The sequence below is a fragment of the Triticum aestivum genome, chromosome 6B (genome assembly GCF_018294505.1).
Source record: "Triticum aestivum cultivar Chinese Spring chromosome 6B, IWGSC CS RefSeq v2.1, whole genome shotgun sequence".
In the NCBI taxonomy this organism is placed as follows: Eukaryota; Viridiplantae; Streptophyta; class Magnoliopsida; order Poales; family Poaceae; genus Triticum; species Triticum aestivum.
Window position 1 is genome coordinate 493,293,281 of NC_057810.1, and position 288,358 is coordinate 493,581,638.

The window sequence follows — 288,358 nt, forward strand, 5'->3', positions numbered from 1 at the left end:
ATGGAGGTAAAACCCTACGTCCTGCTTGATTAATATTGATGATGTGTGTTACAAGAGTGGATCTACCACGAGATCAAGGAGGCTAAACCCTAGAAGCTAGCCTATGGTATGATTGTTGTCCGTCCTAAGGACTAAAGCCATCCGGTTTATATAGACACCGGAGAGGGCTAGGGTTACACAGAGTCGGTTACAATGGTAGGAAATCTACATATCCGTATCGCCAAGCTTGCCTTCCACGCCAAGGAAAGTCCCATCCGGACACGGGACGAAGTCTTCAATCTTGTATCTTCATAGTCTTGGAGTCCGGCCGATGATGATAGTTCGGCTATCCGAACACCCCCTAGTCCGGAACTCCCTCAGTAGCCCCTGAACCAGGCTTCAATGACGACGAGTCCGGCACGCATGTTGTCTTCGGCATTGCAAGGCGGGTTCTTCCTCCGAATAATTTATAGAAGATTGTGAACACCAGGATAGTGTCCGGCTCTGCAAAAATAAATTCCACGTACCACCGTAGAGAGAATAACATTACACAAGTTCAATCTGCTGACGTATTTTGTGGCGTGACGTCACACCACTACCAAGCCTTTACTCAAATTGTTTTTATTGTTCCACCTCCGCGCGTTTAGCGAAGCGGTTTCCTTGGCACGTCTTGTCGAAGCAGAGATCGTGTTCCCCTTATTCCGGGATTCCCATCAATACGGACGTGGGTAACCCAACCGCGCCATTGATTGTGACGCTTGGGAGATAAGCGAGTTTTACCAGGCCGGTGGGGACACATGTTTTTGTCCGCCCATATAAGGGGATAAAGATCCAACCCTTTTACCTGCGCCTTCTTCCTCCTTGGCTTATCCATCTCCGCGAACTCGAGCTCCAGCGCCCAAGTCCGCACTTCTCACCTCAACCTTCTCCAACTATGTCCGGAGCGGGAGGCAAGTGGATGGCCTCCTCCGTCACGGAGGGGCAGATCCAGAAGCTGCGCGACGCCGGATATTTGTCCAGCGACATCGCGCATCGGCTCCCCGACGAGGGAGAGCTCATCCCCACCCCCAGGCCCCATGAGAGGGTAGTATTTCTTCCCCATTTCCTCCGCGGACTGGGCTTCCCACTTCATCCCTTTGTCCGGGGGCTCATGTTCTACTACGGCCTAGATTTCCATGATCTGGCCCCGAATTTCATCCTCAACATCTCGGCGTTTATCGTCGTGTGCGAGGCCTTCCTCTGCATCCAGCCCCACTTCGGCTTGTGGCTCAAGACCTTCAGTGTCAAGCCGAAGGTTGTGAAGGGCAGCCAAGCGGAGTGCGGAGGCGCCATGGTGGGCAGGATGTCCCACGTTACGTGGCTGGAGGGCACTTTCGTGGAAACCATTAAGGGGTGGCAATCGGGGTGGTTCTACATCACCGAGCCGCGTGACCCTGATTGGGCAGCGGCCCCCGAATTCAGATCCGGCATCCCTACACGGCTCACCTCCTGGAAAGAGAGTGGCCGGATCTGGGGGGATTCGGAGGAGCTGACCGGACTCCAAGCCTGTATCCAGAAGCTGGTGGACAAGAAGCTCAAGCTTGTCAACGTAGTCCAGGTCATGCTCATCCGCCGGATTCTCCCGTGCCAACGACGGGGCTTCAACATGTGGGAGTTTGATCCGGCGCAGCACCAGACTCTGAGCGGGCTCTTCGACACTACGTACGAAGATGTCTGGAAGGTGCTGTTCAAGGGCGCCGAGGCTCCCGCATCCGCTACCGAAGATCGCGGATTCCGCTCGCAGCGTCCAGCTGACGAGGTAAGTGATTTTGCCACTTGTTTTCCATAGTTTGACTCTATGCGGGATCTAAACTCCCTTTACCTTTGACAGGACTGGCTGGCGAAGGCCGAACGGACTATCTGTCCGGCCCCATTGCCAGAGGACCCAGCGGACGCCCGCCTAACGGGGCTGCTGGCTCCGGCACCCCACGTGGTGCCGGAGAAGGCCAAGAAGGCCACGGGGACTCGGAAGAGTTCCCGTTTTCAGGTGCTATCGGATGATGAATCCGAGGCCGACTCCTCCCACCAAGGCGAGAAGGAGAAGAAGAAAGCCTCTCCCCTAGCGGGGGGAGGGAAGAAAAGGAAGGCCTCCCCAACAAGGAAGGCCGAGGGGTCCAAGAAGGGAAAAACTCTTCCCCCGGACTGCTCCGCCAACGCCAGTGACGACGACGAGGACTGGCCTCCAAGGGCCAAGCCCCTGGCGAGATCGTAAGTATCCGGACTCCCGAATAACTTCAAGGTTTTTCCTTTTCGCCACATAATGTCTTTTTAATGCCGCATACAACCCTGCAGTCCGCCCAAGGATGATCTTCCCGCTTCGTCGAGCGGGTCCTTAGGTGCGTCGGATATGGATTCCCTTCCGACTGCCTCCACCCCCCGCGCCACGGACGATGCCGAGGTGGGATCCCAGGAAGGGACCCACCAGGAGGCGGAGGCCCCGGAGGTGTCACAGGACAACCTCCCGGACTTTGCACCGGACTCGGCCCCGGAACCCACAGTGGCTCCGGAGTCCGGCGGGCGACCCCTTCGCAAGAAGGGCAAGACCGTGACGCCGGCTGCCTCCGTCCAACCGGAGGTGCCGGATAATTTGCTGGAGGCGCTCAACGGCGCCTCCATCGAAGAGGAACACCGCACTGTTATGAGTGCGGTGATTCAGAAGGTGCAGCTCGCCAAGAGCGGGCTGACCGAAGCCTGCAGGAGCCTTCTAACAGGCTTTGAGGTAAGAATTTCAATATGTATAAAATGGTACCGCATAGACAGTAGCCCCTGATGCTCGGTTCGGTGTTCGGGAAGAAAAGCCGGACTGAGCATCTAAAAAGATATATGCAAGAGTCATAAAAAATGTGTCAATATGGGATTGCAGGCTGCACTGCTGACCTCTGCCGCACTTATCGTGGAGGTCAATACTTTGAAGGAAAACCTCAAGTGGTCCGAGAACGAGCTCGGCCGTGCCAAGAAGCAGCTCGAGGACAAGGAAGGTGAGTAACACCTTATTAAAATTGTACCTTATAGAAAAGGATTTTGGTTGCAAAAAGAATGACAAGGATAACGTGGGTATTGCAGGAGCCACTAACGAGGTGGCGACCCTGAAAGAGGCGGTGGTCGCGGCCGAACGCGATGCGGCCGCGGAGTGCACCGAGCGAGAGAAGCAGGAGGCGCGGGTGGCGGAGGTACAGCAAGAGCTCCAGGATCTCGTGAAAAAACATGAGAGCCTGGAGCATGACTCGAAGACTCGAGAGTTTGAGCTTGCAACGGCTCTTGAGAGTGCCAAAGCCGCTAAGGCCGAAGCCTACAAGGCCCTCCGGGAGATTGAGGCGGTGAAGAAAATAGCAGCGGGTAAGGCATTTTTCATGCAAAGTAAGCATGTGAGTGTTAATTACCTGTTGCTTACCCGAATTCGGAGTTCTCCAGGAGCGTTTGCAAATCTTCCTCGCAGCGTGTCCGATGCTGCCGCATTCTACCGGGCCGAGGAGGGGAGCTCAACGGAGAAGGTCTTCTGGTCTCAGTATGCTAAGGCCGGACATCCGGTGCCCCTTAGAGACCAGTTGAAGCAGCTGGTCGAGCTCCACAAGGCGGCCGAACAGGCCATGAAGGGCCTCATAGTTCGGCTGTGGCCTAAGGAGGCCATGCCTGGAAGCTATTTCTGCCTGGTGCGGCGGCTGGTGGATGCGTGCCTGTGGGTTGAAGTCATCAAGCACTCCGCCTGTATTGAGGGTGCCCGTCGGGCCCTTGCCCGCGCAAAGGTGCACTGGGGCAAGATGGATGCCCAGAAGCTTGTGATGGACACGCCACCAGAGGGCAAGGAGCATCGCACGCCCGAGAAGTATTACAAGAGTGTGCTGAAGGGCGCCCGCACTATTGCGGGGGAGTGCTCCAAAGATGTAACTTTTGAGTAGACTCGCATTTTGTTATCCTGTGCGCTAAAAACTTAGTTCATATGCGCTAAGCAACACTTGTTAATTTAAAATATTACCTTCTGTGCGGCTGTTTATCAAATCTGAGAGATGGCAAGTCGTCGGCTTCAGCCCCATGCCACGAGTGCTGGGGTGTTCGGGATAAACTTGAGCACTCTTGTTCCCATTTTTGGGTCCATCTAGGGAGGCGCTCAACACAGCGAACAAGGCAACCGGACTTATAATGCTTGAACACTCTCACTTAGCCATAGAATTCTATAATTTTAAATTTCGGCGAAGCCCCTAGTCTTCGGAAGGCCGAATTTGGGGCGCTATCCACGCCTAGGCCGGACAATATCTGGCTCCTCGCTCTAAGCGGCATAAGTCTTTAAGGACTCGCAAAAACCTCTCGAACAGCGACCGGCTCTCGCCTCATCATGACGGTCAGTTTTAGCTTTCTCCACTGAGGCGTTAACCCAGCTCAACTGGGGCGCAATCGCAGTGGTTCTCCCAGTGCTACCTTAGCCGATACAACGGAACGTAAGGTACCAAAACATGGGAGCCGGGCAAACACAACTATTGACCCAAGACATGATTCAGAGCCGATGCATATAATGCTATAAGTTCGGGGTGCCGCACTTGTGAAAGTGTTCGGACTTGTCACACCATGATGCGGGAACCATAAGCCCCTGGTGTGTTTTAACCGTACCAAAGTGTACGGATGCGACATGTCAGAAATGAACATATGTATGAAAAAGAAATGCAATTATAAGCAAAAAGGTGCTGCATTATTTTATTCAATAAGTGCTGCTATGAATGCAGAACGATACAAATAGTGCGATAAGCAAGGGATGGGACTGTTAAACATGTCCCCCTCCAGGGGTAGGCTGCGTACTGGTGTATAAAAATGCTCGTAATGGAGACCACATGTATATTCGTTGTAGCCTTTATCCTTCCTTGGCTGTTGCATCGTGAGTTCGGCAGGTCTGCTGCCGGACAGGGCCTCTGACGAACGGAGTCCTGTGGGTAAAAAATAAAAGGTGAAAAAAAGGAATGACACACTTGAGAGCCCCTGGTGTGGTTGAGCCGCAGTCTGGGCTTATCGTGGTCATGCCCCTCTCCCCATGCCCATGGTATCTTCAGAGCGTAATGGTGTACGCGAAGGCCCTGTTTTGACGTTTTGCAGGGGCTGGGGTTGGGGCCGCACTGCTACGCATGCTCGGAACGTGCCAGGTGGTCTTGTTGTAGGTTACTCCGGGCGCGCTTAGCTATGTCCGGCCGCTTAACGGCCGAACTCGAGAATTGCCTTAAGAGGCTGCATTGTACTTCTGCCGCGAGAGCCGCTGTATGTTCCTCCGTTCGGAGAGAACGTTCAGTGTTTCCGTTGACCGTGATGATTCTTCGAGGGCCTGGCATCTTGACCTTGAGGTATGCATAGTGCGGCACCGCGTTGAACTTTGCAAACACGGTACGTCCGAGCAAGGCATGATAGCCGCTGCGGAACGGGACTATGTCGAAGATTAACTCCTCGCTTCGGAAGTTATCCGGGGATCCGAAGACCACTTCCAGTGTAACTGAGCCTGTACAACTGGCTTCTACATCTGGTATGACGCCTTTAAAGTTCGTCTTGGTAGGTTTAATCCTTGAGGGGTCTATGCCCATTTTGCGCATTGTATCCTGATAAAGCAGGTTCAGGCTGCTGCCGCCGTCCATCAGGACTCTGGTGAGGTGAAATCCATCGACGATTGGGTTTAAGACCAATGCGGCGAATCCGCCGTGGCGGATGCTGGTGGGGTGGTCCCTTCGGTCCAAAGTGATCGGGCAGGAGGACCATGGATTGAACTTCGGGGCGACTGGCTCCATCACGTATACATCCCTGAGTGCACGCTTCCGCTCCCTTTCGGGTATGTGCGTTGCGTATATCATGTTTACCGTCTGCACCTGTGGGGGGGAAACCCTTCTGTCCTCTATTGTTCGGCGATCAGGTCTCTTCCTCGTCATCGCTATGCAGCCCCTTGTCATTGTTTTCGGCAATTAACTTGCTTGCCTGCTTGAATACCCAACAGTCCCTATTGGTGTGGTTAGCTGGCTTTTCGGGGGTGCCGTGTATCTGGCACAAGCGGTCGAGTATTCGGTCCAAATTGGACGGACCCAGAGCAGTTCTTTTGAATGGCTTTTTCCGCTGACCGGGTTTGGAGCCTCTGAATCCGGCATTGACTGCCGTATCCTCACTATTGTCGCCATTGATGCGGCGTTTGCTTTTGTTACGACGCGACCTGCCATTCCGGTCCTTGAAATACAGACTGGCAGATTTTTTGCTGAGGTTGTTGCTGCGTGCTAGCTAGCTGTCCTCACCCGCGCAAAAGCGGGTCATGAGTGATGTAAGGGCTGCCATGGATTTCGGCTTTTCCTGTCCCAGGTGCCGGGCAAGCCACTCGTCGCGGATGTTATGCTTGAAGGCTGCGAGGGCCTCCGCATCCGGACAGTCGACGATTTGGTTTTTCTTGGTTAAGAACCGTGTCCAGAATTGTCTGGCCGATTCGTCTGGCTGCTGAATTATGTGGCTTAGGTCATCAGCGTCTGGTGGTCGCACATATGTGCCTTGGAAGTTATCGAGGAATGCGGCTTCTAGGTCTTCCCAACTCCCAATTGACTCTGCTGGCAAGCTGTTAAGCCAATGCCGGGCTGGTCCTTTAAGCTTGAGGGGGAGATATTTGATGGCGTGAAGATCGTCACCGCGGGCCATGTGGATGTGAAGAAGATAGTCTTCGATCCAAACCGCGGGGTCTGTTGTGCCATTGTAAGATTTGATATTCACGGGTTTAAACCCTTCGGGGATTTGATGATCCATTACTTCATCTGTGAAGCATAGTAGGTGTGCGGCGCCTCTGTACTGGGTGATATCACGACGGAGCTCAAAAGAGCTTTGTCTATCTTGTTCGGCCCGGCCGGACTTACTGTGTCCGGTGCGATGGTTGTCGTCACGTATCGTGGGGCGCCCACGCGATCCATAGATCGATCTTGATTGTCTTGCCTTATCCTCCAATATATCTCGCAAGTCCGGAGCGCTCCCCTGTGGTCTTGTGCTTTTCGAGCGGTGCCAGGGTACGGGTCTAGTGAAGGGCCTAGAGGCCTCTCTGTCGCGACCACGGGGTGGTCGGTCAGCCGTATTGTCTCCTGGTGATGCGGGTTCATACACTTCCTCCTCTAATTGGGGGAGCAGCTTGCGTTTAGGGTAGCTTTTGGAGGGGCATTCGAGCTCATGCTCTTCGGCCGTGAGGACTTCAGTCCATCTGTCGGCTAGCAGATCTTGATCAGCTCTAAGTTGTTGCTGCTTTTTCTTGAGGCTGTTCGCCGTGGCCATAAGCCTGCGTTTAAAACGCTCTTGTTCGACGGGGTCCTCAGGCACGACGAATTCATCATCATCGAGGCTTGCTTCGTCTCCGGAGGGAGGCATATAATCCTCTACCTCTTCTTCTGCCGCTCTCTCATGAGGGCTGGCGTCTCCATCCTCCTGCGCTGGATCTTGCTGGAGTGGATTGTCTTCAGCACTGTCCGGTGTATTATTATCTCCGGTGCCGGAATCTTCATTCTTGCTGTGGCGGGATTTAGAGCGGCGCCGCTGACGCCGGCGCTTGGGCTGTTTCTTGGAGGGGTCATCCTCCTCTGTTCCTTCGCCATTCCCATCCTTTGGGATATCCACCATGTATATGTCATATGATGAGGTGGCTTTCCATTGCCCGGTCGGCGCTGGTTTTTGTTCGTCTCCGGCATCGTCGTCCATACCGTCGATGTCTTCGGAGTCGTAGTCTAGCATGTCGGTTAGATCGTCGACAGCGGCTACCAAGTGAGTGGTGGGTGGGCTTTGAATTTCTTCGTCGTCCACATCCCAACCGTCCTGGCCGCAGTCCGGCCAGGACTCTCCTGATAACGAGAGATACTTTAGCAAACTCAAGATGTCGCCGAAAGGTGAGTGTTGAAAGATGTCCGTTGCGGTGAACTCCATGATCGGCGCCCAATCGGATTCGATCGGAGGGGGCGCGGGAGGTTCGGAGTCCGGCAAGGAGTCTGGCACCTCGGAGTCACGAGCTTTATGAGGGACAAGGTCAGTGTTCAGCTCTATCGCCGTAGAGGTTGCAGCCCCCGAGGCGGTGTCTAGCCATCCCTCCTCGATCTGCGCAGCCGGCTCCGAATTGAAGATTGGAGCGAGTTCGAGTGCGGCTTCCAGGGTACTGTCCGGCTGCAGAGCTAAATCATGCTCGCCGTGACAGTGCGGCACGCTCGGCTGTGGCTCGAATCCATCGAGGATCAAGTCCCCGCGGATGTCAGCCGTGAAGTTCAAACTTCCAAACCCGACCTGACGGCCAGGGGCGTAGCTTTCGATCTGCTCCAGATGGCCAAGCGAATTGGCCCGCAGTGCGAAGCCGCCGAATACGAAGATCTGTCCGGGGAGAAAGATCTCACCCTGGACTGCGTCGTTGATGATGGTCGAAGAAGCCATCGAGCCTATCAGTGACGACACAGAGGAACTCTCAATGAAAGCACCAATGTCGGTGTCAAAACCGGCGAATCTCGGGTAGGGGGTCCCGAACTGTGCGTCTAGGCGGATGGTAACAGGAGACAAGGGACACGATGTTTTACCCAGGTTCGGGCCCTCTTGATGGAGGTAAAACCCTACGTCCTGCTTGATTAATATTGATGATGTGTGTTACAAGAGTGGATCTACCACGAGATCAAGGAGGCTAAACCCTAGAAGCTAGCCTATGGTATGATTGTTGTCCGTCCTAAGGACTAAAGCCATCCGGTTTATATAGACACCAGAGAGGGCTAGGGTTACACAGAGTCGGTTACAATGGTAGGAAATCTACATATCCGTATCGCCAAGCTTGCCTTCCACGCCAAGGAAAGTCCCATCCGGACACGGGACGAAGTCTTCAATCTTGTATCTTCATAGTCTTGGAGTCCGGCCGATGATGATAGTTCGGCTATCCGGACACCCCCTAGTCCGGAACTCCCTCACACGCGACGGATGCGAGGGATGAAGCCATCGCGGCGGCGCCCTCGCCGCCGTCGCGCAATAAGAGGTCACCAACGCCCACGTTGCGGAGGCAATGAGGGAGGCGCTCTATACGTTAGGGTTAAACCCTAACCAGCACGGCCTCGTCAACGCCGCCGTGGCCGCGGCCAGCACCGGCTCATCCGCGTTCCCTCGGATGGTGCTGCCCGGCTCGCCCCACGCGTTGGCTTGCACCCCGATGCCAGGCTTCTATGTCTACCCGCAGGCCTCCCGCCTCTCCTAGGAGTGCTCGCCCGAGGTGAGTGTGGTGGCACCTTCAACGCCCGCGCCCGCGCCCATCAACCTCAACGCCACACCGGTGGCCGGTGGCTCGTCATCCGAAGGCGCGAGGAAACGCGCGCAGCACATGCCAGCCGACGTGCTGCTGGGCGCACGCAACCTGTTCGACGGAATGCCGGCCTCCGGCGACGACGACTACATGCAGAACATCATCTTTGAGGGTGGTATGCCGGCCGCTGGCGGTGCCGCCAGGGCTGGCTACGACCCCGACGAGACACAAAGCTAGGACGACCGAGGGGCGTTCACGCCATCCACCTTTGATCAAGATCAAGTGGCCTTCATGCATGATCAGGTCGGCCTGGACCTGGGCAGCTTCCCACTCGACCACGAGTTTTCGGAGGACTACGGGCAAGAGGAAGAGGACGAGTGCGACATCGAAGGGGAGCCTTTGTTCGAGGACGAGCTCGCCAACCAAGCCGCCGGGGCGAAGCCGAAGCGCAAGAGCAAGCGGACCAAGGCCTACACGGTGGCCGAGGACAAGCTCATTTGTGAGTGTTGGAGAGACATTGGGCAAGACCCCAAGACGGCCGCCGAACAAAAGGCATCAACCTTTTGGATTCGTGTCCACCGTGAGTTCCATGAACGCAAGAAGTTTTCGCTGTACCAAATAGTAAGCACGCGCGGGTGGATGTCCATTTCAAGGCGATGGAGGGTGATCCAACAAGAGTGCAACAAGTTTTTGTGCCACTCTTGAGAGCGTCAAGGCCCGCCCCGTGAGCGGCATCGGCATGCAAGACATGGTATGCTAGCAAGCCACCCTCTTTTGTGTCATTCCATTTATGCTTGTGTGTTCATTTGCATACCATTTTACCAATATGCTTGCATGAAATACATTTGTAGGCATTTCAAGCTTTGGAGGCATTCAAGGTCCAACACAATGGCAAGTGCTTCAACCTCTCCCATTGCTTTAGGCTCATCAAAGACAAGGAGAAGTTCAAGGCCCAATATGCCGCCCTCAAGTCGCGTGGGGGGAAGCAAGCCCTGGAGGAGGTTGGGGATGGAGAGAAGGCACAGACGCGGGGGAAGACCAACTCCAAGAAGGAGGACAAGCGGGATGCGGCGTCCAACGCCTTGATCGCTAGCGTGGAGGGCATGATGAGCAAGAAGGACTCAAAGGAGGAGGAGCGCCGGTGATACAAATAAGAACAAATGAACGCCTTCATGAAGATCCAAAGTAGGAGGCTTGAGATGGAGGCGAAGAAGCAAGCCAATATGCTTGAGATGGGAGGCGGAGAAGCAAGCCAAGATGCTAGAGATCGAGGCTGCCAATGCCAAGACCAAGGCGAAAGAAGTGGCTCTCACGAGCATGATGACCGGGGTGGAGATCATGAAGGTGGATCTCAACACCGTGTCGCCAAGGAAGAGGTCGTGATCCGAGAAGATGCAGGCCGACATGCTCAAGTTCGACGACGAGTGACCTATGGCGGCGAGCGCCATCCCTTTTTTGTATGCCGGCAGGTGTGCTGGCATGACCACGGGGCCGCGATGGCGTGCTCAAACTCAAGTCTCACCCTTTTTTGTGTGCTGGCATGTGTGCCGGCCGCTGGCGAGTGTGCTAGTATGAACTGTGTGGTGTTATTTTGAAGCTGGCATTTGTATGCTGGCGTTGGCATGGTGCCGGCATGAGCTTCGGGCGACGACATGGCCGCTTGCACGATCTATGGCCGCGGGCCATTTTTAAAGTTGCGTGCGGACATGAAATGGTCGGCGCGTTGGGCGCACTGCCGACCCAAATCTAAAACAGGGCGGACGTCTGGCAGCGACCGACCCAAACGGACAAAAGCGCCGTCCGTTTGGGTCGTCCTATTGGAGTTGCATCCAACGTGGCTCGGTTTTAATTAGTACTTTTATTATACTTTTCCACTCACGCATCATGCATGGGAATATGTTTAATCTTAGGGGCCACGTTGGGCGTGTTGACTCAAGTTGTTAATTAACACAGTAGTGTGCGCCATGACTTGACACGCCAACTATGGAAACGGTTCCGGCCGGATGCGCCATATTCATGCGGTGTTTGTAATTTTGTACTATATACCAATCCGCTGATATAGGACCAGACAGTGGATAAATCTCATATGTAATGGAAATTTAGCCAACTGAGGGTGTAACATTTTCGAAACGCAGGGAAAGTACTACTTGTGCATCTTGGGCTGTACGTCTGTTTTTTTTACTGTAAACGATATAAATTCAATCGATACGTGGACTCTGTTCATAGCTTTGGTCAACACAATTCCGTTGGCAAACACTTGTGGCGGGTTGTCGTTCTTGGACGCATGGATCAGTTGATAGTGTGTGCCTGATGAAGTTGTTGTGTACAGGCAAACTGATAGAGAGAGGACAGGAGCAAGCTTTATGGACAGGCATACTAAATATAACAAAATGTCGTTAGATGACTACATGTTAGGTAATGACCTCACTAGTGATGATTTGGACCCCAGGAATCAAGATCGAGATGGGTGAGAATGAGATCTGCCGATCAAACAACATATACAACTAAACACGTTCGCCATGCAGAATTTTGTAATTCATGTGATGGAAGTGTGATCATTTTTCTTTTGTCAAACGCTGTGACCATACCTACCACGCTGCATGCAAGTCCAAAACTGAGAACACACATTTTCCGTTCACGATATCTACAAGACAAAGGGAAGTGCTTGTATATCTTTGCCTTTCGATGTCGACCGAAAGTGCCCTTCTCAGCTCGAGCTCATATGAGCTCGGTATGAACAGTAAGAAACTTTTTTTTGGTAAATATTTTGAATGCTTGCAAAGTTTCATCGTAGAATGACATTTGTGGAAGTTGTGGCAAAAGAAATAAAACTAGAACTCCAAACTCCTTTTGAAAATAACATTTTTAGAGCATCAAATTTTTTATTTTGCCACGTCTTCCATGATGAACGGAATTGTGTTGTCCTTTGCGGACGGCTTGATCAGTTGATAGTGTACAGTACCTGTTGCAGGGGTAGTGTAGAGGCAAACGCATCGAGAGAGAACAGGAACAAGCTTTATGGGCAGGCATCCAAATTATAATAAAATGTCATTGTACTAAAGTTGCGTCACTTGGATCAGAGAGAGTAGTACATGTTAAGGCAATGACCTCATTGATGATGATCTGGACCATATGAATCAAGATTGAGATGGGTTGTAAGACAAAGATGTATCGATCAAACAATGTATATATAACGAAACACGTTCGCCATACAGCAATATTTTATTCATGGGATGAAACTGGGACCATACATCGACGCGTTGCATGCAAGTCCAAGAATGAGAACGATCATCTTTGGCTGCTGGCTGCGGCATGACATTTATGACTATAATCATGTGCATGGAATTTGTTAATTTAACACATTAGCTATGAGATTAATTGATTCCAGTTTGCATATGATCGCTTCATCAAAAAGTGTTTGCATAGATTGTGTTTTTTATTAACTAGCAATGTGTCTGTGCTATGCAACGGATTCAAAATAGAATAGTACTTGTTCAAAAACTTGAAAGAAAACACTCTTGTTTTGATATACATAGACCACTAAAAATATATTACGTTCCATTCAAAATATATTTCTCAGGCTGTTTTGATGAGGTGAGGGAGGGATGTGGTTGCTTTCAAGAGATAAGGGGTTTTCTGCAAATTGAAGCAGAGAAGTGGACTATTATTGCAAAAATGCCAGAACTTACCTCGCAGCCGTTAGATGCAGATTTAATGGTCAGAAATGACAGATGGCAGACACACCATCATCACCAACTGAATCTTTTATGAAAGTAGAGAAACCACAACTTTTGGGGATGATGCAACACAAAACCACAATTCCTGGGGATTTTGCTAAAATTACAACTCTAGGACAAATCGGTAACAAAAACCTCAAATCTAGATTGAACACAAATCTAACGACTGGGTCCCATAAGTCGTAGACACAAAGTGGTGGAGAGCTAATTTTTAGCCCAAGCTCACGCCGGAGCTCCGCTTGAGCTGAGCCGGACCAAGCTCAAAATAAACTTGTATACATGTTTTAGCTTATAAAAACTATCAAAATTTTAAAATGGCTGGGCTGAATAGGATGAACATTTCCAGATTGACCACTAAAAGATGTTTTAAATTATTGTAGATTATTGTTTGAAATTTTGAATATTTGAAGAAACTTTGGCTAAATCTTACAATTGCCAAATTTTAAAATGTTTTCAGTAAATTGGCTGAAATTTTCGCAAAGTGATCATTTGATGTTTTGCCTTACTGGTATTTTTCAGTTTTTTTAACTTAAAATTTTGGTCACATCTATATAAAAATTGCCCAAAGTTTAAATATTTCATCTTATTTGAAGATTTTTTTTAATTTTAATTTAATAAGTTATATAAGGTAAACTTGGCTTAATGCGACCTCTCAAGGCATGCTATTGCAATAGCCGGTTAACATGGGACCCACATCCAACTAAAAAACATTGGGCCCACATGACATAATTCTTATTAACTGACCAATAGGAGGATTTTTTAGATTTTCTTTGTTTAATGTTAGTAGTGCAGTTGTAACTTTTTGGTCAAAATCTTCTTTTTTTTGGTTTTCTGCTACCTTACTGTCAAATATTGCGTATTTGTGCAAATTCAAATTTTTTATTTCCTCTTTTAGGCAATTTTTTTATTTGCTAACCGAGTGTGTGTTCGTTGAGCCACACTTGTTCACACAGCCCAATTTGAAGTGGTTGGGCTCCTAACTATAAAGATGTTCGTGTGGCTGGTGACATGAAGAATGCGATGTTAAGTGGCCCATCACGTAGCTAAGCGTGACCTTCCCCATAATGGAAACTTAACGGACGCTCGTCGCGTCAAGTTGTCGCTAATACGTCCCTCAAAAAAAAAAGTTGTCGCTAATTCGCACAGAGCGAGCGACCTAGTGACCAAGATGGCCCGGCCCAGTTATGAGATAATGAACGATCTATAGTGTTGGTTTCGGGAACATTCTAGAATGTCCCTGACCGGTTTCAGGAACCTTCTAGAAGGTTCCTCAACCGGTTTTTTATTTTTTTTCTGTTTCATGTTTCGTTTTAGTTTTTGCTGTTCAATTTTCTCTGTTTCTTTATTACATTTTTTATATTTCCTTTTAAATTCCTTTTCCCTCTCCTTTTGATTTCTTTTTTGTATTTCAGAATTTCAATCCAAAATTTGGAGAATATTAAGAAGTTCAAAAAATGTTATTGTTAATAATTTTTGTTCACAAATAAAAAAATGTTCTACATTTTATATAAACATGTTCGTATATTTCAAAAAATGTTCATAAATTCAAGAAATGTTCCTGTTTTAAAATTTAGTTCATAGATTAAAAAAGGTTTACAAATTTATAATAATGTTCGCTTATTAGTAATTGTTTTCAGAGTTTCAAAATTTGTTCACAGATAAAAAATGTCCATTTTGGGAAAATGTTCATATTTTAAAAAAATGTACATTTTGGGAAAATGTTCATGTTTTAAAAAACATTTTCGTTTTTTTTACAAAATTTGTTCACACTTTTTGAGATTTTGCGCATCGTGATTTTGAATCCGTACTAACTCGCCACTTTTTTGTCGCTTTTTACACCGCTAGCTTCTCCTATGTGGGCCGGCCTAGGCGGAGAATGCCCTGTGCGAAGCCCGGGCCAGTCTGCCCGCAGAATGCGTAATATTCCATGCATTTCCTGTCAGGCTTCCATGCTTCTTGTTTCCTATTTTTGGTATATTTTTTCCTTTAGTTACAGGAAATATAATTTTTTCTAATGAATATTTTTTAGAACTAAGTAAACATTTTATAAAATAAATAAAACATTTTTAAATTACATGAACCTTATTTTTGAGTATTTGCACACATCCTTTCATACGTGCACAGTTCTCCAAAAAGTGTGGACGCTTTTTAAATAACATGAACATTTTTATAAACACTTTTTTCCAAAATGTGTGGACATTTCTAAATGCTTGATATTTGTTTTAATTAATTTTTTTTGACTATGTAACCTTTTTTTATTTATATGAAAATGATTCAAATGCACGAAAAAGGTGTGAACACTCTTTTATATTCAATGCACTTTTTCAAGATGCATTAGGTGTTTTTAAATATTTCATGAACACTTAAAAATCATGCTATTCGGCCTAAAAGTGTCTTATAGTAGCAGGACCCCATATTTGTCACTTTGTACGACAAATAGTCCCTAAAACGCATGTGTTGCTCACTCCTGTCATGCAGGAAAATCGGCAAGTTCACTCCTGACAAATAGAACGGCAGCTCTAACTCCAGAAAAAAAACATGCACCTCTTTTTGGCCGAATAAAAATGGCCGTCAAAAATCAAGAATTTCCCAAAAGTTAATGATTTAAAAAATATTTATAATTTGTTTTAAATGTACATGGAATTTCTTACTTAATCATGAAATAAATTTAGAAATTGTTCATGAATTCCAAAAGGGGTATTTGTAAATTTTGAAATCAATATTCACAAAATTTAGAAAATGATCATAATTTCGAAACTAGAATAGAACCACTGAAAATATGGAGGAAATAAAAGAGAGAAGCCATAAAACCTGGGAAAGAAAAAAGGCAAGAAAAACTACAAAGAAAATCGTAGAACCAGAGCAACTACTTGCGCTACAGGACAACCTTATATGGGGCCCAATTACCTCTGGTTTTGGTAATCTTCTTTTCCCGTTTCTCCACCGACTTTCTGTGTTTTTTCTGGTTAATAATTTAATTTCTTTTTCTTTCTTTTTTCCTTCTTATTTCTACTTTTTTTATTTTTATTTTCAAATTCATGAAGGTTTTCAATGTGCATGGTTTTATTATACGAAGATTGTTTCATGTCAATATTTAAAAAAGAGAACAAATCTTTACATTTTCAAGAAAATCTGTTAAATGTGCGTATATTTTTGCAGCTATGCATTTTTTGAGTGATACAAACATTTTTATGTGTTACGAACTTATTTTGAAAATTGGGCGAACAGATTTTTAGGTTTCATTAATATTTCTTTAAAAATGTTATGAGGAATATTATAAATGTGTGAATAGTTTTTTTGAGTTGTGCGTATTTTTTAAAATGCCCTGAAAGTTTCCTTAGAAATGCAGAAACAATTTAGAAAAAAACTGTGAGCAGTTTTAAAAGGTTCGGGAGAAATTTTTTGAATTGTATGAATATTATATATATATTTCCAAAACTACACTTATACTAATAAATTGAGAAAAAATAACAACGGAAACTAAAGGCGGGAACAGGAGAAAAGGGTGGGTTGTCAACACGCGAGCAGCTATGAACTTGGGCCCGAGCCATTTACCGTTTTCTTTCAGCGAGCACCTCCCAGAAAGTGAGACATAGACGCGCTCACAGATCTAAAAAAAAAGCGCTTACTATTCGTTGTAACAAGCGAAGAATAGCATTCCCCTAAAAAAAATAAGCCGAGAATAGCATTTTCTTATAGCAGCCCCTCAGGCCCCATTTGTTTGGGGTTCTGCTACGACCATGGAGTTACTTTTGTAGGCAAACTATGTGTTTGGACCGAGATTTGCTTGTGGCCTATGGAAGGACGCAATCTTTTCCTCTCGCGCACTTTCTGGTGCACGATTTTTTCAAACATTTATTGTAATACAAAAGAAATCATCCACAAAATCATGCATGCAGATTTGAATGTTCATTAAAATTATAAATTGTCAAAACCTTATACTGAGCTTTGCATTATGTACAAAAATACTAACAATCAACAGTGGTCAAAATGCAAATTCAAATTTGTAGAAACACAACCAAATTTCTTGATTTTGCACAGATCACATTCTTTCGAGTTATTTGATGAAATTTTGCATGTTCAACGAAGTTGTAAATTGCTACATGTGTGTTTTTTCTGGTGATTTTTTAATAAACGAAAATTTCAAAAAATATCAAAAATAAATATATGTGTGCGTGCGTGCGTGCGTGCGTGCGTGCGTGCGTGTGACTAATAAAACAAGTTGGAGCAATCTGGTGTATATTCTGTGTTTATAGAGCGGTGATGGACCGAAAACTGGCAAATCAACCGGGACCAGACAGTTCTGACCATGGCGAGTCTACCTGGAAGGTGTTATGGAAATTAAGGGCATCTCCAATGCACAGCCGCTTAACCAGGCGCTTAGAGGTGGAAAACGATGGGATTTCATTAAGCACCGATTGCAAAAATCTAGGTTCCCAACGCACAACCGTTGAAACAGGCGCTTGGATTACATTATAAAAAAGGCAACAATCCACAGCAATTAGGCTAAGCGCCCGGCTCCTTCTCTTAGGCCTACGCGTGACCAGGCGTCAAGATTCGATGGCCCAACCGCCTATCGAGCAGGGAATTATTCCTGGGGCCTCGCTCTTAGGGTCCGCGTTGGGCCAACCAAAAATTCGCATGTTCTTGGTGGCGAGTACTGTAGAACTTCTTACAGACTCATGGGGAGATGTTGCATCACCATTTTCACGAAGATGCATTATGTCCGATGTGGATGCCATGATGAGACGTTATTTCATGCACTTGACAAGTGCGGTCATGCTTACCGGTTCTAGAATGCATCGGAGAAATTTTTTGCTGTCAAACTACCAAGGCTGGATCCTGGGACATTGCCCAGAGATATTGTTGATCCGAGTGTCATGAGAAAGGATCAAGCTGCCATTGTTGTGTTAGTGATGTGGGCAATTTGGACGAGCCGAAACAAGTACACGCATGAGGAAGTCAAGTTCCAGCCGATGCGGTCTATGGAGCTGATCAAGGAGTATATTATGGCCATCGACTTACGTGAGTAGAAGAGGTCCCAACCAGTGGTGAAACACTTGTGGAAACCACCGGATGAGGGATGGGTTAAGAGATGGAGATACTGATGTTGTGTGTGGATGCACAGGCACTTATATAGTGGTTAGAAACCACGAAGGTCAGTTCCAGCTTGGAATGTGTCGCATATACCCGATGTTGTATGAGGCATTTGTCGTGCAGCTTGCGGCGCGCCGAGATGCTATCTTATGTGTGATGCGGCAGGGTTACTCTAGCATCATCAATGAGATAGATTGCCAGGCAGTGGTGTCAGCATGGAAACATGAAACGATTGTTCTGTACACACTTGTGTAAGGAGAGGCTAAAATTCATGTTTTGACCCTTTCCTTATAGTTTGTCCAGATCTGACCCCCGTTTGAACAAATTTTAAAATCTGACCCTTTTTCCTACCGCCATGAGGCCCGGCGGTAGGATTACCTAGCCTACCGTCAGAACCTTCGGCGGTAGGAAACTTATCCATGTCAGCAGGCGTTAACGGCCTCCGTCACACCCTACCGCTGCTGATCCTGGCGGTAGGCTGTCTGAACCTACCCCCGAGGTCCCTGGCGCTAGGATATGGACACTTATAAGCATGCAGGCCAGTTGCCCGACCCCCTTCCCCCCACCCAGCCCCCCTCCCCAAGAACAAAGGAGTTCCTCTCGCCCCTCTCTCATCTCCTCCACTCCAGTCCTTTGATCTTCGTTGTTTCTTCATCGTTTTTGCGGATCGAGATGGCCTCGAAGAAAGAAAAGTAAGATCCTTCGATCCCTCCAATTAGTTTTTGTGAAATAGCTTCCGATTCATCGCATTATTTGATTCAAACCACTCCTATTTTTGAAGTAGATTTAAATTTTTGAACCCTAGGATTGATTTAGGTCGATTCTAGATGTTATCATGTGTTAGATATGAACTCTAGTCACTAGTTGGTATGCTTATGTGAAGATGAACCCTAGTTCATATTATTTTTGGAGGTTTTTTTATATGATGCATGTTGGAGGAATTTGTTGTGATATGATGATGCATGTTGATATGCTATGATGCAAGTAGTTGATGTAGGTGGAGAACAAATGTTGTACCCTCAAGATGAACCTAGTTCATAATTTTTTGTGTTTAAAAAATTTATGATATGATGAATATTGGAGATATTTGTTTTGATATAGGATGCATGTGGATGTTATATGATGCAAGTAGTGGATTTTGTTGGAGTAAAAATGGTGAACCCCTCAAGATGAACCCTAGTTCATGTTTTTTGTTTTGTTTTTTGAAAAAATATGATATGATGCATGTTGGATGTTGTTGGAAAAATATGATATGATATGATGCATTTGAACCTTGGTATGATATGATATGATGCATGATCTATATGTTTCCTAGTTCATGATGAACCCTAGTTCATGTTACAAATTCTTTTGATATGCTTATGCTTATGTTTATGCACTTTTTTAGGAGGCCACTGATACGTCTCCAACGTATCTATAATATTTGATTGTTCCATGCTATTATATTATCTGTTTTGGATGTTTAATGGGCTTTACTATGCACTTTTATACTATTTTTGGGACTAACCTATTAATTGGAGGCCCGGTCCAAATTGCTGTTTTTTTGCCTATTTCAGTGTTCTGCAGAAAAGGAATATCAAACGGAGTCCAAACGGAATGAAACCTTCGGGAGAATCGTTTTTGGAACAAACGCAATCCAGGAGACTTGGAGTGGACGTCAAGGAAGCAACGAGGAGGCCACGAGGCAGGAAGGCGTGCCCAGGGGGGTAGGTGCCCCCACCCTCGTGGGCCCCTCGTGGCTCCCCTGACCGACTTCTTTTGCCTATATATATATATACTCATATACCCTAAAAACATCCAAGAGCGCCGTGAAACCCTATTTCCACCGCCGCAACCTTCTGTACCCGTGAGATCCCATCTTGGCGCCTTTACTGGTGCTCCACTGGAGGGGGAATCGATCACGGAGGGCTTCTACATCAACACCATAGCCTCTCCGATGAAGTGTGAGTAGTTTACCACAGACCTTCGGGTCCATAGTTATTAGCTAGATGGCTTCTTCTCTCTCTTTGATTCTCAATACAAAGTTTTCCTCGATCTTCTTGGAGATCTATTCGATGTAATACTTTTTGCGGTGTGTTTGTCGAAATCCGATGAATTGTGGGTTTATGATAAAGATTATCTATGAACAATATTTGAATCTCCTTTGAATTCTTTTACGTATGATTTGTTATCTTTGCAAGCCTCTTCGAATTATCAGTTTGGTTTGGCCTACTAGATTGATCTTTATTGCAATGGGAGAAGTGCTTAGCTTTGGGTTCAATCTTGCGGTGTCCTCTCCCAGTGACAGCAGGGGCAGCAAGGCATGTATTGTATTGTTGCCATCGAGGATAAAAAGATGGGGTTTATATCATATTGCTTGAGTTTATCCCTCTACATCATGTCATCTTGCCTGATGCGTTACTCTGTTCTTATGAACTTAATACTGTAGATGCATGCTGGATAGCGGTCGATGTGTGGAGTAATAGTAGTAGATGCAGAATCGTTTCGATATACTTGTCGCGGACGTGATGCCTATATACATGATCATGCCTAGATATTCTCATAACTGTGCACTTTTCTATCAATTGCTCGACAGTAATTTGTTCACCCACCGTAATACTTATGCTATCTTGAGAGAAGCCACTAGTGAAACCTATGGCCCCGGGTCTATTTTCCATCATATAAGTTTCTGATCTATTTTATTTGCAATCTTTACTTTCCAATCTATATCATAAAAATACCAAAAATACTTATCTTATTATCTCTATCAGATCTCACTTTTGCAATTCGCCATGAAGGGATTGACAACCCCTTTATCGCGTTGGTTGCAAGGTTCTTATTTGTTTGTGCAGGTACGAGGGATTTCAGTGTCGCCTCTTACTGGATTGATACCTTGGTTCTCAAAAACGAGGGAAATACTTACGCTACTTTGTTGCATCATCCTTTCCTATTCAAGGGAAAACCATAGCATGCTCAAGAGGTAGCAAGAAGGATTTCTGGCACCGTTGCCGGGGAGTCTACGCACAAGTCAAGACATACCAAGTACCCATCACAAACTCTTATCCCTCGCATTACATTACTTGCCATTTGCCTCTCGTTTTCCTCTCCCCCACTTCACCTTTGCCTTTGCCTTTGCCTTTTCTTCGCCTTCTTCCCGTATGTCTTTTGTTTGTGTTTCCACGTGCCTTCTATTTGCTTGCATCTTTGCTTGCTAAAAATCTATTGATATGGATCCACTTAAAGTGTTCTACTTGGATCATCTTCGATCCTTATGCGCTCGTGCTAAAACCCCAACTAGCCTAGTTGATGGGAAATCTTTAGATGAGCATGCTCATTTTGTGCGTCACTTTATGTCTGAAAAAGGGAGACTCTTATGGGATCAAATAAATAGATTGCTGTGTTATGCTTGGAATCTTTGTGAAATTTATGATTTTACTTGTTGCTCTAAGAACCTTAAAAAACACCTTCCCTACCTATGTGAGTTTAATGATAATGAAATCTTATCTTCTTATGGAAAGGGTGTTTATAGTTACTATGATATCGAACAAATTGAAGAATTTGTCGTTTTAAGGGTGCTCATGAAGTTGCTTCTTTGATTGAAAAGTATGATATTACTCTCTACAAATCTGAAAATTCCGACATACTTAAATATTGCTATGAAAACTATGCTCATAATGCCTATGTCAAAGAATTCATTGAGAGAATGACCGTTGCTTTGGAAGAAAATAATGATATGCATGAATCTATAGATAATGATGATTCTGATGATTTGATTGAAATATCCCTTGATGAACACGATGCTTGCTATTCTTGTGGCCATGATGCCAATATTTTTGAAGACGAATTTGCTATAGTTCCTTGTGTTAAACATGAGATCGTTGCTATTGCGCCCATACTTGTTAGTTCCTTTGATGAAAAAAGCATGATTGCAATGATGTTATTATAAATTTTATTGATGGCAATTGTGTTAACGATAGGCAAAACCTCAAGCCTGGGGATGCTAGTTTTGCTATGACTACTATTTGTTGCAATGATCATGATTGTGGTGATTCTTCTTATGATCTTGAAAATTTATTTAAGCTCCATGATGAATATGAGATTGATAATAATGTTTGCAATAATATTGAAAGTGGGTTTGGAAGAGTGTCAACTTTAGACCCCACATATTTGGAAAATGTTCAATCTTATTTTTTTTTTGATAAAAGTGGGTTTGGAGAGGTCATGACTTTAGTTAATGATAATCCCACTATTTTGGAAGAGTGTCAACTTCACATACATGTGGATCGTGTTGAGAATATGTTATGTGATAGCTATTTTGTTGAATTTGCCTATGATCCTACATGTAATTATTATGAGAGAGGAAAATATGGTCGTAGAAGTTCTTATCTTACTAAATTACCTCTCGTCATGTTGAGATTGCTATCGTCTCTTTCTTCTTCCTTGCATATGCTAGTTTTTGCTTGCCTTGCAAATTTGTTTGCTTATAATATGCATATGCATAGGAAGTATGTTAGACTTAGATGTGTTTGTCACGTGTTTCATGATTCTCTCTTTGCGCTTCAATTCTTGTCTTTCATGTGAGCATCATTAAAATTATCAATGCCTAGCTAGGGGCGTTAAACGATAGCGCTTGTTGGGAGGCAACCCAATTTTATTTTTGTTCTTTGCTTTTTGTTTCTGTTTAGTAATAAATAATTCATATAGCCTCTGGATAGATGTGGTTTTATGTTTTAATTAGTGTTTGTGCCAAGTAAAACCTATAGGATCATCTTGGGTGATAGTTAATTTGATCTTGCTGAAAAATAGAAACTTTTGCACACACGAGAATAATTTTCATAAATCACAGAAACGTGATTTTCAGTTGATTCTTTTTGAATAATATTAGTAGACAAATTATCTAGGACTTAATATTTTGGTAGAATTTTTAGGGTTCCAAAAGTATTCGAGAGTTACAGATTTCTACAGACTGTTCTGTTTTTCATGTGTTGTTTGCTTATTTTGATGAATCTACGGCTAGTATCGGGGAGTATGCACCATAGAGAAGTTGGAATACAGTACATTTAACACCAATATAAATAAATAATGAGTTCATTACAGTACCTTAAAGTGGTCGTTTGTTTTATTTCGCTAATGGAGCTCATGAGATTTTCTGTTAAGTTTTGTGTTGTGAAGTTTTCAAGTTTTTGGGTAAAGATTTGATGGATTATGGAATAAGGAGTGGCAAGAGCCTAAGCTTGGGGTTGACCAAGGCACCCCAAGGTAAAATTCAAGGACAATCAAAAGCCTAAGCTTGGGATGTCCCGGAGGCATCCCCTCTTTCATCTTCGTCCATCGGTAACTTTACTTGATGCTATATTTTTATTCACCACATGATATGTGTTTTGCTTGGAGCGTCTTGTATGATTTGAGTCTTTGCTTTTTAGTTTACCACAATCATCCTTGCTGTACATACCTTTTGGGAGAGACACACATGAATCAGAATTTATTAGAATATGCTATGTGCTTCACTTATATCTTTTGAGCTAGATAATTTTGCTCTAGTGCTTCACTTATACCTTTTTAGAGCACGGTGATGGCTTTATTTTGTAGAAATTATTGATCTCTCATGCTTCACTTATATTATTTTGAGAGTCTTTTAGAACAGCATGGTGATTGCTTGGGTTACAAAATTAGTCCTAATATGATGAGCATCCAAGATAGGTATAATAAAAACTTCCATATAGAGTGCATTAAATACTATGATAAATTTGATAATTGATAATTGTTTTGAGATATAAAGGTGGTAATGTTAGAGTCATGCTAGTTGGGTAATTATGAAATTGAGAAATACTTGTGTTAAAGTTGGCAAGTCCCGAAGCATGCACGTATGGTAAATGTTGTGTGACAAATTTGAAGCATAGGGTGTTCTTTGATTGCCTTCCTTATGAGTGGAGGTCGGGATCGCGCGATGGTTAACTCCTACCAACCCTTCCCCTAGGAGCACGCATAGTAGTACTTTGCTTCGAGGGCTAATAAATTTTTGCAATAAGTATATGAGTTCTTTATGACTAATGTGAGTCCATGGATTATACACACTCTTACCCTTCCGCAATTTGCTAGCCTCTACGGTACCGTGCATTGCCCTTTCTCACCTTGAGAGTTGGTGCAAACTTCGCCGGTGGATCCAAACCCCGTGATACGATACGCTCTATCACACATAAACCTCCTTATATCTTCCTCAAAACAACTACCATACCTACCTATTATGGCATTTCCATAGCCATTCCGAGATATATTGCCATGCAACTTTCCACCGTTCCGTTTATTTATGACACGCTCCATCATTGTCATATTGCTTTGCATGATCATGTAGTTGACATCGTATTTGTGGCAAAGCCACCTTTACAATTCTTTCATGCATGTCACTATTGATTCATTGCATATCCCGGTACACCGCCGGAGGCATTCACATAGAATCATATTTTGTCCTAAGTATTGAGTTGTAAATAAATAAAAGTGTGATGATCTTCATTATTAGAGCATTGTCCCATGTGAACAAAGGATGATGGAGACTATAATTCCCCTACAAGTCGGGATGAGTCTCCGGACTTTATGAAAAATAAAAGAGGCCAAAGAAGCCCAAATAAGAAAAGAGGCCAAAGAAGACCACCAATAAGAAAATGAGAGAAAAAGAGAGAAGGGACAATGTTACTATCCTTTTTCCACACTTGTGCTTCAAAGTAGCACCATGATCTTCATGATAGAGAGTCTCATATGTTGTCACTTTCATATACTAGTGGGAATTTTTCATTATAGAACTTGGCTTGTATATTCCAATGATGGGCTTCCTCAAAATGCCCTAGGTCTCCGTGAGCAAGCAAGTTGGATGCACACCCACTTAGTTTCTTTTTGATGAGCTTTCATACATTTATAGCTCTAGTGCATCCGTTGCATGGCAATCCCTACTCCTCGTATTGACAACAATTGATGGGCATCTCCATAGCCCGTTGATTAGCCGCGTCAATGTGAGACTTTCTCCTTTTTTTGTTTTCTCACATAATCCCTATCATCATACTCTACTCCACCCATAGTGCTATGTCCATGGCTTACGCTCATGTATTGGGTGAGGGTTGAAAAGGTTGAAGCGCGTTAAAAAGTATGAACCAATTGCTTGGCTGAAACCGGGGTTGTGCATGATGGGACCATTTTGTGTGACGAAAATGAAGCATGGCCAAACTATATGATTTTGTAGGGATAAGCTTTCTTTGGCTATGTTATTTTGATAAGACATAAACTGCTTGGTTAGCATGCTTGAAGTATTACTATTTTTATGTCAATATTCAACTTTTATCTTGAATCTTTTGGATCTGAACATTCATGCCACAATAAAGAGAATTACATTGATAATTATGTTAGGTAGCATTCCACATTGAAAATTCTGTTTTTATCATTTACCTACTCGAGGACGAGCAGGAATTAAGCTTGGGGGTGCTTGATACGTCTCCAACGTATCTATAATTTTTTATTGTTCCGTGCTATTATATTATCTATTTTGGATGTTTAATGGGCTTTACTATGCACTTTTATATTATTATTGGGACTAACCTATTAACCGGAGGCCCAGTCCAAATTGCTGTTTTTTTGCCTATTTCAGTGTTTCACAGAAAAGGAATATCAAACGGAGTCCAAACGGAATGAAACCTTCTGGAGAATCGGTTTTTGGAACAAAAGCAATCCAGGAGACTTGGAGTGGACGTCAAGGAAGCAACGAGGAGGCCACAAGGCAGGGAGGCATGCCCAGGGGGGTAGGCGCGCCCCCACCCTCGTGGGCCCCTCGTGGCTCCCCTGACCGACTTCTTTTGCCTATATATACTCATATACCCTTAAAACATCCAAGAGCACCACAAAACTCTATTTCCACCACCGCAACCTTCTCTACCCGTGAGATCCCATCTTGGGGCCTTTTTCGGCGCTCCACCGGAGGGGGAATCGATCACGGAGGGCTTCTACATCAACACCATAGCCTCTCCGATGAAGTGTGAGTAGTTTACCATAGACCTTCGGGTCCATAGTTATTAGCTAGATGGCTTCCTCTCTCTCTTTGATTCTCAATACAAAGTTCTCCTCGATCTTCTTGGAGATCTATTCGATGTAATACTTTTTGTAGTGTGTTTGTCGAGATCCGATGAATTGTGGGTTTATGATAAAGATTATCTATGAACAATATTTGAATCTCCTTTGAATTCTTTTATGTATGATTTGTTATCTTTGCAAGTCTCTTCGAATTATCAGTTTGGTTTAGATTACTAGATTGATCTTTCTTGCAATGGGAGAAGTGCTTAGCTTTGGGTTCAATCTTGCGGTGTCCTTTCCCAGTGACAGCAGGGGCAACACGACATATATTGTATCATTGCCATCAAGGATAAAAAGATGAGGTTTATATCATATTGCTTGAGTTTCTCCCTCTACATCATGTCATCTTGCCTAATGCGTTACTCTGTTCTTATGAACTTAATACTCTAGATGCATGCTTGATAGCGGTCGATGTGTGGAGTAATAGTAGTAGATGCAGAATCATTTCGATCTACTTATCGCAGACGTGATGCCTATATACATGATCATGCCTAGATATTCTCATAACTATGCACTTTTCTATCAATTGCTCGACAGTAATTTGTTCACCCACCATAATACTTATGCTATCTTGAGAGAAGCCACTAGTGAAACCTATGGCCCCCGGGTCTATTTTCCATCATATAAGTTTCCGATCTATTTTATTTTGCCATCTTTACTTTCCAATCTATATCATAAAAATACCAAAAATATTTATCTTATTATCTCTATCAGATCTCACTTTTGCAAGTGGCCGTGAAGGGATTGACAACCCCTTTATCGCGTTGGTTGCAAGGTTCTTATTTGTTTGTGAAGGAACGAGGGGTTTGAGTGTAGCCTCCTACTAGATTGATACCTCGGTTCTCAAAAACCGAGGGAAATACTTACACTACTTTGCTGCATCACCCTTTCCTCTTCAAGGGAAAACCAACGCATGCTCAAGAGGTAGCAGCCACCTCTTGTGGACGACATCAGCATTAAGTACACCGTGCTTGACCCTAAGTTCTACAAGGGTCATTGTGCCCGTTTCATTGAGAATGGAGTGGTAACTACCATTCTTAAACCAAATCTTTCGAATTGATGAAAACAAGTTGCTACTATTATGTCTATGCTAATTATGGTTTGGTTCTTGATTTTCACAGATGCTTCCGCCACTGCGGATGAGGGCTTACAAGATGACCGTAGAGATAGAGTGCGACGAGCGGTACGCACCATTCTATAGGAGTTACCAACTATTGTGTTTCATCCTGCAGTTCAAGCATAAGCCTCCTACGCTCGTCCACTCAGCTCTCATGGCTTTGATCGACCAGTGGAGGCCAGAGACGCACAACTTCCATCTTCCATTTGGGGAGATGACCGTGACCCTCCAGGATTGGGGGATGATTACAGCCCTATCGCTCGAGGGTCGTGCTCTCACAGGACGAGTGGAGAGGACAAACTGGCACGATAGGGTTGTCACCCACATCGGCGACTGCCCCCTGCTAAGAACAACTGGAATTCCGGTGTACCGCTGTCATGGCTGCTAGAGTACCAGAGCAAGTGCCCGGAAGATGCCAAACCCCAGGTGGTGGAGCAGTACGCCAGGGCCTACCTTTAGTATCTTCTCACGGAAGTAGTGTTTCCAGACTATTACGGGAACTCTGCCCTATGGATATATCTCGACTTCCTAAAGGACTGGGATGCGGGGTACAGCTGCGGGGCCACCGGCCTCGCCTACCTATATCGTTTGATAAGTGAATATAAATCTGTTTCAATAATCATGGACGTGTGCTGCTTTAGATTATGACATCTTATGTTCTATACTTGTTTTATAGCTTGACGATGCGACCCAGAGGGCAGAAGACACGTCCGGTATGTGTGGATGTGTATGGGGCCTCTCCATTTGGATGTGGGAGTGAATCTCGGTGGGTCATATGGAGAAACTTCCCTCACGTGCATGGACGGACTATGGCGAAGATGACGAAGATGATCGGTACCCGACCGTCGCATACGCTTGGGACGTGGTGCATGTCTACACGGGCGAATCCAAGGCCTTGTACAAGGTCTTCAGCAACGAGCTTGATGCTCTGACGCCTTTCCAGGTATAAGAACTAAATTTCGAATAGTTTCAATGACACTTTCACTTGTGCTTACCATTGTTTGGTACTAGGTTACTTGGCGGCCATATGATGAAGAATGAGAGTGGGGGTTCGAGTGAACAACATGTGCAAGCAGGACCGGCTTCTCTGGTGTTGCATCATGCCCATGATCTATGTCTATGTCGTCGAGTACCACTTGCCACAGTGCGTTGCCGCACAATTTGGTGGTGTGTGATACCGGTGGCTGTTGGGGAACGTAGTAATTTCAAAAAAAAAATCCTACGCACACGCAAGATCATGGTGATGCATAGCAACGAGAGGGGAGAGTGTTGTCCACGTACCCTCGTAGACCAAAAGCGGAAGCGTTAGAACAACGTGGTTGATGTAGTCGTACATCTTCATGGCCCGACCGATCAAGCACCGAAACTACGGCACCTCCGAGTTCTAGCACACTTTCAGCTCGATGACGTCCCTCGAACTCCGATCTAGCCAAGTGTCGAAGGAGAGTTCCGTCAGCATGATGGCGTGGTGACGATCTTGATGTTCTACTGTCGCAAGGCTTTGCCTAAGCACCGCTACAATATTATCGAGGAGGACTATGGTGGAGGGGGGCACCGCACACGGCTAAGAGATCAAGAGATCAATTGTTGTGTCTAGAGGTGCCCCCTGCCCCCGTATATAAAGGAGCAAGGGGGGAGGGGGCGGCCGGCCAGGGAGGAGGCGCGCCATGGGGAGTCCTACTCCCACCGGGAGTAGGACTCCCTCATTTCCTTGTTGGACTTGGAGAAGGGGGGAAAGAGGAGGGAGAGAGAGGAAGGAAAAGGGGGGACGCCGCCCCTCTCTCCTTGTCCTATTCGGACTACGAGGGGGGGAGGGGCGCGCGGCCCTGCCATGGCCTCCTCTCCTCTTCTCCACTAAGGCCCACCATGGCCCATTAAGCCCCCGGGGGGTTCCGGTAACCTCCCGGTACTCCGGTAAAATCCCGATTTCACCCGGAACACTTCCGATATCCAAATATAGGCTTCCAATATATCAATCTTCATGTCTCAACCATTTCGAGACTCCTCGTCATGTCCGTAATCATATCCGGGACTCCGAACAACCTTAGGTACATCAAAACTCATAAACTCTTAATATAACTATCATCAAAACCTTAAGCGTGCGGACCCTATGGGTTCGAGAACTATGTAGACATGACCGAGACATGTTTCCGGTCAATAACCAATAGCAGAACCTGGATGCTCATATTCGCTCCTACATATTATATGAAGATCTTTATCGGTCAAACCGCATAACAACATACGTTGTTCCCTTTGTCATCGGTATGTTGCTTGCCCGATATTCGATCGTCGGTATCTCAATACCTAGTTCAATCTCATTACCGGCAAGTCTCTTTACTCATTATGTAATGCATCATTCCATAACTAACTCATTACTTACAATGCTTGCAAGGCTTATAATGATGTGCATCAGCGAGAGGGCCTAGAGATACCTGTCCGACAATCGGAGTGACAAAACCTAATCTCGAAATACGCCAACTCAACATGTACCTTTGGAGACACCTGTAGAGCTCCTTTATAATCACCCAGTTACGTTGTGACGTTTGGTAGCACACAAAGTGTTCCTCCAGTAAACGGGAGATGCATAATCTCATAGTTGTTGAAAGGACCACGATGTCTCCTAGAGGGGGGGGGGTGAATAGGCGTTTTAAAATCTTCTATGGATTTGGCTATATCCTAATGCAGAAATAAACTAAGCGGATACTTTTCAAGCACAAATACTAAATATACTAGGCTCATTAAGTGCACCAACAACCCAGGATAAAGAAGACGAGAACAACGAGGATATGAGTAAGCACAAGTAAGTTACACAAACTTACTCAATGTATATCACGAGATATGGAAATGAATAATACACACAACCACAAGTAAGCAATACAAGCTTACACAAATTGTATCACAATATATGGAATTGAATGATACAACCAAATTCAAGTAATCACTACAAGCTTACACAAGTTATGTCACAAGATATGGAAATGAATGTTACAAAGCTAGCAATTCACATTGAGCACAAGATAGAACAATAGTAGGAAGTATGAATTGCGGACTATAAAGTGTTGACCTAAATAATCTCTTAAAGGGAATAGACAACACACTACAATGAGAACAACAAGATATAGTGAATGCAAGGTCAAGAGACTAAAGTAAACCACAAGTAAGGAGTTAGGGTTAGGGATAACCGAAGTCATGGAGACGAGGATGTATCTCGATGTTCACTTCCTTGGAGGGAAGCTAGTCACTGTTGGAGGGATGGGTGTTACCACGAAGGCACACCAACACAACGAAGGCTCACCCTATTCTCCTTGAGATATCACCATGAAGGCGATTCCCAACCACTAGTGGTAGACCTTGAGGCGGCCTCCAAACCTTCACAAACTTTCCGGGGGACAAATCACAAGTTGATTCCTCACCGGAGCACTCCTACCGCCTAGGAGTCTCCAACCTCCAAGAGTAACAAGATAAAGGGGGAAATGCTCAAGACTTGCTCAAATCACGAATTGCTTTTGTCACAAGAAGGAGAGGGAGAGAATCTATCTTTTGATTGGAACAACTCTCAAGAACACTTACCAATCTCTCCGGGATCTAAGATTTTGTGTAGGAGAAGTGAGAGGGAGCCACTTGTGTTCTTGGGGCGATTTTGGATGGAGTGGTCAACCCTCTCCCGGAGTGGGAGGGATACTTATACCCCCCAAGAAAATAGAGCCATTTCCCACAGTTGTTGACCTTCTCGGATGATCTGGATGCACACCTGGATGATCCGGGCAATGTCCGGATGTCTGGGAAGGTCAATATACAATGTGGTGAAGTGGAAACCCGGATGTCCGGGGACGTAGCCGGATGATCCGGGCAATTCCCGGATGATCCGGCTAGCAGAATAAGTTTCTGTGATGATTTTGTCGAGAAACCCGGATGATCCGGGCTGGAACCCGGATGATCCGACCAACAAAAAAACAGCAGGAGACCCGAAACTAAAACATGCAGAACTTTTACATCCGGACTCCGACTTTGATGATCTTGGGCTCGTTTTGAAGCTATGGAAAAATCCCAGTTCCTCGCATAGAGAACCACTCAAGATCAACAAAAATGGAGGATGCAAATTATGCAAAGGTTTTATCATGTATTTGGGTGACCTATTTGGCTTTGGATTTTCTTTGGTAGATGTATAGGCATTTTGTATTTGTATTGGATAGGAACGAAATATGCCTATGTTGGAATATGATGTGAGGAAGTAGAAATAGAAGATGTTGACTTGAGAAAATCTATCGCTAACCCCTCTGATCCCCTCTTAATAGTGCGGGATCCCTATAACTCAAAAATCATAAAATAACTATACTAGATAGCTTCCGAAAACTCATTCTTGAGCATATGTCCTTTTCGATGGTCATCTATCCTCACAACTAAAGCCAAAGGAACTAATACCTTAGACTAAAGCATTCCAATTGAGCTTGATGTTGACGCTTATGCTTGGCTCAAGTCAGAACGATGATCTTGATCATGACACTTGGTGAAGGCTTCAAATAGATCCCCCATACACAATGTGGGAAGGTTTGCTTTGTATTCATCTTCACGTGTCCATCATGTGATCATCCACAAGCTTCAAGCATGTAATCCTTCGGGATGGTTATCTTGAACTTGCCCTTGTCAACCATGATCATCAACACTTGATGTCATCCTCTTATGGACACTTGAAATCTCTCTCTCAATGCGAGCCCATGAGGATCACCTAACCCTCAAAAACATAGACAACACATAGTATGGGTTAGTACACAAAGTGCAATTGACAATTGCTTATCATACCACACGATCCTATGTGGTGCATCGTTTGCACTCGTGTGTTGACCATTTAGTGTTTCATCTTTGAGCTTCCCCTTGGTCAACCGATATCTCTACTCCATGTTTAATCTTGACGTCTTGAAGGGTATATTGAATTCTTCACTTGAATAGCTTGCTTGAATACTTGATCAATCATGACTCAACACATGAGTCCATTATGATCATATCTTTTAGCCACTCCTAGAATTCATCATTCAAATCATCCTTTTAGGATCTTGATCCATTGTGGATCAAACCATAGCTCTAAGTAGGTAATCCTTCAGATACTCCGATGAACTCCATTTTGATCATCTCTATGTAATTGTTGCTTCAAAGGAGTTGTCTTCCAATATTCTCCAATCATTTTCCAATGGGGATAACCTTCAAATGTATATCTCAATGTAAACATTAGTCCATAAGGATTGCCATTTAATTACCAAAACCACACATGGGGACTTACTTGTACTTTCAATCTCCCCCATTTTGGTAATTGATGACAATCTCAACAAGAGGGTTTCTATAATGAATTTTAAACAAGCATGTAATTTATCATAGGATAAATTGTATACTTGGGATGGTTGTACTATCATCAAGACACTACACAAGCATTTGATGATAGTACACCCATAGTATATAGAGCAAACTCCCCCACAATATATGCATGTGTGAATGAACTTTGAATGTCATTGCATATATTGGTTGACATAAACTAGGAGAAGATTTCTCTATATATAATACTCATCAATGCAACAAGAATATATAACAAGGGTAGATATGCATGAGTGACAACAAGCACTACAAAAATACTTATCTTAAACCCTCTAAACTTCTCCCCCATTGGCAACAAATGCCAAAATGGACCAATATACTATGAGATCCTCCTTAATGTGTGCATATCGCAAAAAAATGTGAGTGAAATCAAATGCACATATTCAATGATGAAAAAATTGAGGAGCTCAACCCATATATAGGATCTATAGAATGTAACAAGATAGTATTATATGAAAATAAGATTAGACACGGGAGGAAAACATTCAAAAGATCCAAAGAACATATTGTTGACAAGATAAAATAGGAATATCCAATGTGATCATCATGTCAAGTATGGGTTCAAAATACATTCAAAACACATGAGAGCACAAGATCATGAGTGCACAAGATTATATGCAAAACATACAAGCACTCATGACACAACCTCTTATCGGAGCCACCTTAAGAATAAAAGGAAACAAACAAAGTGGCCGACAAGGAATGATATCAAGGAAAGATATGAGCTTTCTCATGTATAAAATTTCTAAGTGGCCAATAATAATCATGATATGTATCCACAAAGAAATTTGTATACACAAAATAGACGCAATTGATAAGAACATGATATCTACAAGTGAATCCATTATTATACAACTGTAATCCTAGCATGAGAGCAAGGCACATGGCACAAAGCACATGGCACAAATTGATCTCATTTGCATAACACAAAGTGAAGCAAGCAATCAAAAGACCCGCGAGCCAAAAGGATAAAAGAATATTATGATTTGGGCAAAGGAGTGTTCTAAGGAAAATAGAGAAGCTCCCCATGATTTGTGCACTATTTAGTATTTTTGTATTTGGATACAAGTGCACAAAATAGGATCATCACTCCCCAAAATCAATAGGAACGCAAAACAATTGCAAGCAAGCATAGATAAGAAAAGAAGCCTAGCATTTTCAACAAATGTATGGTTGAGCAACATGTAAATGAGGCAACCTAAGAATAGGCACAACCAAAATGATGTGTGTGAGTCACATCAAAGCACTTGAGGAGACTAGTATAAGGATGATAATTAAGCATCAACATAGTCTTGAGTAAATGAGATACAAGGTGCAAGACATGTCCTTCCCACACGCATGAAGTTAAGAAGGTCACACACACATCAAGCAAATGGGTTCACAAGCTCACTAATAGCAAATTAAAAATCAAAGCTCGTGACAACCCATGATGAAGATAGGAAATAATAGGCTTTTCAAGACAAGCACGAGGACAACAATCTTCACCAAACATGAGTGCACTAAGATGCAAAGGTAAGACACGCACTCATACAACAAATGCTTCCATGAAGCCACCAAAGATATAAGAAGAGAATGAAACGGTGGACATGAAAGAATAGGGATATCAACTAGGGATGTAACTTGTCTCACGTGTATAAGATTCTAGGTAGATGACAATCATGATGATATATATCCACAAAGAAGGATGTACACATGAAATAGTTACAAAAGGAAAGAATAAGATATCCAAACGGGAGACATAAAATATACCAATGAGATCTTTGCTTGAAAGTATAGCACATGGCTTAATGTAATCTTATCGTATATTAATGAACTCCAAACACACAACCATCAAAGACATCACAACTAGCAACAAGAGATCATTGTTGTGATTCTTTGAGAAAGGAAACAAGTATGACAAGAACGAGTCAAGAAATTCATGCCATGATGCAACCTACACAAGGTTGAATGCAAGAAGTGTATGCACGAAGTAGATACTTGTTCTCGAGATAGCATTGGAATGATGTAGTAGGTAATGGTTCGAGCTTGGCTCTAATTTCCTCATAGTGCCACCACTTTCATGAATAAGCCAAGCACCCAATGCTTCTCAAATGTACCTAAAACAATTTAAGTACAATATGGTCCCCAAACTTATTGGGTCCAAAGTAGTTAGCATAACTACAAAATATAGGGTAAAATCACTTAAATATGTGCATATCGATATGAATTTGAATATCATGCACATCTTAGCTATTAAGAATTTGATGGATTTACCATATATATATTGGATCAAATATAGCAAACAAGGCATGCGAATTTACACATAGTAAATACACACGCACAAGCCTCGCAAAATCCAGGGAGATACAAATTGGACAAATGAACACATAACCGTTAATACTTCCAATAACATCACTAGTCATTCATGTTGTCCAAAATGACTCAAAGTGACAAATCAACATATGATAGCACACAAAGTTCAACATATGAACCAAGGAAAAACAATGAGCATATAAGATATGCATTGCACACATACTCATGGGAATATCTCACTCAAGTAGATATAGGACACTATAAACAGTGAGATAACAAACTACCATAACTCCATACAAACTAATAAGATGAACTCAAACAAAATGGTGTTTCAATTTGACATTCGGTGTAGAAAACAAATAAGTACATGATCATCTATACTAACACAAGCATAACATGAGAGTTTAGAAATAAACACAATGCTTGGATAGCATATTATTAACATACCAATTAGATAGATCATCATGCAAAGCAACAATTGGAATGGATCTATTCAAATTATTTTTAAGATAACCATGGGCAAAACCGCAAACCTCTAAGATATAAGATAATCTCAAATATAAATTCTAAGTGGCAAACTGGCAAACCTCTATTGTTAATGTTCACACGAGAAGTGATATGCACAAAGTATATCACTCCCCCATAATGTGATAATCCATGTATTATCCATAAGAGGCAAATGAAACCCAACTAAGGATAATTAATAGATGAGGATTTGAGTTTCAAATGAACTTTACATACCACATAGTAACTAGATAATATTGCACTAACAATACTAAGTGGTATCCTACATATATACATATTTAAGGTTTGTGATATGCATAAAACATAGCACTCCCCCATAATGTGGTGATCCATTAATATCTCAAAAACACCAATGAAGATTCAACTAATGAAGCAATAAAGGCTCAAAACCACACACACAACTATATGATGTGCATAGCAACTTACGCATGCTAGATAACACGAATCAAGTATATTAGGAGACACAACATAAACAAACACATGCTAGGCACAAAACCTAAACATGCATGGGGCTAGTAACTTTCAATGTAGACAATATAAATACAAGTTACCGCCATGACGAGCATTGGAATGACAAATATGATGATAATTCACATGACTTGGTTTGAACCATAATGAATGTTGAGAATCATTTTTCTTCATGAACTAGCCAAGTCTCCAATGCCCTCCACACACCTATTGATCAAGTTTGAGCTCGATGGTCCCCAACCACGTTGGGTCCTAAGAAGTTAGTAACAATAGGCTTGGCAACCCAAATGGTCTTATCCACTTTCAAACCACTTTGGGCACCAACACACTTGGCAAACATATTACCATAAATATCCTTCCTAAGTGAATAATGATCATAGATAATTGGAGGCTTAGAGATGTTACCATTGGAACATGATGAAGCTATGTGTCCCTTCTTACGGCAAACATAGCAACATGTACTCCCCCTTCTCTTCTTCTTTACTTTCTCAACTTGGTAAGTAATAACATGGTTCATCATGGATAGTGGCCGTTCTTCAACTTGAGGTTGAACTTGAGATTGAGCTTGAGGCCGCTTCCCATGTAGCTTCCCTTTATAATCCCTTTTCTTCAATGGACAAGATCTCACGTGATGTCCAACCTTTTTGCACTTAAAGCAAGAAATTTTGGAGTCGTTCTTGGCTTGGTCTTGCCCCCTTTTCTTGTTAATGGATTTCTTCTTGTTGGAGTGAAAACTATGTCCATCATCACGCTTTTCCAAGTCTTTCTTCAAATTAGTGACTTGGGCCTTGAGCTCATTAATTTCCTCTACATGGTTAGTTTCAAGACTAGAAACAAGAGGACTAGTGGAAGTAGAAACTTCATGGTTAGAGCAACAAGACAAGGTGAGCAATTCATCATGAGGTGTATCAATATCATGTAGAGAGGAATTGCAAGGACTAGCACATGGCAATATGACATTTCGAGTAGAAGATGTGCTTATATCCACATGAGACTCACACGATTTTACCTTGGTGACCATAGCCTCATGAGCTAACTTTAGCCCATCATGGGAGATTAGAAGATCCTCATAAGTGCCCGAGAGCTTTTCATGACTTTCTTCCAATTTCCCATAATTCCTAGTTAGCAAATCAAGTTGAGTCCTTAGCTCAACATTCTCCTTCAAAATTGATGCTTCACATGAAATCGAGTTAGTAACACAAGCATCATTATCAATATCATAGGAGCAAGTAGCAATTAGAGACTTCTCATGAGTTGATTGAAGCTCCTCATGAGACTTAGAGAGTTTGATGAGCTCTCCCTTGATATTATTGCATTCAAGGAGAAGGAGCTCAAAATCCTCTTTAAGTTTACCATGAGTACTTTCAATCTCTTCTTTTAAAGACCTCAAGTCACTAATACATTGATGAGCCTTAGCAAGTTCATGTTCAAGTTGTTCACTTTTCGCTTGCTCGTTAAGAAATAAGTCATTACGTTTTTCAAAGCAAGCAAGAACATCTTGGAACCTTTTATAAGTGTTATTTTTAGCTCCATGAAGAGTTTTCCCTCATAGAGATTTTGAGTCAAGTCATCATCATCATCCTCATTACAACTATCATCATTATCACTAAGAGAAGATGATACCTCATCATTACCTCTTGCCATGAGGCACATGTGAACAAAGGGGGTTGATGATGATTCTTTTAGAGAAGAGGGTTCTTCATCAATCAAGCATGCCTCATCTTTCTTGATTTCCTCTGCATGCTTAGTCATGGAACAACTAGAGGAAACCAAGGCATTTCTATCATGGCAACATGGGAGATCAAGCATATCATCACAAATGAGCTTAACACCATCATCACAAGATATTTCTTCACTCACCATGTCATTACCTTGTGGCACGCCACATGGTGAAGTGGAAGATATTGAAGTGTGCAAGTATCGGAGGTGGAAGTAATAGTGAGCTTTGCATGATTTAAAAATGTGGAGAACTCCTCCATCAACTCCCCAAATAGAATACTATCTTCATCAAGACTGGACCCACCATATATATCTTCAAGTTTGGTCCAAGTCTCATGAGCCGACTTGCAAGTCGTGACTGCCTTAAACACTTCAAAGGTTAAAGTTTGATGAATGATAAGAGAAGTATCACAATCAAGATACATATCCTCAATTGATGGAGAAAGTCCATCCTTTGCAATAGAAATTCCTACAAGGACAATTCACAAAGCATTTGGACCCATGGCCCGAAAGTGACAAAGCATGCGAATTCTCCATAGGTGATAATTTGTGCCATCCAAATAAAAAGTGTTGTTGTGCACTAAATCATTAGTCGACATCGATACTCTCCAGGCGGTGAAGCCTAATAAGGAGAGACCTTGCTCTGATACCAATTGAAAGGACCATGATGTCGCCTAGAGGGGGGGGGGGTGAATAGGCGTTTTAAAATCTTCTACGGATTTGGCTATATCCTAATGCAAAAATAAACTAAGCGGATGCTTTTCAAGCACAAAACCTAAATATACTAGGCTCACTAAGTGCACCAACAACACAGGATAAAGAAGACGAGAACAACGAGGATATGAGTAAGCACAAGTAAGTTACACAAACTTACTCAATGTATATCACGAGATATGGAAATGAGTAATACACACAACCACAAGTAAGCAATACAAGCTTACACAAATTGTATCACAATATATGGAATTGAATGATACAACCAAACTCAAGTAAGCACTACAAGCTTACACAAGTTATGTCACAATATATGGAAATGAATGTTACAAAGCTAGCAATTCACACTGAGCACAAGATAGAACAATAGTAGGAAGTATGAATTACGGACTATAAAGTGTTGGCCTAAAGAATCTCTTCAAGGGAATAGCCAACACACTACAATGAGAACAACAAGATATAGTGAATGCAAGGTCAAGAGACTAAAGTAAACCACAAGTAAGGAGTTAGGGTTAGGGATAACCAAAGTCACGGAGACGAGGATGTATCCCGATGTTCACTTCCTTGGAGGGAAGCTAGTCACCGTTGGAGGGATGGGTGTTACCATGAAGGCCCACCAACACAATGAAGGCTCACCCTATTCTCCTTGAGATATCACCACGAAGGCGATTCCCAACCACTAGTGGTAGACCTTGAGGTGGCCTCCAAACCTTCACAAACTTCCCGGGGGACAAATCACAAGTTGATTCCTCACCAGAGCACTCCTACCGCCTAGGAGTCTCCAACCTCCAAGAGCAACAAGATCAAGGGGGAAATGCTCAAGACTTGCTCAAATCACGAATTGCTTTGGTCACAAGAGGGAGAGGGAGAGAATCTATCTTTTGATTGGAACAACTCTCAAGAACACTCACTAATCTCTCTGGGATCTAAGATTTTGTGTAGGAGAAGTGAGAGGGAGCCAGTTGTGTTCTTGGGGTGATCTTGGATGGAGTGGTCAACCCTCTCCTGGAGTGGGAGAGGGATATTTATACCCCCCCCCCAAGAAAATAGAGCCGTTTCCCACAGTTGTTGACCTGCCCGGATGATATGGATGCACACCTGGATGATCCGGGCAATGTCCGGATGTCTGGGAAGGTCAATATACAATGTGGTGAAGCGAAAACCCGGATGTCCGGGGACGTAGTGTGGGGACCCCGACTCATAAGTCGTGATCACCGAATGCACGTGTACAGTGATCCCAGAGATCAATGCTCACTGAACACACAGAAGTTGAATAACAAGAGTCGTACATCCATACATACCGTATTACACAAGTAGGACCATTATGGTCGAGTCTTGAGTATAACATCGCAGCGGAAATTTTCGTCGATAACTTGGACCCATGCCATCTGCCTTAACCCTACAGGCATTCTGACTGGGAAACGTCCTTGCTCGCATGTTTGTCGCCGAAGTATTCTTCATCATATCCTGTTCTTTCATGCCTGGCCAATAAAATAACCAGTGGCAAGCCAATGAGTACTTGAATGTACTCGGAAGCAACCCATGTTTTGGTTCAAGATACAACAATGCATGATATAGGTAAATTTTTGCAGAAAGCTAGTTTTGAGTGCAATGACATGTTCAACAACTTGTAAGACATGCATCAGGAGAATTCAAGTAACCATGAGGACAGGTTACAAATATCAACATAAATAGAGTGGGCACCAACCCAACTCAATCATGTCAAGTCCTTTGACTTGACCCAAGTAGTTTTATCAACTCACACACACGGTTGTAAAACTCTAGACATAGTCTAAGCACCGCCCAACTGTCCTTGACCATGGACACGGCTATTCGAATAGTTTTACACTCTGCAGAGGTTGCACACTTTACCCACAAGATCCAAGGAACCTCCGTGTCATCCACGACCCGCGATACCTCAAGTACCCGGGGTAAGCACCCGATCACTACCTTTCCCTAGATGACACTAACATGGAGTCCACTCGATTGGTAGTAACCCCCGTGCCCAACATTTCACATCTTAAAATTGTGGAGCATCGCTCCCATATTCATCACATACTGGCACGGGGTACCAACGGTGTGTCCGGTGCCCCATAAAAATATTCTTGGCCGCCCTACCTGGCACGACCCCGTCCCGAGAGAGCGCACCAACAACTCTCCCGTCACTAGTAATGCGGGCTCCAAGCTAGTATCAGTCTAGGTAATCAATAATGCCCTTTCCCATATAAGGGTAGAGTGGTTGCGCATGTAAGGTTGGGACAGTCGACAAATCTTAAATCTAATCCGTTTTCGAAAATAGCACACACACTTGCCTCGATACACCACTTCGTCATCAAGTGGATACCCATCTCATCATCTCCCTCGGGCATAAGTGGCACCAGACGGGGTTTTCAAAAAGTCTTTTGAAAATACTTTGTCTCCATCACCATTCATATTCCCGTCCCTTTTTGCGTAGCACTACTTTAGCATCCTATCTACTCCCACCGTCATAACCCTCATAAGAAGGTAGGGTCATGCACAATGCAAGTATCAATGAGGAAGTACGGTGGCAAACCATCAAAGTGGATACCACCTCATCATGATTCCGTTGCAACAACAATATGGTGCTATATGACATGCATAAAAAAAGGGTTTCATAGACATGGTCAAAGGGCTGCTTGCCTGTTTTAACAAAGTCTTTGAGGTCTTCAAATATCTCTGGTCCAACTCCGAGCATTTCGTCTACTTCGTCAACTATCATCGAAAGCAACCATAATAAGCAACACAACAAGGCAGGAAATAAAAGTGCTCTAAAAATATGGATTTGACTTTTCTAGGACTTCCCTGGTCATATGAAAAATAACCAGGGTGGTTTCATTGGAATTGGATTAGTGAATATTTCTGAACATTTCAATATGATGCAATCAAGGGGTTTATGGATTTGCAAGAAGTGTACAGAAATATATTTTTGAAAAATGAGCAAAGGCACCCATTTAGCGAATCATGATTTTAGAAGCATCTGGGAGTTGGTTTCACTAGATTTGGAGTTCAAATGAATTTCCTATGGATTTGCAAAGTTGACAAATATGAAGAAATGTCTCATTATTTTATGTGGTACAGAAAGTATTAAGAAAAATGTTCATAAACTAAGTTATGAACTTATAAACATCTAGGAATTTGAATCATGGCATTTGGAGCAATTTTGAGCTCTCTGTGATTTTCTAAAGATCATTACAGAAATAGGAAAAATAGGATTTGATAAATATTTGTGAAGAAAAGGTCTCTGGAAAAATGTGCATGCTGCACCAACAGATAGATCATGATTTACAGAGTCACTAGAAATTTGAATCATCAAATTTGGGGTTAATTTGAATTATTTATGGATTTGACAAATTGTGCAGAAAAGAAAAGGGAGAAGCTTTTTACCCAAACGGGCTGGATCTGGGCGGCGGCGGCGCACACTTGGCGAGGTTTAGCAGCAGGGCGCCACTGGGCCGGCCCAGTGGCTCGGCCGCACACGCGCAAGGGCCACGTCGGAGGCGGTTTTCTCCCGGCCTGTCTCCACTTGCCAGCGTGGCCTGGAGGCTGAGCCACTGACGAGTAGGGCCCGCCTGTCGGGTTCATCCCCAACCTCCTGCTCGAACAGAACAGAGGCAGGGGGCGGTGCCGACGGTGGCTTGCCGGTGCTACAGGCCACCGTTTTCGGTGAGCTGGCCACCGGCATGCTCAGGGGACCCGACCGAGTCCAACCGTGGGTGGCACGGTCGCCCAGGGGCACCGGGTCGAGCAGGGCACTGGCCGCGATGGACGAGGCTGATGGTGTGGTTGGGGCACGGTGCTGCGGCCGCGGAGAAGAAGAAATGGAGTCCGGGAGAGGGCGCTGGGGAAGTGGGTGATGCTCTGGTGCAGGTAGGAAGGGGAGAGGAGCACCGAAGAGCTCAAATTTGAGCGGTGGCCGGTGGCAAGATTTCCGGCCATGGAGGTGGATGGGGGCACTAGGGGAGGAATGGGTTGGCCTGGGGAGCGTACGAGAGAGAGAGAGAGAGCCAAAGGAGTCGAGAGGGGGGCTCGGGGTGGCCTTTTATGGCGGGGCGATGGTGCACCATGGACGCGGCGCGCGGGTGGCCGTGGAAACGGATCGGAAGGCAAGGGGAGCGAGCGAGGGGTTGTCTACGATGCTCGTGGGGGTGGTGTAGGGCGCCGGGAAGGGAGAGAGGGAGTAGGGCAAGCTCCGGGTGGAGACACGAGCTCGCACACGCATTGGCGGGCTCGAGCGGCTCTGGGCACGCGCGGCATGGGCAGGACAGAGAGGGGAAGGAGGGGGCCAGCCTGGTGGCGTGTTGCGGACGTCGAGGCACCTCTACTGGCGCAAGGGGGGGGGCTCGAGGTGGTCGGGGGACGCGGCGTCAACGGTCGGGAGCACGCTGACGTGCTCCAGAGCGTGCAAATGGCCGGCATCCGCGGCTTTTCCGCGCGCACTCGCGTGTCCACTTGTGTCTGGGGTCTGAAGGGGGAATAAACAAGAGGGTTGGAGGCTTTGGATGCTCTGGAACTTGCCAGGAGTGAGAGAGAGATGAGAAAGGGAGGAAAAAGTGGTTGTACAGAGAAGAAAAATGGATCCCTGCCCCTCTTCATCATTGCCTCTCGGGCAGGGAAGCACACCAGAGGTAGAGGGGGACTAGGAGGGGCTGTGGTAAAAAGGAGAACTCATGGAGATTAGTGGAAGTGGACAAAACATACATTTTTAATTTCTGCCAGAAGATGTTTGATGGTGGTTTGGGCAAGAAGATGAATTCCTCTTGTCATGAGGCTTGACAGGGTCATATGGTATGATAAAATAATAGGGTCCACCAATATTGAGTCCATTTGGGCAAAGTTTCCAATGCAACTTTTGTAAACCCTAGAAATCAACAGAAATGGACTTCCCAAGATTTAGTCATGCAAACCTATTCTCCTTGATGCACCACTTGGTGTAGTGTCATCATTTGCGGTTCTGAACATGTCCTCAAAAGTTGAGATCAAAAGGAGAAAGTTTCCAATGTAGAGTTGTTCAAATTTGGTTCTGGACAGGAAGGGTTCTGGGGCACTTTGATCAAGTTAACTTGTTCTCCAACTTGTGCCATTTGGTCTAGATAAGTCATTAGACCATTTGAGCATGTTCACAAGGTTTGAGAGCATTTGGACATGTTTGGCAATGTAAAGTTGCTCAAGCTTCAAAATGGACAGAAATGGTTTTGAGGGGATTTCATGGGGTTATGCTATTCTCCATGACATGGTACTTGTCAAGATCATCCCGCATGTCATATGTGACATGCTAGAATTTTCTTGGAATTTTTGGAGAATATTTCCTTTGTAAATATTTCAAAAGCTTCAAATATCCAGAAAGGGTTTTTGAGGGATTTGACCAATATTTTGAACATGACCATGTGTTGAAACTCTTATATATGGACAATATATGTCCACTGAGTTTCCCTGATTTTTGTCAAATATTTTTAAAACAATAAAATAATTTTTCCCTATTAAAGACCATTTTTGGCCTTAAGAAAAAGCTTTTAAATAAAATAGGAAAGTAACTTTTAAAATTATATTTTTGTGGTTTATGGGAGTCCTACATCTAATAGGATTCAAATATACCTTTTAAATGATTTTTCACACCCCAAGTCAAGTACTTGTAGTGCAAACCTCAACTCAGGGGTTTTTGAAAAACTAATTTTTGAAAATACTGTTTGGCCAAATTATTTTTTGTAAGAAAATACTATGTTTCTCTATACACATGGCATGATCATTGGGCAGAAGCGTGGGGCAAGGAGATGAAGTATAGAAGGCGGAGGATTTATTTGATTTTTAGAGCACTAGCAAACAGTAGACAAAAACCAATCAAGGCAAGGTCCAAAACACTCAAAAGTTTTTGTCAAACCACATTTTATCATGATTTATCATCTTAAGTGTTGTGCCATGAAAATCAGGGTGTGACACGTAGCCGGATGATCCGGGCAATTCCCGGATGATCCGGATGGGTAGCCGGATGATCCGGCTAGCAGAATAAGTTGTTGTGATGATTTTGTCGAGAAACCCGGATGATCCGGCCAACAAAAAAACAGCAGGAGACCCGAAACTAAAACATGCATAACTTTTACATTCGGACTCCGATTTTGATGATCTTGGGCTCGTTTTGAAGCTATGGAAAAATCCCATGTCCTAACATAGAGAACCACCCAAGATCAACAAAAATGGAGGATGCAAATTATGCAAAGGTTTTATCATGTATTTGGGTGACCTATTTGGCTTTGGATTTTCTTTGGTAGATGTATAGGCATTTTGTATTTGTATTGGATAGGAACGAAATATGCCTATGTTGGAATATGATGTGAGGAAGTAGAAATAGAAGATGTTGACTTGAGCAAATCTATCACTAACCCCTTTGATCCCCTCTTAATAGTGCGGGATCCCTATAACTCAAGAATCATAAAATAACTATACTAGATAGCTTCCGAAAACTCATTCTTGAGCATATGTCCTTTTCGATGGTCATCGATCCTCACAACTAAAGCCAAAGGAACTAATACCTTTGACTAAAGCATTTCAATTGAGCTTGATGTTGACGCTTATGCTTGGCTCAAGTCAGAACGATGATCTTGATCATGACACTTGGTGAAGGCTTCAAATAGATCCCCCATACACAATGTGGGAAGGTTTGCTTTGTATTCATCTTCACTTGTCCATGATGTGATCATCCACAAGCTTCAAGCATGTAATCCTCCGGGATGGTTATCTTGAACTTGCCCTTATCAACCATGATCATCAACACTTGATGTCATCCTCTTATGGACACTTGAAATCTCTCTCTCAATGCGAGCCCATGAGAATCACCTAACCCTCAAAAACATAGACCACACATAGTATGGGTTAGTACACAAAGTGCAATTGACAATTGCTTATCATACCACACGATCCTATGTGGTGCGTTGTTTGCACTCGTGTGTTGACCATTTAGTGTTTGATCTTTGAGCTTCCTCTTGGTCAACCGATATCTCTACTCCATGTTTAATCTTGACGTCTTGAAGGGTATATTGAATTCTTCACTTGAATAGCTTGCTTGAATACTTGATCAATCATGACTCAACACATGAGTCCGTTATGATCATATCTTTTAGCCACTCCTAGATTCAAATCATCCTTTTAGGATCTTGATCCATTGTGGCTCAAACCATAGCTCTAAGTAGGTAATCCTTCAGATACTCCGATGAACTCCATTTTGATCATCTCTATGTAATTGTTGCTTCAAAGGAGTTGTCTTCCAATATTCTTCAATCATTTTCCAGTGGGGCTAACCTTCAAATGTATATCTCAATGTAAACATTAGTCCATAAGGATTGTCATTTAATTACCAAAACCACACATGGGGACTTACATGTACTTTCAGTTGTAGGAACATGTATAAGTCATGAAGAAAGCAATAGCAACATACTAAACGATCAAGTGCTAAGCTAACGGAATGGGTCATGTCAATCACACCATTCTACTAATGATGTGATCCCATTAATCAAATGACAATTTATGTCTATGGTTAGGAAACATAACCATCTTTGATTAATGAGCTAGTCAAGTAGAGGCATACTAGTGACATTAAGTTTGTCTATGTATTCACACATGTATCATGTTTCCGGTTAATACAATTCTAGCATGAATAATAAATATTTATCATGATATAAGGAAATAAATAATAAATTTATTATTGACTCTAGGGCATATTTCCTTCATTCTCCCACTTGCACTAGAGTCAATAATCTAGATTACACAGTAATGATTCTAACACCCATGGAGCCTTGGTGCTGATCATGTTTTGCTCGTGGAAGAGGCTTAGTCAATGGCTCTGCAACATTCAGATCCATATGTATCTTGCAAATCTCTATGTCTCCCACCTGGGCTTGGTCCCAGATGGAATTGAAGCGTCTCTTGATGTGCTTGGTCCTCTTGTGAAATCTGGATTCTTTTGCCAAGGCAATTGCACCAGTATTATCACAGAAGATCTTCATTGGTCCCGATGCACTAGGTATGACACCTAGATCGGAAATGAACACCTTCATCCAAACTCCTTCATTTGCTGCTTCCGAAGCAGCTATGTACTCCACTTCGCATGTAGATCCCGCCACGACACTTTGTTTAGAACTGCACCAACTGACAGCTCCACCATTCAATATAAACACGTATCCGGTTTGCGATTTAGAATCGTCCGGATTAGTGTCAAAGCTTGCATCGACGTAATCATTTACGACTAGCTCTTTGTCACCTCCATAAACGAGAAACATATCCTTAGTAATTTTCAGGTATTTCAGGATATTCTTGACCGCTGTGTAGTGATCCACTCCCGGATTACTTTGGTACCTCCCTGCTAAACTTATTGCTAAGCATACATCAGGTCTGGTACACAGCATTGCATACATGATAGAGCATATGGCTGAAGCATAGGGAACATCTTTCATTTTCTCTCTATCTTCTGTTGTGGTCGGGCATTGAGTCTGACTCAACTTCACACCTTGTAATACAGGCAATAAACCTTTCTTTGCCTGATCCATTTTGAACTTTTTCAAAACTTTATCAAGGTATGTGCTTTGTGAAAGTCCAATTAAGCGTCTTGATCTATCTCTATAGATCTTGATGCCCAATATGTAAGCAGCTTCACCGAGGTCTTTCATCGATTTTTTTATTCAAGTATCCCTTTATGCTATCCAGAAATTCTATATCATTTCCAATTAACAATATGTCGTCTACATATAATATCAGAAATGCTACAGAGCTCCCACTCACTTTCTTGTAAATACAGGCTTCTCCAAAAGTCTGTATAAAACCATATGCTTTGATCACACAATCAAAGCATTTATTCCAACTCCGAGAGGCTTGCACTAGTCCATAAATGGATCGCTGTAGCTTGCACACTTTGTTAGCACCTTTTGTATCGACAAAACCTTTTGGTTGCATCATATACAACTCTTCTTCCAGAAATCCATTCAGGAATGCAGTTTTGACATCCATTTGCCATATTTCATAATCATAAAATGCAGCAATTGCTAACATGATTCAGACAGACTTAAGCATCGCTACGGGTGAGAAAGTCTCATCGTAGTAAACCCCTTGAACTTGTCAAAAACCTTTTGCAACAAGTCGAGCTTTGTAGACAGTTACATTACCATCAGCGTCAGTCTTCTTCTTGAAGATCCATTTATTCTCGATGGCTTGCCGATCATCGGGCAAGTCAACCAAAGTCCATACTTTGTTCTCATACATGGATCCCATCTTAGATTTCATGGCCTCAAGCCATTTTGCGGAATCTGGGCTCATCATCGCTTCCTCATAGTTCGTAGGTTCGCCATGTTCAAGTAACATGACTTCCAGAATAGGATTACCATACCACTTTGGAGCGGATCTTACTCTGGATGACCTATGAGGTTCTGTAGTAACTTGATCTGAAGTTTCATGATCAATATCATTAGCTTCCTCACTGATTGGTGTAGTTGTCACAGGAACCGTTTTCTGTGGTGAACTACTTTCCAATAAGGGAGCAGGTACAGTTACCTCATCAAGTTCTACTTTCCTCCCACTCACTTCTTTCGAGAGAAACTCCTTTTCTAGAAAGGATCCGAATTTAGCAACAAAAGTCTTGCCTTCAGATCTGTGATAGAAGGTGTACCCAATAGTCTCTTTTGGGTATCCTATGAAGACACATTTCTCCGATTTGGGTTCGAGCTTATCTGGTTGAAGTTTCTTCACATAAGCATCGCAGCCCCAAACTTTAAGAAACAACAACTTTGGTTTCTTGCCAAACAACAGTTCATAAGGCGTTGTCTCAACGGATTTTGATGGTGCCCTATTTAACGTGAATGCGGCCGTCTCTAAAGCATAACCCCAAAACGATAGCGGTAAATCAGTAAGAGACATCATAGATCGCACCATATCTAGTAAAGTACGATTACGACGTTCGGACACACCATTTCGCTGTGGTGTTCCGGGTGGCATGAGTTGCGAAACTATTCCGCATTGTTTCAAATGTAAACCAAACTCGTAACTCAAATATTCTCCTCCATGATCAGATCGTAGAAATTTTATTTTCTTGTTACGATGATTTCCCACTTCACTCTGAAATTCTTTGAACTTTTCAAATGTTTCAGACTTGTGTTTCATTAAGTAGATATACCCATATCTGCTCAAATCATCTATGAAGGTGAGAAAATAACGATATCCACCGCGAGCCTCAGCATTCATTGGACCACATACATCAGTATGTATGATTTCCAACAAGTCTGTTGCTCGCTCCATAGTTCCGGAGAACGGCGTTTTAGTCATCTTGCCCATGAGGCACGGTTCACAAGTACCAAGTGATTCATAATCAAGTGATTCTAGAAGTCCATTAGTATGGAGTTTCTTCATGCGCTTTACACCAATATGACCCAAACGGCAGTGCCACAAATAAGTTGCACTATCATTATCAACTCTGCATCTTTTGGCTTCAACATTATGAATATGTGTATCACTACTATCGAGATTTAATAAAAATAGACCACTCTTCAAGGGTGCATGACCATAAAAGATATTACTCATATAAATAGAACAACCATTATTCTCTTATTTAAATGAATAACCGTCTCGCATCAAACAAGATCCAGATATAATGTTCATGCTCAATGCTGGCACCAAATAACAATTATTCAGGTCTAAAACTAATCCCGAAGGTAGATGTAGAGGTAGCGTGCCGACCGCGATCACATCGACTTTGGAACCATTTCCCACGCGCATCATCACCTCGTCCTTAGCCAATCTTCGCTTAATCCGTAGTCCCTATTTTGAGTTGCAAATATTAGCAACAGAACCAGTATCAAATACCCAGGTGCTACTATGAGCATTAGTAAGGTACACATCAATAACATGTATAACACATATACCTTTGTTCACCTTACCATCCTTCTTATCCGCCAAATACTTGGGGCAGTTCCGCTTCCAGTGACCAGTCTGCTTGCAGTAGAAGCACTCAGTCTTAGGCTTAGGTCCAGAGATGGGTTTCTTCTCCTGAGCAGCAACTTGTTTGTTGTTCTTCTTGAAGTTCCCCTTCTTCTTCCCTTTACCATTTTTCTTGAAACTGGTGGTCTTATTGACCATCAGCACTTGATGCTCCTTCTTGATTTCTACCTCCCTAGCCTTTAGCATTGCGAAGAGCTCGGGAATAGTCTTGTCCATCCCTTGCATATTATAGTTCATCATGAAGCTCTTGTAGCTTGGTGGCAGTGATTGAAGAATTCTGTCAATGACACTATCATCAGGAAGATTAACTCCCAGTTGAATCAAGTGATTGTTATACCCAGACATTTTGAGTATATGTTCACTGACAGAACTATCTCTTCCATCTTGCAGCTATAGAACTTATTGGAGACTTCATATCTCTCAATCCGGGCATTTGCTTGAAATATCAACTTCAACTCCTAGAACATCTCATATGCTCCATGACGTTCAAAACATTGTTGAAGTCCCGGTTCTAAGCCATAAAGCATGGCACACTGAACTATCGAGTAGTCATCAGCTTTGCTCTGCCAGACGTTCTTAACGTCGTCAGTTGCATCTGCAGCAGGCCTGGCACCCAGCGGTGCTTCCGGGACGTAATTCTTCTGTGCAACGATGAAGATAATCCTCAAGTTACGGACCCAGTCCGTGTAAGTGCTACCATCATCTTTCAACTTAGCTTTCTCAAGGAACGCATTAAAATTCAACGGAACAACAGCACGAGCCATCTACCTACAACAAACATAGACAAGAAAAATACTATCAGGTACTAAGTTCATGATAAATTTAAGTTCAATTAATCATATTACTAAAGAACTCCCACTTAGATAGACATCCCTCTAGTCATCTAAGTGATCACGTGATCCAAATCAACTAAACCATGTCCGATCATCACGTGAGATGGAGTAGTTTTCAATGGTGAACATCAATATGTTGATCATATCTACTATATGATTCATGTTCGACCTTTCGGTCTTCGTGTTTCGAGGCCATATCTGTATATGCTAGGCTCGTCAAGTTTAACCTGAGTATTCCGCGTGTGCAACTATTTTACACCCGTTGTATTTGAACGTAGAGCCTATCACACCCGATCATCACGTGGTGTCTCAGCACGAAGAACTTTCGCAACGGTGCATACTCAGGGAGAACACTTTCTTGATAATTAGTGAGAGATCATCTTATAATGCTACCGTCAATCAAAGCAAATAAGATGCATAAAGGATAAACATCACATGCAATCAATATAAGTGATATGATATGGCCATCATCATCTTGTGCTTGTGATCTTCATCTCTGAAGCACCGTCGTGATCACCATCATCACCGGCGCGACACCTTGATCTCCATCGTAGCATCGTTGTCGTTTCGCCATCTATTGCTTCTACGACTATCGCTACCGCTTAGTGATAAAGTAAAGCAATTACAGGGCGATTGCATTGCATACAATAAAGCGACAACCATATGGCTCCTGCCAGTTGCCGATAACTCGGTTACAAAACATGATCATCTCATACAATAAAATATAGCATCACGTCTTGACCATATCACATCACAACATGCCCTGCAAAAACAAGTTAGACGTCCTCTATTTTGTTGTTGCAAATTTTACGTGGCTGCTACGGGCTGAGCAAGAACCGTTCTTACCTACGCATCAAAACCACAACGGTAGTTTGTCAAGTTAGTGCTGTTTTAACCTTCACAAGGACCGGGCATAGCCACACTCGGTTCAACTAAAGTTGGAGAAACTGATACCCGCCAGCCACCTGTGTGCAAAGCACGTCGGTAGAACCAGTCTCGCGTAAGCGTACGCGTAATGTCGGTCCGGGCCGCTTCATCCAACAATATCGCCGAACCAAAGTATGACATGCTAGTAAGCAGTATGACTTGTATCGCCCACAACTCACTTGTGTTCTACTCGTGCATATAACATCTACGCATAAAACTAGGCTCGGATGCCACTATTGGGGAACGTAGTAATTTCAAAAAAAATCCTACACACACGCAAGATCATGGTGATGCATAGCAACGAGAGGGGAGAGTGTTGTCCATGTACCCTCGTAGACAAAAAGCGGAAGCATTAGAACAACGCGGTTGATGTAGTCGTACGTCTTCACGGCCCGACCGAAACTACGGCACCTCCGAGTTCTAGCACACGTTCAGCTCGATAACGTCCCTCGAACTCCGATCCAACCGAGTGTCAAGGGAGAGTTTCGTCAGCATGACGGCGTGGTGACGATCTTGATGTTCTACTGTCGCAGGGCATCGCCTAAGCACCGCTACAATATTATCCAGGAGGACTATGGTGGAGGGGGGCACCGCACACGGCTAAGAGATCAAGAGATCAATTGTTGTGTCTAGAGGTGCCCCCTGCCCTTGTATATAAAGGAGCAAGGGGGAAGGGGGCAGCCGGCCAGGGAGGAGGCGCGGCATTCCTTGTTGGACTTGGAGAAGGGGGGAAAGAGGAGGGAGAGAGAGGAAGGAAAAGGGGGGGGGCGCCGCCCCCCTCTCCTTGTCCTATTCGGACTAGGGGGGGCGGCCCTGCCCTGGCCTCCTCTCCTCTTCTCCACTAAGGCCCACTATGGCCCATTAAGCCCCCGGGGGGTTCCGGTAACCTCCCGGTACTCCGATAAAATCCCGATTTCACCCGGAACACTTCCGATATCCAAATATAGGCTTCCAATATATCAATCTTCATGTCTCAACCATTTTGAGACTCCTCGTCATGTCCGTAATCATATCCGGGACTCCGAACAACCTTAGGTACATCAAAACTCATAAACTCTTAATATTACTATCATCGAAACCTTAAGCGTGCCGACCCTACGGGTCCGAGAACTATGTAGACATGACCGAGACACGTTTCCGGTCAATAACCAATAGCGGAACCTGGATGCTTATATTGGCTCCTACATATTCTACGAAGATCTTTATCGGTCAAACCGCATAACAACATACGTTGTTCCCTTTGTCATCGGTATGTTACTTGCCCGAGATTCGATCGTCGGTATCCAATACCTAGTTCAATCTCGTTACCGGCAAGTCTCTTTACTCGTTATGTAATGCATCATTCCGTAACTAACTCATTAGCTACATTGCTTGCAAGGCTTATAGTGATGTGCCCAGAGATACCTCTCCGACAATCGGAGTGACAAAACCTAATCTCGAAATACGCCAACCCAACATGTACCTTTGGAGACACCTGTAGTACTCCTTTATAATCACCCAGTTACGTTGTGACGTTTGGTAGCACCCAAAGTGTTCCTCCGGTAAACAGGAGTTGCATAATCTCATAGTTACAGGAACATGTATAAGTCATGAAGAAAGCAATAGCAACATACTAAACGATCAAGTGCTAAGCTAACGGAATGGGTCAAGTCAATCACATCATTCTCCTAATGATGTGATCCCGTTAATCAAATGACAACTCTTTTGTCCATGGTTAGGAAACATAACCATCTTTGATAAATGAGCTAGTCAAGTAGAGGCATACTAGTGACACTATGTTTGTCTATGTATTCACACATGTATTATGTTTCTGGTTAATACAATTCTAGCATGAATAATAAACATTTATCATGAAATAAGGAAATAAATAATAACTTTATTATTGCCTCTTGGGCATATTTCGTTCAGTCTCCCACTTGCACTAGAGTCAATAATCTAGTTCACATCGCTATGTGATTAACACCCAAAGAGTGCTAAGGTGTGATCATGTTTTGCTCGTGAGAGAATCTTAGTCAACGGTTCTGTCACATTTAGAGCCGCATGTATTTTGCAAATATTCTATGTCTACAATGCTCTGCACTGAGCTACTCTAGCTAATTGCTCCCACTTTCAGTATGTATCCAGATTGAGACTTAGAGTCATCTGGATTGGTGTGAAAGCTTGCACTAATGTAACTCTTTACGACGGGCTCTTTTATCACCTCCATAATCGAGAAATATTTCCTTAGTCCTCACTAAGGATATTCTTGACCAATGTCCAGTGATCTACTCCTAGATCACTATTGTACTCCCTTGCCAAATAAAGAGCAGGGTATACAATAGGTCTGGTACATAGCATAGCATACTTTATAGAACCTATGACTGAGGCATAGGGAATGGCTTTTCATTCTCTTTCTATTTTCTACCATGGTCGGGTCTTGAGTCTTACTCAACTTCACATCTTTGCATCACAGGCAAGAACTCCTTCTTTGACTATTCTATTTTGAACTATTTCAACAATTTATCAAGGTATGTACTCATTGAAAAATCTTATCAAGCGTCTTGATCTATCTATATAGATCTTGACGCTCAATGTGTAAGCAGCTTCACCGAGGTCTTTCATTGAAAAACTTTTATTCAAGTATCCCTTTATGCTATCCAGAAATTCTATATCATTTCCGATCAACAATATGTCATCTACATATAGTATCAGAAATGCTACAGAGCTCCCACTCACTTTCTTGTAAATACAGGCTTCACCGCAAGTTTGTATAATACTATATGCTTTGATCAACTTATCAAAGCGTATATTCCAACTCTGAGATGCTTGCACCAGTCCATAGATGGACCGCTGGAGCTTGCACATTTTGTTAGCACCTTTAGGATTGACATAACCTTCTGGTTGTATCATATACAACTCTTCTTTAATAAATCCATTAAGGAATGTAGTTTTGACATCCATTTGCCAAATTTCATAAAATGTGGCAATTGCTAACATGATTCGGACATACTTTTAAGCATCGATACGAGTGAGAAAATCTCATTGTATTCAACACCTTGAACTTTGTCAAAAACCTTTTTTCGACAAGTCTAGCTTTGTAGATAGTAACACTACTATCAACATTTGTCTTCCTCTTGAAGATCCATTTATACAATATGGCTTGCCGATCATCGGGCAACTTCACCAAAGTCCACACTTTGTTCTCATACATGGATCCCATCTCAGATTTCATGGCCTCAAGCCATTTTGCGGAATCTGGGCTCATCATCGCTTCCTCATAGTTCGTAGGTTCGCCATGGTCAAGTAACATGACTTCCAGAATAGGAATACCATATCACTCTGGTGCGGACCTTACTCTGGTAGACCTACGAAGTTCGGTAGTAACTTGATCTGAAGTTTCATGATCATTATCATTAGCTTCCTCGCTGATTGGTGTAGTTGTCACAGGAACCGGTTCTTGTGATGAACTACTTTCCAATAAGGGAGCAGGTACAATTACCTCATCAAGTTCTACTTTCCTCCCACTCACTTCTTTCGAGAGAAACTCCTTCTCTAGAAAGGATCCATTTTTAGCAACGAATATCTTGCCTTCGGGTCTGTGATAGAAGGTGCACCCAACAGTTTCCTTTGGGTACTCTATGAAGACGCACTTCTCCAATTTGGTTTGAGATTATCAGGATGAAACTTTTTCACATAAGCATCGCAGCCCCAAACTTTAAGAAACGACAACTTGGGTTTCTTGCTAAACCACAGTTCATATGGTGTCGTCTCAACGGATTTAGATGGTGCCCTTTTAACGTGAATGCAGCTGTCTCTAATGCATAACCCCAAAACAATAGTGGTAAATCAGTAAGAGACATCATAGATCGCACCATATCCAATAAAGTGCGGTTACGACGTCCGGACACACCATAACGTTGTGGTGTTCCAGGTGGCGTGAGCTGTGAAACTATTCCACATTGTTTTAATTGAAGACCAAACTCGTAACTCAAATATTCGTCTCCGCGATCAGATCATAGAAACTTTATTTTCTTGTTACGATGATTTTTCCACTTCACTCTGAAATTCTTTGAACCTTTCAACTATTTCAGACTTATGTTTCATCAAGTAGATATACCCATATCTGCTCAAATCATCTTGTGAAGGTCAGAAAATAACGATACTTGCCACGAGCATCAACACTAATTGGATCGCATACATTGGTATGTATTATTTCCAATAAGTCAGTAGCTTGTTCCATTGTTCTGGAGAACAGAGTTTTAGTCATCTTGCCCAAAAGGCACGGTTCGCAAGCATCAAATGATTCATAACCAAGTGATTCCGAAAAATCCATCTTTATGGAGTTTCTTCATGCGCTTTACACCGATATGACCCAAACGGCAGTGCCACAAATAAGTTGCACTATCATTATTAACTTTGCATCTTTTGGCATCAATATTATGAATATGTGTATCACTACGATCGAGATCCAACAAACTATTTTCATTGGGTGTATAACCATCGAAGGTCTTATTCATGTAAACAGAATAACAATTATTCTTTAACTTCAAATGAATAACCGTATCGCAATAAACATGATCAAATCATATTCATGCTCAACGCATACGCTAAATAACATTTATTTAGGTTTAACACTAATTTCGAAAATATAGGGAGTGTGTGATGATGATCATATCAATCTTTGGAACTATTTCCAACACTCATCGTCACTTCCCCTCAACTAGTCTCTGTTTATTATGGAACTCCTATTTCAAGTTACTAATCTTAGCAACCGAACAGGTATTAAATACTCAGGGGCTACTATAAACACTAGTAGGGCACACATCAAACACCTGTATATCAAATATACCCTTGTTCACTTTGCCACCCTTCTTATCCACCAAATATTTAGGGCATTTCTGCTTCCAGTGACCATTTCATTTGTAGTGTAAGCACTCAGTTTCAGGCTTTGGTCCAGCTTTGGTCTTCTTCACGGGAGTGACAACTTGTTTTCCATTCTACTGGAAGTTTCCCTTTCTTTCCCTTTGCCCTTTTCTTGAAACTAGTGGTCTTGTCAATCATCAACACTTGATGCTCTTTCTTGATTTCTACCTTCGTCGATTTCAACATCACGATGAGCCTGGGAATCGTTTTCGTCATCCCATGCATTATAGGTCATCACGAAGTTCCACTAACTTGGTGATGGTGACTAGAGAACTCTGCCAATCACTATCTTATCTGGAAGATTAACTCCCACTTGATTCAAGCGATTGTAGTACTCAGACAATCTAAGCACTTGCTCACTAGTTGAGCGATTCTCCTCCATCTTTTAGCTTTAGAACTTGTTGAAGACTTCATATCTCTCAACTCGGGTATTTGCTTGAAATATTAACTTCAACTCCTGGAACATCTCATATGGTCCATGACGTTCAAAATGTCTTTGAAGTCCCGATTCTAAGCCGTTTAAGCATGGTGCACTAAACTATCAAGTAGTCATCATATTGAGCTAGCCAAACGTTCACAACGTCTGCATATGCTCCTGCAATAGGTCCGTCACCTAGCGGTGCATCAAGGACATAATTTTTTTGTGCAGCAATGAGGATAAACCTCAGATCACGGATCCAATCCGCATCATTGCTACTAACATCTTTCAACACAATTTTCTCTAGGAACATATCAAAATAAACATATGAAAGCAACAACTCAAGCTATTGATCTACAACATAATTTGCAAAAAACTACCAGGACTAAGTTCATGATAAATTTAAGTTCAATTAATCATATTACTTAAGAACTCCCACTTAGACAGACAACTCTCTAGTCATCTAAGTGATCACGTGATCCAAATCAACTAAACCATGTCCGATCATCACGTGAGATGGAGTAGTTTTCAATGGTGAACATCACTATGTTGATCATATCTACTATATGATTCACGCTCGACCTTTCAGTCTCCGTGTTCCGAGGCCATATCTGTTATATGCTAGGCTCGTCAAGTTTAACCTGAGTATTCCGCGTGTGCAACTGTTTTGCACCCGTTGTATTTGAACGTAGAGCCTATCACACCCGATCATCATGTGGTGTCTCAGCACGAAGAACTTTCGCAATGGTGCATACTCAGGGAGAACACTTCTTGATAATTAGTGAGAGATCATCTTAAAATGCTACCGTCAATCAAAATAGAATAAGATGTATAACAGATAAACATCACATGCAATCAAAATATGTGACATGATATGGCCACGATCATCTTGCGCCTTTGATCTCCATCTCCGAAGCACTGTCATGATCTTTATCGTCACCGGCACGACACCATGATCTTCATCATCTTGATCTATATCAATGTGTCGTCACATGGTCGTCTCGCCAACTATTGCTCTTGCAACTATTGCTATCGCATAGCGATAAAGTAAAGCAATTATTTGGTACTTGCATCTTATGCAACAAAGAGACAACCATAGGGCTTCTGCCGGTTGCCGATAACTTCAACAAAACATGATCATCTCATACAACAACTTATATCTCATCACGTCTTGACCATATCACATCACAACATGCCCTGCAAAAACAAGTTAGACGTCCTCTACTTAGTTGTTGCAAATTTTACGTGGCTGCTACGGGTTGAGCAAGATCCGTTCTTACCTACGCATCAAAACCACAATGATAGTTCATCAAGTTAGTGATGTTTTAACCTTCACAAGGACCGGGCGTAGCCACACTCGGTTCAACTAAAGTTGGAGAAACAGACACCCGCTAGTCACCTGTGTGCAAAGCATGGCGGTAAAACCAGTCTCGCGTAAGCGTACGCGTAATGTCGGTTTGGGCCGCTTCATCCAACAATACTGCTGAACCAAAGTATGACATGCTGGTAAGCAGTATGACTTTTATCTCCCACAACTCACTTGTGTTCTACTCGTGCATATAACATCAACGCATAAAACCTAGGCTCGGATGCCACTGTTGGGGAATGTAGTAATTTCAAAAATTTCCTACGCACACGCAAGATCATGGTGATGCATAGCAACGAGAGGGGAGAGTGTTGTCCACATACCCTCGTAGACCGTAAGCGGAAGCGTTATGACAACGCGGTTGATGTAGTCGTACGTCTTCACGATCCAACCGATCCAACTACCGAACGTACGGCACCTCCGAGTTCAGCACACGTTCAGCTCGATGACGATCCCCGGACTCCGATCCAGCAAAGTGTCGGGGATGAGTTCCATCAGAACGACGGCGTGGTGACGATGATGATGTTCTACCGATGTAGGGCTTCGCCTAAGCACCGCAACGATATGACCGAGGTGGAATGTGATGCTCGGATAGTTACGCTACAGTAATCCCCACTAATGATGCCACGTCACCTCGGTTACTGTGGATAAACTCGCGTTAGATCGGAACCTAGTTCGAATTTCAAATTCAAAATCGAGCAAACAATAAAAGTTTTCAAATATTAAAACTAAAATGTTCGGAGTGAACCAAATAATGCATAGGTAATTATGGTGGAGGAACCACACTTTTATAAAATGTTTAATTAATCTAAAATGAATAAAACAGTAGCAAAACCGATATTTAAATGCTTTTATAAATAAATAAAATACTAAACTAAATTGTTTTGGGATAAAACCTTTTGTGGCAGTGGTTTCATGGTATTACTAATTTAGGGATCATTTTAATATTAAGTAAAAAGTAAACTTAAAAGAAAGTAAAATAAAAACAAAAAGAAAATAAATAAAAAGAAAAGAAAACACAAAACCAGAAAAGAAAACTAACAAAAAAAAGGGAAAAGAAAACCCCCCCAGGCCAACTGGGCCTGGTCCCAACCAGTGGCCTGCCAGGCCGGCCCACTCCCTCCCCTGGCCTATAAGCCCCTAGGGGCACCAAACCCTAACCTACCCACTCCCCGATCCCCACTCCCCCCACTCTCCCCTCACTCCCCCGATCTGGATCGAGATCGGGGCGACCACGCCACCGCCCCGGATCGCCCTTGCCGTTGCCTTCTCGCACCCCCTCTCCTCGCGCGACCCCCTCCCCCTCGACGCTCCCCCCGGATCCCGACCACCGCCCCCCCCCCCGCCGCTCGTCCTCACCCCCTCCTCGCCGGACGCCGTGGACGCGCGCCGTCCCGCCGCTGCCCATCGCCAGACCTCGCCGTCCTTCTCCTCTACATCGCCGGACCTCATCGCCCCGCCGCACGTCGTCCCCGTCCTCCACCTCGCCGGACTGCGCCCGCCTCCCCGATGCCGCGGCGACGCCTCGTCCCCATCCTCCTCCACAATGGTCGCCCCCGAGCCTCGCCGCCCCGCTTCTCTGCAACGCCGGTGAGGCCACGGCCTCCTCTTCCTCTTTGTGCCCGCTCTGCACGACTCCCCGTCGCCACCCGCACCGGCCTCCCCTACTCGACGCGCCACCGCGTGCGCCCGGCGCTCGTCGCCGCGGCCACCGCACGCGTGCGTCCCGTGCACGCCACGCCTCCTCGCACCACCACCGCGCCCGGCTCCCCTGCCGCCCGCGGGCCCGCTCGTCGCCGGCCCCGCACTCCGTTTCCCCCACGCCGGCCGGCCACCGCGGCCGCCCTGGCCGCTGGCCTCGCCCTATCGCACTCCCTGCGGGCGAGCGCCTGCCCAAGCGCCCGTTGCCCCCTTCCCGAGTGGACTCGGGCGCACGCCCTCATGCCCATGCCCGCTAAGGCCATTGGCCCTATGACAAGCAAACCCCACCCCCAGAACGTTTTAATAAAAAAAAGAAAAGGAATTAAAAAATATATATATTAAATAAATAAATAATAATTAAAATAATTAAAATAGTAATTAATTAATTAAATAATTAATTAAGTTAATTAATCCTGATTAGATTAACCTAATCACTAATTAAACTAATTAATCTGTTTTAGTTAATCTTAGTCAATGACAGTGGGACCCACATGTCAGGTTGACCAAGTCAACTCTGTTGACTGCTGACGTCAGCATGACATCATGCTGATGTCATAAATCCATTTTTCGAATTAATTAAATAATTAATTAAATTCCAGAAATTAATATAATCTTTAGAAAATCATATCTTTTAATCCGTAACTCGGATTAAAATATTTTCAACATGAAAGTTGCTCAGAACGACGAGACGATTCCGGATACGCAGTCCGTTCGTCCGCCACACCCCTCTAACCTATCGAACCCGCAACTTTCCCCCCTCCGGCTCCTCTGCCCGAAAACACGAAACACCGGGAATACTTTCCCGGATGTTTTCCCCCCTTCACCGGTATCACCTACTACCGCGTTAGGGCACACCGAACACCGCGTATTGCCTTGTTATATTTTGTGATGCTTTGTTTGCTCTGTATTCATTATTTCTTCCCCCTCTTCTCTCCGGTAGACTACGAGACCGACGCTGATGCCACCGAGTACGACTACGTCACCGACGACCCCTCCTTGTCTGAGCAACCAGGCAAGCCCCCCCTTTGATCACCAGATATCGCCTATTCTCCTCTATACTGCTTGCATTAGAGTAGTGTAGCATGTTACTGCTTTCGTTAATCCTATCCTGATGCATAGCCTGACATTGTCGCTACATCTGCTGATACCTTACCTGCAATCCGAAATGCTTAGTATAGGATGCTAGTTTATCATCATTGGCCCTACATTCTTGTCAGTCTGCCTTGCTATACTATCGGGCCGTGATCACTTGGGAGGTGATCACGGGTATATACTAAACATACATACATACTATACCGATGGTGACTAAAGTCGGGTCAGCTCATTGAGTACCCGCAAGTGATTCTGACGAGGGGGCTGAAAGGACAGGTGGCTCCATCCCGGTAGAGGTGGGCCTGGGTTCCCGACGGCCCTCGACTGTTACTTGTGGCGGAGCGACAGGGCAGGTTGAGACCACCTAGGAGACGGGTGGGCCTGGCCCTGTTCGACGTTCGCGGATACTTAACACGCTTAACGAGATCTTGGTATTTGATCTGAGTCTGGCTACGAGCCTATACGCACTAACCATCTACGTGGGAGTAGTTATGGGTATCCCGACGTCGTGGTATCAGCCGAAGCACTTCAGACGTCAGCGACGGAGCGGCGCGCGCCGAATTGGACTGGAACGCCACTAGGCTAGGTCTGCTTTCGGCCGCCCACGCAACGTGCAGGTGTGCTCAGGGCGATGGGCCCAGACCCCTGCGCGCTTAGGTTTAGACCGGCGTGCTGGCCTCTCTGTTTTGCCTAGGTGGGGCTGCGACGTGTTGATCTTCCGAGGCCGGGCATGACCCAGGAAAGTGTGTCCGGCCAAATGGGATCGAGCGTGTTGGGCTATGTGGTGCACCCCTGCAGGGAAGTTAATCTATTCGAATAGCCGTGATCTTCGGTAACAGGACGACTTGGAGTTGTACCTTGACCTTATGACAACTAGAACCGGATACTTAATAAAACACACCCTTCCAAGTTCCACAGACAACCCGGTGATCGCTTTTCCGCAGGGCGACGAGGAGAGGATCGCCGGGTAGGATTATGCTATGCGATGCTACTGGAGATGCTGCTTGGAGATGCTACTTGGAGATGCTACTTGGAGGACTACAATCTACTCTCTTCTATATGCTGCAAGACGGAGGCTGCCAGAAGCGTAGTCTTCGACAGGATTAGCTATCCCCCTCTTATTCTGGCATTCTGCAGTTCAGTCCACTGATATGGCCTCCTTACACATATACCCATGCATATGTAGTGTAGTTCCTTGCTTGCGAGTACTTTGGATGAGTACTCACGGTTGCTTTCTCCCCCCTTTTTCCCCCTTTCCTTTCTTCTGGTTGTCGCAACCAGATGCTGGAGTCCAGGAGCCAGACGCCACCGTCGACGACGACCCCTACTACACCGGAGGTGCCTACTACTACGTGCTGCCCGCTGACGACGACCAGGAGTAGTTAGGAGGATCCCAGGCAGGAGGCCTGCGCCTCTTTCGATCTGTATCCCAGTTTGTGCTAGCCTTCTTAAGGCAAACTTGTTTAACTTATGTCTGTACTCAGATATTGTTGCTTCCGCTGACTCGTCTATGATCGAGCACTTGTATTCGAGCCCTCGAGGCCCCTGGCTTGTATTATGATGCTTGTATGACTTATTTTATTTGTAGAGTTGTGTTGTGATATCTTCCCGTGAGTCCCTGATCTTGATCGTACACATTTGCGTGCATGATTAGTGTACGATTGAATCGGGGGCGTCACAAGTTGGTATCAGAGCCGACTGCCTGTAGGAATCCCCCTTCCAACTCCTTGGCCGAAGTCGAGTCTAGTCGTTGAAAAACTTTTACTAACATGGCTGTGCGGCCCATGGGCCCACGTCGCCATTGGGTGGTATTAGGATCTTTTACTCCTCGATCTTTACTCTGGGATTCTGAACTCTCTTCTATTCGGGTTAAACGATTTTGCTAATAACAAAACTAACTTTAGGTTCTCGCGAGTACTTTCTCCCGGAGAGCCCCTCACTTCAGATGATCGTCTGCTAATCAGAAGAATTCGGAGATACTCTTTGATATTCTCTCGAGACTTTGTGACCATCACTTTTGCTATTCCTGGCCACCGATAAATCCGTATGGATAACTACTTACACTTGCCATTCATACGATCATCCCCCAGTGATCTTGTTATTACAAGATACCCCGAAGTTTTCTCTATTGATCCGAGAATACTTTGTGCCTACTGCCTAGCAGTTCCTTACTACATGAATACCCCCTCAAATAAATACTCGCACTTGTCGAGTATCCGCTCATCCCCTGTTGTTCATGTGTTACACAAAAGTCTTCAAAATACTATTCGTTCTTCCGAAAATCCTTTGGAGCCTTTGGCTCTTGAAATTCTTGCTTGCTCGCATTATGGTTAATCCCATAAGTCTCGTAGTCATATTGACATTCCTTGTCTTTATCATTTTGGGTCTATTGACTCAATATGTTTGCGAATGCACGCAATCATCATTGAACCTTATAAATTACTTCTCCGGCTAAGCTGCCATTCTTTTAACTGGAATTGGTTCTCGACCAATCCAATTGTCGTTGTTTGTACCCTAAGGCTATTCAACTTATCCATCCCTAATCAGAGCATTGCTTCTGATCCCTTGATTTGGAAATCATATTTCCTTTGCATTTGACAAATGAGTTAGTCAGTTGTTTCTATAATCTGATCTCCTTGCATTCTTTTCCTCTAGTTGAGTACCGATACTCGTATCAGATCCCTTGTGGACCATCAAGTCCTTTGTTGGATTTATCTGACAACGCCCTTCATATTCAATAACCTTGTGAGCCTTTCCTCGGATACATAATGCCTTTGGTAAATTGTATCCTCTGCTTTTCTCAACCATGCTCTGCCATCGAGTTTGTGTTATTTACTCTTGAAACTTGTGGTATATGTTTCTAAAGAAGCCCCTATGGGTTGAACATATGCCTTCTCTAAACCGTGTGAACCCGAAAGTTTTCACGAGTCATACTCTTCTGGTGCGTCACCAGATAAAATTTCAACACTGCAACTTCATCGAACGTGAGAAGTGAATGAAAGGTTATGCATTGGAGAAGTGGGAGTCGACCTTGAACTTGTGTTCATGCCCATGGACACGATGTAGATCTTATCATTAAAGCTTCTCTTAAATAAATTATTCCTTTGGTATAAGTTCATCTTATATCTAGGATCTGGCCTTTTGCAACCGTGGTTCCGACCATGATTGTTCTTCTTTGATCTCATTTCTCGGACAAGTTAAAACAGTTGTCTTCTATGGATCAATACACTAGTCCAACTTTTACTTTGATCTTGTGTTGAGTATTACCCCCCTGGTATCTCGAGATTATCATGGTATTGCATAACTTCCTATGAGTTCTTCATCAAGTACTACATACTCACTGATTACAATTTTTCATGGGCTCTGAGTTATTAAACACTCAAAGACACCGATAACTGAACCGAGACCGCTCTACGGTTCAACAACTCTTCAGTAAGCTTCTATAAGTACGAGTTTGTACCCGATCACGCCATTCCTAGCCTGTTTGGCTATATCATTGTCGTGACGATTCTAACGGTGCTACCTGGTCCTTATTCTCGGAGCACCAATTTTCGACGATGAACTAACCTTACGTCGATTTTCCTCGTCATATCCTTTCACCTTAACCAACAAGCTTGAGTTCGAGTTTGTGTCGTACCCTTGGTTCCTATAACCTTTCACTTCATCATTACTTTGACTTGATGTCGTCGCCGATCGATTACATCTTCATGAACTCTCGCGACAAAGGTTTCGAGATCGTCAACATTCTGAGCTCATCCAGGATATCAATTGGATTCATGATGAGAAATACCATCCTTGCCTCGATGAATTGTATTATCATCGACCACTTTATTGCCTTCCCACCAACACAAGCTTGTTCATGTTTGGTGTTATACCTTGAGTTCCTTGCTGTCCAGCAATTGATCTTCCTTACCTCGGAAGTATTACCATCTCTTTTTGTCAAGAATGTGGTGAGAATTTCACCACCTCTTAATAATTCTTGATATCATAATACTTCTTGCCATCTTCGTTCATTCCTTGGTCCTCGTATTGTTTTCAACCGGAATACCGACATTGGAGCTATGACGTGTGAATTCTAAACTCCTAGCAACCTTATTGCTTTGAAGTGAATGGGCGATAGTTCATTCTAAGTCCTTCGTTAATTGAATCACCATTCTGACATTGGTCGTGCAACCCAACCCATATTTCGGGCGCACATTTCAACCAATGTTTATTTGTGTATGTTTTCCTCGAGCATACTTCCTTATATCATTTGATTTGGCAAATGTTATCTCCTTGTTCACTTAATGGTGGAAATCCATCTTTTGGGGAATCTCGGCGAATTGCCGTTGGGTTCACCAGACACCTCCTTGTCCTCTCCTTGGGTTAATGATGGACTCTTGTTAACGAAAGTCACTTCATAGTTCATTCCCGAGAATCTTACAGTGTCATTCCGTCAATTTGTGTTGCACCTTTCTTCTCAGGCATCCTGAGCCTGAGGTATCCTAACACCAATCATACCTGAATCTCCGTCAGATATGATGATTGGGACAACTTTCCAAGAGTTATGATGTTGATCCTTTGATGACCCGGTAACCTGATGTCATGCCTAGCACCCCCCCCCCCGGCTGGAGGACCTATCATCATAGATTCCTTTTCAGCAAGGTTATCCATTCATCCATGAGGAAATTGTAAGACTTATTCTACAAGTTATTCCTGATGGATCCTTCGTGTTTCCAAAGTCTGATCTTCACATGAAGACCATGTCAATGCTATCTCGAAGCATGTCTGCGATACTCTGATTTTCAACAAGAACATCCGAAGCCCAATGCTAAATGTTTCTTGCTCAATTATCCGAACACCGTTGTATGGGTAATGTCATGAAATTTCTCTCCCCTTACCTAAAGGGTTTTCTACATTATATCCTGTCATGGATATCATGCTCTGCTTATCCTTGGGAAGGATATACCCCCGAAATATGTGTTTAAACACATTTTCCTTTCCATTGTTCTGTTTAAACATAATAATCACTTTTCCTTTCCATTGGTTTGTTTAAACCTTCTTGTGATCTATATAATATAAGCAGTAATATCCCTGCTTATGTAAACACCTCGGTGTACCATCTTGCCTGGTGTAATCCTGTTACTATTGTTGATGACATTCCGGTAGCCATCGATGGACGAGAACTTTGCCTATTGGTCCGCCTCGTTCAACGAGCAGGAAAATAGTTCTCTTCGTCCCTCGCCCTTGGTATCGACGTTGTCGCCGACATAATCGACAGGCTACCCCCCCTGACATGCCTTGCTTGCATGATCACGCAAGACGTCTCCGCCCTTCCTACTTCTAACCCACATGGTGGGCCCATAACCCACAGGTCCACTGGATCGAAACCTGACTCTCCTGCACCCCTATTACTAAAGTTAATCCTCACGCTTGGCTTCGTATGAAAGATCACGAGCCACCTTCCTAGTGATCTATTCTGGTATCGGACACAATACTTATTCCCGTTGCTCTGAACCCCTTTCGCACTCTGCTTCAGGTAATGAACGATTGCCTATCCGCTTGAAACTTCTTATCGCACTGTCTTACTTTGCTCTCGATGTGTGTCATTTGTTCAACTCGAGAGATACTCATAAGTTCATTCTTGGGATACCCCCAGATGAATTTCCCTTATAACATCCTATCATTGTAGAGCTGCCACTTACCTATTAGTAAGTATGATGGAGTTCCCTGAAGAAAGGACGACAACTTCATCATGATGCTTTGGAATAAAGAAATGAAGACATCAACGAAAGGGATCAACCTCTTCGAAAGGGCAGCCAAGACCGAGAAGACTCGTTAGGTTTTTCGCTACCAACACCTTCCCCCCCCCCTTACTCCACCGCTTAAATCTCGGGACGAGATTTCTTGTAGTGGAGGAGAATTGTGACGCCCGGATAGTTACGCTACAGTAATCCCCACTAATGATGCCACGTCACCTCGGTTACTGTGGATAAACTCGCGTTAGTTCGGAACCTAGTTCGAATTTCAAATTCAAAATCGAGCAAACAATAAAAGTTTTCAAATATTAAAACTAAAATGTTCGGAGTGAACCAAATAATGCATAGGTAATTATGGTGGAGGAACCACACTTTTATAAAATGTTTAATTAATCTAAAATGAATAAAACAGTAGCAAAACCGATATTTAAATGCTTTTATAAATAAATAAAATACTAAACTAAATTGTTTTGGGATAAAACCTTTTGTGGCAGTGGTTTCATGGTATTACTAATTTAGGGATCATTTTAATATTAAGTAAAAAGTAAACTTAAAAGAAAGTAAAATAAAAACAAAAAGAAAATAAATAAAAAGAAAAGAAAACACAAAACCAGAAAAGAAAACTAACAAAAAAAAAGGGAAAAGAAAACCCCCCAGGCCAAATGGGCCTGGTCCCAACCAGTGGCCTGCCAGGCCGGCCCACTCCCTCCCCTGGCCTATAAGCCCCTAGGGGCACCAAACCCTAACCTACCCACTCCCCGATCCCCACTCCCCCCACTCTCCCCTCACTCCCCCGATCTGGATCGAGATCGGGGCGACCACGCCACCGCCCCGGATCGCCCTCGCCGTTGCCTTCTCGCACCCCCTCTCCTCGCGCGACCCCCTCCCCCCGACGCTCCCCCCGGATCCCGACCACCGCCCCCCCCCCCGCCGCTCGTCCTCACCCCCTCCTTGCCGGACGCCGTGGACGCGCGCCGTCCCGCCGCTGCCCATCGCCAGACCTCGCCGTCCTTCTCCTCTACATCGCCGGACCTCATCGCCCCGCCGCACGTCGTCCCCGTCCTCCACCTCGCCGGACTGCGCCCGCCTCCCCGATGCCGCGGCGACGCCTCGTCCCCATCCTCCTCCACAATGGTCGCCCCCGAGCCTCGCCGCCCCGCTTCTCTGCAACGCCGGTGAGGCCACGGCCTCCTCTTCCTCTTTGTGCCCGCTCTGCACGACTCCCCGTCGCCACCCGCACCGGCCTCCCCTACTCGACGCGCCACCGCGTGCGCCCGGCGCTCGTCGCCGCGGCCACCGCACGCGTGCGTCCCGTGCACGCCACGCCTCCTCGCACCACCACCACGCCCGGCTCCCCTGCCGCCCGCGGGCCCGCTCGTCGCCGGCCCCGCACTCCGTTTCCCCCACGCCGGCCGGCCACCGCGGCCGCCCTGGCCGCTGGCCTCGCCCTATCGCACTCCCTGCGGGCGAGCGCCTGCCCAAGCGCCCGTTGCCCCCTTCCCGAGTGGACTCGGGTGCACGCCCTCATGCCCATGCCCGCTAAGGCCATTGGCCCTATGACAAGCAAACCCCACCCCAGAACGTTTTAATAAAAAAAGAAAAGGAATTAAAAATATATATATTAAATAAATAAATAATAATTAAAATAATTAAAATAGTAATTAATTAATTAAATAATTAATTAAGTTAATTAATCCTGATTAGATTAACCTAATCACTAATTAAACTAATTAATCTGTTTTAGTTAATCTTAGTCAATGACAGTGGGACCCACATGTCAGGTTGACCAAGTCAACTCTGTTGACTGCTGACGTCAGCATGACATCATGCTGATGTCATAAATCCATTTTTCGAATTAATTAAATAATTAATTAAATTCCAGAAATTAATATAATCTTTAGAAAATCATATCTTTTAATCCGTAACTCGAATTAAAATATTTTCAACATGAAAGTTGCTCAGAACGACGAGACGATTCCGGATACGCAGTCCGTTCGTCCGCCACACCCCTCTAACCTATCGAACCCGCAACTTTCCCCCTCCGGCTCCTCTGCCCGAAAACACGAAACACCGAGAATACTTTCCCGGATGTTTTCCCCCCTTCACCGGTATCACCTACTACCGCGTTAGGGCACACCGAACACCGCGTATTGCCTTGTTATATTTTGTGATGCTTTGTTTGCTCTGTATTCATTATTTCTTCCCCCTCTTCTCTCCGGTAGACTACGAGACCGACGCTGATGCCACCGAGTACGACTACGTCACCGACGACCCCTCCTTGTCTGAGCAACCAGGCAAGCCCCCCCTTTGATCACCAGATATCGCCTATTCTCCTCTATACTGCTTGCATTAGAGTAGTGTAGCATGTTACTGCTTTCGTTAATCCTATCCTGATGCATAGCCTGACATTGTCGCTACATCTGCTGATACCTTACCTGCAATCCGAAATGCTTAGTATAGGATGCTAGTTTATCATCATTGGCCCTACATTCTTGTCAGTCTGCCTTGCTATACTATCGGGCCGTGATCACTTGGGAGGTGATCACGGGTATATACTAAACATACATACATACTATACAGATGGTGACTAAAGTCGGGTCAGCTCATTGAGTACCCGCAAGTGATTCTGACGAGGGGGCTGAAAGGACAGGTGGCTCCATCCCGGTAGAGGTGGGCCTGGGTTCCCGACGGCCCTCGACTGTTACTTGTGGCGGAGCGACAGGGCAGGTTGAGACCACCTAGGAGACGGGTGGGCCTGGCCCTGTTCGACGTTCGCGGATACTTAACACGCTTAACGAGATCTTGGTATTTGATCTGAGTCTGGCTACGAGCCTATACGCACTAACCATCTACGTGGGAGTAGTTATGGGTATCCCGACGTCGTGGTATCAGCCGAAGCACTTCAGACGTCAGCGACGGAGCGGCGCGCGCCGAATTGGACTGGAACGCCACTAGGCTAGGTCTGCTTTCGGCCGCCCACGCAACGTGCAGGTGTGCTCAGGGCGATGGGCCCAGACCCCTGCGCGCTTAGGTTTAGACCGGCGTGCTGGCCTCTCTGTTTTGCCTAGGTGGGGCTGCGACGTGTTGATCTTCCGAGGCCGGGCATGACCCAGGAAAGTGTGTCCGGCCAAATGGGATCGAGCGTGTTGGGCTATGTGGTGCACCCCTGCAGGGAAGTTAATCTATTCGAATAGCCGTGATCTTCGGTAACAGGACGACTTGGAGTTGTACCTTGACCTTATGACAACTAGAACCGGATACTTAATAAAACACACCCTTCCAAGTTCCACAGACAACCCGGTGATCGCTTTTCCGCAGGGCGACGAGGAGAGGATCGCCGGGTAGGATTATGCTATGCGATGCTACTGGAGATGCTGCTTGGAGATGCTACTTGGGAGATGCTACTTGGAGGACTACAATCTACTCTCTTCTATATGCTGCAAGACGGAGGCTGCCAGAAGCGTAGTCTTCGATAGGACTAGCTATCCCCCTCTTATTCTGGCATTCTGCAGTTCAGTCCACTGATATGGCCTCCTTACACATATACCCATGCATATGTAGTTTAGTTCCTTGCTTGCGAGTACTTTGGATGAGTACTCACGGTTGCTTTCTCCCTCCTTTTTCCCCCTTTCCTTTCTTCCTGGTTGTCGCAACCAGATGCTGGAGTCCAGGAGCCAGACGCCACCGTCGACGACGACCCCTACTACACCGGAGGTGCCTACTACTACGTGCTGCCCGCTGATGACGACCAGGAGTGACCTAGGAGGATTCCAGGCAGGAGGCCTGCGCCTCTTTCGATCTGTATCCTAGTTTGTGCTAGCCATCTTATGGCAACTTGTTTAACTTATGTCTGTACTCAGATATTGTTGCTTCCGCTGACTCGTCTATGATTGAGCACTTGTATTCGAGCCCTCGAGGCCCCTGGCTTGTATTATGATGCTTGTATGACTTATTTTATTTGTAGAGTTGTGTTGTGATATCTTCCCGTGAGTCCCTGATCTTGATCGTACACATTTGCGTGCATGATTAGTGTACGATTAAATCGGGGGCGTCACATGGAATATGGTGGAGGGGGGCACCGCACATGGCTAAGGAACGATCACGAAGATCAACTTGTGTGTCCTAGGGTGCCCCCTGCCCCCGTATATAAAGGAGCAAGGGGGGAGGCCGGCTGGCCCTTGTGGGCGCGCCAAGGAGGAGTCCTCCTCCTAGTAGGAGTAGGACTCCCTCTTTCCTACTCCTACTAGGAGGGGGAAAGGAAGGGGAGAGGGAGAGGGAAAGAGGGGGGCGCCGCCCCCCCTCTCCTAGTCCAATTTGGACCAGAGGGGAAGGGGCCGCGCGGCCCATCCTGGCTGCCCCTCTCTCTCTCCACTAAGGCCCACAAGGCCCATTACTTCTCCTGGGGGGTTCCGGTAACCCTCCGACACTCCGGTTTTCTCCGAAAACATCCGGAACACTTCCGGTGTCCGAATATAGTCGTCCAATATATCAATTTTTATGTCTCGACCATTTCGAGACTCCTCGTCATGTCCGTGATCACATCTGGGACTTCGAAAAAACTTCGGTACATCAAAACTTATAAACTCATAATAAAACTGGCATCATAGCGTTAAGCATGCGGACCCTATGGGTTCGAGAACTATGTAGACATGACCTAGAACTATTCTCGGTCAATAACCAATAGCAGAACCTGGATGCCCATATTGGCTCCTACATATTCTACGAAGATCTTTATCGGTCAAACCGCATAACAACATACGTTGTTCCCTTTGTCATCGGTATGTTACTTGCCCGAGATTCGATCGTCGGTATCCAATACCTAGTTCAATATCATTACCGGCAAGTCTCTTTACTAGTTATGTAATGCATCATTCCGTAACTAACTCATTAGCTACATTGCTTGCAAGGCTTATAGTGATGTGCATTACCGAGAGGGCCCAGAGATACCTCTCCGACAATCGGAGTGACAAAACCTAATCTCAAAATACGCCAACCCAATATGTACCTTTGGAGACACCTGTAGTACTCCTTTATAATCACCCAGTTACGATGTGACGTTTGGTAGCACCCAAAGTGTTCCTCCGGTAAACGGGAGTTGCATAATCTCATAGTTACAGGAACATGTATAAGTCATGAAGAAAATAGTAGCAACATACTAAACGATCAAGTGCTAAGCTAACGGAATGAGTCAAGTCAATCACATCATTCTCCTAATGATGTGATCCCGTTGATCAAATGACAACTCTTTTGCCCATGGTTAGGAAACATAACCATCTTTGATAAACGAGCTAGTCAAGTAGAGGCATACTAGTGACACTATGTTTGTCTATGTATTCACACATGTATTATGTTTCCGGTTAATACAATTCTAGCATGAATAATAAACATTTATCATGAAATAAGGAAATAAATAATAACTATTATTGCCTCTAGGGCATATTTCCTTCAGCGCCCACCCCACCTGGGCGCGCCCCCTGTCTCGTGGGACCCTGGTGGCCCCCCTCCACTTATGCCAGCACCCACACACTTCATCTTCTACCCAAAAAAATCCCCATCCAGCTCAAGCATGAGTTCTAGCTCATTTTACTGTGATTTTCAATCTCCTTGCTCAAAGCTCCATTCACAAAACTGCTTTGGGAGATTGTTGCTTGGTATGTGACTCCCCCATTGGTCCAATTAGTTTTTGTTCTAGTGCTTTATTCATTGCAAATTTTTGCTACATAGGTGACCATGTTCTTGAGCTTGCATGTTGAATTTATGAGGTCCCAAGCAATTCCAATGCATGATATAGGCTCTAGGCACTTGTAGGAGTAGTTGCTACCAATCTTGTTTAGTTTTATTCACTTTTATTTTGAAGTTACTAAAAATTTCAGAAATATTTCAGAAAAAGGATTATGTTTAGAAGAATGTACCAAGGTGGTTCCTCGGTGAAGAAAGGGCCCAGGATTGCTATACGTGAGCAAGATGTTGAATTACCGTGGGACGCGGATGTACGAGCTTGTGAGTGGCCATCCGATAATTTTATGGTCGAAGCAGGCTTTAAGGAGGAATTTGACGCGTTTGTGCGTAATGCCGAGCTGGAGGACTTCTTACAAGATAAGTGTCCTTGGTACTATCAATTGACTGATTCCTTTGTGCGGAGGTTTAAATATAATTGTACGCGTAATTCTCCTAGTGTCATATTTGATATTTATGATACATCTTATACCATGGACCTAGAGGATTTTACAACTGCTTGCAAACTTCCGCAATGGGGTAATATTAATGATCCTCACAAATATGAGTTTAGAGAACTCCTTGCTAGTATTACTGTGGGAGAATCTAGAGACATAGCACAAGCTACCATAGGGAGCATTCATTTTCCTGCTACACATTATTTTGCTCTCTTTATTGGTAGATGCATTAATGGTAAATACGAAGCATGTCACATGTGTGTCCCTGATCTTTGTGTCCTCAAGAGTGCTGTGTCAGGTTATAAAGGTTATAACTTGGGGCAATAGTTGCACGTAGGTTGCTGAATAATAGTAGAAAGGGAGATTTATTTGGAGGAATTTATGCAACCCGTGTGGCTAATTATCTTGGTATAGCCCCACGAGAGGGAGATATGTTGATACCTCCTGTTTATTTGGATTATGAAGCTATGGTCAATCATCAATTTCTAAGGAGGAATGAACAATTACTCCAATACCGACTAATCTATGACAGACGCAACGTCGTCCATGTTACTCTTTCTGCTCCCCACCTTTTTGATTATCAGGCAAAAGGAAGATATGTTGTCACCAGGGAGGAAGCAGCTGAACATGAGGGGAGAGCGGAGGCAGCTCGCCAACACGCCGCAGCTCAGGAGGCGGTTGCCGCTGCATCTCAGTACGACCCTGATACGTCCATTTTGCATCATGCTTTTATATCAATATTTATTGCATTATGGGCTGTTATTACACATTATATCTCAATACTTATGGCTTTTCTCTCTTATTTTACAAGGTTTACCATGAAGAGGGGGAATGCCGGCAGCTGGATTTCTGGCTGGAAAAGGAGCAAACATTGGAAACCTATTCTGCACAGCTCCAAAAGTCCTGAAACTCCACGAAACAACTTTTTGGAATTAATAAGAATTTTTGAGCGAAAGAAATACACCAGGGGGCCCACACCCTGTCCAGGAGACAGGGGGCGCCCCCCCCTATAGGGCGTGCCCCCTATCTCCTAGGCCCCCTAGTGGGCCTCCGGTGTCCATCTTCTGCTATATCATCGCTTTTACCCTGGAAAAAATCGTGGGTCAGCTTACTGGATGAAACTCCGCCACCACGAGGCGGAACCTTGGCGGAATCAATCTAGGGCTCCGACGGAGCTGTTCTGCTGGGGACACTTCCCTCCGGGAGGGGGAAATCATCACCAACGATCCTCTCATCGGGAGGGGGTCAATCTCCATCAACATCTTCACCAGCACCATCTTCTCTCAAAACCCTAGTTCATCTCTTGTATCCAATCTTGTATCAAAACCACAAATTGGTACCTATGGGTTGCTAGTAGTGTTGATTACTCCTTGTAGTTGATGCTAATTGGTTTACTTGGTGGAAGATCATATGTTCAGATCGTTTATGCATATTATTACTCCTCTGATTATGAACATGAATATGCTTTGTGAGTAGTTACGTTTGTTCCTGAGGACATGGGTGAAGTCTTGCTATTAGTAGTTGACAGTGTCCTGGACTAGGGGGTACTCAACGCCTCATCTTCCGATCAGTTGGATTGGGTCGAGGACCCCATGGCCGTATACTCATGGGCCAGTCTGGACAGCTGCCGCATACAAGGAAGAATCAACAAGACTTGGCGATCAAGACAAGGACTCCTCCCCCACCGGCGTATTCGGCTAGGACTCTTGTTATCCTAGGCCTCTGGTGCATTATATAAACCGGGACCAGGCTAGTCGATAGACATATATGACAACAATCATACCATAGGCTAGCTTCTAGGGTTTAGCCTCCTTGATCTCGTGGTAGATCTACTCTTGTACTACCCATATCATCAATATTAATCAAGCAGGACGTAGGGTTTTACCTCCATCGAGAGGGCCCGAACCTGGGTAAAACATCGTGTCCCTTGCCTCCTGTTACCATTGATCCTAAGACGCACTGCTTGGGACCCCCTACCCGAGATCCGCCGGTTTTGACACCGACATTGGTGCTTTCATTGAGAGTTCCGCTATGTGATCGGCGAAAGGATCAATGGCTCGACTGCAGGTCAACTGCGGCGTCGGCTTCTTCGTCACCAGCTCGACTGGTCACCTTGGCTTGACCGAGGACTGTGCCCTACCTCCGATCATCATGTTCGGATGAACGCCTTCATCAACACCAACTCCGATCTCTATCAAGATCATGGAGGAGTCATCCATGGAGGTCGGGGGCTCAACGTCACCATTGCCCTGAGGCGATCGTGCTGTTTTTCTGGACAACAAACTTGTATCCACCGCCACCGCCTCCTCAAGTGTCGCCTAAACGATTACTTCAGTGGAATTATGTGGAATTAAGTCTACAACAACCCTGCAAAAATTTCGTCGAGTTCCGATGAAGGAATCTCCGGCAATCTCCGATATACCGGAGCCCTATTGAATCTGGACGAGAATCCGGACGAGTTTAGGGCGTGGTATCCAGCGTCTAGCTCGGATGTCCTTTGAAGGATCCAACCGTTGATTTGCTGCAGAATTTCCCTATCTACCATCTGCCAAAAATTCAGCTCGATCCGACCGTCCAAACTCCGGGAAACTTCCGATTAGTGCATCACTTTTTGGATCTGTTTTCTGCACAAAAACGAATCCGACCCGAGTTCGTCTTTTTTATGAACGGGATTTCGGACATTCTTTTTGAAGGAAGTTTTGTATGGGGTATTGTGTTTTGTTCCCGAACACATCCCACTAACTTTAAGATCTTTTGAACATGATCTTCAACATCATGCTGGTGTCAAACCAGTCCGGCAATATTGCTCCACGGCTGCCGACCTGCGCTAGACACGTCGTCACTTTGTTGAGCCAAGCTCAACTTCTTCGGATCATCATCTTGGCAAGCCGATCAAGAGTCCGGCATCGCAAAGGATAAATCATCACCAACATCGCCGCCCCACGGATTACACGGAGCGGGCATACCGGCATCGCCGCACGGTCGCTTCATCAAGCCGGCATCGACCACGTCACGACCTGCATCGGCAGGGCCGCACTATTGCTTCTTCAAGCTGGTGTCCATCACGCCGACCTACTCCGACATCTCGGCTGGACCGGGGGCTTCGCCATCTCTTCATCAACCTACTCCGGACACTTCGGCGTCACTAGCCGACCAGGCATGGGTGCGCGGATCGAGTCCCAATTTTGGGAATCACCTTCCTTCAGATTGCTACAACAAATAAACTAGGTCTATCAAATGGTGGCCGTATTATCGACGGTCGCATGATGGTTCGGTCAGTTTCCGTACACAGTTCGGCGAACGCCGCATCCGGAACTCGGACCGACCTGTGAATCCAGGCTTTGCCATGCCTTTATTGCATTACGCCGACGACCTGCATCGACATCGACTTTGGCGTCAGGCCATATTTCTTTTACTACTCACTTAGCATAAATTATTTATTATGCAACATTTTTTTTAATTCCTATTATTACTATTATCCCCGGTCTGCACTATTTTTTGTGCACAGGAAAATGATCCAGCCGGACTATATCCTTTGACGTCACCTCGGCTGGACGGGGGGCTTCGTCAACACTTCATTACCACATGCCGGGGACTTCGGCATCACTCTGCCGTCCTGCATTGACCGTGCTATGTCACCACTTCGGAGTGCCGAGCTCCTTGCTCCGCCACCTCGGGACCGGCTTGGGGGATGGAACCTTGTCCCGCATCAAGCTCGGACCGCGTTGTCAATACCGAACACATTAACCAGCTAAGTAGCCTTCATGCTCAAAGTTTTAAATTTCTAACTTGTGTTCGGTTCGACCAAGAATTATACTTTTTTGTAAAAAAGTTGCTTGTAAAAATTTTCCTTGTCGAAACTTTGTTCGCACACACTTGACGCGCTACCAACGCTCATTATACCTGGGGGCTTCTTTAACAGAAGCTTATTAATACGGGCTTTATGCCCAACACATGTGTCACACTTCCGCATGTACCTTTTATTCACCATTATATGCATCGATATGACTTAAGTTTTGGCCAAGCTGGGTTGCCTAGCTCCTGTGCTTACCCCTACGTTCCCGATTGTTCGGCTAGGTGGTAAAGGGAGCACCTCTGCGATTGTTACTGCCGGGTCAGCCGGATGTGTACCTCAGACTGGGTGAAGCTGAAAGCTAGCATTCTTAAGGGAATACTCGGTCGGTGAACTAAAAGATGATTTCTTACCTATTTATTTACCTGCCCCCAGATGTTTTCTGCTCTTTTCGTAGTCCGGACATGCAGTTTAGGGCATGCCTCCCAGGGAAAGGAACCCCTAACGGAACTATTCTCCCTGGAAGATGTTTCTTACTAACCATGTAATATAACATAACTAGTTGGGCACTTGTCTGATAAAGCACTAATGACCCCTACGCCTGGTCTCCACGCATGCCCCGGTTTTTATAACCGCGAGGGTATTCGGACACACTTCGGACTATTGGGTCCAGAGGTTGAAGCGAAAAGGTTCGCTACGACAAACGATCTACAATCCGGCTAGAAGGCATTCTACATGTCACCTTACATTTTATAGTCAACTTTTACCCAAGTCGCTTGGGGGCTCTTACGTTTATTTGAGCCGTTTCATACTAAGTGTTTTTCTTCTTAGTCGTTGCAAAGTTAAAGCACGGCAGAAGCACTTTTTTTTTCTAAAGTCCAATTTTCGGATTGGCACCGAACACTTGATCTTGTTCGGACGTCATGTTTTTACTGACGTTTTTTGGTTTTCCAAGCTTTTGGCACTTTTAACTATTTGTGTGTTTTCAGCACAAGTCTCGTAGTGCAACGCCGGACACCTTTAGAGATTCGACAAAAACATTCTCGGATATTGCTATATATGCATCAGCTTCGAATTGTGTCTTCGGTCAATAGTTGGGTTGCCCGGCTCCCGCGCTTGCCTCCTACGTTCCGCTTTGTTCGGCTAGGTGTGCAAAGGGAGAACCACTGCGATTGTGCTTCCAGCTCGCATGGTCAAGCACCTTAGTGGAGAAAGCCGAAAATTGACTGTCACAATAGGTGTAGACTGGTCAGCGATCCGATGACTATATTAAATGACGGGCCATTCATAACATTGGCCGAAGTGTTTCCGGCTTGACCTCGACTGTCGCCGAACACTACCGGGGGCTATTAACTGGCCTCCCAAACTAAATCCTCGATCTTTTGCTCTTACATTGGAGCTGAGGTTTCATGATCATGCTTAGCATGACAACCCAAAGAAAGGAACCGATAGCGGGACTATTTTCTTTGGAAGACATTTCTTCTGTTAAACAGCAATATAACATATCTCTCTGCGTACCTTTGTTTAGAAAGCCGTATGACCAGATTACCTTGTTTGTCGTAAATCTTTGCCCTCATAAAGGCTTTATAAAGTAGGACAAACACTCCTCGGCTACCGGCCGAGGAGGTTGAAGCCCATGGTCGGTCAACAAAGTTTTGTACAATGCGCATCTGAGCATTAATGACATAAAGTACTTGGATACATTGAGTCATTACACATAATTTGTGATTTTACTATGGATATTGATGCTTAATTCGGCCACCCGTGCTCGCATTAAGGCTCGGGGGCTACTGGGCTTCGGGCTTATTATTTACAAATATTAAAGGGGCACATTGATCCCCTGATCTGGTGTTGCCACCCGACCAGTGTCTCGGGGGCTACTGCATTACTTGTTCTATGCAGAAAATCTTAAGTGCAATACAGTTTCCGAGGAGATTTTGATCCTCAGTTTGGTCGGCCGCACCCAACCTGAGTCTCAAGGACTGAGCACACCGCTTTTTGTGTCCCAAAGTATTCTGCCGAGCTAGGACTTGATCCTCAGACCGATTTTGCAAATCAACCTGAGTCTCAGCGGCTACGGGGATCAGCGGTCTTATGTCATCCTTCGGGTGCATCTCGGGTTTTAGACCGATACATACCTTGAGGGATACTGGCTATATATCTCGTCAGACAATAAATTACATCAATAAAAAAACATTGACCAAAAATCAGCCCATGACCGAGGTGCTTAACCACCTCGGAAGCAGTTCAAAATATAGCTCGGATGCAAGTGGCTGGCTCCTTAGAGGGCATTTCCGGCATTAAGCTCGGTTAAACTCCTTCAAACTTCTTTGAACCAAGGTGATTTATGACACCTCGGATAAAGTCCGGCGTTGGAGCTTGGATACATAGTCCGGTGTTGGAGCTCGGGTACATAGTCCGGCGTTAGAGCTGGGAAGCAGTCCGGCATTGGTGATCGGCTGCAAAAGATACCTCGAATGCAGTCCGGCGTTGGAGCTCGGATGCAAGAGGACGTTGCCACCCGGGAACAACTTCAAACCCGAGGCATGGCATAAAAATAACAAGGCATTGATAAGGGCTGTAAACTTAAAGGGGCTCCTGGATACCCAACGCGTAAACTCGTCGAATGCATTTTGGCGATCCTCAAGATAGAAGATGAGAAGATTTGTTGAACCACTTTTCAAGACCGGCAACCGAAGATGAAGAACAGTTCGGAAGAATCGAGGAGTGTCCCTAACTTGAAGACCGGTTCAGGGGGCTACTGACGGTGTCCTGGACTAGGGGGTACTCAACGCGTCGTCTCCCGATCAGTTGGATTGGGCCGAGGACCCCCATGGCCGTATACTCATGGGCTAGTCCGGACAGCTGCCGCATACAAGGAAGAATCAACAAGACTTGGCGGTCAAGACAAGGACTCCTCCCCCACCGGCGTATTCGTCTAGGACTCTTGTTATCCTAGGCCTCTGGTGCATTATATAAACCGGGGCCAGGCTAGTCGATAGACATATACGACAACAATCATACCATAGGCTAGCTTCTAGGGTTTAGCCTCCTTGATCTCGTGGTAGATCTACTCTTGTACTACCCATATCATCAATATTAATCAAGCAGGACGTAGGGTTTTACCTCCATCGAGAGGGCCCGAACCTGGGTAAAACATCGTGTCCCTTGCCTCCTGTTACCATTGATCCTAGGACGCACTGCTTGGGACCCCCTACCCGAGATCCGCCGGTTTTGACACCGATAGTAGTCATGTGAATTTGGTATTCGTTCGATATTTTGATGAGATGTATGTTGTCTTTTCCTCTAGTGGTGTTATGTGAACATCGACTACATGACACTTCACCATTATTTGGGATTAGAGGAAGGCATGGGGAAGTAATAAGTAGATGATGGGTTGCTAGAGTGACAGAAGCTTAAACCCTAGTTTATGCGTTGCTTCGTTAGGGGCTGATATGGATCCATATGTTTAATGTTGTGGTTAGTGAGGGAGTCCTGGATTAGGGGGTATCCGGACAGCCGGACCGTGTACAACATCCGGACTATTCAAGCGTGAAGATACAAGACTCAAGACTTTGGCCCGTGTCCGGATGGGACTCTCCTTTGCGTGGAAGGCAAGCTTGGCGATCCAGATATTATATTTCCTTCCTTGTAACCGACTCCATGTAAACCCTAGCCCTCTCCGGTGTCTATATAAACCGGAGAGGTTGGTCCTTAGAAGGCCGATCACAATTACAATCATACCATCATAGGCTAGCTCTTAGGGTTTAGCCTCTACGATCTCGTGGTAGATCTACTCTTGTACTACCCATATCATCAATATTAATCAAGCAGGAAGTAGGGTTTTACCTCCATCAAGAGGGCCCGAACCTGGGTAAACATCTGTGTCCCTTGCTTCTTGTTACCATCAGCCTTGACGCACAGGTCGGGACCCCCTACCCGAGATCCGCCAGTTTTGACATCGACATTGGTGCTTTCATTGAGAGTTCCTCTGTGTCGTCGCTTTCAGGCTCGATGGCTCCTTCAATCATCATCAACGACGCTGTCCAGGGCGAGACTTTTCTCCCCGGACAGATCTTCGCGTTCGGCTGCTTTGCACTCCCCTGCCACCTACCACCACCGATCTAAATCCGTATCCATATACCACCACCAATCCGTATCCATATACCACCACCGATCCATATCCATATACTACCACCGCTGCCATATACCACCACCGCTGCCATATACCACCACCAATCCAAGTTCCTTGCATATTAGGTTTGTTTTCAAGATCCATCTAATTTCCGATTCGTGTTTCCTTGTCTGAGTAGGTTTCGGATTCCAGCAATCTTTTGTCGTCCGTAGAAGAGGTTGGTTTCCAAAAAAAAAATCCAAAAACGCACTGGACAAAAAAATTTCTGGCTATCCTATTTTTAGGTGTTTCTAAGTGTATTGAGACAGTCGCTGTTATAGAAAGTTTTTTTTGACCCGTTTCCAGTTTTTGGGTCCGGGCAGTCGAAAAAAAAAATTGGTCGAAAAATTTCTTGCCTATCCTGTTCTCTTGACTTGGGAAGAGTTTTGAGACACTCGCCATTATAGTGATTTTCGGCAAAAAAAAGAAAAAAAGAGGAGCGCAAAAAAAAGAGCGCAACAAAAAAAGTGAAAAAAAATTTCAGAGTGTGCTTCTCCCTTGTTTCCGTGCAGCGTCGTGATTTTGTTAGTGTTCTAGGCTCGCGTCTCTAGCACAGTCTAGCCTAGGACCAACACAGTACCGTCGTTGAGCGTTTATTCAACTTTGCATCTCTGAATTGATTATTGCTGACCCTTTTTGCTACCATATTATAAGCCTTCCCAGCTCCACATACATCTACGTCGTGCGTTTGACTCTCCCTGGTAATCGCTCTATCCAAGCTTTGAGAGTTTTGACTACAATGGTTGTCGATCACCGCCTGCTGCTGGGTAAGAACTGGTAAGAATTTGAGATTTGCTTCACGGGTTTGTGATACACCACCACCACTTCTTAGTAGTTTGTAGGATCATATTCTTGTGTGTTTCTATTTGCTGCTAAGCATGGTAGGATCACAAGCCGATGAGACTGATTGGGAGAACCTGACGAACAAACAGCTACATGATAAATTTCAGCAAATGATGAGTGGACAGGTGCAAGATGTGCTAAACAGATTTGACGAGGCCATGGAGAAGATAGATGGCGTTGAGAAGACATTCGAAACAAAGCTTGATAGCAAGTTTAATGAATTGCTCACGCGTTTTCCACAACCACCACCGGCTGCACCTATCGCACCTCTGCAACAACAACAACTACAACAACACCCCCTTCCGAATCAGTATGGACGAGCACAGCGTGTTCCTATTGAGCCAAGACAAAATTCTGGTGCCGCTGCTACTGCTGTTGGTGCTTCTGTAGCTCCTACTATTACTGCAGAGGTGGAGGAATATTATGAGGATGAGGTTGATCAAAATCAGAACTACGTGCTGCCACCAGCACCACCACCAGCAGGTCGACCTCAGGTATATATTCGCAATGGTAGGCCTGCACTACCACCTCAGGTACGAGATAATGACCATATTCTGAAACTGAAATTGAATATTCCATCATTTGAGGGTAGATATGTTCCTGGTATATATCTTACTTGGGAGTTAGAAACTGAACAACGTTTTACATGTTTACAATATCCCGAGGAAAGACGGGTTGCTGCTGCTGTTTGTGCTTTCACTAGTTTTGCATGTGTATGGTGGTCTGAACATTGTAGATTATATCCTATTCCAACTGCTTGGGCTGCTTTGAAAACTGCTATGCGTACTCGTTGGGTTCCACCATATTATCAACGTGAATTGCTTCAAAAATTGCAGCGTTTAAGACAAGGAAAAAATTCTGTAGAAGAATATTATCAGGAATTACAAACTGGCATGATTAGATGTGGTATTGTTGAGGAGAATGAACCTATGCTTGCACGTTTTATAGGTGGATTAAATAGAGAGATTCAGACCATTCTAGAGTATAAGGAGTATACTAATATCACTCGTTTATTCCATCTTGCTTGTAAAGCTGAACGTGAAGTGCAGGATCGACAAGCATTGGCGTGAACTAACTTGTCTGCATGTCGACTTTCATCATGGACACCGCGTGCATCCTCTACTTCCACTACACCAGCACCTCCATCAGCTGCTACCTCCAGCCATGATACAAGAAAGCAGGCACAACCTCCACTATCTGCCAAGAGCGCACCTGCCGGGCCTACACAGAGCTCTTCTTCTTCCATGGCATCAACTGGGCACACAAGTGATATTATTTGTCGTCGTTGTAAGGGAAGAGGTCATTATGCAAGAGAATGAAAATCTCAACGTGTGATGATTGCTACTGAGGATGGTGGGTATGAGTCCGCTAGTGACTATGATGAGGAGATGTTGGCTCTTATTACACGTGAAGAATACGGTGGAGATGATTCTGATCATGAGACGCAATACATGGCTCCTGAAGACGCTGACAGGTATGAATGTTTAGTTGCTCAACGTGTTTTGAGTGTGCAGGTCACACAAGCTGAGCAAAATCAGAGGCACAATTTGTTCCATACCAAGGGAGTTGTGAAGGAACATTCTGTGCGCGTCATCATAGACGGAGGGAGCTGCAACAACTTGGCTAGCATGGAGATGGTGGAGAAGCTTTCTCTCACCACAAGACCACATCCACATCCTTACTACATCCAATGGTTCAACAATAGCGGCAAGGTTAAGGTAACACATACTGTTCGTGTGCATTTTAGTATCTCTACATATGCTGATTATGTTGATTGTGATGTGGTACCTATGCAAGCATGTTCCTTATTACTTGGTAGACCATGGCAATTTGATAAAAATTCTGTACACCATGGTAGAAACAATCAGTATACTCTTGTACATAAGGATAAAAATATTACTTTGCTTCCTATGACTCCTGATTCTATTTTGAAAGATGATATTAATAGAGCTAATAAAGCAAAACAGGAGAAGAATAAGAGCGAAAATCAGATTGTGGCAAAAGAATTTGAGCAACAAATGAAGCCTAATAATAAACCATCTAGTGTTGCTTCTGAAATAAAATTGAAAAGTGCATGTTTATTTGCCACCAAATCTGATATTAATGAGCTAGATTTTAGCAAATCTGTTTGTTATGCTTTTGTGTGCAAAGAGGCATTATTTTCATTCGAGGACGTGCCTTCCTCTTTGCCTCCTGCTGTCACTAACATTTTGCAGGAGATCACTGACGTCTTTCCACAAGACGTGCCACCGGGATTACCGCCTATTCGAGGGATTGATCATCAGATTGACTTAATTCCCGGTGCTTCACTGCCAAACCGTGCGCCATACCGTACCAATCCAGAGGAGACGAAGGAGATTATGCGTCAAGTACAAGAGCTGCTCGACAAAGGTTATATACGTGAATCCCTTAGTCCTTGTGATGTTCCTATTATTCTAGTGCCGAAAAAGGATGGTACATCACGTATGTGTGTTGATTGTAGAGGCATTAATAATATTACTATTCGTTATCGTCATCCTATTCCTAGGCTAGATGATATGCTTGATGAATTGAGTGGCTCTATAATATTCTCCAAGGTTGATTTGCGTAGTGGATACCATCAAATTCGTATGAAATTGGGGGTTTTGTTTAGATTAAAGTTCGCCATAGCTGCAACTTCGCGTACTTCGTTTGTGTTCAACAACCAGACAAAGGCGTCACAGAACCCCACCTTGATCAATAAAGCTTTCATCTTATATTCGCAATATCCAGATTGCAATCTCAGTTTCTTGCTTGTTCTTCGTTTGCTCGCAGGAAACAGACCCTCGTGGTTAGGTTGATCGTGCTCCGGCGTGGTCAATAACCTCTCGGAGTTGGTTTAGCGATTGCTAAGGCGCGACATCCTCGCACGTTCGTAGTCGGATCGTCAAAGTCAACTTCCACCAAAGCGATATCCATCATCTCATCGAAAGACGGGACACCTTTGCCTCTATCAAGTGGTATCAGATTTCCAGGTTGCTCGGTGAGATTTTATAGTTTTTCGTAGTTTAGATCGAGTCTGTTCTTCATACCTACAGTCCATGAAAAAACCACAAAAAAATTAGGGTTAGTTCATCATATCCGAACCAATCTGAGCCTTTGCATAATCTTTTTAGGGTTTTGCTTTGTTGAATTTGTGGTTGCATCGTCGTGTCTAGTTGTTGGGCCAATTCGCTTGGCCATCTGGAGCAGATTAACAGCTATGCCCCAGGCCACTAGGACAGGTTCGGAAGCTTGAACTACATAGCGGATATTCGCGGGGACTTGATCTTCGATAGATTCGGGCCAGCGTCAGGAATGCCGAACAGTCATGATGAGCACGGCTTAGACCTGCTGTCGGACGATGCTCGGGATATCACCCCAGCAGAAGCCTCGGATCTAAATCTGGGGCAGGATGCGTTGCCTAAGGACGGAGGGCTGGACCCCGCCCCGCAGGCCATACCCTCATCGGCTATGGAGCGGAATACATGCCTCACTTCTGAGGGAGCCCGTGACTCCGGACCCCCGGATTCATATCCGGACATAGGTTCCAGTCTGCGTGTTCCCGAGCCCGCCGAGCCCGGTCAGGCTCCGGCAATAAAGTTCACCACAGCGGACATCTTTCAGCACTCGCCCTTCGGCGACATGCTGAACTCATTAAGGTCTCTCTCTTTGGCAGGAGACTCTCGGCCGAACTATGTCTGGCTCGAGTGGGAAGCGGGCGACGATGGAATTCGTTGCACCCACCACCCACTTTATAGCCACGGTCGATGATTTAACCGACGTGCTTGACATCGACTCCGAAGCCATCGACGGTATGGAAGACGATGCAGGAGAAGATTCAGAATCTATGGGGCGCCGGACTTCCGCCCCGTCACACGACATATACATGGTGGATACGCCCAAGGAGGACGACCGTGACAATTCGGAAGATAAAACCCCCGAGTAAAAGCCAAAGCGACGGCGCAGACGCTGTTCCAAATCCAGCAACAGTAAAAACATCAGCAAGACCACAAGAAGGATGGATACTTTGGTCAACCCCGAAGGCAACAATGACCAAATAGAACCAGCAATGGAGCAGGACGAACCAGGTCACGCCGAACATAGTTCGGAGCATACGCCCGAAGACAATGATCCAGAGGGACGAGTTCATCAAACCGGCCCAGGACAAGAAGACAGTCCGGACGATGACTCATTCATCATTCTGAAAGAACGCGTGGAACGAGAGAACCTCCACAGAAAGCTTATGGCCACAGCAAAAAGTCTGAAGAGGCAGAAGCAACGGCTTAAAGCCGCACAGGAAACACTCAATCGCAGATGGAACAAAGTGCTATGCACTGAAGAAAGATATGGCGACGATCGCCATACAAAGAGCTACCCAAAACGCAAGCTAGTGCCAGAATTCGATGACGAGGCCATTCCACCAAATAGTAACACGACCAGGAGACCAGACGTATCACTTCACAACCGCAACAAAGCAGCTACCAAAAACGCACACGATTTACGTGAGCACCTGGATAAGACAGCTGGCGCAGCCAGGTCCATCTACGGATCTAAAGGACACACCTCGGCGGGGGACTGTGGTCATCACAAAGACTATGTCAATCAAATACCAGTTCGGAATAAACACCGGACACAACAACATCCGATAGCATGCCACAGCGCGTCCAGATACAGAGGGGCTGCTCACCCCCTTTGCTTTACTGATGAAGTACTGGACCATGAATTTGAAGGAAATATGCCCTAGAGGCAATAATAAAGTTATTATTTATTTCCTTATATCATGATAAATGTTTATTATTCATGCTAGAATTGTATTAACCGGAAACATAATACATGTGTGAATACATAGACAAACATAGTGTCACTAGTATGCCTCTACTTGACTAGCTCGTTGAATCAAAGATGGTTAAGTTTCCTAGCCATGGACAAAAGAGTTGTCATTTGATTAACGGGATCACATCATTAGGAGAATGATGTGATTGACATGACCCATTCCGTTAGCCTAGCACTTGATCGTTTAGTATGTTGCTATTGCTTTCTTCATGACTTATACATGTTCCTGTAACTATGAGATTATGCAACTCCTGTTTACCGGAGGAACACTTTGGGTGCTACCAAACGTCACAACGTAACTGGGTGATTATAAAGGAGTACTACAGGTGTCTCCAAAGGTACATGTTGGGTTGGCGTATTTCGAGATTAGGTTTTGTCACTCCGATTGTCGGAGAGGTATCTCTGGGCCCTCTCGGTAATGCACATCACTATAATCCTTGCAAGCAATGTAGCTAATGAGTTAGTTACGGAATGATGCATTACGTAATGAGTAAAGAGACTTGCCGGTAACGAGATTGAACTAGGTATTGGATACCGAGGATCGAATCTCGGGCAAGTAACATACCGATGACAAAGGGAACAAAGTATGTTGTTATGCGGTTTGACCGATAAAGATCTTCGTAGAATATGTAGGAGCCAATATGGGCATCCAGGTTCCGCTATTGGTTATTGACCAAGAATAGTTCTAGGTCATGTCTACATAGTTCTCGAATCCGTAGGGTCCGCACGCTTAAGGTTTCGATGACAGTTATATTATGAGTTTATGAGTTTTGATGTACCAAAGGAGTTCGGAGTCCCGGATGAGATCGGAGACATGACGAGGAGTCTCGAAATGGTCGAGACGTAAAGATCGATATATTTGACGACTATATTCGGAGTTCGGAAAGGTTCCGAGTGATTCGGGTATTTTTCGGAGTACCGGAGAGTTACTGGAATTCTCCGGGGAGTATATGAGCCTTATTGGGCCATACAGGAATAGAGGCGAGAGACCAAAAGGAAGGAGGCCTGTGCCCCCCCCCCCCTCTGGTCCAAATTGGACAAGGGGGCCGACCCCCCTTTTCCTTTTCCCTCTCCTCCTCTTTTCTTCTCCAACAAGGAAAGGAGGAGTCCTACTCCCGGTGGGAGTAGGACTCCCCCCTTGGTGCGCCTCCTCCATAGGCCGGCCGCCTCCCCCCTTGCTCCTATATATATGGGGGCAGGGGGGCATCCCAAAGACAAAACAACAATTGATCTTTGAGATCTATTAGCCGTGTGTGGTGCCCCCCTCCACCATAGTCCTCCTCGATAATATTGTAGCGGTGCTTAGGCGAAGCCCTGCGACGGTAGAACATCAAGATCGTCACCACGCCGTCGTGCTGACGGTACTCTCCCTCGACACTCGGCTGGATCGGAGTTCGAGGGACGTCATCGAGCTGAACGTGTGCTAGAACTCGGAGGTGCCGTAGTTTCGGTGCTTGATCGGTCGGGCCGTGAAGACGTACGACTACATCAACCGCGTTGTTCTAACGCTTCCGCTTTCGGTCTACAAGGGTATGTAGATTACACTCTCCCCTCTCATTGCTATGCATCACCATGATCTTGCGTGTGCGTAGGAAATTTTTGAAATTACTACGTGCCCAACAGTGGCATCCGAGCCTAGGTTTTATGCGTTGATGTTATATGCACGAGTAGAACACAAGTGAGTTGTGGGCGATACAAATCATACTGCTTACCAGCATGTCATACTTTGGTTCGCCGGTATTGTTGGATGAAGCGGCCCGGACCGACATTACGCGTACGCTTACGCGAGACTGGTTTTACCGCCGTGCTTTGCACACAGGTGACTAGCGGGTGTCTGTTTCTCCAACTTTAGTTGAATCAAGTGTGGCTATGCCCGGTCCTTGCGAAGGTTAAAACATCACCAACTTGACGAACTATCGTTGTGGTTTTCATGCGTAGGTAAGAACGGTTCTTGCTCAGCCCGTAGCAGCCACGTAAAATTTGCAACAACAAAGTAGAGGACGTCTAACTTGTTTTTGCAGGGCATGTTGTGATGTGATATGGTCAAGACGTGATGCTATATTTTATTGTATGAGATGATCATGTTTTGTAACCGAAGTTATCGGCAACTGGCAGGAGCCATATGGTTGTCACTTTATTGTATGAAATGAAAACGTCCTGTAATTGCTTTACTTTATCACTAAGCGGCAGCGATAGTCATAGAAGCAATAGATGGCGTAACAACAACGATGCTACGATGGAGATCAAGGTGTCGCGCCGGTGACGATGGTGATCACGACAGTGCTTCGGAGATGAAGATCACAAGCAAAAGATGATGATGGCCATATCATATCACTTATATTGATTGCATGTGATGTTTATCCTTTATGCATCTTATCTTGCTTTGATTGACGGTAGCATTTTAAGATGATCTCTCACTAAATTATCAAGAAGTGTTCTCCCTGAGTATGCACCTTGCGAAAGTTCTTCGTGCTGAGACACCACGTGATGATCGGGTGTGATAGGCTCTACGTTCAAATACAATGGGTGCAAAACAGTTGCGCATGCGGAATACTCAGGTTAAACTTAACGAGCCCAACATATAACAGATATGGCCTCGGAACACGAAGACCGAAATGTCGAGCGTGAATCATATAGTAGATATGATCAACATATTGATGTTCACCGTTGAAACTACTCCATCTCACGTGATGATCAGACATGGTGTGGTTGATATGGATCACGTAATCACTTAGAGGATTAGGGGGATGTCTTTCTAAGTGGGAGTTCTTAAGTAATATGATTAATTGAACTTTAATTTATCATGAACTTAGTCCTGGTAGTATTTTGCAAATTATGTTGTAGATCAATAGCTTGCGTTGTTGTTTTCATATGTTTATTTTTATATGTTCCTAGAGAAAATTGTGTTGAAAGATGTTAGTAGCAATGATGCAGATTAGATCTGTGATCTGAGGTTTATCCTCATTGCTGCACAGAAGAATTATGTCCTTAATGCACCGCTAGGTGACAGACCTATTGCAGGAACAGATGCAGACGTTATGAATGTTTGGCTAGCTCAATATGATGACTACTTGATAGTTTTGTGCACCATGCTTTATGACTTAGAATCGGGACTTCAAAAACGTTTTGAACATCATGGACCATATGAGATGTTCCAGGAGTTGAAGTTATTATTTCAAGCAAATACCCGAGTTGAGAGATATGAAGTCTCCAACAAGTTCTATAGCTAAAAGATGGAGGAGAATCGCTCAACTAGTGAGCATGTGCTCAGATTGTCTGGGTACTACAATCGCTTGAATCAAGTGGGAGTTAATCTTCCAGATAAGATAGTGATTGACAGAATTCTCTAGTCACCACCACCAAGTTAGTAGAACTTCGTGATGAACTATAATGCAAGGGATGACAAAAACGATTCCCAAGCTCTTCGTGATGCTGAAATCGACGAAGGTAGAAATCAAGAAAGAGCATCAAGTGTTGATGATTGACAAGACCACTAGTTTCAGGAAAAGGGCAAAGGGAAAGAAAGGGAACTTCAAGCAGAATGGCAAGCAAGTTGTCACTCCCGCGAAGAAGCCCAAAGCTAGACCAAAGCCTGAAACTGAGTGATTATACTGCAAAGGAAATGGTCACTTGAAGCGGAAATGCCTTGAATATTTGGTGGATAAGAAGGAATGCAAAGTGAACAAGGGTATATTTGATATACATGTTATTGATGTGTACCTTACTAGTGTTTATAGTAACCCCTGAGTATTTGATACTTGTTCGGTTGCTAAGATTAGTAACTCGAAATAGGAGTTACAGAATAAACAGAAACTAGTTGAGGGTGAAGTGACGATGTGTGTTGGAAGTGGTTCCAAGATTGATATGATCATCATCGCACACTCCCTATACTTTCGGGATTAGTGTTGAACCTAAATAAATGTTATTTGGTGTTTGCGTTGCGCATGGATATGATTTGATCATGTTTATTGCAATACGATTATTCATTTAAAATCAGAGAATAATTGTTGTTCTGTTTAAATGAATAAAACCTTTGATGGTCATACACCCAATAAAAATAGTTTGTTGAATCTCGATCGTAGTGATACACATATTCATAATATTGATGCCAAAAGATGCAAAGTTGATAATGATAGTGCAACTTATTTGTGGCACTGCCGTTTGGGTCATATCGGTGTAAAGCGCATGAAGAAACTCCATAAAGATGGATTTTCGGAATCACTTGGTTATGAATCATTTGATGCTTGCGAACCGTGCCTTTTAGGCAAGATGACTAAAAACTCCATTCTTCGGAACAATGGAACAAGCTACTGACTTATTGGAAATAATACATACTGATGTATGTGATCCAATCTGTGTTGATGCTTGTGGCAAGTATCGTTATTTTCTCTCCTTCACAAAAATGATTTGAGCAGATATGGGTATATCTACTTGATGAAACATAAGTCTGAAATAATTGAAAAGGTTCAAAGAATTTCAGAGTGAAGTGGAAAAATCATCGTAACAAGAATTTCAGAGTAACGAGATTGAACTAGGTATTGGATACCGAGGATCGAATCTCGGGCAAGTAACATACCGATGACAAAGGGAACAAAGTATGTTGTTATGCGGTTTGACCGATAAAGATCTTCGTAGAATATGTAGGAGCCAATATGGGCATCTAGGTTCCGCTATTTGTTATTGACCAAGAATAGTTCTAGGTCATGTCTACATAGTTCTCGAACCCGTAGGGTCCGCACGCTTAAGGTTTCGATGACAGTTATATTATGAGTTTATGAGTTTTGATGTACCGAAGGAGTTCGGAGTCCCGGATGAGATCGGGGACATGACAAGGAGTCTCGAAATGGTCGAGACGTAAAGATCGATATATTGGACGACTATATTCGGAGTTCGGAAAGGTTTCGAGTGATTCAGGTATTTTTCAGAGTACCGAAGAGTTACGGGAATTCGCCGGGGAGTATATGGGCCTTATTGGGCCATACGGGAATAGAGGAGAGAGACCAAAAGGAAGGAGGCCTGCGCCCCCCCTCTGGTTCGAATTGGACAAGGGGGCCGGCCCCCTTTTCCTTTTCCCTCTCCTGCTCTTTTCTTCTCCAACAAGGAAAGGAGGAGTCCTACTCCCGGTGGGAGTAGGACTCCCCCCTTGGTGCGCCTCCTCCATAGGCCGGCCGCCTCCCCCCTTGCTCCTATATATATGGGGGCAGGGGGCACCCCAAAGACAAAACAACAATTGATATTTGAGATCTATTAGCCGTGTGCGGTGCCCCCCTCCACCATAGTCCTCCTCGATAATATTGTAGCGGTGCTTAGGCGAAGCCCTGCGACGGTAGAACATCAAGATCGTCACCACGCCGTCGTGTTGACAGAACTCTCCCTCGACACTCGGCTGGATCGGAGTTTGAGGGACGTCATCGAGCTGAACGTGTGCTAGAACTCGGAGGTGCCATAGTTTCGGTGCTTGATCGGTCGGGCCGTGAAGACGTACGACTACATCAACCGCGTTGTTCTAACGCTTCCACTTTCGGTCTACAAGGGTATGTAGATTACACTCTTCCCTCTCGTTGCTATGCATCACCATGATCTTGCGTGTGCATAGGAAATTTTTGAAATTACTACGTGCCCAACAGAATTCCCACATGGCTTTAAACCTGTGAACATAGAGGCATACGACGGAACGACAGACCCCGGGGTCTGGATCGAGGACTTTATCCTACATATACATATGGCTCGCGGGAATGACCTCCACGCCATCAAATACCTTCCACTCAAACTAAAGGGACCAGCTAGACACTTGTTGAAAAGCCTCCCCGAAAATTCAATTGGGAGTTCGGAGGAACTCGAGGAAGCTTTCAGGGCCAATTTTCAAGGGACTTATGTCCGGCCTCCGGATGCTGGCGATTTAAGTCACATAATCCAACAGCCCGGAGAGTCCGCTCGAAAGCTTTGGAACAGATTCCTCACCAAGAAGAATCAATTCGTTGATTGTCCGGATGCCGAGGCCCTAGCGGCATTCAAACACAGCATCCGTGACGAGTGGCTCGCCAGACACCTCGGCCAAGAAAAGCCAAGGACAATGGCATCCCTAACGAGCCTTATGACCCGCTTCTGCGCGGGCGAGGATAGCTGGCTAGCCCGTAAAGGCACCAGCGACCCTAGCACATCTGAAATAAGGGATGGCAATGGGAAGCCATGGCATAATAGAAACAAACATCAAAACAAGGAAGAGAGCCCGGATAACACAACGATTAACGCCGGATTCAGGGGCTCTCGACCTAACTAGCAAAATAAGCCATCTAAAGGCAGCAAAGAGGGATCGTCCGGTCTGAACAGAGTTCTGGACAGACTGTGCAAAATTCATGGCACCCCTGACAAGCCTGTGAACCACACGCATAGAGTGTTGGGTCTTCAAGCAGGCCGGCAAACTAAATGCTGAACACAAGGGAAGGGAAACACCAAGTGAAGACGAGGATGAACCTCGCCCGCCGAACACTGGGGGACGGAAAAAATTCCCGCCAGAGGGTAAAACAGTGAATATGATCCACACGACTCGCACATCCTTGAGAAGGCACGAACGCACCCATAATGACGCGCGCGACATAAAGCCCACACCTACCTACTGGATGTCATGTCCGATCACCTTCGATCACCTGGACGGCCGAACTAGTATTCGGCATGAAGGATCAGATGCCTTGGTGCTTGACCCAATAATCGACGGATACCACCTCACCCACGTCCTCATGGACAGCGGCAGCAGTCTCAATTTAATATATGAGGACACTGTCCACAGGATGGGGATAGACCCATCCAGAATCAGCGAGATTAACACCACCTTTGAAAGGGTGATACCAGGCGTTGAAGGCTACAATAGGGTCTCCGTCATACTGGAGGTAACATTCGGCTCCCCAGGCAACTCCAGAAGCGAAGAATTACTCTTCATTATCGCACCCTTCCAAAGCAGCTATCAAGCATTGCTTGGAAGAACGGCCTTCGCCCGCTTCAACGCATTGCCGCACTATGGCTACCTTACACTAAAGATTCCCGGTCCATGTGGCGTCATCACCATTAGCAGAATAACAGAGCGCTCTTCGCGCGCAGAGGAACCCGCGACGGCCCTAGCGGCCGGACTATAAGCGGCCTCTAACAAAAAAATATGACGGGTCATCGAGACCACATACACGGTTAGACGAGTCCGGCAGCCCATATCGAACCAGGGCACTATATACGTACTCCCATAGCGGATACCAGGGGCTATAAACACGAAATAAAGCCCCACTCTTGGCTCAACCTTATTGGCAGGCCAATATCTTACATTTTTACTATCCATCGCATACTTACGTTGTACTCTCCTATGAGTTTTCTTTTTTTATAACAGACAACGTTCGCGCGATACCCTTCCAGGATGCGGCACAACGGAGACAAAGGCGCAGACTGATACGTCTCCAATGTATCTATAATTTTTGATTGCTCCATGCTACTTTATCTACTGTTTTGGACTATATTGGGCTTTATTTTCCACTTTTATATTACTTTTGGGACTAACCTATTAACCGGAGGCCTAGCCTAGAATTGCTGTTTTTTGCCTTTTTCAGTATTTCGAAGAAACAGAATATCAAACAGAGTCCAAACGGAATGAAACCTTCGGGATCGTGATTTTCCAACCGAACGTGACCCAGGAGACTTGGACCCTACTCCAAGCAGTGCCCGAGGAGGTCACGAGGGTGGAGGGCGCCCCCTTGAGCGCGCCCCCTTACCTCATGGGCCCCTCGGAGCTCCACCGACATACTCCTTCCTCCTATATATACCTACGTATCCCCGAACGATCAGAACAGGAGCCAAAAACCTAATTCCACCGCCGCAACCTTCTGTATCCACGAGATCCCATCTTGGGGCCTATTCCGGAGCTCCGCCGGAGGGGGCATCCACCATGGAGGGCTTCTACATCATCACCATAGCCCCTCCGATGAAGTGTGAGTAGTTTACTTCAGACCTTCGGGTCCATAGCTAGTAGCTAGATGGCTTCTTCTCTCTTTTTGGATCTCAATATAATGTTCTCCCCCTCTGTCGTGGAGATCTATTCGATGTAATCTTCTTTTTGAGGTGTGTTTGTTGAGACCGATGAATTGTGGGTTTATGATCCAGTATTATCTATGGAAAATATTTGATTCTTCTCTGAATTCTTTTATGTATTATTGAGTTATCTTTGCAAGTCTCTTCGAATTACCTTTTTGGTTTGGCCAACTAGATTGGTAGTTCTTGCAATGGGAGAAGTGCTTAGCTTTGGGTTCAATCTTGCGGTGTCCTTAGTGACAGAAAGAGTTGCAAGGCACGTATTGTATTGTTGCCATCGAGGATAACAAGATGGTTTTTTTTATCATATTGCATGAATTTATCCCTCTACATCATGTCGTCTTGCTTACGGCGTTACTCTGTTTTTACTTAATACTCTAGATGCATGCTGGATAGCGGTCGATGCGTGGAGTAATAGTAGTAGATGCAGAATCGTTTCGATCTACTTGTTTTGGACCTGATGCCTATATACATGATCATTGCCTAGATATACTCATAACTATGCTCAATTCTGTCAATTGCTCAACAGTAATTTGTTCACCCACCGTAGAATACTTATGCTCTTGAGAGAAGCCGCTAGTGAAACCTATGGCCCCGGGGTCTATTCTCATCATATCTATCTATATCACTTTATTTACTTGCTTTGTTTTTACTTTGCCTTTACTTTTTACTTTGCATCTATCTATCAAAAATACCAAAAATATTATCTCTATCAGACCTCACTCTCGTAAGTGACCGTGAAGGGATTGGCAACCCCTAAGCGTTGGTTGCGAGTTGCTATCATTTTGTGTAGGTACGAGGGACTTGTGCGTGGTATCCTACTAGATTGATACTTTGGTTCTCAAAAACCAAGGGAAATACTTACGCTACTTTACCGCATCATCCTCTCCTCTTCGGGGAAATCCAACGTAGTGCTCAAGAGGTAGCAAGAAGAATTTCTGGCACCGTTGCCGGGGAGGCTCACGCAACCAAGTCAACCATACCAACTACCCATCGCAATCCCTATCTCCCGCATTACATTATTTGCCATTTGCCTCTCGTTTTCCTCTCCCCCACTTCACCCTTGCCGTTTTATTCGCCCTCTCTTTCCCAATCTCCTTCTCTCTTTCCCGTTTGCCTTTTTCCCGTCACCTTTCTATTTGCTTGTGTGTTGGATTACTTGTTGCCATGGCACAGGATAATACCAAATTGTGTGATTTCTCAAATACCAATAATAATGATTTCCTTAGTACTCCGATTGCTCCTCTTAATAATGATGAGTCTTGTGAAATCAATACCGCTTTATTGAATCTTGTTATGAAAGATCAATTTGCCGGCCTTCCTAGTGAAGACGCCGCTACTCATCTAAACAATTTTGTTGATTTGTGTGATATGCAAAAGAAGAAAGATACGGATAACAATATTGTCAAATTGAAGTTATTTCCGTTTTCACTTAGAGATCGTGCTAAAGTTTGGTTTTCGTCTTTGCCTAAAAATAGTATTGATTCTTGCAATAAGTGCAAAGATGCTTTTATCTCTAAGTATTTTCCTCCCGCTAAGATTATCACTCTTAGGAACGATATCATGAATTTTAAACAACTTGATCATGAGCATGTTGCCCAATCTTGGGAAAGAATGAAATTAATGCTTCGCAATTGCCCTACTCATGGTTTGAATTTATGGATGATCATACAGAAATTTTATGCCGGATTGAATTTTGCTTCTAGAAATCTTTTGGATTTGGCCGCGGGAGGCACTTATATGGAAATTACGTTAGGGGATGCTACCAAATTGCTTGATAATATTATGGCTAATTATTCTCAATGGCACACCGAAAGATCTTCTAGTAAAAAAGTGCATGCTATAGAAGAAATCAATGTTTTGAGTGAAAAGATGGATGAACTTATGAAGATGTTTGCTCCTAAAAATACTCCTCTTGATCCCAATGATATGCCTTTATCTACTTTGCTTGAGAATAATAATGAATCTATGGATGTGAATTTTGTTGGTAGGAATAGTTTTGGAAACAAAGCTTATAGAGGGTATTTCAATCCTAGGCCTTATCCTAGCAATCCTTCTAATAATTATGGAAATTCCTACAATAACTCTTATGGAAATTTTAATAAGATGCCCTCTGAATTTGAGAGTAGTGTTAAAGAGTTTATGAATTCACAAAAGAATTTTAATGCTTTGCTTGAAGAGAAATTGCTTAAAGTTCATGATTTGGCTAGGAACGTTGATAGAATTTCTCTTGAAATTGATTCTTTAAAGCTTAGATCTATTCCTCCTAAGCATGATATCAATGAGTCTCTCAAAGCCATGAGAATTTCCATTGATGAGTGCAAGGAAAGAACCGCTAGGATGCGTGCTTCCAAAGATGCCTTTATTAAAGCGTGTTCTTCCAATCCCTATGAAAATCAAGATGAAGATCTAAAAGTTATTGATGTGTCCCCCATTAAATCTTTGTTTTGCAATATGAATCTTGATGAATCTGAAGATTATCTTCCTTTACCTAGAAGGCATTCTAAGAATTCGGAGTTTCTAGATCTTGATGATGAAATTGATGAAAGTGGGATTGAAATAAATAAAAACCGTGATGTTGCTAAATCCACTATTTTGGATCTCAAGGAATTTAATTATGAAAACTGCTCTTTGATTGGTTGTATTTCCTTGTTGCAATCCGTGCTAGATTCTCCTCATGCTTATCGTCAAAATAAGGCCTTTACCGAACACATTGTTGATGCCTTGATGCAATCTTATGAAGAAAAACTTGAGTTGAAAGTTTCTATCCCTAGAAAACTCTATGATGAGTGGGAACCTACTATTAAAATTAAAATTAAAGATTTTGAGTTTCATGCTTTGTGTGATTTGGGTGCTAGTGTCTCTACTATCCCCAAAACTTTATGTGATTTACTAGATTTCCGTGATTTTGATGATTGCTCTCTAAACTTGCATCTTGCGGATTCCACTATTAAAAAACCTACGAGAAGAATTAATGATGTTCTTATTGTTGCAAATAGGAATTATGTGCCCGTAGATTTTATCGTTCTTGATATAGATTGCAATCCTTCATGTCCTATTATTCTTGGTAGACCTTTCCTTAGAACGATTGGTGCAATTATTGATATGAAGGAAGGGAATATTAGATTCCAATTCCCCTTAAAGAAGGGTATGGAACACTTCCCTAGAAATAAAATAAAATTACCATATGAATCTATCATGATAGCCACTTATGGATTGCCTACCAAAGATGGCAATACCTAGATCTATCCTTGCTTTTATGCCTAGCTAAGGGCGTTAAACGATAGCGCTTGTTGGGAGGCAACCCAATTTTATTTTGAGTTTTTTGTTTTTGCTTCTGTTTAGGAATAAATAATCCATCTACCTTCTGTTTGGATGTGGTTTTATGTTTTAATTAGTGTTTGTGCCAAGTAGGACCTATAGGATAACCTATGATGATGGTTGATTTGATTCTGCTGAAAAAAAGAAACTTTTCACGCACGAATTTAGTTATGATAAATCACAGGAACGTGCTTTTGCGTTGATTCTTTTTGCTGCTGATCAATAAACAAATTTTCCAGGACTTCCTATTTTGGTAGAATTTGTAGAGTTCCAGAAGTTTGCGTTAGTTACAGATTGCTACAGACTGTTTTGTTTTTGACAGATTCTGTTTTTCGTGTGTTGTTTGCTTATTTCAATGCATCTATGCTAGTAATTCAGTCTATGAACCATAAGGAAGTTGGAATACAGTAGGTTTAACACCAATAAATAAAGAATGAGTTCATTACAGTACCTTGAATTAGTCTTTTGTTTTCTTTCTCTAACGGAGCTCACGAGATTTCTGTTGAGTTTTGTGTTGTGAAGTTTTCGAGTTTTGGGTGAATTCTTTTGATGGATTATGGAACAAGGAGTGGCAAGAGCCTAAGCTTGGGGATGCCCATGGAACCCCCAAGATAATTCAAGGACACCAAAAAGTCAAAGCTTGGGGATGCCCCGGAAGGCATCCCCTCTTTCGTCCACTTCCATCGGTAATTTACTTGGAGCTATATTTTTATTCACCAACATGATATGTGTTTTGCTTGGAGCGTCTTGTATTATTTGTGTCTTTGCTTGTTAGTCTACCACAATCATACTTGCTGTACACATCTTTTGAGAGAGCCGTATATGAATTGGAATTTGTTAGAATACTCTATGTGCTTCACTTATATCTTTTGAGCTTGATAGTTTTGCTCATAAGTGCTTCACTTATATCTTTTGAGCGTGATAATTTTCGCTCTAGTACTTCACTTAGATATTTTAGAGCACGGTGGTGGATTTGTTTTAAAGAAACTATTTGATCATGCTTCACTTAGATTATTTTGAGAGTCTTTAATAGCATGGTAATTCGCTTAATGTTAATATACTTGGTGTTCAAGATATGTGAAACTTTCTTTTGAGTGCGTTGAATACTAAGATAAGTTTGATGCTTGATAATTGTTTTGAGATATGAAGATGGTGATATTTGAGTCATGCTAGTTAAAGTAGTTGTGAATTCAAAGAATACTTGTGTTGAAGTTTGTGATTCCCGTAGCATGCACGTATGGTGAACCGTTATGTGATGAAAGGATCGATATGGTTGACTAGAGGGGGGTGAATAGGCAACTAACAATTTTTAAGCTTTCCTTTACCAAATTAAACTTTGCAACAAAATAGGTTGTCTAGATGTGCAACTAGGTGAGCAACCTATATGATGCAATAACAACTAGCACACAAGCAAGCAAGGATGTAACAACAAGTAGGCTTGCAAAAGTAAAGGCACGAAATAACCAAGAGTGGAGCCGGTGGAGATGAGGATGTGTTACCGAAGTTCCTTCCTTTTAAGGGAAGTACGTCTCCGTTGGAGCGGTGTGGAGGCACAATGCTCCCCAAGAAGCCACTAGGGCCACCGTAATCTCCTCACGCCCTCACACAATGCGAGATGCCGTGATTCCACTATTGGAGCCCTTGAAGGCGGCAACCGGACCTTTACAAACAAGGTTGGGGCAATCTCCACAACAATCGGAGGCTCCCAACGAAACCACGAAGCTTCACCACAATGGAATATGGCCTCGAGGTGACCTCAACCGTCTAGGGTGCTCAAGCACCAAGAGTAACGAAATCCACACAAGAAAGTATGGGGGAAGTAAATATCCTTTGGTGGAAGTGTAGATCTAGGTCTCCTCCTTCAAACCCTAGCACATCAACAAGTTTGAGTGGCTAGAGAGAGAGATCGGGCAAGAGAGCTTGAGAGCATCAATGGTGGAGTGAGAGAGGTAAGAGATGGGGCGTGGTAGGTGGAGGAACCACCTTATATAGCAACCCACTAAAATCCAACCGTTACTGTGTTTTCAGTACTGCAGCGGTACAACCGCTCCTTGTCCCGGTACAACCGGGACTCACGATGCAACTGCAGAACCCTACCAGGCGGTACAACCGGGCCATCGGGCGGTAGTACCGGTCATTAGCAAATAACCGGACCAACCGCCCAGCTACCGCACAACTACCGCACCTAAACAGAACGGAGTCACCCTTGAGGGCGGTAGTTGGGCGGTGCAGGGCCGGTGCAACCGCCTGGTCTTGATCGCTTGAGCGGCTAAGGAACGAGCGGAAGAACCGCTCGAACCTCCGGTTGTACCGGTTGAAAAGGATCAACCGGACCAACCGGGCCACCACCGCCCAGCCACCGCATCAGGACAGAACCCTGACCGGTACATGGGCGGTACATGGCCGGAACAACCACTGCTGGACTATGCAGAGTCAGATGGCGGTACCACCGCCCGAAGGCAGCGGTACCACCGCTCGACAGCAGCAGAGTAGCGTCAAGATCCAGCGGTACAACCGCTCGGACGAGCGGTACAACCGCTGGGAACACACAGCAAGGATTAGATGAGGAGGGAGGCACTCTCTCGACTAGAAAAGGAGGAAAGGATGAGAACGAGAATGGACTCCCCTATTCTATCCACAGAGGATTCCCTCTAGAGTGTACGGGATCCCTACGACCAAGAGATAAAAGCGTAGAGGATCCCTTCTTCAAATGATTCCTTCGAGAGAGAACCACTAACCGATGAAAGCCTAATCATTGAGAACCTGAAATAATTAGCACAGGATTAGACCAACAAATGGTTGTCATCATCATCCAAAACATAAGATAGGGAAATGCCCTTACAATCTCCCCCTTTTTGGTGGATGATGACAACAACACGATATAAGATAGAAGACTATAGAATCTAGATGGAGCTCCCCCTAGATGTGAGCCCCAGGTCGAGACTCCCCCTAGATTCTATAGGCTAGACATATAAAGCATATAACATGAAGGTAGCCAACACAAAGAAACAAGAGCAATACTACCAAATAAGACCAACAAGCAAACGAAGAGATAGCAGGAGTGGCACAAACACCACACAAAACAAACGAGAACGACCAAAGTTCAACTGGAGACCACAGACAAGTTCGAAACGAGACACACACTCACACTAACCACCCATGCAACTCCCGAGTCCTATCACACTCTCTCCCCCTTTGGCATCAGGACACCAAAAAGGAAGAGAGCGAAGCTATCGCCCCAGGCTCAGTCGTCCTCCTCTGACTCCTCGGTAGCATCAAGGTCTTCATCATTGTCAGAATCTTCACCATCATCAGAAACTTCATCATCGTCCCGATCTGAGTCCTCCATGATATCATCAGCAGCAGTGACGGTGGTGGAGGGCTGAGGAGGGGCTTCATCATCAGTCCAGGTGCTGTGGGAGGATATCCAACGCTCCTCCGGTGTGATGTTCTTCTCAGAACCACTCTGAACTGACATGCTTAGGTGCCTCATCAAAGCAATTTGGCAACGCCGCGCAAGCTTCTCATTGACATGTGCCTCATACATCCTCTTCTGGATGTCAGGCTGGAGGCAGAAGGTCTTCTTTACCTTAGCAGCGAGCTTGTCCACCCACGAGGGCTTGGCCCCTGGTTCCAACTCAAAATCCTCATCATCAGAAGTGGCATAGACATCCTCAGGAGCATTAGCCGGGAAACGTGGCTCGGCGTGCTTCTTCTTCTTAAGGAGCTTGACTTCATGATTGGTAAGATTGTCAGGAGAGGTGAGGGGCTCTCCAGGACGGCGAACTCCCCATACTGAGTTCAGAAAGCACATGACAAAGGAGCATAAATGGGGACCTTCCTGTAGATGACCATGTTGTACATCTCGTGCCACAGCCAGTTGGACACATAAAACGTCTCCCCAGATCCAACCTTGGTCTTCATAGCAACCATCAAGTCAACAAGATAGCCATGGATTTCATCTTGATTCCCCACTTTGGGCAGAAGCACATTGCGAAAGACACGATGCATGATGTCATAGACCTTCACCAAATCCTTAGATTCACCAATAATACCACGGCCCCGAATGTACAGAGGGGCAAGCTTCTCCTTGGGCATGGGGTCAGGATGATCATGGGGGCGAATGCCACCCCTTCCTTCCAGACCGGTATCATCGTACCCAATAGCATTGCAGAAGGTCCTCCAGGGAACTTGAAAGAGCTCATCACGACACATGAAAGTGAGGGTGCGCGCGTCATCTTCTCCAAAGTGAACGGTGGCATAGAACTGATGGATGAGTTGAACATCAAAGTCACAGTTGACGGACATGAGCTTGACAAGATCAAACTCCTCACAGAGAGCCAAAGCCTCACCAAAATACTCCAGGTTGTTCCGCCAATGATCAAGATCGATGGTCCACTGCTTGGCATATCTGTTCTTGTTGTGCTCAAAGAGTTCATGAACAATTCGCACTTGCATCTCATTCCTAAACTGAACAGTGGTCCAACGAGGATCTACGGGAACCACATAAGGATTCTTTGAGCGGAAGGCTTCCCAATCCTTGGCTTTCCAAGGGTGGAGTGGCATTATCACACGTTGTTTGACAGCGGCAGACTTTTCACGGCGAGTGGGCTTGGTGGGGATCACAACTTCATCTTCAGAGTCAGCCGGGCGCGGAGCCCGTCGAACCCTCTTCTTGGTCTTGCGAGGAGCAGGGCGAGAACTGGAGCCACCTGAACACAAACACGAAGGGGACACACGAAACCAACAGGAATGAGAGGAAAGCACACGAAAAATGCAACACAAAGAAACCAGAACAGTGTTGTGGTTCATATCTACCGGTTGAACCGGATCCCCCACCGGTAGAACCGCCCCACCGGTTGTACCGCCCATCTGGGCGGTAGAACCGCTGACAGTGGCACTACCAGGGTAGTTAGATCTGTTCAAGACGTGCAAATCACTCAAGCAATATTCGGAGTTCTAAGTACTGCACAGACACAAGAAGAACGACGGTCTCTCCCAACCAAAGAACAACCACCACACTAGGAGGATAAGGTAATGCCCTAGAACAAGAAGAAAACCTAGAACGAAGAACGAAGAACAAGGACATTACCACCATCCATGGGAGAAGACCGGAAGGCTTCCACGGAGAGAATCCGCGGAGAACCCTCGGGACCGAAGCGCGGGGCGCACTCCGGGACGAGGCAGAGGTGACCGGCGGCTAGGGCAAGGAGGAGGCGACTGGGGATGAAGGGAAAAAAAGAAAACCCTTCGCCCCGTCGAAAAAAAAGGCCCGTAGCCGCGGGGCGGTAGAACCGCTCCTAGGACCGGTTGTACCGCAAGTCAGGTGACCGGAAGTACCGCCCTAAATGGGCGGTACAACCGCCCAAGCACCGAAGGCAACCCAACTGGGGCAGCACAACCAGGTATCAGCGGTAGAACCGCCCGTGACACCGGTTGTACCGCCCGACCACCAAAGCCCAGACCAAAAGAAACAAGACAAACGGGACAACACAAAAGAAAAGGAAACACGAAGGGAAAACAAAAGCAACCGCACACAAGCTGAGCGAGCTCAGTCCTCTCTCTTAAGAGAGGGCGATGGCCGAAGCCACCTATGTTTGAGTCAAGTGGTATGGCACCGCGAAGAATTATCCTTGGGCCCATGACCAACACTCGTCTTTGAAGCACAGATGCCATCAAAAATGGCTAATGTGAAAGAGGTGATCGATTTATGCATGATGGGGGGAGGGAGAGTTCATTGATAGAACAACACTCCCCCTATGTCTATGCCTACACCTAAACTAGACAACACGTTGAATGTGGTGGGGGTGTACGGGTTCAAGTCACATTGCTCAAATCAATGATATTTAGCTCATGCCTTAACTCGCGAAATCTTGCTTCATCCAAGGGCTTCGTGAAAATATCTGCAAGGTTATCATGAGTGTTGACATACTTGAGCTCGATCTCTCCTCGCCTAATGTGATCCCGGATGAAGTGATACCGAATCTCAATGTGCTTCGTCTTGAAGTGTTGTACCGGGTTGAGAGAAATCTTGATGGCACTTTCATTATCACACCAAAGAGGCACTTTGTCACAAATGACACCGTACTCCTTTAAAGTTTGCCTCATCCATAGGAGTTGAGCACAACAACTACCAGCCGCCACATACTCCGCTTCGGTGGACGAGAGGGACACACAACTTTGCTTCTTGGAAGACCAACTTACCAAAGAGCAACCAAGAAATTGGCACCCTCCGGAAGTGGACTTCCTATCCACTTTGTCCCCCGCCCAATCGGAATCCGTGAAACCTTCAAGCTTGAAATTTGCTCCTCTTGGGTACCATAAGCCAAAGTTTGGGGTATGAGCCAAATATCGAAAGATTCGCTTGACCGCCACATAGTGACTTTCCTTTGGTGCGGCTTGAAACCGTGCACACATCCCCACACTCAACATGATATCCGGTCTAGATGCACAAAGGTAAAGCAAGGAGCCAATCATGGAGCGATATACCTTTTGATCCACCGCTTTACCATTGGGATCGATGTCAAGTTGGCACTTGGTAGGCATTGGAGTAGAAGCCGGCTTGACATCACTTAGCTTGAATCTTTTAAGCATGTCTTGAGTGTATTTGGCTTGGTTGATGAAGGTTCCTTCTCTTCGTTGTTTGATGTCAAAACCAAGGAAGAACTTCAACTCTCCCATTGAAGACATCTTGAACTTGGAGGTCATGAGAGCGGCAAATTCCTCATTGAAAGCTTTGTTAGGAGAACCAAAGATAATATCATCAACATATAGTTGGCATACAAACAACTCCCCTTTGACCTTCTTAGTAAAAAGAGTGGGATCGATTTGTCCTACTTCAAAGCCACGATCTTGTAGCAACTCGGTAAGGTGGTCATACCACGCACGTGGGGCTTGTTTAAGGCCATAGAGTGCCTTATCGAGTTGATACACATGATCCGGGAAGTAGGGGTCCTCGAACCCGGGGGGTTGCTTGACATAGACCAACTCATTAATGGGACCATTAAGAAAAGCACTTTTCACATCCATTTGTTGCAACTTAAAGTTGTGATGGGAAGCATATGCAATCAACAAACGAATGGATTCAAGACGAGCAACGGGAGCAAAGGTTTCACCGTAGTCGATACCCTCGACTTGGGAGTAGCCTTGTGCTACCAATCTTGCCTTGTTGCGAATGATGTTCCCATGAGCATCTTGCTTGTTCTTGAAGATCCACTTTGTTCCAATGACGTTGTGGTTCCCCGATGGCCTTGGCACCAATCTCCAAACTTTGTTGTACTCGAAGTTGTTGAGTTCTTCATGCATGGCATTGAGCCAATCCGAGTCTTCGAGCGCCTCATAGACCTTTTGGGGTTCAACACAAGAGACAAACGCGTGATGTTCACAATAGTTTGCTAATTGTCTACGAGTGCTTACCCCCTTTCTTAGGCTTCCAAATACATTTTCCATGAGATGGCCTTGAGTGGTGAGCTTGGAAGCAATCTTCGCGGCACGACGCTCTAATTCCTCCTCGGATGTGGAGGGAGGGTTGACTTGATCATCTTGAGCGCCGTCTTGAGCTTGTTCTTGATCTTGAGCTTGCTCGAGGGGGAGAACTTGACCTTGGGCATCATTTAGAGGTTCACCACCATCTTGAGGTTGATCTTGCCCTTGGTCTTGTTCACAAGGTTGAGGGCCTTCACTTTGTTCTTCGGAAGCGTGTGGGTCTTGATGAGGTGATGGCTCTACTTGAGTAGAGCATTGTCCTTCTCCTTCGGCCACAAGGGGTTCCTCAATGGGTAGGATTTGACCAATACCCATTCTTCTTATGGCTTGGGGAGGAATTTCATCACCTACATCACAAGTACCACTTTGCTCCACTTGGGAGCCGTTATTTTCGTCAAACTCCACGTTACACGTTTCCTCAATGAGTCCGTTGGACTTGTTGAGAACACGGTAAGCATGAGAGTTTGTAGCATAACCAACAAATATGCCCTCATGAGCTCTAGCTTCAAATTTAGACAAACGAACACCTTTCTTGAGAATGAAACACTTACACCCGAACACCCGGAAGTACTTGAGATTGGGCTTGTTCCCGGTGAGTATCTCATACGGAGTCTTGTTCAAGCCTTTGCGGAGATAGAGCCGATTGGATGCATGACAAGCTGTGTTGATGGCTTCGGCCCAGAAGTTGTATGGAGACTTGAACTCCGCCATCATGGTCCTTGCCGCATCCATCAACGTCCGGTTCTTCCTCTCCGCAACACCATTTTGTTGAGGGGTATATGGTGCGGAATATTGGTGCTTGATCCCTTCATCACTAAGAAACTCATCCAAGGTGTAGTTCTTGAACTCGGTGCCGTTGTCACTTCTTATTGTCAAGATCTTTGCATTGTGTTGACGTTGAGCTTCATTTGCAAAGTCGATGACGGTTTGTTGAGTCTCACTCTTCCTCTTGAAGAAGTATACCCAAGTGTATCTTGAATAATCATCCACAATCACCAAGCAATACTTTCTCCCTCCAAGACTATCAAAAGATGGAGGCCCGAAGAGATCCATGTGAAGGAGCTCCAAGGGTCTCTTCGAGTAGATGATGGTTGAAGGAGGGTGAGCCTTTTCATGAAGCTTTCCTTCGATACAAGCACTGCAAGCACGATCTTTGGCAAAACTAACATTTGTTAGTCCACGAACATGGTCCCCCTTGAGAAGACTTTGCAAAGATCTCATATTGACGTGGGCTAAACGGCGATGCCAAAGCCATCCCACATCAACTTTAGCCATTAGGCATGTCGCGGTCTTAGTGGGTTGCTCCGAGAAGTTAACCACATAGAGACCGTTCTCGACATGCCCAACAAAGGCTACTTTAAGAGTCTTGCTCCACAAGAGGGCCACGGTATCAATATCAAAGAAGGTGGCAAAACCCATGAGTGCGAGTTGACGAACGGAAAGTAAATTGAATGCAAGGGACTCAACAAGCATGACTTTCTCGATCGTTAGATCATGAGAAATGACAACCTTGCCAAGACCCAATACCTTAGAATGTGAGGCATCACCCCATTCGACATTGGTGGGCATAGATGGGATATTGTGCACGTCCACCACCAAGTCCTTGCTCCCGGTCATATGATTTGTTGCTCCACTGTCGAGCAACCATGATCCTCCACCGGAAGCAAACACCTACAAGAGATCAATGCTTGGTTTTAGGTACCCATTGAGTAATGGGTCCTTTGATGTTAGTAACAAGGGTCTTAGGAACCCAAATAGACCATTCAATGTACTCATAAGGAGAACCAACAAATTTAGCATAAACATGTCCATCACTAGCACGGCACAACACATAAGAGGGGTTAAAGTCGCCGTCTTTGTTGGGAGAGATGGCGTTGCGCTCTTTGGCTTCACCGCTCTTCCCATTGTTCTTCTTCTCCTTAGGAGCACCTTCTCCCTCCTTCACAAAGGTTTGCGTGAGCGGAGGAGGTCGATTGGTCTTGCTCTTCTTCTCCTTGTTCTTCTTCTTGTTCTTGGACTTGGGTGCGAACCCAACTCCCTCCTTTCCCACAACTTCCTTTTGATTGCTCAAAAGGTCATTTAGGTTCTTCTCGCCTTGTATGCATGACACAAGACCTTTCTCGAGTTGTTCCTTCAACTTGGCATTTTCCTCCACAAGATGCACATGCTCACAACATGGGTTAGTAGCATTTGCATTATCAATTAAGACCATGTGAGGAAATGTGGCCTTTTCCTTAGTTAGCTTAACTTGGAGTTGAGCATGAGACTCCTTGAGGGTGGCATGAGCACTTTTCAAGACCTTGTGGGCCTTGTCAAGTACATCAAACTCCTCCGTGAGTCTAACATGATCAACCCCAAGTTTAGCCTTCTCGGAAGCTAGAACACGAGACACAACAAGAGCATGATCAAGATCTTTCTTTAATTTAGCGTGACCATCGTTGTGTGACTCCTCAAGAGCCAAACGATGCTCACGCTCTTCCTCAAGAGCATTAGAGAGATCCGATATCTCATCGGCATAGTCACGACTATGACTTTCCATCTTAGTGATGGTTTCTTCATGAGCCTCGATCATGTCATTGGCTTCACCAAGTTGTTCCAAGAGAGCAACGAAATGCTTCTTGGATTTGCCCTTGAGCTTACTCATGAAGGACTCAAATTCATTGATCTCCTCATTAGACCCCTTACCATTATCAAAGTCATCCGTTGAAGGAGGGTTAGGAATAATGGTGGTTTTGATGTTGGGGGTTACCTTGTTGGTGGCCTTAGCCATGAGGCACTTGGCGGTGATGTTCTCGTTAGGTGCATCGAATAGAGACACCCGAGGAGTTGAGACAATGGCAACGGATGCCATGGCCATTGTTTCACCATCTTCATCATCATCGTCATCCTCACGGTATTCTTCTTGAACCACCAACCCGCGAGAAGGAGTCTTCTTGGTGAAGTTGTTCTTGTTGGGGAAGGACTTGGCTTTGTCTTTTCGAATGAACTTGCCACCATTGTCTTCCCGCTTCTCGTATGGACAATCCGCAACGAAGTGACTGACATTGCCACAGTTGAAACAAGTTCTAACTCGTTGCTTCCCTTTGAGGCCACTTGAGTTGTTCTTGTTGAAGTTGGGTCTTGTAGTCTTCTTACTCCAAAACTGTCTTGAGGCAAGAGCCATGTGCTCATGATAATCATACTTTGTGTCCTCGGGGTTGCTCTCCTCATCTTCCTCTTCTTCTTCTTCTTCCACACTAACCTTGGCCTTCAAGGCAAGATTGGGCTTCTTTGCCCTTTGGGAACGGAGCACCGCATTGTCGGCGGTCTTATCCAAGATGTTCATTGCAATGAACTCATCCAACACTTCACCAGAGGTCATGGAGTGGAAGTCCGGTCTTTGGCGGATGACGGAGGACATGGCCTTGTTGTAGGGCATCATGGCCTTGAGGAACTTGCGCTTGATCCAATTGTCATCCGTGTCTTTACTCCCATGATCTCGGAGTGCGACCGCAAGTTTGGTCACTCTTCGAAAGAGCTCACGAGGTTCTTCATCCTCTTTCATTGCAAACTCATCGGCTTCATCTTGCACCACTTCATAGTTGGAGCGTTGAATGCTAGCACTTCCTCTATACATACGCTCGACACACTTCCATGCTTCTTTAGCCATGACATGAGGTCGAAGATGAGGGAGATCTTCGGGAAGGATAGCATCTTGGATGATGAAGAGAGCACTCTCATTGAATTGGTTGTCCACTTCTTCTCGAGGGGTGAAGTTGCTTGGATCATGAGGATAGAAACCTTCTTCAATAATTCTCCAAAGGTTAGTATTCACATGTTTTAAATGACGCTTGAAGCGATAGACCCAAGAATCAAAATCTTCATTTTTCACATATTTAGGAGGAGGACCGGCATGATTCAAATGCGTAGAGGGGATCGGTCCTTTATACACCGGGGGTTCCACATGGGCAAAGATGCCGGTGCCATTTCTACCACTAGTAGACGGACTCTTTTCACTATTAGCTTCCCCCTTGTCGGGGTTAGCATCCGTCACCTTGTTAGTGGGATCACCCACTTTCATCGGCAAGGTAGATAGTTTGAGTCCCTCTAGGAATTCAGTAAACATGCTTTTAACCTCGGCCGTCATGGAGGTTTTCAATGTGTCTAAAGCCACATTGAATTCCTCACGAGAGACCGAGGTTCCCCCTTCGGCCGAAGACGAGATGGGATTCACACCGGAGTGTTCCTCCGCACCGTCGTTGACGTCAACCATACTCTTCGGACGGCAAAGTCCTTAATAAAGAGACGAGGCTCTGATACCAATTGAAAGGATCGATATGGTTGACTAGAGGGGGGGTGAATAGGCAACTAACAATTTTTAAGCTTTTCTTTACCAAATTAAACTTTGCAACAAAATAGGTTGTCTAGATGTGCAACTAGGTGAGCAACCTATATGATGCAATAACAACTAGCACACAAGCAAGCAAGGATGTAACAACAAGTAGGCTTGCAAAAGTAAAGGCACGAAATAACCAAGAGTGGAGCCGGTGGAGACGAGGATGTGTTACCGAAGTTCCTTCCTTTTAAGGGAAGTACGTCTCCGTTGGAGCGGTGTGGAGGCACAATGCTCCCCAAGAAGCCACTAGGGCCACCGTAATCTCCTCACGCCCTCACACAATGCGAGATGCCGTGATTCCACTATTGGAGCCCTTGAAGGCGGCAACCGGACCTTTACAAACAAGGTTGGGGCAATCTCCACAACAATCGGAGGCTCCCAACGAAACCACGAAGCTTCACCACAATGGAATATGGCCTCGAGGTGACCTCAACCGTCTAGGGTGCTCAAGCACCAAGAGTAACGAAATCCACACAAGAAAGTATGGGGGAAGTAAATATCCTTTGGTGGAAGTGTAGATCTAGGTCTCCTCCTTCAAACCCTAGCACATCAACAAGTTTGAGTGGCTAGAGAGAGAGATCGGGCAAGAGAGCTTGAGAGCATCAATGGTGGAGTGAGAGAGGTAAGAGATAGGGCGTGGTAGGTGGAGGAACCACCTTATATAGCAACCCACTAAAATCCAACCGTTACTGTGTTTTCAGTACTGTAGCGGTACAACCGCTCCTTGTCCCGGTACAACCGGGACTCACGATGCAACTGCAAAACCCTACCAGGCGGTACAACCGGGCCATCGGGCGGTAGTACCGGTCACTAGCAAATAACCGGACCAACCGCCCAGCTACCGCACAACTACCGCACCTAAACAGAACGGAGTCACCCTTGAGGGCGGTAGTTGGGCGGTGCAGGGCCGGTGCAACCGCCTGGTCTTGATCGCTTGAGCGGCTAAGGAACGAGCGGAAGAACCGCTCGAACCTCCGGTTGTACCGGTTGAAAAGGATCAACTGGACCAACCGGGCCACCACCGCCCAGCCACCGCATCAGGACAGAACCCTGACCGGTACATGGGCGGTACATGGCCGGAACAACGCTGCTGGACTATGCAGAGTCAGATGGCGGTACCACCGCCCGGAGGCAGCGGTACCACCGCTCGACAGCAGCAGAGTAGCGTCAAGATCCAGCGGTACAACCGCTTGGACGAGCGGTACAACCGCTGGGAACACAGCAAGGATTAGATGAGGAGGGAGGCACTCTCTCGACTAGAAAAGGACGAAAGGATGTGAACGAGAATGGACTCCCCTATTCTATCCACAGAGGATTCCCTCTAGAGTGTACGGGATCCCTACGACCAAGGAGATAAAAGCGTAGAGGATCCCTTCTTCAAATGATTCCTTCGAGAGAGAACCACTAACCGATGAAAGCCTAATCATTGAGAACCTGAAATAATTAGCACAGGATTAGACCAACAAATGGTTGTCATCATCATCCAAAACATAAGATAGAGAAATGCCCTTACAACTTAGATTATTTTGAGAGTCTTTAATAGCATGGTAATTCGCTTAATGTTAATATACTTGGTGTTCAAGATATGTGAAACTTTCTTTTGAGTGCGTTGAATACTAAGATAAGTTTGATGCTTGATAATTGTTTTGAGATATGAAGATGGTGATATTTGAGTCATGCTAGTTAAAGTAGTTGTGAATTCAAAGAATACTTGTGTTGAACTTTGTGATTCCCGTAGCATGCACGTATGGTGAACCGTTATGTGATGAACTCGGAGCATGATTTATTTATTGATTGTCTTCCTTATGAGTGGCGGTCGGGGACGAGCGATGGTCTTTTCCTACCAATCTATACCCCTAGGAGCATGCACGTAATACTTTGCTTTGATAACTTCTAGATTTTGCAATAAGTATATGAGTTCTTTATGACTAATGTTGAGTCCATGGATTATACGCATTTTTCCCATCCTTCCACCTTTGCTAGTCTCTCTAATACCGCGCACTTTTCGCCGGTATCATACACCCACCATATACCTTCCTCAAAACAGCCACCATACCTACCTATCATGGCATTTCCATAGCCATTCCGAGATATATTGCCATGCAACTTTCCACCGTTCCGTTTATTATGACATGCTCCATCATTGTCATATTGCTAGCATGATCATGTAGTTGACATTGTATTTGTGGCAAAGCCACCGTTCATAATTCTTTCATACATGTCACTCATGATTCATTGCATATCCCGGTACACCGCCGGAGGCATTCATATAGAGTCATACTTTGTTCTAAGTATCGAGTTGTAATTGTTGAGTTGTAAGAAAAATAAAAGTGTGATGATCATCATTATTAGAGCATTGTCCCAAGTGAGGAAAGGATGATGGAGACTATGATTCCCACATAAGTCGGGATGAGACTCCGGACTTTACAAAAACAAGAGGCCATAAAAAAAGAGAAGAAAGGCCCAAATAAAAAAATGAGAGAAAAAGAGAGAAGGGACAATGCTACTATCTTTTTACCACACTTGTGCTTCAAAGTAGCACCAAGATCTTCATGATAGAGAGTCTCTCATTTTGTCACTTTCATATACTAGTGGGAATTTTTCATTATAGAACTTGGCTTGTATATTCCAATGATGGGCTTCCTCAAAATGCCCTAGGTCTTCATGAGCAAGCAAGTTGATGCACACCCACTTAGTTTCTTTTATAGAGCTTTCATATACTTATAGCTCTAGTGCATCCGTTGCATGGCAATCCCTACTCACTCACATTGATATCTATTGATGGGCATCTCCATAGCCCGTTGATACGCCTAGTTGATGTGAGGCTATCTTCCCTCTTTTTGTCTTCTCCACAACCACCCTTCTATTCCACCTATAGTGTTATATCCATGGCTCACGCTCATGTATTGCGTGAAGATTGAAAAAGTTTTGAGAATGTCATAAGTATGAAACAATTGCTTGGCTTGTCATCGGGGTTGTGCATGATTTAAATATTTTGTGTGGGGAAGATGGAGCATAGCCAGACTATATGAATTTGTAGGGATAACTTTCTTTTGCCATGTTATTTTGAGAAGACATGATTGCTTTGATTAGTATGCTTGAAGTATTATTATTTTTGTGTCAATATGAACTTTTGTCTTGAATCTTTTGGATCTGAATATTCATATCACAATTAAGAAGATTTACATTGAAATTATGCCAAAGTATCACTCTGCATCAAAAATTCTTTTTTATCATTTACCTACTCGAGGACGAGCAGGAATTAAGCTTGGGGATGCCTGATACGTCTCCAACGTATCTATAATTTTTGATTGCTCCATGCTACTTTATCTATTGTTTTGGACTATATTGGGCTTTATTTTCTACTTTTATATTACTTTTGGGACTAACCTATTAACCGGAGGCCCAACCCAGAATTGCTATTTTTTGCCTTTTTCAGTATTTTGAAGAAACTGAATATCAAACGGAGTCCAAACGGAATGAAACCTTCGGGATCGTGATTTTCCAACCGAACGTGACCCAGGAGACTTGGACCCTACTCTAAGCAGTGCCCGAGGAGGTCACGAGGGTGGAGGGCGCCCCCTAGGCATGCACCCCTACCTCGTGGGCCCCTCGGAGCTCCACCGACGTACTCGTTCCTCCTATATATACCTACGTATCCCCGAACGATCAGAACAGGAGCCAAAAACCTAATTCCACCGCCGCAACCTTCTGTATCCACGAGATCCCATCTTGGGGCCTGTTCCGGAGCTTCATCGGTGGGGGCATCCACCACAGAGGGCTTCTACATCATCACCATGGCCCCTCTGATGAAGTGTGAGTAGTTTACTTCAGACATTCGGGTCCATAGCTAGTGGCTAGATGGCTTCTTCTCTCTTTTTGGATCTCAATACAGTGTTCTCCCCCTCTCTCGTGGAGATCTATTCGATGTAATCTTCTTTTTGCGGTGTGTTTGTTGAGACCGATGAATTGTGGGTTTATGATCCAGTATTATCTATGGAAAATATTTGATTCTTCTCTGAATTCTTTTATGTATGATTGAGTTATCTTTGCAAGTCTCTTCGAATTATCTTTTTAGTTTGGCTAACTAGATTGGTAGTTCTTGCAATGGGAGAAGTGCTTAGCTTTGGGTTCAATCTTGCGGTGTCCTTACTCAGTGACAGAAAGAGTTGCAAGGCACGTATTTTATTGTTGCCATCGAGGATAACAAGATGGGGTTTTTATCATATTGCATGAATTTATCCCTCTACATCATGTCATCTTGCTTACGGCGTTACTCTGTTTTTACTTAATACTCTAGATGCATGCTGGATAGCGGTCGATGAGTGGAGTAATAGTAGTAGATGCAGAATCGTTTCGATCTACTTGTTTTGGACGTGATGCCTATATACATGATCATTGCCTAGATATACTCATAACTATGCTCAATTCTGTCAATTGCTCAACAGTAATTTGTTCACCCACCGTAGAATACGTATGCTCTTGAGAGAAGCCACTAGTGAAACATATGGCCCCCGGGTCTATTCTCATCATATCAATCTATATCACTTTATTTACTTGCTTTGTTTTTACTTTGCCTTTACTTTTTACTTTGCATCTATCTATCAAAAATACCAAAAATATTATCTCTATCAGATCTCACTCTCATAAGTGACCGTGAACGGATTGACAACCCCTAAGCGTTGGTTGTGAGTTGCTATCGTTTTGTGTAGGTACAAGGGACTTGTGCATGGTCTCCTACTGGATTGATACCTTGGTTCTCAGAAACTGAGGGAAATACTTATGCTACTTTACTGCATCATCCTCTCCTCTTCGGGGAAATCCAACGCAGTGCTCAAGAGGTAGCACATACGTGTAGCAGGGCCCCGTTCAACAGGTTTCTTTTTAGATTAAGCCCTTGTGTAAACCTTTTCTATTGCCTCTTGTTGCTTAACCATCCCATGGGTCCTATACCCATAGAGGATACTGCCGTTTTTGGCATTTCGCCACCACAGATCAATGCACGTACCTGGAAACACAGGGTTTATAATGAATGGGCATTCTTGAGCTCATCATCTATTATAAAGTCCGAATACCTTCGGGAGTGTTCGGCGTCACGAGTTTGGCCTTATATGCATTAGCTCCGAATCATGTCTTAGGTCAAATGTTGGGTTTGCCCGGCTCCTGGGTTTGCCGCCTTACGTTCCGTTATTATCGGCTAAGGTGGCCAAAGAAGAACTACTGCGATTGTGCACTGGTTATTCCGGATGAGCAACTCAGTAGAGAAAGCCGAAAACTGACTGCCATGATACAGCGAGAGACTGGTCAACCACTCGACGACTCACCAGAATCTCTAGGATTCCTCCGGATTAACGAAGGGCCATTTCCTGGCCAGTTACATACGCGCCCGTATCCGGATGCACGCGAAGGTACCAGGGGCTACATAGTAGCCCCAACATTAGAATCTCGTGGCTAAGCGAAAGTGTTACAGCTATATAGTCCGGTTGCCTAGTTCGACGTGCGATCACCTCCTTAATGGACCAAGACGTTGGATAAAGTGTGATTAAGCACATTTTTTCGCGAACACCCCCGCACTGTATGCGTGGGGGCTGAAGCCAATGACTGCTAACTTTTGGATTACACACACACACACACACACACACACACACACACACACACATATATATATATATATATATATATATAAACGGCCGCACAGGGGACACAATCATATTTTCAGACAAACATTATAAATCTAGCCTTATAAATCAAAATAAACATTGTTTTTACAATGATTCGAGTCATCACTCGAATAGGACATTCTTCGGGCACTGCGCCTCTATCAGGCGGGCACCCTCTGTGACCTGCGCCAAGTAGTGCCCGGCCGGATATTGGCCCCCCACCGGATCCTGGGACACTATAATAGTGGCATCCATATCCGTCCAATACGCTTTAACGCGGGCAAGGGCCATCCGCGCACCCTCCATGCACGCTGACCTCCTCATGACATCGATCCGAGGCACGGCCCCAAGGAACTGTTGAACCAAACCAAAGTAACTGTCTGGCTTAGGCCCCTTCGGCCAAAGATGGTCTATTACAGACCGCACTGCAAGCCCAGACAACCTGTGAAGCTCCGCCACAACAGCCATCTTATCACTCAACGGCAGCGGGCGAGTGGGAGCATTAAACTGCGACCAGAAAAGCTTCTCCACTTCCTTCTCACCCTGATCTTTGAAGAACTCCACAGCATCAGATGTACTCTTCGCCAGGTCCACGTATGCGTCCACCAAACTCCAGCGACCGTCCAGGCGAGCGTACTTCGGATCAAAGAACTTCGTCCGCAGCAAATAGGAGCCCCCAGCCGCGATCTTACCGGCCAGTTGAAGCTCCTCCCACGCACCCCTGAGCTCGGTTTGTATTTCCTTGGTGGCATTAAGTGCCTTGCTCAGGTCGGCTGATTTATCCTCATGCTCCTTTTTTAGGAGCTCATACCGGTTAGCAGCATTTTTTAACTCGATAGCCATTTCGGCTATCTGTTCCTCGCTTCGGTGATGAGCAGCCTGTTCGGCCCTCAATTCCTCGGCCACCTTTAGGGCAGCCGCATTGCTCACCCGAGCCTGTTCCTTGGCTTGGGCAAGTTCCACCCTCAGGGCCTCCACCGCAGCAGCACCATCTGCAGTCCAAACATATTACATCAATATCATGCCACCTTCATAATTTTCTATACAAGGGAAGGCATGACACATACGTTGTGATTTGTCCAGCCGCTCATTCACCAGCATGATATCGGCATCAATCGATCCAATTTGCCTCGTTAGTTCGGCAACTTCAATGGACTGGCCGGCGTCCGGACCCACAGGTACCTGCACATATTTACAGCACAATCATTGGTTTATGATCCCCCATTTGCCGCCTAGGGCGGGCAACCAGAGTCTCAGGGGCTACTATCTATATGGAGCACACCTGGCGCGTGCCTTACAACCAAAGAAATAGTGTATTCTCCATTACATACCTCAAAGCCTCTGAGCAGGCTTGTGAATGCTTCATTCAAACCGCTTGTAGCGGATGAAATCTTCCTGAGCACCGCGCTCATTAATGAGCGGTGCTCCTCCGAGAGCACAACTCGCTCCAGCAAGCCCGTCAGTACGTCCGGCCGGACATCGAACTGCGCCGGACTCTTCCCATCGCCCCCCGCTCTAGCCAAACGCTCCGGGTGCAGGGTGGCTGACGAATTGCCTTCCGGCTTCGGCAAATCCGGACTCCTCCATGATGACACCTCGGTGTCACCCGCTTCATGAGTCGGAGAAGGGGGTGGGGTCTCGCTCTCCATCATCTCCGGAGGAAGGTCCCCCGGAGATGAACCCTGTTGAGAGGAGCTGCTGGCTGGACTGCAAAAAGTTGAATCCTGGTTATTGATCTAGGAGGAACACAGTACCTTCGGATTGTAGATTGACTTATAGCTCGGTCGAGGGTTGGCCCGTTGGAGGGCATGGTGCGGTGAGGGTGCCCGTCGGGGCAAGGCCCCCTGGGGATGTCTTTTTCCCTGATTTGGGCATCTCCGCCTCCAGATCTTCGGAGGCGACCCTTTTCTTCCCGCGCGGAGAGGAGGCCTTAGCCTCCCCTCCCTGACTATCCTCCTTGGGGGAGGTAACAATTCCCCCGGTTCGGATGCATAGCATGTGGGGTTCGGATTCTTCGTTCCTCCCCTTGTCTTTCCCCAAGGGCATTTTGCTGATTACCCGGTCGAGCATCTTGGCCATGGTAGGAGCGGGCGAGCCTTCGAGAAGTGATGCCGGACACCTGATTCTCTCCGCCTTGCTGAGCCATTCCTGGACGCGGATGATTTTCAGAATAAACAATCATGACAAATACAAAACAGGGTGTCCGGTATCAAGGCTACTTACTTGAGTATCTAGGCGATTGCAGCTTAGGCCCGCATCCTCGGTGGTGTCCGGACACGCTACTTTCTGTCCAAAGAATAATTTGCACATCTCTTCGAGCTTCAAGCCGAAGAAGTGCTTGACAGTCTGCGGACCCTCTGGATTGAACTCCCACATCCGGAGAGGCCAGCGTTGGCACGACAACATCCGCCGGACTAACATCACTTGCATTATGCTGACAAGGTTAATGTCCCTTGCAAGAAGCTCCCGGATGCGATTCTGCAGTACTGGTATATCACCAGCGGGCCCCCAATTCCGTCCTACGTTTGTCCAAGACGCCAACTATGACAGAGGGCCCGAGCGAAACTCGGGGGCAGCCACCCACTTTGTGCCTCTAGGAGCCGTGACATAAAACCACCTCCGTTGCCATACATCGGATACTTCTGGGAAAGAACCCTCTGGCCATGGAGCATCAGCGTTTCTGCTTATTACGCACCTCCGCACTCCACATGTCGCCCCTCGATCATCTTCGGCGTCACATTCAAGGTCTTGAGCCATAAGCCAAAGTGTGGGGTGACGTGGAGAAAAGCCTCGCACACAATAATGAACGACGAGATATGGAGGATAGCGTCTGGAGCCAGATCATGAAAATCCAACCCATAGTAGAACATGAGCCCCCTCACGAAGGGATCGAGGGTGAAACCGAAACTGCGGAGGAAGTGTGGGATGAAAACAACACACTCATTGGGCTCCGGCGTAGGGATGACCTGCCCTGGAGCAGGAAGCCTGTGCTGGATATCGGTGGTCATGTATCCGACCTCCCTAAGCTTTGCAATGTCCTTCTCTTTAATCGAGGAGGCCACCCACCGGCCTTGAGGGTCAGATCCGGACATATTGGAGGTTCCGGGGGGTTGGAGCTTAGGTTTTGGGTGTTAGAACTCGAGGTGCGAGAAGGCGCAATGAAGGTGAAAAAGAGGCATAAGCCTCGACCCCTTTTATAAAGGGGATGAATACCAAGAGTCCTTGGTATGGCCGTTTGAGGATTATCTAAAAACACACGGGGTAATACCAACGGCCGTCATGGGGTCACGCACGCCCATATTAATGGAAAATCCCGTAATAAGAGGAACACGATCTCTGCCTCGACGGGACGTGCCAATGAAACTGCCTCGTAACACGAGTCGAGGTGGGGTAAGAAACGCCAGTCCGCATTGGACCAGGCCACGATGCAAGGGCACGACGCCTGAAGATTACCAGCAAATTAGATTTATACCATGTGAAGATCATCCTGTAGATACGGACACGGTCTATGTGTTCGATAACCACTTTGGAGTATTCGGAGAAGGAACCCGCCTTGCAATGCCGAAGACAACACTACGCGTCGGACTCATCATCATTGAAGCCTGGTTCATGGGCTACTGAGGGAGTCCTGGATTAGGGGGTATCCGGACAGCCGGACTGTGTACAACGTCCAGATTATTCAAGCGTGAAGATACAAGACTCAAGACTTCGGCCCATGTCCGGATGGGACTCTCCTTTGCATGGAAGGCAAGCTTGGCGATCCGGATATTATATTTCCTTCCTTGTAACTGACTCCATGTAAACCCTAGCCCTCTCCGGTGTCTATATAAACCAGAGAGGTTGGTCCTTAGAAGGCCGATCACAATTACAATCATACCATCATAGGCTAGCTCTTAGGGTTTAGCCTCTACGATCTCGTGGTAGATCTACTCTTGTACTACCCATATCATCAATATTAATCAAGCAGGAAGTAGGGTTTTACCTCCATCGAGAGGGCCCGAACCTGGGTAAACATCTGTGTCCTTTTCTTCCTGTTACCATCAGCCTTGACGCACAGATCGGGACCCCCTACCCGAGATCCGTCGGTTTTGACACCGACAGTTAGGTTTACCTTAATACTTCTTTTGTAGTTGCGGACGCTTGCAATAGGGATTAATCATATGTGGGATGCTTGTCCAAGAAAGGGCAGTACTCAAGTGATGGTCCACCCACATATCAAATTATCAAAGTACCGAACGCGAATCATATGAACATGATGAAAACTAGCTTGACGATAATTCCCAATGTGTCCTCGGGAGCTCCTTTCTCATTATTAGAAATTGTCCAGGCTTCTCCTTTGCTACATAAAGGATTGGGCCACCTTGCTTCACTTTATTTACTTTATTTACTTGTTACTCGTTGCTATTTATCTTATCACAAAACTATCTATCACCTACAATTTCAGTGCTTGCAGAGAAAACCTTACTGAAAACCGCTTGTCATTTCCTTCTGCTCCTTGTTGGGTTCGACACTCTTAGTTATCGAAAGGACTACGATTGATCCCCTACACTTGTGGGTCATCAATACTCTTTTCTGGCGCCGTTGTCGGGGAGTGTAGCGCTTTTGGTGAGTGGAACTTGGTAAGGAAACATTTATATAGTGTGCTGAAAGTTTCTGATACTTGTCACTATGGAAACTAATCCTTTGATGGGCTTGTTTGGGGTATCTTCACCCCAACCAGAAGAGCAAAGAGTTGCTCCTCAACCTACTGAACTTTATGAAAATATTCACTTTGAGATTTCTTCGGGTATGATAGAGAAACTGCTAGCTAATCCATTTGCAGGAGATGACATTGCATCCCGATTTACACCTTATCTTTGTGGATGAAGTTTGTGGATTATTTAAGCTTGCAGGTATTCCCGATGATGTTGTCAAAAGGAAGGTCTTCCCTTTATCTTTGAAGGGAGATGCATTGACATGATATAGGCTATGTGATGATACGAGATCTTGGAATTATAAGCGACTGAAGTTGGAATTTCACTAGAAGTTCTATCCTATGCATCTTGTTCATCGTGATCGTAATTACATATATAATTTCTGGCCTCACGAAGGAGAAAGCATCGCTCAAGCTTGGGGGAGGCTTAAGTCAATGTTATATTCATGCCCCAATCATGAGCTCTCTCGGGAAATGATTATTCAGAATTTTTATGCTCGGCTTTCTCTTGATAATCACAACCTGCTCGATACTTCCTGTGTTGGTTCTTATATGCTGAAGACTATTGATTTCAGATGGGACTTATTAGAAAGAATTAAACACAACTCTGAAGATTGGGGTTCCGACGATGGTAAGGAGTCAGGTATGACACCTAAGTTCGATTGTGTTAAATCTTTTATGGATACCGATGCTTTTCGTGGATTTAGCTCTAAGTATGGACTTGACTCTGAGATAGTAGCTTCTTTCTGTGAATCTTTTGCTACTCACGTTGATCTCCCTAAAGAGAAGTGGTTTAAATATAATCCTCCTGTTGAAGTGAAAGTAGTTGCACCTATTACAGTCGAAGAAAAGACTATTACCTATAGTGATCCTATTGTTCCTACTACTTATGTTGAAAAACCTCCTTTTCCTGTTAGGATAAAGGATCATGCTAAAGCTTCGACTGTTGTTCGTAAGAGTAATACTAGGACTTATACACCTCCTGAGCAAATTAATGTTGAACCTAGTATTGTTATGATTAAAGATCTCTCGTATGAGGATTTAGATGGGCATGTTATTTCTTTCTGTGATGAGACTGCCAATATTGCTAGGCCTGATACTAAGACACGTAGACATGTCGTAGGCATGCCTGTTATTTCTGTTAAAATATGATATCATTGTTATCATGGCTTATGTGATATGGGTGCTAGTGCTAGTGCAATACCTTATACTTTATATCAAGAAATTATGCATCACATTGCACCCATTGAATTAGAAGACACTGATATTACTATCAAGCTTGCTAATAGGGATACCATTAAACCCTTTGGGATTGTTAGAGATGTTGAAGTTTTGTGTGGGAAGGTTAAATACCCTGCTGATTTTCTTGTTCTTGGTTCCCCACAAGATGATTTTTGTCCCATTATTTTTGGTAGACCCTTCTTGAACACGGCTAGTGCTAAGATTAATTGTGAAAAGAATATTGTCACTATTGGCATAGATGGTATGTCTCATGAGTTTAATTTTGCTAAGTTTAGTAGACAACCTCGGGATAGGGAACCACCTAGCAAGGATGAAATGATTGGTCTTGCTTCCATTGCTGTTCCTCCAACTGATCCGTTAGAACAATATTTGCTAGACCATGAAAACGATATGTTTATGAAGGAAAGGGAGGAAATAGATGAAGTGTTCCTTAAACAGGAACCTGTGCTGAAACATAACCTTCTCGTTGAAATTCTTGGGGATCCCCCTCCACCCAAGGGTGATCCTGTGTTTGAACTCAAACCATTACCTGATAATCTTAAGTATGCTTATCTTGGTGAAAAAGAAATATATCATATTATTATTAGTGCTAACCTTTCAGAAAAAGAAGAAGAAAGATTATTGAAAACTCTGAAGAAGCACCGAGCAACTATTGGATATACTCTGGATGATTTTAAGGGCATTAGTCCCACATTATGCCAACACAAAATTTCAGTGGAGAAAGATGCAAAACCAGTTAGAGATCCTCAAAGACGATTAAATCCCAAGATGAAGGAAGTGGTAAGAAAGGAGATACTAAAGCTCCTTGAGGCAGGTATTATTTATCCCGTTGCTGATAGTGAATGGGTAAGCCATGTCCATTGTGTTCCTAAAAAGGGAGGTATTACCGTCGTTCCTAATGATAAAGATGAATTGATCCCGCAAAGAATTATTACAGGTTATAGGATGGTAATTGATTTCCGTAAGTTAAATAAAGCTACTAAGAAAGATCATTACCCTTTACCTTTTATTGATCAAATGCTAGAAAGATTATCCAAACACACACATTTCTGCTTTCTAGATGGTTATTCTAGTTTCTTTCAGATACCTGTGTCAGCGAAGGATCAATCTAAAACTACTTTTACTTGCCCTTTTGGTACTTTTTCTTATAGACGTATGCCTTTCGGTTTATGTAATGCACCTACTACCTTTCAAAGATGCATGATGGCAATATTCTCTAATTTTTGTGAAAAGATTTGTGAGGTATTCATGGATGACTTTTCCGTTTATGGATCCTCTTTTGATGATTGTTTGAGCAACCTTGATCGAGTTTTGCAGAGATGCGAAGACACTTGTCTCATCCTGAATTGGGAAAAGTGTCACTTTATGGTTAATGAAGGCATTGTCTTGGGGCACAAGATCTCTGAGAGAGCTATTGAAGTTGATAAAGCCAAAGTTGATGCTATTGAAAAGATGCCATGTCCCAAGGACATAAAAGGTATAATATGTTTCCTTGGTGATACGTCCATTTTGCATCATGCTTTTATATCGATATTTATTGCATTATGGGCTGTTATTTCACGTTATGTCATAATACTTATGGATATTCTCTCTTATTTTACAAGGTTTACATGAAGAGGGAGAATGCCGGCAGCTGGAATTCTGGGCTGGAAAAGGAGCAAATATTGAAGGACTATTCTGTGCAACTCCAAAAGTCCTGAAACTCCACGGAATACCTTAAAATAAATAAAGAAAAATCGTCGCCAAAGATGAAGGCCAGGGGGCCCACACCCTGCTCACGAGGGTGGGGCGCCCCCCTGGGCGCGCCCCCTACCTCGTGGGCCCCCTGGTGGCTCTCCGACGTCCATCTTCTCCCATATGAAGTCTTTCGATGAGAAAAAAATAGAAGAGAACCTTTCGGGACGAGACTCCGCCGCCACGAGGCGGAACCTTGGCGGAACCAATCTAGGGCTCCGGCAGAGCTGTTCTGCCGGGGACACTTCCCTCCGGGAGGGGGAAATCATCACCATCGTCATCACCAACGCTCCTCTCATCGGGAGAGGGCAATCTCCATCAACATCTTCACCAGCACCATCTCATCTCCAAACCCTAGTTCATCTCTTGTATCCAATTCTTGTCTCCAAGTCCGGGATTGGTGCTAGTAGGTTGCTAGTAGTGTTGATTACTCCTTGTAGTTGATGCTAGTTGGTTTATTTGGTGGAAGATCATATGTTCAGATCCTTTATGCACAATATTACCCCTCTGATTATGAACATGAATATGCTTTGTGAGTAGTTACGTTTGTTCCTGAGGACAAGGGAGAAGTCTTGCTATTAGTAGTCATGTGAATTTGGTATTCGTTCGATATTTTGATAAGATGTATGTTGTCTAACCTCTAGTGGTGTTATGTGAACGTCGACTACATAACACTTCACCATTATTTGGGCCTAGAGGAAGGCATTGGGAAGTAATAAGTAGATGATGGGTTGCTAGAGTGACAGAAGCTTAAACCCTAGTTTATGCGTTGCTTCGTAAGGGGCTGATTTGGATCCATATGTTTCATGCTATGGTTAGGTTTACCTTAATACTTTTGTTGTAGTTGCGGATGCTTGCAATAGAGGTTAATCATAAGTGGGATGCTTGTCCAAGTAAGGGCAGTACCCAAGCACCGGTCCACCCACATATCAAATTATCAAAGTACCGAACGCGAATCATATGAGCGTGATGAAAACTAGCTTGACGATATTCCCATGTGTCCTCGGGAGCGCTTTTCCTATTATAAGAGTTTGTCCAGGCTTGTCCTTTGCTACAAAAAGGATTGGGCCACCTTGCTGCACTTTATTTACTTTTGTTACTTGTTGCTCGTTACCATTTATCTTATCACAAAACTATCTGTTACCACTTATTTCAGTACTTGCAGAGAATACCTTGCTGAAAACCGCTTATCATTTCCTTCTGCTCCTCGTTGGGTTCGACACTCTTACTTATCGAAAGGACTACGATAGATCCCCTATACTTGTGGGTCATCAAGACTCTTTTCTGGCGCCGTTGCCGGGGAGTGAAGCGCCTTTGGTAGGTGGAATTTGGTAAGGAAAAATTTATTTAGTGTGCTGAAATTTTCTGTCACTTGTTACTATGGAAAGTAATTGTTTGAGGGGCTTGTTCGGGGTATCTTCACCCCGTCCGGTTGAGCCAAGAGTTGCTCCTCAACCTACTGAACCTACTGAACCTACTGAATCTATTGAAGATGAAACTGCTTTTCAGATTCCTTCGGGTATGATGGAAAAACTGCTAGCTAACACTTTTGCAGGAGATGGAACAAAGCATCCTGACGAACATCTACGCTTTGTGGATGATATTTGTGGACTATTTAAGCTTGCAGGTATACCCGATGATGTTGTTAAGAAGAAGGCTTTCCCTTTATCTTTGGAGGGAGACGCATTGACATGGTATAGGCTATGTGATGATACGAGATCATGGAACTATAAAAGAGTGAAATTGGAATTTCATCAAAAGTATTACCCTATGCATCTTGTTCATCGTGATCGCAATTATATATATAATTTTTGGCCTCGCGAAGGAGAAAGCATCGCTCAAGCTTGGGGAGGCTTAAATAAATGTTATATTCATGCCCCAATCATGAGCTCTCAAAATTGACAATTCTCCAGAATTTTTATGCTCGGCTTTCTGATAATAATCGCACCATGCTCGATACTTCTTGTGCTGGCTCTTTTATGATGAAGTCTATTGAATTTGGATGGAATTTATTGGATAGAATTAAACGCAACTCTGAAGATTGGGACCTCGACGAAGGTAAGGAGTCAGGTATGACACCTAAGTTTGATTGTGTTAAATCTTTTATGGATACCGATATTTTCCGTAAGTTTAGCACTAAATATGGACTTGACTCTGAGATAGTAGCTTCTTTCTGTGAATCTTTTGCTACTTATGTTGATCTCCCCAAGGAGAAGTGGTTTAAATATCATCCTCCCATAGAAGTAAAAGTAGCTGCACCTATTAAAGTTGAAGAAAAGATTGTCACTTATAATGATCCTATTGTTCCTACTTCTTATGTTGAGAAACCTCCTTTCCCTGTTAGAATGAAGGATCATGCTAAAGCTTCAACTGTTGTTCGTAAAAGCAATACTAGGATTTATACACCTCCTGAGTAAGTCAAAGTAGAACCCAATATTGCTATTGTTAAAGATCTCTTGTCTGACAATATTGATGGGCATGTTATTCAATTCACTGGTGAAACTGCTAGAATTGCTAAACCCTGTGATAGAGATAAACATAGACCTGTGGTAGGCGTGCCTGTTATTTCTGTTAAAATAGGAGATCATTGTTATCATGGCTTATGTGATATGGGTGCTAGTGCTAGTGTTATACCCATTGACTTATACAAAGAAATTATGCATGGGATTACACCTGCTGAGTTAGAAGATATTGATGTTACAATTAAACTTGCCAATAGAGATATTATATCTCCAATGGGAATTGTTAGAGATGTTGAAGTCTTGTGTGGGAAAACCAAATATCCCGCTGATTTTCTTGTTCTTGGTTCTCCGCAAGATAGCTTTTGTCCTATTATATTTGGTAGACCCTTCTTGCGTACTGTTAATGCTAAATAGATTGCAAAAAGAATGTTGTTACTGTTGGCTTGGATGATATGGTTCATGAGTTTAATTTCTCTAAATTTAGTAAACAACATCGTGAGGAAGAATTGCCTAGTAAGGATGAAATTATTGGTCTTGCTTCTATTACTGTACCTCCTAGTGATCCTTTAGAACACTATTTGCTAGACCATGAAAATGATATGTTCATGAATGAAAGAAGGGAAATAGATGAAGTATTCTTTAAACAGGAACCTATTCTGCAACACAATTTTCCTGTTGAAATCCTAGGGGATCCTCCTCCACCCAAGGGTGATCCCGTGTTTGAGCTTAAACCGTTGCCTGATAATCTTAAATATGCTTATCTTGATGAAAAGAAAATATATCCTGTTATTATTAGTGCTAACCTTTCAGAGCATGAAGAAGAAAGATTATTGAAAACTCTGAAGAAGCATCGTGCCGCTATTGGATATACTCTGGATGATCTTAAGGGCATCAGTCTCACTCTATGTCAACATAAAATAAATTCGGAAGCTGATGCCAAACCAGTTTGTGATCCTCAACGACGTTTGAATCCTAAAATGAAAGAAGTGGTAAGAAAAGAAATACTCAAGCTTCTGGAGGCAGGTATAATTTATCCCGTTGCTGATAGTCAGTGGGTAAGTCCTGTCCATTGTGTCCCTAAGAAGGGAGGTATTACTGTTGTCCCTAATGATAAAGATGAATTGATTCCGCAAAGAATTATCACAGGTTATAGGATGGTAATTGATTTTTGCAAATTAAATAAGGCTACTAAGAAAGATCATTACCCCTTACCTTTTATTGATCAAATGCTAGAAAGACTATGCAAACATACACATTATTGCTTTCTAGATGGTTATTCTGGTTTTTCTCAAATACCTGTGTCGGCTAAAGATCAATCAAAGACTACTTTTACATGCCCTTTTGGTACTTTTGCTTATAGACGTATGCCTTTTGGTTTATGTAATGCACCTGCTACCTTTCAAAGATGCATGATGGCTATATTCTCTGACTTTTGTGAGAAAATTTGTGAGGTTTTCATGGACGACTTTTCCGTCTATGGTTCCTCTTTTGATGATTGCTTGAGCAATCTTGCTCGAGTTTTGCAGAGATGTGAAGAAACTAATCTTGTCTTGAATTGGGAAAAGTGCCACTTTATGGTTAATGAAGGTATTGTCTTGGGGCACAAAGTTTCTGAAAGAGGTATTGAAGTTGATAAAGCCAAGGTTGATGCTATTGAAAAGATGCCATGTCCCAAGGACATCAAAGGTATAAGAAGTTTCCTTGGTCACGCCGGATTTTATAGGAGGTTCATCAAGGACTTCTCAAAAATCTCTCGGCCTCTGACTAATTTATTACAAAAAGATGTACCATTTGTCTTTGATGATGATTGTGTAGAAGCATTTGAAATACTTAAGAAAGCATTAGTCTCTGCACCTGTTGTTCAGCCACCTGATTGGAATTTACCCTTTGAAATTATGTGTGATGCTAGTGATTATGCTGTAGGTGCTGTTCTAGGGCAAAGAGTTGATAAGAAATTGAATGTTATCCATTATGCTAGTAAGACTCTAGACAATGCTCAAAGAAATTATGCTACTACCGAAAAGGAACTTTTAGCGGTTGTATTTGCTTGTGATAAATTCAGACCCTATATTGTTGATTCTAGAGTAACTATTCATACAGATCATGCTGCTATTAAATATCTTATGGAAAAGAAAGATGCAAAACCTAGACTCATTAGATGGGTTCTCTTGCTTCAAGAATTTGATTTACATATTGTTGATAGAAAAGGAGCTGAGAACCCCGTTGCAGACAACTTGTCTAGGCTAGAGAATGTTCTTGATGACCCACTACCTATTGATGATAGCTTTCCTGATGAGCAATTAAATGTCATAAGTACTTCTCGTAGCACTCCTTGGTATGCTGATTATGCTAATTATATTGTTGCTAAATTTATACCGCCTAGCTTCACATACCAACAAAAGAAAAAGTTTTTCTATGACTTGCGACATTACTTTTGGGATGACCCACATCTTTATAAAGAAGGAGTAGATGGTGTTATTAGACGTTGTGTACCTGAGCATGAACAGGAACAGATCCTACGCAAGTGTCACTCCGAAGCTTATGGAGGACATCACGCTGGAGATAGAACTGCACATAAGGTATTGCAATCCGGGTTTTATTGGCCTACTCTCTTCAAGGATGCCCGTAAGTTTGTTTTGTCTTGTGATGAATGTCAAAGAATTGGTAATATCAGTAGACGTCAAGAAATGCCTATGAATTATTCACTTGTTATTGAGCCATTTGATGTTTGGGGCTTTGATTATATGGGACCTTTTCCTGCCTCTAATGGTTACACTCATATTCTAGTTGCTGTTGATTACATTACTAAGTGGGTAGAAGCTATTCCAACTAGTAGTGCTGATCATAACACTTCTATTAAAATGCTTAAGGAAGTTATTTTTCCGAGGTTTGGAGTCCCTAGATACTTAATGACTGATGGTGGTTCACACTTTATTCATGGTGCTTTCCGTAAGATGCTTGCTAAATACAATGTTAATCATAGAATTGCATCTCCATATCACACGCAGTCTAGTGGTCAGGTGGAATTGAGCAATAGAGAGCTCAAATTAATTTTGCAAAAGACTGTTAATAGGTCTAGAAAGAATTGGTCCAAGAAACTGAATGATGCATTATGGGCCTATAGAACTGCATATAAAAATCCTATGGGTATGTCTCCGTATAAAATGGTTTATGGAAAAGCATGTCATTTACCTCTCGAACTAGAACATAAGGCATATTGGGCTATTAAAGAACTCAACTATGATTTCAAACTTGCCAGTGAGAAGAGGTTATTTGATATTAGCTCACTTGATGAATGGAGAACCCAAGCTTATGAAAATGCCAAGTTGTTTAAAGAAAAAGTTAAAAGGTGGCATGATAAAAGGATACAAAAGCGTGAGTTTAATGTAGGTGATTATGTATTGCTATACAACTCTCATTTAAGATTTTTTGCAGGGAAACTTCTCTCCAAATGGGAAGGTCCTTACGTTATCGAGGAGGTCTATCATTCCGGTGCCATAAAATCAACAACTTCGCACGTGATGTCTACTACACAACCTTCTTCTTGTAGACGTTGTTGGTCCTGCAAGTGCACGGGTTTGTAGGACAGTAGCAAATTTCCCTCAAGTGGATGACCTAAGGTTTATCAATCCGTAGGAGGCGTAGGATGAAGATGGTCTCTCTCAAACCACCCTGCAACCAAATATCAAAAAGTCTCTTGTGTCCCCAACACACCCAATACAATGGCAAATTGTATAGGTGCACTAGTTCGGCGAATAGATGGTGATACAAGTGCAATATGGATGGTAGATAAAGGTATTTGTAATATGAAAATATAAAAACAGCAAGGTAACAAGTAGTAAAAGTGAGCGTAAACGGTATTGCAATGATAGGAAACAAGGGCTAGGGTTCATACTTTCACTAGTGCAAGTTCTCTCAACAATAATAACATAGATAGATAATATAACAAGCCCTCAACATGCAACAAAGAGTCACTCCAAAGCCACTAATAGCGGAGAACAAACATAGAGATTATGGTAGGGTACGAAACCACCTCAAAGTTATTCTTTCGGATCAATCTATAAAAGAGTTCGTACTAGAATAACACCTTAAGATACAAATCAACCAAAACCCTAATGTCACCTAGATACTCCATTGTCACCTCAAGTATCCGTGGGCATGATTATATGATATGCATCACACAATCTCAGATTCATCCAACCAACACAAAGTACTTCAAAGAGTGCCCCAAAGTTTCTACCGGAGAGTCAAGAACGTGTGCCAACCCCTATGCATAGGTTCCCAATGTCACGAAACCCACAAGTTGATCACCAAAACATACATCAAGTGGCACATGATATCCCATTGTCACCACAGATAATCACGGCAAGACATACATCAAGTGTTCTCATAAAAGACTCAATCCGATAAGATAACTTCAAAGGGGACTCAATTCATCACAAGAGAGTAGAGGGGGAGAAACATCATAAGATCCAACTACAATAGCAAAGCTCGGGATACATCAAGATTGTGCCATGGATGGAACACGAGAGAGAACACGAGAGAGAGAGAGATCAAACACATAGCTACTAGTACATACCCTCAGCCCCGAGGGTGAACTACTCCCTCCTCGTCATGGATAGCGTCGGGATGATGAAGATGGCCACCGGTGATGGGATCCCCCTCCGGCAGGTTGCCGGAATAGGGTCCCGATTGGTTTTTGGTGGCTACAGAGGCTTGCGGCGGCGGAACTCCCAATCTATCTTCTGTTCTGGAAGTTTTAGAGTATATTGGTATATATAGGAGGAAGAAACACGTTAGGGGAGCCACGAGGGCCCCACGAGGGTGGAGGGCGCGCCCACCTCGTGCGTTCCTCGTTTCGTTCTTGACGTGGACTCCAAGTCTCCCGGGTTGCTTTCCTTCCAAAAATAACTTCTCCAGTTGATTTCGTTCCGTTTTGACTCCGTCTGATATTCCTTTTCCTCGAAACACTGAAATAGGCATAAAACAGCAAATCTGGTTTGGGCCTCCGGTTAATAGGTTAGTCCCAAAAATAATATAAAAGTGGATAATAAAGCCCAATATTGCCTAAAACAGTAGATAAAGTAGCATGGAGCAATCAAAAATTATAGATACGTTGGAGACGTATCAGCAAGCACAAATCCGAAGGTGGTGAACGGTCAAAGAATCAAACACTATATCTCAGGTAATCCTATAAATGTTGAAACTAATGTTATTGAAACCGTAACCTCGGAGGAGTACATAAGGGACACTTTCCAGAATGTTCTAGACCCCGAAAAGGAATAGGTATGTGGTACGGTAAGTAAACCGACTCCAAAACAATTTTTAAGGCAATATTTCTCCGTTTTGGAATATTTAGAAAAATAGAAAAATAGGTAGCAGTCCGGGGAGGACACGAGGCCTCCACGAGGGTGGAGGACGCGCCCTACCCCCCTGGGCGCGCCCCCTACCTCGTGAGCACCTCGTGTGCCCTCCGGACTCCGTTTCCTTGCACGATGCGTATTTTGGTCGGTAAAAATTCATTATATATACTCCCGAAGGTTTTGACTCTCGTATCACGCATATCTCCCATGTTCTTGTTTCGAGTTGTTTTTCTGACAGGTCTAGATCATCATGACGACCCCAAGTGCTTCCAAGGACAAGTTTTTCGAGAAGGTTATCAACCCTTACCTCGCGGAGGTGCTGAGACACCCCCAAACCATTGAGATGCGTGATGGGTTGTTGCACATCCGCGATGTTGAGGGACCAAAGGGAACCGGAAGCGTGGAGTTGAGGCTCGAAGCAATGGAGCAACAAGTTTTCAAGTGCCAGGGGATGGTGGAGTGTGGAATCAATGCTACCCACAAGATGCTCGCGGAGTTCACCAACAAGTATGAGTTGGATGCCAAGAAGACCGAGGAAGCCATCTATAAGCTACATGAGAAGATCGAGCACCTCCAAGCCCAAATCTATGATCTGCAAAACCAAAACTGTTAGTATGAATATAGATTCAAAAGGATGAGTTTGGCTGCAGATTTGAGGATTCCGGAGACTCGATCATCCTTATATGATGGTGAGCCTATTCCATGGAAAGTGGACGACAAGCTTGCATCATCATCAACACCTCCACCGCCAACAACAAGGAAGGAGACATAATCATCTGGGTATGGGCACTCCCCTTGGCAACTGCCAAGCTTGGGGGAGGTGCCCTGGTATCGTATCACCATCACAACTCTTATCTTTACCGTTTTTCTTAGTTCGATCCTATTAGTAGTATCTTGATTGAGTAGAATAAAGTCATGGCATGATCTAGTTTTGAGCTTTGCTTTATGATCCTTCTTTGTAATCGAGTCCGTGAGCTATATAATAAAGATTAGTGTTGAGTCAAGGGCTTGAGTATTTTGCCATGATCTTGGGTGATTAGAAGAAAAAGAATAAAAAGAATCAAGAGTTCATATTGATCTTATTGAAAGTAATGACTTCACATAGAAAAAGTATGATGATTTAAAGTTGTTGGGAGTTGGCAAATATAGCTTTGGTCATCGTTGCAATTAATAGGAAGTAATAAGGAAAGAGAGGTTTCACATATAGATATATTATCATTGACATCTTTTATGATTGGGAGCACTCATTAAAATATGACATGCTAAAGAGTTGATGTTGGACAAGGAAGACAACATAATGAGTTATGTTCTCTTACATAAAGTATGTTGTCATGGTTCCTCTGCCGTGTTGAGTTTGCCTTTCCCCCTCATGCTAGCCAATTCTCAGCACTAAGTAGAAATACTACTTGTGCTTCCAAATACCCTTAAATCAGTTTTGCCATGAGAGTCCACCATATCTACCTATGGATTGAGTAAGATCCTTCAAGTAAGTTGTCATCGGTGCAAGCAATAAAAAATTGCTCTCTAAATATGCATGACTTATTAGTGCGGAGAAAATAAACTTTGCACGAACTTGTTGTGGACGCAATAAAAGCGACGGACTACATAATAAAGGTTCACATGCAAGGGGCAATGTAAAGTGACGTTCTTTTGCATTAAGATTTTGTGCATCAACCCTAAACGCTCATGACAACCTCTGCTTCCCTCTGCGAAGGGCCTATCTTTTATTATTTTCCTCTACCTTATGCAAGAGTCACGGTGATTTTCACCCTTCCTTATTTTTATTTTATCCTTTGGCAAGCTCAGCATGTTGGAAAGAACATGATATATATATCTAATTGGATGTGGGGGTGCGTGAATTATTATTGTTGACATTACCCTTGAGGTAAAAGGTTGTGGGGCAAAAACTATAAGCCCCTATCTTTCTCTTTGTCCGACTAAAACTCTGTAACCACAAGTATCGCGTGAGTGTTAGCAATTGTGAAGGACTAAGTGATAGTTGAGTATGTGGACTTGCTTTTAAGCTCTGACATAGACTCTTTCCGATGTTATGATAAATTGCAATTGCTTCAATGACTGAGATTATAATTGTTAGTGCCCAATAAAGTTTCTGATTCATACTTTGGCTTTGTGAGAAGATCATCACTTGAACTTGAGTAATCATATGACAAAATTTATATATGTTGCCGTTATGAAGTAATCATGATGCCTTCATGTTCGCATTTTATTTTTATCGACGCCTCTACCTCTAAACATGAGGACATATTTATTGTTATCGGCTTTTCGCTTGAGGACAAGCGAGGGCTAAGCTTGGGGGAGTTGATACGTCCATTTTGCATCATGCTTTTCTATCGATATTTATTGCATTATGGGCTGTTATTTCAAGTTATGTCATAATACTTATGGTAATTCTCTATTATTTTACAAGGTTTACATGAAGAGGGAGAATGCCGGCAACTGGAATTCTGGGCTAGAAAAGGAGCAAATATTGAAGGACTATTCTGTGCAACTCCAAAAGTCCTGAAACTTCACGGAACACCTTAAAATAAATAAAGAAAAATCATCGCCAAAGATGAAGGCCAGGGGGCCCACACCCTGCTCACGAGGGTGGGGGCGCCCCCCTGGGCGCGCCCCCTACCTCGTGGGCCCCCTGGTGGCTCTCCGACGCCCATCTTCTCCCATATGAAGTCTTTCGATGAGAAAAAATAGCAGAGAACCTTTCGGGACGAGACTTCGCCGCCACGAGGCGGAACCTTGGCGGAACCAATCTAGGGCTCCAACAGAGCTATTCTGCCGGGGACACTTCCCTCCGGGAGGGGGAAATCATCATCATCGTCATCACCAACGCTCCTCTCATCGGGAGAGGGCAATCTCCATCAACATCTTCATCAGCACCATCTCATCTCCAAACCCTAGTTCATCTCTTGTATCCAATTCTTGTCTCCAAGTCCGGGATTGGTGCTAGTAGGTTGCTAGTAGTGTTGATTACTCCTTGTAGTTGATGCTAGTTGGTTTATTTGGTGGAAGATCATATGTTCAGATCCTTTATGCACAATATTACCCCTCTGATTATGAACATGAATATGCTTTGTGACTAGTTACGTTTGTTCCTGAGGACAAGGGAGAAGTCTTGCTATTAGTAGTCATGTGAATTTGGTATTCGTTCGATATTTTGATGAGATGTATGTTGTCTAACCTCTAGTGGTGTTATGTGAACGTCGACTACATAACACTTCACCATTATTTGGGCCTAGAGGAAGGCATTGGGAAGTAATAAGTAGATGATGTGTTGCTAGAGTGACAGAAGCTTAAACCCTAGTTTATGTGTTGCTTCGTAAGGGGCTGATTTGGATCCATATGTTTCATGCTATGGTTAGGTTTACCTTAATACTTTTGTTGTAGTTGCGGATGCTTGCAATAGAGGTTAATCATAAGTGGGATGCTTGTCCAAGTAAGGGCAGTACCCAAGCACCGGTCCACCCACATATCAAATTATCAAAGTACCGAACGTGAATCATATGAGCGTGGTGAAAACTAGCTTGACGATATTCCCATGTGTCCTCGGGAGCGCTTTTGCTATTATAAGAGTTTGTCCATGCTTGTCCTTTGCTACAAAAAGGATTGGGACACCTTGTTGCACTTTATTTACTTTTGTTACTTGTTGCTCGTTACCATTTATCTTATCACAAAACTATATGTGACCACTTATTTCAGTACTTGCAGAGAATACCTTGCTGAAAACCTCTTATCATTTCCTTCTGCTCCTGGTTGGGTTCGACACTCTTACTTATCGAAAGGACTACTATAGATCCCCTATACTTGTGGGTCATCACTTGGTCACGCCGGTTTTTATAGGAGGTTCATTAAGGACTTTTCTAAAATCTCTAGGCCTCTTACTAATGTATTGCAAAAAGATATTCCTTTTGTCTTTGATGATGATTGTGTAGAAGCATTTGAAGTACTTAAGAAAGCTTTGAGCACTGCACCTATTGTTTAGCCACCTGATTGGAATTACCTTTTGAAATTGTGTGTGATGCTAGTGACTATGCTGTAGGTGTTGTTCTAGGGCAAAGAGTCAATAAGAAATTGAATGTTATCCAGTATGCTAGTAAGGCTCTTGATACTGCCCAGAGAAATTATGCTACTACTGAAAAAGAGTTCTTAGCAGTTGTGTTTGCATGTGATAAGTTTATACCTTATATTGTTGATTCCAAAGTTACTATTCACACTGATCATGCTGCTATTAAATATCTTATGGAAAAGAAAGATGCTAAGCCTAGGCTCATTAGATGGGTTCTCTTGCTCCAAGAATTTGACTTGCATATTATTGATAGAAAGGGAGCTGAGAACCCCGTTGCAGATAACTTGTCTAGGTTAGAGAATGTTCTTGATGACCCACTGCCTATTAATGATAGCTTTCCTGGTGAACAATTAGCGGTCATCAATGCTTCTCGTACTGCTCCTTGGTATGCTGATTATGCTAATTACATTGTTGCTAAATTTATACCGCCTAGTTTCACATACCAGCAAAAGAAAAAGTTCTTTTATGATTTAAGACATTACTTCTGGGATGATCCACACCTCTATAAAGAAGGAGTAGATGGCGTTATTAGACGTTGTGTGCCTGAGCATGAACAGGAACAGATTCTACGTTAGTGTCACTCTAAATCTTATGGAGGACACCATGCTGGATATAGAACTGCACACGAGGTACTACAATCTGGTTTTTATTGGCCTACTCTCTTCAAAGATGCTCGTAAGTTTGTCTTATCTTGTGACGAATGTCAAAGAATAGGTAACATTAGTAGATGTCAAGAAATGCCTATGAATTATTCTCTTGTTATTGAACCGTTTGATGTTTGGGGCTTTGATTATATGGGACCTTTTCCTGCCTCTAATGTTTATACACATATTTTAGTTGTTGTTGATTACGTTACTAAGTGGGTAGAAGCTATTCCAACTAGTAGTGCTGATCATAACACTTCTATTAAAATGCTTAAAGAAGTTATTTTTCCGAGGTTTCGAGTCCCTAGATATCTTATGACTGATGGTGGTTCACATTTTATTCATGGTGCTTTCCGTAAGATGCTTGCTAAGTATGATGTTAATCATAGAATCGCATCTCCTTATCATCCGCAGTCTAGTGGTCAAGTAGAGTTGAGCAATAGAGCTCAAATTAATTTTGCAAAAGACTGTGAATAGATCTAGAAAGAATTGGTCCAAAAAACTTGATAATGCATTATGGGCCTATAGAACTGCATACAAAAATCCTATGGGTATGTCTCCATATAAGATGGTTTATGGAAAAGCGTGTCATTTTCCTCTTGAACTTGAACATAAGGCATATTGGGCTATCAAAGAGCTCAATTATGACTTCAAACTTCCTAGTGAGAAGAGGTTCTTTGATATTAGCTCACTTGATGAATGGAGAACCCAAGCGTATGAGAATGCCAAGCTTTTCAAAGAAAAAGTCAAACGCTAGCATGATAAGAGGATACAAAAGCATGAGTTTAACGTAGGAGATTATGTGTTATTATTCAACTCTCGTTTAAGATTTTTTGCAGGAAAACTTCTTTCAAAATGGGAAGGTCCCTACGTTATCGCGGAGGTCTATCGTTCTGGTGCTATAAAAATTAACAACTTCGAAGGCACAAATCCGAGGGTGGTAAACGGTCAAAGAATTAAACACTATATTTCAGGTAATCCTATCAATGTTGAAACTAATATTATTGAAACCATAACCCCTGAGGAATATATAAGGGACACTTTCCAAAATGTTCCAAACTCCGAAAAGGTATAGGCATGTGGTACGGTAAGTAAACCGACTCCAAAACAACTCCAATGGCAATTTTTATCAGTTTTGGAATATTTAAGAATTTTAGGAAGAAAGAAGTAGTCCGAAAGGGACACGAGGCCCCCACGAGAGAGGAGGGCGCCCCCCCCCTATAGGGCACCCCCCTATAGGGCGTGCCCCCCTGTCTCATGGGCACCTCGTGTGCCTCCCGGACTCCGTTTTATTGCATGTTACGTATTTTGGTCGGTAAAAATTCATTATATATACTCCCAAAGGTTTTGACCACTGTATCACGCAAATATCCTCTATTTTCGTTTCGAGCTGTTTCCGTTGCAGATCTAGAGCACCATGACTTCACCCTCCTCCAACAACGAAGACAAGGATGCTTGGCTATTGAAGATAGAGATGAAAAGAGAAGAACTAGAAGAGATCAACAAGGACCAAGGGATCAAGAAGGCCATGGAGGTTCAAGCTCCGGCGGTGAAAGAAGAAGACATCCCTCAACCTTTACCTAACCTTTTCACTCCAACAGAGATTGAAGCTTTCAAGATGATTGAGTTAGCTCGCATACAGAACAAATATCTTACACAGGAGAATATTCTGTTGAAGGACCATATCGCTGGGCTCAAGGGCATTATCCGCAAGTTGGAGGAGCTTTTATGCTCGATGTGCGATTATCCACCGTCATCATCACCACCTCCATCACCTCCGAGGACATAATCACATGGGTATGGGCACTCCCCTTGGCAACTGCCAAGCTTGGGGTAGGTGCCCCGGTATCGTATCACCGTCACACTCTTATCTTTATCGCTTTATTTAGTTTGATCCTTTTAGTAGTATCTTGATCTAGTAGATTGAAGTTTTGATATCAAGTAGTTTGAGTTTTGCTTTGTGATTTCTTTTTGTAATCGAGTCCGCGAGCTATCTATAATAAAGATTAGTGTTGAGTCAAGGGCTTTGCTATGTTGCTATGATCTTGAGAAAGTAGAAAGAATAAAAGAGTTCATATTGATATTATGGATAGTGATAACTTCACACATAGAAAGTATGAGGCATAAAAATTGTTGAGAGTTGATGAACGTAGCCTTGGTCATCGTTGCAATTAATAGGAAGTGATAAGGAAAGAGGGGTTCACATATAAATATATTATCTTGGACACCTTTTATAATTGCGAGCACTCATTAAGTATGACATGCTAAAGGAGTTGACGTTGGACAAGGAAGACAACGTAATGGTTTATGTTTTCCGACATCTCAGTTAAAGTATATTGTCATTGACCTTCCAAACATGTTGAGCTTGCCTTTCCCCCTCATGCTAGCCAAATTCCTTGCACCAAGTAGAGATACTACTTGTGCTTCCAAATATCCTTAAACCCAGTTTTTCCATGAGAGTCCACTATACCTACCTATGGATTGAGTAAGATCCTTCAAGTAAGTTGTCATCGGTGCAAGCAATAAAAATTGCTCTCTAAATATGTATGACTTATTAGTGCAGAGAAAATAAGCTTTGTACGAACTTGTTGTGGAAGTAATAAAAGCGACGGACTCCATAATAAAGGTCCACATACAAGGGGCAATATAAAGTGACGTTCTTTTGCATTAAGATTGTGTGCATCAACCCTAAACGCACATGACAACCTCTGCTTCCCTCTGCGAAGGGCCTATCTTTTACTTTATGTTTTTACTTTATGCTTGAGTCAAGGTGATCCTCACTTTTCCCTTTTTTCATTTTATCCTTTGGCAAGCTCCTCGTGTTTGAAAGATCATGATATATATATCCAATTGGATGTAAGTTAGCATGGGCTATTATTGTTGACATCACCTAAAGGTGAATACATTGGGAGGCAACACAATAAGCCCCTATCTTTCTCAGTGTCCGGCTGAAACTCTATAACCACAAGTACCGCGTGAGTGTTAGCAATTGTAGAAGACTACGAGATAGTTGAGTATGTGAGCTTGCTGAAAAGCTCTATTGTTGACTCTTTCTGATGTTACGATAAATTGCAATTGCTTCAATGACTGAGATTATAGTTTGTTAGTTCCCAATGAAGCTTTTGAACCATACTTGACATTGTGAATTGATTGTCACTTGAACATAAGAAATCATATGATAAAATCTATATATGTTGTTGTTATAAGAATGATCATGATGCCCTCATGTCCGTATTTTATTTTTATCGACACATCTATCTCTAAACATGTGGACATATTTTTCGATTTTGGATTCCGCTTGAGGACAAGCGAGGTCTAAGCTTGGGGGAGTTGATACGTCCATTTTACATCATGCTTTTATATCAATATTTATTGCATTATGGGATGTTATTACACATTATATCTCAATACTTATGGTTTTTCTCTCTTATTTTACAAGGTTTACCATGAAGAGGGGGAATGTCGGCAGCTGGAATTCTGGCTGGAAAAGGAGCAAACGTTGGAAACCTATTCTGCATAGCTCCAAAAGTCCTAAAACTCCATGAAACAACTTTTTGGAATTAATAAGAATTTTTGAGCGAAATAAATACACTAGGGGGCCCACACCCTGTCCAGGAGACAGGGGCGCGCCCCCCTATAGGGCGTGCCCCTATCTCCTGGGCCCCCTAGTGGGCCTCCGGTGTCCATCTTCTGATATATCATCGCTTTTACCTTGGAAAAATCGTGGGCAAGCTTACGGGACGAAACTCCGCCGCCACGAGGCGGAACCTTGGCGAAATCAATCTAGGGCTCCGGCGGAACTGTTCTGCCGGGGACACTTCCCTCCGGGAGGGGGAAATCATCACCAACATCATCACCAACGATCCTCTCATCGGGAGGGGGTCAATCTCCATCAACATCTTCACCAGCACCATCTCCTCTCAAAACCCTAGTTCATCTCTTGTATCCAATCTTGTATCAAAACCACAAATTGGTACCTGTGGGTTGCTAGTAGTGTTGATTACTCCTTGTAGTTGATGCTAATTGGTTTACTTGGTGGAAGATCATATGTTCAGATCCTTTATGCATATTATTACTCCTCTGATTATGAACATGAATATGCTTTGTGAGTAGTTACCTTTGTTCCTGAGGACATGGGTGAAGTCTTTCTATTAGTAGTCATGTGAATTTGGTATTCGTTCGATATTTTGATGAGATGTATGTTGTCTTTTCCTCTAGTGGTGTTATGTGAACGTCGACTACATGACACTTCACCATTATTTGGGCCTAGAGGAAGGCATGGGGAAGTAATAAGTAGATGATGGGTTGCTAGAGTGACAGAAGCTTAAACCCTAGTTTATGCGTTGCTTCGTTAGGGGCTGATATGGATCCATATGTTTAATGCTGTGGTTAGGTTTACCTTAATACTTCTTTTGTAGTTGCGGACGCTTGCAATAGGGGTTAATCATAAGTGGGATGCTTCTCCAAGAAAGGGCAGTACCCAAGTGACGGTCCACCCACATATCAAATTATCAAAGTACCGAACGCGAATCATATGAACGTGATGAAAACTAGCTTAACGATAATTCCCAATGTGTCCTCGGGAGCTCCTTTCTCATTGTTAGAAATTGTCCAGGCTTATCCTTTGCTACATAAAGGATTGGGCCACCTTGCTGCACTTTATTTACTTTATTTACTTGTTACTCGTTGCTATTTATCTTATCACAAAACTATCTATCACCTACAATTTCAGTGCTTGCAGAGAAAACCTTACTGAAAACCGCTTATCATTTCCTTCTGCTCCTCGTTGGGTTCGACACTCTTACTTATCGAAAGGACTATGATTGATCCCCTACACTTGTGGGTCATCAGACCCCAGTTTCACTTACGGATATCAGCCAGGCGGTCCTTGGTATTAAACCAACTTAGGCCAAAAGTCTAAGCTTGGGGGAGTACGTATTTCTCACTGACTTTACATTCATGTTCACACACTAGTCGTCGGTGCTCATACTCTTTCATTGTATTATCCATGCTAGTTTAAATTTCTTTTCTCTAGTTTTCTTCTTGTGTGTTTGATAAACCTTAAGAAAAAACAAAAAAATAGTTAGTTTAATTTCCATGCTTGTAGTAGAAATTAAAATGAAAACCCAAAAAGATTTCTAGTTCTTCTTCTTACTTGTTGGGAGCTTTTCTCGTGTAAATAGTTTTATTTTCTTTTCTTTCCTTTGGGGGTCGGGAAGACCATATTGAAAATGCTTAGTGGCTCTCATATGCATGATTGTTTATTTAACTTAGAGCCCTTATTACATTGTCTTCTCTTTTGAGTTGAATGCTTGCAGATTCCAGCTTAGTACAATGCATGTGCACTATTATTATTATACACATCGTTCGGTCGTGCAAGTGAAAGGCAATAATGACGATATATGATGGACTTATTGAGATGAGAAAAGATGGTATGAACTCGACATCTCTTGTTTTTGTAAATATGATGAGTTCATCGTTTCTGAGTCAGCTTATTATGAGGTAAACATATTTGCAATGACATTTAGAGATTATAGTTGCTTGTGCCATGCTTGATCAGCTATGAGTTATAATGGTTTACCTTGCGTGCCAACATGCTATTAGAATGATCATGATGCGGTATGATGGGATGGTATCCTCCTTTGAATGAATTGAGTGACTCAACTTGGCACATGTTCACACAGGTAGTTGAAACAAATCAACATAGCCTTCATGATATTTATGTTCATGGTAGATTATATCCTACTCATGCTTGTACTCGGTGTAAATTAATTTTAATGCATGTTTATGACTATTGTCGCTCTCTCAGTTGGTCGCTTCCCAGTCTTTTGCTAGCCTTCACCTGTACTAAGAGGGAATACTGCCTATGCATAATTCCATAAACCCCAAAGTTGTTCCATATGAGTCCACCATACCTTCCTATATGCGGTATTTACCTGCCGTTCCAAGTAAATTTGTATGTGCCAAACTCCAAACCTTCAAATGAAATTCTGTTTTGTATGCTCGAGCAGCTCATGTTTCGACTAGGGCTGCATATATCTTCCATTCTAGGTGGGTTATTCTCAAGAGGAGTGGACTCCGCTCCTCATTCACGAGAAAGGGCCGGTAACCGGGATGCCCAGTCCCATGATCCAAAAAGATCAAAGCAAATCAAAATAATTAAATAGAACTCCCCCAAGGCTGTTGTTAGTTGGAGGCACTCGTTGTTTCGAGCAAGCATGGATTGATGCTTGTTGGTAGTTGGGGGAGTATAAACATTTACCATTCTGTTTGGGAACTGCCTATAAGGCATGTAGTATGGAAGATATAGCCATCTCATAGTTGTTGCGTTGACAGCAAAAGTATGCCGCTCAAAATGTTATTCAATCTCTATTTTAAAATTGAGCTCTGGCACCTCTACAAATCCCTGCTTCCCTCTGCAAAGGGCCTATCTATTTACTTTTATGTTGAGTCATCACCCTTCTTATTAAAAAGCACCCGCTGGAGAGCACACTGTCATTTGCATTCATTACTATTAGTTTATATTGGGTATGACTTGACTGGATCTCTTTTACCATGAACTACAATGTTTAGTCAGTCCTTGATCTTTAAAGGTGCTCTGCATTTATGTTTTGCGGTCTCAGAAAGGGCTAGCGAGATACCATTTTGTTATATCATGTTATGATTATTTTGAGAAAGTGTTGTCATCCGAGTTTTATTATTATGGCTCGCTAGCTGATTATGCTATTGATATGAGTAATTGTGAGACCTAAGTGTTATTGTGAGTATGGTTAGTTCATAATATTTGCTGAAACCTGAATGATGGCTTTGCATGTTTACAACAACAAGAGCAAACAGAGTTTGTAAAAGTTTTTCTTTATCACTTTCAGTCTATCAACTGAATTGCTTGAGGACAAGCAAAGGTTTAAGCTTGGGGGAGTTGATACGTCTCCAACATATCTACTTTTCCAAACACTTTTGCCCTTGTTTTGGACTCTAACTTGCATGGTTTGAATGAAACTAACCCGGACTGACGCTGTTTTCAGCAGAACTGCCATGATGTTGTTTTATGTGTAGAAAAGAAAAGTTCTCGAAATGTCCTGAAAATCCACGGAGGCACTTTTTGGAAAATATAAAAAATACTGGCGAAAGAATCAAGACCAGGGGCCCCACACCCTGTCCACGAGGGTGGGGGGCGCACCCCCTCCCCCTGGGCGCGCCCCCTGTCTCGTGGGCCCCCTGGACCTCCACCGACCTCAACTCCAACTCCATATATTCACGTTCAGGGAGAAAAAATCAGAGAGAAAGTTTAATCGTGTTTTACGACACGGGGCCACCGCCAAGCCCTAATCTCTCTCGGGAGGGCTGATCTGGAGTCCGTTCGGGGCTCCGGAGAGGGGGATTCGTCGCCGTCGTCATCATCAACCATCCTCCATCACCAATTTCATTATGCTCACCGCCGTGCGTGAGTAATTGCATCGTAGGCTTGCTGGACGGTGATGGGTTGGATGAGATTTACCATGTAATCAAGTTAGTTTTGTTAGGGTTTGATCCCTAGTATCCACTATGTTCTGAGATTGATGTTGCTATGACTTTGCTATGTTTGATGCTTGTCACTAGGGCCCGAGTGCCATGATTTCAGATCTGAACCTATTATGTTTTCATGAATATATATGTGTTCTTGATCCTATCTTGCAAGTCTATAGTCACCTATTATGTGTTATGATCCGACAACCCCGAAGTGATAATAATCGGGATACTTCTCGGTGATGACCGTAGTTTGAGGAGTTCATGTATTCACTATGTGCTAATGCTTTGTTCCGGTTCTCTATTAAAAGGAGGCCTTAATATCCCTTAGTTTCCGCTAGGACCCCGCTGCCACGGGAGGGTAGGACAAAAGATGTCATGCAAGTTCTTTTCCGTAAGCACGTATGACTATTTACGGAATACATACCTACATTACATTGATGAATTGGAGCTAGTTCTGTGTCACCCTATGTTATAGCTATTACATGAGGAATCGCATCCGACATAATTATCCATCACTGATCCATTGCCTACGAGCTTTTCATATATTGTTCTTCGCTTATTTACTTTTCCGTTGCTACTGTTACAACTACTACAAAAAACCCAAAAACTATTATCTTTACTTTTGCTACCATTACCTTTATTATCATATTACTTTGCTACTAAATACTTTGCTGCAGATACTAAGTTATCCAGGTGTGGTTGAATTGACAACTCAACTGCTAATACTCAAGAATATTCTTTGGCTCCCCTTGTGTCGAATCAATAAATTTTGGTTGAATACTTTACCCTCGAAAGCTGTTGCGATCCCCTACACTTGTGGGTTATCATTCCTCACTGTAGGCAATCTGCACCGGCGAATTCCTAACTCTTCTGTTAGAACAAATTCCTCAGGGACCAGAAGATCTTCGTCTCTGTCACTGAAGAACTTGACCGAACTGTACAAGATTTCCAATGGCTTCACTCGAAAGGATTGGGTAGGTGTAGGATTTTGAGTTGAGCATCACTTGGAAAGTGTTTCCTTAGTATTACCTTGACCCCCTTTAACAGTACGGTGTTTCCTATGACTCAAGAAAGAGAAAATGAAACTATGAAAACAAAAGTCTCCACGCTTCATAACCCTCGCATGAATATCCAAGTCTTCAAGGTCACACCAATTTCTTCACTTTCAAAGTCTTCGGGAGAACCAAAGTCTTCAGCCGAAGACATACATTTTTAGGGGTCGACATTCATCATAAATATCAAACTCCTCATCGACTTATAGAGCATGTGTACACTTACAAACATATTAGTCCCTTAATCTATAAGTCTTCAATACACCAAAATTACTAAGGGGCACTAGATGCACTTACAATCTCCCCCTTTTTGGTGATTGATGACAAATAGGTTAAGTTTTCAATGGGGATAAACATATGAAGTGTAAATGCTAATATTGAGGAATTTGATTGCAAGATATTGAAGAACTCCCCCTGAAGATGTGCATATTTGAGGAATTTGCTTTGGATAGGAAATGCACATTGTAGAGTAATATCATGGAGATCTCCCCCTATATCTTGTCATTCATACACGCATTTGACATATAATATAAAGCATTTGAAATGCATGATGAAATATGGTGTCTGACAAAATTCAGCATGCGTGCATTAAAGTACTTGAGGAAATAAGCATGCAGAAAGCAGTCAAAAGTATCAGACCACCACAGGACTTGAGTTTACAACTCGGTAGAACAAACACTTCAGAAGAGCGAGAGTTGTAACTTAACAAAAAAACGCCCATATAGTAGACCCGCTTGAAGACTAACTCAAATCCCCCCTTTGTCATCAAATGACCAAAAGGGACGAAAACTGAGGACTAATGCCCTTGAAGAATATCATCATGATGTTGATGGAGGAGCACCAGCGTTGTTGGGGTCGTCCATTGGTGGAGGGCCTGCCGCAGTGTCGTCCAAATCTTCAGCTTCATATGTCTCACGCGATGAAGAATATGAACTGGCGACCAATTGAGGAATTTTGACCTTCTTGAATTTCTTCGAAGGTGGCTGAGACCAGTCAAAGTCCTGTTGGAAGTCCATTTCCTTGAGTTCTTAAGCAGTGTATAGATGTGAAAGAATAGCCCAGGTGCGGTTGAAGACTTGATTCAGATAATGGCGATTTTTCTTCATAGTGTTCTGAGTAACGATCATGTTTCTCAAGAATAACACCAAACTGACGCTTGACCCACTTGTGATTTCTATCAACTTTCTGGTGAAGACTGAGGAGAAGCTCATGATCAGTCATAACACGCGGAGCAGTGGCTTGAGGATTTTTCTTTGTAGCTTTGGCGGCAGAATCTTGCATTGCAGAGTCATCATTGGTTGAATATGAATCAGCCTTGCAAAATTGACCATCCAAAGGATGAGTGCCTTCAGCAATGACAGCTGCTTTGCCCTTCTCATCAGCTAAGGAAATAGTCCGTTTGAGGACTTCAATTGGGGGGGGGGGATAGCTGAGATGATTTTGAAAGTCAGCCTTATAATGAATTGAAGACCTTGATCGGATGAATTTCATGATCCAGGGAGCGTAAGGCTTCAACTCAAAAGGTGACAGAGCAGCACTGGCCAAAGTCCTCATGAAGAAATTGTGGTAGTTGATAGGAATACCATACATGACATTAAAGAGCAGATTCTTCATGATGCCAACAACCTCTTCTTCATCAGAGTTGTGGCCCTTGATTGGACCGAGGGTTTTGGTCAATATGCGGAATACTGTCCTTGGAACATAAAGCAATTCCTTCATGAGGAATGTGGTCCTTGGAGCTTGGCCAGCCTTCAGAGGCTTCATCATTACTTGCATCAGATGATTTGAAAGTTTAGGTTCCTCATAAAGTTTCAGTGCACCTTTAGTGGGAGGACTGACTGAGACAGCATGAAGCAATTCAGAGGCCGGAGCTTTGTAGTGAGTGTTTTCTGTCATCTAGTCCATCACCCATGAATTCACATCTTCCACATTTCCTATGAGGTGCAAAGTAGCATAGAATTGAAGAATAAGTTCTTCATTCCAGTCGCAGATTTCAGAATAGACGTTCAGCAGGCCAACATCATGAAGAACACTAAGGACAAGTTGAAAGCAGGGCAGTGATTCCATGTCCACAAGAGGAATTTGCTGATGTTCAAAAACCTTGTCCTTGTCAAATAGAATTGTTGAGTAGTAATTCATCTGACTTGCTGTCCAAAAGCACTTAAGGCAAAGTCTTGCAGAGTCAAAAGGATTGAAATCCATGAAGAAATGATGCTCAACAAAGAAATCATTAGCTTTGAAATTCTGCGACTTCCCTGGCTCCGTGTCGTCCCCTTCCTAGGTCTCGCTGTCGTCCACCACCCTAGTGCTCTCAGCGCGGTGTGGTCAACGTGGTCAAGGAACGACTTCCATTGGAAGAGTACTGTACGTGGAGAGGCTGACAGCTGGGTCCATGACAGCAGCAAGGAAGTGCCTCCTTATTACGCGCAAAATAATTATCCGTCCACCTGACAGCAAGGACCCACTGGATGGGCCACTGTATTTCGCGAAAAAATGTTTCCCACCTAACTTCTGGGACTCACCAGTTACATTTTCGCACGCAAGGAAGTGCGTCCATATTACAGGCAAAAAAATGATTCGCCCCCCTGACTGTTGGGACCCACCAGCTACATCTTCGGATGCAAGGAAGCGCCTGACAGTCGGGGCCCACCTGGTCGAAGCGTACATAGTGTTGTCATTCTGGTCGCGAACATGTACGCACATTACTGGTCGATGTGGAGGTGCGCATGTGTCGTAGTAGAGGCGCGCACGTGTCGTAGTAGAGGCGCGCACGTAGCATGTACACGTACGTACAATGGCCAGGGTGCAAGAAAGTAAATACGGCCACGTACATACATACAGGCGGGGTCTCGAACGCCTACTCGCGCATACGAACGGCCAGGGCTCGTGTACATAGCTGGGTCGGAACGGAGAAACTGCATAGTCGTCGTGTTCATGGGGAGCCAACTAGCTGGGTCGAAATGGAAAACATCGTCATGTTCATAGGGAGGGTTTAGACGGAACATCCGATGGAAACAAGGCCTGGAGTACCGCATAATGGAGGAAACGGCCTTGTGTTCGACCTGCCACGGTCGAAATGGCATCTTGTTCATCGGGAGGGGTCTGGCGTATCACAAAACGGAGGAAACAGACTTCTGTTGGACCTCCTACGGTCGAAACGGGGTCCTGTTGATCGGGAGGGGTGTGGCGTACCGCAAAATGGAGGAAACGGACTTGTGTTGGAGCGCTACAGTCGAAACAGGGGTCCTGTTATCGGGAGGGGTGTGGCGTATCGCAAAACGGGACTCCACGGGATATTGTTCATCTCCACCGTCGACCTCCTCCAGCCTCCACGGGCTACTGACATCCACCGTCGACCTCCTCCAGCCTCCACCTGCGACTGTTCATCCAGCCTCCACCGCGCGCTCCTTCACCGGCTACTGGTCAACCAACCCTATCCACGGGTGATAACCCACAAGTATAGGGGATCGCAACAGTTTTCAAGGGTAGAGTATTCAACCCAAATTTATTGATTCGACACAAGGGCAGCCAAAGAATATTCTCAAGTATTAGCAGCTGAGTTGTTAATTCAACCACACCTGGAAACTTAGTATCTGCAGCAAAGTGTTTAGTAGCAAAGTAATATGATAGTGGTGGTAACGGTAACAAAAGTAAAGACAGCAAAAATAATGTTTTTGGTATTTTGTAGTGATTGTAACAGTAGCAACGGAAAAGTAAATAAGCGAGAACCAGTATATGGAAAAGTCGTAGGCACCGGATTAGCGATGGATAATTATGCCGGATGCGGTTCGTCATGTAACAGTCATAACATAGGGTGACACAGAACTAGCTCAAGTTCATCAATGTAATGTAGGCATGTATTCCGTATATAGTCATACGTGCTTATGGAAAAGAACTTGCATGACATCTTTTGTCCTACCCTCCCGTGGCAGCGGGGTCCTATTGGAAACTAAGGGATATTAAGGCCTCCTTTTAATAGAGAACCGGAACAAAGCATTAGCACATAGTGAATACATGAACTCCTCAAACTATGGTCATCACCGGGAGTGGTCCCGATTATTGTCACTTCGGGGTTGCCGGATCATAACACATAGTAGGTGACTATAGACTTGCAAGATAGGATCAAGAACACACATATATTCATGAAAACATAATAGGTTCAGATCTGAAATCATGGCACTCGGGCCCTAGTGACAAGCATTAAGCATAGCAAAGTCATAGCAACATCAATCTCAGAACATAATGGATACTAGGGATCAAACCCTAACAAAACTAACTCGATTACATGATAAATCTCATCCAACCCATCACCGTCCAGCAAGCCTACGATGGAATTACTCACGCACGGCGGTGAGCATCATGAAATTGGTGATGGAGGATGGTTGATGATGACGACGGCGACGAATCCCCCTCTCCGGAGCCCCGAACGGACTCCAGATCAGCCCTCCCGAGAGAGATTAGGGCTTGGCGGCGGCTCCGTATCGTAAAACGCGATGATTTCTTCTCTCTGATTTTTTTCTCCCCGAAAGCCAATATATGGAGTTGGAGTTGGCGTCGGAGGGCCACCAGGGGGCCCACGAGGTAGGGGGCGCCCAGGGGGCGCCCCCACCCTCGTGGACAGGGTGTGGGCCCCCTGGTCTTCATCTTTGGCGAGGATTTTTTATTGTTTTTTCTAAGGTGTTCCGTGGAGTTTCAGGTCATTCCAAGAACTTTTATTTTCTGCACATGAAACAACACCATGGCAATTCTGCTGAAAACAGCGTCAGTCCGGGTTAGTTCCATTCAAATCATACAAGTTAGAGTCCAAAACAAGGGCAAAAGTGTTTGGAAAAGTAGATACGACGGAGACGTATCAACTCCCCCAAGCTTAAACCCTTGCTTGTCCTCAAGCAATTCAGTTGACAAACTGAAAGAGAAAAAGAAAAACTTTTACAAACTCTGTTTGCTCTTGTTGTTATAAACGTGAAAAGCCAACATTCAAGTTTCAGCAATATTATGAACTAACCATACTCACAATAACACGTAGGTCTCACAATTACTCATATCAATAGCATAATCAGCTAGCGAGCCATAATAATAAAACTCGGATGACAACACTTTCTCAAAATAATCATAACATGATATAACAAAATGGTATCTCGCTAGCCCTTTCTGAGACCGCAAAACATAAATGCAGAGCACCTTTAAAGATCAAGGACTGACTAAACATTGTAATTCATGGTAAAAGAGATCCAGTCAAGTCATACCCAATATAAACCAATATAATGAATGCAAACGACAGTGTGCTCTCCAGCGGGTGCTTTTAATAAGAAGGGTGATGACTCAACATAAAAGTAAATAGATAGGCCCTTCGCAGAGGGAAGCAGGGATTTGTAGAGGTGCCAGAGCTCGGTTTTGAAATAGAGATAAATTATATTTTGAGCGGCATACTTTCATTGTCAACATAACAACTAAAAGACGACGATATCTTCCATGCTAAACAGATTATAGGCGGTTCCCAAACAGAATGGTAAAGTTTATACTCCCCCTCCTCCACAAGCATCAATCCATGGCTTGCTCGAAACAACGAGTGCCTCCAACATTCAACGGGTCCCAGGGGGAGTTTTGTTTGCAGTTATTTTGATTTAGTTTGCATAAAGCATGGGACTGGGCATCCCGGTTACCAGCCATTTTCTCGTGAATGAGGAGCGGAGTCCACTCCTCTTGAGAATAACCCGCCTAACACGGAAGATAAGGGCAGCTCTAGTTGACATATGAGCTATTCGAGCATGCAAAACAGAATGTTTATTTGAAGGTTTAGAGTTTGGCACATACAAATTTACTTGGAACGGCAGGTAAATACCGCATATAGGTAGGTATAGTGGACTCATATGGAATAACTTTGGGGTTTAAGGAGTTTGGATGCACAAGCAGTATTCCCGCTTAGTACAGGTGAAGGCTAGCAAAAGACTGGGAAGCGACCAACTGAGAGAGCGACAACAGTCGTAAACATGCATTAAAATTAATTTACACCGAATACAAGCATGAGTAGGATATAATCCACCATGAACATAAATATCATGAAGGCTATGTTGATTTGATTCAACTACATGCGTGAACATGTGCCAAGTCGAGTCACTCAATTCATTTAAAGGAGGATACCATCCCATCATACCACATCATAATCATTCTAATAGCATGTTGGCACGCAAGGTAAACCATTATAACTCATAGCTAATCAAGCATGGCACAAGCAACTATAATCTCTAAATGTCATTGCAAATATGTTTACTTCATAATAGCTGACTCAGGAACGATGAATCATCATATTTACAAAACCAAGAGAGGTCGAGTTCATACCAGCTTTTCTCATCCCAATAAGTTCATCATATATCATCATTATTGCCTTTCACTTGCACGACCGAACGGTGTGTATAATAATAAGAGTGCACGTGCATTGGACTAAGCTGGAATCTGCAAGCATTCAATTCAAGAGAGAAGACAAGTAATATGGGCTTGAGGTTAAATAAGCAATCATGCATAAAAGAGCCACTAAGCATTTTCAATATGGTCTTCTCGACCCCCAAAGAAAGGAAAAGAAATAAAAACTATTTACACGGGAAAGCTCCCAACAAGCAAAAGAATAACGGGAAATATTTTTGGGTTTTCTTTTTAATTACTACAGCAAAGAAATAAACTACTACTAATTTTTTTGGTTTTTTCTTAAGGTTCATCAAACACACAAGAAGAAAGCAGGAAAAAAAGAAAATAAACTAGCATGGATATTACAGTGAAAGAGTATGAGCACCGACATCTAGCAATGAGTGTGTGTGAACATGAATGTAATGTCGGTGGGAAATACGTACTCCCCCAAGCTTAGGCTTTTGGCCTAAGTTGGTCTATTGCCAGGGATAGCCTGGAGGATTCTCGTAGGTGAAGTGGGGTCATACTATGATGCAACGGCTATCGCCGCCTGAGCTATAGCGTGGAGTCGAGCAGCCTCCGCTCTCCTCTCGTACTCATCTGCCTCCTCTCTGGTAATAATATATCTTCCTTTTGTCTGAAAATCAAAGAAGGCAGGAGCAGGAAGAGCAATATGGACTACATGACGTTTGTTAAAGATTAGTCGATACTGGAGAGGTGGTTCAGTCCTCTCAACAAACTGGTGGGAAACCATAGAATCAAAATCTAAATATGATGGGGGTAACTCCATATCACCCTCACGAATGTCTATCTCAAGAAAATTAGCTAAGCGGGTTGCATAAATTCCTCCAAAGAAATCTCCGTTATGTCTATTCTGATGCAACCTGCGAGCTACAATGGCTCCCATATGATAAGATTGGTCTCCTAACACAGCACTCCTGAGAATGCTGAGATCAGGGACACACATGTGACATGCTTCATCCTTAGCATTTATGCATCTACCTATGAAGAGAGCAAAATAATGTATAGCAGGAAAGTGAACGCTCCCTATAGTGGCTTGTGTTATATCTCTAGATTCCCCCACAGTTATTCTAGCAAGAAAGTCTCTATATTCAGATTTAGGGGGATCCCTGACATTACCCCAAGATGGAAGTTTGCAAGCAGAAGTGAAATCCTCTAAGTCCATGGTATAAGATTTGTCATAAAGGTCAAACATGACTGAAGGAGAATTACGCGAAGATGAAAACTCAAACCTCCTCACAAATGAACTTGTGAGATCATGATACTGGGGGCATTTGTCAGCTTCAAAGTCCTCAAGACCGGCGTTACTCAAATATGCACTAAATTCTTCTTTGATTCCCACTTGATTCATAAAATTTTCCGAAGGCCATTCACAGGGCCTCACAGGAGCGTCTCTTGGTGGTTCCTCGTCAGCATCACGTATTGCAAGTCTGGGACCTTGCTTCCTTGAAGAACCACCTTGGAACATCCTCCTAAACATATTGTTTCCTCTGAAAAATTTCTGAAATTTTTAGTAACTTCAAATAAAAGTGAACCAACTTCAATAAAATTGATAGTAACAACTCCCACAAGTGCCTAGAGCCTATATAAAGCATTGGAACTACTTGGAACCATATAAATTTGACATGCAAGCTCAAGAACATGGTCACCTATGCAGCACAAATTTGCAATGAATAAAGCACTAGAACAAAAACTAATTGGACCAATGGAGGAGTCACATACCAAGGAACAATCTCCCCAAGCAGTTTTGCGAGAGGTGCTTTGAGCAAGGAGATCGAAAATCACAGCAACGGGGGCTGGAACTCGTGCTTGAGTTGGTTTTTCGTGTTTGTGTGAGGCAGAGGAAGAAGATGGGTGCAGGGATAAGTGGAGGAGGGCCACCGTGGGCCCACGAGGCAGGGGGCGCGCCCAGGGGGTAGGGCGCGCCCTCCACCCTCGTGGCCAGGTGGCAGCTCCCCCCGCGGTAATTTTTGCACAGTAAATCCTCAAATATTCCCGAAAAAATCATATTAAATTGGCATGGCATTCTGAGGACTTTTATTTTCGGGATATTTTTATATTGCACGGATAAGTCAGGAGACAGACAGAAAAATACTATTTTACTTTATTTCTACTAAATAACAGAAAATATAAAGAGGGTACAGAAGGTTGTGCTTCTAGTTTCATCCATCTCGTGATCATCAAAATGAACCCACTAACAAGGTTGATCAAGTCTTGTTAACAAACTCATTCCGAATAATCACGGAACCGGAGAAATTTCGAATAACACTAAGTTACCTCAACGGGGATATGAAAATCCCCAACAATAAGAATATCATACTTTTTCTTGACAGTAGGGAGAGGAAATTCAAAACCTCCAAATATAATCGATGGAATTTTTCCAATAGAGTTGATACTATAAACTTGAGGTTGTTTCCTCGGAAAGTGTACCGTGTGCTCATTGCCATTAACATGAAAAGTGACATTGCCTTTGTTGCAATCAATAACAGCCCCTGCAGTATTAAGGAAAGGTCTTCCAAGAATAATAGACATACTATCATCCTCGGGAATATCAAGAATAACAAAGTCCGTTAAAATAGTAACGTTTGCAACTACAACAGGCACATCCTCACAAATACCGACAGGTATAGCAGTTGATTTATCAGCCATTTGCAAAGATATTTCAGTAGGTGTCAACTTATTCAAGTCAAGTCTACGATATAAAGAGAGAGGCATAACACTGACACCGGCTCCAAGATCACATAAAGCAGTTTTAACATAATTTCTCTTAATGGAGCATGGTATAGTAGGTACTCCTGGATCTCCAAGTTTCTTTGGTATTCCACCCTTAAAAGTATAATTAGCAAGCATGGTGGAAATTTCAGCTTCAGGTATCTTTCTTTTATTAGTAATGATATCCTTCATATACTTAGCATAAGGATTTGTTTTGAGCACATCAGTTAATCGCATACGCAAAAAGATGGGTCTAATCATTTCAGCAAAGCGCTCAAAATCCTCATCATCCTTTTTCTTGGATGGTTTCGGAGGAAAAGGCATGGGTTTCTGAACCCATGGTTCCCTTTCTTTACCATGTTTCCTAGCAACGAAGTCTCTTTTATCATAACGTTGATTCTTTGATTGTGGGTTATCAAGATCAACAGCAGGTTCAACTTCTACATCATTATCATTACTAGGTTGAGCATCAACATGAACATTATCATTAACATTATCACTAGGTTCATGTTCATCACCTGATTGTGTTTCAGCATCAGAAATAGAGATATCATTTGGATTCTCAGGTGGTTCAGCAATAGGTTCACTAGAAGTTTGCAAAGTCCTATCATTTTTCTTTTTCTTCCTCTTAGAAGAACTAGGTACATCAATATTATTTCTCTGAGAATCTTGCTCGATTCTCTTAGGGTGGCCTTCAGGATACAAAGGTTCCTGAGTCATTCTACCAGTTCTAGTAGCCACTCTAACAGCATAATCATTTTTCTTACTATTCATTTCATCAAGCACTTCTTTCTGAGCTTTAAGTACTTGTTCTACTTGAGTGGTAACCATAGAAGCATGTTTGCTAACAAGTTTAAGTTCACCTCTAATATCAGCCATATAATCACCCAAGCGTTTAATCATAAAGGTATTCTGTTTTAATTGTCTACCAAAATAAGCATTAAAGTCATCTTGCTTAAACATAAAGTCATCAAACTCATCTAAGCACTGACTAGCAATTTTACTAGGAGGGACTTCAGCTTTATCATATCTATAGAGAGAATTTACCTTCACTACCTATGTTAGGATATCGGGAGGTTCTTCAGTAAATAAGTAATTGAGATCACATACTTCTTCAACAGGCGGTAAATTAAGACCATGTATTTCTTCAATAGGAGGTAAATTCTTAACATCTTCAGCTTTAATACCTTTTTCTTTCATAGATTTCTTTGCCTCTTGCATATCTACGGGACTGAGAAATAGAACACCTCTCTTCTTCGGAGTTGGTTTAGGAATAGGCTCAGTAATTGGCTCTGGAGCTGGCTCAGGAGGTGGCTTGGGAGGTGCCCAATTATTTTCATTTGCCAACATATTATTCAATAGAATTTCAGCTTCATCCGGTGTTCTTTCCCTGAAAAGAGAACCAGCACAACTATCCAGGTAATCTCTAGAAGCATCAGTTAGTCCATTATAAAAGATATCAAATATTTCAGGTTTCTTAAGAGGATGATCAGGCAAAGCATTAAGTAACTTGAGAAGCCTCCCCCAAGCTTGTGGGAGACTCTCTTCTTCAATTTGCACAAAGTTGTATATTTCCCTCAAAGCAGCTTGTTTCTTATGAGCAGGGAAATATTTAGCAGAGAAGTAATAAATCATATCCTGGGGACTTTGCACACAACCAGGATCAAGAGAATTAAACCATGTCTTAGCATCACCCTTTAATGAGAACGGAAATATTCTGAGTAAATAAAGGTAGCGTGATCTCTCATTATTAGTAAACAGGGCAGCTATATCATTTAACTTAGTAAGATGTGCCACAACAGTTTCAGATTCATAGCCATAAAAAGGATCAGATTCAACCAAAGTAATTATATCTGGATCAATAGAAAAATCATAATAATCCTTATCGGGAACACAAATAGGTGAAGTAGCAAAAGCAGGGTCGGGTCTCATTCTATCTCTAAAAGATTCTTTACTCCATTTAACTAGCAACCTCTTAAGTTCATATCTATCCTGGCAAGCAAAAATAGCTGCAGAAGATTCAGCATCAAAAAGATAACCCTCAGGAATAGCAGGCATATTTTCATCATCACTATCATCATCGTATTCAGGTTCAATAGTTTCTCTTTCTCTAGACCTAGCAATTTGCTCATCAAGAAATTCACCAAGGGGCACAGTAGTATCAAGCATAGAAGTAGGTTCATCATAAGTATCATGCATAGCAGAAGTGGCATCATCAATAACATGCAACGTATCAGAATGAATAGCAGTAACAGGTTTAGGTGTCGCAAGCTTACTTATAACAGAAGGAGAATCTAGTGCAAGGCTAGATGGCAGTTCCTTACCTCCCCTCGTAGTTGAGGGCAAAATAGTAGTTCGAGGTTAATCGTACTCTGGCAACTTTACGTAAGGCAGAGTTGGGTTTTTTGGGGTTGATAGTGGAAAAGTCGACAGATAAGTCACCCTTACTGTCCCTTTACAGAACCGTACATGAGATTTTCACCTCATACGGCTCCTCGGTCAATTCTTTCGAAGGGATCCTTTTCCTCGTTCGAGAGTCTCCGCCCTTCTTCATCTTTCAAGTTCTTCATAGTGTCCAGCAGATATAAATCCCAAGTGACTCAAAGAATAGAGCTATGCTCCCCGGCAACGGCGCCAGAAAAAGGTCTTGATAACCCACAAGTATAGGGGATCGCAACAGTTTTCGAGGGTAGAGTATTCAACCCAAATTTATTGATTCGACACAAGGGGAGCCAAAGAATATTCTCAAGTATTAGCAGCTGAGTTGTCAATTCAACCACACCTGGAAACTTAGTATATGCAGCAAAGTGTTTAGTAGCAAAGTAATATGATAGTGGTGGTAACAGTAACAAAAGTAAAGACAGCAAAAATAATGTTTTTGGTATTTTGTAGTGATTGTAACAGTAGCAACGGAAAAGTAAATAAGCGAGAACCAGTATATGGAAAAGTCGTAGGCACCGGATTAGCGATGGATAATTATGCTGGATGCGGTTCGTCATGTAACAGTCATAACAAAGGGTGACACAGAACTAGCTCCAGTTCATCAATGTAATGTAGGCATGTATTTCGTATATAGTCATATGTGCTTATGGAAAAGAACTTGCATGACATCTTTTGTCCTACCCTCCCGTGGCAGCGGGGTCCTATTGGAAACTAAGGGATATTAAGGCCTCCTTTTAATAGAGAACCGGAACAAAGCATTAGCACATAGTGAATACATGAACTCCTCAAACTATGGTCATCACCGGGAGTGGTCCCGATTACTGTCACTTCGAGGTTGCCGGATCATAACACATAGTAGGTGACTATAGACTTGCAAGATAGGATCAAGAACACACATATATTCATGGAAACATAATAGGTTCAGATCTGAAATCATGGCACTCGGGCCCTAGTGACAAGCATTAAGCATAGCAAAGTCATAGCAACATCAATCTCAGAACATAATGGATACTAGGGATCAAACCCTAACAAAACTAACTCGATTACATGATAAATCTCATCCAACCCATCACCGTCCAGCAAGCCTACGATGCAATTACTCACGCACGGCGGTGAGCATCATGAAATTGGTGATGGAGGATGGTTGATGATGACGACGGTGACGAATCCCCCTCTCCGGAGCCCCGAACGGACTCCAGATCAACCCTCCCGAGAGAAATTAGGGCTTGGCGGCGGCTCCATATTGTAAAACGCGACGATTTCTTCTCTCTGATTTTTTTCTCTCCGAAAGCCAATATATGGAGTTGGAGTTTGCGTCGAAGGGCCACCAGGGGGCCCACGAGGTAGGGGGCGCGCCCAGGGGGGCGCCCCCCACCCTCGTGGACAGGGTGTGGGCCCGCTAGTCTTCATCTTTGGTGAGGATTTTTTATTGTTTTTTCTAAGGTGTTCCATGGAGTTTCAGGTCATTCCGAGAACTTTTATTTTCTGCACATAAAACAACACCATGGCAATTCTGCTGAAAACAACGTCAGTCCGGGTTAGTTCCATTCAAATCATACAAGTTAGAGTCCAAAACAAGGGCAAAAGTGTTTGGAAAAGTAGATACGACGAAGACGTATCAACGGGGTCCTGTTCAACCACCCCTCCATGGGCTACTGTTCATCCAGTCCTCCACCGGCTACTGTTCAGCCAACCCTCCACGGGGTACTGTTCAACCTTCCCTCCACGGGGTCCTGTTCATCCAGCCCTCCACGGGGTCCTGTTCATCCATGCCCAACCGGCTCGATCGATCGGGGTCATGTTCATCCAGCGGCAACACCACAGGGTCCTGTTCATCCAACCCCTCACCGGGAACTGTTCATCCAACCCCCCAACAGTGCTAACTATTCATCAAGGGAAGGAGGCAGCAGGTTCGATCGGCTTCAGTTAGCAGCAGTAGCGAACAAAGGAATCGCTTGATCGGGTTCGGTAACGCGTAGCCTGCAGTGCAATCGATCGGGTTCAGTAGGCGAACGCCTCGCTCAGGTTTAGTTAGAGTCCAACGCCTCGCACCCACGCACATACGTGAAGGAAATATGCCCTAGATGCAATAATAAAGTTATTATTTATTTCCTTATTTCATGATAAATGTTTATTATTCATGCTAGAATTGTATTAACCGGAAACATAATACATGTGTGAATACATAGACAAACATAGAGTCACTAGTATGCCTCTACTTGACTAGCTCATTAATCAAAGATGGTTATGTTTCCTAACCATAGACATGTGTTGTCATTTGATTAATGGGATCACGTCATTAGAAGAATGATGTGATTGACTTGAACCATTCCGTTAGCTTAGCACTTGATCATTTAGTATGTTGCTATTGCTTTCTTCATGACTTATACATGTTCCTGTAACTATGAGATTATGCAACTCCCGTTTACCGGAGGAACACTTTGGGTGCTACCAAACATCACAATGTAACTGGGTGATTATAAAGGAGTACTACAGGTGTCTCCAAAGGTACATGTTGGGTTGGCGTATTTCGAGATTAGGTTTTGTCACTTCGATTGTCGGAGAGGTATCTCTGGGCCCTCTCGGTAATGCACATCACTATAAGCCTTGCAAGCAATGTAGCTAATGAGTTAGTTACGGAATGATGCATTATGTAACGAGTAAAGAGACTTGCCAGTAACGAGATTGAACTAGGTATTGGATACCGACGATAGAATCTCAGGCAAGTAACATACCGATGACAAAGGGAACAACGTATGTTGTTATGCGGTTTGATCGATAAAGATCTTCGTAGAATATGTGGGAGCCAATATGAGCATCCAGGTTCCGCTATTGGTTATTGACCGGAGACGTGTCTCGGTCATGTCTACATAGTTCTCGAACCCTTAGGGTCCGCACGCTTAAGGTTTCAATGACAGTTATATTATGAGTTTATGAGTTTTGATGTACCGAAGGAGTTCGGAGTCCCGGATGAGATCGGGGACATGACAAGGAGTCTCGAAATGGTCGAGACGTAAAGATCGATATATTGGACGATTATATTCGGAGTTCGGAAAGGTTCTGAGTGATTCGGGTATTGTTCGGAGTACCGGAGAGTTACGGGAATTCGCCGGGGAGTATATGGGCCTTATTGGGCTTTAGGGGAAAGAGAGACGAGAGGTTGGGCGCCCCCCCAAGGCCTAGTCCGAATTGGACTAGGGGGAGGGGCTGCGCCCCCTCCTTCCTTCTCTTCTCTTCCCCCTTTCCTTGACTCCTACTCCTATTACTTGGAAGGGGGGGAATCCTACTCCAGGTGGGAGTAGGACTCCTCCTTGGCGCGCCCTGCTTGGCCGGCCGCACCTCCCCCTCCATCCTTTATATACGGGGGCAGGGGGGCACCCCATAACACACAAGTTGATCTACGGATCGTTCCTTAGCCGTGTGCGGTGCCCCCTCCACCATATTCCACCTCGGTCATTCCGTCGCGGAGTTTAGGCGAAGCCCTGCGTCGGTAGAACATCATCATCGTCACCATGCCGTCGTGCTGACGGAACTCATCCCCGACGCTTTGCTGGATCGGAGCCCGGGGATCGTCATCGAGCTGAACGTGTGCTGAACTCGGAGGTGCCGTACATTCGGTACTTGGATCGGTCGGATCATGAAGACGTACGACTACATCAACCGCGTTGTAACGCTTCCGCTTATGGTCTACGAGGGTACATGGACAATACTCTCCCCTCTCGTTGCTATGCCATCACCATGATCTTGCGTGTGCGTAGGAATTTTTTTGAAATTATTACGTTCCCCAACAGTGGCTTCCGAGCCAGGTTTTATGCGTAGATGTCATATGCACGAGTAGAACACAAGTGAGTTGTGGGCGATACAAGTCATACTGCTTACCAACATGTCATACTTTGGTTCAGCGGTATTGTTGGATGAAGCGGCCCGGACCGACATTACGCGTACGCTTACGCGAGACTGGTTTTACCGCCGTGCTTTGCACATAGGTGACTAGCGGGTGTCTGTTTCTCCAACTTTAGTTGAACAGAGTGTGGCTACGCCCGGTCCTTGCGAAGGTTAAAACAGCACTAACTTGACGAACTATCGTTGTGGTTTTGATGCGTAGGTAAGAACGGTTCTTGCTAAGCCCGTAGCAGCCACGTAAAATTTGCAACAACAAAGTAGAGGACGTCCAACTTGTTTTTGCAGGGCATGTTGTGATGTGATATGGTCAAGACGTGATGCTATATTTTATTGTATGAGATGATCATGTTTTGTAACCGAAGTTATCGGCAACTGACAGGAGACATATGGTTGTCGCTTTATTGTATGAAATGCAAACGCCCTGTAATTGCTTTACTTTATCACTACGCGGTAGCGATAGTCGTAGAAGCAATAGGTGGCGTAACGACAACGATGCTACGATGGAGATCAAGGTGTCGCGCCGGTGACGATGGTGATCACGATGGTGCTTCGGAGATGGAGATCACAAGCACAAGATGATGATGGCCATATCATATCACTTATATTGATTGCATGTGATGCTTATCCTTTATGCATCTTATCTTGCTTTGATTGACGGTAGAATTTTAAGATGATCTCTCACTAATTATCAAGAAGTGTTCTCCCTGAGTATGCACCGTTGCGAAAGTTCTTCGTGCTGAGACACCACGTGATGATCGGGTGTGATAGGCTCTACGTTCAAATACAACGGGTGCAAAATAGTTGCACACGCGGAATACTCAGGTTAAACTTGATGAGCCTAGCATATACAGATATGGCCTCGAAACACGGAGACCAAAAGGTCGAACGTGAATCATATAGTAGATATGATCAACATAGTGATGTTCACCATTGAAACTACTCTATCTCACGTGATGATCGGACATGGTTTAGTTGATTTGGATCACGTAATCACTTAGATGACTAGAGAGATATCTATCTAAGTGGGAGTTCTTAAGTAATATGATTAATTGAACTTAAATTTATCATGAACTTAGTCCTGGTAGTATTTTGCAAATTATGTTGTAGATCAATAGCTTGCGTTGTTGCTTTCATATGTTTATTTTGATATGTTCCTAGAGAAAATTGTGTTGAAAGATGTTAGTAGCAATGATGCGGATTGGATCCGTGATCTGAGGTTTGTCCTCATTGCTGCACAGAAGAATTATGTCCTTAATGCACCGCTAGGTGACAGACCGATTGCAGGAGCAGATGCAGACGTTATGAACGTTTGGCTGGCTCAATATGATGACTACTTGACAGTTTAGTGCACCATGCTTAACGGCTTAGAATCGGGACTTCAAAGACGTTTTTGAATGTCATGGACCATATGAGATGTTCCAGGAGTTGAAGTTGATATTTCAAGCAAATACCCGAGTTGAGAGATATGAAGTCTCCAACAAGTTCTATGGCTAAAAGATGGAGGAGAATCGCTCAACTAGTGAGCATGTGCTCAGATTGTCTGGGTACTACAATCGCTTGAATCAAGTGGGAGTTAATCTTCCAGATAAGATAGTGATTGACAGAATTCTCTAGTCACCACCACCAAGTTAGTAGAACTTCGTGATGAACTATAATGCAAGGGATGACGAAAACGATTCCCGAGCTCTTCGTGATGCTGAAAATCGACGAAGGTAGAAATCAAGAAAGAGCATCAAGTGTTAATGATTGACAAGACCACTAGTTTCAAGAAAAGGGCAAAGGGAAAGAAAGGGAACTTCAAGCAGAATGGCAAGCAAGTTGTCACTCCCGCGAAGAAGCCCAAAGCTGGACCAAAGCCTGAAACTGAGTGATTATACTGCAAAGGAAATGGTCACTAGAAGGGGAAATGCCTTGAATATTTGGCGGATAAGAAGGATGGCAAAGTGAACATAGGTATATTTGATATACATGTTATTGATGTGTAATTTACTAGTGTTTATAGCAACCCCTTGGTATTTGATACTAGGTTCAGTTGCTAAGAGTAGTAACTCGAAACGGGAGTTGCAGAATAAACAGAAACTAGTTGAGGGTGAGGTGACGATGCGTGTTGGAAGTAGTTCCAAGATTGATATGATCATCATCGCACACTCCCTATACTTTCGGGATTAGTGTTGAACCTAAATAAATGTTATTTGGCATTTGCGTTGAGCATGAATATGATTTGATCATGTTTATTGTGATACGGTTAATCATTTAAAGTTAGAGAATAATTGTTATTCTGTTTACATGAATAAGACCTTCGATGGTCATACACCCAATGAACATAGTTTGTTGGATCTCGATCGTAGTGATACACATATTCATAATATTGATGCCAAAAGATGCAAAGTTAATAATGATAGTGCAACTTATTTGTGGCACTGCCGTTTGGGTCATATCGGTGTAAAGTGCATGAAGAAACTCCATAAAGATGGATTTTTGGAATCACTTGGTTATGAATCATTTGATGCTTGCGAACCGTGCCTTTTGGGTAAGATGACTAAAACTCCGTTCTCCGGAACAATGGAACAAGCTACTGACTTATTGGAAATAATACATACCGATGTATGCGATCCAATGAGTGTTGATGCTCGTGGCAAGTATCGTTATTTTCTGACCTTCACAAGATGATTTGAGCAGATATGGGTATATCTACTTGATGAAAAATAAATCTGAAATAGTTGAAAGGTTCAAAGAATTTCAGAGTGAAGTGGAAAAATCATCGTAAAAAGAAAATAAAGTTTCTATGATCTGATCGCGGAGACGAATATTTGAGTTACGAGTTTGGTCTTCAATTAAAACAATGTGGAATAGTTTCACAGCTCACGCCACCTGGAACACCACAACATTATGGTGTGTCCGAATGTCGTAACCGCACTTTATTGGATATGGTGCGATCTATGATGTCTCTTACTGATTACCACTATTCTTTTGGAGTTATGCATTAGAGACAGCTGCATTCACGTTAAAAGGGCACCATCTAAATCCGTTGAGACGACACCATATGAACTGTGGTTTAGCAAGAAATCCAAGTTGTCGTTTCTTAAAGTTTGGACTTGCGATGCTTATATGAAAAAGGTTTTCAACCTGATAAGCTCGAACCCAAATTGGAGAAGTGCGTCTTCATAGAATACCCAAAGGAAACCGTTGGGTACACCTTCTATCACAGATCCGAAGGCAATATATTCGTTGCTAAAAATAGATCCTTTCTAGAGAAGGAATTTCTCTAGAAAGAAGTGAGTGGGAGGAAAGTAGAACTTGATGAGGTAACTGTACCTTCTCCCGAATTGGAAAATAGTTCATCACTGAAATCAGTTCTAGTGATTCCTACACCAATTAGTGAGGAAGCTAATGATGATGATCATGAAACTTCAGATCATGTTACTACAGAACCTCGTAGGTCTTCCAGAGTACGGTCCGCACCAGAGTGGTACGGTAATCCTGTTCTGAAAGTCATGTTACTAGACCATGATAAACCTACGAACTATGAGGAAGCAATGATGAGCCCAGATTCCGCGAAATGGCTGGAGGCCATGAAATCTGAGATAGGATCCATGTATGAGAACAAAGTGTGGACTTTGGTGGACTTGCCCAATGATCGGCAAGCCATAGAAAATAAATGGATCTTCAAGAGGAAGACGGACGTTGATAGTAGTGTTACTATCTACAAGCTCGACTTGTTGCGAAAGGTTTTCGACAAGTTCAAGGTGTTGAATATGATGAGATTTTCTCACTCGTAACGATACTTAAGTCTGTCCGAATCATGTTAGCAATTGCCACATTTTATGAAATCTGGCAAATGGATATCAAAACCGTGTTCCTGAATGGATTTCTGGAAGAAGAGTTGTATATGATGCAACCAGAAGGTTTTGTCGATCCGAAAGGTGCTAACAAAATGTGCAAGCTCCAGCGATCCATCGATGGACTGGTGCAAGCATCTCGGAGTTGGAATATACGCTTTGATGAGTTTGATCAAAGCATATAGTTTTATACAGACTTTTTGAGAAGCCTGTATTTACAAGAAAGTGAGTGGGAGCTCTGTAGCATTTCTAATATTATATGTGGTTGACATATTGTTGACTGGAAATGATATAGAAATTCTGGATAGCATGAAAGGATACTTGAATAAGAGTTTTTCAAAGAAAGACCTCGGTGAAGCTGCTTACATATTGAGCATCAAGATCTATAGAGATAGATCAAAACGCTTGATAAGATTTTTCAATGAGTACATACCTTGACAAGATTTTGAAGTAGTTCAAAATGGAACAGTCAAACAAAGAGTTCTTGCCTGTGATACAAAGGTGTGATGTTGAGTAAGACTCAAAACCAGACCATGGCAGAAAATAGAAAGAAAATGAAAAGTCATTCCCTATGCCTCAGTCATAGGTTCTATAAAGTATGCTATGCTATGTGCCAGACCTATTGTATACCTTGCTATGTATTTGACAAGGGAGTACAATAGTGATCTAAGAGTAGATCACTGGACATTGGTCAAGAATATCCTTAGTGAGGACTAAGGAAATATTTCTTGATTATGAAGATGATAAAAGAGCCCGTCGTAAAGAGTTACATCGGTGCAAGCTTTTACACCGATCCAGATGACTCTAAGTCTCAATCTGGATACATATTGAAAGTGGGAGCAATTAGCTAGAGTAGCTCCGTGCAGAGCATTATAGACATAGAATATTTGCAAAATACATACGGCTCTGAATGTGACAGACCCGTTGACTAAGCTTCTCTCACGAGCAAAACATGATCACACCTTAGTACTCTTTGGGTGTTAATCACATAAGCGATGTGAACTAGATTATTGACTCTAGTAAACCCTTTGGGTGTTGGTCACATGACGATGTGAACTATGGGTGTTAATCATATACAGATATGAATATTGATGTTAAATCACATGGCGATGTGAACTAGATTATTGACTCTAGTGCAAGTGGGAGTTTGAAGGAAATATGCCCTAGAGGCAATAATAAAGTTATTATTTATTTCCTTATTTCATGATAAATGTTTATTATTCATGCTAGAATTGTATTATCTGGAAACATAATACATGTGTGAATACATAGACAAACATAGTGTCACTAGTATGCCTCTACTTGATAGCTCATTAATCAAAGATGGTTATGTTTCCTAACCATAGACATGTCTTGTCATTTGATTAATGGGATCACGTCATTAGAAGAATGATGTGATTGACTTGACCCATTCCGTTAGCTTAGCACTTGATCGTTTAGTATGTTGTTATTGCTTTCTTCATGACTTATACATGTTCCTGTAACTATGAGATTATGCAACTCCCGTTTACCGGAGGAACACTTTGGGTGCTACCAAACGTCACAACGTAACTGGGTGATTATAAAGGATTACTACAGGTGTCTCCAAAGGTACATGTTGGGTTGGCGTATTTCGAGATTAGGTTTTGTCACTCCGATTGTCGGAGAGGTATCTCTGGGCCCTCTCGGTAATGCACATCACTATAAGCCTTGCAAGCAATGTAGCTAATGAGTTAGTTACGGAATGATGCATTACGTAACGAGTAAAGAGACTTGCCAGTAACGAGATTGAACTAGGTATTGGATACCGACGATAGAATCTCGGGCAAGTAACATACCGATGACAAAGGAAACAACGTATGTTGTTATGCGGTTTGACCGATAAAGATCTTCGTAGAATATGTGGGAGCCAATATGAGCATCCAGGTTCCGTTATTGGTTATTGACCGGAGACGTTTCTCGGTCATGTCTACATAGTTCTCGAACCCGTAGGGTCCTCACGCTTAAGGTTTCGATGACAGTTATATTATGAGTTTATGAGTTTTGATGTACCGAAGGAGTTCGGAGTCCCGGATGAGATCGGGGACATGACGAGGAGTCTCGAAATGGTCGAGACATAAAGATCGATATATTGGATGACTATATTCGGAGTTCGAAAAGGTTCCGAGTGATTCGGGTATTGTTCGGAGTACCGGAGAGTTATGGGAATTCGCCGGGGAGTATATGGGCCTTATTGGGCTTTAGGGGAAAGAGAGACGAGAGGTTGGGCGCCCCCACAAGGCCTAGTCCGAATTGGACTAGGGGGAGGGGCTGCGCCCCCTCCTTCCTTCTCTTCTCTTCCCCCTTTCCTTGACTCCTACTCCTATTACTTGGAAGGGGGGGAATCCTACTCCAGGTGGGAGTAGGACTCCTCCTTGGCGCGCCCTCCTTGGCCGGCCGCACCTCCCCCTCCCTCCTTTATATACGGGGGCAGGGGGGCACCCCATAACACACAAGTTGATCTACGGATCGTTCCTTAGCCGTGTTCGGTGCCCCCCTCCACCATATTCCACATCGGTCATATCGTCACGGAGTTTAGGCGAAGCCCTGCGCCGGTAGAACATCATCATTGTCACCACGCCGTCGTGCTGACGGAACTCATCCCCGACGCTTTGCTGGATCGGAGCCCGGGGATTGTCATCGAGCTGAACGTGTGCTGAACTCGGAGGTGCCATACGTTCGGTACTTGGATCGGTCGGATCGTGAAGACGTACGACTACATCAACCGCGTTCTCATAACGCTTCCGCTTACGGTCTACGAGGGTACATGGACAATACTCTCCCCTCTCGTTGATATGCCATCACCATGATCTTGCGTGTGCGTAGGAATTTTTTTGAAATTACTACGTTCCCCAACAGTACGTGCACGAGAGAACCGTGCATCACTCGGCCCCCAACCACCCACCGTAACCGGGAACTCCCTGATATTTTCCTCGCCCTCGCTTCTACCATGGTTTTTTCCATGACGCACAGCCCAAGAATGTCATGCAGCTACGTCTCCGGCCCGCCCAGGACAAAACCCATTTCTGTCATGATTTTTTGTCATAGAAGTAGGAGCCCATCACATCTATGATGCTACCGGGTTTTGTCACAATTATCATCATAGAAGTGTCATAAGTATGACAGAAAAAAAATTCGTTCTGCCCAAAATGTCACGGATGTGTCTTTTTTTTGTAGTGTATGGATAGTTCTTCCTCTATTGCTTGCACTTCCGTGGACGAGGTCCTCAACTTTAAACAAAGGGGAGGAGAAAATTTAAAAGATGATTGGTATAGAATTTGCATTGCTCATAATAGATCTATCCGTAAGCAATCTACTGTTGTGCTTTTGTGTTGTTTTTATGTTGGCATCACCACTTGGTATAGATTCATCCTTGATACGATTACCGATGGAAATTTCTTAATGAGTCCTCCTTTTGATGCTCTTAATGCTATGGGAAATTTAGTAGGCTCTCCACCTCTTATGGTTAATGAAATTTTTTTGACTCTTGAGCATGTTATGGAAAGACTAGATGTTATTGAAAATAAAATGCTCACCGAATATCATATGGAAATTATATACAAAAATATGCATAATTTTGCTACTAACCTTGGGTCAAAAGCGGGTGATATCTTTAAGTTGTTAAAAGAGAGGAGTACCTTAATCCATGAAAGAATAGAAGAAAGTACGTCTCAGATTGATAAAATGGAAGAAATCTTTAGTAATCTAAGCACGACTTTTACTACCACTAAAATTGTTGAGGAAATTCCCGTAAAAAATAAGAAATCTAGGAACAAGGGTGCATCTTCTAGTAATAATGATAAAGGAGACCTTAAGATGATTAGCATCCATCCGGATTTTGTTGAGGTGATAAAAGATCCTTTTTGTAAGAATGAAATATTTAAATTTACTCCTAGGAGTATTTCTATTGAAGGTCTTTATGCTAAATATTTTAAGGATTCTAAGTGTTTGATTGAAGAGTTGGACAAGGATGACAAAACTTAGATCCTTGCTTTATGCCTAGCTAAGGGCGTAAAACTATAGCGCTTGTTGGGAGGCAACCCAATGAATAAAATTTATTTTTGCTTTTTGATTTTTGTTCTTGAGTGTTAGCACAATTATGCTACTGTTATGATTGTGTTTTTTGTGTTTTAGTTAATGTTTGTGCCAAGTAAAGCCTTTAGGATCTTCCAGGGTGATAGTTGTTTGATCTTGCTGAAAAAGACAGAAACTTTGTGCTCACGAAAATAATTATCATAAATCACAGAAAAGATATTTTGCTCTGATTCTTTTTGTAGAATATTAATATACAAATTATTCTGGTCGTCCTAATTTTTTCGAATTTTGGGAATTACAGAAGTATTCGAAAGTTCCAGATAACTACAGACTGTTCTGTTTTGACAGATTCTGTTTTCTTTGTGTTGTGTGCTTATTTTGATGGCTCTATGGTTTTCTTTGATGGGTTTTTGCCATAGAAAAGTTGGAATAAAGTAGATATAATACAAAAAAATAATAATAATTGGTTTGACACATCACTTATAGTAGTGGTTTGCTTTCTTTTACTAACGAATCTCATAAGGGTTTTGTCGAGTTTTGTCTGATTGAAGTTTTCAAGTTTTGGGTTATCTTACGATGGATGAGAGAAGGATGGAAGAGCCTAAGCTTGGGGATTCCCCGGCATCCCAAGCTATTATCCAAGAATGAGCAACCAACTAAGCTTGGGGATGCCCCCGAGTGGCATCCCCTCTTTCTTCTAACGACCATCGGTATTTTACTCGAGACTATATTTTTATTCGTCACATATATGTGTTTTACTTGGAGCGTCTTGTATGATATGTGTATTTGCTTGTTTTATTTTGTGTTTTAAGTCATCAATCCTTGCTGGACACACCTATTTGAGAGAGGCAAAATTATGCCATGACTTGTTAGAATTGCTCTCTATGCTTCACTTAAATTTTTATGAGCAATGGACTTGCTCTAGTGCTTCACTTATATCTTTTTGAACACGGTGTGCTTAGTATTTTTGAAGAAAATGCTCTCTTGTTTCACTTAGATTTATTTGAGAGTTAGTAAAATTTTGAAGAAATTCTATCTTGCTTCACTTAAATTATTTTGAGAGAAAGAAAATATGTTATGCTCATGATCTTCACTTATATTTGTTTGAGCTTATGAAAAGCAACACATGAAAATTAGTCCCAAAGTGATAGATATCCAAGAAGGATAAAGAAAGAAAAATATATGTCATGAAGATCATTGGACAAAATAAACTTGATTCTTAGTAATAGTTCTGAGATATAATGATGTGATATGTCAGTCATGTTGGTGAGTAATTGTGCGCTAGTTGGAATATTGGTGTTAAGGTTTGTGATTCCCTGTGCATGCACAAAAGTCAATCATGCAATGAAAATTATATCCTACTTGTGGTGAATTATTCGGTGTTAATTATGCTCAATGCTTGCTTATGAGATTATTCGTTTCTTGGTTGGTCGCTTCTCAATCTTTTTGCTAGCCTTCATTTTGCACCAAGTATGACCTCTACTTGTGCATCCAAAATCCTTTAAACCAGTTTTGCCACATGAGTCCACTATATCTACCTATATGTGGTATTCTTTTGCCATTCTAAGAAAATTTGCATGTGCCATCTCTAATTTTCAAAATGAACTTCTCTTTTGTGTGTTTGTTTCGCTCGCAAAACGGTAACGGGTAGCTAATATTTTCCATGCTAGATGTGTTATTCTCATGATGATTTTTTATTCACTTGTCATTGCACGAGAGTAAGGCAAAGGTATTAGGGATGCCTAGTCCCAAAATGCAAAAATGAATTTACTTTATGTTGTCAAATAATAAATTCCTTGGAAAGTGTTGGTATGGAGGGAACCCGTGGATACGGCTAGCCATGGAAAGTGAAAGTTATGGTGAAAAAAGGAATAAACTTTATTTTCTGTTTAGGAACCGCCTATGATATATCTAGCATGGAAAGTGTTGGGATGCTCCAAGTCGTTTTCGTTGGTGGGATGGATACACCTCCCAAAATGTTTTTATCTCTATTTTTTTTCTCTTTGAGCTCTGGCACCTCTACAAATCCCTACTTCCCTCTGCGAAGGGCCTTTCTTTTACTTTATGCAATTTTTATTTTTGAAATTGAGTCTCCATCCTCTCTTGTAAAAGCACCAACTAGGGGACAATATGATCGTACTTAAGTATTGGGTGTAGCTAATATTCGAGTTTGTTTCATGAATGGATCAATGTTTGAGCATGATGGGCTAGGGATAACTTGTTTAACATTGATATTTTGAAAGACACGGTTGCTTGTTGATATGCTTGAGTATCTAAATTATTATGTCAAAACTAGACTATTTCTTTGAATCACATAAAGGTCCAAATGTCCATGCTATGAAAAAGAGAATATGATATGACATGATAAACAACACCCCACATCAAAAATTCTGTTTTATCACTTACCTACTCAAGGACAAGCAGGAGTTAAGCTTGGGGATGCTGATACGTCTCCAACGTATCTATAATTTTTTATTATTCCATGTTGTTTTATTATCAATCTTGGATGTTTTATAATCATTATATAGTCATTTTATATCATTTTTTGGTACTAACCTATTGACATAGTGCCAAGTGCCAGTTGTTGTTTTCTAAATGTTTTTTACATCGCAGGAAATCAATATCAGAAGGGGTCCAAATACCACGCCAATTTATGATGATTTTTTATGGACCAGAAGGAACACAATGGGCCCTGGTTGCACCTGGGGAGAGTCCCGAGGAGGAGACAACCCACCTGGGCATGCTAGGAGGCCCAGGCGCGCCCAGGTGGGTTGTGCCCACCTCGGGTGCCCCCTGGACCGACTCTTTGCTTTATAAATACCCCAATATTCCAAAAACCCTAAAGGAGTCGACGAAATTTTCATCCAGCCGCCGCAGAGTCCAGAACACGGAGATCCAATCTAGACACCATCACAGAGGGGTCACCACTTCCATTGGTGCCTCTCCGATGATGCGTGAGTAGTTCTTTGTAGACCTTCGGGTCCGTAGTTAGTAGCTAGATGGCTTCCTCTCTCTCTCTTGATTATCAATACAATGATCTTTTGGAGATACATATGATGTAAGTCCTTTTTGCGGTGTGTTTGTTGGGATCTGATGAACTTCGAGTTTATGATCAGTTATATCTTTTTATATCCATGAAAGTTATTTGAGTTCTTTGATCTCTTATATGCATGATCTCTTATAGCCTCGTATTTCTTCTCCGATATTTGAGTTTTGTTTGGCCAACTTGATCTATTTATCTTGCAATGGGAAGAGGTGCCTGATAGTGGGTTCGATCTTACGGTGCTTGATCCCAGTGATAGAAAGGGAACCAACACGTATGTATCGTTGCTACTAAGGATAAAAAGACGGGATCCATATCTGCTGCAATAGATAAAAGGATCTTGTATACATCATGTCATTGTTCTTATTGCATTACTCCGTTTTTCCATGAACTTAATACACTAGATGCATGCTGGATAGCGGTCCATGTGTGGAGTAATAGTAGTAGATGCACGCAGGAGTCGGTCTACTAATCTTGGACGTGATGCCTATATAATGATCATTGCCTGGATATCGTCATGATTATTTGAAGTTCTATCAATTGCCCAACAGTAATTTGTTCACCCACCGTTTGCTATTTTTCTCAAGAGAAGCCACTAGTGAAACCTACAGGCCCCGGGTCTTCTTTCACATATATTAGCCTTGCGTTCTACTTTTTCCTTGCATTTATTTTTAGATCTATTAAACTAAAAAATACAAAATACCTTGTTGCAATTTATTTGTTCCGCGGTCTATTTATCTCATCTACAAATTTACCTCACGTCCTTTGCCTATCTTGAGGCGCCGTACCCCGAAAGAGATTGACAACCCCTTTAACACATCAGGTTGCGAGGTGTTGTTATTTGTGTGCAGGGGCTGTCTTACATTGTGTTGCTTGGTTCTCCTACTGGTTCGATAACTTTGGTTTCATATCTGAGGGAAATACCTACCACCGCTGTGCTGCATCATCCCTTCCTCTTTGGGGGAAAAACCGATGTAGCTTCAAGCGACATCAGTTAGTTGCGGGATGATGCATTACAGAACGAGTAAAGAGACTTGCCGGTAACGAGATTGAACTAGGTATGAAGATACCGATGATCGAATCTCGGGCAAGTAACATACTGATGACAAAGGGAACAACGCATGTTGACATAGCGGTTCGACCGATAAAGATCTTCGTAGAATATGTAGGAACCTATACGAGCATCTAGGTTCCGCTATTGGTTATTTACTTGAGAGGTGTCTCGGTCATGTTTACATAGTTCTCGAACCCGTAGGGTCCGCACTCTTAACCTTCGATGACGATATGTATTATATGAGTTATGTGTTTTGGTGACCTAAGGTTGATCGGAGTCCCGAATGAGATCACGGACATGACGAGGAGTCTCGAAATGGTCGAGAGGTAAAGATTGATATATTGGAAGGTGGTATTCGGACACCGGAATGGTTTCGAAGTGTTTCAGGTATTTATCGGAGTACCGAGGGGTTACCGGAACCTCCCGGGGGAAGTAATGGGCCATATGGGCCATACGGGAGAGGCAAGGCAGCCCACAAGAGGGTGGCACGCGCCCCCATGGGGAGTCCGAATTGGACAAGGGGAGGGGGCGCGACCCCCCTTTCCTTCTCCCTCTCCCTCTCCTTCCCCCATTCTCCCTCCGTTAGAAGGAAGGGGGGGCAATACGACTAGGAGTCCAAGTGGGATTCCTCCCCACTTGGCGCGCTCTAGGCCGGCCTCCCCCCTCTCCCTCCTTTATATATGGGAGGGGGCGCTCCTAGGAGACACACCAATTTGCTCTTAGCCGTGTGCGGCGCCCCCCTCCACAGTTGACGCCTTCGGTCATATTCTCGCGGTGCTTAGGTGAAGCTCTGCCCAGATCACATCACCGTCACCGTCACCACGCCATCGTGCTGACGGATCTCATCTACTCCTTTGACCCTCTGCTCGATCAAGAGCTCGAGGGACGTCATCGCGCTGAACGTGTGTAGAACTCGGAGGTGTCGTACGTTCGGTACTCGATCAGTCAGAACAAGAAGACGTTTGACTACATCAACCGCGTTGAGCAAACGCTTCCGCTTTCGATCTACGAGGGTACGTGGACACACTCTCCCCCTCTCGTTGCTATGCATCTCCTAGATAGATCCTGCGTGAACGTAGGAATTTTTTTGAAATTGCATGCTACGTTTCCCAACACCCTCCCCCTCCCCGCACGCTAGGATTAAAAATGGCCATCCGCCATTGCTGACGCGTGGGCCCGCGATCTGCGGTCGTGATAAATAAAGACGCGGGAGGTAGTTGACCGGTCGCCATGTGGGGACGCAGCAGACAATGAGAGGACGCATGGCATGTCCGCTTCGCGTCCGCGTTGATGCATTTCAGGCCGAAATTTGGGCCAAAAATGGGTTGGCGCAGACGCGAAGCAGACACGTTTTGACAATGGGTCGGCGCGTTGGGCCAACACTTTTGTCCGCGACGACCCAAACGCACAACGGTGGACGAAACGGGTCGCCGCGTTGGAGTTGCTCTCAGGATAGGGCCGGAACGGTTTTTCACTAAATGTTTGAAAATCTGCCATGTTTATATGAACGTCGTCCGGTTTATATGAAATCCGTTGTTTTACATGAATTTTGTCCGGTTAGTTCAATTAGTTGTTGAAATATATGCCGGCAACGTTGGATGACGGTCTTAAACATCAATGTCGGTGGACTGGTCCCCTATTCGTGGACGAATGCCGAAACAAATTGGTAGGTTAACGTTGGAGATGCCCTGATAAAACTGTTGCTATTTGCGATAATTCATTTCTGAGCCCAGACTCATCTGCACCCGTGCCGACAAAAAAATTCAAAACAAATACTAGAAAAATTCAAACAATTCCAAACTTTTTTGTGTAATAGATCATTTAATGCGTGTGGTTCGCTCCAATTTTCAAATCATTTGAAAATCTCAGCAGCTCTCGGCAAAAAATACAAATTTGGGGTATGTAAAAAAGTTTACTGTTCACGCACTGTTTTGGCCTGATTTGTCTTTTTTGCTGAGAGCTGCTCAGATGTTCAAATGATCTCAAAATTGAAGCGAACCTCACACATCAAATTATCTACTACACAAAAATAATCAGAATTTTTGAATTTTTCTAGTATTTGTTTTGAAATTTTTTTCTATCCGGATGTAGATTAGTCTGGGCACCGAAACGCCGCACTCTACTATTTGTTTATACTTGAGCTCAGCGAATGTTTCCAACACCTGCCAGAGCCACCGGCAATGAGCAGTAAAGACAAATAACAAAAGGTTACGATGGTGTGCAGTGAGCAAATCACATGAGCATCGAGATCCAGTGGCCTCACGAGCTGAACATTCTTGACAAGAACACAGAATTACAGAGCGATGCGCGGTGAAAAGCTTAGAGCATGCTTGGATACGTTTTAGTTCCATGATTAAAAGTAGTGGGACTAAAACTTGCTAGTCTCACTCATGCTTGGATCCAAATACTAAAGAGATTAAAATCTAGTTATTGAGCATTTATTATCCTCCAAACCCTCCAATCCAAAACTAAGGAGAGGAATTAAATGAGGAGAGAGAGAGTTAATACATATTTTAGTAGGTTTCTCATGACTAAAAGATTTTAGAGACTAGTCCTAGCCTCTCTTTAGTCAGGGGTGCTTGGAACTTTAGCCTCTAAAAAAGACTATTTTTAGTCTGACTAAAAATAGTCCTTTGTATCCAAGCACCCTCTTAGATGTTTACGGGTGACTTTTACTCGTAATCACCACCTAATCCGCGCACAGTAGATCAAATCAAACGGGACGCGCTATTCACACCCGTGTCCCCGCCTGGCTACCTAACGGGCAGGGCTACCAGCTCAGTGAGTGACCACACTGACCAAGCCAGAGTGAAGTGGGCACTGAGCAGTGAGCACAGGGCGGGTGGGTGCTTGCCGAAGCAGAGCGAGGAAGGAGCAATGGGGGTCCGCTCGGCGGCCACGAAGCTGCACATCCCGCCAGCCCACTCCGCCGCCCGGCGCTCCTTCTTCCTGCCGGTCGCCGCCGTCGCCCTCCTCTGCTCCGCCTCCTACCTCCTGGGCGCCTGGCACCACGGCGGCGGCTTCTCCCCTTCCTCCCCCTCCCGCTCCGTCACCATTGCCACCGACATCTCCTGCACCACCACCACCCTCACCCCCTCCACCACCACCACCACCACCGCTCAGTCCCTCGACTTCTCCGCGCACCACGCGGCGGCGGTCGACGCCGTGGCGTCCAGGGCCGCGTCCTCGGCGTCCTCGGCGCCGCGGAGGTACCCGGCGTGCCCGGCCGAGTACTCGGAGTACACGCCGTGCGAGGACGTGAAGCGGTCGCTGCGGTACCCGCGGGACCGGCTGGTGTACCGGGAGCGGCACTGCCCCTCGGGGCGCGAGCGGCTGCGGTGCCTGGTGCCGGCGCCGGCCGGGTACCGCAACCCGTTCCCGTGGCCGGCCAGCCGCGACGTCGCGTGGTTCGCCAACGTGCCGCACAAGGAGCTCACCGTGGAGAAGGCGGTGCAGAACTGGATCCGCGTGGACGGGGACAAGCTCCGGTTCCCCGGCGGCGGGACCATGTTCCCGCACGGCGCCGACGCCTACATCGACGACATTGGGAAGCTCATCCCGCTCCACGACGGCTCCATCCGCACCGCGCTCGACACCGGCTGCGGGGTAAGTTACCAAGCTTCTGAATCTTAATTGGCTCTGATTGCGTAACTAGGTTTAGAATGGATTGCTTCCTCGAAACCAGCTTAGTTCTTGTGGTAGTATTACACTATTACTACATCTGGAGTAGTGAGAAATGGAAACGCGAACATTTCTTGCTCAACCGAGGTCAAACAGGTCTGTCAGACACTCTCAGATTGTAGCAGAGAACAAACTGCAGAATGTTGAAAACATATTACATGGGGTGAATTAATTAGTAATAACACATTTGTTCAATTTTTCAATATTTGAATCTGCTTGTCACTTGACTGGTCAGTTCTCAGCTGCCACTCATTAAAAAAAACTTGACCTGTCACTTTTCAGCTGGTGCCACAAAGTTATTGGCCCTGTTTGGATCACGGGGTTAGAGCTAGTTTGGGTTAGTTAGGGGCTCAAATAAGCCAAAAGTATCCAAACGGAAAGGGTTAGAGTGGGTTAGTTCCATCTAACCCAACTATCCCGGTGAAGAGGTGCTTATTTGAGTTAGAATGGGTTAGAAAATAACTCTAACTCTAACTGTGTTAGAGTCCAAACAGGGCCATTGACAAAAATATCGTGGCCTTTTTTCAACGAATGCACAGTAGCACAATTATGGGCACTGCCAGTCTGCACCTGTGACACCGTTCAAGTGTCGTCTATCTTTTCAGTAACGTTTTTAGGGTACCTTTTTTTTGCGATCAAATGTACCGCCTTCACGTGCATTCGCTGATCCGCATACGGCTGAATTTTAGTACCACTTGCCTTCACAGACGCGACCTCCTATCTGAACTCTGAAGTAATTCCGTAGGAAGAAACTTTCCACTTTCGACCTCAGAACAAGCCAACCGTGGTGGTAGTATTACGTAGCATGGGAATGGCACGTAGTAGTGGTAGTGCTGCAGGTGGCGAGCTGGGGCGCGTACCTGCTCTCCCGGGACATCCTGGCCATGTCCTTCGCGCCGCGGGACTCGCACGAGGCGCAGGTGCAGTTCGCGTTGGAGCGCGGCGTCCCCGCCATGATCGGCGTCCTCGCCTCCAACCGCCTCACCTACCCGGCCCGCGCCTTCGACATGGCGCACTGCTCCCGCTGCCTCATCCCCTGGCACCTCTACGGTACGCCCCACCGTCATCTCTTCACCGAAACGCAATTCCATTCCACCCCTGGTCACTCAGCTCAGGCGTGCGCTGTGAAAAAACGTGCAGATGGATTGTACCTGATCGAGGTGGACCGTGTCCTGCGCCCCGGCGGGTACTGGATCCTGTCCGGGCCGCCCATCAACTGGAAGAAGTACTGGAAGGGGTGGGAGAGGAGCAAGGAGGACCTCAACGCCGAGCAGGAGGCGATCGAGGCGGTCGCCCGGAGCCTTTGCTGGAAGAAGATCAAGGAGGCCGGCGACATCGCCGTCTGGCAGAAACCCGCCAACCACGCCGGCTGCAAGGCCTCCCGCAAGGCCGCCAAGTCGCCGCCCTTCTGCTCCAAGAAAAATGCCGACGCAGCATGGTAATTATTAATTACAGCACCGCATCGAGTCATCAACATTTTGGTCAATCAAATCAATGGCACACTTACTTACTTACTAGTTTCATTGTTGTAATTCACCTCTCACGGTAGGTACGACAAGATGGAGGCCTGCGTGACGCCGCTGCCGGAGGTCTCCGACGCGAGCGAGGTCGCCGGCGGCGCGGTGAAGAAGTGGCCGCAGAGGCTCACGGCCGTGCCGCCCAGGGTCTCCCGGGGCACGGTCAAGGGCGTGACGGCCAAGGCGTTCCTGCAGGACACGGAGCTGTGGAAGAAGCGGGTCCGCCACTACAAGGCGGTGATCAACCAGTTCGAGCAGAAAGGACGGTACCGGAACGTGCTCGACATGAACGCCCGCCTCGGCGGTTTCGCGGCGGCGCTGGCGAGTTACCCGCTGTGGGTCATGAACATGGTCCCGAACGTGGCCAACTCCAGCGCACTCGGGGTGGTCTACGAGCGCGGCCTCATCGGAAGCTACCAGGACTGGTTAGTCCTCTACCACAGGGCACATCAATCGTACCACTACAAGGCCCTACCACAGTGATCACCAGCGGTGTGCCGGTGTCGGCGTCGGCGTCGTGGTCTCGCAATGGTTTCTGATCTCGTTGCATCCATTAATTTACTGCAGGTGCGAGGGCACGTCCACCTATCCACGGACCTACGATCTCATCCACGCCGACTCGGTGTTCACTCTGTACAAGAGCAGGTAACATACATACATGATCCGCATCAAAACTCCCCTGTAATTAACTTGCGTCAGTGTTCACCCTCTCTGACGATGGGCCGGCTTGCGACTCTGCAAGATGTGAGATGGACACCATTCTGCTGGAGATGGACAGGGTCCTGAGGCCCGAGGGCACGGTGATCATCAGAGACGACGTGGACATGCTGGTGAAGGTCAAGAGCGTCGCCGACGGGATGAGGTGGGACAGCCAGATCGTCGACCACGAAGACGGCCCGCTCGTCCGGGAGAAGATCCTCCTGGTTGCCAAGACGTATTGGACTGCCAAGAACCAAGACCAATAGCACCAGTAGTATAGCATCTATATAGTATTGCTCATAAGCACATTGCTCAGAAGATCTCAAAGTTGGATCGCCATTTGTTGTAGCCCCATGAACTGCCTATTTTATGCTCTTTATTTATGTCTTTATATAGGAATTCGTCTCCAAGTAAGTTGTAAAACACAGCATCATTTGTATGTGTCACTTGATCGCTAAATTGCATCAAGTGATTAATAGAAGTACTGTTTGCGAGTTACTCCCTCTATCAAAATATAACATGTTTTTTGATACTACGACTGTCAAAAAACGTCTTCTACTTTGATACGGAAGGAGTATTTAAAATCCAGCTTGGCTATGTGTTCAGAAAAGTTAACTAATGAGCAACACTGGATTCAGGTTTTATTCATAGCCGACTTGGGCTTTCAGATCTCGCAGCTGTGTGAGGCCATATGCCTTTTTTCTTCTTCAGATCTCGCAACTGTGCGAGGCTACATGCTCAGGATGCCCGACCGGCGACAAAATGGGGACCGTCTCAGAAGCGCTAGGGGGGATAATGGGGTCATGAATTGAATTGATACAGACATATTGACAGGGCAGGAGGCCTCTCTAAAGTCTAAAGAGTCTGATCTGAAGCTCTCCCATTGGCCCATACATCCACATATTTTGGACAGTACGGAGAAGTGTCCAAACACTCACAGCTAACAGTTGTAACAGCAAGGCCAACAGTTTTGCAGTACATGAACAGGTTAGTTTGTTCCGTCCTGACTTGAACTGTTTTTACGGTCCGGTGATTAAACTTTTTATTATCCTGGGCTGCTTTTCCTGGGCCCGTGGATCCTTGTTGAGTAGGCATGTTGATGCAAGCCAGACCTCCCAATTCGGCCCATTTTGAATGTGAAAAACTTCACATTTTTCCGTTTCAAAAAAAAAAAAACTTCACATTTTGAAAACCGGGTGATGCGCAGGTGGGGATTCTTTTTTGTTTTGTTTTGTAACGGCAAGAGTAAAAGTATTTGCATTAAAAAAAATCCACCTGCATAATGACTTAGTGGCTGGCAAGCGCGGCGGGGGCGCGATGAAGGCGATCAGGGCTCTTCAGTCGTTAATTAAGACTTTGTTGGCTCAGAGAGCTGCGTACGTGGTGCGGCGGCCGGCCGATTTGCTTTGCATTTCTGCCCGGTTTTCGACTGTAATTGCAAACTGAGGTTTTCAGTGGGTGTGGCGTCTGTTACAAGATTTTGTGGCTTTATATGAACCACCAGGCGAAAGTCTTTGGGTCTAAAGAGGAGCATAGCATATGAAGCACCAGCAAGTTGACACATTTTCTTGTTGCTTCAAGTGTCCATGCATGCGCATGCATCCGAGGTTTTCCCTTGACCAGTCTATCGACAAAACCCAACTGCAATTCTTGTCAGGTCATTGCCTTTGGAAACATGGCACCTCTCAACTTGCACCTCGGTTGATCTTTCAGAAAGGGAACGAGATGGGCTGCTGGCTACTGCTACCTGCGAACGATGCCAGCCAATAAAACAGAATAAGAAAATTGGCCCGAAATCCCTGAAATATCAACTAAATGGGTGTTCATAGGCACGAACGTTGTCTGCATGTCTGTGCTAGGAGTCATAGGTGACAACTCATGCAAACCAAGTACAGTATGTTCTACGGATTCTACGGTAGCTAGCAATCAGCATAATCTCTCCAAACTGCCAACTCGACAGTTACAGACATCCAGACAGTATAACATGGTTTGTCATATTCATGTGAGTTTAGCGCAGACTGGCATATGGACAAGCTGTAACAAGGGCGAAGAACAATTTAGTTGCTAGGAACGGTAAGTGATAGTATTACTACACTAACACCTCGTCCGTCTTGTCTTGTGTTTGGTTAGCAACATTTCTTTTGAGCAAATTCTGTCTTTCCCCCCTTAGTTGTGATCTTGTGGCAACGCCTATCATGTCTTAAGTGTTGACATATAATGTGTTGCCTAGTCTCTTTCATCAGATCGATCTTTTGATTGCATTGGCCAGAGCATGCACTTCTACATGGTATCAGAGCCAAGAGGTCTCGAGTTCAAGACCCGGCTGGCGCAATTAAATTGTTTAGACTTAAGGGAGCCACACGTGAGGACGGATGTTGACGTATAATGTGCTGTCTAGTCTCTTCCATCAGATCGGTCTTTTGGTTGCATTGGCTAGAGCATGCACTTTTACATTAAGAATTTTGTCAGTTTATTAGTGACTCTCTGACGGGGTTGTACTTAATTTTATTATTTTACCCAAGCTGACAAGGTGGACCCATGTGTCAGTGATGATGGGTCAAACGACTAGCTGAACAACTCAGTCTCAGTATGACACATGAGCAATGTGGTGAGCTAGTCATACCTGAACAGCAACATTTCATTGGAATTTGACTGAATATGATCAAGTTTGACATCATTTTATATTGCCTATTTTTTGCAGGGAATTTTGTATTGCCTCTAACGAGTACGCGTTGGAATTTTCTGCCCAAATGGATCTAGCTTCTTAGTTGGGGAAAGTAACAAAATGGAATAAAAATTATCAGTGTCACAACTAAGAGGTAAACTATTGTCACGGGATCGTAGCTAGGGCATAAAAATGCAACTAATTTTGTAGTAAAAATCATTGCACTCGTATTTATGAAAACCTAACGCGGGTGCCTCACGTGAAATCATCTGGACTTTATGGGTCAAAACGTTATAGCCACTTTAAAGAATCCAATAAGACAGTCAAAAGATCTATGTCTGAAATGTGTTGTGTTCGCCAAGCAAAAGAACACAGAAGTGCTTTTCAAGAAATAACAGGACATAGGCGCAGTTTCACGTGTACGTACCTATCTTTATTCCACCTTTACCACCATATGTCCCTTTCAATTTTATTCTCATACCCTGACCAACATGCCAATTGTTTACTGCACGTTGAGTAACGTATAACCTTCTCTAAGAAGCTTATATCAGACTGACCGATGATCTTAGTGATCTTTGTGAGTGGGTTAACTTTTGGGTTTATGCTACGCAAGCTCAGTCAATAGTTAGCCACAACGCAGCACCATAGGCAAAAAAGAAAACAATTTATCCGTGTACGGTCTATGTATGCCCAGTTCCTGAGCTCGGATAGATGTTGCACGCATGATAAGCCTTCGGGTACACTGTTGAGGCATGCATGCATGCATGAATGTGGACGCATACGTTCTCATGAAGATGGCATTTGTGTGGTGCCGTGAAGTGCAGGCAGATATACGCATCCCGGTGGTTCTCATCAAAAGAAAAGGGAAAAAAACTCATCCGCTGAGGCGTTTAACTGGGTACTTTGACCGGTCCGTAACTGATCGAGGCTAGAGAGGGCTGACTTTGACCGCTTGGCTGGACACCTATCTACGCGGCTAAGCAAACGGATGGCGTATCCAGTTACACACGAAAACAAGAACGCAGCTTGTGCATTGATGTAATTAATCGAAATGCTCGTCGTTTGATAATCGTCTTTTTTCACTCCCGAAACGCCCCGGGCGCTACACGGTACTCCCTCCGTCCGGATTTATTAGGCCTCTTAGCAACACAAGTATGTCCCTTTTTATAAGGTCTTTTTTTGGAAAGATGCATGCATGCAATCATTTCATTGGTTGCATTTCATTAGTTGCATTGAAAGTCATTGTTGTTGGTGCCATTGCTGAGAAATTAATACACTTCATGCGTGTTTTTTCATTGGCTGCATGCATGTGAGAAAGTGCATTGGGAGTGAAATGAAAGAATTAATTTTAGCAAATTACTAGGTGTCTTGGTCTAAGAAAAGTTGTCTTTAGGCCTAATAAATCCGGACGGAGGTAGTACCACATAGATCCACGGAAGCGCCTGCTTCTTCGAAATTTTGTGAATTGGACGCCGCAAATTAGGGGAGCTTACGGGTATCCAAACCGACGCCACGGCCGCAATGTCTAATCCCAAAACGTTCTTCGCGCGAAGCGGTCGCTGCACATTCATGTCGGTCAGGCCACTCCAGATCGGACCGACTCCACGGGGCTTGATGCTTGCAACTGAACCAATGGGCGACACCATTTCAATACCGACATGGCGACCAAGAAGCCTACTTTCGTCGGTGCGCCGCATTGAAGCCGGTTGCCCATCTGTTTGCTTGGCCACGGCTATTTGCGCACGGCTCCGGCGCCATCCGCACCACACCGCACCACTCCTCTCTGCTCACCGTCTCTCATCTCCTCTCCGTCTCCACTCACCACACATCCTCACCTCTCCGCTGCCCTTTGTCTCCACTCACCAGACATCCTCACCTCTCCGCTCACCGTATGATGCCAAAGTCATGGTTCTTCAGGCCAGCAGGCGAACAGATACTCCGGTTTGGGAGTCGGTGTTGGAGATGCCCTTAGTACTTTTGTTCAGGAGTCCTATTCCCGGTGCAAAGGCTAGAGGTTGGAGTTCCGATACATAGAATATCTCCAAGATTTGGGCATAAGCCCGGATGATTCCCGCGTGTAAGTTATACACGCCCACCTTGCCTTCGTGATCTTATATCAACCAATTGAAGATCTTTGTGAGATCTTAAACTAATCCATGGGTAACTGGTCTGAGGAAGGGGATCCACGGAACAAGAATAAGGTGCAGAATAATGATAGGATTATTGCTATACAGGTGTGGATGTAATCTAAGAATTGCTTGCGCTTGGCATCGATCTATCTACTCTAGTTGACAAATTCTCTAGCTAGATGTCCAGATCTCTTCGCTCTTGGATTGATCTCTTGTCGTCCTCAGACTGAGTATGGTCGCTGGGAAGCAATGACGCGATCAGCCTTTTCCCCCGACCGACCGATCGCCTCATGGCGATCTACACGAATATAACTCGTGGTCTACGCTTCTCCGGCTCGAGTTAACCAACCAGCCACGGAACAACGATGCATTTAAAGAACGGCGTGGATGGAGCTATGCGGATATGTTCTCCACTACGGGAGCAGGAGCGAGACTTGTTTTTACTAGCGCCACCTTTCACAGAGATACTAGCTAGATATGTGCCAATCTCCCTCAGTTAGCTGCTCAACTACACCTCTCCAAGACCGATCTTCGATCTTCGGTCAGCGTCAGTGGTGCCGGTGCCGGCCGTGTCACGGTTCCATACCTGCAGTCCGGTCGTGCGGAGCTGATCAATTCATTAATCAAAAATCAATGGGGAGAATTGATAGGACGGTGCAATACTCATCCGCGAACGAGCACACGTGTATGCATGCACGTACGTACGTAAGGAAGCAAGGTGCATGCATGAACATCTGGAGGAAGGCGACCCGGCCGGCCAGATCGATACGACCGACATGCATGCAGACGAAAATGGCGGCATGGATCCGAAGGAACGAGCGCGTACGTACGTGGCCGCACGTACGTGGAACCACCTGCCACGGACACACGCGCACACACACATAAACCTGACGTGACAATGCAAGTTCACGCGTGATCGACCGATCGTCCCAACGACGACAGGGCGTATGACGTTCATGGAAGATTCCGCGATCCATGCCGATCTGCAGTGCGTATGCATGCATGTATGCTAGCTGCTGTGCTGGATTCAGGGGGGGGGGGGGGGGGGGGGGGCTCGCACAAGCAGATTATATGCATAAGATAGTCCGGAAGGGAAGAACGTGTACCTACACTCGCTGGTACAGTACGTACATAGATGGGGGCTGTGGGTCTACCGCACTTGTGATCGCGACGTCTTACTAGATCGATGCATATGCATGCTCGGATGCTCACAGCAACACGCCAAAAGCGGTCGATAACAAAAACAAGTGTTGACTCGCTGTCGATCGGCATTTGACAATTCTGGTGCGCCGGTGGATATTCTACCCATTTCTTCTACTGTTCTACTGTGTACCCCGCCAGGTGTTCTTAGTTTCTTATCCACAGAGTTTACATGGGAGGGCCTAGTCTTGACAGTTCACAAGTACTATGATTTCTTTCTAATACAACAGACCTTCGCATTCCTACCGATCTGTTTGATCCTGTCGAACTAATTGCCATCTGCATTGAACCTATAACTACTGTCCAACCAAAAGGCAAAATGGGAAGACACGGCCACACATGGACCATCTTTAAACCTAAGTGCATGGCTTAGTGTTTCGCGTAATCATCTAACAGATGCCAAGAGAACAACTCATGGTCTGGGGAACAGCCGGCCAATACATTGCTAGCTGGACATGCTTTTATCCTGAATGATGCTCACGGACAAGGGCCAGATTGAAAGTGTTAACCACTCTCAAAAGTTCAGAACACAACAGCTTACCCCCTGTGGCGTGTAGCACAGTCGTCGGAACATAACACCACAGCACACGAGAACAGATCTTGCGCAAGCTTGGAAGGATTTTTCTCCGTCAAAAAGAGAACACACTTGGAAGGATTCTGCGGCAATAATTCTCCTCCTTCCAATTGTTTAAGTTCCTGCCTGGCAGCCTCCCGCGGCATTTCCGACGAAACCGCTATATAAAGCGAGCCGATCTCCCAACATAGCTCCCCGTACTTGTTGCAGCCATATCTTGCGCTAGCTTCTCTTCTCGCTTCCCTCCGCGTGCACCGCCATTGCCCTAGACTTGATCTAATAGGATCGATCGATACAGTAGCTGACAGTCTTCTAGTTACACCTTGGAGTCCATGGAAGCACTATGGGTTGTTGCCTTGGCCATGGCCGTAGCATTCATCCTGTGGGCGTACAGATGGAGCCACCCCAAGGCGAATGGCCGGCTGCCTCCGGGCTCCCTCGGCCTCCCTCTCCTCGGCGAGACCATGCAGTTCTTCGCCCCTAATCCTACCTGCGACGTCTCCCCCTTTGTCAAGGACAGGGTGAACAGGTAGGGTAGTTAACTAACCACGCAGCACCACTGTTATGCACCACGGTGCCAGCATCCAAACCCAATCAGTTCATGATCACATTGGACTGTTGGAGTAAGTATGCATGAGACTGAGCTTGCTCTGACATTGATTGGATGTGTGTTGCATAGGTACGGTACCATCTTCAAGACCAGCGTCGTCGGCCGAGCGGTGGTGGTGTCGGCCGACCCGGACCTTAACCACTACGTGTTCCAGCAGGAGGGCAAGCTGTTCGAGAGCTGGTACCCAGCCACCTTCACCGAGATTTTTGGCCGCGACAACGTCGGCTCCCTGCACGGGTTCATGTACAAGTACCTCAAGACCCTCGTGCTCCGCCTGTACGGCCAGGAGAACCTCCGGGCTGTGCTCCTCGGCGACACGGACACTGCCTGCCGCGCCACCCTCGCCTCCTGGGCTGGCCAGCCGAGCGTCGAGCTCAAGGACGGCCTCTCCACCGTAAGACACCATGCTCTATACATGAACTACGTGGTACTGCATTTAACATCATCAGATTAGCTAGAGATCATTGCTGATGTGCATCTCCTGTTTGTTACTTGTCCCAGATGATCTTTGACATTACCGCGAAGAAGCTGATCGGTTACGAGCCAACCAAGTCGTCCGAGAGCCTGAGGAAGAACTTCGTGGCCTTCATCCGGGGGCTTATCTCCTTCCCGGTGAACATCCCCGGCACCGCGTATCATGAGTGTATGAAGGTACGCACAAAGCCACAAAAGCTTCTTGGCCAGCGTACGTAGTGCACAAAACTGCACATGCGTGTCAAGTCAACATACGACCAGTCAAATGGCGGCTCTCACGGAACCCACTCCATTAATTAAGCTTCTCTCTTCTCTTCCTGGGACGCTTGACGGAGCTGCAATTGCATGTCTGTGCAGGGGAGAAGGAACGCCATGACCGTGCTCAAGAGGATGATGAGGGAGAGGCTGGCGGACGAGGGGAGGCAGCGTGAGGACTTCCTCGACGTGATGATCGAGGAGCTGAGGAGGGAGAAGCCTGTGCTCACCGAGACCGTGGCGCTGGACCTAATGTTCGTGCTCCTCTTCGCGAGCTTCGAGACGACTGCCTTGGCCCTCACGCTAGGCATCAGGCTCATTACCGAGAACCCGAGGGTGCTCGAGGTGTTAACGGTTAGTAGTTAGTATAAACTGCATGCGAATTTACGTCTATCGATCTCGATCGATGCTGTGTGCAGCGGCAAGAACTAGCTAGGCGAGCTACTTGTGCAAAATAACAATTGACGATATAATGCTCTTTGTGTGGTCAGGAGGAGCATGAGGCGATTGTTAGGGACAGGAAGGACCCGGATGCCGGCCTCACGTGGGCAGAGTACAAGTCCATGACCTTCACCTCTCAGGTGAGCCTAACCGGGACTACCTACCTAGCTAAGCTATGATGCAAATTGCACGGTTAAGAAATTGACTCGATGTAACAGTGACTAATGAGTGGCTGTCAGGGCTGCACTACGATAGTGGCAAAGTTGAGGAACCCTGACAGACCAAATGCGATTGTGCAAGTAGCTTGCTTTGTGTTCCCTACCTGGGTGACCAAATGCATAGTCCACGAGAGAGAAGATATATCGTACTAGTTTTATTATCTTAATAACAAAAAAGTAAAAGAAACGAGATCGAGGAAGAAATTAACGACACTAGACTACTTAGAGCCTCTGAAGGACCGATGAAACTGACACGCCCACCTCTGTGCATCCTTTGTTCATGAAGGTCACGTTGGAGATAGCAAGGATAGCCAACATCGTGCCCGGGATTTTTCGGAAGGCCTTGCAAGACATTGAATTCAAAGGTACATTGAGTGAGTGGTGGATTCCATGACATGTTTGAATAAAGATACTTTTTGGTTCATGGCGTGAGTTTAAGAAATCTAATGCTTTTTGCATTCTCCTCCTCTGGGTGCAGGCTACACTATTCCAGCAGGGTGGGCAGTCATGGTGTGCCCTCCAGCAGTGCATCTAAATCCCGAAATCTACGAGGACCCATTGGCGTTTAACCCATGGAGGTGGCAGGTTTGTGCTCGTTCATCTTTATTTATGCAAACTGAAACCAGCTCATTTCATCTTGGAAGCGAACTGAACCGTTAGGGTTGCGGTACGCGTGCTGAATCTAACTTCCGGCATGGCCCATCATCGACGGAGTGTCACCGTGGGTGGTAGGTAGCTTCAGGGTTTTGTTTGCTTAAACTTCCAAGGTTCAATTCCCAGTGCTATGCAAACGACTACAGCTATAAATCATACCCCAAGTTTGACCACTCTAATCAAAATATAAGCTACCATTTTTTATTAAAGCCAATAGCAATATTCATGCTACTCAGTCAATGACTCCATGCAATGCTTGACTCTCTGAATTTATCCCAAGTTGTAACTTATTACCAACTTGAAACGTTAAATAGAGTCTAGTAACTTGGAAGGATATATTAAAAGAGGAAGCCAAAGTGCACTTGGTGTAGTGGTTATCTAATTAGTCAGTATTAGGGTTGCCAGAGAACCGCATGGGACATTGGAAAAATGTACCAAAATCATATATAGTACTCCCTCTGTAAACTAATATAGGATTGTTTAGATCACTACGAGCTTACATTAGTTTACAGAGTATTTTACTGTATTTTCATGGGATCATGACTAGCTCGTAATGTACTCTAGCATGTTTGGGTTCTAGCTAGGACTCCAATTCGACAATTCATCAATGTGGCAAGTTGTGCTATTTCAATACCTGCTTATTTGGGAAGCAAATACAGAAGTCGAGTTTCTGTTAGTGTATACAGGGGATGAACCTGAAAGTTCAGTAACAATAAGCTCAGTCCTCTGTATTGTGCTACGTGATTAGTCCACTTGTGCGTGGTCAAGTCAGCTTCTAGAGCAGCATACTGTCAAATGATACTTAACCCTCACTGTTATGTTGATAAGGAACAGCCGAACAGGTAGGAATAAAGAAAAAGGATGCGGCCATGCTAGTGTCTCATAGCGGTAGAAGCAAATGGAAGCTAGATTAATATATATATCTGCTTACAGAAGCGTCCATGCACGCATGGCCTTCGTGAGCGAGAGTGCATATGAAAGTCATGTGTTGTGTTTACTTTTGGGTCTAGAATCTTGACTCACCTATCTGTCTGAAGAAATAACACTTACGGGTTTTACTTGGACTGCAGGATAAGACGGAAATCACCGGTGGAACAAAGCATTTCATGGCGTTCGGTGGGGGTCTCAGGTTCTGCGTCGGAACCGACCTCAGCAAGGTCCTGATGGCGACCTTCATCCACTGCCTGGTGACAAAATACAGGTGCAGTTAGTCCCTTGTACACAGTCACATATGGACATTGTTTCACTATAAGCACTATGAAGGTGAAATCGGACTTTTCTAACCTTGAATTTCGTCATTTCAGATGGAAGACGGTAAAAGGAGGTAACATAATGCGTACCCCAGGGCTGAGCTTCCCAGATGGCTTTCACATTCAGCTCTTCCCTAAGAACTGACATCACATGTTTGTCGGCTCAATCTGGCTGTTTGCAGCAAAAAGTCAAGAAATAACTATGTAAATGTGGTATATGTAGATTGTAAAGCACTCCTTGAGGTCGTTTTAGGGCACCTTTTTGGCTCATTGTTACTCTGGTAGTAGTATTGTAGTCACACCACAGAAAAATTAGTCCTCTAGTCCAAGCAAGAGGTAATTGTTTTTTAAGGGGTTGTGTATTGAATTAGGTAACATTGTCATTGTTACAATCACGCAAGGCCAGTTCCATTCCAAAACGCAGTTCGGCGCTGTCCCTTGCAACACTCCACCACACAACCCAAGCAAAAGGTAATTGTTGATTGTTTCCCATGATGGTAATTAGCGCCCACATGGTCTACGTGTCTACTCATATGTTGTCTGTCTCTTATATTTGCACCATTATTGCAAATGAAAGTGAATAGTTATATGTGTTTGGGTTTGTACTTGTACATGATTCTCAGCATCTGCTATATTTTTTAGAAAACGCTGAATACGACATTTCATTTTGTTGGAAACAATTTTCATTCCGAGCTCTTCTATTTCATTGTCATTGAATCCCATTGTTATTAGAATATTCATCGACAGATAAAATATCATTGACAAAACAATAAAAAGGAAATTTCAAACGAAACAATTGGGGGGGGGGGGGGGGGGGGCACTCTTCTTCAGACTTTCTTTCTACGCTATTATGGATAGTGAAGTACTGAAAAAAAAAGATACAATGTAGGCATATGCCACAACATGAAACACTCACACAAGTGAAAAAGGTCAATGTTGATGAAACCACAACTGAGTTAACAGATACAACATTTAATGATCCCTCGAGGTGAGACAGAGGTGACATCAAACCTATCCGGTGCTGAGATGCAACTACTCCATCAACGAACTAAGCTATGTTCGGTTCTCACTTTTGGCATCTATTAAGCATTCCTTCCATTCCAAATTAATTGAAGTTATAGCTTTGTCATAAGTCAAACTTATTTAAGTCCGATCAATTACATAGAAAAATACGTTAATATATAGCACATCAAATTTATATAGTACGGAAATATAATTCATGATGAATATAATGATATTAATCTGATATTGTAAAATTTGTCAAATTAGAATATTTAAAAAAAACTTAGAACAAAATTAGAACTTCAATTAATTTGGGACGAATAGGATACATAACTAGAATCTGACCGGGTGCTCCATGGTTTCTCCGTTGAAATTTCCCACTGTTGGGCCTGGGTACACGGATTTCTCCCTTCCAAAACTCCTAAAACTAGCCAGCTCTCCTGACACACGATGCGCACTCCCGTTGGCCATGGCGCTGCACCAGAGGCGCGCGCGTCCGCGGCTAGGGGAAGGAAATTGGCGGCAACAAGTTCGTAATAAAGATCGAATGTGCGATGCATCTCTCCGAAATCAAACAAGAGAAATCTACGTATTAAGTGCTTGCGTATCCATGCAGTGCTAATCGAAAGACTGACCTTACTGGCTGCGTCGAGATTCACTCCGGGGCATCTCCGTGCTTCCATGGCGGAAGAAAAATTCGAGTTGGTTTGCGGCGGGGACGAGGCGGCGGCCGCCGCCGACCTTGCCCACGCTCGGCCATTCTGCTGGGCGCTTGTTGCTTCGGCTTCCGACGAGCTCGTGGGCCGTGATTATTCAGGGCGACTTGGGCTACTTATTTGCCCAAGAACGGTAGCTTCCGGCCTACTCGCCCTTTATTCTAAAGAGGAAAGTATCATTTTCCCCCTCAAATCCTGTCTGATGGACCGATTTCCCCCCAAAGTCTAAAACCGGATCAATCAGCCCCTAAACTTTTCAAAACCGGATCAATTCTCCCCCATGGTGGTTTTGCACCAGATTTAGGTGGTTTTGACTAGTCTCCTTGCTGACTGGACAATGCTGATTTGGCAGATGCAACTTTCCCCAATTTTTAATTGCAATCCGCTCCCTCGCCGCGAAGCACTCTGTCGCCCCCTCGCCGTCCCCTCGCCGCCCCATCGCCGTCCCCTCGCCGTCCCCTCGCCGCCCCATCGCCGCCCCCTCGCCCCATCGCCGTCCTCAGGCTGGGCCAACGGGGAGGGGAGGCACGGCGAACCGGGGCACGCGCTCGCTGGACCGTGGGCACTGCCCAGGCCAGCCACGGCGAGGCTCGCCGACCGGAACAGCAGTAGGCAGTGGCAGCGGCGGGAGTGGGGAGGCCACGCACGGGAGCGCTCGTGAGGAGCGCGACCAAGTGGAGATGGGCTCGCACGGCGCGCAGGGGCCAGGAAAGCCTGACCACGGCCAAGCTGCGGTAGGGCCTTGTAGGGAGCGGCGTGTGCGTGCGGGCAGTGGTGAGGTCCAGTGGATGAGCGAGGCGACGACCGGAGCGACAACAACACCAACAGCAAGCAGCAGTAGGGGGGTCGAGAAGTAGGGAGAAGAAAAACGAACAAAGCTCACATATAGAGCTCATGGAGGCTCTGCGAAAGCTTAGGAGCAGTAGGGGTTCGCCATAGTCGACGACGAACGCCGGCGGCCGGAGCGGGTAAGTGAAGTCGATCTGCTCGACTTGGTGCGTCCCAGCTCGTTCTGCTCCTCGATGACGGTGTAGTGGATGACGACAGAGTGGCCGGACCTGGCCTCATGGCGCGGGGACGACGGTGATGCTTAGCGGCGGGTAATACGCACACGGCGGCCATGGCGCAAGCAGCGGCTGGCCGGGGAAGCAGGCGAGCAGGAGAAGGAGACGCGCCGCGTGGGGAAGAATGGGGCGCGTGGCGGAGGCAGAGGGCACCGGAGCATGGCGGCTAGGAAGTGAGCAGCAAGGCGACGGGGACGACGATGGGGCGGCGAGGGGGCGGCGAGGGGACGGCGAGGGGACGGCGATGGGGCGGCGAGGGGGCGACAGAGTGCTTCGCGGCGAGGGAGCGGATTGCAATTAAAAATTGGGGAAAGTTGCATCTGCCAAGTCAGCACTGTCCAGTCAGCAAGGAGACTAGTCAAAACCACCTAAATCTGGTGCAAAACCACCATGGGGGAGAATTGATCCGGTTTTAGAGAGTTTAGGGGCTGATTGATCCGGTTTTAGACTTTGGGGGGAAATCGGTCCATCAGACAGGATTTGAGGGGGAAAACGATACTTTCCTCTTCTAAAAAGGATGATGGGCTGAAAAAACTGTGTCCCTAAAAGGCTACTGTTTTCTTCCAAAAAAAACATTTTACTGTTTGTTAGTGGACTGACAAAGCACTAAAATGAAGGTGTTTGTTCTCAAAGAAAAAACTAAAATGAAGGTGATAAAGTGACGTCAAATGGCTCGGACTGGCCTACTGCTCCTGTGTAAAGAACTGAAGAAACGTTTTGCAAGGAGACTCAGAAGTTAGAACAGCCGGTTATGGGTACATCTTTGTTCCGACATTAAGGGTATCTTTCCCCTCCCCTTCCAAAAAAAAACTTTAAAACCGACCCTCGAACCACCGACAACGTCAGTACTGCATGGTCCGGATGTATTTAGCCACCCAACATGGTTCTGAAGTACATATACGAGCACTATATTTAGTCATCACATAGCTTGTCCGATGAAAGGGACTACACAGATGAAACGACAACGATAAAGACAGTACTTGCAGACGTGGAGCGTGCGGAAGAGCATATTCTCAATTTGAAGGGATCAATCAAGGGTCATCAAATGCTCAACTGCAACAGGGCGCGTGAACGATGGACGATTACTTTGCCCCTGATGCCCTTTTCGCTGACAATTTTCATCGGCGCTTTTGGATGCGCAAAAATGTCTTCGGTCGTCTCTACCATGGCATCCGGTCTTTTGATGACTACTTCATCGTGAAGAAGAACGCCATGGGAAGGATTGAGTAATTGAGCGTGCGGGCCTTAAAAAATATGGAACCGAATGTATTTTTTTTTAGAAGGAGGAACTGAATGTATATGGGCAGGGATGGCAATGGGTCGTGTTTGGGGCGGGTGGAGCTGGTCCAAATCCAACCCATGGTCCATCTTCCTATCCTCTGCCCATCCACCAAATTATCCATGGGCACAATGCCCATGCCCAAACCCGCTGGATACCCATATACCCATGGAGCTCCATGGCATAAAAAAGTCAGTATGAAGCATTCCCAAAGATCAAATTAACTCATCATCATTCACTCAAAGTGTCAATATAAGCTACATGCATAAGTAGGAAACAAGTAATACGATGAGTCCTTAAGTGTGACATACCAGAGGTTGATTCTGCATCATATAGCTTATGGCACCAGTTGCATATTGCCTGTCATTTCCCATTGATTCGTTCTTTCACTATCATTGGCATATGGCCCCACATGTCATACGGGTATCCATTGGATATCCGTGGAGCACAAACTACAACCATGCCCAACCCGGCTGTTTGTGGGTATCCATATCATGGACCCATGGGCAGAAATGCGCTCCATACCCTTGCCTAACCGGGTCGGATATCCATTGGCATCCAGATCCATGGATAAAATTACCATCCCTATATATGGATATCATTGGATGGTCGGCTCCTCATCCATGTCCGTGGACCAAGCCCGGTCCTATGGGTGTGCTACCTGTGTCGGCACACAGGGCCCCCATGATTTTGGGGCCTCAAATTTTTTCGCAGTTCTACTAGGCTTCGTAACTGTAGTGGACCTCCTCGTGCGCTGCTGACTACTACTGCTGTCATGGGCCTCCTGGCACACCGGCGCACTGCGTACACGTACATCAGCCTGCTTCTTCCTAGCGATCCAGACCCGGCGATCAAGATTCAGTCAGGAAAAATAAACCTAGCGATCGAGACGAGACCGAGCGATTGAAGCGCCTCTTCTCCCTTGTCCCTTGGGCCCTTTCCTTCGACCCTTCGTTTCTTCGTGCGGCGGTCAAATCAGCGACCAGTGATCAGATCCATAAAAAGGAGGACAATAGGAGAAAACTGCACCTGCAGCCGTCGGCATAGATAAGGCCATAAGCATATAAGATTATTCCGGTAGTGAGGAAGCAGTGGAGGTTCACACCATCTTCAATTTCTCAAGCATCGTTGCGGCGACAACCGGTGATCTCGTGAACCCTTGTCCCTTGAGCTTGGTTGTGAGTTTTAATTTCGATCCCTTATAGAGTTATAGTCTTGCTGAAAGTTTGTAGCTAATTTTTATTATTTTCATCAATTAGGCGTCTAGCATTGCAAGATCGAGTCATGTCTTCACTTAGAAAACATGATCTAGTTATCAAAAGCTTTGAAGAAACAAAAGGCCAAGGAATTATATTATAGTATAGTTATATTTATGTAATTTTTCTAGTGAGGTAGGGCCCATTTTACAGTTTTGCACCGGGCCTCGGATTTTGCCGGCCCGGCCCTGCCGTGGACTGGTCCCGCTGTCCAGGAACGGATGCGGAAGCAATTTTGTGGGTCACGTTGGAGATGCCCTAGTGCGTAATGTACTAACATAAGTATGTGTTATTAGTTTTGTTGACATCAAATTGGGGAAACTCTTTTATTTAAAAAAAGAAAACTAACGTAAGCATGGAACCGTAATCCCCTTAAAGGCATGTACAATGATTGATAAGATAGTTTTATTTTAAATCTTGCATATAATTTAGAGATGACAAAAAAAAATGTCTACAATGGGTCATCTCTTAGCTTTATCTTCGATAACTAACTATTCCTACAAACGTGATGAGACATATTATGCTAAGCGATCATCTCTTGTCTTTTTTTAAATAAAAGAAGACAAACTTTTTCTTATGAGTTTTCTTTCCTCCACCTCATCATTTATCCTACGTGACCCTCTTAAGATAGCATTATTGTACATGCCTAAGAGTTGAGACCAAAGAGATGGCGATGTCAGAAGTTTGCATGGCCGGCGTCATGATGCGAAGTCGTACGCGTACCAACTTTAGTTGTCATCATCTATCTAATGAGTAAAGACTATACATGTATACATCCGGGATCCTGCTAAAATCCGCCGAGCCTTGTTGCCTCCCCGAGTCTGTTGAGCGCCCGTTCTTACTTCACTGCGATATTCGACACCAACGAACAACGATAGTAGTAGTCATATTGCACCCAACTATGGGCCGATTTTTTTTAATATGGACAGACATACGCTCGTATGTACGCGCATACACCAACCTCTATGGACACACGCACACACATTTTACTTTTGTGAACATATACGAGAGACTGAGCCGACACATCATTTCAAGATTGACGAAGTCGTTACAGATGCCTCTACAGTTGACATGAACATCTTCTCTTACTTAACGTACATCGCCAAAAGACTTATAATAAATCACAAAAAAAAACAATGATGCAATTTAGTATCTAAACCATGATGCGCTTAAAATACCACTACACTCCTAACTATCCGATTACATTTTTGCACCTCTGGGCTAAAGGCTGGAAATGCTATGACGATGAACATGTCACCGGTTCTCCGCAAACAAGAGTGGCACGCCGGAAAACCGTTATCCGACTCGGCTCGTCGCTTGTCCAGTAACACATCTGTCGCTAGCCTTCGCTATCGAACAGTCCATCTAGCTCATCAATGGCTTGGAAGTTTTGCAATGGGTCCACACTCTAGGCCCATGCCGGATAAACCCACATGTCCGCTCCGTAATGAAGTTGAAGCGCGTTTTTCCTCTCGCCATCGGACTTTGTGATGTGCACCTGCATCCCTGTACACACTTGACGAGGACAGATGTCACTCGCCTTACCGTCCATTGCACTTCATAGACGGTTGAATCTTGTTATCGATCCTAAGGCTATTTTACGCCTAATAATGTTCGTTTACATTGATGGCTCGTGCTTACTGATTAGTGAGTGCACCTTCACGTCTCCGCCATTTCGCGGCACGGACGCGACAGGAGTTACGAGACGTACTGCTGCATGAAGTGGGAAACAGCAGGAGAGATTGAGAATCGTTCGAAGATGGAACGTGGCACGAGAGAGGAGGCTATTTAATATGCCGAGCTGGTTGTGAGACAGACCCTGTGCACCCGGGAACGCAGCCCCAGCCCCGGCACAGCCAGCCAGGACGGTTCCCTTCCACCCACCATCGAATTGAAGCGCCGAAACGCCCGCGTAGTACCTTCCGCACCGTCGGATCGCACCCTGCCCCGCCCACGCCTCGGCCACGGGTTCCGAGTTTCCTTCTTATCGGTCTATGTTAGGTCAACTCCAAGGCACGTACGTATTTGGTCCATCCGTTTGGGTCAAGCTGGACAAATTTCATGGCTCAATGCACAACCTTGGACGCAAATTCAATCCACTTTGTCAGTGGTGGAAAGTCTAATTTTCACCTCATCTTGGCCCTTAAAACAAATTCTGGGTTTTCTCCAAAGCTGGGGGGGGGGGGCGCATGGCCCCCCCTCGGCCCCAACATAGCTCCGTCGTTGCACTTTGTGTCCCCTGGATCCATTACCGACGCAAATTTGGGCCTGATTTGCATCTAGACGGTCGTGCGTGTGTCCTCTCATTGTCGCCCTCAGGCTCGAGTGTTTGCCGGCCAACCACCTCCCACCGGCCCCATTTTATCCAAACTCATGGATGGGGTCCGCATTTCAGCCACCCAACCGCCACCCCCGAGGTCCTTTTTAATGACAAGCCCGTGCGTGTGTACTAGTAGCTCACTTCCAAAGTGTCCACACTCTTCCTCTCCCCAACCCCACGCGCCCGGCAAGCTCTAGCCCTTGCCGCACACACTCTGCCAGCCGTCGCCACAGTGCCGGCTAGCAATGGGGGCTGCACATGCTCGCCGTCCCTGCCACCACCCCCACTAGCCCTCAACAATGACGAGGAGGACAAGCTTGTCAAGAAGGTGCTTGAGGGCTTGGTCCTCGAGTACGAACGAAGCCGGTGGGAGGGCTTGGAAATGCAGCTCGCCCCTCTCGGCCGCGAGCGATGTGGCCATCCCGAAGCCAGAGGATGGTGTTGTTCTGGAACCGTCGGCCGCTCCCTAGGAACCGACGTTGGTGGGGCAGTCTTAGAGCTGGACATGGACGGTGCCCTGCACGACGGAGTTCGTGTCTACCCCGCCCTCCTGGGTGGGCGCCAAACCGTAGTCACCACCCCCGGCGCGTGAGCAGCCACATGCATCGCCAGTGGTGCATCAGCAGCCGCAGGCGCCGCCCGCTGATACGTCTCTGACGTATTTATAATTTTTGATTGTTTCATGTTATTATAGTATCAATCTTGCATGCTTTATATGCCATTTATATATTTATGTACTAACCTTTTAACTTAGTGTCTGGTGTCAGTTCCTTTTTTTGCCTATTTCTTTGTTTCGCGGGAAAACCACACGAAATGAAGTCTAAACATGATAAACGTTATGGTGATTTTTTATGAATTAGAAGAGACCTTGAAGCTTCGGGGAGAGGCCAGAAGACCTGCTGATGGGCCACAAGCTCAAGGGGCGCGCCCCTAGTGGGGTGCGCCGCCTGAGCTTGTGGGCCCCATGAGGCTCTATTTGACCTAATTCCAGCACTATAAAATCCAGAAACCCCCAGAGCGAGACCCAAAACAATTCTATCGCCGCCGCAAGCCTTTGTTCTTCCGCGATCCCTTCCGAAGGCCTTTACATGTACTCTGCCGGAGGGGGAATCCATCACGGAGGCCATCTTCATCAACGTTGTTGCCTCCATGATGATATGTGTGTAGTTCCTAGAGGACCTACGGGTCCATAGTAGTAGCTAGATCTCTCTCTCTCTCTCTCTCTCTCTGCAATATAATGATCTCTTCGGAGATCTGTTCGATGTAACTTTATGGTGTGTTTGTTAGGATATAATCAATTGTGGGTTTATGATTAGATTATTCATTGAAAGTATCTGAGTCTTTTCTGAGATTTATATATGTGTGATTTTATAGCCTTGTATTTCTCTTCGATCTATCTATCTCTTTTGGCCAATTAGATTGGTTTGTCTTCAGTAGGAGAGGTGCTTGGTAGTAGGTTCAATCTTGGGAATAGCTATTCTTCGGAGTTTTAAATGACCTGAAAACGGGGGTTTATTTTGGAATATATAAAAAAATATTAGCAAAATAAGCTACTAGAGGGGACTCACCATGGGGCCACAAGCTCACGTGGCGCGCCCACCCTCCTAGGGCGCGCCACCCAAGCTTGTGGGGCCCATAACAAGACTCCAGGGCCCATCTTCTCCTATATGGAGCCATTTGCCCTAGAAAAGAAAACAGAAGAAGACTTCCGGAACGAAGCGCCGCCGTCTCGAGGCGGAACCTGGGCAGGAGTACTTTTGCTCTCTGGCGTAGCGATTTTGCCGGGAACACTTCCCTCCGGGAGGGGAAAGTTGAAGCCGCCGTCATCACCAACATTCCTCTCATCATGGGAGAACTCATCTCCATAAACATCTTCACCAACACCATCTCATCTCAAACCCTAGTTCATATCTTGTATTCGATCTTTGTCTCAAAATCTCTGATTGGTGCCTATGGGTTGCTAGTAGTGTTGTTTACATCTTGTAATTGATGCTAGTTGGTTTAGTTGGTGGAAGATTATATGTTTAGATTGTTAATCATATATTATTCTCCTATGATCATGAGCATGAACATGGTTTGTGGGTAGTTCTATTTGTTCTTGAGGACATGGGAGAAGTCTTGTTATAAGTAATCATGTGAAGTTGATATTCGTTCAATATTTTGATGATGTGTTATGTTGTTCTTCCTATAGTGGCCTCGGGCCTAGGGGAAGGCATTGTGGATAATGGGTTGCGAGAGTGACAGATGCTTAAACCCTAGTTTATGCACTATTTCATAAGGGGATGATTTGGATCCATATATTTCATGCTATGGTTAGATTTATCTTAATTCTTTCTTCGTAATTGCGGATGCTTATGAGAGGGGGTAATCATAAGAGGGTTGCTTGTTCAAGTAAGAAGAACACCCTTGTTGGAAATATGCCCTAGAGGCAATAATATTGTATTATTATATCTGCATATTCATAATTAAGTGTTTATGTTTCACGCTATATCCGTTATGATCCTGGAATATGTGATTCACTGGGAAGCTCATATGCACGTGTGAAATGATAAACGAATATAATAAAGGTTCCTAGTCTCGCCTCTAAGACTAGCTCAAATGTTGTTGGTGATCAAGTTTTCTTGATCTTAGGATATCGATGAGTGTAACGATAGTCCTAAAATAACATTGAGATTATGACGTTGGAAGAACGATCATATTGAATCAACACAAACTTGTTCATTATGAATTGGGATAATATCGCCTGTAATAAATTGTAATAACATGAAGTGTGAATGTGTGATTTTGCTCCTTAGACCATGAGAGTATCATAGCCACTTCTTACCGTACGGTGGACTTTGGGGTTCCTCAAACGCCACCTGTAACACGGTGATCATAACGACAACTTACAGGCTCATCGGAAAGTTTGACAAGGGACTAAATAGCTCGAGAGTGGGATTTGCTCCTTTGATGATGGAGAGATATTCTTAGGGCCCTCTCGGTGTGATAGCTCCATCATCATCATCTGCCCAGACAGAGGTGACTTTGTCACGGGGATGCCAGAACACGATAACGAGAAAGAAGAACAAAACTGGTAACATGGATAACGGTATAGTGAGCATGTGATGACTCAGGAGGATACCGGTACATCCAAAGTTTTATGAAGTATCGTGAAACAAAGCTCTGACATAGACTCTTTCTGAAAATATGATGGATTGTGATTGTTTCAATGACTAAGAACATAGGTTGTTAGTTTCCAATAAATTTTATGTTCCATACTTTAGATTGTGAATGAATTGTTACTCTAGCATGAGAAGTTTTATGATGATATATCGTTGTTATGATAATGAACATGATGCTTCTATTACCGTATTTTATTTTTATCGACACCTCTCTCTCTAAACATGTGTTCATGATTATCGATTTCGACTTTCGCTTAAGGACAAGAGAGGTCTAAGCTTGGGGGAGTTGGTACGTCCATTTTTCATCATGTTTATGTTGATATTTACTGCATTATGGACCGTTATTTCACTTTATAATACAATTCTTATGCATTTTCTCTCTTATTTTGCAAGTTTCACATAAAGAGGGAGATTGTTAGCAACTGGAATTCTGGACTGGAAAGGGCTACATTTGAGGCACTTTTTCTGAGCATCTCCAAGTGAGATGAAAATTGACGGAGAATTATTTTGAAATATATTAAAATTATTAGCGAAAGAAATACCAAAGGGGCCCCACCAGGTAGCCACAAGCTTGGGGGCGCACCCCCAGAGTTTGTGGCGCCCCTGGTAGTCCCCCGATGCCCATCTTCTCATATATGATGCCATTTGCCCTAGAAAAAATTCAGAAGGAAGGTTTCGGGATGAAACGCCACCGTCTCGAGGCAGAACCTGGGCAAGAGCACTTTTGCTCTCCAGCGGAGAGATTCCGCAGGGGAAGCCTTCCTCCGGGAGGGGGGAATCGAAGCCATCATAGTCACCAATGATCTCGTGGGAGGACCAATCTTCATCACATCTTCACCAACACCATCTTATCTCAAACCCTACTTCATCTCGTGTATTCAATCTTTGTCTCAAAACCTCAGATTGGTACCTGTGGGTTGCTAGTAGTGTTGATTACATCTCGTAGTTGATGATTGTTGGTTTATTTGGTGGAAGATCATATGTTTAGATCCTTGATTCTATTCAATACCCCTTTGATCTTGAGCATGAATATGTTTTATGAGTAGTTACATTTGCCTTGAGGACATGGGAGGAGTATTATCATAATTAATCATGTGAATTTGGTATTCATTCGATATTTTGATGATATGAATGTTGTTGTTTCCCTTAGTGGTGTTATGTGAATGTCGACTACATGACACTTCACCATCTTTGGGCCTAAGGGAAAGAATTGTGGAGTAGTTATTAGATGATGGGTTGCTAGAGTGACAGATGCTTAAACCCTAGTTTATGCGCTATTCCGTAAGGGGCTGATTTTGATCCATATGTTTCATGCTATGGTTAGATTTATCTTAATTCTTCTTTCATAGCTGAGGATACTTGCGAGAGGGGGTAATCATAAGTGGGAGGCTTGTTCAAGTAAGAACAATACCCAAGCACCGGTCCACCCACATATCAAATTATCAAAGTAATGAACATGAATCAAACAAACATGATGAAAGTGACTAGATGAAATTCCCGTGTGTCCTCAAGAACGCTTTGCTTATTATAAGAGACCGTTTTGGCCTATCCTTTTATACAAAAAGGATTGGTCTACCTTGCTGCACCTTTATTACCGTTACTATTATTTGCTCATTATGAATTACCTTGCTATCAAACTATCTGTTACCGACAATTTTAGTGCCTGCAGAAAACACCTTGCTAAAAACCGCTTGTCATTTCCTTCTGCTCCTCATTGGGTTTGACACTCTTACTTATCGAAAGGACTAATATTGATCCCCTATACTTGTGGGTCATCAAGGATCTTTTCTGGCGCCATTGTCAGGGAGTGAAGCGCCTTTGGCGAGTGGAATTTGGTAAGGAAACATTTATATTATGTGCTGAAATTTACTGTCACTTGTTACTATGGAAAACAATCCTTTGAGGGGTTTGTTTGGGGTATCTTCACCTTGAACGGAATCACAAAGAGTTTCTCCTAAACCTACTGCACCTACTTAAAATATTTAGTATGAGATTCCTTTGGGTATGATAGAGAAACTGCTAGCTAATCCTTATGTAGGAGCTGGAACAACACATCCTGATATGCACCTAATGTATGTGGATGAAGTTTGTGGATTATTTAAGCTTGCAGGTTTACCCAAAGATGAAGTTAAGAAGAAGGTTTTCCATTTATTTTTGAAGGGAAAGTCATTGACATGGTATAAGCTATGTGATGATATTGGAGCTTGGGATTGGAACCGATTGAGGTTGGAATTTCATCAAAAGTTTTATCCTATGCATCTGGTTCATCGGAATTTTATATAATTTTTTGCCTCGTGAAGGAGAAAGCATCGCTCAAGCTTGGGGGAGGCTTAAGCACATGATGTACACATGCCCCAATCATGAGCTCTCAAGAGAAATTATCTTATAGAATTTTTATGCTCGGCTTTCTCATGATGATCAAACCATGCCCGATTCTTCTTCAACTGGTTTCTTTATGAAGAAAACTATTGAATTCAGATTGGATCTTCTAGAAAGAATTAAAGGCAACCCTGAATATTGGGAACTCGGCAAAGGTAAAGAATCAGGTATAATGCTTAAGTTTGATTGTGTTAAATCTTTTATGGATACCGATGCTTTTCATAAGTTAGGACTAAATATGGAGTTGACTCTGAGATAGTAGCTTTCCTTTTGTGAAGCATTTGCTACTCATATTAATCTCCCTAAGGAGAAGTGGTTTAAATATCATCACCATGTTAAAGAAAATATTGAGGAACCCGTTATAGTTAAAGATGAAACTATCATTTATAATGTTGATCCAGTTGTTCCTACTGCTTATATTGAGAAATCACATTTTCCTATTAGGATAAAGGAACATGCTAAAGTTTTGACTGTGGTTAACAAAAGTAATATTAGAGCACCTAGACCCTCTGAACAAATTAAAGTTGAACCTAATGTTGCTATGGTTAAAGATATCTTGGTTTATAATATTGATGGGTATGTTATTTATATATGTGATAAAGCCACTAGAATTGCCAAACCCGATACTAAAGATAAGAATAAGCCTGTTGTCTCGGTTAAGATAGGAGATCGTTGTTATCATGGCTTATGTGATTTGGGCGATAGTGTGTGTTCTATTCCGTTTACCTTATATCAAGAAATTATGAATGATATTGCACTTGTTGAGATAGAAGACATTGATGTTACTATTAAACTTGCGAATAGAGATACTATTTCACCACTTGGGATTTTAGAGATGTTGAAGCCTTGTGTCAAAAATAAAATATCCTACTCATTTCCTAGTTCTTGGTTATCCAGAAGATGATTTTTGTCCCATTATATTTGGTAGACCTTTCTTGAACATCGTTAATGCTAAGATTGATTGCGCTAAATAAACTATTAGTGTTAACTTTGGTGATACATTTCATGAGTTTATTTTTTCTAAGTTTCATAGACAACCTCGTGATAAAAGTTGCCTATTAAGGATGAAATTATTGGTCTTGCTTCTATTTCCGTACCTCCTACTGCTTCGTTAGAACGATATTTGCTACACCACAAAAATGATATGCATATGAATGAAAGAAATAAATAGATAAGATGTTCTTTGATCAACCACCTATCCTGAAACAGAATTTGTTTTTGAAACTCTAGGAGGTCCTCCTTCACCTAAAGGCGATCCTGTGCTTGAATTAAACGATTGCCTGATACATGAAATATGCTTATCTTGATGAAAAGAAGATATATCCTATTATTATTAGTGCTAACCTTTCAGAGCACGAAGAAAAAGGATTACTAAAAACTTTGAGGAAGCACCGTGCTACTATTGGATATACTCTTGATGATCTTAAGGGCATTAGTCCCACTCTATGTCAGCACAAGATTAATTTGGATCCTGATGCTAAACCAGTTATCGACCATCAATGACGATTAAATCCTAAGATGAAGGAGGTGGTAAGAACTAAAATATTAACGCTTCTGGAAGCATGTATAATCTATCTCGTAGCTTATAGTAGATGAGTCAGTCTTGTTCATTGTGTTCGTAAGAAAGGAGGCATTACCGTTGTTCCTAATGCTAAAAATGAGCTTATTCCAAAAAGAATTGTAACTGGTTATAGGAGGATAATTGATTTTAGAAAATTAAACAAAGCTACTAGAAAAGATCATTACCCCTTGACTTTTATTGATCAAATGTTAGAAAGATTGTCCAAGCATACACACTTTTGTTTTCTTGATGGATAATCTGGTTTCTCTCAAATACATGTATCACAAGTAGATCAAGAGAAAACTACTTTTAGTTGCCCTTTTGGAACTTATGCTTACAGACGTATGCCTTTTGGTTTATGCAATGCACCTACTACCTTTCAAAGATGTATGACTCCTACATTCTCTAACTTTTGTGAAAAGATTGTTGAGGTTTTCATGGATGATTTTTCCATTTACTGAACTTATTTTGATGATTGCTTAAGCAACCTTGATCAAGTTCTGCAAAGATGGGAACAAACAAATCTTGTCTTGAGTTGAGAGAAGTGCCACTTTATGGTGAATGAAGGTACTGAACAAGGTATTGAAGTAGATAAAGCTAAAGTTGATGCAATTGAGAAAATGCTATGTCCTAAAGATATTAAAGGTATAAGAAATTTCCTTGGTCATGCTCATTTCTATGGGAGGTTCGTTAAAGACTTCTCTAAAATTTCTAGGCCTCTTACTAATCTCTTGCAAAAAGATGTTCCTTTTTTATCATGATTGTGTAGAAGCCTTTGAACCACTTAAGAAAACATTAACTTCTACACCTATTGTTCAACCACCTGATTGGAACTTACCTTTTGAAATTATGTGTGATGCTAGTGATTATGATGTTGGTGCTGTTCTAGGACAAAGAGTTGATAAGAAATTAAATGTTATCCATTATGCTATTAAAACTCTAGGGAGTGCCCAAAGAAATTATGCTACCACTGAGCAAGAATTTTTAGCAATTGTGTTTACCTGTGATAAATTCAGATCTTACATTGTTGACTCTAAAGTAATTGTGCACACAGATCATGCTGCTATTAAAAACCTTATGGAAAAGAAAGATACAAAACCTAGACTCATTAGGTGGGTTATTTTGGTACAAGAATTTGACCTACATATTACTGATAGGAAGGGAGCTGAGAATCCCGTAGCTGATAACTTGTCTAGGTTGGAAAGTGTTCTTGATGACCCACTACCTATTGATGATAGTTTTCCTGATGGAGAACTAGCTATTGTAAATGCTTCTCGCAATACTCCTTGGTATGCAGACTATGCTAATTATATTGTCTCTAAATATATACCACCTAGTTTTAGATACCAACAAAATAAAAAGTTCTCATTCAATTTGAGACACTACTTCTGGGACGACCCACACCTTTATAAAGAAGGAGTAGATGGTATTATTAGACGTTGTATACTTGAGCATGAACATGAACAAATCCCATGGAAGTGACATTCCGTGTCATACAGAGGACACCATGCTTGTGCATAAGGTATTACAATCTGGTTTTTATTGGCCTACTCTCTTCAGGGATGCACGTAAGTTAGTATTATCATGTGATGAATGTCAAAGAATTGGTAATATTAGTAGACATCGGAAAATCCCTATGAATTATTAACTTGTTATTGAGCCATTTGATGTTTTGGAATTTGATTATATGGGCCTTTTTCTTCCTCTAATGGGTATACTCATATTCTAGTTGCTGTTGGTTACGTTACTAAGTGGGTAGAAGCTATTCCAACTAGTAGTGCTAATCATAACACATATATTAAAATGCTTAAAGAAGTTATTTTCCCGAGGTTTGGAGTCCCTAGATATTTAATGACTGATGGTGGTTCACATTTCTTTCACGGTGCTTTCCGTAATCTTCTTGCTAAATTTGATGTCAACCATAGAATTGCATCACCTTATCATCCTCAGTCTAGTGGTCAAGTTGAATTGAGCAACAGAGAAATAAAGTTAATTCTAGAAAAGACCGTAAATAGATCTAGAAAGAAATTGGTCTAAGAAACTTGATGATGAATTGTGGGCATATGGAATTGCTTATAAAAATCCTATGGATTCCCCTTATAAAATGGTTTATGGAAAAGCATGTCATTTACCTTTTGAGTTAGAACATAAAGCATATTGGTCAATTAAAGAACTTAACTATGATTTCAAACTTGCCGATGAAAAGAGGTTATGAAAATGCTAAGTTATTTAAGGAAAACGTTAAAAGATTGCATGATAAAACAATCCAAAAACGGGACTTCAAAGTAGGAGACCAAGTTTTACTGTACAACTCTCGTTTAAGATTCTTTGCATGAAAGCTTCTCTCTAATTGGGAAGGACTGTATATCGTTGAAGAAGTTAATAGCTGAAGGCACTAATCCGAAGGTGGTTGATACGTCTCCAACGTATCTATAATTTTTTATTGTTCCATGCTATTATATTATCTGTTTTGGATGTTTAATGGGCTTTAATATGCTTTTTATATTATTTTTCGGACTAACCTATTGACCGGAGGCCCAGTGCCAGTTTCTGTTTTTTTTCTTATTTTAGAGTTTTGCAGAAAAGGAATACCAAACGGAGTCCGAACGGAATGAAACCCTCGCGATGATCTTTCTTGGACCGAAAGCAAACCAGAAGACTTGGAGTTGAAGTCCGAAATGCCACGAGGCGTCCATGAGGAAGGAGGGCGCGCCCAGGGGGGTAGGCGTGCCCCCACCCTCATGGGCCCCTCGTAGCTCCACCGACGTACTTCTTTCGCTGATATATACTCTTATACCCTAGAAACATCAGGGGGAGCCACGAAACTACTTTTCACATCCGCAACCTTCTGTACCCGTGAGATCCCATCTTGGGGGCTTTTCCGATGGTCTGTCGGAGGGGGAATCGATCACAGAGGGCTTCTACATCAACACCATTGCCTCTTCGATGAAGCGTGAGTAGTTTACCACAGACCTTCGGGTCCATAGTTATTACCTAGATGGCTTCTTCTCTCTCTTTGATTCTGAATACAAAGTTATCCTCGATGTTCTTGGAGATCTATTCGATGTAATATTCTTTTGCGATGTGTTTGCCGAGATCTGATGAATTGTGGATTTATGAACAAGATTATCTATGAAGATTATCTCATTGTTCTCTGAATTCTTATATGCATGATTTGATATCTTTGCAAGTCTCTTAGAATTATCGGTTTAGTTTGACCTACTAGATTGATCTTTCTTGCAATGGGAGAAGTGCTTAGCTTTGGTGTAGGACCTTGAGAAGAGGTGTCTAGAGGGGGGGGGGTGATTAGACACTAAGAGCCAAAGATGCAGTTTTTAAGTTTCTTTAAAGTTTAAGTGGAGTTTAGGCACAAGTTTAACATTCACAACATATAGCAAGCAAGCATGCAAAGAGTATATGAGCAGCGGAAAGTAAAGCATGCAACTTGCAAGAATGTAAAGGGAAGGGTTTGGAGGATTCAAACGTAATTGGAGACACGGATGTTTTTGGCGTGGTTCCGATAGGTGGTGCTATCGTACATCCACGTTGATGGAGACTTCAACCCACGAAGGGTGACGGTTGCGCGAGTCCACGGAGGGCTCCACCCACGAAGGGTCCATGAAGAAGCAACCTTGTCTATCCCACCATGGCCGTCGCCCACGAAGGACTTGCCTCACTAGCGGTAGATCTTCACGAAGTAGGCGATCTCCTTGCCCTTACAAACTCCTTGGTTCAACTCCACAATCTTGTCGGAGGCTCCCAAGTGACACCTAGCCAATCTAGGAGACACCACTCTCCAAGAAGTAACAAATGGTGCATTGATGATGAACTCCTTGATCTTGTGCTTCAAATGATAGTCTCCCCAACACTCAACTCCCTCTCATAGGATTTGGATCTAGTGGAAAGAGGGTTTGAGTGGAAAGCAACTTGGGGGAGGCTAGAGATCAAGATTCATATGGTAGGAATGGAATATCTTGGCCTCAACACATGAGTAGGTAGTTCTCTCTCAGAAATAGGATGCTGGAAGTGTAGGTTCAGTCTGATGGCTCTCTCCACGAATGAAGAGGAGGTGGAGGGGTATTTATAGCCTCCACACAAAATCTAACCGTTACACACAATCTACCAAACTCGGTGGGACCGAATCATTAAACTCGGTCAGACCGATTTAGCAAATAATGTGACCGTTAGGGTTTTCGGTGGGACCGAAATGCAACTCGGTGAGACCGATATGGTTAGAGTTAGGGCATAATGTAATCTTGGTAAGACTGATTACACAAACTCGGTGAGACCGATTTTGGTAATAAGCTTTCCAGAGAGTTGGTCAGGCAAAATCGGTTGGACCGATTATCAAACTCGATGGGACCGATTTTGATAATAAGTTAACCAGAGAGTTTGCATTGTAATCTCTGTAGTACCGATTGCTCAAACTCGGTGAGACCGATTTTGATAATGGACATACACAGAGAGATTACAATCCCATCTCGGTGAGACCAAGATCCCTATCGGTGAGACCGATTTGCCTAGGGTTTGTGGCAGTGGCTAAGACATCAAAACTCGGTGGCTCTGGATAGGAAGAATCAGTGGGGCCGAGTTCGACTTTAGGTTTAGGACATATGTGTGGAAGTGGGAAAGTAGTTGAGGGTATTTGGAGCATATCACTAAGCACTTGAAGCAAGAGGCTCATTAAGCAACACCTCATCCCTCCTTGATAGTATTGGCTTTTCCTATAGACTCAATGTGATCTTGGATCACTAAAATGTAAAATGAAGAGTCTTGAGCTTGAAGCTTGAGCCAATCCTTTGTGCTTAGCATCTTGAAGGAGTTCCCACATCCTTTGGTCCATGCCACTCCATTGTTGAACTTATCTGAAACATACTAGATAAAAGTGTTAGTCCAACAAGAGATATGTTGACATTAATTACCAAAACCACCTAGGGAGCACTTGTGCTTTCAATCTCCCCCTTTTTGGTAATTGATGACAACATACATCAAAGCTTTAGATAAAGATATAAAGAACAACAAGTAAAGCTTTGGAAAGACATGTAACAAGCATAGGCTCCCCCTACATGTATGCAATCATGTGAATATGGAATATAGAAGCATGTGATAGCATAACCATGATAGAGCAGGCAATGTGTTACATGTATCTTGGCCATATGCATCAGAGCAAAAAGTATTAAAGAGAATACCTTCATGCCCATGAGTCCTTCTTGCAAATAGTATGTACATCAGCAAGAATTCCTCATTTACACGATTGTGATGCATATACTTACCTTGTAGTCTTGAGTTGTCTTAGGATGGAATGAACCTGCGTAAACAAGGTTAGATAACACAGATGCATCTACTAGCCAGAGCAAACAGAAGAAACCACAAGAATACCAAGACTGGGATGACATGTAGAGAGTGAGTACTAAGTACCACATTGGATTAGACATGTCCCCAAGAGTAAAGATATGCAATGAATTTAAATGATTTCTTTCCCTTAGATGTCTTGCTCCCCCTGAATCTAGCATGGGATATTGGGAGAAGATAGGGAATAGAAAATCAGAGCTGAAAAATCAGAGCTGAAAGATATGAATGATGATCAGAGCTAATGTATGCTAATGCAAATAAGCACAACAGATCATATGAACATGTCTCTCCCCCTCAAGAAGACATGTGGGCATCTCTCCTCTTGAACACCAAGCATCTGGGATCCTTGAGAAATACTTTCTACTTTTAGTATTCTCTCCCCCTGGAGATCTCTCTCTCCCCCTGAAGGATCTCTCTCTCCCTCTAAGATGTGATCTCTCTCTAAATGATAAGCTTTGATGTGATCTCTCTCTCCCCCTTTGACATCAATTTCCAAGAAGGGCTTGATAAAGATGTAATCTCTCTCTCCCTATAGAATTTGTCATGAATGGGTTTGATCCTTGAGTCACACCATAAAGCAATGATAAAAATGTGATGCTTGTAGAGGACAAGATTCATTGAGTGGAGCTGGATCAGAAGAAACACAGAATAAGTGGCAAACTGTTTTTCCTGTTGTGAAATCGGTGGCACCGAGTGGTATGCTTTGGTTGGACCGAAAGGATTCGGTTGGACCAAAAATAATAAATCGGTGTAACCGAGTTCATCACAGAGAAAACACTTGTCACCTCAGCTCACTAGACTAGTAAGATCTCACAAAGATTTGCAAGGAATTAACTGAAAGATATGCAATGAATTGAATGCAGAAAATGCAGAGCAAACAGAAAGAAATCTAGATGAAGTTTTTTTTGAAAAGGAGAACCAAATATGCATGAGACAAATGCAAAACACAGAAAAGAACACAAGAGAACTTCATCTAGAGATGGTCGGCGACAAAGTCACCTATGTTAGAGTATATTGACTTAGGAGTCAAGTGAGATCACTTGATCATGGGTCATACTCATCATTTAAGCTCAAAATGGGGTTGCCATTTTTCGTTTAAGCATCTTGATGTATTCACATCTTGTCGAGTTGCTTTAACCCATGACTTGGAGTAAAGCTTCTCTAAGATGGAATAACATACCTTGGTTGGTGGTGTTGTCCATGTAGTTGAACTTGTGTGGGTTGCTTAAGGTTGATGTAGCTCATCAAGAGTTTGGAGCACCACTTGGAATTTGAGTCCATCTACCTACATGGGTTAGTTCTTGCAAGGAAGAGCACTTGTGTATCCAAAATTGACAATCATGAAGCTCAACATAGAATTTGTCAAAGGATATGTTTGAATGGTTTTGTGCTTCCTTGGCTTCAACCACCTTTGTGTAGAGACTTGGTGATGTAGAGATTGCTCAAGATATGAGTAGATTACAACCTCATGGAATTAGATTCAACCAAGTACCTACATGGGTTAGATAACATGCAAGACACAAATATATCCAAGACATAAGACTTTCATCATAAGAGAAATATCGTCATAAGCTAATGTCTTGCATGTATCCAATGGAGTTTCTACTCCAAGTTTGAAGCATCAATGATGTTCAATTCTCCTCTCAACCTGCAAAACACTTTCTCATCAAGAGGTTTAGTAAATATATCCGCTAATTGCTTTTCGGTGCGAACATGCTTAAGATCAATGTCACCCTTAGCAACATAATCTCGAATGAAATGATGACGAACTTCAATATGCTTAGTTCGAGAATGTTGCACAGGATTATGACCAATTTTGATAGCACTTTCATTATCACAAAGCAATGGAACATGTCTCACATATATCCCATAATCTTTAAGAGTTTGGGTCATCCAAAGTAATTGAGCACAACATGAACCAGCGGCAATATATTCAGCTTCGACAGTGGATAAGGATACCGAGTTTTGTTTCTTGGAGGACCAAGACATAAGAGATCTACCAAGAAATTGACAAGTACCAGAAGTGGACTTTCTATCAACCTTGTCTCCGGCATAGTCCGAGTCGGAGTAGCCAACAAGATCGAAAGAGGCCCTCTTAGGATACCAAATGCCAAAATTTGGTGTATGGATTAAGTATCTCACTATCCTTTTCACAGCCTTAAGATGACATTCTTTAGGAGCAGCTTGAAATCGTGCACACATGCACACACTTAGCATAATATCAGGACGTGAAGCACATAGATATAACAATGAACCAATCATAGAGCGATAAACCTTTTGATCAACCGGTTCACCATCTTTAGTCAAGTCAAGATGTCCACTAGTAGGCATGGGTGTAGTCATACCTTTGCATTCTTGCATATTGAACTTCTTGAATAAGTCCCTGGTGTACTTCGTTTGAGAGACAAAAGTACCTTCCTTAGTTTGCTTGATTTGCAAACCAAGAAAGAATTTTAGTTCACTCATCATAGACATCTCAAACTTCTCCGGCATTAGCTTCCCAAACTTTTCACTAAAATGAGGGTTAGTTGAACCAAATATAATATCATCAACATAAATTTGGCACACAAAGAGTTCACCATTAACCCTTTTAGTAAAAAGAGTAGAATCAATTTCCCCAATTTCAAAGCCTTTTTCAATGAGGAACTTGGTCAAGCATTTATACCATGCTCTAGGAGCTTGTTTAAGACCATAAAGAGCTTTATGAAGTTTGTAAACATGATTGGGTTTCTTAGGATTGACAAAGCCGAGAGGTTGCTTAACATAAACTTCCTCCTCTATTTCACCATTTAGAAAAGCACTTTTAATGTCCATTTGGTACAAGGTGATGTCATGGTGATTAGCATAGGCAAGTAAGATGCGAATGGACTCAAGTCTAGAAACGGGGGAGTAAGTCTCACCATAGTCCATACCTTTGACTTGTGTGTAGCCTTGGGTGACGAGACATGCTTTGTTGCGAACTACTTGTCCATCTTCATCTTGCTTGTTGCGAAACACCTATTTGGTACCGATGATGTTGTGGTTGTTGTCGGGCTTCTCAACCAATGTACAAACTTGGTTCCTCTCAAAGTTGTGTAGCTCTTCATGCATAGCATTTATCCAATCCAGATCTTCCAATGCTTCTTCAACCTTCATAGGTTCAGTGCTAGAGATGAAAGAATAGTTTTCACAAAAGTTAGCTAAACGAGTTTTAGAGCGAGTGATTCTCCCGGTTTGAATGTCATTGTAGATTTGCTCGACGGGATGATCTTTAGCAATTCTTGCTCGAACTCGTGATAGCTTTTGATTGGGTCTTTGTTGAAAATCTTCTTCATCTTGTTCTTCTTCTTGGCCTTCTTCATTGTTGGTGTTGTCGTTCTCTTGTCGTGGTGGAGAAGGAGGTTGTTGACGTTCATCTTGATGCACTTCCTCGTTTTCTTCATCTTGGTGTGTCCCACTTGTGGATGCTTCCGTATCAACTCTTGGTTCACCTTGTCGTGAAGTAGAAGCTTCCACTTGGACGGACGAGGTACTCTCCTTCACCTCCGTTGGACGGACCTTGCCAATAGACAAGTCTTGGATTGCTTCCGAAGGATCTTTGTCTCCTACATCAATTGGCAATTGCTCTACTTGCGAGCCGTTAGATTCATCAAACTTCACATCTACCGTCTCTTTAACCTTTCGGGTGAAATTGTTGTAGACACGGTAAGTGTGAGAGTTTGAGCCATAACCTAGTAGGAAACCTTCATGAGACTTAGGAGCAAATTTAGAACGACGATGCTTATCAAGAATGTAGCACTTTGAGCCGAATACTCGAAAGTATCCAACTTGGGGTTTGTTACCGGTGAGGAGCTCGTATGCCGTCTTGCCGAGTAGCTTGTGAAGATACAAGCGATTTGTTGCATGACAAGCTGTCTCAACCGCTTCTGCCCAGAAGTGCTTCGGCGTCTTGTACTCATCAAGCACCGTTCTCGCCATTTCGATGAGCGTCCGGTTCTTCCTCTCAACGACTCCATTTTGTTGAGGTGTGTACGTAGCCGAGAACTCGTGTGAAATCCCTTCTTCATCAAGAAAGGTGTCCGCATTTGCGTTCTTGAACTCCGTTCCATTGTCGCTGTGAACCTTCTTGATCTTCACTTCAAATTGATTTTGGGCCTTCCTAGCGAAGTTTTTGAAGATCTTCTGGACCTGCGATTTATCATCGAGAAAGAACACCCACGTAAATCTGGAAAAATCATCAACTATAATGTAACGCCCTCGATGCGGCTATATCTCCCACGTGTCGAAGCACGACTTAGAGGCATAACCGCATTGAAAGCAATGTCGCAAGTGAGGTAATCTTCACACAACCCATGTAATACATAAGGGAAAGAGATACATAGTTGGCTTACAATCGCCACTTCACACAATTACATGAATAAAGCATTACATCATCCAGATACAATCAAGGTCCGACTACAGAACCAAAATAAAAGAAGAACCCCAAATGCGACAAAGGTCCCCGATCGACCCCAACTGGGCTCCACTACTGATCAACTAGAACGAAACAACACAAAGGGCAAGATCTTCAACGAGCTCCTCCTGAGCTTGGTTGTGTCATCTGCACGGTAACATAGGCACCTGCAAACTGGTTTGGAAGTATCTGTGAGCCACGGGGACTCAGCAATCTCGCACCCGCGAGATCAAGACTATTTAAGCTTATAGGAAGGATGGAGTAATGAGGTGGAGCTGCAGCAAGCGACTAGCATATATGGTGGCTAACATACGCAAATGAGAGCGAGAAGAGAAGGCAAAGCACGGTCGATAAAAGTATGATCAAGAAGTGATCCTATAACAACCTACGTCAGACATAACTCCAATAACCATGTTCACTTCCCGGACCCCGCCGGAAAGAGACCATCATGGTTACGCACGCGGTTGATGTATTTTAATTAAGGTCAACTTCGGGTTTTCTACAACCGGGCGTTAACAAATTCCCATCTGCCCATAACCGCGGGCACGGCTTTCGAAAGATAATACCCTGCAGGGGTGTCCCAACTTAGCCCATCACAAGCTCTCACGGTCAACGAAGGAATAGACCTCCACCCGAGACACTCCGATCAGACTCGGTATCCCGGTACAACAAGACATTTCGACAGGGTAAAACTAAACCAGCAACACCGCCCGAATGTGCCGACAAATCCCGATAGGAGCTGCACATATCTCTTTCTCAGGGCACACTCAGATTGTCCTAGGTACGGGTAAGCCAGCCCAGAGTTGCCCCTGGTAGCCACCGGTAGCTGACAGGTGGACCAACACTCAGAGGAGCACTGGCCCGGGGGGGATAAAATAATGATGACCCTTGAGTCCGCGAAACCCAAGGGAAAAAGAGGCTAGGTGGCGAATGGTAAAACCAATGTTGGGCATTGCTGGAGAAGCTTTACTTAAGGCGAACTGTCAAGGGGTTCCCATTATAGCCCAACCGCGTAAGGGACGCAAAATCCGGGAACATAACACCGATATGACGGAAACTAGGGCGGCAAGAGTGGAACAAAACACCAGGCATAAGGCCGAGCCTTCCACCCTTTACCAGTATATAGATGCATTAATTAAATAAGATATATTGTGATATCCCAACAAGCAAATAAATGTTCCAACAAGGAACGGTATCTCCATGTTCCAACAAGGAACAAACTTCAATCTTCACCTGCAACTAACAACGCTATAAGAGGGGCTGAGCAAAGCGGTAACATAGCCAATCAACGGTTTGCTAGGACATTGGTGGGTTAGAGGCTGAACATGGCAATTTGGGTGGCTGACAAGCAAGTGGTAGGCATCGTAGCATTGGCATGGCAAAAGAGCGAGCAAACTAGCATAGCAAAGATAGTAGTGATTTCGAGGGTATGATCATCTTGCCTGAAATCCCGCAAGGAAGAAGAACGAGTCCATGAAGAAGACAAACGGACGTAGACGAATGGATCCTCACAACCTCGACGTTATCGGAACCAACCCGAAGAAGCAATCACCGGAAAAGAAGCACACAACATAGTAAACAACCAACACATCATCATGGCACGATGCACAAACAAATATGATGCATGTCCGGATTAAAGGGGCATGGCATGGCAAAACGCACAATCAATCCTACAAATTAAATGGAGCTCAATATGCATCGGGATGCATATTGACAAAACACCACATCGATTATTTAGTTCCCTCTCGTTTATGTACCCCAACAATATTAAATGTTGATTAACATGGCAAGAGGGTGAAGCAAAGTCAAACTACCTATCTAGTCAAGTTTAAATGAGGCCGGAAGCAACGAACAACAATTCCGAAAACTCCTCATGAGCATAAATTAGGTTTGGTACTGTTCTGCCCTAAACAATATTTTAGAGTTGTTAAACATGCAAGATGATGCCACCATGTTAAACTAGGCAAAATTCTACCCCATTTACATATAAAGTTTATTAAAATTGGAGTTACGGTTATTTACTTATGAAATAAAGCATTTTAACATGGCATAGGAGCAAATTAATGCAAACAACATTTTAAGCATTTTTAACATGGATGAAAGTGGCATATTATGAAACTAGGCAAAATTTTAAGCAAGTTACATATATAAAACATTTTACTCCGATGCACGGTTTATTAGGTGTGAACAATGCAAGATTAATGGCAATTCTGAAATATGCATGTCCAGGATTTAATGACAAAATCGCAACGCAGGAAAAAAAACAAGTCACGGGCCGAATCCATGCAGTGGGCCGAAACAGGACATGGGCGCGGGGTGGTAGCTCACCCATGGGCTCGGCCCAGTCGGTGAGGAGGGCGCTGGCGCTGCTGGTCTGGGCCAGCTTGCGGGGCCCACGTGCAGAGGCACGCTGCGCGTGTGCCCGCACGCGCGCAGGGTCGAAGAAGGCCGCGCCGGCGGCGGTTCCCGGCGATGGCGGCGGGGTCTGGTCACTGGCGAGGCCGGGAATGGATCGCGGGGTCTCGGATCTGGTGGATCCCGGGCGGATCCGGGTGGAGGAGGCCGGCGGCGAGCTGCCAAGCTCCGGCGGCGGCGGATCTGTAGAAAGGAAAGAAAGGGAGATCGGGTGAGGGAGAGAGCTGGGAAGGAGAGGGCGACAGGGAGGCGACGACCTGGCGAGGAGGCGACGTCCTGCGGGGCGCGGGGCGGAGCCCGGCGGCGACGGCGAGGCCCTGGTCGCCGGCGGCGGGACGGCGGCTGACGGCGGCTCGGGCAGCTCGAGGAGGACGCGAGCGCTCGGGCGCAGGAGGCTGGGGCGGTCTCGGGCCCAGATGGGCTTGCCGGGCCCCGATCTGGGTTCCACGGGCCCGCGGGTTTCGCGGCGACGCGGGGAGGACAGGGGCGACGTGGCCAGGCCACATGGCGGGCGCCGGTTGGCCCTGGCGGCGTCTGTCGGCGGCGCGCCCAATGGCTGATCGCCAAGTGGCGGCGGCGGGCTGGCAGCGCCAGATCCGAGGGAGGGAGGTGGCTGGCTGCGCGGAAAATGAGGGAGGAGGTGATTTCGAGGAGGGAGGCGGCTGGGAGGTAGGGGAGGGGCTAGGCTGCCCAAAAATGGAAGGAGGAGGGGTTTTATATAGCAGTTTTTGGCTAGGGTTTGGTCTAGGGGGGTTTTCGGACCCTCCGATCATGATCGGGCGGTTCCGGAAGCGAGGAGAGGTAGAGTGGCCTAGGTGGGCTGTGAGAGAGAGACTTGGGCTGAGGGGAGAGAAGGGAAGTGCAGCCCGACAACTGTTTCCGGAGACCGAAAACGTCCGACGATTAAACCGACTATATTGCGGTTGTAGGTTTAACGGTTGGGCTAACAAATGGACTCCGAATGCGATGAAACTTGGCAGGCGGTCTGTCTACACTATAATAAGACCACACACCAAATCTCAACCCAATCCGAGAACATTTTCCGGCCACTTATAAAATACTATTTCGGACATGCCGCGGGCGCGTGCAAGTGTGTCTGGGCTCAGAACGGACAACGGAAGGAACGAGGAGACCGGGACGGATGCAAGTTTTGAAAACATGATGATGCAATGCACATGATGACATGATGAAATGCAACACGCAAGCCAATGACAAGACAACAACAACGAATAACTGGACGACACCTGGCACATCGGTCACGGGGCGTTACATATAACTAGACCAAAAGAATTTCCACCGAGACCCTTGTAAGAGTTGGGACCAAAGAGAACCATGTGAAGTAGCTCGAGTGGCCTCTTTGTGGTCATGATGTTCTTCACGGGATGCCTTCCTCCAACCTGTTTACCTGCTTGATAAGCACTGCAAAGTCTATCCTTATCAAATATGACATCATTAACTCCAAGGATATGATTTCCCTTAATAAGCTTGTCAAGGTCTCGCATACCAACATGACCTAATCGTCTATGCCATAACCAGCCTTTTGAGGATTTAGCAATGAAGCAAGTTTTAGGTTGAGCCTTTTTAGTGAAATCAACAATGTATAGATCACCTCTACGCACATAGGTAAAGACCATTTTATGATTGTCTCGACGAAACACTTGGCAATCTACTTCAGTAAATAGGACACTGAAACCGAAATCAGCAAGTCTAGATACTGAAAGTAAGTTGTAACCAAGAGATTCAACGAGCATAACATTTTGTATGGAGCTATCATGTGATATGGCCACCTTACCGAGGCCAACCACCTTACCCTTTGAGTTATCACCGAAAGTGACATACTTTTGAGGACTATCATTATCTGCAAGCTCACAAAACATGTCTTTATCTCCGGTCATGTGATCGGTACATCCACTATCAAGAACCCATTCCTTTCCTCCTGACATATATCCCGAAGATTTGCCATAAGACCAAAATGTCTCATTGCATCATCAAGATCGAAGTCACTATCATCATCCTCATCATAGTATCCATGTTCAACATCATCATGTGGTGGATCAAATCCTAGAGAGGGTGATTCGTTAGAATGAGTTTGACAATGATCTTGCTTATGAATTCTTATAGCTTCGAAAATAATATCACTAATAATACCAACATTTCCTTTGGCACGCATAAGGTTTGTAAGCTCAAATAGACGATCACCAAACATAGGATCACTAGTATTCATTTTACTCAAAGCAATAGACTCATGGAGAATTTCATCAAGATTTTTCAATGAATAATCTGGAAACCGTTCCTCAAGAAATTTCCATATAGTATAGGCACACTTAAAAGTAGGCAAACATCCAATCAAGTTTCTAGGCAATCCTCTAAGGATAAGTTTGGCAGTTCTAAGATTCCTAACCATGTCAATTGACTCATCATGGGTTGGATGCATAGGATCAACATAAGGTGCACAAGGACTAGCAATGTACTTGTTCAAATGATATTGATTGAAAATTACAAGCATCTCATTTTTCCACTCATGAAAATACTCTCCATCAAGAATAGGCACTCTATGTCTAAGACTCCCCAAAGTAGACTCATCCATCTTCCTCCAATGGTGATTAAACCAAGGCAATGGAGACCAATGCTCTGATACCACTTGTAGGACCTTGAGAAGAGGTGTCTAGAGGGGGGGGGGGTGATTAGACACTAAGAGCCAAAGATGCAGTTTTTAAGTTTCTTTAAAGTTTAAGTGGAGTTTAGGCACAAGTTTAACATTCACAACATATAGCAAGCAAGCATGCAAAGAGTATATGAGCAGCGGAAAGTAAAGCATGCAACTTGCAAGAATGTAAAGGGAAGGGTTTGGAGGATTCAAACGCAATTGGAGACATGGATGTTTTTGGTGTGGTTCCGATAGGTGGTGCTATCGTACATCCACGTTGATGGAGACTTCAACCCACGAAGGGTAACGGTTGCGCGAGTCCACGGAGGGCTCCACCCACGAAGGGTCCACGAAGAAGCAACCTTGTCTATCCCACCATGGCCGTCGCCCACGAAGGACTTGCCTCACTAGCGGTAGATCTTCACGAAGTAGGCGATCTCCTTGCCCTTACAAACTCCTTGGTTCAACTCCACAATCTTGTCGGAGGCTCCCAAGTGACACCTAGCCAATCTAGGAGACACCACTCTCCAAGAAGTAACAAATGGTGCGTTGATGATGAACTCCTTGCTCTTGTGCTTCAAATGATAGTCTCCCCAACACTCAACTCCCTCTCATAGGATTTGGATCTGGTGGAAAGAGGGTTTGAGTGGAAAGCAACTTGGGGAAGGCTAGAGATCAAGATTCATATGGTAGGAATGGAATATCTTGGCCTCAACACATGAGTAGGTAGTTCTCTCTCAGAAATAGGATGCTGGAAGTGTAGGTTCAGTCTGATGGCTCTCTCCACGAATGAAGAGGAGGTGGAGGGGTATTTATAGCCTCCACACAAAATCTAACCGTTACACACAATCTACCAAACTCGGTGGGACCGAATCATCGAACTCGGTCAGATCGATTTAGCAAATAATGTGACCGTTAGGGTTTTCGGTGGGACCGAAATGCAACCCGGTGAGACCGATATGGTTAGGGTTAGGGCATAACGTAATCTCGGTAAGACCGATTACACAAATTCAGTGAGACCAATTTTGGTAATAAGCTTTCCAGAGAGTTGGTCAGGCCAACTCGGTTGGACCGATTATCAAACTCGGTGGGACCAATTTTGATAATAAGTTAACCAGAGAGTTTGCATTGTAATCTCGGTAGTACCGATTGCTCAAACTCGGTGAGACCGATTTTGATAATGGACATACATAGAGAGATTACAATCCCATCTCGGTGAGACCGAGATCCCTATCGGTGAGACCGATTTGCCTAGGGTTTGTGGCAGTGGCTAAGACATCAAAACTCGGTGGCTCCGGATAGGAAGAATCAGTGGGGCCGAGTTCGACTTTAGGTTTAGGACATATGTGTGGAAGTGGGAAAGTAGTTGAGGGTATTTGGAGCATATCACTAAGCACTTGAAGCAAGAGGCTCATTAAGCATCACCTCATCCCTCCTTGATAGTATTGGCTTTTCCTATAGACTCAATGTGATCTTGGATCACTAAAATGTAAAATGAAGAGTCTTGAGCTTGAAGCTTGAGCCAATCCTTTGTCCTTAGCATCTTGAAGGAGTTCCAAATCCTTTAGTCCATGCCACTCCATTGTTGAACTTATCTGAAACATACTAGATAAAAGTGTTAGTCCAACAAGAGATATGTTGACATTAATTACCGAAACCACCTAGGGAGCACTTGTGCTTTCATTTGGGTTCAATCTTGCGGTGTCATTTCCCAGTGACAGTAGGGGCAGCAAGGCACGTATTGTATTGTTGCCATCGAAGGATGGGGTTTATATCATATTGCTTGATTTTATCCCTCTACATCATGTCATCTTTCTTAATGCGTTACTCCGTTCTTATGAACTTAATACTCTAGATGCATGCTGGATAGCGGTCGATGTGTGGAGTAATAGTAGTAGATGTAGAATTATTTTGGTCTACTTGACACGGACGGGGTGCCTATATTCATGATCATTGCCTTAGATGTCTTCATAATTATGCGCTTTTCTATCAATTGCTCGGCAGTAATTTGTTCACCCACCTTAATACATGCTATCTTGAGAGAAGCCACTAGTGAAACCTATGGCCCCCGGTGTTGGTGTCAAAACCGGCGGATCTCGGGTAGGGGGTCCCGACCTGTGTGTCTAAGGCTAATGGTAACAGGAGGCAAGGGACACGATGTTTTACCCAGGTTCAGGCCCTCTCGATGGAGGTAAAACCCTACTTCCTGCTTGATTGATCTTGATGATATGAGTATTACAAGAGTTGATCTACCACGAGATCATAGAGGCTAAACCCTAGAAGCTAGCCTATGATGATTATGATTGTCCCTCTATGGACTGAACCCTCCGGTTTATATAGACACCGGAGGGGGCTATGGTTTTCACAGAGTCGGTTACAAAGAAGGAGATCTAATATCCGAATCGCCAAGCTTGTCTTCCACACAAAGGAGAGTCCCATCCGGACACGGGACAAAGTCTTGAGTCTTGTATCTTCATGGTCCAATAGTCTGGCCAAAGTATATAGTCTGGCTGTCCGGATACCCCCTAATCCAGGACTCCCTCAGTAGCCCCTGAACCAGGCTTCAATGACGATGAGTCTGACGCGTAGATTGTCTTCAGCATTGCAAGGCAGGTTCCATCTCCGAATACTCCAAAGTAAACCTCGAACACTTAAATCATGTCCGGCTCTGCAAGACGACTTTCACATTCCACTTTAGAGAGAACGATATTCCACAAATATAATCTGCTGACAACTTTAGATAAAGTAACATGACACCATGGTCGAGTCATTATTGAACCGTCTTCCCACAGCCAGCTACCGCACATATTGCGAGGCGGTTTCCTCGGGCACGTCTTGTCGAAGCAGAGATCATGTCCCCTTATCACGAGATTCTCATCAGTACGGGTATGGGTAACCTAACCGCGCCATCAATCGTGGCGCTTGGGAAGTAAGCGATTTTCAACGGGCAAGTGGGGAGGCGCACTGTTTTCGTCGCCTCTATAAAGGGAGAAGGATTCCTCATTTTTACCGGATACTTGTCCGCAGATATCGTGCACCGGCTGCCGGACGCAGGGCAGATCATTCCGACTCCAGGACCCCACGAGAGGGTCGTGTTCCTCGCCCACTTCGTCCGCGGACTGGGATTCCCACTTCATCCCTTTGTCCACGGGCTCATGTTTTACTATGGGTTGGACTTCCATGATCTAGCCCCAAATTTTGTCCTCAACATCTCGGTGTTTATCATCGTGTGCGAGGCCTTCCTCCGCATCAAGCCTCACTTCGGCTTGTGGCTACGAATCTTCTGCGTGAAGCCAAAGATCGTGAGCGGCCAGCAAGTGGAGTGCGGAGGCGCCATGGTGGGCAGGATGCCCAATGTTACCTGGCTTGATGGCTCCTTCGCGGAGACCGTGAAAGGGTGGCAATCGGGGTGGTTCCACATCACCGAGCCGCGCGACGCCAACTGGGCGGCGGTCCCCGAATTCCGATCTGGAATTCCCATGCGGCTCACTTCCCGGGAAAAGAAGGGCCTGGCCTGGGGTGAACCTGCAGAGCTGACGGGACTTCAGAAGTGCATCAAAAATATGATGGACAAGAAAATCAAGCTTGTCAACGTGGTCCAGGTCATGCTCGTTTGTCGAATCCTTCCGTGCCAAAGACGGACATTCAATCTATGGGAGTTCGATCCGGCCGAACACCAGACACTTCAGGAGCTTTACGGCATGACACACAAGGACGCATGGAAGGTGCTATTCAAGGCCTCCGAAATACCTCCTCCCACATCCGAGGACCGCGAACTTCACGCCACGCGACTCCCCCATCCGATGAGTTTCCTGACCATCACCAGATGTACCTTTCCCAGCATATTCATGGGAGGATTTTAGGTCATCGTGTGTATTTAATCAGGACTACGTGGTGGTGGCGGAGCGGATCGACTGTCCGGCTCCACTGCCAGAAGGTCCAGCAACCGCTCTCCTGACGGAGATGCTAGTCCCAGCGCCTTACAAGGTGCCGGAAAATAAGGCCGAAAAGAAGACCCCAGGGACCAGGAAGGGTCTCCGGCGTAAGATCGTACTGGACGCCTCGTCCGAAGACGATGAGGCGCGCTCCTCCCACGAAGGGGAGGAGGAAATGGAAATGGTCGCCCCATCCGGGGAGGCCGAAGGGCCTAAGAGGGCGGCCCAGGGGACCAGGAAAGGTCCCCGGCACAAGGGCGTCATAGACTCGTCATCCGAGGACGACGAGGCAGATTCCTCCCACGGAGGCGGGGGGAAACACGAGGAAATTCGGTCTCCCCACATTGGGGAGGAGAAGAAAAGGAAAGCCGCCCCATAGGGGGAGGCTAGGACGCCCAAGAAGGGAAAGGTGTCCCTTTCGGATCACTCCGCCATGGCCGCCTACAGCGAGGAGGAGTGGCTACCCAGGGGCAAGCCCCTAGTAAGATCGTAAGTATCCGTACTCTGTTGTACTTTAGTGCGACTTAGCTTCATAGTTTGTTATAACGCCGAACACATGTATGCAGTCCGGCCAGGGCCCATCCCGAGGTATCCTCTTTGGATGGGTCTTTGAGCGATTCGGCGATGAATTCGCTCCCAACGGCCACCTCTCCTCGGCCTGCAGATGACACAGAGGTGTGGTCCCAAAGGGTCCCAGAGCAGGGGGAGGCAACTCTGGAGACGCCCCAAGGCAAAATTCTAGATGTCGGGCACATGGGGCGTAAGATCCCCACAGATTATCCCGACGAGAGCCGCAGCAAGTTGGGCTCCCAGCCGGACACTGTTCTGGAACCTCCAAAGGTTCCGAATTCGGGCAGGCCGCTCCTTGCTAAGGAGGGCGAGCCGGCCGTGTCGATGACTTCCTTTGCGCCCGAAGCATCGAATAGTCTGCTGGAAGTGCTTCGCGGCGCTTCCATGGATGAAGAGCACCATACTCTTATGAGTGCGGTGATTCAGAAGGTTCGGTCCGCCAAAAGCGGATTGACCGAAGCCTGTACCAGTCTCCTGACAGGCTTTGAGGTAAGTAATCAGAAGTGTGAGAAATTATCACTTCATAGATAGTAGCCCCTGATACTCTATTTGGTGTTCGAAAAGAAAAGCCAAATGGAGGGTCAACTCTAAACCGCATGAGTCTAACAGTATGTGTCTATGTGAATAAGCAGGCGGTATTGCTTGCTGCTGCTGCCTACACAACAGAGGTCACCGGACTCAAACGGGACCTGGAGCAGGCCGAAGAGGAGCTCAGCCTCACGAAGAGGCAGCTCGAAGAGAACAAAGGTGAGTGATACCCCGTTTACATATCACATATAGTAGGAAAAATTAGTGATGCTAACAAAAAGTGTCATGATTTTGTACTAGGGGCCACGACCGAAGTGGTGGCCCCGAAGAAAGCGCTATCCGAGGCCGAAGACAAGGCGGCCATGGAGCGGATTGAGCGTGAAAAGCAAGATGCTAGGGTGGGCGAGGTACAGCGAGAGCTCCAGGAGCTCGTCACGAAGTTCGAGTCCTTGGAGCGTGACTTCAAGACAAAGGAGTCTGAGCTTGCGAAGGCCCTTGTGAGCACGAAAGACGCCAAGGCCGAAGCCCAAAAGGCCCAGCAGGAAATCCAGGCGGCCAAGAAGATAGCGGCGGGTAAGGCATTCATTATGCAAAGCAAGCATGTGGAGGAGACATTTCTTTTACTTACCCGAATTCGGAGCTCTCCAGGGGCATTCGCAGATCTGCCACACAGCATATCGGATGCCGCGGAGTTCTACCGTGCCGAAGAGGGGAGCTCAACGGAGAAGCTGTTCTGGTCCTAGTATGCTGGAGACGAACACCCAATCCCTCTGAGTGACCAACTGAAGCAATTGGTTGAACTCCATAGGGCGGCTGAAGTGGCCATGAAGGATTTCATAGTCCGGATGTGGCCTGGTGAGCCCCTGCCTGCCAGCTACTTCAGTCTTATAAAGCGGATGGTGAATGCCTGTCCGCGACTTGAAGTTATCAAGCGATCCGTTTGCATTGAGGGTGCCCGCCGGGCCTTTGCCCGTGCGAAGATGCATTGGGCCAAGCTGGATGCGGAGAAGCTGGTGAAGGAAGGACCGCCGGAGGGCAAGGCGCATCGCTACCCTGAGAAATATTATGATGGCGTGATGAAAGGTGCTCGTCTCATGGCCGATGAATGTACCAAGGACAAAATCTTTGAATGAATGTACTCATGTAGTCTTTTGTAATATGAAAACGAACTTGTTTGCACTATATAGCATTTTGTTGATTTAAAATATTACCTTCTATGCGGCTGTTTATAAAATTCTGAAAGTAGGCCAGTCGTCGGCTTCCGCCCCCACGTAACTAGTACTGGGGTGTTCTTGGAAAACCCAAAACACTCTTTTATCCAAATTTTTGGTCCGTGAAGGAGGTGTTTGGCGCAGCGAACAAGGAAATCAGACTATGTGGCTTTATAACTCTCACTTAGCCATAGAAATCTACAATTTTAAATTGTGGCGAAGCCCCTAGAATTCGGAAAGCCGAATTGGGGTGCTATACACGCCTAAATCGGACGAGGCCGACTCTTCGCCTAAAGCGAAAAAATCTTTAAGGATTTTAAGACCTCTCGAACAGCGACCAGCTCTCGCCGCATCATGACAGTCAGTTTTCGGCTTTCTCTACTGAGGTGCTCATCCGGAAGAACCGGGACACAATCGCAGTAGTTCTCCCTGCTCTACCTTAGCCGATATAATGGAACGTAAGGTACCAAAACAAGGGAGCCGGGCAAACCCAACTATTGACCCAAGACATGATTCGGAGCTTATGCATATAATGCTATAAGTTCGGGGTGCCACACTGTCGAAAGTGTTCGGACTTATCTTGCTGTATTATGGGGCGCCATAAGAAGCCCTTGGCAAACTGAACATACCAAAGTGTACGAATTCAATATTAAATAAACATTTTTATAAAAAATGTGAAGATAGGAAAAATAAGCTGACGCTATATATTATCTCCCATTAGTAAATGATACGTCCAAGCATATGTTTACAATTAATGCGTTGAGCAGAAGTAAATAGGACTATTTGACATGTCCTATCCAAGGGTGAGTCGCATGTAGGTACATAAAACAGGTATAACGATCATTAACATATACCACCTGGGTATTCCCTTTGTGCGCAAAGCCTTTTCCCTCCTGTGATAAGTCCGATGATCCTGCTCTCTGAAGAGGCTGCCCGAAAGTAGGGTCCTGAAAGATAAAGGGGGTTATTAAAGTATGTTGTGGCTGAACCGCGCTGTTTACCGCATCACTGTTGCGCCTCCGCCTATGCCCATGGTATTTTGAGTGCGTAATTGTGTACGCGCGGCACGAATGCTACCTGAATGGGGCTAGGGCGGAGGCCGGACTGCTAGTCGCGCTCTTGGCGTGCCTGGTGATCCTGTTGTAGGGTACTCCAAACTCGCTTGACGGTGTTCGGGGTTGTTGTCGCCGGATTGGTGGTTTGCCGGAGAAGGCTGCTTTGTACTTCTCCCATGAGGGCTGCAGTATGCTCTTCTATACGAAGAGAGTGGTCCGTGTTTCCATTGACTGTTATAACCCCGTGAGGTCCTGGCATCTTGAGCTTGAGGTATGCATAGTGTGGTACCGCATTGAATCGAGCGAATGCGGTTCGTCCAAGCAGTGCATGATAGCCACTACGAAAAGGGACGCTATCGAAGATTAACTCCTCGCTTCGGAAGTTATCCAGAGATCCGAAGACCACTTCTAGTGTTATGGAACCCATGCAACGGGCCTCTACTCCTGGAATTACACCTTTGAAGGTGGTTTGATCCTTGAAGGGTCGATGCCCATTTTGCGCACTGTGTCCCGATAAAGGAGGTTCAGGCTGCTGCCTCCGTCCATAAGGACTCGCGTTAGGTGGAATCCGTCGATGATTGGGTCTAGGACCAATGCGGCTGAACCGTCGTGACGGATGCTGGTAGGGTGATCCCTATGATCAAAAGTGATCGGACAGGCTGACCATGGGTTGAACTTTGGGGTGACTGGCTCCATCGCATAGACGTCCCTTAGTGCTCGCTTTCATTCCCGTTTGGGAATGTGGGTGGCATAGATCATATTGACCATTTTTACCTGGGGAGGAAATTTCTTCTGTCCTCCCGTGTTCGGATGCCGGGGCTCCTCGTCATCGTCGCTGTGCAGCCCCTTGTCCTTGTTTTCGGCATTTATTTTACCGACCTGTTTGAACACCCAGCAGTCTCTGTTAGTGTGGTTTACTGGCTTATCCGGGGTACCGTGAATTTGGCACGAGCGATCAAGTATGCGGTCCAGGCTGGATGATCCCTGATTGTTTCTTTTGAACGGCTTTTTCCGCTGACCGGATTTTGAGCCACTGAATCCGGCGTTGACTGCCGTGTCTTCAGTGTTGTCGCCATTGTTCCGATGCTTATGCCTGTTGCGCTGTGGCTTGCCATTACTGTCGCGGACAGCTGAAGTGCCGGAGTTTATTGGCGTGGTGCTACTGCGAGCCAACCAGCTGTCCTCGCCCGCGCAAAAGCGGGTCATGAGTGCCGTGAGGGCCACCATGGACTTTGGCTTTTCCTGGCCGAGGTGCCGGGCGAGCCACTCGTCGCGGATATTATGCCTAAAGGCCGCCAAAGCTTCGGCGTCAGGACAGTCGACAATTTGGTTCTTTTTAGTTAGGAACCAAGTCCAAAATTTCCTGGCTGACTCTCCTGGGTATTGGGTAATGTGACTCAGGTCATCAGCATCCGGTGGTCGCACGTACGTGCCCTGGAAGTTGTCCAGGAACGTGTCCTCCAGGTTCTCCCAACTGCATGGAATTTGCCGGCAGGCTATTTAGCCAGTGTCGGGCTGGTCCTTTGAGTTTAAGGGGAAGGTACTTGATGGCATGTAGATCGTCACCACGGGCCATGTGAATGTGGAGAAGGAAGTCTTCGATCCATACTGCGGGGTCTGTTGTGCCATCGTATGATTCGATGTTTACGAGTTTAAATCCTTCTGGGAATTCATGATCCATCACTTCGTCGGTGAAGCAGAGGGGGTGTGCAGCACCTCTATGTCAGGCTATGTGGCCACGCAGTTTGAATGAGTCTGGTTGGCTATGTTCGGCCCGGCCGAACTTGTTGATAGTGTATCCGACATGACGATCATCATCACGTGTTGGGGCACGCCCCCGCGATCCGTAGATTAATCTTGGCTGTCCTGCCTTGTTTTCCAGTATGTCTCACAGGTCCTTCCTATTGCCCCGGGCCGTAGTGTATTGGCGTGGGGGTGCGGGCTGGTATTCGGGCTGATACGCTGTTTTATCCCGGCCACGAGCTGGCCGGTGAGCCTCGTCCTGTGCTGGTAGTACAGGTTCCTCCTCGATTTGAGATAGCAACTTGTGCTTTGGATAACCTTTGGTGTGGCGCTCGAGTCCATATTCCTCGGCTGCCAAGACTTCAGTCCATCTGTCTGTGAGCAGATCTTGATCAGCTTGGAGCTGCTGCTTCTTCTTCTTCAGGCTCCTCGAAGTGGCCATAAGCCGGCGCTTGAAGAGCTCCTGCTCTATGGGGTCCTCGGGCATGCCGAATTTGTCGTCGCCGAGGCTAATCTCGTCTTCGGAGGGGGGCATGTAGTTGTCCTCCTCCGGGTATCCATCCGTCGCCTGTTCGTCTGGGCTGACCTTCCCGTCTTCCTGTTCGGCCTGCTCGAAGGCAGGCTGATCGGGGTTGTATTCATCTTCGGCACCATCCGGATTGTTTTCGTCTCCTGTGCCGATATTGCTGTGGCGGGGCTTGGAGCGGCGCCGATGACGCCCATGCTTTGCTTTCTTCCTTTAGGGGTTATCCTCCGTTACCTCATCGCCATTGGTTTGTTTCGGAGTGTCCACCATGTATATATCATATGAGGAGGTGGCTGTCCAGCACCCCGTGGGCGGTGGTTCCTGTTCTTCTCCTACGTCGGCGTCCACACAGTCGATGTCTTCATAGTCGAAGTCAAGCACGTAGGTCAAAATCATTGACCGTGGCAATGAAGTGGGTGGTGGGTGGGCAATGAATTCCCTCATTGCCTGCTTCCCACTCGAGCCGGACATAGTTCGGCCAAGAGTCTCCTAACAAAGAGAGAGACTTTAACAAGTTCAACATGTTGCCAAAGGGCGAGCGCTAGAAGATATCCGCAGCGGTGAACTCCATTACCGGAGCCCAACCAGACTCGGCGGGCTCGGGGGTGCACGGACTAGAACCTATAGCCGGACATGAGTCCGGGGGTCCGGTGTCACAGGCTTCCTTGGGGGTGGAGTCTGTGCTCGGCTCTACCACCGATGAGTGTGCGACCTCCGGGCGGGGTCCATCCACCCATCCTCGAACGACGCGGTCTGCCCCGGATTTAGGTCTGGAGCCCCTGCAGGTGCGATATCCTGAGTATTGTCCGACAGCAGGTCTAAGTCGTGCTCGTCGTGACTGTTCGGTGCTCCTGGCGTAGGCCTGAATCCGTCGAAGATCAAGTCTCCGCGGATATCGGCCGTGTAGTTCAAGTTTCTGAACCTGACCTGATGGCCAGGGGCGTAGCTGTCAATCTGCTCCAGATGGCCAAGCGAATTAGCCCGCAGTGTGACGCCGCCGAACACGAAGATTTGTCCGGGGAGAAAAGTATGAAAGTGCGTTATATCGACTAGAGGGGGGGGGGTGAATAGGCGTTTTTTATGAATTCTTCACTGAGGAATTTACCGGTGAGGAAATTCCTTAGTGAAGAACTACTTGCAGCGGAATAAGTATTCAGAAGTAAGCTTGACAAAATACACACATAGTCATCATGATGAAATGAAGACAAACACAGAGTACAGAAAGCGTAAACACAGGATAACACAAGATGAAGACAAACAGACTGAAGAAATTGAACTGAGGAAATTGAGAAAGTCTTCAGTCAAAGTCTTCAAACACATATATGAACAATCACTCAACACAGTAATTCCTAACTCCCCAGTCAGAACAAATTCCTCAGCAACCAGAAGAACTTCGTCTCTGTCACTGAAGAAATTGACTGAACTGTATGAGATTTCCAATGGCTTCACTCGAAGGGATTGGTAGGTGTAGGATTTTGAGTTGAGCATCACATGGAAAATTTTCCTTAGTATTTCCTCGACCCCATTTAACAGTACGGTGTTTCCTACGACTCAAGAAAGAGAAAAACAAAACTATGAAAACGAAAATCTTCAAGCTTCATATTCCTTGCATGAATATCAAGTCTTCATGGACACACCAATTTCTTCACTTTCAAAGTCTTCATGAAAGTCTTCAGGAATACCAAAATCTTCAGTCGAAGATATTCATTTTTAGGGGTCGACTTTCTCTGTAAATATCAAACTCCTCGTAGACTTATAGACCTGTGTACACTCATAAACACATTAGTCCCTTAACCTATAAGTCTTCAATACACCAAAATCACTAAGGGGCACTAGATGCACTTACAATCTCCCCTTTTTTGGTGATTGATGACAATATAGGTTAAGTTTTCAATGGGGATAAACATATGAAGTGTAAGTACTGATATTGAGGAATTTGATTGCAAGATATAGAAGAACTCCCCCTGAAGATGTGCATAGTGAGGAATTTGCTTTTGAAGCAATGCACACTTGAAGAGTTGAATCATGGAGATCTCCCCCTATATCTTGTAATTCATACATGCATTTGACATATAATATGAAGAATTTGAAATGCATGATGAAATATGGTGCCTGATGAAATTCAGCATGCATGCAATAATATTAATGAGGAACAAGCATGAAGAATAATGCATCAAAAGTATCAGAGCACATTGCATCAAAAGTATCAGAGCACCATCGGGTTTTAAGATTACAACTTGATCCAATAAAAGTTTTAGAAGAGCGAGAGTTGTAACTTAGCAAAAAAAACGCCCATATAATAGACCCGCTTGAAAACTAACCTAGATTTCTCCCCCTTTGTCATCGAATGACCAAAAGGATCGAAACTAAGGACTAACGCCCCTGAAGAATACCAAGTTGATGGAGGAGCGTCAGCATTGTTGGGGTCGGTTGTCGTAGTAGGGCCTGTCGTAGTGTCGTCCAAGTCTTCATTTTCATCAGTGTCGCGCGATGAAGAATAGGAGCTGGCCACCAAGGAAGGAACCTTGACCTTCTTGAATTTCTTCGGTGGAGGTGCAGACCAGTCAAATTCTTCCTTGAGACCCATACTCTTCAGATCTTCGGCCCTATAGACATGAGATAGAACAACCCAGGTACGGTTGAAGGTTTCATGGAGGTAGTAGGGTTTTTTCTTCACTGCATTGTGTGTTGAGGTCATGTTGTGAAGAATTGAACCGAACTGGTGCTTGACCCATTTATGATTGCGATCAACTTTCTGATGAAGATCGAGGAGTAACTCATGATCAGTCATCACCCTAGGTGTTGTGGCTTGAGGAATTTGCTTGGCAGAGGTGTTGGCGGCAGAGTCATGTGTGGCAGAGTCATCATTGGTGGAGTAGGATGCAGCCTTGCGAAATTGACCATCCAATGGACGAATGCCTTCATCTATCACAGCAGTTGCCTTGCCTTTGAGGAAAATGTCCGTTTGAGGACCTCAATTGGAGGCAAGTAGCTGCTATGGTTCAGAGTATTAGCTTTGTAATTGAGTGAAGACCTTGTCCTGATGAAGGCTTCAGCTCAAATGGTGACATAGCAATATCAGCCAGAGTCCTCATGAAGAAATCATGGAAGTTGACGGGAACACCATGAATGATATTGAAAAGCATATTCTTCATGATGTCAACGACTTCTTCATCATTTGAGTCGTGGCCTTTGATAGGACTCATTGTCTTTGTCAGAATGCGATAGGCAGTCCGTGGCACATACAGTAATTCCTTGACGAGGAATTTGGTTCTAGGGGCTTGCCCTGGCTTCAAAGGCTTCATCAGCACTTGCATGTAATGATTTGTAAGATCAGGTTCGTTGTAGATGCAACGAGCACCTTCAAGGGGAGGACTAAGTGGGAGGGCACGAAGCAATTCAATTGCTGGTGCCTTGTAGTGAGTATTTTCTGACATCTAGTCCAGCACCCATGAGTTCACATCTTCAGAATTTCCTGTGATGTGCAGCGTTGCATAGAATTGAAGAATGAGTTCTTCATTCCAATCACAGATGTCAGTGCAGAAATTCAGCAATCCAGCATCGTGAAGAGCACTGAGGACTGGCTCGAAGCACGACAGAGATTCCATGTCCACGTGAGGAATGTGTTCATGATCGAAGACTTTGTCTTTGTCGAATAGCACTGAGGAATAAAAATTTTCTTGACTAGCCGTCCAGAAACGCCTCTTCCTTATGCGAGCAGAATCATAGGGATTGTAGTCTGTGAAGAACACATGCTCGTTGAAGAAATCTGCAGCCTTGAACTTTTGCTTCTTTGAGAATGGATCCTTTGGCTTGGGCAGAGGAGTGTCAATGAGTTGCATCACAACCTCAGGAATCACAATCTCCGGTTCTTCAGGCTGAGGAATTTCTGGTTCCTCTTTAGTGGCAGTCTGTGTGTTCAAAGGATCAGCAGCAGCAGTTTCTTCAGCACTAGTGGCTGGAATTTCTTCATGCACAGACGAGGTGGGATGAGTTTCTTCAGAGCCCATTTGAATGGTTAGTGCAGGGGAGTGAGGTATTTGTTGTATTGGGGTGAAGAGTGGAGAATTGGGATGCTGACTTTACCAAAAGTCATCATTCATCACAGGCATAGTGCATCCAATATCCACGTCTTCATCTTCAATTTCTTCAACGTCAGCCTCTTCAGCTATGAACTGAGGCATTGGCGAGGAAGCAACAGGCATTGAAGGGATCGCATCCACTTCAATTTCTTCGTTAATCTGCTCTGACGAAGCAGCAAAATGATTTTCTTTATCAGATCCGCTGGGGATCACATATTCTTCACCAAAAGGAACAAGGTCCTTTGATGGCATGGTGGAAATTGGAACAACATCAATTGGATTTTCAAGTGAGCTGGTCATAGGCTTCATTTTCTTCGGAGCTGAAGAATCTGAAGCAGATGATGCTTTCCTTTTCTTCACTGCAGCTCTCTCTACAACTTTGGTCTTCCTCACATCTGATGCAGATGGAAGGGTAGGAGTTGGTGTAGGCGCAGGAGGAGCTGAGGAATCTGTTTGAATTTCCTTAGGCGCAATTGATGCAGTTGCCCTGACTTCTTCATTTTCTTCAGGCGCACCACTAGTGGATGCCCCCGCAATGTCTTCAGCGGCTGGAATGGAGTCATCAGCCCTGAAACTAGCATTTTCATCAGCAGCCTGAAAGTCATCAGCGGTGCTGGCATGTTCTTCAGTTTGCTGAGCAGAAGCTTCAGCTTGAGGAATATCTTGTTGCGATGGGGCTGCAACATTGGTGAACTTCTCAGTCAGTTTAACGAACCTGACTTTGGCTCCTTGCCAATCAGCATAATAAGCATTGAAATCATCGCTGAGGGCTTTGATTTCAGACTGGATCTTAAGGAGTTCATCAGTTGTCATGTTGACAACGTTTTTCCTCAGGAATTTCTCTTTCCTGAACTGAGCCTTCTTGATCTGCCTAGCCTTCTCAAATTTCCATTTCTCTTCAAAAATGAAATGGTCAGCATGTGACTTTGGCCAGGAGTCAAATGAAAATCCGGCATAGGAGTGTTTGGGTCCTTGTGCCAGAGATCAATGTAGTCGAGGATTGCCTTTGGATCCAAAAGCAGTGGCACATTTGTGCCTTTGGCTCTAGCGGCCCTTTCTTGCCTGTCTCTGATGATTTCTGCAAGTTCATCATCATCAACTTCATCGTCGGATGGCACTTGGAAGGCAACCTATTTCTTCTTCAGAGTTGGCCGAGGACCTCGACCAGCTATTGCCTTAGTCTTCAGCAGAGTGGGGCCTAATGAAGAGTTTGGTGCAGCCGAGGAACTCGCTGAGACACCAGAGGCAATAGAGATGCCTGCAGTCCTTTGGCACGTGGCCAGATGAATAGGTGTTGAGGGCTTTGCTGGAGCAACTGAGGACTTTGAGGGAGGAGCTGAGGACTTTGGAGGAGCAGGAGCAGCGTGAGGAACTGGCCGTGAGGGCTTTGAAGATTCTGGCCATGAGGGCATTGCTGAGGAACTTGGCCGTGAGGGCACAGTTGGTGAAGCACTTGGCTTGTGAGCGGGCTTCTTTGCCATTGATTTTCTAGGCCTGACAAAGGCCTCAGTGGCAGCAGCAGTAGCAGAGTCTTCATTGAATTTTGTCGCTGCTTCTTTGGCTTGTCTTGCCAACTTGGCTTGGCGTTTGGCCCATTCTTTAGGGAAATCCTCACCACGCTTGATGCTGGTGGGGTCAGCTTCTTGGCCAGGTGCCAATGGAGCTCTTGGGCATGGAGGATTCAGTGCGAATTTCTTCATATACTTTGGAGTTACATATCTGTACTCCCTCAATTCTCTTGCCCATCTCCTTTCAATCCTCTGTATGCGCACCTTGTGCTGATTTTTGTTCTCCTTTCCGAACTTAGCCTCATCAGGTGTGCAATAGTCAGCATAGATGTCCTCAGGTATTTCAAATGCAGCCATGACCTCAGGCCCCTTTCCTCCTTTCTGTGGTTTCTTACCATCTGCCATATTCTTCAGTTGAGGGATTTGAACAATCGAATTCTCTGAAAAAGTATGCAACTTTTCTTCGAGGAACGCTGCAAATGAGTTAAGTTGATGAGAACCTAGTGATTCAGCAGCGGACATGAGTACCTATGAACAGAGTGTAGTTGCGAGGAATTTGAAGAGGTCATATGCGTTCTCAGAAGGTTTTCAAAAAGAACAAGTTTGAGGAATTTGACCAGATGAGTCTTGAAGAATTTCACTAAGCGTTCTTGGTCTTAGGTTCCAGAGTTGTATAGATTGAGGATCCACATAATTGAGGAATCTTGAAGATAAATGATGCTTAGAGAAACGAATCAAGAGCAGATGACTAGTGAGGTGTTTTGTGAGTGAGGATTTGAAGAATAAAACACCTTTGAAGATTTTGTTGAGAAAATTTAAATCAAAGAGGGCAGTAAAAGTAACTTTTAATTACCCTTGATGAAGAACACGACGAACTGAGAAGTGTAGATTTGAAGCTCGTCAGTTCAGATCTTCCACGCCCTAACTTGGCGGAGGAAGACAGCTACGGCGGCGGCGGAGTGAAGATTTCTGCGGCCGGCGCGAGTACGACGGCGACGAGGTCGAGGCAGTGAAGCTCTTCCTCACCGGCGACGATGGAGTAGCGGCGGCGCTAGGGTTTGAGAAGCTTGAGTGAGAGAGAGATAGCAGTCGAGCGGAGTAAAGGAAGTGAGGAAGGGGAGAGGGGTATTTATAGTCGCAGTGAAAAACTGTTCGCCCGAAGATTTAGGACGAACGTGCCCTTGACCCTTCTCATTCGCTTGACATGTGTCACCCATGTACAGGAAAGTGGAGATCGTGTTAGATCGTGGGTGAATAGATAATTCTATCGTGGGATACGGGATGGTTTGAGCGGTAAAACCGAAAATTTGGATAAGATAAGATTTTAAGTTTCATTCACAATTTCTTCAGCTGACAAGGACGCAGTGAAGATTTTGAACGTGTTTCAAATAGAACGCACATGAAGAATTTATGAATAGATTGGGTTGAGTATAGCATAGAGGGTAAAGGGTCCGATCACATTCACTTAGCAGAAAATGCAACTTGAAGAAATAGCCATAAGTGAATGTTGTATAGGACATAAACTCACATAAATATATATATAGTCTATGAAGAAAAACGACAGAAACAGTGAAGATTTTGCAAAGTTGAAGAATTTGAAAAATTAAGGAATTTTGAAAACTGAGGAATTTCAAAAATAAAGATTTTCAACTTTGGTGGTGGCGTGACCCACCGTATAAGAATGATGATTTTAGACACCGCGTACAATTGTCGTAGGGTTCTGAGAATCAAATTCTTCATTAATTTCTTCACACTTAGAGTGTTATTCTTCATTGATTTGAAGAAAAACGTTTCTTCATGTGTTGCACATCTAAGTCATCAATTTTGCATAAGTGTTAGGATGAGTGTCCCTTTTCAAAGAACATTCGAAGACTCTAAGATATTTAGCTCACACCGCAACTTGCTAAATCTCTTCTCATCCAAGGGCTTTGTGAAGATATCGGCTAGTTGTTCTTCAGTCTTCACATGATCAATAGAGATGTCGCCCTTCAACACATGATCGCGAAGAAAATGATGACGAATCTGAATGTGCTTTGTCTTCGAGTGCTGAACTGGGTTGTGAGCAATCTTGATGGCACTCTCATTGTCACAGTAGAGGGGCACATTCTTCACGTTGATGCCATAGTCCTTGAGAGTTTGCTTCATCCACAGCAATTGAGCACAGCAAGAGCCAGCAGCAATGTATTCAGCTTCTGCAGTAGACAGTGATACGCAGTTCTGTTTCTTCGAGGACCAACAGACCAAAGATCGTCCGAGGAAATGACAAGTACCAGATGTTGACTTGCGGTCCACACGATCACCGGCATAGTCAGAGTCAGAATATCCAATGAGATCAAAAGTAGAGCCCTTGGGGTACCGTAGTCCTAGTGTTGGTGTGTGAGCTAGATATCGAAGAATATGCTTCACAGCCTTATGGTGTGATTCCTTCGGTGTAGCTTGAAATCGGTCACACATGCAAACACTAAGCATTATATCTGGCCTAGATGCACATAAGTACAATAAAGAACCAATCATGGAGCGGTATACCTTGTGATCGAAGTCAATACCATTTTCATCAGTGCATAGATGGCCATTTGTGGGCATAGGAATTTTGACTCCTTTGCAATCTTGCATGCTGAATTTCCTCAGTACATCCTTGAGGTATTTTTCCTGAGATATGAATATGCCATTGTGTTGTTGACGAATTTGAAGACCTAAGAAGAATTTCAACTCTCCCATCATAGACATTTGATATTCTTCACTCATCATATAGGCAAATTCATCACTACAACGTTGGTCAGTACAACCAAAGATAATATCATCAACGTATATTTGGCACACAAACAGTTCACCATCATAAGATTTAGTAAAGAGAGTAGGGTCGAGTGAACCGGGTGTGAAGCCATTCTTCATGAAGAATTCCTTCAAAGTATCATACCACGCCCGAGGGGCCTGCTTGAGGCCATAGAGGGCCTTGTTGAGTCTGAAGACTTTGTCAGGATTCTTTGGATCTTCAAAACCTGGGGGTTGAGCAACATATACTTCTTCCTCAAGCTTACCATTGAGGAATGCACTTTTCACATCCATTTGATATAAAGTGATATTATGATGGTTAGCATAAGCAAGTAATATGCGAATAGCCTCAAGTCTAGCAACAGGTGCAAAAGTTTCATCGAAATCAATTCCTTCAACCTGTGTGTAGCCTTGAGCTACAAGTCGTGCCTTATTCCTCACCACAAGGCCATTTTCATCTTGCTTGTTGTGGTAGATCCACTTTGTGCAAATGATATTATGCTTGCAAGGATCTGGACGTTTGACCAGTTCCCAGACATTGTTGAGCTCGAACTGATGTAATTCTTCTTGCATGGCCTGAATCCACTCAGGCTCCAGAAATGCTTCATCTACCTTAGTGGGCTCTGTGATGGAGGCAAAAGCATAGTGCCCACAGAAGTTAGATAAATGTGAAGCTTTTGAGCATGTGAGAGGACCTGCTGCTTCAATGTCATCGATGATCTTTTCAACTTGCACTTCTTTTGCAACGCGAGGATGAGCTGGTTGTCGTCGAGGAATTTGATCAGCATTTTCTTCAGCACCATTTGCTTCAGCATTTTCCTCAGGTGCATTAGCTCGACGATCTTCGCGTTCTAGAATGAATTCTTCAGTAGGTTCTTCGGTAGGAGTGGCATCCTCAGTAGCCTTGAACTTGATAGAATCCTCAGGTGCTGGTTCATCTATCACAGAAGGTAGGTGCTCTCTTTGCGAGCCATTAGTTTCATCAAACCGCACATCTACGGTTTCAACAATCTTGTGAAGAACACTGTTGAAGACTCTGTAGGTGTGCGATTCCTTTCTGTAACCAAGCATGAAACCTTCATGTGCTTTCGGTGCAAATTTAGCATTGTGATGAGGATCTCTAATCCAACATTTAGCACTGAAGACTTTCAAATAACTCACATTGGGTTTCTTGTCAGTGAGGAGTTCATAGGAAGTCTTCTTGAAGAATTTGTGAAGATATACTCTGTTGATGATGTGGCACGCGGTATCAATTGCATCAATCCAAAAACGACGAGGCGTTTTGTATTCATCAAGCATAGTGCGAGCCATCTCAACAACAGTTCTGTTCTTGCGCTCCACGACGCCATTTTGCTGAGGAGTATAAGGATCATATAACTCATGAGTAATACCAAGTTCATCAAGATAGCCATCAAGACCGGAATTCTTGAACTCAGTCCCATTGTCACTTCTTATGTGTTTGATCTTCACACCAAAGTTGGTTGAAGCCCTCGAGGAAAATCATTTGAAGACTTCCTGCACTTTATGTTTGTAAGTGACAATGTGTACCCATGTGTAATGAGAATAATCATCAACAATAACAAAACCATATAGAGATGCATCATTCATCATAGCAGAATAATGATTAGGACCGAAGAGATCCATGTGAAGCAATTCAAATGGTCGAGTAGTGGTCATGATAGTCTTTGCTGGATGCTTGGCCTTGGTCATTTTTCCAGCTTCACAGGCACCACACAAGTGATCCTTGAGGAATTTGACATTCTCAATGCCAATGACATGCTTCTTCTTCGCAAGCATGTGCAAATTCCTCATGCCTGCATGACCAAGTCGTCGATGCCATAGCCAGCCTTCTGAAGCTTTTGCCAGTAAGCACACGGCTGGTTGTGGTCCTGTAGAGAAATCAACAATATACAGATCTCCTCTCCTAAAGCCTTTGAAGACTTTGGAATGGTCAGCTTCCATGATCACAACACAACGATATCTTCCAAAGACAACAACCATATCGAGATCACAAAGCATTGAGACAGACATGAGGTTGTATCCTAAGGACTTGACAAGCATGACTTTGTCCATGTGTCGATCCTTTGAGATCGCAACCTTACCTAGACCCAATACCTGACTTTTGCCTTTGTCAGGGAAGATGATATGCTTCAGATGTGACGGTGTTAAGGGATCATCCATCAATAGGTTCTCGTCACCAGTCATGTGATTTGTACATCCACTATCGAGGACCCACTCATTGGCTTTGGGTTGATCATCATGTAGATGAATTAGTGCAACTTACGAACTCATATACTTCATCAGTGAAGAATATGATATCAATTTCATCAGATGAATTTCATCAAGCAGTAAAACATATATAGCAGTATGAGGACATGTGAAATGAAAGTTCATTTCTTCATGATTAGCCTGCGTCCTTTCAGGCAATTTTGTCACGCCCCCAGTAAATTCTTCAGACGTTAAAGCACGTCTGGAGACCTAACCCTGCAGAAGAGATTAGTTCTTTTTATTCACCACCCACATCTGAAGGGGTGGCAAAGAGTTCATCACACTACGAGCTCCATATGAGAATGGTGGCATAGAGGCCAATCCATTTCGTTTCACATAAGAGGGGTTAGGGTAAGCATATGAATAAGCAGAGAAATTCTTTGAGGACTTATGAACATAATGATTTGAAGAATAATGCGCATATTCATAGCCCTTAGCTCTACCCTGCGAAACAGAAGGGTTAGCACGATGATGTTCATATGAGGACTTTGATCCATGTGAGGAATTTGGTCCGTATGAGGACTTGGATCCATATGAAGAATTTGGTCCATATGAAGAGTTTGGTCTGGGGTTCCTATTCTTCACTGGTGGTGTCATGAGGACATTCACCTAAAGACTTTCAACATAACTTTTGGGAACCTAGATTTTCTTCATAGGGGAACCGTTCCTGCAGTTAGTGCCAACATATCTAGCAAATACTTCACCATTCTGATTTTTGAACATTTTATAGTTGGAGTCAAATGACTCATCAAAAGAATGAGGAGATTCACATGTAAAGCCAGATAAGTTAGATGGATCAACTGGAGGTCCCTTTGCAGCAACCCATGAGGTTTTGGGGTACTGCTCAGGCTTCCAATATGTTCCATCAGCATTGAGTTTCCTCTCAAAGGCAATACCCTCTTTCCTAGGGTTTCTATTGAGGATCTGCTTTTTAAGCACATCACAAAGAGTCTGATGCCCTTTGAGGCTTTTGTACATGCCTGTCATATACAATTCCTTCAGCCCTGCATCATCAGTGATACTAGCAATGTCCTCAGATGAGGTATTAGTGATAGCAGAGGCAGGTGAAGAATTTGTAACAGTTGAAGCATTTGAACATTCAGGTGAAGAATTAGCAGATTCATGTTCAATGCACCTTAAGCATGGAGGGTCAAATTCTTCCTGAGTAGCGCTGATTTGTTGAGCAAGTAATGAATCACGCTCCTTCTGAAGATCTTCATAACTCACTCTTAGCTTCTCAAGATCTTGCTTTCTTTGAAGAAATTCATAAGAAAGCTTCCGTGATCAGATAAGAGAGTTTTATGATGACTTTGAAGGTTGTCAAACTTAGACTGAAGTCTCTGAAGATTTTCAGTTAAGTCTTTAGTGCGGTCCATTTCATCACCCAACATATCATCACTTTTGTCTAGCATGTTTTGAAGTTTTTCAATAGCCTTTTGTTGTTTCACAGCAATCTTAGCAAGTTTAGAGTAGCTAGGCTTAAGATTTTCATCAGATTCATCCTCACTTGATTCAGAGGAGGGGTATTTAGTTACCTTAGCAGCCTTTGCCATGAAGCAATAGGTGGGAGCGTAGTCGTCATTGCCTTCATCAGCGTTGTTGGTGTTGCCATTTTCTTCAGAGTTGAAGATAGACTTGCTGACAAATGCGGTAGCAAGAGCTAGACTTGCCACACCTGACTCAGACTCCTCGGATGCCTCCTCTTCCTCATGATCCTCAGATTCAGCCTCAGAATCCATTTCCTTGCCAATGAATGCCCGAGCCTTCTTGGAGCTGCTCTTCTTGTGGGATGAAGACTTTGAGGATTTTGATGATGAAGACTTTGAAGATTTCTTCTTCTTCTTGGCATCATCCGAACTATAATCCTTGTTTTTTTTGTTCTTTAATTCCTTGTCCCACTGAGGACAATCTTGAATGTAGTGACCAGGCTTCTTGCATTTGTGTCATAGCCTTCTCTTATAGTCACTTGATGGGGAATCACTGCTCCTTGAAGATTTTCCAAAGCGACCACGTCTTGAGAATTTCTGGGACTTCTTCATGAGCAGTGCTAGCTCCTGGCTCAATTCTTCAGGATCACCAAGGCTACTACCAGAATCTTCACATTCAGATTCAGACACTGCCTTGGCCTTCAGGGCACGTATTTTGCCATAGCTTGAACCATAGAGATCTCTGTTTTCAGCAAGCTGGAACTCATGAGTATTTAGCCTCTCGAGGATATCAGCGGGATCTAGTGACTTGTAATCAGCACACTCTTGAATCATTAGTGCCAGAGTGTCAAATGAAGAATCGAGTGATCTCAGCAATTTCTTCACCACCTCATGGTGGGTGATGTCAGTGGCACCGAGCGCTTGAAGCTCATTTGAGATATCAGTGAGGCGATCAAAGGTTTGCTGAACATTTTCATTGTCGAGTCTTTTGAAGCGGTTGAAGATATTGCGAAGAACGTCAACACGAGAGTCACGTTGAGTTGAGACTCCTTCGTTTACTTTGGAGAGCCTATCCCAGATAAGCTTAGCAGTTTCCAAAGCACTCACTCTACCATACTGTCCTTTACTCAAAAGACCACATATGATATTCTTCGCTTGAGAATCGAGTTGCTTGAATCTCTTCACATCAGCAGCATTCAGGGAAGGTGTGAATGAGGGAACACCATTTTCCACAATGTACCAGAGATCGTTGTCAATTGCTTCAAGATGCATTCACATCTTATTCTTCCAGTAGGGGTAGTCTGTACCATCGAAGGTAGGACACCCAGCAGAGACCTTGATCATACCTGTGGTCGACATAACTAGAACTCCAGGTGGTTAAACCAAAATCACACAGAACAAGGGAGTACCTTGCTCTGATACCACTTGAAAGTGCGTTATATCGACTAGAGGGGGGGTGAATAGGCGATTTTTATGAATTCTTCATTGAGGAATTTGCCGGTAAGGAAATTCCTTAGCGAAGAACTACTTGCGGCGAAATAAGTACTCAGAAGTAAGCATGACAGAATACACACATAGTCATCATGATGAAATGAAGACAAACACAGAGTACAGAAAGCGTAAACACAGGATAACACAAGATGAAGACAAACAGACTGAAGAAATTGAACTAAGGAATTTGAGAAAGTCTTCAGCCAAAGTCTTCAAACACAGATATGAACAATCACTCAACACAACAATGAAGAAATGAAAGAGTTGAGGAAATAGAACCAGTAAGGTTGGTGAAGACAATTATTTGGTAGACCAGTTCCAACTGCTATCTCAGTTGTACGTCTGGTTGGAGCGGCTGAGTATTTAAACTCGAGGACACACAGTCTCGGACACCCAGTTGCTAAGCACGCAGCTCAGGACACCAAGTCCTCACCGTATTCTCCTTGAACTAAGGTCACACAGACCTCATCCAATCACTTGTGGTAAGTCTTCAGGCGACTTCCAAACCTTCACAGACTTCGGTCACTCGGCGATCCACAATTCCTCTTGGATGCTCTAGACCATGACGCCTAACCGTCTGGAAGAAGCACAGTCTTCAAAGGTAACAAGCGTCGGATCCACGCAGGATCAATCTCTTCAGTGATGCTCAATCACTTTGGGTTTGTAGGTGTTTGGGTTTGTGTTTTCCCTCACTCGATGATTTTCGCTCAAAGTCCTTGGAGGATGGGTTTCTCTCAAATGACAAGTGTCAGTTTCTCTCGGAGCAGCCAACCAGCTAGTGGTTGTAGGGGGCTGCTATTTATAGCCTACGGAGCAGCCCGACATGATAAGACATAAATGCCCTTCAATGACAGGACCGTTAGGTGGATAAGATATTTTGGGACAGCTGGCGCGCAGCACAGCAACGGTCGGAATTTTGACTCTCAAACTCCTCAGGGCTATCATGTTCCTCACTGTGTAGGCAATCCGCACTGGCGAATTTCTAACTCCCCAGTCAGAACAAATTCCTCAGCGACCAGAAGAACTTCATCTCTGTCACTGAAGAAATTGACTGAACTATATGAGATTTCCAATGGCTTCACTCGAAGGGATTGGTAGGTGTAGGATTTTGAGTTGAGCATCACATGGAAATTTCTCCTTAGTATTTCCTCGACCCCCTTTAACAGTACGGTGTTTCCTACGACTCAAGAAAGAGAAAAACAAAACTATGAAAACGGAAGTCTTCAAGCTTCATATTCCTTGCATGAATATCAAGTCTTCACGGGCACACCAATTTCTTCACTTTCAAAGTCTTCATGAAAGTCTTCAGGAATACCAAAATCTTCAGTCGAAGATATTCATTTTTAGGGGTCGACTTTCTTTGTAAATATCAAACTCCTCATAGACTTATAGACCTGTGTACACTCATAAACACATTAGTCCCTTAACCTATAAGTCTTCAATACACCAAAATCACTAAGGGGCACTAGATGCACTTACAAAGTCTCACCCTGGATCACATTGTTGTTGATGATTGAAGGAGCCATCAAGCCTTGCAGTGACGACACAGAGGAACTCTCAATGAAAGCACCAATGTCGGTGTCAAAACCGGCGGATCTCGGGTAGGGGGTCCTGATCTGTGCGTCTAAGGCTAATGGTAACAGGAGGCAAGGGACATGATGTTTTACCCAGGTTCGGGCCCTCTCGATGGAGGTAAAACCCTACTTCCTGCTTGATTGATCTTGATGGTATGAGTATTACAAGAGTTGATCTACCACGAGATCATAGAGGCTAAACCCTAGAAGCTAGCCTATGATGATTATGATTGTCCCTCTATGGACTGAACCCTCCGGTTTATATAGACATCGTAGGGGGCTATGATTTTCACAGAGTCGGTTACAAAGAAGGAGATCTAATATCTGGATCACCAAGCTTGTCTTCCACGCAAAGGAGAGTCCCATCCGGACACGGGACGAAGTCTTGAGTCTTGTATCTTCAGGGTCCAACAGTCTCGCCAAAGTATATAGTCCGGCTGTCGGGATACCCCCTAATCCAGGACTCCCTCACCCGGGTCTATTTTCTATTATATTACATCTCATTTCCATTATATCGCATCTCTTTAAATCTAGTTTACTATTTTGCAATCTTTACTTTCCAATCTATACAACAAAAATACCAAAACTATTTATTTTACTATCTTTATTAGATCTCACTTTTGTGAGTGACCGCGAAGGGATTGACAACCCCTTTATCACGTTGGTTGCAAGGTTCTTGATTGTTTGTGCAGGTACTAGGTGACGTGTGCGTCGTCTCATACTAGATTGATACCTTGGTTCTTAAAACTGAGGGAAATACTTACGCTACTTTGCTGCATCACCCTTTCCTCTTCAAGGGAAAAACCAATGCAAGCTCAAGAGGTAGCAAGAAAGATTTCTGGCGCTGTTTCCAGGGAGATCTACGTCAAGTCAAGCCATACCAAGTACCCATCATAAACTCTTCTCCCTCGCATTACATTATTTGCCATTCGCCTCTCGTTTTCCTCTCCCCCACTTCTAAAACGATTTTCGAAAACCTTTGCCTTTTCTTCGCCCCTCTTCGGTTCGCCTCTTTTCGTTTGCTTCTTGTGTGTTCGTGTGTTAGATCGCTTGATTTGCCTTCATGATAGTACTCCTATCATTGTTAGTACTCCCGAAAATGAAGTTCTCAATTTTAAACAAAGGGAGGAAGAAAATCTAAAAGATGCTTGGTATAGAATTTGCAATGCTCAAAATAGATCTACTAGAAAGCAACCCACTTCCGTTCTTCTTCGCAATTTTTATGTAGGCATTACTCCTTGGAATAGATATGTTCTTGACACCATTACTGGAGGGAATTTCTTGGGAATCCATACGTTTGATTCTTATAATGCCATGATAGATTTGTTAGGCCCACCACCTCTTTTGGTCAATGGAACTATTTTAACCTTGGAACATGTGATGCAAAGGCTTGACATTTTTGAAAAAAAAATTGCTACTGTTGAGTTAATCTAAAAATTGGATAAAAAGATCCATAACCAAATTACTCAATATGGATCTAAGGTAGGAGTTACTCTGAAGAATCTTAGGGAAAATGAACCCATAGTTAATGAAAAGATAGATCAAGATTCTACTAGAATATATAAACTCGAAGATATTATTACCAACTTGGGTTCCGCTTTTTCTTCCGTCAAAAACACTTCAAATCCTCCTCCTACCAAAGTTGCCAAGTTTATCTACGTTCCTAATAATAAGGGTGAATTTTCTAGTAAGGAAAATGAAGATCTGAAATCAATAAGTGTTCACCCCAATTTTTATGATATCATTAAGGAACCTTTTGCCACAAATGAATTTCTTGATTTCTTGCCTAGGAGTTTGATCATTAACAAAACCAAAGAACCTCCTAAGGGTTATGTGTGTTCAATTGAAGAATTTCATACCAAAGATGGCAATACCTAGATCTATTTGTGTTTTTATGCCTAGCTAGGGGCGCTAAACGATAGCGCTTGTTGGGAGGCAACCCAATTTTATTTTTGTTTTTTGCTTTTTGCTCCTGTTTAGTAATAAATAATTAATCTAGCTTATGTTTAGCTGTTGTTTTATGTTTTAATTAGTGTTTTTGCCAAGTACAACCTTTCAGAAGACTTGGGTGAAGTCTTTGCGTTCTTGCTGTAAAAAACAGAAACTTTTGCGCTCGCGAGAATAGCTGTAATTTTTGACAGGAGAGTGATTGTAGGTTTATTCCTTTTGACAAATTCCTCAAGTCCACCAATTTATTTCAGAATTTTTAGAGTTAGATAAGTATTCGAAAGTTACATATTTCTACGTACTGTTCTGTTTTTGACAGATTCTATTTTTCGTGTGTTGTTTGCTTATTTTGATGAATCTATGAGTAGTATCGGGGGGTATGAACCATAGAGAAGTTTGAATACAGTAGGTTTAATACAAAAATAAATAAAGAATGTGTTCATTACAGTACCTTAAGTTGGTGGTTTATTTTCTTATACTGACGGAGCTCATGAGATTTTCTGTTGAAGTTTTGTGTTGTGAAGTTTTCAAGTTTTGGGGTAAAGATTTGATGGATTTTGGAATAAGGAGTGGAAAGAGCCTAAGCTGGGGGATGACCAAGGCACCCCAAGGTAAAATTCAAGGACAACCAAAAGCCTAAGCTTGGGGATGCCCCGGAAGGCATCCCCTCTTTTGTCTTCGTCTGTTGGTAACTTTACTTGAGGCTATATCTTTTATTCACCACATGATATGTGTTTTGCTTGGAGCGTCTTGTATGATTTGAGTCTTTGCTTTTTAGTTTACCACAACCGTCCTTGCTTTACACACCTTCTGGGAGAGACACGCATGAATCGGAATTTACTAGAATACTCTATGTGCTTCACTTATATCTTTGGAGCTAGATAATATTGCTTTAGTGCTTCAGCTATATCTTTTTAGAGCATGGTGGTGGTTTTATTTTATAGAAATTATTGATCTCTCGTACTTGACTTATATTATTTTGAGAGTCTTTTATAACAACATGTTAATTTACTTTGGTTATAAAATTAGTCCTAGTATGATGGGCATCCAAGATGGGTATAATCAAAACTTTCATATAAAGTGCATTGAATACTATGAGAAGTTTGATTCTTTATGATTGTTTTGAGATATGAAGATGTTGATATTAGAGTCATGCTAGTAGAGTAGTTGTGACTTTGAGATATACTTGTGTTAAATTTGTGATTCCCGTAGCATGCATGTATGGTGAACTGTTATGTGATCAAGTTGGAGCATGATTTATTTATTGATTGTTTTCCTTATGAGTGGCGGTCGGGGACGAGCGATGGTCTTTTCCTACCAATCTACCCCCCTAAGAGCACGCGTGTAGTACTTCATTTCGATAACTAATAAATTTTTGCAACAAGTATGTGAGTTCTTTATGACTAATGTTGAGTCCATGGATTATACGCACTCTCACCCTTCCACCATTGCTAGCCTCTCTAGTACCGCACAACTTTCGCCGGTACCATACACCCACCATATACCTTCCTCAAAACAGCCACCATACCTACCTATTATGGCGTTTCCATAGCCATTCCGAGATATATGGCCATGTAACTTTCCATCGTTCTGTTTATTATGACACGTCCATCATTGTCATATTGCCTTGCATGATCATGTAGTTGACATCATATTTGTGGCAAAGCCATTGTTCATAATTTTTCATACATCTTACTCTTGAATCATTGCACATCCCTGTACACCGCCAGAGGCATTCACATAGAGTCATATTTTGTTCTAAGTATCGAGTTGTAATTCTTGAGTTGTAAGTAAATAAAAGTGTGATGATCTTCATTATTAGAGCATTGTCCCAGTGAGGAAAGGATGATGGAGACTATGATTTCCCCACAAGTTAGGATGAGACTCTGGACTAAATAAAAAAAGAGGCCATAAAAAAGAGAGAAAAGGCCCAAATAAAAAAATAAAAAATGAGAGAAAAAGAGAGAAGGGGAATGCTACTATCCTTTTACCACACTCGTGCTTCAAAGTAGCACCATGACCTTCATGATAGAGAGTCTCCTATGTTGTCACTTTCATATACTAGTGGGAATTTTTCATTATAGAACTTGGCTTGTATATTCCAATGATGGGCTTCCTAAAAAGTGTCGTAGGTCTTCGTGAGCAAGCAAGTTGGATGCACACCCACTTAGTTTATTTTTGAGCTTTCATACACTTATAGCTCTAGTGCATCCGTTGCATGGCAATCCCTACTCACTCACATCACTACAAAAAAAGACACATCCGTGACATTTTGGGCCGAACGAAATTTTTCTCTGTCATACATATGACACTTCTATGACGATAATTGTGACGAAACCCGGTATCATCATAGATGTGGTGGGCTCCTACTTCTATGACAAAAAATCATGACAGAAAATGGGCTTTTCGTCTTGGGAGGGCCAAAGATGTAGCTGCATGACATTCTTTAGGCCGTCCATGACGAAAAAAACCATGGTAGAAGCGAGGGCGAGGAAAATTTCGGGGAGTTCCCGGTTACGGTGGGAGGTCGGGGGCCGAGCGATGCACGTTTCTCTCGTAAACGTACGTGCGTGTGTGCGAGGCGTTGGCTCTAACTGAACCCGAGCGAGGCGTTGGGCTCTAACTGAACCCGAGCGATTGCACTGCAAGCTACGCATTACTGAACCCGAGCGATCGATCGATGGCTGTTAAGTGAACCCGATCGAGTGATTCCTTCACTACTGCTTCTAACTAAAGCCGATCGATTGGATGAACAGTGAGCGTTGCCGGGGGGGGGGGGTTGGATGAACAGTGAGCGGTGGCGTTGCCTCTGGATGAACAGGACCCCGTTGTGTGGAGGGCTGGATGAACAGTAGACGGTGGAGGGGTGCCCGTGGAGGGGTGGTTGAACAATAGCCGGTGGAGTAGTGCGCGGTGGAGGCTGGATGAACAGAAGCCCGTGGAGGCTGGAGGAGATCGACGGTAGCCCGTGGAGGCTGGAGGAGGTTGACGGTGGAGATGAATAGTATCCCGTGGAGTCCCGTTTTGCGGTACGCCACACCCCTCCCGATGAACAGGACCCCCATTTCGACCGTAGCGCTCCAACACAAGTCCGTTCCGTCCATTTTGTGGTGCGCCACACCCCTCCGGATCAACAAGACCCCCATTTCGACCATAGGAGGTCCATTTCGTCCGTTTTGCGGTACGCCACACCCCTCCCGATCAACAGGACCCCCGTTTCGACCGTAGGAGGTCCGTTTCCTCCGTTTTGCGGTACGTCACACCCCTCCCGATGAACAGGATCCCGTTTCGAAGGTGGCCGGTCGAACACAAGGCCGTTTCCTCCGTTCTGCGGTATGCCAGGCCTCGTTTCCATCCCCTGTTCCGTCCAAGCCCTCCCAATGAACACGATAATGCGTTGGTTGGCTCCCCATGAACACGACGACGATGCTGTTTCTCCGTTCCGACCCAGCCATGTACACGAGCCCTGGCCCTACGTATGCGCGAGTAGGCGTTCGAGACCCTGCCTGTATGTACACATATGTGGCCGTATTTTCTTTCTTGCACGCTTGCCGCTGTACGTACGTGTACATGCTACGTGCGCGTCTCTACTACGACACGTGCGCGCCTCTACATCGACCAATATATATGTACGTACACGTTTGCGACCAGAATGACAATGCTACGTACGCTTCGACCAGGTGGGTCCCGACTGTCAGGCACTTCCTTGCGTGCGAAAATGTAGCTGGTGGGTCCCAGCAGTCAGGGGGTGAATCATTTTTTTTTCAGACGCACTTCCTTGCGTGCGAAGATGTAGCCGGTGGGTCCCAGCAGTTAGGGGGCGAATCGTTTTTTTGACCGGACGCACTTCCTTGCGTGGGAAGATTTAGCTGGTGGGTCCCAGCAGCCAGGGGGCGAATCATTTTTTTTGCCCGGACGCACTTCCTTGCATACGAAGATGTAGATGATGGGTCCCAGCAGTCAAGGGGAAACATTTTTTTCACGAAATACAGTCGCCCGTCCGGTGGGTCCCAGCTGTCAGGTGGAGGAATCATTATTTTCTGCGTAATAAGGAGGCACTTCCTTGCTGTGGCCGTGGACCCAGCTGTCAGCCTCTCCATGTACAGTCCATGTCCGAAGGAAGTCATTCCTTGACCACATTGACCACGCCGCGCCGAGAGCACCAGGGCGGTGGACGACGGCGAGGCCTAGGAAGGGGACGACGGGGAGCCGGGGAAGACGCGGCAGCGGAAGCCCGCGCGGAGAGGAGTATGAGAGTTCACTGGTTCGGCTTTGGTGTGAGGCTGCCGTCGCCGCAGGGCCTGGCCAGCGGTGGGAATAGTAGGGGAAGGTGAGCCCTCCATGGCAGCATAGCCGGCCACGGGAGGAAGGAGCATGCGGCACGACTAGCGCTGCTTTGGGCGGCTGGAGTAAGAAGACCAGAGGTTGAAGAAGCACTACGGCCGTTGGATGGACATCGTACGGTCATTGGAGCTAGAATCGTTTATATTGACTAAGTTGACAAAGCCCTCTGTCCCCATCAACTTAGTAGGCCCACAAGTCATCCTCCCACCAAGGTGGGTCCCAACTAGCAGGGGGGTCTCTTGTAGACCATGATTTGCTGGACCATGTGGTTGCTACAACAGAGGCTTCAGCAAGAGCCTGGTTATTTTTTATGATGGAGACACTAGATCGTGAAAAACTAATACGGTTGATAGTCACAATATGGGCGATTTGGTATGCTCGAAGATAGCTTATCCACGAGGGGATACATCAGAGCCCATATGAGACACACAGGTTCGTGCTTAGCTTTATAGCTGATTTGGATCAGCTTGCGCCGGTGAAAGAGTCATAAATAAGCACAAACCATCCACATACCAGGCAGGGTTTTAGATGGATTCCACCGTTAGAGAGATGTGTGAAGATCAACGTGGATGCTGGAGTTTTAGAAGGAATGAACAGGGGAACAGCAGCAGCGTTATGCCGCGACAGGGAAGGGACTTATTTGGGCTCTTCCATGCTAGTATTTGAAGGGCTAATGGATCCAACTACGTTGGAAGCAATCGCATGCAGGGAGGGCCTGGCGCTGGCTCAGGACCTGGGAGTGAACCATCTACAGATAGCTTTAGACTGCAAGAAGGTTATAAATCACATTTATCAAAGAGTTGGAGGAGACCATGGCAGTATTGTCAGAGAAATTTCACAAACTTCTACCTTATTTACCGTCTGTAATTTTCTTTTTGAACCTTGGGAGTCTAATTATGAGGCTCATAGACTAGCTAGATTTGGCATTTCACTCCCTGTTGGTAGGCATTTGTGGTTGGGCATCCAGCATGACCCGATTGTAATCCCTATGAACATCTTAGTCGATCAATAAAGTCCCGGTGGGGGTTTTGTCTCAAAAAAAAGCTAGCAGGGGGGTATTCATTGTTTTGTGCGTAATAAGGAGGCACTTTCGGTGGGTCCGAGCTGACAACAGGGGGAACGTTCTTTCGCAAAATACAGTGGCCCGTCTGGTGGGTCCCAGCAGTGAGGGGCAAACGTTTTTTTGTGAAATACTGGTGGCCCGTCCGGTGGGTCCCCGCTGTCAGGTGGAGGAATAATTATTTTTTGCGTAATAAGGAGGCACTTCCTTGCGGCTGCCGTGGACCCAGCTGTCAGCCTCTCCACGTACAGTATTCTTCCGATGGAATTCTGTCGTTGACCACATTGACCACGCCGCGCCGAGAGCACCACGGGGGTGGACGACAGCGAGGCCTAGGAAGGGGATGATGCAGAGCCGGGGAAGACGCGGCAGTGGATGCCCATGCGGAGAGGAGTACGAGGGTTCACTGGTTCGGCTGTGCTGCTGTCACCGCAGAATAACAGGGGGTGTGGGTGAGTGGAGTGGAGGGATGGCCTGGCCAGCGGTGGGAGTAGTATGGGGGCGGTGAGGCCTCTGCGGCAGCATAGCCGGCCACGGGAGGCAGGAGCAGGCGGCACGACCGACGCTGCTTTGGGCGGCTGGAGCAAGAAGACCAGAGGTTTAAGAAGCACTACAGCCGTTGGATGGACATCGTACTGTCAGTCGAGCTAGAATCATGCATATTGACTAAGTTGACAAAGCCCTTCGTCCCCGTCAACTTAGTAGGCCCACTATATAGGGTCCCAGCTAGCAGGGGGAGTATTCATTTTTTGTGTGCGTAATAAGGAGGCACTTCCTTGCGTGCGAAGATATAGTTGGTGGGTCTGAGCTGTCAGCGGCGGTAACGTTTTTTTCGTGAAATACACAGGCCCTCCCAGATGTCAGGTGGAGCAATCATTATTTTGCGTGTAATAAGGAGGCCTTTCCTTGCCTGCGGTCGTGGATCCAGATGTCAGCCTCTCCACATACAGTCCACTTCAGATGCATGTCGGTCGTTGACCATGTTGACCACGCCACGCCGAGAGCACCAGGGCGGTGGACGACGGCGAGGCCTAGGAAGGGAACGACATGGAGGCAGGGAAGACTCGGCAGTTGTTTCCCTCGCGGAGGGGAGTACGACTGTATGAGGGTTTATTGGTTTGTCTGCCGTCGCCGGAGAATAACAGCAGGTGTGGGACTGTGGGTGAGTAGAGGTATGGCTAGGCGAGCGATGGGAGTACGGTGGGGCGGTGAGGCCTGCGCGGTAGCACAACCGGCCGCGGGGAGGAGGGAGCAGGCAGTCCCGCCGACGCTTGTTTGAGCGGCTGGAGCTGGAAGAGCAGAGATTGAAGAAGCACGACGGCCGTTGGATGGACATCCAACAGTATACAGGCCATTTGTGGAAAGCCTCAAATCTGTGGAAAACAGCATACAGGCCATCTGCCATTATTTCAAATAATTTACAGCCCATTTGCTAATTTTTACAAGTTTTTTTGGAGCCCATATTCTTTTTGTTAGCATTACAACCCATATTGTGGCCACGGTTAAAAAATTATACAAATTTTGCATATGTCGGTGCGGTCTGAATTGTTTTAATCCCGAAATTTCAAGTCACATTCAGACTGATTTTAAAAATAAATGTATATCAATATAAAATCCAATAAATTGTCCACGCATAAAAATCAATGCAATTTAAAATCTCGAAATGAAAAAAAAAATTGAAACTAATTGTCGATCTGATAGGCCATTTTCTCGGCCAGCCGAATGAAGCTCTCCTCGTCTTGAAAGATTTGCAGCCCAACAGGCCTGATAAAGCGACTTACTTGACAAATCACAAAAAAACTGGGCTAGCCATTTTTAGAAAGAAAAAAACTATTGGGATGGTCTGTGGTAAACATAAAAGAAAAGGCTGTCTAGACAGGCCAGAGTGTCCCGCACAGCCCAGTTGACACCCTGCTTCCGTCTCAAAAACAAATTAGATAAATGCCACTCCAATTATGGCAATTAATAAAAATGCCACTGCAATTTCCAAACTTTGAAAATGCCACTACAATTTTTGCAAACTTTGAAAAAACCCATCGCAGTTTGCAAACTTTGAAAAACGCCACTCCAGACTTCGAAAAATGCCACTAGAAATGGCATGAAATGGCGTTTTTCAAAGTTTGAAAATTGTAGTGGCATTTCTCGGATACACCAGATTTGGAGTGGCATTTATCAAATTAACCCAAAACAAAAATAACAGGGCGAGCTGCTGGGTCCCTGGTGTCAGCCGCTCGTTGTGCAATTCTCTTGTTTATTGATTACGTTGACAATGGCATGGGACCCAGATGTCAGAAATCCACTAAGATGAGCCATTTTTTATTGGCTTGAAATAAGGAGGCACTTGCTTGCGTACTGCCATGGCCTTGGTAGGTCCCTGCTGTCATCCTCTCCATGTACAATCATCTCCTGATTGTGTACGTGTCAACTTGGTAGGCCCACAAGTCAGCCTCTAAACCCGCGGAGGACAAATACAACCCATTTAAAAAAATAATAGCCCATTCCATACGTTCAAACGGAAAGTTCAACATTCAGAGCAAAGTAACAGGTCTGATCCACATATAGAGTACTGAACTTCCACGTTGACAACCATCATAGCCAAGTTAACTATCTACTCCCACTAATACTCTAGTAGCGTACAAGTACTAACTTACTCTTAGCTAACTAGACGACGCCGGCCGCCATCTGTGGTACACGCTAAATGCCGGCACCGGCGTCCTGCGCCTCACCTCGGACTTGCAAGATGTGCGATAGGGTGTGTTGCTCACGCGCGTTGGCCCTTTCCATGCCGGCGTGGTCCACCGAAGCTTCGGCTTCCAGTCGGGAAACCCACTTGACGAGCTGGTAGTAAAAATCGGCGTCACGAACGCGTGCGTGCCCGACAGCCTCCAAGGCTATTTGCCGGGCGCCGGCCTCCACGTAATCGGCCCAGTTGCGGGTGCTCTGCTCGCGACTCAGAGCGTCGGTGCGCTGCTGCTCCATGTCCCGCTGGCGGCGCAAATCGGCGATACGCTGCTCCTCCGCCAGGCGGTCGCGCTCCAACAACTCCTGCTCCTCCACCAGGCGGTCGCGCTCCAACAATTCCTTGATCTCTGCATTGCCATCTAAAGACAGATAGAATGTGTTGGGGATATTGCCACTAGGCGTAAACCGGCCTACTTGGGCCGGGCTAAACTTCATAGTGGTATAAGCAGGTGAAGGCCCAAGGCCTATAGTCGGTTCAGAATCTGTAGCCGTAAACCGACCTGATGTATAACTTGTATTGTAAGTTAGGAATAGAGAGATACCAACCGGGATACGAATATGAACCGGTTGGGACTCTATGGACCGACGGGCGTCACCCGTGTATATAAGGGGATGACCCGGCGGCGGTTCAGGAGAGACAACGACAACAACTCGAGTCTAGGCGAAGCTTGTTTGCTCCCTAGCCATCGAGACCACATCAATTCCATCACAACTAGACGTAGGCTTTTACCTTCATCGAAGGGGCCGAACTAGTATAAACCCCTTGTGTCTTTGTGTCCACTTTAACCCCTTCAAGTAAACTCGTAGCGATGGCTCCACGACTAAGTCCTTTCGCTAGGACATCTGCTGTGACAAATCCACGACAGTTGGCGCCCACCGTGGGGCTATCGCATGATGGTTTGACGATCTTGGAGGGCAAGCTCAAGGGACTCGAAGGCTATGTTGTGGGTCGGATGACCAAGAGTCATCGGGGCAGGATCTACATCGACGACGCAGGATGGGGTCCCGAGGCCGATTCGATCGAGTACGGGTACCGGGTCCCCTTTGGTGGCATACACATTTTGATTGGCAAAATCGGTGAGCCTGGGCCTGAGCCGGACATCTGCACCGACCTCATCGAGACGGCTCAGCGTGCGAGATCTACCTGGGCTAAACCGGCCGTGAAGTGTGTCTTCGTTGGAGTCGTCCACGAAGGAGAGCGTGAGGACGAATCAGAACACGGTAGCGAGACCGTCGTCTATTCCGATGACGAGTCCTCGACCGGAGAGACCGAATCGCTGTACCAGTTGCAAGACGACCAGATTAGGGGCTATTCCGATGGCGACAGTATTCCGGACCCCCCGGGCCAGGTCAACCGGGTTGGAATATTCATGGCCGGCACACAGGCGGCGAATCACTCTTCGACCGCCGCAGCAATGCTCTCCGGATCAGCAGCAGCAGGGTCAGGAGGCCTTGTGCGCCCGCCGGTTCAAGTTCTATCCGATCTGTTTGATGCACTAGCCGCACTTATGGCAGAGGACAATCCGGCGGATCAGGAGGCCCATAATGCAGAAATTGCGAAGGTGAGAGAGCAGATCATGCAAGCCAAATCGGATCCGGCAGCAGAAAAAGACAGGATGGCTGCAGAGTGGGCCGCTTTGGACGCCCGGGCCTATAAACTCATGCTTGACCAGAACGCATCACATGAGGTTTTGAAGAGGAAGCACAGATCACGCCTGCCGTTAGGGTTTGACCCCAGAAATCTCTTTCACACTCCAGGAGCTGGACCCAGTAATCCGACGCAGTACCCGTAGACAAACCGGATTGAGGCACCAGGACCAGGGGCGACGGTCCAACCTCGCCTGATGGAACCTCCTCACCAAAAGATTGTGGTTCCTCCGCCGGTCCAGACGCCCCCGGGTCATTATTCGAATCCTATGGACAACCTTGTTGCGGCCGCTGCACGGTTAGAGGCCATCCCAGTCGAAGGGGATTCTCCGCAAGCGATAGAGACGCGCCGGGTTAAGGAGCTTCTCCGGACTGCGCTGATTTTCAGCAGGAAGCATATTCGTACAGCCGTGATTGGATCCACTCTACATCCTGTCCAAGCCGGAGTTATAGCAGGCGCTTGAATGAACCCGCCGTATCGAGCAGTGCGCGAGGCCGTGAAGCAGCCTGTGGCGATAGCCCGGCAGGCGGTGCCCGCGATGCGCAGGATGTGGTGGACCGGGCCCGAGCACAAAGGGAGGCCGAGTTAGCAGCCCAGGATAATGCGGGTCAACTTACGCCGTTTCGTTCTACCACCTTCGCCGGACTAGGAGTCACATCCGCTTTGGGAGTGCCTTGCTTGATCCCTGCTTTACGTAATGTGCGCCTGCCCAAAGATTTCAAGGGTCCACGCAAGGTGCCGAATTACACCTCTAATTTATCCCCTAAAGCATGGGTAGAGAGTTATGAGATGGCCATGGAAATGCTGGACGTGGATGAGGCCGCATGTGCAAAATACTTCACCATGATGCTTGAGGGCACGGCTCGTACTTGGTTAAAGAGCCTACCACCCAATTCTATCAGCTCATGGGCCCAGTTGCGGGCCCGGTTTATACAGAATTTTAAGGATACATGTAAGTAGCCCAAGTCCATAGTAGACCTGGCGGCTTGTGTCCAGGAGGAAGGAGAATCAACGACCCGTTGGGTGCGCCGCGTTTCGGAAATTTTGCACTCGTCTGACAGGATTAATGCTGACTCTGCGATCTTAACTCTGGAAGGTAACTGCCGGTTTGAGCCTCTAAAATTGAAGTTGGGACGCATGAAGCGGTTCTGTAATGACATGGGAACCCTCATGGCCGCTTTAGTGAAGTATGCCGATTCGGACAGTACCAAGGATCCCGAGCCTGATGATGATGAAGCAGGCAAGGAATATCCGGTTCAGCGGCCGGTTTATTATATCAGCGAGGTGATTATTGAATCCAAGCCAAGATATCCGCATTGGCAGAAGCTGGTCTATGGTGTTTTTATGGCCAGTCGGAAGTTGAAGCAGTATTTTCAAGGGCACCCCATCACAGTGGTCAGTTCAGCTCCCTTGGGTGATATTATACAGAACCGGGAGGCGACTGGCCGGATTGCCAAGTGGGCTATAGAGCTTGGGCCACACGGACTGAAGTATGTGCCTCGGACGGCAGTGAAGTCTCAAGCACTTGTTGATTTCATCAATGACTGGACGGAGTTACAAGCACCAGAGGAGAAGCCGGATCACACATATTGGACTATTCATTTTGACGGATCCAGGCAATTGGAAGGCTCGGGGGCTGGAGTCGTATTAACTTCCCCATGAGGTGATAAGTTTTGTTATGTTCTCCGCTTAATGTTCCCTTGTACTAATAATGCAGCTGAGTACGAAGCCTTGCTCCATGGTCTCTGGATGGCTAAAGAGATGAATTTAAGCCGGGTTAAGTGCTTTGGTGACTCGGACCTAGTGGCTCAACAGGTGTCTGGCACTTGGGATTCTAAGGACCCGCTCATGGCTGCATATCGTCGGGAAGTGGATAATATTGCGGGTTGTTTTAAGGGTTATCAAGTGGATCATGTGGACCATCGGAAGAATGAAGCAGCGGATGCTTTAAGCCGGTTGGGCTCTCAGCGTAAACCGGTCCCGCCTAACGTCTTTCTGGACGTGTTGCACAACCCGTCAGTCAAGCTCCCAGGTGAAGCGGATTTGGCTATTCCTGATCCGGAGGCTCAATTGGTGGCAGCCCTGCATGTTATTCCGGATTGGACAGTTCCTTATCTTGCGTACATGAACCGGGGGGAGTTACCAAAGGATGAGATTCTAGCCAGGAAGATAGTCCGGCGATCCAAGTCTATGACGATTGTCAATGGTGAATTACATCATTGCAGTGTATCAGGGGCATTTCAACGTTGTGTTTCTCCTGAGGAAGGCTGTGAAATCTTAAGAGAAATCCATGAAGGGGATTGTGGACACCACGCCGGTTCAAAGTCTCTGGTGGCAAAGGCGTTTCGTCACGGGTTCTACTGGTTGACTGCGCATGCTGACGCGGAGGACTTGGTTAAACGGTGTGATGGATGTCAGAAATTTTCAAGGCGTGCTCATGTGCCGGCTCAAGAATTGAGGATGATCCCAATAACATGGCCGCTTGCAACTTGGGGGCTGGATATGGTTGGGCCTTTTAAAAGATCCAAGGATAAGAAAACCCACCTTTTGGTGGCAGTTGACAAATTTACCAAGTGGGTTGAAGCGGAGCCTGTCAGCAAGTGTGATGCAGCAACAACGGTGCAGTTCATCAAGAAGGTGATTTTCCGGTTTGGTTTTCCACACAGTATAATTACTGACAATGGTACCAATTTATCCAAGGGCGCTATGAAGGAGTTCTGTGAACGTGAGCACATCCGACTTGATGTGTCGTCAGTGGCACACCCCCAGTCCAATGGACAGGCAGAACGAGCTAATCAGGAAATCTTGCGAGGCATCAAACCCCGGCTTATGGTCCCATTGCAAAGAACACCAGGATGTTGGGTTGAAGAGCTACCATCTGTGTTATGGAGTATCAATACTACGCCAAACCGGTCCACAGGATACACGCCATTTTTCATGGTCTATGGAGCAGAGGCAGTTCTCCCTAGTGACATCCGGCACGATTCGCCTCGTGTGGCAGCTTATGTTGAAGCAGACAATGAGACATCATGGCAAGACGCTTTGGACCTATTGGACGAGGAGCGTGATATAGCGGCTGCCCGTTCGGCTATTTACCAGCAAGATCTTCGTCGCTATCACAGTCGCCGGGTTAGAACCAGAACTTTTCAAGAAGGAGATTTGGTGCTTCGACTCATCCAAGATCAAACGGATATGCACAAGTTATCCCCACCTTGGGAGGGACCTTTCGTGGTCAGCAAGAATTTGCACAACGGGTCGTACTATCTGATTGATATTCGAGGGCATAAAGACTCACGTACATCAGAGGAGGAGACCAACAGGCCGTGGAATATAGCTCATCTTCGGCCTTACTATACTTGAGCCATCGGCTCTATCTATGTACATATCATGACAATGTATATATTATCTTTGATATATCAAACCGGAGCCTCAGCTAAAGCGGGGTCTCTGTCTTTCTCATCATGCGAGGTTACACGGAGTGGTTCTGTTTAAAGCGGCCTCCGGTTTACCCCTTGACATTTGTTTTTTATATATCACTGGGGGCCTTGGTCGTGTCTAAACCAACGCGACACCCTTTGATAGGCGACAACCACCAGATCATTTGGGGACATGGTCAAGTCTGAACCAGTCACGCCTCTTGGTCGGCCTAAGGCCACAAAATCACTTGGGGGCATGGTCGAACCCGAACCATTGCCACGCCTCTTGATCTGGCATATATGCCACGAATCATTTGGGGACCTGGCTGACTTGAATCATTGTCACTCCTATTGGGGGCCTTGATCCTGTCCGACCATGGTAATACCATCTGATCAGCTCAGTATAGCATATTTTTGCAAATGGTTTTTTATCATTACCTTTTCTTCCATGTTATTTTCATGGTTTGTTTATTCTTTGCTTTTGTCAGATTTCTTTTATGTCGACAAACACCTTTTTTCCGATTCAGCCGATGGATTTGATTCCCCTTTAATCCGGAGGAGTATGCCCGGTTTACCTTTTTCCTGTTAACATCATGGAGTAACAAGGGGGCTCGTATCGATTCAATACGGTTTATACGGGAGCTATTTTCTCCCACCTTTTTTTCTTTTGACGGTAATGGTTTATAAAACCGCCGCTTCAGGCTTGGCTAAGCCAGCTTCATACCCAAACATGGCAGGTATTTATGTATCATATATTTGTTATATTACTGATACACATATCAGGATCATAAACCGGCTGGCGGTATAACCGCCACCGAAGTTCAAATTTTTCTGATTGCAGGAAATATGAATTGGAGTTCTTCAAACGAAAGCTTCAGTACTTATGCACGAAGGCATATTCCAGTTAGAAGCATTAACTATCCTATTACAGGGCAGCACGGTACCCAAATAAGATCATTGGTCTTTTCGGAAGGTATTACAAACAGATCTCCAAAACGGTTTCTGGTTCAAGCCTGCTCCTCATCCTCCGCCGCTTCAGCTTCCTCGTCTCTACCCATTGGCTGGAAATCAACAGTGGTCCAGTCGATTCCCATTAAAGCTTGGAAAACAGCCTCTTCATGGATCAGGGAAGACGGTTCAATATCAGGGGCATAAGTGTGCTTACGTATTGGAGGGATCAGATTCTCCGCTTCAACAGTTGGGGCAGGCACTCGCTTGTTTTGCTCGTTATATTGCGCTTGATAATGCGTCAAATCTGCCTCTTCAGCTAGCTGGCAAGCCAGAGGGCGCACTACACGGTTTATTGCCCTTAAATCCTCTTCGTTGAATTCAGAGCCATCTTCTTTCAGGCTGGGATAGCCTTGAGCTGCTTCCACAGGATCAAAATTTGGCACCCATGCCTTTGCCCGGATTAAGGCATTGATGGCTCCGGTTTGGGCAGCGGATTTTTTCAGCTCCTCAATCCGGGCTGGAAGCATTGACAACTTGCTAAGAGTGTCCTGGATTAAAGAGGGTGCCGGGTTGTTGTGAGAAGCTGTGGTGATGATCCGTTGGGCTCCGGTATATAATTGTTCCACCAAGGTGTAGGCAGCTTTCAATTTCTTCCGCACATCATTTCCTAAGTGCCCAATACATGTGCCTACAACAAGATTGGAATGGTCTCAAACCGGATTTACGCTACAGCAGGTTCAAATTATCACAGAAGTTACAAGGAGCTTACCAAAGATTGCAGCAGTCATGGAGTGTATTTGCCGCTGTACGGCCGTCAGTTCATCCACCACCAGTTTAAGGGCAGCTTCAGCATTTTCCGCTCTTTTGGTTAAACCAGCCTTCTCAGTGGCCCAGTCAGCCCACTCTTTCTTGAAGCCTTCTTTCAGCCGTTCAGCAGTGCTCAAAGCGCTGGTTAATTCTTGCTTTGCCTTATCTGTTTCAGCCTGCTGGGTTTTCAAGGCCTCCTGCAAATCGACAACTTGGTCCTCCTTGATTTTCACCTCAGCCTGCACACAGACAGCGTTTAAGCTTTGCACAGGCGATCCAAGGAGTTGAAGTATCAACCACATAACAAAGTTATATGCCTGACACTTGGGGGCTAATGCACCTTCAATTTTTATATATTACTCGATTACAAAGTCCCAAGCTCAATACAAGTATTCAACTTGGCACTTGGGGGCTAATGGCTATTTGATCAAGTTATGTTCTAAGGACAGTTCTCTATTGGAGCCCCGGTTTACTTATGCTAAGTTAGACCGGTTCTTGCGGGCTATACCGATCGGTTTCAAGAATGTTCAGGATCAAGTCCCGGTTTGACCAACGTTACAAACCGGCCCTTGGGGGCTAGAAGGATGGAGGTAATGGCAGCAAGGAAAGAAGTAAGTTACCTCAAATTTATCCCTCATCATTTTGACCAGGCCAGCTTCACAGTCACGGCTAGTGTAAAGCCGGTTTAAATAGCTGGAGTGAAGATCTTGGGCACTCAGAGCAGCATATGTCTCTAGTTCAACATCCCGTTTTCCTTTGTTCAAAGCGGAAAAATCCTCTTTGATGGTATGCTTGGTAAGGGTGACAGGATTCCCGGGTTCAGAGCGGCCCACACCGGTAATCACAACATCATCATCTTTGGACTCGCTAGTTTGTGTTGGTGCGGCCTTTTGGTCAGCAGGAGTGTGGGATTTCTCAATCTAGATGGAGCTGGCAGGCGGATCGGTAGAGGCTGGAGTATTAACAAGCCCTTCTTCGGGAAAAACGTCGTCTTGCAAAGGAGGATCATTGGGGATATCTTCAGAAGTAAACATTTCACGATCCGGCGCTTGGTCATGTTCTGGGGCCACATCTTCTTCAGCCGCTTTATCCAGGCGGGCCTTCTTGCTTGGTTTCGGTTTAGCCTTGAAAGAAAAACAAAAAGTCAAGGGAAAGCATAAGCCATTATGCGGTATACTGGAAGCATATGTTCAGTTTAACTTACCCAGCAACTGTTTTCAAAGGTGGTAGCTGAGTAGCTGACGATTCACCAGACGATGAATGAGAAGTGACCTGATAATCGGAGTCGGATGGATTAAGAGGTTGACGGAAGAAACCCACTTTACGATTTAAATCAATAAAAAGGTCGGAGATCTCGGAGCGGCGTTTTCGAACCGGACTGTTTGGTAAACCGGCAGAGGTAACTACCTGGCCACTGTGCCGGGTTGTGTGGCGAGCTTCGTGTTGCTGGGTCTTCATAAGAAATTGGGAATCCAGATAAGCAAGAGGATGAGAAAATTTAACTTTCCGGTTTGCCCGGCGAAATTTTGGCAAAGGCAAGATTTCTGAATCGGAAGAGAGAATGGTTACCTCAACGAAACCCGCATTGCTGGCTTCAGCGTCATCCTGACAAGCATCATCATCAATAAGGCGTGTAAAAAGCAAGCCAAGTGAATCAAGTTCTACCTCAAGATCCGGATTACCCACATCATCATCAATGGCTGGGTCTGATGAAGTGGTGGTTTTTCTCTTATGAGCTGGTTTCTTGATAACCTTTGTCTTGGGCCGGGTTGGACGTCCTGCCTTCTCCGTTTTGTCTTGAGGAAGTTTCTTGCTCCAAAACGGATTATCACCCTGGATCAGCAGTAATTAAATGTTAAACATATAAAGTAGTAACCGGTTCAACAATAGAGCAATTAAAATATTACCGCTGGCGGCTTGTTGGTGGTACAGTAAGGAGGCAGACCGGTTTGAGCACAGAGGTGCTCCGGTTCATTCAGCATCTTTTTCACAGATTCTGTGACTTCGTCATCAGGGAGTTGGATTTTAGTGTGTCGGAGTGGGTCATCGACACTATCAGTATACTTGCACATCAAATTGGAGCGCCGGCTCAGAGGCAGTATGCTCCATGATATCCAACAACGTGCAAGATCTATTCCCATTAAGCCGTTGGCCATAAAAGCTCGGAGCTTGGACAGTTGCGGAGCGTATTTAATTCTTTCCTTGGCGCTTAGTCTTTGTGGAAAAGGGTGCGTGTTGCTGAGCCGTTCCGGACGGAAACCAGGCAAGGGATTTTCATTGTCAGGGGAGGTATCCTTGCAATAAAACCAAGTTGCATTCCACTCCTTGGGGTGAGTATGGAGTTTGACGTGGGGATAAGTGATTTCCTTCCTCTTCTGAATGGCCATACCGCCCAATTCAGTGTTGGGGCCATCGGTGAATTCAGTGCGACTGTTTAAATGAAAGAGATCTCTAAACAATTCGACTGAAGGCTCCTCTTGAAAGTATACCTCAGAAAGCACTTGAAAGTGGCATAGATTGGTAACAGAGTTGGGGCCAATATCCTGTGGACGGAGCTGAAAATTGGCTAACACATCCCGATAAAATTTAGAGCCGGGCGGTTTGAAGCCCCGGGCCATATGATCTGCGAAGACCACGACCTCTCCTTCCTGGGGCGTGGGAGGACATTCATCTCCAGGAACCCTCCAGTGGATCGTATCTTTACTATCCAAAGCGCCGATCAGGACTAGATCGTCCAACTGTGATTCTGTGACGCGAGAGGGAACCCAGTTGCACTCATACACTTGTTTTGCCATGATGAGATCTACAAGAAATAGATAATCCAGTTCAAGGACATGCCGGATAAAAAGGTGTTAATATAACTACGATAAAACCGGCGGCCGTGCCTATAAACCGGTTTTCTACAATGCGGCGTCAAAATGATTCTGGCGGTTCAACCAGGGGACTAATGATATATACCGGTTTAGCAGTTTTTCTATGGTAAAGTTAAACCGCCTGACCTAGGCGTCTGAAGCAATTGAAGCTATGGATAATTATGTATGCAGAAACAAGTTTCACAAAATCTCGTTACAGCCGCGGATCTATAGCAAGCTCACAAAACAGGAAATATCTCGAAGAGTAAAGCGGAAACAGAAGTGAACCATTGAGCGGATATGTGCGGGAGATCTATGGGATTAGATGAGAAGTTGCAAGCGGAGGCTTAGGGATCGCTACTGAATACAGCAAGAGTTCGCGGATTTATTCAAGATCAGAGAACAGATATGAGCGCGTGATGAACACAGCACGAACACGGAACCCTAAGAATGGATCTAGGTTAAGAAGAGGAGAAAGATTACTGGGAACAGAGAAGATGCGGAACGATACCGCAGTGCTCTGGTGCGCTCAGGTTGATGCAGCGGCCCAAGACGAAGCAGAGGTCGATGGTGGCGGCGGAGCTCCGAGGCTGGCGACGCGAGGAAGACGAAGAAGAAGAGATGAGGGGAAAAGAAAGGAGATGACCCTTCGGTCTTATTTATAAGGCAACAGAGTTAAGTCAAGCGCGCGGATCCAGGAGCTGCCGTTAAAAGAGGGTGTTATAAATGACAAATTTCATGATGACGTCATGCCGGTTTACAACAACCAGAAATGATGACAACATGGCGGTTTACCAATTACCAGAAGATGTCCAAGATACAAGATTTTGTGAAGGATTGACATGAACCAGTTCAAATCAATCTGGGGCCTAATGTTGGGGATATTGCCACTAGGTGTAAACTGGCCTACTTGGGCCGGGTTAAACTTCATAGTGGTATAAGAAGGTGAAGGCCCAAGGCCTATAGTCGGTTCAGAATCTGTAGCCGTAAACCGACCTGATGTATAACTTGTATTGTAAGTTAGGAATAGAGAGATACCAACCGGGATACGAATATGAACCGGTTGGGACTCTATGGACCGACGGGCGTCACCCGTGTATATAAGGGGACGACCCGGCGGCGGTTCAGGAGAGACAACGACAACAACTCGAGTCTAGGCGAAGCTTGTTTGCTCCCTAGCCATCGAGACCACATCAATTCCATCACAACTAGACGTAGGCTTTTACCTTCATCGAAGGGGCCGAACTAGTATAAACCCCTTGTGTCTTTGTGTCCACTTTAACCCCTTCAAGTAAACTCGTAGCGATGGCTCCACGACTAAGTCCTTTCGCTAGGACATCTGCCGTGACAAATCCACGACAGAATGCCTCCTCCCTCTGTCTGCCTTCCGATGAAAAACCAAACACTAGTTCCGGCGGTGACTGCCTCCGGTGTCGCCTACCGCGGACGGGCGGGGGCATGGCGGACGTGGCGAGCAACATCGGGCTGGTGGGGGCTTATGAGGATATGGCGAGTTGGGTCACGGTGCCACCGGAGAAGGCCGGGAAATAGTACTTATAGGCGGAAGGTAGCGCGACGGTCATCGGAATTCAATGCGTAATGGCTTAGCGCGCTAGCTTGCCATGGAAAACTAGAGAAACTGAAATTATGACTGTGCCGTCCCGTCCCGTCTGGGTCGTACACCGGCATGGCAGTCAAACGAGTGCACTCGAATCATCTCCCTCCTTGTCAATAATGATTCCACGGATTTAAAAAGCCCGCAACAATTAAAGTGCATATTTTTCGCATCAGTTAGCTGCCTTAATACGGTCGACTGCATGCATGCACTCAGAACCGCTCGCAGCCAGTACGCGGAGCAGCATGCAATGAGTCGCAGCCGAGGGCATGCATGCAGCCACTTAAATCGCTGGAATTAATTAGGCTTAAACTTCTGCATGCCGTTAATTATTGCCATGCCTTGGTCTTGCTGCTTTGCTCACAGGACTAATAAACCCGGACGGAGGTTCAAATTAAGCCCTGCAAACCGGATAGGAGGTACTAGTACGTGCATGATCCGCTATTTATTCATGTAGGATCGAGTAGGTCGTTTCTTGAATTGAGCCCTGCAAACCAGAAAGGAGGTAGTACGTGCGTGATCCGGTATTTATCCGTGTAGGATCGATAGTGTAGCTTGTCAGTTTCTTCAGAGGTAGGCATTTTTATTCAAAAAACTGCCACTTTGCATCTTGCGTTGCAAATAAAACTGCCAGGAGCACATTTGTAGGCTAGCTAGTGATTGATCAGTAACTTGTAAACACTGAGCGAACAAAAATAAGTAACTGTTAATGCATCTCAATGATTCACAGATCATATACAAATATGTAGCTCCAAAATCAAAGATCAACCACTTCAGATCTTGCGTCGCAACTAAAACTAACTAGTACGATTCCCATACATAAGATCAATATGTTAATGCATCTCAATGATTCACGGATCATATACAAATATGTAGCTCCAAAAGCAAAGATCTAGAACAAAACATTTGTTCTTCCTACTAACATGGATGCTTCTCTTGGCCAACATTCAGTACAGACTGAAAGACAATTTTTTTGTGAAGTCTACAATTCCTCTTTCAAATGTAAGTGGTTTCACCAACAGCTGGAACCATGAGAATGAACCACACATGATGGAGGAACATCCACTGCAATATGATTTGGTCTTCTCTCGATCACACCGCGAGACTATTTTCGGAATACAAACTTTAACTTAGGAAAAATGATGCCCATTGTATAATTAGACCAAAGCAATGAAGCACCTAGTGTTGGCCAATAAATAGTACAATACTACTTTTCTGCAGTCCATGAAGTGACTATCCAATCTATCTGTGTCTATTTTCAAATGGCATTGCATGCAGTGACTATACTATTCTCTTGTGCAGTTCAACCAAAATTGCGGACACTTTGTTTGTTTGCCAAATAGCAACGGGCAGACATCTCTGTCTGCATAAATATCAAGCAGCTAGTAGACATACACCACACCATGTATTTTCGGTTTAAACATGTCTCTTCCGCTTAGCATCTGTCATGTTCTGCAGTGGACAATCTGATACAGTTATGTTTTGCCCTGGACAATTTCTGAATTGATTTGCTGGTTCCGAGCAGAAATATAGCGCCTATTCTTCATCGGACCAAGGATATCCATGTTCGCAGTGATGGAAGAGGTGAAATCGATACAACCAAAATTGAGCATCCAATCATTAAATCCTGTCCTGCACCTCCAATGTAGGTCCACCCTGCCAATAAATTCACATGCAAACCACTAGTATTACTATCTAATGACAGTACAAAAAGAGTAGCAAGATAGTAGCAAACCATGTACCTTCGTAATGAACAGCTCATAGTGCCACCAATTGGATATAAAGGTTTGGAAAAAAACATGCTCCTAATGTTGAACCAGTTGGACTTTTTGTGCAGTTCCACTAAAATCGAGCATCCCTGTTTGCATAGATATTGAAAGTGTGATTACTATAAAAGTGGCACTAGTTGAAGTATAGGCTCACAAATATAAGCATTCCAATTTCTTAATGGGAAAAGGTAGCAAGACTATTTCTAACCACCTGTTTGAAGCAATAAATAAAGCAACAACGGCTGATGTCAGGAAGGCATACATAGTTTTTTCTGAAAAACTGAGCCATTCCTGACCTTTCCTCTTCTTTTAAGCAAATTTTGTGCAGTTCTATTAAAATAAAATGCCATCACTGCCTTGACAATTCAGTGACATTGTACAAAAGGAAATGACTTAACATTACATCATGATGTCAGGTATGTAGTCGACAGGCATTAGAGACAAACATACAGACCTCCTTGATAACATAATGAACATTAATTTTAACAAAGGTGTGACTAGCTTTACCGCGATAATTTGAGTGAACTCTACACCCTCTGTTCCTTAATATAAGAAGTTTTCGCGGTTCAATTCAAAGTACCCAAACGTCTAGTATTTAGAAAAACAGGTAGTAGCTTTCTTGAGCACATATCTAGGAAAGCTTGCCACACTTTATTTATGTCCATACGCTAATGCAACACCATTCGAATACTACAAATATACACTAATCCAGTGGCTAGTGCAACAGTAGAGTAGTTAGTTTATTACAGGGTACAGTACAATGGTTTTACTGAACAGATTTCAATAAACTCTAGCACTGAAAGGTTTCTATAAGAATTAACAATACAAAATGTAAAGGTAACAAGTTTCATTATTGGTATACTAGCTGTGCATGAGCATTAAACCAAATACAAAAGTCTGAAGGTAACTAGCATTATTAACTAATGACAGTATACAAAAATTGCAAACCATGTACCTCCAAGGTAAATATCATTTTGAACTCGGGGGGACCTTAAAAATTGCTATCCCAATCTTGATAATCGATCAAACATAAAAACTTGATCGAACGAATCAAGAGAACAGTCGGAGGAGGAAGTGCCCACTCTTGACCTTTCCTCTTGTCTTCTAATTGTTTGTGCAGTTTAACCAAAATAAAATGACATCAGTGCCTTGTCATTTGGTGACACTGTACAAAAAAATTAACTTATCTCATGAAAGTGAGGTATGTAATCTATAAGAATTAATAGTGCAAAAATCTGAAGGTAGTAACAAGTTTCATCATTGGTATACTGGCTGTGCAACAGCATTAGAATGCCTTAGCTGAAAAATCTTTAATACATCCACAATCAATAGCTAACCCTGAAATAATCCAGTTACATTAAATGGCATTGCTTAAATTTATCGGTGGCCTTAGACTGAGAGCGGCATTAGTTAAATGTGGCATCACTTTAGCGGTAGCATTGCTTGACTTAACTGCTGGCGTTATACTAACAGCAGAAAAAGTGGCAATAAGAGCATGGGAGGCCCATTCGGATAGTGGGCGCACCAGTACGATGTACCTCCACGGAAGCAGAGTGGTGAGGGAGGTATGGTTGCCCAGAGCAACAAATATCCAGGCAGGATATGTGGATTACGTCCCATTTTTGTTCTCTTTAGCCACGTTTTTCCTATATGAGGACAACAAACCGATCGACCTGGTCATTCTCTATTGCGTTGTCATGCCTTTCTACCCTTCTTCAACCAAGAGACACGAGACTCATTCCTTAGCTACTGATTTTCCCCTTTTCAACCTAGATGCGGGTTCGATGCCTACTCTCTTGGACATTACAGTCTCCCTTCCTTTCCTTATTCAACCCAGACATGGATTACTCTGCATGAAGTAGGGTTTCCTTTAATAGTGCAAATTATAGTTTTCATCTGTGTGGCCAGTAGAGCAGAGGATAGCAAATTGGGAAGATGGTCGAGTGGAAAAAGATCCACATGCAACGATGTGGCAGATGGGGCAATAGAACAAGGGTATGGTTCGAGGCCATCCCGCGCGGTCAGAGAGGACGACCTTGTCATCAGTGCATGACCTCGCTCGCCGATGACAAGTGCGTCAATGCTGCATGTCCTTTTCTTCACCGGTGGATCTGTGACCACCAGTGAGGAGGGAGAGAGAGGCCATCTTTTTTAGATCTAGAGAGAGGGTGGTAGTGTGAGAAGCAAGTGGGCAGCCCTTACCAAGAAAGCGCTGAAGCTCCAGCCTATACATCTTTCTTATACTACTAGTACTGGAGGTGGAGTAGTGGTAGAGTAGTTTATATTTTCTCTGCGTACAGTACCAGTTAGTCGTGCTTCAAAACTGAACGGCACACCATTATAAAAATAAAGGTCGATAACTAATGCAGCACCTCGGGCCAACGCGGCCAGATCGCATTTTGCACGAGAAATTACACACCATGTTTCGTTGACATGTGGTCCCGTTCCAACATATCAGTGAGATGACGGCGAGTAGTAGTATTTCCGAACGGACGTGTAGGCCGGGGCGCCTCTTCGTGAACCGTGGTAAACTAGCAACCGTCCACCGACTCTTCGCCATTCCCTCTTGATTTGGAACTGCTGTCGCACGCTCTTCCTCTCCCTCCTCCATTTTCCTTCAGCCCTTCACCCTTTCTTCTGCCATTGTTTGATCGTCTTCTCCATGGAGAGAACAGGCCGGAAACGACCCCGTTATTCTTTCCCCGATCTGAAAGATGACGTGGTGGAGGAACTCATTGATCGGTGCGACGTCATCACCTTGGCTAGCATGGCAGGTTCGTTCAAGCCCATTCTCAACTCAACTAATAACATCATTACAAGGAACCCAAGAGTCAAGGAGCGGTTTGATCTCCCCTATCTTCTTCGCCGTGACCCTGATGATTGGCGCCGGGACGACGTAGGCCTCGCCCTGTGCATGTTGATGCCGCTTGATAATGATACATATGATGTTAAGATGCCATTGCTTGAGGGTAAGGCTTGGGCAGGCGCAAATGGAGATTGGGTTGTTTACATTGGGTCCAACTACGAGTGGGAACTTGTGAATGTGTACACTCCTGACCGGGTTCCACTTCCAAAAATCTCAGCAGACTGCCCAGAGGTTGAGCACATCGGTATTGTACGCACGTTCAAATACGATCATAATGACTGTCTTCTATGGAAGATAGCTGTCACATCCCTAGTTCTGGTATGCTCTGGGCTAGCTAGTCATGTGTTGCATCATGTTTAAATTTCTTTTAAAAACTGAAATGGGGATTGTTGAAACCCAAGCACCAATTGAATTCAACTAGGTTCAATAAAAATATTTTCAATGAACCCAAAATGCCTTTGGAAATGTTCATGATTTTTGATAAAGGTGAAAACCTCTGCCAAAAATGATGAGCATATTTCTTGGCCATTTATGGATTTTTGAATTAACTCATAAAGTATTTGAATTTGGGCATTCGAATGCTATAAATAATTTAAATGCTCAAATAATTCTGAAACTAAATGTGGGCTGTTGCATATATTTCAGAAGGTGCCCACAATTATTTTCAGGATTTTTAGAAGTGCCCTGGTATTTTTAATAAAGCCCAAACAGCTACAGAAGAAATAGAAAACTAAAACAAATAAAAGAGAGAGAGAGAGAAGGACTTACCTGGCAGAAGCTTACCTGGCGCCCACCGACCGGCCCAGCACTGCAGCTGGCCGGCCCAGCCCACCTGGGCGAAGCGGTCGTATTCAACCTCTGCTAGTAGGCAGAGGCGTGTCGACGCCAGCGCGCCTGAGGCCTCCAGCTCCTCCCTCCCTCCCTACCTGGCTCCTCCCCGGTGCTCCTAGACGACGCCACGGAGCGCCACACAGCCCCTGGCTCTCTCTCACTCTCTCCCGACCCTTTCCCCCTTCTCTGCTCTTTCTCCCTCTCACGCCCGAATGCCTCCGTCACCGCCGCACACTGCCACCGCGCTCACCGGCCGTCCCTCGAGCAACCGTCGTGCTCATCGGCTCCGCCTCGTCGTCCGCATCATCCCAGACGAGCCACGCATCCTCAGGCGTCCTGCAACATCGCTGCCATCGTCGTCTTCTACCTTCGGCCGCCTAGATCTCCGGTGACCCTGCGCTGCCTCCGGCGCGTCCCTGAGCCCGCTAATCATCCCTGCAGCTCCGCGGTGAGCCGTTGAACCGATCCCCCCTTGCCCCGTCGTCCCTCGCATCCTCTAGGCGTCGTTCTCGAGAGCTCCTCGACACCGGCCATGTCGCCGATGCTGCTGCAGCCACTGAAGCTTGCGCCTGAGCATCGCCCCGTGCTCAGCACGCTCCCAGGAGCCGGGCGCGTCCACTCGTTCGATCTGCTGTGCCCCCCCTAGCGCCAAACTGAACCCGTCCGAACTCCGGCGCCGCCGCGAGTTCCATTCCGGTGAGCTCCGGCCACCCCACGCCCAAGCGCGTGCTCCCCTGGATGCGGGTGAGCAAGGGCTTCCCACTGGTGCCCTCCGCCGCGCTTTTAGCCACCGGAGGAGCAACCCCGCAGCGCTTCGCCGCGTTTGCCGTCGCCGGCGTCAAGCCGCCGGTGGCATTGACCGTTTTGACCGGGGGTTTGACCACCCCAGGTCGTCTGACATGTGGGCCCCGCCCCTGACCAGTTTAGTTTAGGACTAATTACCCCCCTGCTGACACTAACAGTGGACCTAGTGCCTGCTAATTTGATTAGTTAAATTTAATTAATCCTATTATATAACTATGTCACTGACATGTGGACCCCACACGTCAGGTTTGACCTGGTCAACCGCAGTTGACCTGCTGATGTCACAGTGATGCAATGCTGACGCAGTTAACCATTTTCTGGATTTAAAATAATACAGAAAATTCCAGAATATATCCAAAACTTCAAAAATTCATATAAATTCAACCGTAACACAGAATGAAATAATTTATATATGAAAAATGATCGGAAAAATCCAATCTATCCATCTGTACCATTTTCATGAATGTTAGAACAACTTATGACTACTGTTTAGGACAATTCAATTAAATGGCATTTAAGAAATCACATATGGAGTTTGAATTTGAACCTAGTGTTCACACCAAATCCATTTAACTTGTTGTTAGTTGCATTAGCTCAATCAACAGCATATTGCCATGTCACATTCATGCATCATATTGCTGCATTGCATTGATTGTGTTCTTCCTTGTTTGTCGGTATTTGTTCCCTCTCAGTAGACGACGTTCTGACGATGAGTTCGATGACACTGATGCAGAGCTATACTATCTTCAGAAGTGCCAGGCAAGCAAAACCCCCTTGTTCATTCCGATAAAATCCCACTCTCTCGCCCCTGCTCTCTTTTACTGCATTAGGACAACACCGATTCATCTGTTACTTGTAGCGGTAGCTGAACCCCTTTATCCTTTGCATGACCTGTCATTGCCACAGTAAATAGATGAAACCCACTAGCATGAGTAGGAGTTGTTTGAGCCCTGATGTGCCTACTCATTCATGCTTGTTGTCATGCCTGCTATTGCTTAGAGTTGTGTCAGGTCTGATTCATCGGGGATGAATCGGAGGTGTGTAAACATGTCCTACTATGTGTGAGCTAAGTGTGTGAACACGATTTGGTAAAGGTAGCGGTGAGAGGACATGTAGGAGTACATGGTGGGTTGTCTCATTGCAACCGTCCTCAGGAACTGAGTTCTATGTTTGTGATCCATGAACAGCTACTACCACACATTGGGATCCTTAATTGACTCTCTCGACTTATTAATCAACTCGATCTCTGTCCAGGAGTTGCAACTAGTTTCTGGTGTTTGTAGGTAGTGTTAGTAGTCTACCAAGTGGCACCCGGTACAGGTGGGCTTGGGACAGACTAGGCACAGTGGCATGGTGTACCAAGTGGCACCCGGATGGTGGGCTTGGGAACCCTGCTCACATCGTTTGGGGCCGTGAGCGACACCCCTGCCGGATCTCCTTGCGGATGGAACCCGAATAGGCGATAAACCTGGACGAGAGACTTGTGTGGTTAGTCAGGTCATGGCCGACTCCCTCGCCAGGCTTCCGCTTGAAGGTTGCCGAGATACACGAGGTGTACATGGCGGTAAGTGGCGAGAGCATGTGTGAAGAAGTACACCCCTGCAGGGTTAACATTATCTATTCGAATAGCCGTGTCCGCGGTAAAGGACTTCTGGGTTGCCTGTACAGTTCATAGACAAGTGAAAGTGGATACTTTAAAATACGCAAGATAAGCGTGAGTGCTATGGATGGTGTTCTTGTAGGGAGACAGGAGCGGATCCATAGTGGTGTATTGATATGGTGAATATGTGGACTCGTGTGCGCCACCTCAAAAGAGTTACTTGCAGTCATAATTCAGGATAGCCACCGAGTCAAAGCTGGCTTGCTGCAGTTAAACCCCACCATCCCCTTTGTTGATAATGATGTATATGTAGTTAGTTCTGATGTAAGTCTTGCTGGGTACATTTGTACTCATGTTGCTTAATTTATGTTTTTGCAGAGAGACTTCCGTCTCGCTAGTAGTTCCATGTGGACTTCGACGTTTAGCTTGTTACCTCAGCTATGATCTTGTGCCCTCGGCAGGATCTGGTAGATAGACAGACTTTTCAGCCTTTTTCATTTGTAGATGTCTGTACTCAGACATGTTAAGCTTCCGCTTGTGCTTTGACTTGTATGCTCTGAGTGTTGGGTCATGAGACCCATGTTTGTAATATCTCGCTCCTCGGAGCCTATTGAATAAATACTTGAGTCCTAGAGTCATGTTGTGATGCCATGTTGTATTTGCACATATCGAGCATATTGTGTGTATGTTATTGAAATGCTTGGTATGTGTGGGATCTGACTATCTAGTTGTTTATCCTTAGTAGCCTCTCTTACCGGGAAATGTCTCCTAGTGCTTCCACTGAGCCATGGTAGCTTGCTACTGCTCCGGAACACTTAGGCTGGCCGGCATGTGTCCTTCTTCGTTCCTGTGTCTGTCCCTTCGGGGAAATGTCACGCGATGAATACCGGAGTCCTGTTAGCCCGCTACAGCATGGTTCACCGGAGTCCTGCTAGCCCAGTGCTACAGCCTGGATTCACTCGCTAATGACCGACACGTTCGTTGTTGGGTCATGTATGCCTGTCCCTGTAAGTTAGTGCCACTTTGGGTTCACGACTAACCATGTCAGCCCGAGTTCTTTGTCATATGGATGCTAGCGGTACTATCATATACGTGAGCCAAAAGGCGCAAATGGTCCCGGGCCAGGTAAGGTGGCACCCGTGGGAATACCGTGCGTGAGGCCGCAAAGTGATATGATGTGTTACATGCTAGATCGGTGTGACTCAGGATCGGGGTCCTGACAGCTTTGGTATCAGAGCTTGACTGCCTGTAGGTTTACCAAGCCAAACTGATCGAAGTTGAGTCTAGAAATGCTTTAGTTATATAAGGGAATTGATTGTGGGATGGAACGTAAGGCTCTTTTTACTCCTTATACCTTATGGCCTTCTGATCTGAGTCATCCTATCTTTCCTACGGGGTTAAGGAACTAGGCTTTCTCTTCTTTCTATTAGGATCATGTGTTACTAATCCGTAGACTCATAAGATTGTTGGATTTAAGCCTCGGTTCAGTTCCTATTACTTCCGTATGATAATTTTTGATCTCGAAAACTTGATATTGTGTTTGTGAGTGGCTATGCCACCATTTTTCTAGCATGTCTCCAATCTTTTGAGCATTTACAGCCGTTATGCTGTCCGAGTCATCCCAGGTTCCTATATAATCTGATGCATTTGCAAAATCCTTTCCCTCTGGTTTCAATGTTCCTCTAGTCCAGGTTAATCACACTAATTGTGAGTTGAGGTATTCTATTACCTTGACATATATGTTGGAATTATTATTATGACCCTAGGTATCTAGAGTATCACCTAGTAATCTAGCCACGTTTTGTATTCCCAGTGTGATGATTCTGGCCATCATTCTCGAAAGCATCCCATGATGCCACTTAATAGTAGGTATTCTACTCCTTGGGTTTGAACAGGAGATTCACCCTACTTACTTCATGTTGTTAGTGTTTGCTAGTTCCTTTAGGATATTAGTAACCTTTGCATTAGTCCTCGAGGTACGTGGTATTTCCTTCTTCCAAATACTATGAACCGCTTATGGCAGAAGTTCCTCGCTGAACCGAAGGATCACAATCAGAGTACTCTTGAGGAGTTCTCCATTCTATATCGTGACTTTGCCAGTTCTACCTTTCTGCATGGGTTATCCGGAAGAAATATGTTGAATTTGACTCGGCATACTAATCCATGCATCCACAACTCAGAAAAACATATGTTCCTTTGGGTTGTCCCTCTTTAGTTGTCTTCTGACCTCGTCTATCAATTGATAGTCAAGAATAGTCATGCACCCGTGTTCATCGATGCCTATCACTCTTGTGGTCCGTCAAGCCATTCTATGCCGGAATGACTAGGAGAAACAAACTCCAGTACCTCATCCATGTCTAGGATTGGGTCAAAGCAATTGTACACCACAGATCAAATACTAATCCAGTTTTTGTTCTGTTCTACCCTGAAGTATTACCCTCTCTATGTCAAGAAAGTCATAGGAATTACACATCATCTTATGAATTCTTGGTGCAGTGATACTTCTCGCCATCATTATTCATTTTCTTGGTCCCCGTGTTGTTGAACCGGAATGCCGACAAGTGAATCGTGATGTGTGAAATCAATACTGCTGGCAACCTTGTTGCTTGGTAGTTAAAGGACAATAATTTCATTCTTAGCGTGTTGGTTCTTGAATCATCATTCTAAGATAGACTGTGCTACCTAGTCCTTATTTTCGGTGCACCTTTCGATCAATGAGTCAGGATTATTCAATCCCTTGCTTATTTGATCATATCGTATTGCTCTGAAAAGCAAGATTGTTCTCGATCTTAGTAACATATCAGTGGTTCGTGATTTTCTGAATATCTTCTCGGAAGTATCTCCAGATTGTCCCCTGACTGTTATGTTGAGCTCGTGACCAAGTTGGTTTTCTTATAAACCACCCCTTCTCCAAGATCCTGTGTTGGATACCCCTGAGCTAGTTGGTTAAGCTAAACAATAACTTGGAGAGTTGGAAGATAAAGCTCTGCTTAACGTAGTTCATCTCTAAGGGATATCTTCTGTGTGTGTGTGTGTGTGTTGAAGAAAGATGATATCTTCATCGATTGGTCCCTGTGATCAGTTGTTGGACCTGTTGTCTTATCAACCCTTTGATTTGAGTGTGGATTATCGTCAAATCAAATCAGAACCAACGATATTCGTAATGTTGTCTTACTCGTGGTTGATCCCTTGAGCATACACCATTATATCTTTTGGTCTGACCAATACTATCACCGTGTTCACTTAATCGTGGAATTCCATTTATATGGAAACTGGATGAATTGTTGTTGAGCCCATCGACAACATCCTTATCTTGTCCATGATTCATGTTGAACATTAAGCTAGTGTTGGAAACTTTTGAAAGCATTTCTTCATGCTAGCTCATGAAGCATATGTTCGGATGAAAGAAGTGGCTCTCTCTAACTCATGTGCATCTGGTGCAAGCTGCCACCGTGGGTTCGAGAAAGTTAGTTTTGCTTCCTCTGGAATCGTCCCAAGTTAGTCACGCATGTGCGAAGTACTCTATGGTTTGATAGGTTGGCCGCCTCCATTCTATATGTGTTCCTAGCACACCAATCCACTGATTGACTTGCTCAAGGATAAGAAGTTCATCGATAAGTGCACAAGGACTCCGATATCCTCGATGATGGTTCCCCACCTGAACTCGGTAGTGTTTTCTTGTAAGACTACCATGTGATCATGTTTGTCTGGGACAACGTGTTCACATGTGTGTAGCAGAACCAACTCATGTTTTGGAGCTTGCTATCGTAGTTCATTTCCCGAGAATCTCGCAACGTCATCTCGTCGATTTGTGTTGCAAACTTTCATTTTTCTTTCTAGACTCGATGAGTCTGGAATATTCTGACACCAACCAGATCTGAATCTCAGGTAGATATGATGGTTGGAACGTTTCCCAAGAGCTACAATATTGGTCTCTCTATAACCGGTAAAGTGGATGTCGTGGCCAACACACCCAGCTGGAAGACCTGTTATTGTAATATCTTGATTGAAGAAGTTGGTCACCTCCCCATAAGGACTTCGTAGGATTTACCCCCTAGTTGTGCCTTATGATTTTTGTGTTCCCGAAGTCCGACCTTTTACTTGATGCTCTAGATATAAAACCATAATTATCTATGGATTACGCTAGCACATCAAGGAGAATATTAGAAGCGGAGTGCTAAATGTCTCTTGGTTGATCATCCAGATTTTGTTTCCTTGGCCTCACTAAGGTGAAATCTGAGAAGCTGTTACCTTCCTATGCATCTGCATCTTCCACCGGTATTCATCATGGTAGTATCATGTGCTGCCAGGATCCTCGCTTCGGAAATTGGTAAAACCTTGATGAATATGGAAATGCTCAAGTTCTTGAGAGCACACGCAAGCAAAATCATCCCTTGTGTTGTCTTCAACAAGGTAATCCACATCATCCATTCTAATCTGGGTATGCCATTCTACCGACCCCCTCCAAATGATCGCTCGAGAATTGCCTTAGGCTGGTATAAAGAGTTTCAATGATCTTTGAATCAAAGGTAATTCCTTTTGCCACTTAAGGGGATAATTCTATGAGTCACCTTCCCTAAGATGCCCCGTTATGGAATCATGGTAATTATTTCATCGCTATTTTGAAACCATTCACCACCCTTTTAAGCGTGGAATTGTTGTCTACCTAGTGAACCCTCGTCATTTGTTCCACCCCATCCCTCTAGATGTGTGTTTTGTGTCTCAGCTCGAGTGGTGTTGCTATGCCTCATTCCGCGAGTTGATCCTAAGTTGTTCGATCTTCGAGAAGATCGATCCTTCTAGAGTTTTCCTTTCTTCTCGTTGTCATGTTGGCTGGAGTTCTCAAAGCAAGACGTCGAGACAAAGATGAGGATCAAATCAACACTCTTATGAAGTGCACCCTGGATCGTGAAGATTATACTAGTTTGCGTTTCCCCTTCGTCTTACCCTACGCTTGAATCTCGGGTCGAGATTCTTGTTTAGTGGGGGTGAGTTGTCACATCCCTAGTTCTGGTATGCTCTGGGCTAGCTAGTCATGTGTTGCATCATGTTTAAATTTCTTTTAAAAACTGAAATGGGGATTGTTGAAACCCTAGCACCAATTGAATTCAACTAGGTTCAATAAAAATATTCTCAATGAACCCAAAATGCCTTTGGAAATGTTCATGATTTTTGATAAAGGTGAAAACCTCTACCAAAAATGATGAGCATATTTCTTGGCCATTTATGGATTTTTGAATTAACTCATAAAGTATTTGAATTTGGGCATTCGAATGCTATAAATAATTTAAATGCTCAAATAATTCTGAAACTAAATGTGGGCTGTTGCATATATTTCAGAAGGTGCCCACAATTATTTTCAGGATTTTTAGAAGTGCCCTGGTATTTTTAATAAAGCCCAAACAGCTACAGAAGAAATAGAAAACTAAAACAAATAAAAGAGAGAGAGAGAAGGACTTACCTGGCAGAAGCTTACCTGGCGCCCACCGACCGGCCCAGCACTGCAGCTGGCCGGCCCAGCCCACCTGGGCGAAGCGGTCGTCTTCAACCTTTGCGAGTAGGCAGAGGCGTGTCGACGCCAGCGTGCCCGAGGCCTCTAGCTCCTCCCTCCCTGCCTGCCTGGCTCCTCCCCGGTGCTCCTAGACGACGCCACGGAGCGCCACGCAGCCCCTGGCTCTCTCACTCTCTCCCGACCCTTTCCCCCTTCTCTGCTCTTTCTCCCTCTCGCGCCCGAACGCCTCCGTCGCCGCCGCACACTGCCACCGCGCTCACCGGCCGTCCCTCGAGCAACCATCGTGCTCATCGGCTCCGCCTCGTTGTCCGCATCATCCCAGACGAGCCACGCATCCTCAGGCATCCTGCAACATCGCCGCCATCGTCGTCTTCTACCTTCGGCCGCCCAGATCTCCGGCGACCCTGTGCTGCCTCCGGCGCGTCCCCGAGCCCGCTAATCATCCCTGCAGCTCCGCGGTGAGCCGTTGAACCGATCCCCCCTTGCCTCGTCGTCCCTCGCATCCTCTAGGCGTCGTTCCCGAGAGCTCCTCGACGCCGGCATGTCGCCGCTGCCGCTACAGCCACTGAAGCTTGCGCCTGAGCATCGCCCCGTGCTCAGCACGCTCCTAGGAGCCAGGCGCGTCCACTCGTTCGATCTGTTGTGCCCCCCCTAGCGCCAAACTGAACCCGTCCGAACTCTGGCGCCGCCGCGAGCTCCATTCCGGTGAGCTCCGGCCACCCCACGCCCAGGCGCGTGCTCCCCTGGATGCGGGTGAGCAAGGGCTTCCCCCTGGTGCCCTCCGCCGCGCTTTTAGCCACCGGAGGAGCAACCCCGCAGCGCTTAGCCGCGTTTGCCGTCACCGGTGTCAAGCCGCCGGTGGCGTTGACCGTTTTGACCGGGGGTTTGACCACCCCAGGTCGTCTGACATGTGGGCCCCGCCCCTGACCAGTTTAGTTTAGGACTAATTACCCCCCCTGCTGACACTAACAGTGGACCCAGTGCCTGCTAATTTGATTAGTTAAATTTAATTAATCCTGTTATATAACTATGTCACTGACGTGTGGACCCCACACATCAGGTTTGACCTGGTCAACCGTAGTTGACCTGCTGACGTCACAGTGATGCAATGCTGACGCAGTTAACCATTTTCTGGATTTAAAATAATACAGAAAATTCCAGAATATATCCAAAACTTCAAAAATTCATATAAATTCAACCGTAACTCGGAATGAAATAATTTATATATGAAAAATGATCAGAAAAATCCAATCTATCCATCTGTACCATTTTCATGCATGTTAGAACAACTTATGACTACTGTTTAGGACAATTCAATTAAATGGCATTTAAGAAATCACATATGGAGTTTGAATTTGAACCTAGTGTTCACACCAAATCCATTTAACTTGTTGTTAGTTTCATTAGCTCAATCAACAACATATTGCCATGTCACATTCATGCATCATATTGCTGCATTGCATTGATTGTGTTCTTCCTTGTTTGTCGGTATTTGTTCCCTCTCAGTAGACAATGTTCTGACGATGAGTTCGATGACACCGATGAAGAGCTATACTATCTTCAGAAGTGCCAGGCAAGCAAAACCCCCTTGTTCATTCCGATAAAATCCCACTCTCTCGCCCCTGCTCTCTTTTACTGCATTAGGACAACACCGATTCATTTGTTACTTGCTGCGGTAGCTGAACCCCTTTATCCTTTGCATGACCTGTCATTGCCACAGTAAATAGATGAAACCCACTAGCATGAGTAGGAGTTGTTTGAGCCCTGATGTGCCTACTCATTCATGCTTGTTGTCATGCCTGCTATTGCTTAGAGTTGTGTCAGGTCTGATTCATCGGGGATGAATCGGAGGTGTGTAAACATGTCCTACTGTGTGTGAGCTAAGTGTGTGAACACGATTTGGTAAAGGTAGCGGTGAGAGGCCATGTAGGAGTACATGGTGGGTTGTCTCATTGCAGCCGTCCTCAGGAACTGAGTTCTATGTTTGTGATCCATGAACAGCTACTACCACACATTGGGATCCTTAATTGACTCTCTCGACTTATTAATCAACTCGATCTCTGTCCAGGAGTTGCAACTAGTTTCTGGTGTTTGTAGGTAGTGTTAGTAGTCTACCAAGTGGCACCCGGTACAGGTGGGCTTGGGACAGACTAGGAACAGTGGCACGGTGTACCAAGTGGCACCCGTTTGGAACCCGAATAGGCGATAAACCTGGACGAGAGACTTGTGTGGTTAGTCAGGTCGTGGCCGACTCCCTCGCCAGGCTTCCGCTTGAAGGTTGCTGAGATACACGAGGTGTACATGGCGGTAAGTGGCGAGAGCGTGTGTGAAGAAGTACACCCCTGCAGGGTTAACATTATCTATTCGAATAGCCGTGTCCACGGTAAATGACTTCTGGGTTGCCTGTACAGTTCATAGACAAGTGAAAGTGGATACGTTAAAATACGCAAGATAAGCGTGAGTGCTATGGATGGCGTGCTCGTAGGGAGACAGGAGCGGATCCATAGTGGTGTATTGATATGGTGAATATGTGGACTCGTGTGCGCCACCTCAAAAGAGTTACTTGCAGTCGTAATTCAGGATAGCCACCGAGTCAAAGCTGGCTTGCTCCAGTTAAACCCCACCATCCCCTTTGTTGATAATGATGTATATGTAGTTAGTTCTGATGTAAGTCTTGCTGGGTACATTTGTACTCACGTTGCTTAATTTATGTTTTTGCAGAGAGACTTCCGTCTCGCTAGTAGTTCCACGTGGACTTCGACGTTTAGCTTGTTACCTCAGCTACGATCTTGTGCCCTCGGCAGGATCTGGTAGATAGACAGACTTTTCAGCCTTTTTCATTTGTAGATGTCTGTAGTCAGACATGTTAAGCTTCCGCTTGTGCTTTGACTTGTATGCTCTGAGTGTTGGGTTATGAGACCCATGTTTGTAATATCTCGCTCCTCGGAGCCTATTGAATAAATACTTGAGTCGTAGAGTCATGTTGTGATGCCATGTTGTATTTGCACATATCGAGCATATTGTGTGTATGTTATTGAAATGCTTGGTATGTGTGGGATCTGACTATCTAGTTGTTTACCCTTAGTAGCCTCTCTTACCGGGAAATGTCTCCTAGTGCTTCCACTGAGCCATGGTAGCTTGCTACTGCTCCGGAACACTTAGGCTGGGCGGCATGTGTCCTTCTTCGTTCCTGTGTCTGTCCCTTCGGGGAAATGTCACACGATGAATACCGGAGTCCTGTTAGCCCGCTACAGCCCGGTTCACCGGAGTCCTGCTAGCCCAGTGCTACAGCCTGGATTCACTCGCTGATGATCGACACATTCGTTGTTGGGTCATGTATGCGTGTCCCTGTAAGTTAGTGCCACTTCGGGTTCACGACTAGCCATGTCAGCCCGGGTTCTTTGTCATATGGATGCTAGCGGTACTATCATATACGTGAGCCAAAAGGCGCAAACGGTCCCGGGCCAGGTAAGGTGGCACCCGTGGGAATACCGTGCGTGAGGCCGCAAAATGATATGCTGTGTTACATGCTAGATCGGTGTGACTCAGGATCGGGGTCCTGACAATAGCAATTTGTCGAGTTCCCAACCGCTCTTGGAATTACAACAACTATGAAGTTGTTGCTATCTTTGACAAGCTTGTTGCCGTCCTTCGTGGTTTGACTGGATGGATATTGCTCAAAAATCAGTTTCTGTACACGAATGAGTATTGTGATGCAATTCAATACGAGGGCCTTGTGTTTGCTGCCACCACTCGAGGCACTGTTTTTGCATGGAATCCTTATGATTTCGGTACGTTTGTCTTCCACCATAATTATAATTGTTTCATCCACATGCATGCGGGTTAGCAAGTTTCCCTTTACTAATAACCTTCTTCTTGTGTTTCCAAGGTCCTGTGAACATTCCACCACCTATACATGAAAATTTTTATAACCAAGGGGGAGATGACGATGGTGATGATCACGAGCATGAGGACGAGCAGCGCCCATATACTCTGTGGCGCCTGGCAACTAATTCCGATGGATCACCTCTTCTTGTGTGTATGCAACCCACTTATGATGTTACTACTAAGGAAGCAGGTGTAGTTTCCCATGGTCGCACTCTCTGGACCTATTCCAACACCCGTTGCATGGTATTTGGGATGGATACTAGTGTGCTAGTGCCAACTCCTTCTCCCTGGTACAGAATTGATAGTCTTGGAGAAAACTCGCTCTTCCTTGGACAAAACTATCCGATGATGGTGAAAGGCGATCCAACTGCTGTTGACACAATGTTACTACCATTTATGAGAAGCAACTGTGTCTATACCTTGGACATTTGGGTGGTTCCCTACCCTGGTACTGATATAGTAGGCCGCTTAGCCTGGATGATCAGTCCTACGTTGGTCTCTAGATCGACAATGGATGGCCTGTCCCAGAGAATCACTTGTGGTTCAAAGCAAGCGTTTCCAACACCGAGGAATGGTTGAGTTGAAGTTCATTTCATTACTTGTTATTTGTTGTGTGGTGAAAAAATTACTATTTATAATGTATCCTCGTTGTCGATGTGGGTTGATGACCTGTTGTATGTAATAAAATGATATGCCTATGATAAACTTACTAAATTTATGAATGGCTTCGAGTCGCTTCTCTGAGTGAGTGGTGGGACGAGGCAAAAAAATATTTTCCAAATACATAATTGTACGTGCATTGCAACAGGTTATCGGATTTGGCCAATCAACAATAGTAGTACACTATTTGTACTAGCTTCACATGCTTCGCGCGTCGGCGGGTGTTTTTACTGTAGCCATATGTTAATATGTGTTCGTTGTATGTAACCAGCACCTCGAATCCTCGATACTAGTAGTATATAGTAAGTAGTAGGAGTAGTAGGGTGGCATGGGCCAGAACAAGCATTCACGTCCAGGAGTACGGCACACGCCACCACCACGACATCCATCTGACACCATATTATTTCTTGGACTCCGTGCTAGAGCAATCTCTTCAACCTCGTCGTTTCTCTAACTTCAGCCATCGCGCACTGGGCGAGGTGGGGGTTTGACAATAGTCGGTTTCCTCAACTACGGTCCCACTTGTAAGGCCAACTCCAATGCACGACCCCAAACGGACCTCCATTTTGCACGAACTCCAACGATAATTTTGACTAGACAAGCAAGACCAAAGAAAACAAGAACCACAAGAATACATTTTACTACTCCTGTAAGTTGGATTAATGCCTTCTCGATGCATTCATTGTTGATCTGCGGAGGCTCGATCTTGCGTGCTTCTTTCTTCTTCGGGTGTAAAGAAGTAGACGTTGCTTCCTCGCATCTAGTCTCATGTCTAGCCTCTATTCTAGTAGGAGTATCAACAAGTGCACTAGTCTCATCTCTAGCCTCTATGCTAGCTAAAAGTGCTAGAACATCTACTAAATTGCGCTCTATTAATATATGGATGTACTCTTCTTCCCAATACCAAGACTTGCATCCATTCTACTCCCTCCGTTGCAAAATACATGCCTTCTATTTGTCAAAATATATATGTATCTAGACATCTTTTAGTATATAGGTACATCCATTTTTGTACAAATGGAAGTCAAGTATTTTGGAACGGAGGGAGTACACAATAAATTTTTTAAGTTAGCACAACTAGTCTAATCTGAGAGCACAACCGAAGATTTGGTCGGGTTCTTCCTCCTTTTGCCGACACGTGGGACATCCAGCATCCAGGTCGTGTCATGAAAGAAAATAGAGTGGTAGTTGAAGCCACGAGATGTGCATCTTGGGTTAAACTGTAAATAGAATCTTACTACTCTTGAGTAACTCCAAAAGCGGCCACCGAAGATCTTTATTGGATTTGTTTTTCATCACCAGCACGTCGAGGTGAAAGATGTGCAGGTTCAGTGGGTCCTCTTGCGTTTTCACTGACATGTGGGACCGCATGTGAGCAAACAGACGATGGGCTCTGCTCGTCCGCTGGCTGGCTGAGAAGAGAGATAGAGGAGGGCTGAGCACGGACTGCAGGAAATTTGTTCTACGTACCTCGATATAGGCTCGATATAGTGGGGTGGCATGGGCCATAACTAGCATTCACGTCTAGCAGTACGGCACACGCCACCCACACGAGTCCCATCCGACACCAATTTTCTTGGAGTCCGTGCTACAGCCATCTCTTCTCCCTCCTGTTTTCTCAGCCATCGCACGGTGGGCGGGTGGGGGTTCGCCGATAGTCGGTTTGCTCAACTGCGGTCCCACTTGTAAGTGAAAATGCAACACCGCACGCATTCCCGCTTGAGCGGCGTGCCAGACCAACCGTGTGGGGGTGCGACGCGAACACGGCAGGCTTTTCCTTTTGAACTCGTAACTTGTAAAATTTGGTTCTGCTCTATGGCGCGACCGATAGATAGAAAATAACGATTTTGCCTAGAGGAATGAGAAGTTTGGTTCTGGCGCCGTTCATGCATGGAGTACGTACGAGTTGATGCGAAAGGTAAGATAATTACTAGTAGTATCATATACTACTACATGGATTTGACGGAAAGATAAAAATACATACGGATCCATCGACGACATGCTCACGCCCTAGTGCGCTGGGTCACCAACCGACACGTGAGGAGCAGCGGTGTTGGCGGCGAGCTCAAAGTGCTTCTGAACAATGCCGTCCAAGGTTGCCCTGCGGTCCAAGAAGGCCAGCGTCCTATCGTCCTCCTCTTGCATGTAGTAGTCCTTGTGGACGATTTGCGCATAGACGTGGGTGATTATGTCGATGGTGTCTTGCTGCGCCAGGCGCTGCGCGGCGAGCACGACCTCGAGGTGGACATTCTCCGGCGCGACGGCGGGCAGTCGCAGGGCCACTAGTGCGTCGAAGAGGTTGTCACCATAGTGGCTGTTGAGGGTGGCGGGCATCACAGAGCCTGGGCGCGTCGGCTGGAGGCGTACGTCAAAGTCGTCCGCGAGCTTCTTGACGACGGTGAACTTGTCGAGGAAACCGACGAGGACCTCGTCGAACAAGGAGACGAAGCTGTCGTCCAAGCGGCCCCTCGCCCTGGCGGCCTCAAGCAATACTACCTGGAGACGTTCCTCGGTGCCGGGCCGCAGGCCGGCGTCGTGGACCATCTGGCACAGCCGGCTGATGCTCGCGCTCATCGCCTCCATGGGTCTAGCTTAGCTTCTAGTCAACTGATCTTGCGATTCGAGTGATCACTCTTGCCCTTGGTTAGCGTGCGTAGGTGCGTAGGATTTCGTACTACTCCTCGGCCCTCTACTGCACCTGCCTTTGGCTGTATGATAGGTGGGCCAGCCACCCCTTGGGCCCACGTGTCATTCACCCAAAGGCAGTTGCCGTAAGTCAATGAAGCTGCGTCCCCCTCCGTGCCGGTGCAGTATAGTCATCTCACCGGACCTCTAGTTGGGGCCAAACGAGAGAAGTTTGATGTTTACTGGTTTATTGGTCCCCTTTGCATTTTGCGCCAAGTTTTGACCTTTGATTTAACTAATAAAATGTTAATGCATGTAAACAAAAATGTTGTGTAAGTCACCTTACGAAAACCAAATAATCCCAAAACACTTAGGCACGGTGCATTAACTCCCTCCTTGTTTCTTATTTCATGACATAACTACCAAACATGACATGCAGTGTTTAGTTCATTGCATGTAATCCTATTAGTACTCTAGTTAGCAAAAAGACATTAAGTTCTCTCGCCGATAGGAATAAAACACCATGTATTTATTTACAGAGGGAGTAGTACATTTTTTGTGACATGCATTACTAGATATTGCTAGTCAAATACTAAAATCCAGATGGACGTGGTAGTACTCCTAAATCCAGACGATTGTGCTACTAGTACTAGTAGTAGTACTACCAATGTAGTAGTAGGAGTACTAGCACTGTACTACCCGTTGGTCAAATTATTACGTGCTGCTCCTCACAGTGAAGTGACAAGACCCTGCGCCGGAGATGACACCTGAGTATAGGCGCCGTGTTCGGCATACCATAGTCAGCCTCACCGTCTGCAGTCACTATCATCATGGCTGTAGAGCTAGCCTGCTTACAACTAGCCCTGTTCGACATAATTTCCCGTGCGTAGATGCCCGTGCATTGCACGGAACACCAAGATTGGGGGTGGACGGCGCCGGCAGCGGCCATCGCGCCAGATTTTTCCACGGCCTTCTAGATGTGGTGGGGAGGAGATAAGGCTGATTGTGAGAGACAAGGAGTTGTTTGTAAATAGGGAACAAGTGCGGGCATCTTTTTGCAAAAATGGAGAAGCTTGGTTTGTATGCGTCAGATCTAGATCCGACGGCTATTGGTGAAAGATGGGAGGCACAACATCATCACCAACTCAGGACCTGTTTGATTCGCAGGATTTTGAAAACGCAGGAATAGGACACGGCAATATTACAAGTTTCAAACTGATATTACAAATGTTAGGAGTAATGCTGCACCTACGAAGAGGGAATTACTAGGAAGTTTACGTAAGAACTTTCGTTACTTTAGGTGGATGCAGCATTATCGTACAAACTAAAATCCACCGCCCTGACAAGTCACTAATGGGCAAATAAGTTTTCGAGTCTCTGGCCACTTGATGTTTCAAAAACAAATTCAGCTTCTGCGGAGACTTTGTCATTTAGGCTTAGACGCTTGCGGTGATCAGCACGCCATTCATTGTTGCGCCAGAGAACGCCAAACCTCATTACCTTGAGCACACTTGCCTCCAGAACAAAGAACCTGGCCAATTTAATCTCAGATGTGCTGCCTCGGTAGTCGATCAAATCAATTTCTGTAAGATGGAGATCAAGGCATTCGATGAGATTGTTATAGTGCAGCACATTTTTCACTTTCGGGTCTTTTTTTATCTGCAAAAGAAGAGAACATATTAGAGCAGCTGGCTGTATAAGATTGCCGTGTCATCAAGAGGTACCAATATCATTCGCTCATACGATAGGGTTGGCTGGCTAGTGATATTTTTTCACTCTCTCTCTCTCTCTCTCTCTCTCTCTTCTGTTTCCTCTCATTTAACTAGGAGCACGTGAAGAGCTTGGGCATTTGTTGCCTTCCACTATGTGGCCGATGCCATATTTCGCAAAAGTATGCCACATAATACGCATCGATGTCAAATCAAAAGATTTTGGCACCGCTCTCGCGATGTGAGAGAGTTGGCACCGCTGTGCACACAGACCCACATGTATAAACAAATCAATCAAACCAACTACACCAGCCTCTCACTCTCCCAAACAAGTGTTTTTTATTGCCTCAGTCCTCTCTCTCTCCCATGCAGTGTTTTTTCATTGCGTGAGTTAATTTGGCACCGGAGCAAAGTAGGTGATCCAGATTGGGGCACCAGGTGAGCAATGGAGGGGCATCGATGCCAAATGCATCACAAGTGAATTTGGCACGTGTTTTGGCCTACATAGCCCACTTTTGTACTCCCTCCGTCCCAAAATTCTTGTCTTAAATTTGTCTAAATACGGATGTATCTAGTTACATTTTAGTGTTAGATACATCCGTATCTAAACAAATGTAAGACAAGAATTTTGGGACGGAGGGAATACTACCTCGTATTTAGTATAAAATTTTGACCATAGATTTACCTAAGAAAATGCCAATGCATGTCACTAAAAATTACACCATTTGAAATTATGTTCAAATACGAATCCAACGATATAGTTCTTAGTGACATGCATTAACATTTTGTCAGTTAAATCTATGGTCAAATTTTGATACTACAAAATTGGAAGAGTAAACCAGGACGGAGGTAGTACTTGCTCTTAGGGTAACCATAGAGTTACTAGAGTAGTCTAAGTTACTTTCCACTATGACTATCCTAGGCTACTATAGTAGTACGGCATAAAAATGATGCAGGTAGTCACGTGAGAAAAAAATACTAAAAACATTTCTTTCGGTGCAGTGCGTAGATGCAGTTTTGAACACTACACTTGTCATCGTAATTTGGAAAAATTACGAAAAAATTGAGCTATGTTGTGATTACCATTTACTTATAGTAAAGAAGTTTCACCTCGATGAGTAGCTTCTCCGTGCACGGAAAGCATGTAAGGAATCCAACAACTTGATCCAGATTGGGGCCGATAGATTTTAGTGCTAAGGTCTTCACTGTGCGCATGGACTGGGTCAAGCTTGTGGGAATCATTTTCCGGAAGACGGTCATAAATACATCAAGAAGAAATTTAAAAATGTGAATTTCAAGAAGACGGAGAAGAAGATGAGTGTTGTACCTGAACAATTACGGATCCAATAAAGAGTTTGGAGAATTTGGCAGACGAGTACACCAACGCTGTCAACTCCAGCGCGTCAATGACCCTGATTTTTGTTGGACCTTCTAGATCCGATACAAACAATCTCTCAAGGAAAGATGCATTCTCAACGACCATAACGTGGAACAGCTGGAGTGATCTCTTCCCAATTGATGTCTTGTTACGGGGCCAGCAAGACACATTAATCCATCAGAGATTCGTCGAGGGGATGTGGAGGCTAATGAGCCTGTGGATCTGCTCAAGACGAAGGTACTCGAGCGCAGTACAACAGCGGAGCAGGTGCTCCATAGCCTTCTTCGAGATGACAATGTCGAAGAGGTCGAGATGCTTGAGTTGAGGGAGAAGAAGGGCGGGCGCAACATTAATCTGGGGAAGATAGCAGGAGCTAAAGCTAGCGCGGCGCAGCGTTGGCCTGAGGCGGAGCGTGGACGGTGGCAGAGAGTGACATCGGCCAGGTTCAAAGCTAAGCTCGTCGAGCTGATCTAGGGCGGGGGATAAGAACCACTCGTCGAACTTGGGTTGGACCTTGCAGTTGGTACTGAACATGCGGATGTCAAGGCGTTTGGCTGGCCCAGGGTGCGATGAAAGGATCTTCGAGACTGCGGCCATGCGTTTGCAATCCCCGTCGCAGAGGCAGCTGTCGACGGTGAGGTTGAGGAGGACGCAGCGCCAGAGGGGGCGCCACCGCCGGGAGAGCAGGGCGGTCCGCATGGTAGATTTGGTGGGGAGGAGGCCGATGATGACGAGCAGCATGTCGTCGGGGAGGCTGCTGATGAAGTCCAGGCTCGCCGGATGCGGTTTTGGATCGAGCCGCCTTCGCTTGTTGGCTGCCTCGCCGTCCATCTCAACCAGCGGCGATGCCGGTGTACACGTGTGCTGGTGTGTGTTTTGTGCTGGGTGTGCGCGAGTGCGTCCTTCTGTGCATGCCACCGCGCAGTGGTGAATTGTGCGCGAGTGTGTCCTTCACACGCAAGAAGTGTGTCCTCAATGCGCCCTCAATTTACTAGCATGCGGGGTGCTACCCCGAGTGGTTTCAACTTTGTTTACTTCACCGCGTGTCAGATGGGCCTCTAGTTTACTTATTTTCACCCACTGCCGCATGGGCCAGCACACAAAGATACAGAACACGAGCAGACAAGGCAGCATGTGTGGTTGACCGGTCAACTAAACAATATACGGAGCTATACGCTGACACAGTGAGCGTATAATCCGTCGGTATAGAGAGTTCGAGTGAGAGGGGAGGCCCATGAGAGATAGCAGAGAGAGAGAGAAAGAGCTACTCCCTCCGTTCGATAATGTAGTTCCAACATTTTTTTAAAAGTCAAACTTTTGAAACTTTGACCAAGTTTATAAAGAAATTACTTATATCTACAATACCAAAGA

At 44.8% G+C, this 288,358-nt stretch overlaps 2 protein-coding genes across 2 annotated transcripts; both read left to right on the forward strand.

Annotated features, from left to right (window-relative positions):
* The first annotated feature begins 174,091 nt into the window (after positions 1 to 174,091).
* LOC123137645 (probable methyltransferase PMT15) lies at positions 174,092 to 177,717 on the forward strand. The gene is made up of 6 exons (XM_044557466.1): positions 174,092 to 174,928; positions 175,843 to 176,053; positions 176,144 to 176,441; positions 176,553 to 176,945; positions 177,088 to 177,165; positions 177,263 to 177,717. The coding sequence occupies exons 1-6, from the start codon at positions 174,200 to 174,202 to the stop codon at positions 177,483 to 177,485; spliced, it is 1,932 nt and encodes a 643-aa protein (XP_044413401.1). The 5' UTR covers positions 174,092 to 174,199; the 3' UTR covers positions 177,486 to 177,717.
* Positions 177,718 to 183,122: 5,405 nt separating this feature from the next.
* LOC123134290 (cytochrome P450 87A3-like) lies at positions 183,123 to 188,101 on the forward strand. Its single transcript, XM_044553559.1, has 9 exons — positions 183,123 to 184,316; positions 184,467 to 184,791; positions 184,899 to 185,048; positions 185,229 to 185,480; positions 185,618 to 185,707; positions 186,072 to 186,150; positions 186,264 to 186,370; positions 187,510 to 187,640; positions 187,744 to 188,101. The coding sequence occupies exons 1-9, from the start codon at positions 184,120 to 184,122 to the stop codon at positions 187,832 to 187,834; spliced, it is 1,422 nt and encodes a 473-aa protein (XP_044409494.1). The 5' UTR covers positions 183,123 to 184,119; the 3' UTR covers positions 187,835 to 188,101.
* Positions 188,102 to 288,358: the final 100,257 nt, after the last annotated feature.

What these genes read in the sequence shown, in the direction of transcription:
- LOC123137645 (XM_044557466.1), top strand. Translation starts at nt 174,200, where the DNA reads ATGGGGGTCCGCTCGGCGGCCACGAAGCTGCACATCCCGCCAGCCCAC. An exon ending in CGCTCGACACCGGCTGCGGG is followed by an intron (nt 174,929 to 175,842) that starts GTAAGTTACCAA and finishes GTAGTGCTGCAG; the next exon opens with GTGGCGAGCTGGGGCGCGTA. An exon ending in CATCCCCTGGCACCTCTACG is followed by an intron (nt 176,054 to 176,143) that starts GTACGCCCCACC and finishes AAAAACGTGCAG; the next exon opens with ATGGATTGTACCTGATCGAG.
- LOC123134290 (XM_044553559.1), top strand. Translation starts at nt 184,120, where the DNA reads ATGGAAGCACTATGGGTTGTTGCCTTGGCCATGGCCGTAGCATTCATC. An exon ending in TCAAGGACGGCCTCTCCACC is followed by an intron (nt 184,792 to 184,898) that starts GTAAGACACCAT and finishes TACTTGTCCCAG; the next exon opens with ATGATCTTTGACATTACCGC. An exon ending in GCAAGACATTGAATTCAAAG is followed by an intron (nt 186,151 to 186,263) that starts GTACATTGAGTG and finishes CTCTGGGTGCAG; the next exon opens with GCTACACTATTCCAGCAGGG.